Source organism: Muscardinus avellanarius (genome assembly GCF_963383645.1).
Source record: "Muscardinus avellanarius genome assembly, chromosome: 3".
Lineage (NCBI taxonomy): Eukaryota > Metazoa > Chordata > Mammalia > Rodentia > Gliridae > Muscardinus > Muscardinus avellanarius.
Genome location: NC_137788.1, coordinates 38,645,945 through 38,925,348, shown reverse-complemented (window position 1 = coordinate 38,925,348; position 279,404 = coordinate 38,645,945). Strand labels below are relative to the sequence as shown.

Sequence of the window (279,404 nt, the reverse complement as noted above, 5' to 3'; positions counted from 1 at the left end):
TAAGCATGTGCCACCACACCTGGTTTTATATTTTATTTTACTTATTTTATTTTTTGTGGTACTGGGGGTGGAACCCGGGGCTATTTCTACCTCCAGGCTATACGCCCAGACCTATTTTATACTTTATTTGGAAACAGGGTCTCACTAAATTGCTGAATGCCTCAGTAAGTAGCTGAGGCTGGCTTTGAACCTGTGCTATCCTCCTGTCTCAGCCTCCCAAGAGCTGGGATTACAAGCGTGCGCCACCACGCCTGACTCATTTTATAGTTGATTTGGAAACAGGGTTTCACTAAATTGCTGAAAGCCTCACTAAGTAACTAAGGCTGGCTTCGAACGTGTGCCCTTTGCAATCCTTCTATATTAGCCTCCCAAGTAAACCACCATACCTGGCTCAATGTGTTGAATTTTTACCAAATATGCACAAGAACTGTAGAAAAGAGTAAGCGGCTAGGATGACTATGTGTGCGTGTGTGTGTGTGTGTGTGTGTGTGTGTGTGTGTGTTAGTACTAAGGATTAAATCCAGGGGCAGTCTACCTTGGAGGTACAACCCCTGCCCTAGTTTTTATTCTTCATTTTGAAACAGGGTCTCACTAAATTGCAGAGGGCCTCAATAAGTTGCTAAGGCTGGCCACGAACCTGCAATCCTCCTGTCTCAGCCTTCCAAGTACTGGGATTACAAGTGTGCACCACCACACCTGGATAAGATGGCTTTTTGGACAGAGTAACCAGCTAAGCCAGCGATCCTCCTGTCTCTGCCTCCCACGCATAGGGATTACAAGAATGCGCCACCACGCCCGGCTAAGATAACTTTTTTGACATGATATGTAAGTCTTTTTTTTTTTTTTTGGTACTAGGGATTCTGAACCCAGGGGTTTTCTTCCTGAGCTATACCACCAACCCTATTTCAGAGTTCTTGCTAAACTGCTAAACAGGGTTCTTACTAAATTGCTAAATCTGGCTTTTAACCTTTGATCCTATCTCAGCCTCCCAAGTACTAGGATTATAGGTATGCACCACCAATCCCAGCTCTGAGTCAAGTCCTATGAAACACACCTGTAATACCAGTATTTTGAGACAGGAGAATTACAGATTCAAGGCCAGCCTCCGCAATTTAGTGAGACCCCATCTCAAATTTAAAAAAAAATTAAAAAGAGCTGGGAGGCTGGGGGTGGTGGCACACACTTGTAATCCCAGCTGTTGGGAGGCTGAGACAGGAGGATCGCAGTTCATGGATAGCCTCAGCTACTTAGTGAGGCCCTCTGCAACTCAATGAAACTCGTTTCAAAATAAAGAATAAAAAATAGTCTGGGGGTACAGCTCGAAGGTAGAATACCCCGGGGTTCCATCCCCAATATTGTAAAAAAAAAAAAAAAAAAGAAAAAAGAAAAAAAGAGCTGAGAGTGTAGTTTGGAGATAGAATAATTTGGGTTCAAGCCCTGATATCCCCCCAAAAAAGTTAATGAAATTGAAATTGCCTTTACCTTGATCTTATCAGTACCATAAATATCACTCTCTTGGGCCTGAGTTCATTGCCAACCATACCTTTATAAATATGACCTTTGTTTCCACCTGCTAAAGCAGGTGATAACACAAGTTGTGAGTAAACCAATATAATACAATTGTCTTTCCTAACACTTCTGATACAGGAAGTTTTTTGTTGTTTTTTGTGGTACTAGGGTTGGAACCCAAGGGCATTCTACCTCTGAGCTACACCCCTAGCCCTATTTTTTATTCTTTATTTTGAAACAGGGTCTCATTGAGTTGCAAAGGGCCTCACTAAGTAGCTGAGGCTGTCCACAAACCACGATCCTCCTGTCTCAGTCTCCTGAATGCTGGGATTATAAGTGTGGGCCATACAGGAAGAATTTTATAGTCTAACATAACCTGATTACAGAAACCACTCCTTTCTGCTAACCCAGAAACAAAACTGCAATCTAGGCAGCAAACCACAGACTGTGAAAGGCCATGGTCTTTGTAACTAAAACTTCCCAGGGACACAAACTTCCCAGATCAGTAAGCATGTCTGTTCTCCCCAGAAGAAACCTGGTGCTGGGGTGCCACCAGGATCTGTGGCTGGATTCCTGGACTTAGCTTAATGTTCAAACAATAACCTATTAGCCTCTCCCAGATTTCCCAGTACACCTGAGAGGGCTCTGAAATTACATCTGGGGTAGAAGCTTGAACAAAAGACTGGCTTATGAGGAAAAGGAAGAAGAAACCTGAATCTTGCTTCTCCCCTTCTTTTGTGGGTGAAACTGAAAACTAAGGGGACTGGGGCTTGAGGGGTGGGGGTCAAAGACGGAAGACCTAACAAAGATCTGCAAAGAACAAGAATTCCCTGTGGGGGAAGGGAGAAGCCACAGCAGAAGATGCTTCTCCCTAGAAAACAAAGTCATCCGCTGCTAGCTTGTGATTTCCTAATTTCCTGCCTAAGGCAACAGCTTTTCAACCTAACCCTATAATAACAGACTCATGCTTGAGCTTGTCAGAAAGTATTTAGCTGGCCCTCTGGCAGCAGTCAGACACCATCATATTATCTTCAAATATAAAAGACAGGCTGGGCATGTGAGGAGGGGAGGAGGAGGGACTCTTCACGACTCAGGTTTTTTATTACCAACTCAGCACCTCAGTTCCTTCTCTCTGGGTTCAGTCTTCTCTTTTCAGAGGAGGAGTCTACAGTTGCTGTCCAAATGCAGGGAACCTGGAGACCGAGGACAGAGGAGGCAGTACTTACACAAGTGTTTTCTGGCTATGTGGGCCTTTCCTCTATCTTCCACAAATGCTGGTGTCTAGTTATGCTAGACTATAAATTGGGTTTTGTCCCCAGTCTTCTCACTCCCTAGTCGAGGTCCTGTCTTCAGTTAGCACCTGCAGCCTTGATTCCTTGCAAAGGGCTCCACTAAGTAGCTGAGGCCAGCTGCGAACCACGGTCCTCCCGTCTCAGTTTCCCAAACGCTGGGATTACAAGCATGCGTCACCACGCCTGGCTTTAGTTTTATTTTGAAACAAGGCCTTACTAGGTTGGTGAAAGTCTTACTACTTGCTGAGGCTGTCCTCAAACCTGTGATCCACCTGTCTCAGCTTCCCTAATCCCAGTACTGGGATTAGAGGCAAGCACCACCACCTTTAGCTGAGTGGTTGGATATTTGCCTTGTATATATGAGTTCTGGGTTGGACCCCTAACACTATATACACACAAAAAAAAAAACTAAATTGGTGGAAACTTGGTAAAGGGTACAGAAGATCCCTTTATAGCACTTCTAAGAACTGTTTATAAATCTACTATTATCTTAAAATTTTTAAAATATACTTTTTTTTTTTTTTTTGAGGATCTAGGGATGGAACCCAGGGGCATTCGACCACCGAGCTAGGTTAAAAGGCCAGGCATGGTGGCGCATGCTTGTAATCCCAGCATTTGGGAGGCTGAGACCGGAGGATCGTGGCTCGCGGACAGCCTCAGCTACATAGTGAGGCCCTCTGCAACTCAGTGAGACCTGGTTTCAAAATAAAGAATAAAAAATAGGGCAGGGGCTGTAGCTCGGAGGTCGAATGCCCCTGGGTTCCATCCCCAGACCCGTAAAAAAAAAAAAAAGAAGATTATAGCCAGGTGTGGTGGTTCATACTTGTAATCTCAGTACTTAGAAGACTGAGACAGGAGGATCACAGGTACAAGGACAGCCTCAGCTACTTTGTGAGGCCCTCTGCAACTTAGTAAGACCCTATTTCAAAATAAGAAATAAAGCCGGGCGTGGTGGCGCTCACTTGTAATCCCTGAGCTTGGGAGGCAGAGATAGGAGGATCGCACAGGTTCGCTTAGGAGACCCTGTTTCCAAATAAAAATGTAAAAATAGGTCTGGGAGTGTAGCCCGGAGGTAGAAGGGCTTCCAGGAACCCCAGTACCACCAAAAAAAAAAAAAAATTAATAATAATAAGAAATAAGCTGGGCATGGTGGCGCATGCTTAAAATCCCAGCATTTGGGAGGCTGAGACTGCAGGATCGCAGTTCGTGGACAGCCTCAGCTACTTAGCGAGGCCCTCCGCAACTTAGTGAAACCCTGTATCAAAATAAGAATAAAAAATAGGGCAGGAGGTGTAGCTCAGAGGTCAAATGCCCCTGGGTTCCATCCCCAGACCCGCAAAAAAAAATAATAAAAAATAAAAATTAGGAACAGGGGTGTAGCTCATAAGTAGAATGTCCCTGGGTTCAATCCCCAGTACAGCAAAAAAATAAAAAAAGTAGACTGTAGTAGGGCTAGGTGTATGGCTCAGTGTTATAGCACTTGCCTAAGAAGCCATGTGCCCTTTGTCTATTATCCAAAACTGCATAGAAACAATAAAAGCATATAGAGAAAGTATTTTCAGTCCTTTAAGGCACTCTTGTATTTCATCAGATTATGGTTTGGATAGGTAGTGAGGGAGGAAAGAATATCTTCTCCTTTAATTCTAAACAAGTCAGTTTGGAGGCGGGCATGGTGGCGCACACTTGTAATCCCCACGCTTGGGAGGCTGAGACAAGAAGATCGCGCAGATTCAAAGCCAGCCTCAGCTACTTAGTGAGGCTCTCAGCAACTTAATGAGACCCTGTTTCCAAATAAAGTATAAAATAGGTCTGGAAGTATATCCTGGAGGTAGAAAGCCTCTGGGTTCCACCCCCAGTACAACCAAAAAATAAATAAAATAAAATAAAATAAAGAAGTCAGTTTGGGAGCTGGGCATTGTGGCCCAGGCTTGTAATACCAGTATTTGGGAGGCTTAGACAGGAGGATCACAGGTTCAAGGCCAGCCTCAGCTACTTGGTGAGATCCTCTGCAACTGAGTGAGACCTTGTTTCCAAATAAAAAATAGGGATGCGCATAGCTCAGAGGTAGAACACTCCTAGTTTCAACCCCCAGTACCACAAAAGAAAAAAAAAAAGAAAGAAGGAAGGAAAGAAAATAAATTAGTTACATAAGTAAGCCAGTTTGAACAGCCACCTTAAATATGTACTGTTGGTCCAGATTTGTTGTTTGGCTGGGTTAAAAAATCCTTTTAAAGTTGGTTGTGATGGCTATCACTATTTGGGAGGCTAAGAGGTTTGAAGCCAGCCTCAGCAACTTAGTGAGGCTGTCAGCAACTTAGATACACCTTGTTTCCAAATAATAAATAAATAAAGCTGGGGATATAGCTTTGAGGTGGAATGCCCCTGGGTTCAATCTGTAAAACCATGAGAAAAAGAAAATTCTTTTAAAGTTAGGAATGGTGGCACACACTTGTAATTCTCATACTCAGAAGGCTGAAAGAGGATCACAGGTTCAAAGCCAGCCTCAGCAACTTGGTGAGGCTCTCAGAAACTTAGTGAGATCCTGTTTCCAAATAAAAAATAAAACAAGTCTGGAAGTGTAGCCTGTAGTTAGAAGGCCCCTGGGCTTCTTATCCAGGGCCACACAGAAAAAGAAAGACATAAGAAAATCCTGTTAAGCAGGGTGTGGTTGTGCACACCTGTAATCCCAGTACTTGGGAGGCCGGGACAGAAGGATCACATGTTTCTGACCAGCCTCAGCAACCTTGTGAGGCCTTCTGCAATTTAGTGAGACCCTGTTTCTAAATAAATAATAAGTGGCACATGCTTGTAATCCCAGCATTTGGGAGGCTGAGACAGGAGGATCATGGTTCACAGAGAGCCTCAGCTGTCCACACAGGTGTAGAATACCCAGCTCTCTGTTAATATATTTTTTTTGGGGGGGCAGGTCAGGACCTAGGGGCATTCTACCTCCGAGCTACACCCCTTGCCCTATTTTTTATTCTTCATTTTGAAACAGGGTCTCACTAAGTTGAGGAGGGCCTCACTAAGTAGCTGAGGCTGTCCACAAACCACGATCCTTGGGTCTCAGCCTCCCAAATGCTGGAATTACAAGTGTGCACCACCAAGCCCGGCTCTCTATTAATATTTTTAAGTATAGAAAAAGATACTAATGGAGCTGAGTATGGTGGCACACGCTTATAATCCCAGCATTTGGGAGGCTGAGACAGAAGGATCGGTTCACAGACACCCTCAGCTACTTAATGAGGCCCTTTGCAACTCAGTGAGACCCTGTTTCAAAACAAAGACTACAAAATAGGGATGAGAGTGTTAGCTCAGAGGTAAAATGCCCCTGAGTTCTATCTCCAGTACCACACACACACAAAAAAAAGAAGCCGGACATAGTATTGCACACTTGTAATCCCAGCATTTGAGAGGCTGAGACAGGAGCATTGTGGTTTGAGGAAAGCCTCAGCTCCTACTTAGTGAGGCCCTTTGCAACTTAGTGAGACTCTGTTTCAAAATAAAGAATAAAGCCAGGCATGGTGGCACATGCTTGTAATCCCAGCATTTGGGAGGCTGAGACCTGGAGGATCGCAGTTCATTCCTGGACAGCCTCAGTCAGCTACTTAGTAGGCCCTCTGCAACTCAGTGAGACCTGGTTTCAAAATAAAGAATAAAAAAATAGGGCAGGGGGTGTAACTCGAAGGTTGATGCCCCTGCGTTCCATCTCCAGACCCGCAAAAAAAAAAAAAGCAAATGAAAAGAATAAAAAATAGGGCTGATAGGGCTGAAAGTGTCGCTCAGAGGTAGAATGCTCCTGGGTTCCACCTCTAGTACCACAAAAAATAAAGAGAAAAAGATAGAAAGAAAGGAAGGAAGGAGGAAAGAATAAAAAATAAGGCTGAGGTGGAGCTCAGAGGTAGAATGCCCTGGGTTAAATTACAGTACTGAAAAAATAAATAAATAAATAAAAACGTGATCTACCTCAGCCTCCCAAGGAGAAGAAAATACACACACACACACACACACACACACACACATACACACACACTTCCAGCTAAGGATGTATCTCAGTGAGAGAATGCTTATCTAACGTGTGCAAGGCCCTGAGTGTTCTATCTCCAGCACCCCCAAATCTGTGTGTGTGTACGTGTGTGTGTTACTAGGGATTGAGCCCAGTGGCACTTTACCTTAGGGTATGCCCCCAGTCCTATTTTATTTTTATTTTGATTGTTTGTTTGTTTGTTTTGGTGGTGGTACTGGGGTTCCTAGAGGTACTGGAGTTCCTGGAAGCCCTTCTACCTCCGGGCTATACTCCCAGACCTATTTTTTACATTTTTATTTGGAAACAGGGTCTCCTAAGCCAGCGCGCGCGGCTGGCTTCGAACCTGCGCGATCCTCCTGTCTCTGCCTCCCAAGCGCGGGGATTACAAGCGTGCGCCACCACGCCCGGCTTTATTTTTATTTTGAAACAAGGTCTCACTAGGTTGTTAAGTCTCACTACCTGCTGAGGCTGTCCTCAAACCTTGATCTCCCTGTCTCAGCCTCCCAAGTACTGGGATTACAAGTGTGCACCACCACATCTGGCTCACCCCCAAATTTTTCTTCAGTCCATTCACATCTACCTCCACTGCCGTTGCCCTAGCTCTGACCACTATCATTCCTTACCTAAACCAGGCATCTCTCTGCTTCCAACCTTAACCACAATCCATTTACCAAATCCAACCACATGACTACCAGGCTCAAATTCTTGAGCAGTTCTTCCCTTTCCCAAGGGTAAAGTCCAGACTTCTTCAAAACCTGGCTCCCACCCCCCTCATTTCTCCACCTCCTCATCTGAGACTCCAGGACCAGTATCATTTACTTGACTCCACGCCTCTGCACATTTCCCTTTCCCAGACCTCACTCTCTCCTGACTAACTGCTCATCCTTCAGCTAGCACATCAAATTTCTGGCTCCTCTAAGAAGTTTACGATGTACTTGTGTACATTATTGCACTGTGTGTGTGTGTGTGTGTGTGTGTGTGTGTGTGTGTGTATGTGTGTGTGTACTGATAAGATTGTGCATATTTCTGCATTGTTTTGTTTATATAAAGGCTTTTCCCACAAACCTAGATCATCAACAAGTTCACAAACCTGAACCTGTTACTACCCACACACCTTATATAAAGGCTAATGGGAGTGAGACCATGACAACTAGAGTTTGAGAAAGTCACTGCGTCCATCATCTTCTTCCTTTACCTCTTGGGAAACCTGGAAAGAATTATCTCTGGAGAATATTGTAGCATTTTAATTTATTATTTTTTTTAATGTTTAAAGATCCAACCCTGGGCCTCCTGCATGCACTCTACCTCTGAGCTACATCCCCAAACCGTGCATTTTACTATCATTACCAATAACAACAACAAACAGTAGGCCAAACAGGACATTACTAAATCTGTATTGTAGATGAGGCTAAGACCTTGGAAAAGTAACAGGCCTGATCAGAACTACTAAGACTTTTCTAGGGAGATCCTGCAGCCTTGAGTATGGATAGTCTGAACAGAGGAGTTAACAGTCACCCCCTCCCGTGAAGGTTCAGATCTGATTCTCACTTTAACAAGGCTCCGGGCGACAGAATAACAGCCCCGCTATCTCAGACGGAAGGGAAGTGCCTAAACAGGCGGAATTCCCCGCCCCTCTCCCCCCCTTCCAAATCGGAGAAGCACACGGGAAAGCCACAGCCCCTGCAAAAACCGTGCAGGTGAGTAAACGAAAAGATGGCAAGATTTACAGAGCACCTAATATGTGCCAGACACTTTCAAAGCTTTCTATCACTTAATTCTCGCCGCAGCGCTAATATTCCTACTTTTTGCCGCTGAGAGAACAGAGGCTCAGAGAAGCTGGGAAGCTGAGATCACCCAGCGACCGGGAAGAAGTGTTCAAATCTGAACCCCGGTCACGCTCTCCGCTCGACTCTGGGGACGGGCCTGCGTCCTGAAGAACCGAGGCCACCTGCTCCAGAAGACGAGCCGCAGCGCGGGAGACTCACCTGGGCGCGAGCGCAGGGCGTGAGCCAGAGGCGGCAGCAGGGATCGTCCGGCACCCGGCCGGGCAGCCCAGGCTTTGAGCTTAAGCCTGGCGGCGGCGAGGAAACCCCACCCCGGGGGCGGGGAGCCGGGCGCAGGCTCGGGCCGGGCTCGGCCGTCCCGCCTCCCCGGAAGGGCGGAGCCAGGCTGCACCGGCCCCGCCGGCCGAGGGCGCCTGGCGGGAGGCGCTCGCAGTCTGAGCCGCGGCCCGCGAGCTGGCGCGCCCCGCCCCCTCCTCCCGCGGCCCACAGTGCACCGCGCGCCGCTCCAGGCGCCAGTTCCTGTCTTTGGGGCGGAAGAGCCTGGCGCCACGTGGCGGCTTCTGAGGAGCCCGGCAGCTTCTCGCCCCGGGGTTGGTTGGCTGGATTCCTAGAGTTCACCTAAGTTTGCCCCGTTATTTAAATCAGGCAAACCGAGGCTCAGAGAGCAACCACACGCAAAGGTTGACCAGAACGGAAGGCCTCAACTCTCCATGCCATAGAGAGTTAATCATCCTTCTACCTGTAGACCTTGGCAGCACACTTATGTGCCAGGCACTGTGCTACACACTTAATAAGTATGATTCTATTGAATCCTCACAACTTTGGAAGAAGAATATTCTTTTTAATTTTTTAAAGGTTTTTTCTTTTTTCTTTTTCTTTTTTTCTTTCTTTTTTTTTTTTTTTTTTGCGGTATTAGGGGTGGAACCTTCAGGAACTCTCCCACTGAGCTGCACCTCCCTAGCCCTACTTATTTATCTATTTTGGTATTGGGAAATGAACCCAGGGGCATTCTACCTCCAATCTACAGCCCAGCCTTGCTATTTTTTATTCTTTCTTTTCTTCTTTCTTTCTTTTTTGGTGGTACTGGGGGTGGAACTCAGATGCTTTCTACCTCCAGGCTATACTGGGGATGGAACACATGGAACTTCTACCTCCGGGCTACAATCCCAGACCTATTTTATATTTTATTTGGAAACAGGGTCTCTTAAACCAGAGGAGGCTGGCTTCGAACCTGCATGATCTTCCTGTCTCAGCCTCCCAAGCGCTGGGAGTATAAGCGTGCGCCACTATGCCCGGCTGGTTACATTTTTCTTGTTCTTTTTTCTCCTTTCTACCTAATTTATTTGATTCCTTCTCTCCTGCCTCAGTTCCAGTTACTACATGGTTGAAGCAGGATGATCGCCTGAGTCCAGAAGTTGGAGGCTTCAGATAGATAGCCTGGGCAACAGTGAGACCCCTCTCAAAAGCAAAACAATGAGCTGGACACAGTGCGCACGCCTCTAAAACTATTTATTTATTTATTAGCGGTACTGGAGATTATACCCAGGGGCATTCTACCTCTGAGCTACATCTTCAGCCCTATTTTTTATTCTTTATTTTGAAACAGGGTTTCACTAAGTTATGGGGGGCCTCACAAAGTAGCTGAGACTGGCTTCAAACCTGTGATTCTCTTGTCTCAGCCTCCCAAGTACTGGGATTATCATGTGCCACCATGCCCAGCTCCTGTAAAACTTATTTATTTATTTATTTTTGGTGGTACTGGGGTTCCTGGAAACCCTTCTACCTCCAGGCTACACTCCCAGACCTATTGTGTGTGTGTGTGTGTGTGTGTGTGTGTGTGTGTGTGTGTGTGTGTGTGTGTGTGAGAGAGAGAGAGAGAGAGAGAGAGAGAGAAAGAAACAGGGTCTCTTAAACCAGCAAGGCTGGCTTCAAACCTGTGTGATCCTCCTGTCTCTGCCTCCCACGTGTGGGGATTACAAGCGTGGGCCACCATGCCCGGCCAAAACCTTTTTTTAAAATAAAAATAGGAGCCAGGCGTGGTGGCGCAGGCTTGTAATCCCCGCGTTTGGAAGGCTGAGACAGGAGGATCGCACAGGTTTGAAGCCAGCCTCAGCTACTTAGTGAGGCTCTCAGCAACTTAATGAGACCCAGTTTCCAAATAAAGTATAAAATAGGTCTGGGAGTATAGCCGATCCTCCTGTCTCAGCCTCCCGAATGCTGGGATTACAAGCGTGCACCACCACACCCGGCTCATCTTTTTATTTTTTGAAACAAGGTCTCACTGAGTTGTGAAGGGTGAAGGGCCTCACTAAGTAGCTGAGGCTGTCTATGAACCCTAATCCTCTGGTCTCAGCCTCCCAAATGCTGGGATTACAAGTATGAGCCACCACACTGGTTTTATTTATTTGTTTGTTTATTTATTTTGCGGTACTGGGATGGAACCCAGGGGCATTCTACCTCTAAGCTACTCCCCCAGCCCTATTTTTTAATTTTTGAGTCTAGAGATGGAAACCAGGGGCATTTGACCCACAAACTACATCCCCTGCCCTGTTTTTTATTCTTTATTTTGAAACAGGGTCTCACTAAGTTGCGGAGGGCCTAAGTATCTGAGGCTGTCTACAAACTGCGATGCTCTGGTCAGCCTCCAGAATGCTGGGATTTCAAGCCTGTGCCACCACGCCCAGTTTATTCTTTATTTTGAAACAGGGTCTCACTGAGTTGTAAATGGCCTCACTGAGTAGCAGAGGCTGTCCGTGAACTGTGATCCTCCTGTTTCAGCCTCCAGAATGCTGGGAATACAAGCGTGCACCACCACATCTGGCTTCTTATTTATTTATTTTGCAGTAGGGACTCACTAAATTTTGGAGGGCCTCAACAAAGTTGCTGAGGCTGGCTGTTAACCTGTGATCCACTTGTCTCAGCCTCCTAAGTACTGGGATTACAAGCGTGCGCCACCATGCCTTGCTTCTTCTAAACTTTATGTTGTAGTATAGCATACACACAGAAAAAAATTCATATATCTTAAGTGCATAGAGCGCTATGAGTTTTTTTTTTTTTTTTTGCAATGTAACCCCAATCCAGATGAAGATACAAACATAACCAGCACTCCCAGAAGCCTGTGAGGGAAGGTGTTCATGGTTCATTGCCTTCTTTCTCTCTCTCTCTTTCTTTCTTTCTTTCTTTCTTTCTTTCTTTCTTTCTTTCTTTCTTTCATGTGTGTAACTGCATATTGAACCCTGGGGCATTCTACCTCTGAGCCACACTACCAGCCTTATTAATTAATTAATTAATTAATTAATTTTGCAGTATTGGGGATTGAACTTGGGCATTCTACATCTGAGATACAACCCCAGCACTTTTTTTTAGTCTTTGTTTTGAAACAGGGTTTCACTAAGTTTTGGAGGGCCTCAGTAGCTGAGGCTCACCCTGAACCTGTGATCCTCCTGTTTCAGCCTCCCAAGTATTGGTATTACAAGTGTGTACCACCATGCCTGGCTCTCCAAGCTCTATTTTATTTTTTGTTTTGAAACAGAGTCTTACTTAGTAGCTGAGGCTGGCCAACAACCTGTGATCCTCTTGTCTCAGGCTCCCAAGTTCTGGGATCATAAGCATGTGCCACCATGCCTGGCCATGGTTCATTTTTCAAATTAGACAGATTTATCACAGTTAGAGCTGTTTATAACTTGACCAAAGTCACACAGCTATTAAATTAGAGATTTAGGATTTTTTTTTTTTTTTCGGGTCTGGGGATGGAACCCAGGGGTATTCGACCTCCGAGTTACACCCCCTGCCCTATTTTTTATTCTTTATTTTGAAACCGGGTCTCACTGAGTTGCAAAGGGCCTCACTAAGTAACTGAGGCTGTCCACGAACTGTGATCCTCCAGTCTCAGCCTCCAAATGCTGGGATTACAAGCGTGCACCACCATGCCCGGCGAGATTTAGGATTTGAAATAGCCTTTTTCAATTTGGACTGAGAGATGTTTTACAGTTAGGCTTTTTCCTGCCCACAGGGGTAGGCAAGATGCAAGGTTGTCTAGCTGTAGCTTTGTCTTGTCCAGTACCTATCTCTCTTGTCCCATCTCTACTTCCCAGAACCTCTCTCCATCTTCCCCCACAACCATTCCTCACTTTCTCTCCAATTTAAGTAGTATCCTGATGGACCAAATGTCCAATCTGTCAGTCATATAAGCTCACCTAATAAGATTCTAGTTTATGGTATTAGAGCCTAGGATCCCTTAAACATATCTTAGCAAAGACTTACCATCAATCTGATCAAGAAATACTTGTAGCTGGGTGTGGTGGCATACTCCTGTAATCCCAGTACTTGAGAGGCTGAGACAGGAGGATCACACGTTTAAGGCCATCCTTAGTAATTTAGTGAGACCCAGAGCAGCAACTTGGTAAGACCCTGTTTAAAAAAAAAAAAAAAAAAAAAAAGAGAGGAGGTGAGAGTGTAACTCTAAGGTAGAATGCCCCTGAAATCCATCCATAGTATGAAAAAGAGAAAAAAGAGAGTCCCATCTTGCTATTTTCACTGTCTTCTGCAAGGTCTGATGGACTCCCTCCATTTTTTTTCCTGCTGAGTCTGACTTCTTAAAAGTCTGAAGTGCGACAATCAGAGAGTGACCTTACCCACTGATGAACTGCTGAGTCACTGCTGTAACCTAGCAGGCACCTTCCCCACTCAGGGATTCTGTTCTAATTTCTAGCTGCTAGGATTATTACAGGCAAGGTGCAGCAGTCAGCCTTCTGAGTTTTCTTGTCAAGTTGAAGGTGTATTGTTTTCTAAAACCAATCTGCTTGAAAACACACTAGTGTGTGTGTGTGTGTGTGTGTGTGTGTGTGTGTGTGTGTGTGTGCTGGGGATTGAACTCAGAGGCATTCTATCTCTGAGCTACATGCTCAACCCTATTTTATTTTTTATTTGGAAACAGAGTCTCACCAAGGTGATGTGAGCCTGACTGACTTGCTGAGTCTGACTTTGAACACATAACCCTTCTGTCTCAGCCTCTCATGCACTGGGATTAGAAATGTGTGCCAGCCGGGCCTGGTGGCGCACGCTTGTAATCCCCGCGCTTGGGAGGCAGAGACAGGAGGATCGCGCAGGTTCGAAGCCAGCCGCGCGCGCTGGCTTAGGAGACCCTGTTTCCAAATAAAAATGTAAAAATAGGTCTGGGAGCGTAGCCTGTAGGTAGAAGGGCTTCCAGGAACCCCAGTACCACCAAAAAAAAAAAAAAAAAAAAAAAAAAGAAATGTGTGCCACTATGCCTGGCTCATGCAACTCCTTTTAAAGTAGAATAGGAAGCAGAGCGTGGTGGCGCACGCTTGTAATCCCCACGCTTGGGAGGACAGGAGGATCGCGCAGGTTCGAAGCCAGCCGCGCGCGCTGGCTTAGGAGACCCTGTTTCCAAATAAAAATGTAAAAATAGGTCTGGGAGTGTAGCCCAGAGGTAGAAGGGCTTCCAGGAACCCCAGTACCACCAAAAAATAAAAATAAAATAAAGTGGAATAGGAGAAATAAAAGTAATAGGTAAGCTAAGTGTGTTGGTGTATACCTATAATCACTGCACTTTGGAGGCTGAGACAGGAGGATTGCAGGTTCAAGGACAGCCTCAGCAAGTAGTGAGACTCATCAACTTAGTGAGACCCTGTTTCCAAATAAGAAGTAAAATTGGACTGGGAAAGCCGGGTGTGGTGGTGCACGCTTGTATTCCCCAGCATTTGGTAGGCTGAGACAGGAGGATCGTTGTTCACGGACAGCCTCAGCTACTTAGTGAGGCCCTTTGCAACTCAGTGAGACTCTTTTTCAAAATAAAGAATAATACAAAAAAAAAAAAAAAATGGGGCTGGATGTGTAGCTTGGAGTTAGAATGCCCCTGGGTTCCATCCCCATTACCACACACACCAAAAAAAAAATTGGACTGGAGGTATAGCTTGAAGGTACAATGCCTCTGGGTTCAATCCTCAGTACCAGACACACACACAAAAAGTAATAGGTAGGTTCAATTCCCAGCACCGCAAAAAGAAAGGAAGGAAGGAAGGGAGGGAAAGAAAGAAAGAGAAAGAAAGAAAGGAAGGAAGGAAGAAATGTGATAAAAGAAAGAAGGGAGACAATCAGGGAAGAAAAGAGAGATTATAGCTTTAAATCTAAAAACTCACCTCACCATGCACAAATAAATAAAATAAAATAGAACTGGGTGTACCTCAGAGATACAATGCTTGGGTTAGTTCCGTTGGGGGGGGGGCGGGGAGAGGGTGAGAAGAGAGAGAATCAGATAAGGGAGCCTGGCTTGGTGGCACATGCCTGTAATTTCAGCATTCGGGAGCCGGAGACAGGAGGATCAAGGTTTGCAGACAGCCTCAGCTACTTAGGCCCTCTGCAACTCAGTGAGACCTGATTTCAAAATAGAATAAAAAAATAGGACAGGGGGTATACCTCAGAGGTTGAATGCCCCTGGATTCCATCCCCAGACCCGCAAATAAAATAAAATAAAATAAAAATTAAAAAAAAAGAATTGTAGAAGCTGGGTGTGGTGGCACACGCTTGTAATTCTAGTACTTGTGAGGATGAGGCAGGAGGATCTGGCTTCACGGCCAGTCTCAGCTACTTGGCAAGGCCCTCTACAACTTAGTGAGACCCTGTTTCAAAATAAAGAATGAAAAATAGAGCTGGAGGTGTAGCTCAGAGGTAGAATGCCCCTGAGTTCAATCCTCAGCACCACACACACAAAATAAAGTAAAATGAAAATAATAATAATGACAACAACAATACATAGGGCTGGGGGGGATTTAGCTCGAGGTAGAATGCCCCTGGGTTCCATTCCTAGTACCGCAAAAAAAAAAAAATTTTTAAATATATATATATATATAGTTAAGGGAGCCAGGTGTGGTGACACATGCTTATAATTCCAGCATTTGGGAGGCTGAGACAGGAGAATTGCACAGGTTCAAAGCTAGCCTCAGCTACTTAGTGAGGCTCTCAGCAACTTAGTGAGACCCTGTTTCCAAATAAAATATAAAATAGTTCTGGGAGTGTAGCCCTGAGATAGAAAGCCCCTGGGTTCCATCCCCAGTACCACACACACACACACAAAAAAGAATAAAATATAGGGCTTGGGGTGTAACTCAGAGGTAGAATGCCTCTGGGTTCTATCCCCAGTACTGCAAAAAAAAAAAAAAAAAAAAAAAAATATATATATATATATATATATATATATGCATATATTTTCCCATATATATGTTTCATATATATTTATGAAAGAAATGTGATGAATTAGTGGCTTGCGAGAAACATACAGAAGTGTTGCAGAAATTCTCTGGAACAATTGACCCAGTGCGACTTGGCCCTGATATCCACATGAGCTCTCATTTTATAGATGTGTGACAAAAGGCAGAAGCAGGCAGATGGGCTTACAGAAGTTGAAACAGGACAGTGAGTACATGTTTGCTCAGGAAGTTGGGTAGAAGGAGGGCAAGAGGGGAAAACTTACTGACCTACATGACCTTCTACAAGGCTGGATATGATTTTTACCTATTTATAGGAGGTGGCCTTGATATCTGTCCCTCTACAGGCTGCTTATCTGAAGTTACATTCCCTTTCTTTCTTTCTTTTTTGCGGTACTGGGGATGGAATCCGGGGGCATTCTACCTGTGAGCTATACCCCCCCAGCCCTATTTTTTATTCTTTATTTTGAAACAGGGTCTTTGGGAGGTTGAGACAGGAAGATTGTGGTTCGTGGACAGCTTCAGTTACTGCTTAGTGAGTTCCTTTGAAACTCAGTGAGACCCTGTTTCAAAATACAGAATAAAAAATAGGGCTGGAGGGTATAGCTCAGAGGTAGAATGCCTCTGGGTTCCATTCCCAGTATCGAAAATAAATAAATAAATAAATAAATAAATAAATAAATAAATAAATAAGGCTGGGTGTGTAGCTCAGAGGTAGAATGCCTCTGGGCTCCATCCCCAGTACTGCAAAAAAACAAAAAGAGAAAATAATAAAATAATAAAAAAACAAGCCAGACGTGGTGGCGTGTGCTTATTATCTCAGTACCTGGCAGTCCGAGACAGGAGGATTACTTAGTGAGGCTCTCCGCAACTGAGAGGGAAGTTACCTCTACCCTGTTTCAAAATAAAGAATAAAAAAAATAGGGCTGGAAGTCAGGCTCAGAGATAGAATGTTTCTGGTTTCAGTCCCCTGTACCGAAAAAATTAATAAAGAAAAAATAAAATAAAAAATGCTAGATGAGTGTGGGTGCATACTTGGTATTCTAGTACTTGGGAGGCTGAGAAAGGAGGATAACAGGTTTACAGCCAGCCTTAGCTACTTAGTGAGGCCCTCTGCAATTTAGTGAGACCCTGTTTCAAATTAAAGAATTAAAAAAAAAATAGGCCTGAGGGTGGGGCTCAGCAATAGAATGCCCCTGATTTATCCTCAATACTGAAAAAGTAAACAAACAAATTAATTAATTAAAAAAGGGCTTGGGGAATGCCCCTGGCTTCAATCCCCAGTAACACACACACACACACACACACACACACACACACACACACAGAAAAAGAAAAGAAAAAAGATTACAGTCCAGAAGGGTTCTTATACAATAGGCAGAGTGCAGACCCGAGGAGATGTGTGCACAGGAATGGCTGTGTGGTGCATGGAGAGACTGAAATAGAGGGAGAAAGGGCAAGTTAGCCAGCTGCCTAGAAAGGAAGAGAACACGCCCCTTTCAGGATGACCAGGTGGGAGGGAGGGAGGGAAGGAGACAGGCATTTTGAAGCATTCCTCCTGAGCATTTTAGCATTTGGCAGAGGTTTATCTCTAAGGACTGTGGCCAGGTCAGAGGGATGAGGAAATAGCTTCTGCCCAAGTCCCTCAGTGCTGGCACTTCCTGCTTAGCCTTGGCCAGGCTATCTGAATGAGAATGAAGAACAGAGTTCCCAGAGGCCCCACACAAACCAGGGGCAAAGGCGGCCACCCAGAAGCTCACAGCCAGGAGAGGAGATAGGCCAATTACAAGCATGGGCCACCAGGCCCAGCTAAATTTTGAAATTAATCAATTCATCTAGTTAGTGAGACCAAAGAGAAAAGAAGATCAAGTACTCTCTTTTGGTGGGTCCTGCCACAGTTAGAAATCAGAAAAAGTAATCCCAGCATTTGGGAGGCTGAGACAGGAGGATCACAAATTCCAGGATAGCCTCAGCAAGTAGTGAGACACTCATCAACCTTGTGAGACTCTGCTTCAAACAGAAAATAAAGCTTGTAATCCCAGCATTTGGGAGGAGAGTGGTTCATGGACAGACTTGGCTACTTAGTAAAACCCTATGAAACTCTGTGAGACGCTGTTTCAAAATAAAGAATAAAAAATAGGGCTGGGGATGTAGCTTGGAGGTAGAATGCCTCTGGGTTCCATCCCCAGTACTGCAAAATAAATAAATAAATTATGTAAGTAAGTAAGTAAAATAGGCTGGGAGTGATGGGACCATGACCCACACTATTTTCTGACAGGCTTGTGGCTAAACTCTGAGAACTAAGCCTCGCCTTGAGCATAGTTCAAGATATCCTGAAGATAGGACTCAGTGAAACTTGGAGTCTTGCCCAGTGACTCAGAATTCTGACAAAAAAACTGCAGGTGTCCTTGGAGATTACTGTGTGAAATTTACCTAGTTTCTCCTGCAAGCTTTTCCCATGAAGTTAATTTTTGTTTGTTTTTGTTTTTTTGTGGTACTGGGAATGGAACCCAGGGGGATTTTACCTCCAAGCTACACCCCCAGCCCTATTTTATTTTATTTTATTTTATTTTTTTATTTTTTGGTAGTACTGGGGGTGGGACCCAGATGATTCCTACCTCTGAGCTATACTCCCAGACTTATTTTATATTTTATTTGGAAACAGGGTCTCACTAAGTTGCTGAGAGCCTCACTAAATAGCTTAGGCTGGCTTCGAACCTGTGTGATCCTCCTGTCTCAGTCTCTCAAGCGCAGGGATTACAAGCATGCGCCACCACGCCTGGCTATCTATTTTTTTATTCTTTATTTTGAAACAGGGTCTCACTGAGTTGCAAAGAGACTCACTAAGTAGCTGAGGCTGGCCACGAACCAAGATCCTCCTGTCTCAGACTCCCAAATGTTGGAATTACAAATGTGCGTCACCATGCCTGGCCCATGAATTTACTTTTATATTTACACACGAAGACTTCTTTGTTGTCATTACACAGTGAGACCTCTAGTTGCCTATATAAGTTGTTATTATTCTTAATAAAGTGGGTAAGCAACCCTTTTTTACCTGTTTGTGATTTCTTAATTCAAGATCACCTATCTCAGCTGGGCCTTGTGGTACATGCTTGTAATCCCAGGATTTGGGAGGCTGAGATAGGAGGATTGCTGTTCTCGGAGAGCCTCAGCCACTTAGTGAGGCCCTTTGCAACTCAGTGAGAGCCTGTTTCAAAATAAAGAAAAAAAAGTAGGGCTGGGGATGTGACTCGGAGGTAGAATGCGCCTGGGTTCCATCCCCAGTACCGCCCCAAAAAAACAAGACGACCGGTTTTTTTTTTTTTTTTTTGGTGGTACTGGGGTTCCTGGAAGCCCTTCTACCTCCAGGCTACACTCCCAGACCTATTTTATATTTTGTATTTGGAAACAGGATCTCTTAAGCCAGGGTGGCTGGCTTCGAACCTGCTCAATCCTCCCGTCTCCACCTCCCAAGCACGGGATTACAAGCGTGCGCCACCATGCCCAGCAAAATCACCCATTTCTAAGAAGATGAACATGTAAAAGTGTAAGAGATCATAACAGTAGTGTAGCTTGGAGGTAGAATGCCCCTGAGTTCAATCTCCAGTGACACGCACACACACAATCAAAAGGAAACTGCTAAATCCAGATTCCAAAAAAAGAAAGCCTTTTGCCTGGTGTGGAGGCACACACTTTTTTTTTTCTTTTTTTTTTTTTTGGTGGTACTGGGGGTGGAACCCAGAGGCTTTCTACCTCCAGGCTATACTCCCAGACCATTTTTTATATTTATTTGGAAACAGGGTCTCACTAAGTTGCTGAGAGCCTCACTAAGTAGCGGAGGCTGGCTTCGAACCTGTGCGATCCTCCTGTCTCAGCCTTCCAAGCGCATGGATTACAAACGTGCGCCACCACGCCTGGCAGGCACATACTTTTAATCCCAGGATTTGGGAGGCTGAGACTGGAGTATCACGGTTCTCAGACAGCCTCAGCTACTTAGTGAGGCCCTCTGCAACTCAGTGAGACCCGGTTTCAAAATAAAGGATAAAAAATAGGGCTGGGGATGTAGCTCAAAGGTAGAACAGAAGAAAGAAAGAAAGAAAGAAAGAAAGAAAGAAAGAAAGAAAGAAAGAAAGAAAGAAAGAAAGAAAGAAAGAAAGAAAGAAAGACTTTGGAGGAGAGGGTAACAACTAGGACAAGTACTACTTAAAGAAAGGTGTGTTGGGGTGAGTTCTCGGTTCAGGAACTCGAGGTCTGCAGGGTCCTTGGCTAACGCGACAGAAAAGAATTCCAGCACGCACCAGTTAGAGACATGGACAGAGGTTTATTGGGGAAAAGGGGAGGAAATACACATTCAAGAGAGAATGCGGGCCACCTCAAGATGAGGAAGGCATTTTGGGGAGTTCAGGGTTCTCTTCTTATAGGGGAATTTTGTGAGGGGTGGGCTAGAGGCGGTATGTGAGGATGAGCTCAGTCCGGTAGTCCCGAGGTGTTTCCTGATGGTCTGGTGGTCTGGTCAGCCTTAGGGTGGGTGATCTTGGGTTGATTGGAGTCCTCATTAGTTGATTGACGGATAAGCTGGGATATCCTAAATTATAGGTTTTCTCTGAAATATTAACTCTAGGATCTACAGGTTTCCCAGGAATTTTTGAGAGAGTCAGGCCTGGGAAAGAGAACTGGTTTGTAGACTAGAGTCTGAAGCACTTCAGCTCCAGGTTCTTATATCAAAGTTATATTTTTTACTTTTCCTTCCTGTCTGTCTCCTTTCTACCTACTTATTTCTTCTATTCTACATCAGGTGGGGAGCTGCGCATGGTGGTGCACGTTTGTAATCCCAGTATTCGGGAGGCTGAGACCTGAGGATCGCGGTTCACGGACAGCCTCAGCTACTTAGTGAGGCCCTCCACAACTCAGTGAGACCTGGTTTCAAAATAAAGAATAAAAAATAGAGCGGGCGTGGTGGCGCACGCTTGTAATCCCCGCGCTTGGGAGGCAGAGACAGGATTGCGGATTGCTCAGGTTCAAAGCCAGCTGCGCGCTGGCTTAGGAGACCCTGTTTCCAAATAAAAATGTAAAAATAGGTCTGGGAGTGTAGCCCGGGGGTAGAAGGGCTTCCAGGAAACCGAGTACCACCAAAAAAGAATAAAATATAAGGCAGGGGCTATAGCTTGGAGGTGGAATGCCCCTGGGTTCCATCCCCAGACCTGCAAAAAAAAAAAAAAAAAAAAAAAAAAAAAAAGAAAAGAAAAAAGGTGGGCATTGGATGGCAGCCATTGGTGATTGTGTGTGTGTGTGTGTGTGTGTGTGTGTGTGTGTGTATGTGTGTGTGTGTTACTGGGTATGGAACCAAGGGGCATTCTACCTCTGAGCTATACTCCTAGCCCTATTATTTATTCTGTTATAATAATAAATATATATGTATATAAATATATATGTATATATAAAAATAATAAATGCTGGTTTTTTTTTTTTTTTTTACTTTGAAACAGGGTCTCAGCCTGGTGTAGTGGACATGCTTGTAATCCCAGCATTAGGGAGGCTGAGACCGGAGGATCATGGTCTGCGGACAGCCTCAGCTACTTAGTGAGGCCCTCTGCAACTCAGTGAGACCTTGTTTCAAAATAAAGAATACAAGCCAGGCGTGGTGGTGCACGCTTGTAATCCCAGCATTCGGGAGGCTGAGACAGGAGGATCATGGTTCGTGGACAGCCTCAGCTACTTAGTGAGGCCCTCCGCACTTTGTGAGACCCTATTTCAAATTAAAGAATAAAAAATAGGGCAGGGGGTGTAGCTCGGAGGTCGAATGTCCCTGGGTTCCATCCCCAGACCCACACACACACAAATAAATAAATAACAGGGTCTCATGAAGTTGTTGAGGGTTCTGCTAAATTGCTGAGGCTAGCCTTGAACCTGCAGTCCTCCTATCTGGGCCTCCCAAATACTGAAATAACAGGCATGCAGCACCATGCCCAGCTAAAATGGAGATTATACTGTCTACTTTATTGAGATATTTTAGGATTAAAGGAAACAATGAATATCAACTACCTAGTGGCACATAATTTACTAAGTATAGTCATAGTTATTTGTGTTCAATGAAGGTTGCTGTAAGGTAGGCTAGGGTAGGAGAATGAGTCCCTCTCTTCTCCCAGCCCACCCATTGAAACTGCTAGAAACACTAGGCATGGTGGTACATGCCTATAACCCAAGTACTCAGGAGGCTGAGACAAGAGGATCTCAGGTTTCAGGACAGCCTCAACAAGTAGTGACACTCTAAGCAAACTTAGTGAGACTCTGTTTCAAAACAAAAATATAAAAAGGGCTGGGGCTGGGTGTGGTGGCGCATGCTTGTAATCCCAGCATTTGAGAGACTAAGAGTGGCGGGTCATGGTTCACAGACAGCCTCAGCTACTTAGTGAGGCCCTGTGCAACTTAGTGAGACCCTATTTCAAAATAAAGAATAAAAATTAGGGCAGGGGGGTGTAGCTTGGAGTTTGAATGCCCCTGGGTTCCATCCCCAAACCCGTTTAAAAAAAAAAAAAGGAATAAAAAATAGGGCTGGGGGCAAAGGTTGGAGGTAGAATGCCCCTGGGTTCCATTCCCAGTACTGCAAAAAAAAAAAAGAAAAAAAGAATTCACTTTCTTCTTTCTCTCTTTCACACATACATGTATACACATGCAGACACACATGTACATGTGCATGCACATTTATGTAGGGCTCCAGGAATCGCAGTCATAAAGATCTGCTGCAGGGAGGCAAACTGAAACCATTGGACTGCGGCTGAAAGTGGGGAGGGAGAAGCGCGAGCGGCGTGGGCAGTGCTGCTGAGGCAAGGGAAAACCACAGCAGGAAGCAGACGGCCAGTCATATGGCAGTACGGATTTCCCCCGTAAACTTGACTTCCTAATTCTGCATCCTTCTATTGCATGTGTCGCCCACAGACGCTGTTGTATATTAAAAGTGGGCAGAAGTGATTGATTCATTAATTCAGTTGCTGGACATTTAGTGATTTCTATCACGTGCCAGGAATTTTCTGGAAGGATAGGCAGTTATTGGTCAGGAAGTTAAATAAGTTGGGAGAGGAAAGTCTAGGCTGGCTTCGAACCTGTGCGATGTTCCTGTTTCAGCCTCCCAAGCGCTGGGATTACAAGCCTGCGCCACCACGCCTGGTTTATATTCTTTGTCTTGAAACAGGGTCTCATTAAGTTGCCTGGTTTATTTTATTTGATTTTTTGAAATTTATTTTTAGCTGGGCGTGGGGGTGCACGCTTGCAATCCCAGCATTTGGGAGGCTGAGACAGAAGAATCGTGGTTCGCAGACAGCTTCAGCTACTTAGTGAGGCCCTCCGCAATTTAGTGAGAACCTGTTTCAAAATGAAGAATAAAAATAGGACTGGAGAGGTAGCTCGAACGTAGAATGCCTTTGGGTTCCATCCCTAGTACTGCAAAGAGAAAGAAAGAAAGAATTTAAAGATAATTTAAATATTTTCTAGAAGAACATAAAAACTTGTGCAGTCTTGCCTGGCATGTCATAGAGCCGGGCGTGGTGGCGCCCCCTTGTAATCTCAGCTCTTGGGAGGCTGAGGCAGGAGGATCGCACAGGTCCGAAGCCAGCCTCAGCTACTTAGTGAGGCTCTCAGCAACTTAGTGAGACCCTGTTTCCAAATAAAATATAAATAATAGGTCTGGGAGTGTAGCCTGGAGGTAGAAAGTCTCTCAGTTCCACCCCCAGTACCACCAAAAAAATAATAATAAATCTGGGAGGTTTGTTGTGTGTGTGTGTGTGTGTGTGTGTGTGTGTGTGTGTGTGTATAAGACAGAAGGATTCCAGGTTCAAGGACAGCCTTAGCAAGTAGTGAGACTTAACAACCTGTCATGGGAAACACAATTACTAGTGTGGGTTCTTGCTTCCTGGTGAAAAGAATTTCAACATGTGGAGTCAGAGATAAGAGCAGAGGTCTTAGTCCAAGGAAAGTCAAGATACACATTCAGGGGAAACACTGGCCATCTCAAAAGCATGAGAGCAGCCCAGGAAGAGAGGGACAAGAGCTGCAAAAGCTGTCCCACAATGGCCCAAAGTGGCCCTACAATGGCTCCCAAATAGCCCAAATCACTCAAAATTACAAAAATGGCTAAGAATGCCCCCCCCCAAAAAAAATGGCAGAGAGCTCCTCAGAGGTGTACATTTTTTTTTTTAAATATAGGGCTTATTAGAGAGGTGGTAGCCAGGAGCACATGGGATGGTGGTCTTCTTTGAAGCTTTCTGGCTTACAAAAGGTGAGAATTTCTCAAGTTGCGGAGGGCCTTATGAGGCTTCTGAGGCTGGCCACAAACCTGCAATCCTCCTGTATCAGCCTCCCAAGTACTGAGATTACAAGCGTGTGCCACCACACCCAGCTTTAAGGTGGAGTCTCTGTGTGTGTCTGTGTGTGTGTGTGTGTGTGTGTGTGTGTGTGTGTGTGTGTGTGAGATACTGAGGGTAGAACCCAGGGGCATTCTACCTCTGAGCTCTACTCCCAGCCCAACTTTTTATTCTTTTCTTTTCTTTCCTTCCATTTTCTTTTCTTTCTTTCTCTTTCTTTCTTTCTTTCTTTCTTTCTCTCTTTCTTTCTTTCTTTCTTTCTTTTGTGTGTGTGGTACTGGGGATAGAACCCAGGGGCATTCTATCTCTGAGCTATACCCCCTGACTCAGCCTTCCAAGTACTGGGATTACAAGCCTGTGCTACCACACCCTGTTTATTCTTTATCTATCATCTATCTATCTTTCTTTTTCTTTAAAAAAAATTTTTTTTTGCGGGTCTGGGGGTGGAACCCAGGGGCATGGCCTCTGAGCTATACTCTCTGCCCTATTTTTTTTTTAATTCTTTATTTTGAAACAGGGTCTCACTAAGTTGCTGAGGGCTGAGGCTGTCCGCAAACCGCCATCCTCCTGTCTCAGCCTCCCAAATGCTGGGATTACAAGTATGAGCCACCATGCTTGGTTTATTCTTTAGTTTGAAATAGGATCTCATAGCCAGGCGTGATGGTGCACACTTGTAATCCCCGCGCTTGGGAGGCAGAGACAGGAGGATCACACAGGTTCGAACTCAGCTACGCTGGCTTAAGAGACCCTGTTTCCAAATAAAAATATAAAATAGGTCTGGGAGTGTAGCCTGGAGGTAGAAGGGCTTCCAGGAACCCCAGTACCACAAAAAAAAAGAAAGAAAGAAAGAAAGAAAGAAAGAAAGAAAGAAAGAAAGAAAGAAAGGGAGAAAGAAAGAGGATCTCACTAAATTGCTGAGCTGGCTATGAACCTGTGATCCTCTTGTCTCAATCTCCCAAGGACCTGGATGCCTCTGACTCGGCAATTTTAAAGACATTAATCTAAAAAAACAATAGAAAAGTGACAAGAATGTTTACTATGTTGTTTAGAAGAGAGGAAAATACCCAAATGTTCACAAGAAAAAAATTGGAAAAATAAATTATTTTGTATTCATAAAATAAAAAAAATACAGTCATGCCGGGCGTGGTGGCGCACGCTTGTAATCCCCGCGCTTGGGAGGCGGAGACAGGAGGATTGCGCAGGTTCGAAGCCAGCCGCGCGCTGGCTTAGGAGACCCTGTTTCCAAATAAAAATGTAAAAATAGGTCTGGGAGTGTAGCCCGGAGGTAGAAGGGCTTCCAGGAACTCCAGTACCACACACACACACACACACACAAAAATCATACAGTTACAACAAAGATAATGTCAATTATATGGTAAGTGGGGAAAAAAAGAGAGAGGGAAAAAAAACAGGGGGTACCAAAAAAAAAAGCTTTTCCATTAGCTGTATTCTGTATTCAGCTTATTCAGCTCCTAGGATCAAAGTCCTAGGGCTTCAAAAGGTTGGGGTGCCAGTCCCTGCCTTTGGGTCAAGATTGTGCAAGATCAGGGAGAAGGCTGGCCCCGAGCCCGGGGTGGGTGCGGGGCCTTCTTCTCCAGCTATGTCTCAATCTGGACAGAGCCCAGGACAAATTGCTGCATGAGAGGCAGAATGTGGGTGCAAGTTAAAGCACATGTATATATCAGTGGCCCTCCTACCTCACTCAGGTAAGAAGGTGACTTCTCTGAGCTGACACTGTACTCAGTTTCTTTTTTCAAGGAAACCCAGTAGATAAGCCTTGACTATGAGGCTTCTCTTTTAGTTAAAGACCGACTACATTCAAACTGCTTGGGTTGGCTGTGTGTGTCCAATTGGAAGAAAGATATTATTTTTTGGGTTTTTTTTTTGTGTGTGTGTGGTACTAGGGATGGAACCCAGGGGCATTCTATCTCTGAGCTACACCCCCAGCCCAAATTTTTATTCTTTATTTTGAAACAGAGTCTCACTGAGTTGCAAAGGGCCTCATAAAGTAGTAGCTGAGGCTGTCCTCAAACAGCAATCCTCTGGTCTCAGCCTCCCAAATGCTGAGATTACAATCATGCTTTCCTTTTTTTTTTTTTTTTTTTTTTTTTTTTTTTGGTACTGGGGATTAAATCCAGGAGCATTCTAACTCTGAGTTACACCCTAGCCGTATTTTATTTTTTATTTTGAAACAGGTCTCACTAAGTTACTGATGCTGCCCATGAACCTGCAATCCTCCTGTCTCAGCCTCCCAAGTACTGAGATTACAGGCCTATGTCGCCACACCCATTTTGAGTTTATTTCTGAAGAGTAAAAGGATCATGAACTTTTAAGGTTTCAAGAAGTAAACAGTAGACACTTGAAAACACTAATTAAGCTTCACGTAAGCTGGGTGTGATGGTGCACACTTATAATCCCAGTATTTGGGATGATCATAGGTTCTAACCAGCCTCAGCAATTTAATTTTTTGCAGTACTGGGAATGAAACCCAGGGAACTTCTCCCTCTGGGCAACACTCCCAGACCTATTTTATATTTTATTCAGAAACAGGGCCTCACTAAGTCACTGAAAGCCTCACTAAGTAGCTGAGGCTGGCTTCAAACCTATGCGATCCTCCTGTCTCAGCCTCCCAAGTATAGCCTCAGCAATTTAATGAGACCATTCACAACTTAGTGAGATCCTGCTTCAAAATAAAGAATTGAAAAAGGGCTGAGGAGAAGCCAGGAGAGGTGGCACATACTTGTAATCCCAGTACTTGGGAGGCTGAGATAGGAAGATGAGTTCTCAGCCAGCTTCTGCAGTTTAGTGAGACACTGTTTCAAAATAAAATAATAAAATGGGGCTGGAGGTGTATATCTGAGGTAGAATGCCCCCTGGGTTCCATCCCCAGTAACACATACACACATTCACACACACACACACACACACACACACACACACACACACACACACACAACAGGGTTGGGGTGTAGCTCTGAAGTAGAAAGCCCTTGGCTTCCATCCTCAGTAACACACACACACACACACACACACACACACACACACACACACACACACGGTTGGGGTGTAGCTCAGAAGTAGAAAGCCCCTGGCTTCTATCCTCAGTAACACACACACACACACACACACACACACACACACACACACATATACACACACACAACTTTATGTAAGCCTGGACTTCCTGTAAGATCTTAGAAGCCTAATAGCTTCCTCATTTGATTAAATCCTTTGGGATCTAAGCATTGGACAGACTAAGATATTATTATTACTTAAATAGCCAATTAGCAGCTAACTAAAGGTCTGGAAGTCCCTGGCTAGGTCCTGACCAGGAACCTTCTCAAGACTGAGCAGTAAATCCAGTTTATAACTTTTTTTTGTACTGGGGAGTGAATCCAGAGGCATTCTATCTCTGAGCTAAACTGCCACTCCTATTGTATTTTTTATTTTGATCAAGGAAAGTCTCACTAAATTGCAGTGGATCTCACTCAATTGCTGAGGTTGGCCGAAAATTTGTGATCTTCCTGTCTCAGCCTCCCAAGTACTAGGATTACAGGTATGGGTCACCATACCTGGTTCAGTTTATAACTCTTTTGTGTATGTGTGGTACTGGGGATTGAACCTAGGGGCATTCTACCTCCAAGCTACACTGGCCCTATTTTTTATTCTTTATTTTAAAACAGGGTCTCACTGAGTTGCAAAGGGCCTAAGTAGCTAAGGCTGTTCATGAATCTGGATTCTCCTGTCTCAGCCTTCCAAATGCTGGGATTACAAGCATGTGCCACCACACCCAGCTCAGAAAGATCTACTTTAACCCATCTTTTTCTTGTGTGTGCTTGTGTGGCACTGGCGATTGAACTCAGGGGCATTCTATCTCCAAGTTACAACCTAATGAGTCCCTCTTTCAAAATAAAAAATAAAATAAAATAGGGCTGGGGGTGTAGCTCAATTCAATCTCCACCACCACAAAAATTAATTAATTAATTAATTAATGGCTGGACATGTAGATTGAAGGTAGAATGCCCCTTAATTCAATTCCCAGTATCAGCCTCTAATAGTTCTCCAGTGAATATACCAACACTAAAGGCTGGAAATGTAGCCCAGGGGTAGTGTATGCTTAGCATGTACCAGGCTCTGTGTTCAATCCCAGCATTTTTTTTTTTACTGGTAGCTACAAGATAGGTTTATACTTCATTTTTATTTATTTTTATTTTTTGTGATTTTTAATACATTTTTATTGGTGCATTGTAGTCATACATCTTAATGGGGTAAAAAAAAAAAAACTTGTAGAGATAATACATGCACACATCATCCAATCAGCTTATACCCAATCCCTAACCCCTTCCTTCCCCCTCCCTCCTTCCCATGCTTGGCTTCCTGATTGACTTTGATATGTCTAAGTACATCATGTGCTTTAAAGAGTTTCCCTCTTCCCCCTCCCATCCCCTCAGATAGGTCACCTTAATTGCTCCTCTATAGGATATCTTCTTCATCTAGAGTTCCTCCTGTTACCCATTTCTCCCTAGTTTTCGCACATTAGGAAAAGCATCTGATTTCTTATTTTTTGTGACATTTCACTGTAAATGCCATAATTTTGTTCTCCCTTATGGCTGGTCAAAACTACGTTGTGTACACATCCCATAGTTTTGTAATCTGCTCATCTTTTGAAGGACGTCTTGGGTGGTTCCACAGTTTGGCAATGGTGAACTCTGCAGCTATGAACATAGTTGCTCATGCATTAGTTTGGTATTTTGGTTTTCATTCTTTCTGGTAGATACCCAGAGGTATTCGGGTCTCAGCCTCCTGAATGCTGGAATTACAAGCGTGTGCCACCATGCCCAATGAAGGAAGTAGCTGCTCTGCTCAGCGCTTTCTCTATGCCTGACATGAAAATGGTTGCATACTCAAGGTACATACAGATGAGTGGAGGAAGGATAGGACTCTACTGGTCTTCTAGCTCCAACTTGGTGCCCTCTTGAATTCTCATGACACTCCAAAAGAAGATCATCAAATGTGTAGCTAGCCAGTTACTCTGGTCTGAAATATGGTTTGTCACCTGGAATGCATGCAGGAGTGTGAGCCCCAAGGTCATGTGTGAATAGTACTAGAGAGAGGGTAGAAACAGCTGGGCATGGTGGTGCACACCTGCAATCCCAGTACTTCAGAGGCTGAAACAGGAGGATTGCATAGGTTCAAAGCCAGCTTCAGCAACTCAGTGAGGCTCTCAGCAACTTATCAAAACCCTGCTTCCAAAAAAATAAATAAATAAATAAATTGGGAGCCAGGCATGGTGGCGTACACTTGTAATCCCAGCATTTGGGAGGCTGAGACAGGAAAGATTGCGGTTCGCGGACAGCCTCAGCTACTTAGTGAGGCCCTCTGCAACTCAGTGAGACCCGGTTTCAAAATAAAGAATAAAAAATAGGGCAGGGGCTGTAGCTCAGATGTCGAATGCCCCTGGATTCCATCCCCAGACCCGCAAAATAAATAAATAAAAATAAATAAATAAATTGGGGCCAGGCATTGTGGCGCACACCTGTAATCCCAGAATTTAGGAGGCTGACACAGGAGGATCATGGTTCACAGCCAGAGTCAGCTACTTAATGAGGTCCTAGACCCTCAAAATAAAGAATAAAAAATAGAGCTGGTGTGAAGATCAGAGGTAGAATGCCCCTGGGTTCCATCTCCAGTACTGTAAAAAAAAAAAAAATGGGGGCTGGGATTATAATTTAGAAGTACAATGCATCTGGGTTCCATCCCTAGCACCACAAACAAAAGAAGAAGAAAAAGAAGGAGGAGGAGGAGGAGGAGGAGGAGGAGGAAGAGGAAGAGGAGGAGATGATGAAGAAGGAAGCAATCTGATTTTTGAATTTACAGGTGTATTGTTTGGGAAATGATTAAGTTTCGATGCGTTCATTAGGGTGGAGTACCTGTTGTTGAATCCTGGTGGCTAGACACAGACATAGACACATATACTCCCTGTCTCTTGGCATATGATATACCATTCAAGGATAGCCTCAGTAAGTAGTGAGATTCTCATTAATCAGGTGAAATCCTGTTTCAAAATAAAATAAAAGAGGGCTGGGACGTAGCTTGGATGTAGAATGCCCCTAGGTTCAATCCCCAGTACCACAAGAAAGGAGGTGGCAGGAGTGTAGAATAATAGAATGCCCTGTGTGTAGTCCCCAGTGCAGGCACACACAGACACCACTTTAGATCAGTTTCCTGTCTGTTCTGCCTGCACGTGCATTCATCCATTTCCACATTCACTGAGGAAGCTGCTTATAGGCATGTCCTGAATGCTGGGATACTGAAGTGAAGTTGTGGCCCTGACTTAAGGAATGTATAGTTTAATTCAGTGCTTCTCAACCTGCTTCTCTTCAATGCTCAGAGGTTCTTAGAACCTCCATAATCTTGACTCACTAAGATTGTGGTTTCTTAGGGGAAGAGAAAAAGGAATAATCAACAACTACAAAATGATATGGAAATTCTATCTGTGATAGAAATACACAGAGTGTGGTAGAAATACAGAGGAAGTGGCATTGAAAATTAAACTGGGAATGTGGGAATGAGGAAGCTTTCAGAAAAGGTATTTCAGAGCTGGGAGTGGTGTATTCTTATAATCCCTGCGCTTTGTAGGCTGAGACAGGAGGATCGCACAGTTTCAAACCCAGCCTCAGCTACTTAGTGAGGCTCTCAGCAACTTAGTGAGACCCTGTTTCCAAATAAAGTATAAAATAGGTCTGGAGTATAGCCTGGAGGTAGAAAAGCCCCTGTGTTCCAACCCTAATACCACACACACAAAAAAAAAAAAAAAAAAAAGAAAGAAAGAAAGAAAAGGTATTTCAGAATGGGTAATACTTAGCCAAGGTTTTTTTTTTTTTTTTTTTTTTTTTTATGGGAGTTGAACCCAGGGGCATTCTACCTCTGAGTTACACCCTCAGCCCTATTTTTTTTTTATTCTTTATTTTGAAACAGGGTCTCATTAAGTTATAGAAGACCTCACTAAATAGCTAAGGCTGGCCATGAACCTGTGATCCTCCTATCTCAGCCTCCCAAGTACCAGTATTATAAGCATGTCTCAGCCTCCCAAATGCTGAAATTAACAAGCATGCGCCACCACTCCTGGCTTTATTTTTATTTTGAAACAGAATTTGCTGAGGCTGGCCACAAACCAGCAATCCTCCCATCTCAGCCTCCAATGTACTGGGACCATAGCTGTGTGTCACCACGCCTGCCTGGTTTCTTGCCCTAGTTTTGAGAGACAAACGGTAGTGAACCAGAGTCAGAAACAGGAAGTGGGAGAGCACAGGGACCTGCAACGTCATGATGAGCCAGGGGACTGCAAATAGCACTTCTAGCTAGTGCAATGAGAGCACAAGGTCAGATGGTAAGGGCTGTGTGTCGAGCTAGGGAAGGAGGCTCAACTGTAAGCCCAGCTAAATGCTATGCAGAGGCATCAGCAGGGATTTGGAAAACAAGTAACATTAAGGAATAGTTGGGGCAATGGAGATATTTAAATTAAGGAAGAGAAGAATTAAGGAAGATAAATCTGGTTTTAAATATGTGCACACTTCTTTTGTGTGTGTGATATTGGGGACTGAACTCAGGGGTATTCTAACCTTTTTATTTTTTGCAGTAATGGGGATGGAACCCAGGGACACTCTCCTTCCAAGCTACACCCCCAGTCCCATTTTTTATTCTTTATTTTGAAACAGGGTCTCACTGCAAAGGAACTCACTAAGTAGATGAGGCTGTCCATGAACTGTGATCCTCCTGTCTCGGTCTCCCAAATGCTGGGAATACAGCATGCACCACCATGCCTGATTCCTTTTTTATTTTTGAAACAGGGTCTTACTAAGTTACTGAAGGTCTCACTCCGTTTTTCAAGGATGGCCTCGAACCTGCCATTCCCCTGTCTCAGCCTCCCAAGTACTAGGATTACAGGCATGTACCAGCATATTGGGCTATGTGCTTTTAATTCTGTGTTACCTTTTTTTGTGTGGTGCTAGGGATTAAACCCAGGGGCATCCTACCTCTGAGCTATACCCCCAGTCCTGTTTTATTTTTATTCGGAAATAGGGTCTTGTTAAGTTGCTAAGTGCTTTGCTAAATTGATGAGGCTGTCCTTGAACCTGTGATCCTCCTGTTTCAGTCTCCCAAGTACTAAGAGTACAGGTATGTGCCACTCAGCCTGGCATGAGATAAGAGGATCAAACCTGGAAGGCTTAGACAAGAGGATCACAGGTTTGAGGTCAACCCAGGCAACTTTGTGAAACCTTGTTTCAGAAAATGATGATGATGATGAGGAGGAGAACAACAATGAAGATGACTACACTACAACCAACAACGATGACGACGATGATGACGAAGAGCTGGGCATGGTGGCACATGCTTGTAATCTCGGTACTTGGTAGGCTGAGACAAGAGGATCGCAGGTTCAAGACCAGCCTCAGCAACTTAGTGAGATTCTCATAAACCTAATAAAACCCTGTTTCGAAATAGAGTAAGCCAGGCTTGGTGGTGCACTCTTGTAATCCCAGCGCTTGGGAGGCTGAGACAGGAGGATCGCACAGGTTCAAAGCCAGCCTCAGCTACTTAGTGAGGCTCTCAGCAACTTAGTGAGGCTCTCAGCAACTTAGTGAGACCCTGTTTCCAAATAAAGTATAAAATAGGTCTGGAAGTATAGCCTAGAGGTAGAAAAGCCCCTGGGTTCCACCCCCAATACTACAAAATAAATAAATAAATTAATAAATAAATAAACAAATAAATAAAGAGTAAAATTGGGCCAAGGGTATAGCTCAAGATAGAACGCCCTGAGTTCAATTCTCAGTACCACAAAAAATAAATAAATAAAATAGGACTTGGGATATAGCTTAGTGGTAGAAGCCCTGGGTTCAAACTCTACAGCCACGAAAGAAAGAAAGAAAGAAAGAAAGAAAGAAAGAAAGAAAGAAAGAAAGAAAGAAAGAGAGAGAGAGAGAAAGAAAGAAAGAAAGAAAGAAAGAAAGAAAGAAAGAAAGAAAGAGAAAGAAAGAAAGGAAGGAAGGAAGGAAGGAAGACGGGCGAGGGAGTCAACTTTTCTCAAGGTAAAGCGAGTCATACATGATGAGCAGGTTACCAGACCTCCTGGAGCCTCTTTTGTCCAGTGCCCTAACTTTTTACCTATTTGGAATAGCTCTGCTTCTGAACCCACTCTGATCTTAAAGTTCTCAGATTAGGGTCTATGTATCAGCCCTGACATCCCTCAGGGCTGGTGGAAGGAGAGAATGTAGAAATTCCTCTAGCTGCAGAGTTACAGCGTGCAGACGGCCAAAGGACCATGACTAAGGGTGTTATGGGAGGAGGGAGCCCAGTTAGTGGTTAGATGTGTGTGGGTCAGGAGTGAATCAGAGTGAGGAATTCTTTTTTTCTATTTTTTTGGTGGTACTAGGGATGGAACCCAGGGGCCTTCTATCTCTGGACTACACTCCCAGACCTATTTTATATTTTTTATTTGGAAACAGGGTCTCTTAAGCCAGTGGAGGCTGGCTTCGAACCTAGGTGATCCTCCTGTCTCAGCCTCCCAAGCATGGGATTACAAGTGTGTGCCACCATGCCTGGCGTGAGGAATTCTTTTTTATTTTATTTATTTATTTATTTATTTATTTATTTATTTATTTATTTATTCAGTACTGGGGATGGAACCCCAGGGCATTCTACCTCCAAGCTATACCTCTAGAACTAATTTTTATTTTATTTATTTATTTATTTATTTATTTATTTTACAGGTATGGAGATGGAACCCAGGGGCATTTGACCTCTGAGCTATACCCCCGCCTTATTTTTTATACTTTATTTTGAAACAGGGTCTCACTAAGTTGCAGAGGGCCTCACTGAGTAGTTGAGGCTGTCTGCAAACCGTGACCCTCCAGTCTCAGCCTCTTGAATGCTGGAATTACAAGGGTGTGCCACCATGCCCAGCTCTATTCTTTATTTTTGAAACATGGTCTCACTCCATAGCAGATGGCCTCACTAAGTAGCTGAGGCTGGCTGCAAACCTGTGATCCTCCTGTTTTAGCCTCCCAAGAACTGGGATTAACAAGCATGCGCCACCATGCCCAGCTCCAGAGTGAGGCATTCTTGCCCAGAGGTAAAGCTCTCTTCTTCCATCTGCACGTTTTCTCAGACCCTTTAGTGGTTTATCTCTCTTTTCTCCCATCTGTCAGTGGCAGAGTGGCCTTCTAGAGCAAGTCAAAGATGCTACAGTCCCAACCATCCCTCTTCTAATTGCAACGCTTCTGGCAAGCAAGGCACCCTCTTCCATTAGCTTTGCCAGGGCCATAGCTAGAAGTAACACATGAAGGCTTGATAGAGTAAAGAGTCCTTTCATGCTTTTTTTTTTCCAATACTGAGGATTGAACCTAGGAGCATTCTACCTCCAAGGTACACCCCCCAGCCCTATTTTTAAATTTTTCTTCCTTCCTTCCTTCATTCCTTCCTTCCTTCCTTCCTTTTCTTTTTTTTCTTTTTTCTTTTTTTGGTACTGGGGATGAAACCTAGGGACATTGTACCTCCGAGCTACAACCTCAGCCCTATATTTTTAGTCTTTTTATTTTTGAAACAGAGTCTCACTGAGTTGCAAAGGCTCTCACTAAGTAGCTGTGGCTGTCCTCGAACTACAATCCTCCTGTCTCAGCCTCCCAAATGCTAGATTACAAGACTGCACCACCACACCTGGCTCATTTTTTATTTTGAAACAGGGTCTCAGCAAGTTGCAGAGGTCCTTACTAAGTAGCTGACGCTGGCAATCCTCCTGTCTCAGCTTCCCAAGTACTGGGATTACAAGCCTGTGCCACAATACCCACCTCTTTCATGCTTTCAGACAGAACTGACCCTGCCTGTCAGGATAAAAGGGTCAGAAAGTCAGGTAGGTTAAGAGTCCACAAATCATTTGGCCTCTCATCTCAGTGATTTTCAGTCCAAGGTGATTTTGCACCCCAGGGGACAGTTGGCAATGTGTGTGTGCGTAGTGCTACTGGCATCTAGAGGGCAGAGGCCAGGATATTGCTAAACATCCTTTTATGTACAGGACAGTCCCCCTGACAAAGAATTATCAGATCTAAAATGCCAATTCTAGCCGGGCGTGATGGTGCACATTTATAATCCCAGTACTTGAGAGGCTTAGACAGGAGAATTTTAAGTTCAAAGCCAGCCTCAGCAATTTAATAAGGCCCTCAGCAACTTGGTGAGACCCTGTTTCAAAATAAAATATGAAATAGGTCTGAGCTGGGCATGGTGGCATACATTTGTAATCCCAGCATTCAGGAGGCTGAGACAGGAGGATCACAGTTCGCAGACAGCCTCAGCTACTTAGTGAGGCCCTCTGCAACTCAGTGAGACCCTGTTTCAAAATAAAGAATAAAAAATTGGGCAGAAAGTGTAGCTCCAAGGTCAAATGCCTCTGGGTTCTATCCCCAGATCTGCAAAAAAAAAAATAATAATAATAATAAAAAGAAGAAAAAAAAAACAGAAATAAGCTGGATGTAGTGGCACACACTTGTAATCTCCGCTCGTCCTTGGGAGGCTGAAACAGGAGGATTGCAGGTTCATGGCCAGCCTTAGCTATTTAGTGAGGCCTTCCGCAATTTACTGAGAACCTGTTTCAAAATAAAGAATATAAAATAAGGCTGGGGGTGTAGTTGGAGGTAAAATGCCCCTGGTTTCAATTCCCAGTACCACACACAAAAAAGAAAGAAACATAAAATAAAAATGGAAGCCAGTTGTGGTGGCATACTCCTGTAATGCCAGTACTTGGGAGGCTGAGACAAGGAGAATCACAGATTCAAAGTGAGCCTTGACAACTTGGTGATGCTCTCAGCAACCTAGTGAGAACCTGTTTCCAAATAAGAAATAAAATTAGGCTGGAGGTATAGCCTGGAGATAGAATGCCTCTGGCTTCAATCCGCAGTACCAAAAATAATAAAATAGAATAAAAGCTCTTTCACATGTTCCTTTCCCCCCCTTTAGCTGTTAGAAGCCTACAGCTCGGAAGATGAAAGACAGAACAGGTCCCCTCAGATATAAATATGCCAGCTTCCTCCCTAAACAGTTCAGCATGTATAAGCCAGCACGCCCCACCCCCCTCCAATATAAACAAGGCAGAGTCTTCCTAAGCCATCTGCTAGATAAGACACAAGTAAAGAGATGAGAGGAGAGAGAGAGAGAATATATGGGTTCACAGCTATTCTGCTTTTGTATCTTGCTAATGCTAGGTATAATAAATCTCTCACTTACTCCTCCCTCCCCTCTGTCATTAAGTGACCAAATGTATAAAGAACTTGTAATTTCAGTACTTGGGGTTCTGATCCAAAGCTTTTGTTTTCTGGGCTTTCACCAGTTATAAAATAGCCTGCTTTTCCAACTCCAGTCACAGTGTTTCTTTATTTTGGGGACCAAGCTGTGGGGACCAAGCATCCTGCAACAGAATCCTCCTGGGTTCATGCCGGGCGTGGTGGTGCACGCTTGTAATCCCCGCGCTTGGGAGGCTGAGACAAGAGGATCGCACAGGTTCAAAGCCAGCCTCAGCTACTTAGTGAGGCTTTCAGCAACTTAGACCCTGTTCCCAAATAAAATATAAAAAAGGTCTGGGAGTATAGCCCAGAGGTAGAAAGCCTCTGGGTTCCACCCCCAGTACCACCAAAAAAAAAAAAAAAAAAAAAAAAAAAAAGAATCCTCCTGGGTTCAATCTCCAGTACCACACACACAAAAAAAAAGACATAAAAAATAATATTCAGAGCTGGGCGTGGTGGCGCATACTTGTAATCCCAGCACTTGGGAGTTTGAGACAGGAGGATCGCACAGGTTCGAAGCCAGCCTCAGCTACGTAGTGAGGCTCTCAGCAACTTAGTGAGACCCTGTTTCCAAATAAAGTATAAAATAGGTCTAGGAGTATAGCCTGGAGGTAGAAAAGCCCCTGGGTTCCACCCAATACCACAAAAAATAATATTCATATTGAAACAGATGTTTTCCTCACTGAGGTTCTTGTCTATGACATCCAAAGAATGATGGCAGAAAAAGGAATAGGGAGCTTACCCTCCTGGGGGCAGTCAGGACCCTGGTGTTCATCAGCTGTCTTCTGGACACTACTTGAGAGTAGCCCAAGCCAAGTGCCATCAATTGCACACCACTTTCTCCCAGAGTCTACGCAATTCCTGGTCACCTGTTTAGCCAGGTTCAGGTGCCATTGTTACACACTGTTTCTCTCAAAACCAACAGGATAGTGTCTTCATGTGAAAAAAAAGCTCCCAAAGGGAGAGGCTCCTGAATGGGAAAAACCATTTATGGTGGCTGGACTAGTGGTTTATATACTTCTTTAAGTGCTCATTCAGTAGGGGTCTCAGAGGCAGTTCTCTGGTTTGCATAATGCATTTGCATAGTGTTCTTCTTTGAGTCTCTTTCTCCTGCCAGTTAGGGTTCCGGACGCTGTTTCTTTTCTTCTTCTTCTTCTTTTTTTTTTTTTTTTTTTTTTTTTTTTGGCAGTACTAGAGAGGTAACTCAGGGGCATTCTACCTCTGAGCTTATCTCTAGCCATATATTTTTTTTCAGTATTGGGGATGAAACACAGGGACATTGTACTTCCAAGCCACACTCTCAGCCCTATTTTTTAGTCTTTTTATTTTTATTTTATTTATTTATTTATTGGTACTGGGGGTGGAATCCAGGGGTTTTTCTACCTCTGGTCTGTATTCCCAGACCTTTTTTTTTTTTTTTTTTTAATAATTTTGAGACAGGGTCTCACTAAGTTTCTGAGAGCCTCACTAAGTAGCTGAGGCTGGCCATGGACTGTGATCCTCCTGTCTCAGCCTCCCAAGTACTGGGGTTACAAGTATGTGCCACCACCTCCAGCTTCCTAGGATTGTTGATCAACAGAAACAACTGGAGTCTTCAGAAGCTCTCATTAATCTCAGGAAGCTTCTGATCTCATTATCATATCACTTGACATTTGGGAAGTCTGGTCTCTTCAGTTTTGAAATTTAGTTAGCATTTGTTGCCTCTCAGGAAATGAAGATATTCTACTGGTTCTTGGCTCTATCTATCTGCTTCTTTCTACCTCCTCAATATTATCTAGTCTCTAGGGCATCAGATGGCTGGAGGTAAAAACCGACTTTAAGCTGGGCATGGTGGTGCAGGCTTGTAATCCCTGCGCTTGGGCCGCAGAGACAGGAGGATTGTGCAGGTTTGAAGCCAGCCTCCCTGGCTTAAGGGACCCTATTTCCAAATTTAAAAAAATATAAAAATAGGTCTGGGAGCATAGCCCGGAGGTAGAAGGGTTTCGAGGAACCCCAGTACCACCAAAAAACAAACAAACAAACCACAAAACATCCTTAACCCCCCCCCACTCCTTACTGGAGATTGAACCTCTAGGGCTTTGGGCCTCACTTGCTAGGCAAGTGCTCTACCACTGAGCTATAGCCCCAGCCCTAGAACCAACTTTAGCTCTATACATTTAAGTCTCATTAGTCTGGCTCACAACTACCCAGGAATTGATCCAGTTGGGCACTTCCTTTTATTGCTCTGGTGTATCTGTGCATTTATTCCAGGACTCATAAAATTGGAGTGGAGGGAAGAGGAAAGAAAAGAATTAGTAGAGTTCAATATCCTAAATGCATGCCTGCCGCGCCTTCTTCCCAGTCTAAAATTGAGCAAGGCTCGTTTTAGCAGGAATGCTGCTAAACGTTCCCAGGAACGGGCGCGCGACATCTCCTTCTGGGGAATAGTATTAGGTATGGGTATTTGGGGATTTTTTTGAAATTGGCCTTGTTATCAAAAAGGTACTTGAGACTTATGTTATTAATGGCCCCAAATTGTTTAAAATAATTCAAGATTTACTCCCTGAAGCTTTAACATTTATGTATGGGTAGCACTTAAATTTCCAAATGACCGACCTAACAAAAATTCTATAAAGACTCAGACAATCACAATCAAAACAATCCTTAAAGCCGGGCATGGTGATGCACGCTTGTAATCCCTGCGCTTGGGAGGCGGAGACAGGAGGATCGCACAGGTTTGAAGCCAGCCACACGCGCTGGCTTAGGAGACCCTGTTTCCAAATAAAAATATAAAATAGGTCTGGGAGTGTAGCCCAGAGGTAGAAGGGCTTCCAGGAACCCCAGTACCACCAAAATCAAAAACAAAACAAAACAAAACAAAACAAAACAACAACAACAACAACAACTCCTTAAAGGCAACTGATCCTCCCCAGGCTTTCCCCCCAAAAAAATATTAACAATAAACCTAAAACAGAGCCAAGACAAGTTGTTCCCACCATCATGAGTTCTGGGAGACCAGGATATGTTATCAAAGGTAGGCCATGGTAGAGTGCCTACTGACCCCCCAGTAACCCTACCCCCTTGGTCATACAATGGGTATGTGGACAGCAACAGATAGATGGGTACCCAGGCACAGCCTTGGGACATGGGAAAGTATAAAATGTTTCTCTTTTTAGTAGTGCCTATTGATTAAAAAACAATGATGTATATCAATCAGAGAATTTAATGCTTATTATAGGATATTATTATGATATTACATAATAATAATAAGTTAATAATAAACTTCTGATCTTTTCCTTGGTTTCTTGTAAGAGGAAATGCACCCTTAAGAAAGAAACTGGTCGTCTGCCACCTTGCCTTGATGTATTAGTTCTTTGTATATTTACTGATATATTAATTCTGAAAAAAATTGTAAGAGTAAAATGTAGCCAAAAACGAAAGTATAAAATGCTTGCCAAAACCGAGAGTAGAGAGAGCAAAAATGGAAAGTAAAGAGAGCAGCTTCACTCTCTATTGCGTCTGTGTGCTGTTTCTCCACTGTACTTTGCTGACTCCTCACCCCACCGCTCGCGGACTCCCGACTCCTGCTAGGGCTGGACCCTGGCATATGCCTTATTTAATTTAATTCAGCAACAGAAGAATAACAAATACCAAATCATGCTAGATGTGTGTGTGTGTGTGTGTGTGTGTGTGCGTGTGTGTGTGTGTGTGTGCATGCTACCAGAGGTGGAACCCAGGGGCATTCTACCTCTGAGCTACATCCCTTCCCCAACCTTTTTTATTTTTTTATTTTTGGAACCAGGGTTTTGCTAGGTTGCTGAAAGCCTTGCTGACTTGCTGAGGCTATTCTCTAACCTGCAATCCTCCCATCTCAGTTTCCCAAGTTACAGTATGTGCCACCAAATCTAGCTTTATTTTTTACTTTTTTTTTTTTTTTTGCAGGTCTGGGGATGGAACCCAGGGGCATTTGACCTCCAAGCTACACCCCCTGCCCTATTTTTTATTCTTAATTTGAAACCAGGTCTCACTGAGTTGCAGAGGGCCTCACTAAGTAGCTGAGGCTGTCCGCGAACCGCGATCCTCCAGTCTCAGCCTCCCAAATGCTGGGATTACAAGCGTGTGCCACCATGCCCGGTTTATTTTTTACTTTTATTTTTTGGTAGTACTGAGGATTGAACTCAGGGGCATACTACCTCCAAGCTACACCACAGCCTGATTTTATTTTATTTTATTTATTTATTTTTTGTGGTGGGGATTGAACTCAAGGGCATTCTACCTCTGAGCTACACCCTCAGCCCTTTTTATTTTTTTATTTTGAATCAAGGTCTCACTAAGTTGCAGAGGACCTCACAAGTTGCTGAGGCTGGATGAGAACTGGCAATCTACCTGACTCAGCCTCCCAAGTATGGGGATTTCAAACGTACATCACCATGCTCAGTTTATTTTTTATTTTGAGAAGAGTTTTGCTAAATTGCCAAGGCTGACCTGGAACTTATGATCCTCCTGTCTCAGTCTCCCAAATACTGGGATTATAAGTGTGCACCATTGCACCCAGCTCCAAATCAAATTTAAGAGAGGAAGATCTGATTGAAAACTTGGAATTGAACCAGGCATGGTGACGCATGCTTGTAATCCCAGTACTTGGGAGGCTGAGACGTGAGGATCAAGGTTCCTTGATAGCCTTGGCAATTTAGTGAGATTTGTATCAGATTTGTGAGATTTGTATCAGATTTGTGAAAAATAAAAACCAAAAATATGAGTGGAAGTCAATGCAAATTCAGAAACTAGTTCAAATAAAAATAAACAGCTGCTAAATACATTAGTTTTTTGTTTTTTGTTTTGGTGATGGGGTCTTACTGTGTTGCTCAGGCTGGTCTCTAAACAGGGTCTCACTAAGTTGCTGAGGGTCTCACTGAACTGCTGAGGCTGACCTGGAACCTGTGATCTTTCAGTCTCAGCCTCCCAAATACCGGGACTACTGCTGTATATCACCATGCCTGGCCATACATTGACTTTTTTTTTGTACTGGGAGTTTAGTCCAGAGGTATTCTACTTCTGAGCTACACCATTGTCCCTTTTTATATTTATTTGTTTATTTATTTATTTTTTTGCGGCACTGGGGATTGAACCCAGGGTCATTCTATCTCCAAGCTACACCCTCAGCCCTATTTTTTATTCTTTATTTTGAAATAGGATCTCACTGATTGCAAAGGGCCTCATTAAGTAGCTGAGGCTGTCTGGTAACTGTGATCCTCCTATCTCAGCCTCCTGAATGCTGGGATTACAAGCATGTACCACTATGCCTGGCATATTTTTTTATTTTGAAACAGGGTCTCACTAAGTTACTGAGCCTAGCCTTAAATCTGTGATCCTCCTGCTCAGTCCCCTGAGTACTAGGATTACAAAGCATGTGCCATTAAACCCAGTTTACACTGACCCCCCCCCCAAGTACTCAGGATTGAACCCAGGGGCATTCTACCTCTGAGATACACCCCCAGTCCTATTTTTGATTCTTCATTTTTGAAACAGGGTCTCACTAAGTTGAAGAGGGCCTCACAAAGTAGCTGAGGCTGGCTGTGAACCTACGATCCTTCTGTCTCAGCCTCCCAAGTACTGGGATTACAAGCGTGTGCCACCGTGCCTGGCCACACTGATTTTTTTTTTTTTTTTTTTTGATGGACTGAAATGGTGGATTGAAGCCAAACTAACAAATTTTATTTTTTACCTTTTTTTTTTTTGGTGGTACTGGGGGTAGAACCCAGAGGCTTTCTACCTCTAGGCTATACTTCCAGACTTTTTTATATTTTGTTTGGAAACGGTCTCACTAAGTTGCTGAGAGCCTCACTAAGTAGCTGAGGCTGGCTTTGAACCTGTGCGATCCTCCTGTCTCAGCCTCCCAAGCGCGGGGATTACAAACACGCGCTACCACACCTGGCCAAACTAACAAATTTTAATACTGATGATGATGATGATGATGATAATGGTGATGGTGATGATAGAGGCCATGGGCGCAGCTCTTTGAGAGAGTACTTTGATCCCTAGCACCACACTCAAACAAAATGATAATGCTGTCATACCTTTTCAATGAGGAACAAACTGCAGTTGAGGGAAATTATTCAGGATGCAAGTTATCTATGTTTGTGTAATAAACTATTCCAGAATTTGGTGAATAGGTCAAGGCAGGCGACAGTTCCACTGTATTCTCCATTGGTAAAACCATGGTCCTATGCAGTTGAGTTGCTGCCCGCTTCTAGGAGCCATAGATAGCCCAGAGTAGGCTACTGTGAACACGTTGGGGAGGGCGACCAAGATCAGAAGGGGTTATTGATGAAAGTGTTTAAGGCAAAGCCAGTGAGTGTCTGGCCTTTGGAGAAGGGATTGTTGCCATAGATGGAAGGTCACATGTGAAGTTCCATGCTCAGGGCCGGGCACAGAGGGCCAGGCCTAGGCCAGTGCATGGCACCTTGTGGGACCTGACTATTGAACTAATTAACTGGAATGCCTTCCAATGCTGAGGATCTAGGGAGGGCTCTATATTTCTCGAGGAGGTTCCACTTCATAAGTAAATATGTAAATTTTCAAGTGTATCATCCCTAAAGAAAAGATGGACAGCAAAACTCTGAATGCCCCCTTTCTGTTCCCAAAGATCTAGTTAAATTAAAGAAACAATGAGAGCAATCCCAGGCCAGAATGTCCTGATACAAACTATCCTGAAGGCCACCACTGTCTTTCTCTTAACAAGCTGGGAACTAGGGCAAGCTGGTGTTATCTATAGACAGCTACTTTCTCGCATGTGTGCCAGGACAATTGCTTCTTGGGATGTTGGTCAGACAAGCAGACAAGTGCTGATGATGTCTCCACTTCTGCAACCTAACATATAAAACCTCTATCTGATGCTGGGGATGGTGGCGCACCCTTGTCCTCCCGGTACTTGGGAGGCTGAGACAGGAGGATGACAAGTTCGTGGCCAGCCTCAGCTACTTACTGAGGCCCTCTGCAACTTAGTAAGACCCCGTTTCAAAGTAAAGAATAAAAAAATCAGCCTGGGGATGTAGCTCAGAGGTAGAATGCCCTGGGTTCAATTCCCAGTACCATACATGAACCAAAACAAACAAACAAACAAACAAACAAACCCTCTATTTGAGTGGGGACAGGTATAGAACTGAGGACTCTGTGGAAAGGCCATGTGTCACTCATTTAGTTGGTTGCCACAGGACAAAATGCTGTGAAGAGAGAAGGGGCTGATGGCAAAGCACCATGTGGGACAGAGTTGATAGGATAGCTGTCAGTCTATCACCACTGAATTCTTTCTTTTTGGAGAAGTTGCTGATATCTTTCTCTCTCTCTCTCTCTCTCTCTCTCTCTCTCTCTCTCTCTCGCTCTCTCTCTCTCTCTCTCGCTCTCTCTCTCGCTCTCTCTCTCGCTCTCTCTCGCTCTCTCTCTCGCTCTCTCTCTCGCTCGCTCTCGCTCGCTCTCACTCTAGCTCTTGCTCTCGCTCTCTCACTCTCTCTGCACCCCCAGCCCATTTTATTATATTTATTTATTTATTTAATTTTTTGCGGTACTGGGGATGGATCCCAGGGGCGTTCTGCCTCCAAATTATACCCCCAGTCCTATTTTATTTTTTTTGGTACTGGGGATGGAACCCTTCTACTTCCAGGCTACACTCCCAGACCTACTATATATATAATTTACTTTTTGGTGGTACTGGGGTTCCTGGAAACGCTTCTACCTCCAGGTTACACTCCCAGACACCTATTTTTTATATTTTTATTTGGGGACAGGGTCTCTTAAGCCAGTGGAGCTGGCTTTGAACCTGGGTGATCCTCCTGTCTCTGCCTCCCAAGTGAGAGGATTACAAGCGTGGGCCACAATGCTGGGCCCCCAGTCCTATTTTTTTATTCTTTATTTTGATGGATCTCAGGGGCATTCTACCTTCAAATTACACCTCCAGCTCTATTTTTTATTCTTTATTTTGAAACGGTCTCACTGAGTTGCAAAGGGCCTCACGAACTAGCTGAGGCTGTCGGTGAAGCCAGATCATCCTGTCTCAGCCTCCCAAATGCTGGGATTACAAGCATACACCACCATGCCCAACCTATTCTTTCTTTCTTTCTTTCTTTCTTTCTTTCTTTCTTTCTTTCTTTCTTTCTTTCTTCTTTCTTTTTGCAGTACTGAGGATGGAATTCAGGGGCATTCTACCTCTGAATTACACCCTTACACCCCTAGCCCTATTTTTTATTCTTTTTTTTTGTGTGTGTGGTACTGGGGTTTCTGGAAACCCTTCTACCTCTGGGCTACACTTCCAGACACCTATTTTTTTAATATATTTTTATTTGGAAACAGGGTCTCCTAAGCCAGCAAGGCTGGCTTCGAACCTGCACTATCCTCCTGTCTCCGCCTCCCAAGCGCCGGGAATTCATGGCATGCGCTATCACACCTGGCTTTATTCTTTATTTTGAAACAGGGTCTCACTGAGTTGCAAAGGGTTCACTAACTCGCTGAGGCTGTCCCCGAACTGTGACCTCCACTCTCAGCTTCCCAAATGCTGGGATTACAAGCATGTGCCTGCCTGCCTGCCTGCCTGCCTGCCTGCCTTCCTTCCTTCCTTCCTTCCACCTCTCTTCTCTTCTCTCCTCTCCTCTCCTCTCCTCTCCTCTCCTCTCCTCTCCTCTCCTCTCCTCTCCTCTCCTCTTCTCTTTTCTTTTCTCTCTCTCTCTTTCTTTCCAGTACTAGGGATGGAACCCAGGTGCATTCTACCTTTGAACTACACCCCCAGCCCTATTTTCTTTTCTTTTCTCTTCTCTTCTTTTCTTGTGGTATTGGGAGTGGAACCTAGAGGCTTTCTACCCCCGGGCTATACTCTCAGACCTATTTTTATGTTTTTATTTGGAAATAGGGTCTCACTAAGTTGCTGAGAGCCTCACTAAGTAGTGAGGCTGGCTTCGAACCTGTGCAATCCTCCTGTTTCAGTCTCCCAAGTGCTGGGATTACAAGCATGCACCACCATGCCCGGTTTATTCTTTGAAACAGGGTCTCACTAAGTTGCAGAGGGCCTCACTAAGTAGCTGAGGCTGTCCTCAAACCGCGATTCTCTGGTCTCAGCTTACCGAATGCTGGAATTACAAGCGTATATCACCATTTTTTTTTTTTTTTAAACAGGGTCGAGCCGGGCTTGGTGGCGCACGCTTGTAATCCCAGCACTCCTCCTGAAGCCAGATCCTCCTGTCTAAACCTCCCAAATGCTGGGATTACAAGTGTGCATCACCATACCCGGCTTATTCTTTATTTTTGAAACAGGCTGTCACTGAGTTGCAAAGGGCCTAAATAGATGATGCTGTCTACGAACCACAATCCTCCTGTTTTAGCCTTCCAAATGCTGGGATTACAAGTGAAGCATGCGCCACCATACCGGCATGCATGCTCGCTCTCTCTCTCCATCTCTCTCTCTCTCTCTCTCTCTCTCTCTCTCTCTCTCTCTCTCTCTCCTTTTTGTGGTACTGGTGATATGGAACCCAGGGGCATTCTACCTCTGAGCTATACTCCCAGCCCCATTTTTTAATTCTTTTTTGGAAACAGGTTCTCACTGGGTTGCAAAGGGCCTCACTAAGTAGCTGAGGCTGTGCCTGAACCACGATCCTCCTGTCTCAGCCTCCCAAATGTGCACCACCAAGCCCTGCTCCCCCTCCTCCTTTTTTTTTTTGGTACTGGGTATTGAACCCAGGGGCATTCTACCTCCAAGCTACACCCCTAGCCCTACTTTTTTTTTTTTTTTACCTTTCTTTCTTTCTTTCTTTCTTTCTTTCTTTCTTTCTTTCTCTCTCTCTCTCTCTTTCTTTCTTTCTTTCTTTCTTTCTTTCTTTCTTTCTTTCTTTCTTTTTCCTTCTTTCGTGGTACTGGGGTTCCTGGAAGCCCTTCTACCTCTGGGCTACAATCCCAGACCTATTTTTACATTTTTATTTGGAAACAGGGTCTCTTAAACCAGGTGGCTGGCTTCGAACATGCATGATCCTCCTGTCTCTGCCTCCCAAGTGCGGGGATTACAAGTGTGTGCCACCACGCCCGGCTACTATTCTTTATTTTGAAAGATGGTCTCGAGCCGGACGTGGTGGCGCACGCTTGTTTTCACAGCATTTGGAAGGCTGAGACTGGAGGTTCACGGTTTGTGGACAGCCTCAGCTACTTAATGAGGTCCTTTGCAATTTAGTGAGACCCTGTTTCAAAAGTAAGAAGACTTAAAAAAAAATAGGGCTGTGGATGTAGCTCGGTGGTACAGACCCTGAGTTCCATCTCCAGACCATCACCACAGCCAGCTGAACCTGCAATCTTTCTATTTCAGCTTCCTGAGTCTCTGAGATCATAGGCATGTACCACTATAGCTGATTTGTTTTCATGTTTTTGAAATTGAGTCTCACTAGGTTACCCAGGCTGGCTTTGAGCTCATGAGCTCAAGCATTATTTCTGCCTCAGTTCCGAAGTAACTGGGACTCCCTGTGCCTGCCAGTACGCCCAGTTCAAGGTGTGTGTGTGTGGTGCTGGGGATTGAGCACAGGATGTTCTACCTCTGAGCTATACCACAGGCCAATTATTTATTTATTTATTTATTTATTTATTTTTGTAGTATGTGGTGGAACTCAGAGGCTCTCTACCTCCAGGCTATACTCCCAGACCTATTTTTATATTTTATTTGGAGACAGGGTCTCACTAAGTTGCTGAGAGCCTCACTAAGTAGCTGAGGCTGGCTTTGAACCTGTGAGCTCCTCCTGTTTTAGCCTCCCAAGTGGGGAGATTACAAGGGTGTGCCACCACGCCTGGCTCCTACCAGCCTTCTTTTTTATTCTTTATTTTGAAACAGGGTCTCACTGAGTTGCAAAAAGCCTCACTAAGTAGCTGAGGCTGTCCGCGAACCGCGATCCTCCTTCTCAGCCTCCCAAATGGTGGGATTACAAGCGTGCACCACCATGCCTGGCTTTCTTTCTTTCTTTCTTTCTTTCTTTCTTTCTTTCTTTCTTTATTGTGTCACTGGGAATTAAACCCAGGATCATCTACTTCCAAGCAACACCCCGCCCGATTTTATTATTTATTTTGAAACTAGGTCTCACTAAGTTGCAGAAGTCCACACTAAGTACCTGAGGCTATCTGTGAGCTATGATCCTCCTATCTCAGCCTCCTAAGTACTAGGTTTACAAGCATGCCTCACAAAACCCTGCTACCTGGCTAGTTTTGAGGACTACAATATGTAATGTTTTTCTTTTCTTTTTTTTTTTAATTTCCTTTTATCTGTGGTGTGTGTGTGTGTGTGTGTGTGTGTGTGTGTGTGTGTGTGTTAGAGTTCAACCCAAGGTGCTGTACCAAAGAGCTACATCCTCAACCTTATTTATTTATTTACTTTTGAGACAAGATCTCATTAAATTGCCTAAACTGAGCCGGGCGTGGTGGTGCACGCTTGTAATCCCAGCATTTAAGAGGCTGAGACCAGAGGACTGCAGTTCGCCGACGACCTCAGTTACTTAATGAGGCCCTCTGCAACTCAGTGAGACCCTGTTTCAAAATAAAGAATAAGCCGGACATGGTGGCGCACGCTTGTAATCCCTGCACTTGGGAGGCTGAGACAGGAGGATCGCACAGGTTTGAAGCCAGCCTCGGCTACTTAGTGAGACCCTGTTTCCAAATAAAATATAAAATAGGTCTGGGACTATTGCCCTGAGGTAGAAAGCCTCTGGTTCCACCCCTAGTACCACACACACACACACAAAAAAAAAAAGAATAAAAAATTGGGCAAGGGGTGTAGCTCAGAGGTCAAATGCCTCTGGGTTCCATCCCCAGACCCAGGGGGTGTAAAGCTCAGAGGTCAAATGCCTCTGGTTTCCATCCCCAACCCGCAAAAAATAAATATAAATAAATAAATAAATAGCCTAAACTGAGCCGGGCATGGTGGCGCACGCTTGTAATCCCAGCGTTTGGGAGGCTGAGACAGGATAGCGGTTCATGGACTGCCTCAGCTATTTAGTGAGACCTTCTGCAACTCAGTGAGACCCTTTTTCAAAGTAAAAAAGAATAAAATAGGGTTGGAGGTGTATGTAGCTTAGAAGTAGAATGCCTCTGGGTTCCATCCCAAGTAACACACACACACACACACGCACGCACACACAATTCCAGATCCTTGGGATAACCTCATAAATTGATGCTGCCTCATAAATTTGGGTTCCATGATTTTATTATGCATATAGTGTTATAGTCACATGAAAGTATTTAGCTATAATAGTTTATAGGCTTAATTTTAATGGTTTATACATTTACAGTAGGCTGCTATTAGGTGTAGCAAGTCTTAATATTAAAATGATCACTGTCTCGAGACTTCTGCTTTAAACCCATTATTTAATTGCCTTACCTGTTATATCTAGTTAGCAATGAAGGAACAATAGCTGTAGAGGAGTCAGGTAACTGTCTCCTCAGAAAATTAGTATCATGCTGTACTCACTGCTTTGTTAAATTAAGGCCAGATAAGGTCAAAGAACACTGTATGAACAAAGGTTTCATGCTACCTTGCCCCGCCACACACACAAAAGTGGTGGGAGAATTGAGTCACCATCCTAGGGCGTAGGCAGGATAGGTCTGCAGAGCCCAAAAGGAGCCTCATGATAGCAGTCAGCAGGGTTTTGACTGAAGCCAGCTCAGGCTGGCCTTGAGCCTGTGATCCTTCAGCCTCAGCCTCCCAAGTACTGGGATTTCAAGTGTGCACCACTGTGCCTGGCCACAAGGAAAACATTTTCATGAAAAGCCACTCCCCCTCAGCACTGCATCCTGGGAAAATGGTTAAAATACTAGGGTTTTTGTTTTTTTTTTTTTTTCTCTGTCCTGGGAATTGAACCCAGGGGCATTCTATCTCCAAGTTATACTCCCAGCCCTATTTTTTATTCTTTATTTTGCTGTACCAGGGATGGAACCCAGGGGCATTCTACCTCCAAGCCACACCCTCAGCCCCCCCCCCTTTTTTTTTAGTCCTTTTAATTTTTGATACAGGGTCTCACTGAGTTGTGAAAGGCCTCACTAAGAAGCCGAGGCTGTCCATGAACAACACTGGCTTAGTCTTTTTATTTTTTAAACAGAGTTTCACTGAGTTGCAAAGGGCCTTGCTAAGTCACTGAGGTTGACCTGGAACTACTATCTGATCTAAATGCCTGGCTTAATTCTTTATTTGAATTACAGAGGGCCTCATTAAGTAGCTGAGGCTGGCAGCAAACCTGTGATTCCCTGTCTCAGCTTCCCAAGTATTGGGATTACAAACTTGTGTCACCATGCCAGGCTCTATTTTTTTTTTTTTTTTTTTTTTTGCGGGTCTGGGGATGGAACCCAGAGGCATTTGTCCTCTGAGCTACACCCCCTGCCCAATATTTTATTCTTTATTTTGAAACAGGGTCTCACTGAGTCGCGAAGGGCCTCACCCAGTAGCTGAGGCTGTCTGAGAACCGTGATCCGCAGGTCTCAGCCTCCCAAATGCTGGGATTACAAGCGTGTGCCACCACGCCTGGCCTCTTTTGGTTCTTAAATGAAACGAATAAGTACAAGTGCTAGCCCAGCCCAGTGCCTTGGTATATGGTATATATAATAGATGGTAATTTTCTTTAGGCTAAAGTGAGATTGTGTGTAGTTTTTTAGTATGTCCATAACAATAGCCATCCATTATTAAACCCTTAACTTCTATGCTATCCCTCCCTCCTCAAGAAAGAAATGATAAATGCCAAATATCAGTTTGGGCTGACATAAAAAAATCACTACTATTGTTCAGTCTGCATGATACTGCACTTTCCCATTTCTTACCCTACCATAAGGGCCAAAAGAGTTAGTAGGGGCTAGGAAAAGAAAGAGGGACGCAATACTATTGACTAAATACTGGCCCAGCTCCTATTTTATTTCAGATGCCATGTTGTGACTCAGGGGCACAGAAGTGTATGTGAGCCAAGTCTTAACCTCTAGAGCTGGTGTGGTGGTATATACCTGTAATCTCAGTACTTGGGAGGCTGAGACAGGAGGATCACAAGTTCAAGGCTAACCTAGGCAAGTGAATTTAGCAACTTAAAGAGACTCTGTTTTAAATTTAAAAAATAAGCCAGGCATGGTGGTGCATGCTTGTAATCCCAACACTTGGGAGGCTGAGACAGGAGGATGTGCAGTTCAAAGCCAGCCTCAGCTACTTAGTGAGGCTCTCAGCAACTTAGTGAGACCCTGTTTCCAAATAAAATATTAAAAAATAGGTCTGGGAGTGTAGCCTGGAGGTTAGAAAGCCTCTGGGTTCCATCCCCAGTACCACAATAAATAAATAAAATTTTAAAATAAAAATAAAAAGGGCTGTAGGTGTAGTTCACTCCTGGGTTCAATCCCCAGCAGCAAGCAAACAATTCCTACCTTCTAGAAAGGCAATCTAGCAGGGAGAAGACATGTAAACAAGTAAAATACCCCAAGGTCTTTTTTTTCTTTTTGTACTGGGGATTGAACCCAGAGGCATTCTATCTACAAGCTATATCTTCAGCCCTATTTTATGTTTAATTTGAAATAGGGTTTTTCTAGGTTGATGAGAGTCTCACTACTTGCTGAGGCTGTCTTTGAACCTGTGATCTTCCTGGCTCAGCCTCCCAAATAGTGGGATTACAGGAATATGCCACCATGCCTAGCCCTAGTTTTTTTTTTTTTTTAATTAATTTGTGGTGCTGGAGATTGAATTTAGGGGGTTCTACCCCTCACCTACATGCCCAGCCCTTTTTATTTTTTAAATTTTTGAGACAGGATCTCTCCAATTGCATAGACAAGTCTTGAATTCAAGCCTTTGTGCCTCAGTCCCCCAAATAGCTGGGATTACAGCCATGGGCCTCAAAATAATCTTTCTTTCTCTTTATTTTGGCCTCAAAATAATCCTTCCTTCCTACCTTCCAATGGTTAATTCTGGATGAATGAAGGTCAACAACCCCTTAGAGGGATTCTGGGTATAAGCAAGGTCAGGAACAGATTTAGAGGAAGTAATACTTCAGCTGGATCTTCAAATACATGTTTTCTGAAGTCCAAGTATTCCCACTTTATTTTTTATTTTTATTTTTGTGGTGCTAGGGATGGAACCCAATGGCAATCTACCTCTGAATTACACCCCTAGCCCTATTTTTTTTTTTTTTAATTCTTATTTGGAAACTGGGTCTCACTAAGTTGCAGAGGGCCTCACTAAGTAGCTGAGGCTGGTCTCTAACCCACATCCTCTTTTTTCAGCCTCCCAAGTATTGGGATTACAAGTGTGCACCCCCAGCCCGGCTAAGTAACATTGCATGATAGTAAAGAATTTTAACTCAGGAAATTGACTACAGAGCCCTAGATTTTTTTTAAACCACAAGTCAGGGGAGTGACATGATCAGATTCAGAAAGACTTCTTTCAACCGCAGCTGAAGGATAGACAGATGGGTCATAGCATTCCTGTAACCAGAGGACAATGGAGGAGGCTGTCTGGGTGGTGAGGGTAACTCAGTATCAGCCTAGGGCAGAGGCTGGCCTCGGACCGACTCCAGAAACACTTGGGTGTAAAGTTCTCAGCAGTAAATGTGGCTAGACGCGGTCGACCGTGGGCAGCTGCAGGACCCTTACTCTCAGGGTCTTGAGGGCATGTCGCTAAGGGCGTCCTGGAAGCAGGAGCTCCGCTGTCCAGGGGGTGGCAGCCCACGGGGCGCTGCGCCCCGGACCAGAGCCACACGTGGCGAGAGCGCGCTCCCCGGACCCCGCGCCTCCGCCCCGAGAAGCGCTGAGTCATCCCGGCGGGGCGGCCGCGGCGGGCGGGGCGCGCCCAGACCCCGCTCCCCGCGCTCCTCCCGCACCCCGGCCGTCGACTCTCGCGAGAGCCCCGCAGGCTATAAAGGCAGCGCCCGCGCGCTCCGCGCAGTCCTCTTCCTGGCCGGCCGTGGAGTGCGTCGTCTCAGGTGAGTGGGCGGGCGGCGGGCGGCGGGCCGGGCGCTGTGGGCCGAGGCCTGGCGCCGAGTGCCCGGCCCCGCGCGCCTTCCCCACCGCCTCGCCGTGCGGGGCGGACCCCGAGGCTGCCGTCGGTGGCCCCTTCCCCGCGGCTGAGCCGGCGCCGGCGGGCGGCGCCCTGTCCACTACCTGGACCGCGCACGCCCTCACGTCGCCCCGGCTTTCCGAAGTGCAAGGGAGGGGTAAAGGTGGGAGTGGCGGGAATACCGGGAGTGGGGCTTGGGGAGGGGCTCTTGGCAGATCCGGTCTAGGGGTCTGGCCCAGGCCGGAAGTCCTCGTCGTCCCGGGTCGGCAGGGCTTTTGGACCCGGAGCCCACCGTGCAAGGCAGGTTTGGTCGAGAAGCCATTTGTGTTAGGATCACACCCTGTTGTTGGCTAAGTTACTGCGTGCCTTTTTTTTTTTTTGCTAAAGGAGTGAAGGATTTTTTTTTTTAAACTAGAAAGTTTGCAATAATATCTCCCAGGGTTTCTTTATTTTATTGTGAACCAAGAACTTTAGAACATGGTAAATATTTCTTGGGCTTTCAGATGGGTGACCTAGTGGTTGAAGTCTTATCTTTTATGTTCATCTGGGTGAATTCAATGCAGGCTTGTTTTATAGCAATAAATTGACCTTTTTGCTTGATGTTCTAGTCCTTCTCTCAGCCTTTCCAAGTACTAGAATTACAGAATAAGCCAGGCGTGCTGGTGCACGTTTGTATTCCCAGCATTCGGGAGGCTGTTCGCGGTTCGCGGACAGCCTCAGCTTCTTAGGCCTTCCACAACTTAGTGAGACCCTGTTTCAAAATAAATAAAAAATAGGGCATGGAGGTCGAATGCCTCTAGGTTCCATCCCCAGACCCGCAAAAGAAAAAAAATTGATAGTTACAGAATAAATTCTCTCTCTCTCTCTCTCTCTCTCTCTCTCTCTCTCTCTCTCTCTCTGTGGTGGTACTGGGGTTCCTGGAAACCCTTCTACTTCGGGGCTACACTCCCAGACCTATATTTGGAAACAGGGTCTCTTAAGCCAGCAAGGCTGGCTTCGAACCTGCGGGATCCTCCTGTCTCTGCCTCCCAAGTGTGGGCATAAATTGATTCTTCTGCTTATTTTTGCCCCAGGATATTGCTCTGGGGCCAGAAACCCATTTTTTGAAAGAAAGGACTTGTTTTTAAACACAATACCCAAAATTCTCAAACTGAGTAGTTGCCAGTGTTCTGGTCTTGCCTTTTAAAAAGTTGGCTCTAAGCCAGGACTAGTGGCTCAGGTTTGTAATTCCAGTGATTGGGAAGCTGAGGCAGGATGATTACAGGTTGGAAGTCAGCCTTAGCAATTTAATGAGGCCCTGTTTCAAAGTAAATAAAATCGGGTTCCATCCTCAATACAAAAAAGAAATTGGCTTTATTTTTGTGGTGCTGGTTATCTAACTGTGGTCCCTATGCTTGCATGACCTCTACCACTGAGCCTACACTCCAGTCAGATTGGCTTTCAGTAGTGTGCTCTCTTGGACAAAGGTCAAGTGTGCAGCCCACATTTTATGAAGGCAGATGTAGGCACAGTTCAGAGAAAGGACAACATGACCTGGAAAACAGGCATCCCATATTTTTGGTGGCATTTTGGAATTTGAGTTCTGGTTTAGTCTCTACTTCTGACACATGCTCTTTTCATTTGTAATACTGGGGATTGAACCCAGGGGCATTCTACCTCCGGGCTATACTCCCAGACCCATTTTATATTTTATTTGGAAACAGGGTCTCACTAAGTTGTTGAGAGCCTCACTAAGTAGCTGAGGCTGGCTTTGAACCTGTGCGATCCTCCTGTCTCAGCCTCACAAGCGCGGGGATTACAAGCGTGTGCCACCATGCCCGGCATTCCCAGCCAGATATTATATGAGACAGTCTCGCTGAGCTGCCAGGGGCCTCACAAGTTGCTGTGAGGCTGGCTTTGAGCCTTCAATCATTGTGTCTCAGCCTCCCAATTACTGGGATTACAGGTGTGTGCTACCATGCCCAGTTCTTCCCTATTTTATTTTATTTTATTTTATAAAATTTTGCTGGGCATGATGGCGCACCCTTGTAATCCCCACTCTTGGGAGGCAGAGACAGGAGGATTGCGAAGGTTCGAAGCTGGTTTAAAGAGACCCTGTTTCCAAATAAAATAAAAACAGGTTTGAGTGTAACCCTAGCCTGGAGGTTCCATCCCCAGTATCACCAAAAAAATTTTTTTAAATTTTTATTTATTATTGTGTGTGTAACTGGGGAACCCAGGGGCTTTTCTACCTCTGGGATATACTCCCAGACCTATTTTATACTTTATTTGGAAACAGGGTCTCACTAAGTTGCTTAGAGCCTCACTAAGTAGCTGAGGCTGCCTTTGAACCTGTGCAATCCTCCCGTCTCAGCCTGCCAAGCACTGAGATTACAAGCGTGCCTGGGTCTAATCTCTTTTATAATGAATATACAGAACAAAATGCTGTTGCTCAAATGGTTCAGAGCGATAGAGGAGCTGGGCCTGATGGCACCTGCTCTCGTAATCTCAATCTGGCAGGTTCTTGGCCAGCCTCAGCTACTTACAGAGGCAGTCTTGTAACCTAGTGAGACCTTGCTTCCAAATAAAAACTGGAGTGTAGGTTTGAGGCAGAAGGCCCCTGGATTCCATCCCCAGTACCACAAAAAAAGACAGTGATAGAGGTGACTGGTTTATAAAATTACTGAACCTCTTTTTTTGCGGGTCTGGGGATGGAATCCAGGGGCATTCAACCTCTGAGCTACACCCCCTGCCCTATTTTTTATTCTTTATTGAAACAGGTTCTCACTAAGTTGTAGAGGGCCTCCCTAAGTAGCTGAGGCTGTCTTTGAACCTCAATCCTCCTGTCTCATCCTCCCAAATACTGGGATTACAAGCATATGCCACCACAACTAGCTACTGAGCCTTTTTTTTTTTTTTTTAATTTTTAAATTTTGGGTTTTTTTTTTTTTGCGGGTCTGGGGGTGGAACCCAGTAACATTTGACCTTCAAGCTACATCCCCAGCTCTATTTTTTATTCTTTATTTTGAAACAGGGTCTCACTAAGTTGCAGAGAGCCTCGCTAAGTAGCTGAGGCTGTGAACCGCAATCCTCCAGTCTCGGCCTCCCGAATGCTGGGATTACAAGTGTGCGCCACCACCACACCCAGCATATTGAGCCATTTTTAAGTGAAAACAAAGGCTGAGATTTAGGGACTCATTTTGGTTCAAAAGTTGGATGGTCTTTGACTACTAACTTTTGTTTCTTACTACATAAAATTTAAAATATTTAGGGCCACTGAACAATTATTTGAGCTGTAGCTAAGTTTCGAAGTAGGTAAAAACTATTGGTTATCTAGAAAAATAAGACTTGTTTCGAATTCGTTTTTGTCATCTTTTCCAGCTGATAGCAAGATGTCTTCAGGAAATGCCAAAATTGGGCACCCTGCCCCTAACTTCAAAGCCACAGCTGTTATGCCAGATGGCCAGTTCAAAGATATCAGCCTGTCTGACTACAAAGGTAAGAGTAATTACATTGGGCTCATTGAAATGGAATTATTTTAAAAATTTTTTCTTTTGGGGTGCTGGGGATTGAACCCAGGGGCATTCTACCTCTGGGCTACACTCCCAGTCCTATTTTATTTTGAAACAGGGTCTCACTAAGTGGCAGAGGGTCTTACTAAGTAGCTGAGGCTGGCTGCGAATCTTAGATCCTACTGTCTCAGCCTCCCAAGTACTGGGATTACAAGGGTCTGCCACCATACCCAGCTCAAGTTTTTTTGTGTGTGTGTGGTGCTGGAGACCGAACCCAGGGACATTCTACCTCCGAGCTACACCGCCAGCCCTATTTTTTATTCTTTATTTTGAGATAGTGCCTCAATAAGTAGCTGAGGCTGGCCCTGAATCCTGATCCTTCTGTCTCAGCCTCCCAAATACTAGGATTGCAAGCATGTGCCACCATGCCCGCTAAGCTTTTTTGCTGTTTGTTTTTGTCTTGGTGGTATTGAGGATTGAACCTAAGGATGTTTTGCTTCTGAGTATACATCCCAGCCCTATTTTGTTTTTTTCTGGTGCTGAAGATTGAGCCCAGGGGAATTTTACCTCTGAGCTACACCCCCATCCCTATTTTCATTCTTTATTTTGAAACAGGGTCTCACTAAGTTGCTGGGGGGCCTTTACTAAGTAGCTAAGGCTGGCCAGAACCTGCAGTCCTCTTGTTTTAGCCTCGCAAGTACTGGGATTACAGGTGTGTGCCTGTATTATTCATTAATTAATTTATTTATTTGGTGGTACTGGGGATGGAATCATTCTACCTCCGGGCTGTACTCCCAGATCTATTTCATATTTTTTATTTGGAAACAGGGTCTCTTTTATTTTTGAAACAGAATCTTAAGTTGTTAAGGGCCTTGATAAATTGGTAAGCCTAACCTTTAACTTGCGATCCTAAATTCTGGCATTACAAGTGTTGTACCACCAGGCCTGGCTCCCAAGTTGTTGTTTGATGGTACTGGGGATGGAACCTAGGGGCATTCTGCCTCTGAGCTACACCCCAAGCTCAATTTTGTTATTTTTTTAAATTTTATTTATTATAAGCCAGGTGTGGTGGCGCACGTTTGTAATCCCAGCATTTGGGAGGCTGAGACCCTGAGGATCGTGGTTCGCACAGCCTCAGCTACTTAGTGAGGCCCTCTGTAACTCAGTGAGACCTGGTTTCAAAATAAAGAATAAAAATAGGGCAGGGTGTGTAGCTCGGAGGTTGAATGTCCCTGGGATTCATCCCCAGACCTGCAAAAAAATAAAAAATAAATAAATATACACATATATATTTATTATTATTATTTTGCGGTACTGGGGATGGAACCCAGGGACATTGCATCTGCAAACTACACCCTTAGTCCTTTTTTTTTTTTTTTTTTGGGGTGGTGGTGGTGGTACTGGGGATGGAACCCTTCTACCTCTGGGTTACACTCCCAGACCTATTTTATATTTTTTATTTGGAAACAGGGTCTCTTAAGCTAGCGCTGCTGGCTTTGAACCTGCCTCCCAAGCACAGGGATTACAAGTGTGCGCCACCACACCCCGCCACCCTTAGTTCTATTTTTTTAGTGTTCTTTTTTTTTTTTTGGTGGTACTGGAGGTGGAACCCAGAGGCTTTCTACCTCCGGGCTATACTCCCAGACCTATTTTATATTTTATTTAGAAACAGGGTTTCACTAAGTAGCTGAGGCTGGCTTTGAACCTGTGTGATTCTCCTGTCTCAGCCTCCCAAGTGCAGGGATTACAAGCATGCGCCACCATGCCTGGCTGTGTTTTTATTTTTTTAAACGGGGTGGGTCTCACTGAGTTGCGAAGCTGAGGCTGTTCGTGAACTGTGATCCTCCTGACTCAGCCTCCCAAATGTTGGGCTTACAAGCGTGCGGCACCACGCCTGGCTTGCAAGAGCCCAGGTTTTTGATATTTTGACTTTGCTTATTCAGTTTGTGGAATGTGCATTTAGTTTGATTCATAATGTCCATTGTATATCTAACATTATTATGCAGAGCACTAATGCATATTCCCTTGACTGTTTGCCTTTAGAGAAGAGTCAGTGTTCCATTTGAAACAACAGCTCTTTTGTCAGTTTCATGTAGACACTTGGCAAGTTCTATTGAGGCTCTTTTGTCCCAAAGTAGCTTGGAGTCCTGGGACAGTTGAGGATGTAGAATCCTTAGAATGCAAGCCTAAAATACAGATGTCAAATATACCTTTCTTTGTGGTGTGTATCAGTTCCTGGAGTTAGCTGCCTTTTTGATAAGAGGCTCTTGCCATATTGCCTAGGTTAGACTTCAACTCTTGGGCTCAACTGATCCTCTCATTATAGCCTCCTGGTAGTTTGGACTACAGGTTCCTGCCATGCCCAGTTGGAGTTAGCTTTTAGGTAAAACATTCTATAGGTTTCATGACACATCACACTTTGTTGCTGGGATAAGAGCAGGTAAGTAGGGCCTTATGGAGGGAATCTCTTGCAAATAAGATAAGTAGCACCATAGGGAGGTGACCCTGGCCCTGAAGTCTAGGTATATGTTGGAAGAGCAGCTGTTTTTCCTCTAGGGGTTGACCTGCTGAGACTTCAGAGTGCTTATTAGGCAAAGCCCTGGAGAGATTTTTGAGATGAATCAAGGACTGCTTGTTTTGACTTTCAAACATTGCTGTTACCTGGAAATGAGTATTTGGAAACTCAGCTCATTAGGTAAGGTAAGAGGCTGCATGGGCAGTTTGAAGATCAACTTCAGTGGTAATCTGCATAACTAAAATTGTAGCCAGAAATCCAGTTATCTGCCAATACTTTGGGTATTGTTGCTGAAAAATTTTTTCTTTCCTGTGTCATTAGCCTTGTTAGGAACATATTTAGTGTGATTCATGAGATCCTTTAACCCTTACTGTCCTGCTGGGGGGAATATACCTCAGTAGTAGAGTGCTTGCCTAGCATGGGCCTGGCCCTGGGTTCAGTCCCTAGTACTGCCCCCAAAAATTAATTTTACTTTTCTATTTATTCATTGTGGAAGAGGTAAAAAAGATCCTGACTTCCTCTTGCTGTTTTTCTTTGTTTGTTTGTTTTTTTTGGTGGTACTGGGGGTGGAACCCAGAGGCTTTCTACCTCCAGGCTATACTCCCAGACCTTTTTTATATATGTTTTAAAGTCCTCTTTCTTTCTTTCTTCCTCCCTTCCTTTCTTTCTTTCTTTCTTTCTTTCTTTCTTTCTTTCTTTCTTTCTTTCTTTCCTTCTTTCTTTTGATGGTACTGGGGTTCCTGGAAGCCCTTCTACCTCCGGGCTACACTCCCAGACCTATTTTTACATTTTTATTTGGAAACAGGGTCTCTTAAACCAGCGCACGCGGCTGGCTTCAAACCTGCGCGATCCTCCTGTCTCTGCCTCCCAAGTGCGGGGATTACAAGTGTGCGCCACCACGCCCGGCCTTTTTTATATTTTATTTGGAAACAGGGTCTCGCTAATTTGCTGAGAGCCTCACTAAGTAGCTGAGGCTGGCTTCGAACCTGTGCGATCCTCCTGTCTCAGCCTCCCAAGTGCTGGGATTACAAGCGTGCACCACCACGCCCGGCCCTCTTGCTGGTTTAAATAATTCAACTTTAGCTTGGCATAGTGGCATATACTTGTAATCCCAGTACTTGGGAAGCTGAGACAGGAGGATTGAGGTTTGCAGGCAGCCTCAGCTACTTGGTGAGGTTCTCTGCAACTTAATATGAGACCCTGTTTCAAAATAAAGAATAAAAAATAGGGCTGGGAGTATAGCTTGGAGATAGAGAATGCTCCTGGTTTCCATCCCCAGTACTGCAAAAAAAGAATAAAAGGGCTAGGAGCTGTGTATGGTGGTGCACGCTTGTAATCCCCACACTTGGGAGGGGGAGACAGGAGGATGGCGCAGGTTCAAAACCAGCCTTGCTGGCTTAAGAGACCCTGTTTCCAAATAAAAAATAGGTGTCTGGGAGTGTAGTCCTTAGGCAGAAGGGTTTCCAGGAACCCCAGTACCCCCCCCCCCAAAATAGGGCTAGGGAGCTGGGCATGGTGGCATTACTGTTCCATTATTGTATTCGTTGTGGAGGAGTTACAAAGATCCTGACTTCCTCTTGCTGGTTTCAATGATTCAACTTTAGCTGGGCATGGTGGTACACACTTGTAATCCCAGCATTTGGGAGGCTGAGATAGGATCTCAGTTTGAGGATAGCCTCAGCTACTACTTAGTGAGGCCCTTTGCCTCAATGGAGACCCTGTTTCAAAAATAAAGAATAAAGCCGGGCGTGGTGGCTCATGCTTGTAATCCCTGGGCTTGGAAGGCTGAGACAGGAGGATCACACAGGTTCGAAGCCAGCCTCAGCTATTTAGTGAGGCTCTCAGCAACTTAGTGAGATCCTGTTTCCAAATAAAATATAAAATAGGTCTGGGAGTATAGCCCAGAGGTAGAAAGCCTTTGAGTTCCACCCCTAGTACCACCAAAAAAAAAAGAAGAAAGAAAAGAAAGAAAGAAAGAAAAAATAGGGCTCGTGGCTAGGTGTGATGGCGCACGCTTGTAATCCCAGCATTTGGGAGGCTGAGACCGGAGGAACGCAGTTCGCGGACAGCCACAGCTACCTAGTAAGGTCCTCTGCAACTCAGTGAGACCCGGTTTCAAAATAAAGAATAAAAAATAGGGCAGGGTGTGTAGCTCGGAGGTCAAATGTCCCTGGGTTCCATCCCCAGACCCGGGGGAAAAAAAAAAAAAAAAAACAGGGCAGGGGGTATAGCTTGGAGGTCGAATGCCCCTGGGTTTCATCCGTAGGACCACCCAAAAAAAGAAAGGAAGAAAGAAAAGAAAAATAGGGCTGGGGGTATAGCTTGAAGGTAGCATGCTCCCCTGATTTTCATCCCAGTACTACAAAAATAAAATAATTTAAAAAAATTCAGCTTTTCCAGGGTATTGTTTAAAAGTGTTGATATTTGACCATCTAGATAATTTTATACTTTCTGCTTTTTTAGAGAACTTGGTGTTAATATTAATAGCTACTCAAGATAAAACTATATTTTATGTGTTTGTATTTGACTTATTCTGTATAAAGCAAGGAGGTCTAGTTCAGGGCTAACCAATGACTCTTTCCCCCTTCCCCAGGAAAATATGTTGTGTTCTTCTTTTACCCTCTTGACTTCACTTTTGTGTGCCCCACGGAGATTATTGCTTTCAGTGACAGGGCAGAAGAATTTAAGAAACTCAACTGCCACGTGATTGGTGCTTCTGTGGACTCTCACTTCTGTCATCTGGCATGGTAAATCTCTTGGTCCATTTGGCATGTGGACTTCTTTGTGTGTGTGTGTGTGTGGTATTGGGAATGGAACTCAGGGGCATTCTACCTCTGAGGTATACCCCCAGCCCTATTTTTTTATTTTTTTTTATTTTGAAACAGGGTCTCCCTGAGTCGCAAAGGGCCTCACTACCTCTCTGAGGCTGGCTGCGAAGCTGGCTGCTACCCGTGATCCTCCTGTCTTAGCCTCCCAAATGATGAGATTACAAGCGTGTGCCACCATGCCTGGCTTTGGCATATGGACTTCTTGAGGAGCAACCGGGAGGCTTTGGCAATAGGCTTTCTCAAGTATTGGCTTCTGGCTCCTTAGGGAAGGAGTACACAAGCTCTGAATTCCTCATACTACTCTCTTATAACCTAGCAACACATTAGCAGCTTGAGTTTAGCCAAGTATAGACTGGTGGCCAGCCTTAACTGTTCTGAGCCACTTACTTTACTGGGGACAGTTTGAAGTTTTTAGGAAAAGTTAAAATAAGGAATATGGGAAAAGAATGGATAGTTCATATTCTTGCTACCCAAGAGTTTTGGATGAATGCAGTTGTGTGTATATTTTGCTGTAGGATCAACACACCCAAGAAACAAGGAGGACTGGGACCTATGAATATTCCCTTGATATCAGATCCTAAGCGTACCATTGCTCAGGATTATGGAGTCCTTAAGGCTGATGAAGGCATCTCTTTCAGGTATATACTTCTGGGATGGGTTTGGGGTGCTGGCATTCATCTTAGTTGTCTAAAAGCCATTTATTTGGAGAAAGCTAGAGAGATTTCGTTTTGTTTTGTTTTTTGTTTTTTTGCTTGTTTTGTACTGGGGATTGAGCCCATTGGCTTTCTATCACTGAGCTACACTCCCAGTCCTATTTTATTTTTACTTGGAAACAGGATCTCATCATTTGCTGAGACTGTCCTTGACTCTGTGATCCTCCTATCTTCCTGTCTCGGCCTCCCAAATACTGGGATTACTGGAGTGTGCCATACACCCCATTGTTTTTATTGTTGTTTTTTGTGGTATTGGATTTTTTTTTTTTTTTTTTTTGCGGGTCTGGAGATGGAACCCAGGGGCATTTGACCTCCAAGCTAACACCCCCTGCCCTATTTTTTTATTCTGTATTTTGAAACCAGGTCTCACGAGTTGCAAAGGGCCTCACTTAAGTAGCTGAGGCTGTCTGCGAACTGCCATCCTCCTATCTCAGCCTTCCAAATGCTGGGATTACAAGCATGCAACACCACGCTGGGCTGTGGTACTGGGGATTGAACCCAGGAGCATTCTATCTCCGAGCCACACCTCCTGCCCTATTTTTTATTGTTTATTTTGAAATAGGGTCTCACTAAGTTAGAGGACCTCACTAAGTAGCTGAGGCTGCCTACTAATCTGTGATCCTCCTGTCTCAACTTCCCAAGTACTGGGATTACAAGTGTATACCACCACACCATCATACCCATCTTTGTTTTCATTGTTTGTTTTGGGGGGGGGGGCTGGGGATGGAACCCAGAAGCATTTGACCTCCGAAATACACTCCCTACCCAGTTTTTTATTCTTTTATTTTGAAACCGGGTCTTACTGAGTTGCAGAGGGCCTCACTAAGTAGCTGAGGCTGTCCATGAACCGCGATCCTCCGTTCTCAGCCTCCCGAATGCACGGATTACAGGCGTGCGCTACCATGCCCGGCTGTTTTCGTGGTTTTGAAACAGGGTTTTTTAGTAGGTTGCTAAAGCTAGCCTTGAACTGTGAACTGTGATCCTCCTGTGTCAGCCCAAGTACTGGGATATTACAGGCGTGTGCCACCATGCCCAGCTCAAAGAAAATCTTAAATCTGTATTGCTTCTCCTTCATTCAATCTTTCTAGGGGCCTTTTTATCATCGATGATAAGGGTATCCTTCGGCAGATCACTGTAAACGACCTTCCTGTTGGCCGTTCTGTGGATGAGACTCTGAGACTCGTTCAGGCCTTCCAGTTCACTGACAAACATGGGGAAGGTAAGCTACCTGCCTGGCAACTGGACAGTAGTGGTGATAGGGTGGGAAAGATGTTAGGAACAAAGGCTATTGAATAAGAAGAGGGTGAGTATGTCTAGTCAAGAAATTAGTGTCTGGATTACAATGGTTTATGGGGGTAGGAGGTAACAGGGAAGCTTGGAGAAAAGTATAAAGGGTGTTGTTCATGTCACATTATTTTCCCTTGCTCATTGGAATCTCTGCTGCAGATCTGAGTAGCTCTATTAGGACAAAACAAAGGGTTGAAAAAAATTCTCATCTAGAAGTAAAGCACACAATTTTCTACAATCTAAATTCTTGGATTACAGGTGTGTACCACTGCATTGAGCTTAATTAATAATATATTTATATCATTTAGAAGTCCATGGCAGAGCCACGCACGGTAACTCAGTTGTAATCCCAGTACTTGGGAGACTGAGACAGGAAGATCTGGGTTTGTGGACAGCTTCAGTTACTGAAGCCCTGTTTCAAAATAAAGAATAAAAAATTGGGTTGGAGGTGTAGCTCAAAGGTAGTATGCCTCTGGATTCAATCCCCAGCACCACACACAAAAAAAGTCCATGGCATATGGCATACATCTATAATCCCAGCTACTCAGGAGGCTGGGGTAGGAGGAATGCAAATTTGAGGCCAGTTTGAGCAACTTGAGACCTTGTCTCAAAATAGAGGGCTGGGGTTGGGTTTGGTGGTGCATGTCTGTAATCTCAGTATTTGGGGACTGAGATGGGATGATACACAGGTTCCAGGACAGCCTCAGCAAGTAATAAGGCTCCTGTCAACTTAGTGAGACTGTTTCAAATAAAAATAAAATAGGGTTGGGGGTGTAGCTCAGAAGTAAGATGCCCCTGGATTAAATCTCCAGTACCCACATATATTAAAAAAAGAAAAGGCTGGGAGTATACTTCAGTGGTAGAGCATTTGCCTAGTATGTAAACAGCCCTGAGTTCAATTCCCATCGCTGCCCCTCCCCCAATCCATTCTGAAGCTTAAGTGCATAAGCTGAATTGTGTATGAATGGGAAACCCTAAGGTACTTGGCTACAGTGGAAGCCTTTGATATATATCAGTGAGTCATAGGTAATCAGTCTAAGGGGGCATTGAATTGTCTGCTGCTTAGACTGCCCCCTGGTGGCAGGTGAAGATTTTTATTTTAAAACAGGGTCTCACTACTTTGCCGAGAGCCTCACTAAGTAGCTGAGGCTGGCTTCAAACCTGCACAATCCTCCCGTCTCCGCCTCCCAATTACTGGGATTATAAGTATTCGTCACCATTCCTGGCTAGGTTGCTTTTTTTTTTGCTTTTTTTTTTTTCAGTACTGGGGATGGAATCCAGGGGCATTGTACCTCCGAGCTACACTCCCAGCCATATGTTTTAGTCCTTTTTATTTTTGAAACAGCGTCTCACTGAATTACGAAGGGCCTTGCTTAAGTAGCTGAAGCTGTCCTCAAACCGTGATCCTCTTGTCTCCGCCTCTGAATGCTGGGATAACGAGCTTGTGCCACCATGCCCTACGTAGGATGGACTCTTGAACCTAAGTTTCTACAACTTAGTATTGGTCTCTGTTGCTTCCCTCTAGAACAAGCATAGCTCTATGCAGTGCTTTATGTGTGTCATGCTTATTTGACAGTTAATCCTACATACTTTTTTTCTTTTTGTGATACTGGGATTAAAGAGGTGGTCTATCTCTGAGCATAGCCTGAATATTTATTTATTTATTTATTTATTTATTTATTTATTTATTTATTTGCAGTACTAACTCTGAGCTATACCTCCAGCTTTATTTTTTATTTTGAAACAGGGTCTCACTGAGTTTCAAAGGGCCTCACTAAGTATCTGAGGCTATCTGAACCACAGTCCTCTTGTCTCAGCCTCCCAAATGCACCGCCAAGCCCAGCTTTTTTTTTTTTTTTTTTTTTGGTGGTGGTAGTACTGGGAGTTGAACCCAGGGGTTCTACCTCTGAGGTATAGCCGCCCTATTTTATTTTTATTTATTTATTTTTTCGTGGTACTGGGGATTGAACCCAGGGACATTCTACCTCTGAGCTACCTCAGCCTTATGTTACTCTGTATTTTTGAGCAAGTGGAGGGGGTCCCTGAGCAACTGAAGCAAGCTATGAACCTGCGATCATCCTGGCTCAGCCTCCCAAGTACTGGAATTATAGTACCACCACGCCTAGTTTTGTTCTGTTTTGTTTTTGCAGCACTGGAGATGGAACCCAGGGGCATTTCTACCTCCAAGCTACACCCCCAGCCCTATTTATTTTCTCTATTTTGAAACAGGGCCTCACTGAGTTGCCAAGAGCCTCATTAAGTAGCTGAGGCTATCCAAGAACCATGAGCCTCCTGTCTCAGCCTCCCAAATGCTGTGATTACAAGCGTGCGCCACCATGTCTGGCTCCAAGCCCTATTTATTTTTTTATTATTTTTTTTTTTTTTAATTTTTGTGGCACTGGGGATTGAACCTAGAAGCCTTCTATCTCTGAGCTTTGCCTCCACCCCTAGTTTATTTTATTTTATTTTTTGGTGGTACTGGGGGTGGAAACCCAGGGGCTTTCTACCTCTGGGCTATATTCCCAGACTTTTTTTATATTTTATTTGGAAACAGGGCCTCACTAAGTAGCTGAGGCTGGCTTTGAACCTGTGTGATCCTCCTGTCTCAGCCTCCCAAGCGCTGGGATTACAAGCGGGCGCCACCACGCTCGGCTTAGTTTATTTTTATTCGAAACAGGGTTTTTGCTATGTTTTGTGTGTGGGAGGGGGGGGTCTGGGGATAGAACCCAGGGGCATTCGACCTCTGAGCTACATCTCCTACCCTATTTTTTATTCTTTATTTTGAAATAGGGTCTTACTGAGTTGCAGAGCGCCTCACTAAGTAGCTGAGGCTGTCTGCGAACCTCGATCCTCAGGACTTAGCCTCCCGAATGCTGGGATTACAAGCGTGAGCCACCACGCCTGGCTAGGGGTTCGCTATGTTGATGAGAATCTCACTACTTGTTCAGGCTCTTCCTGAACCTGTGGGTCCTCTTGTCTTGGCCTCCCAACTATTGGGATTACAAGCATGTGCCACCATGCCTGGCTCCTATTTTTTATTTTGAAAACAGGGTCTTGCTAAGTTGCAGAGGACCTCGCTAAATAGCTGGGGCTGGCTGCAAACCTGTGATCCTCCTGTCTCAGCCTCCCAAATTCTGGGATTATAAGCTTTTGCCACTACACTTGGCTGACCTATTCTTAAGTAAATTTTTGTGTATTTTATGAAGTAGTAGGTTCTTTTTTCTTTTTTTTAAGGATTGAACATGGGGTCATTCTACCTCTGAGCAACACTAACAGCCCTATTTTATTTTATTTGGAAACAAGAATTTTAGGCTGGTCTTGAACCTGCAATTTTCCTGTCTCAGCCTCCCAAGTATATTAGGATTATAGGCATGTGACATCATGCGTGGCTAATTTTGCTTTTTGTTCTGTGAATTGAGCCCAGGTGCATTTTACCTCCAAGCAAAACCACTAGTCCTTTTTATTTTGAAACAGTCTCACTAAATTACTGAGGGTCTTTAAAATTGCTGAGGTTGGCCTCGAACCTGTGATTCCCCATATCAGCCTCCCAAGTACTGGGATTACAGGTGTGCATCACCATGCCTGGCTACTGTTTGTTTTTATGTGTGGAAATCTAGCATTTAACATTTTTCCAAGATGAGGTGTCACTACCACTCAGTCTGGTCTTGACCTCTTGGGGCTCAAATGATCATCCCGCCTCAGCCTCCCAAATAGCTGGAACAACAGGCTATGTAAAGCATACATAGAATTATGAAGTACAGTCAGGTATGGTGGCCCATGCCTGTAATCCCAGTACTTTGAAGGCTGAGACAGGAGGATTGCATGTTCAAGGTCAGCCCCAGCAACTTGGTGAGGCTCTTGGAAGTTTAGACTATTAGTTTAGAAACACTATTGTTTCTAAATAAAAAATAGTGCTGGCTTGGGAGGCTGAGACGGGAGGATCGTGCAGGTTCGAAGCCAGCCTTGCTGGCTTAAGAGACCCTGTTAACAAATAAAAAATAGATGTTTGGGAGTGTAGCCTGGAGGTAGAAGGGTTTCCTAGAACCCCAGTACTACCCAAAAAAAGAAAATAGTGCTGGGCGTGGTGGCGCATGCCCCAGGGTTCCATCTCCAGCACCGAAAGATAGATAGATAGATAGAGTGAGTGAGTTAGTTATTTCTGGGGGTATAGCTCAGAGGTAAAATGCCCTTGGGTTCAACAAACCCCCAGTACCACACACAACAGAAAAATATGCAGAATATGTGAATAGCCATTTGCCTATTATCTACCACTAGTAGAGTTTATTGTTTTGCCATATATACCTTAGGTAGGTTATTTTTAGAAGCATATTTAAAACTGGCTTAATTTCTTCAAATTTTAGGTGCTTTGTGAACAAATTAGGTATAGTGTGTTAGGGCTGTGGTGAGGATTAATGACATCAGTGTTTGTTTTGTAGATTAGTTGTTAGCCTTACACTAGAAGGCTCTGTGACTGACAGATTATTGGGTGAGTTTTCTAGTACCTGAATGTTCAGACCCTACAGTGCTCAGATACGGTTTTGAGATAAGCCTTTGTCCATGGGAGCATGGTGGCATACACCACTGAGCAGGTTATTAATTAACGGCAACTTTGTTTTGCAGTGTGCCCGGCTGGATGGAAACCTGGCAGTGATACCATCAAGCCTGATGTCCAAAAGAGCAAAGAATATTTCTCCAAGCAGAAGTGAGCGCTGGGCTTCTTTTTTTTTTTTGCCAGGCTGCAGTGGCCAGACATGAACACAAAGCCTCTTTTATATTTTTCTCATGCTTAAAACACAAGATGTATGGAGTAAGACATGCTTTCCTACAGGGGTTGGGGAGGCTAGCCTTCTCTTGGTGAGAATGGCCTGAGCTATAATGGGGACAGGCTCTCTGATGTGTATGATGTACCAGTAGCAGGGCATCAGCCCATTGTCTTTTGTAGTGTCTATTAAACTTGAACTGCGATCTTTATGATTCTTCATTTTGGGAAATATTGACTTGATTGACTTTAAGGGGAATTTACTCTTTGCTTTTCCTCTTTAGGGAAAAAAATAAGAGTATCTATCTATCATGTGGACCCTTCCACACACTTTGTCAGCCACCCCAACCTATCCTCTTCTCCAAAACACAGATCTGTGAGCCAGAGCACAAGATTCTTAGGACCTTCAGTAATATGCCAACATTACTGCTTTCTATATGCCAGGCAGTTTAAAGATTTATGTTTTACATGTATTTATTTAGTTGTCATATCCCTGAGGTGAGTACTATTTAGGGATAGTTGTCCCTCCAGCCCTGTAACAACTAGTACCTTGAAGCGCTGCATCGCCATGGTACAGGCAAGACTCCCATATGAAACCAGGTGGGGATTTCTGTATCCGCCTTGGTCTGTCTTGACAAACCGGTATCTTTGAGCCTTATTCTTGTCAAAGATTGCTGTTATCAAAAAACAGTCTTATATACTCAAAACCACCTGATTTTTCAGTCAATGAAGTCTTAACAGGTGCAACCATAAATGGGATCCTGCAGGAGATGAAAGAAATCAAGGGCCAGGGGATATAGGTGGCGAGACACTGGGACTGAGCCAGCTACGAGCCCTGCTGGTATTCTGAGGCTTTTTGGTGAGCGTGGTAAAGGGAAGCTGGGGCGATATAGTGCTAGGCTCCTCTGAGGACTGGGCCAAGCCTAACAGGGCCAAACGTTGGGCAGGTGGGGTAGAAAAATAGGCCTTCTGTTCCTCTGAGTAACGTTCCTTTGGTGTTACAACATCTCGGTAAGTCCAGTCACGCCAATGGAAATTGAAGCTTTCAAGCAGGGTGATCCGGTCAGCTCTTGTAGGTACACAGTCAGGGGGCTTTCTGGATGGCAGATCTGGGACTTCAATCCCTGGCAGCAGTATCACTCCTCGTATAGCAAACCAGCCCCCAAATTGGGGGTGTATGCACACACCTGCTATATGCTGTGGAAAAGGTGAAGCAAAACAAGGTTTGGAGGTCACTTTGGCACCAACGCCGACAACTGTCATCACTGTAAGCTGTCTTTGTTCACTTATTTCCCACCCACTGTACACTGGTTCCACATGTAAGCCCATGTGGGTCCCTCTCTGGAGAATTCTTTTTGTGTGTGGCAGTGGGGTTCCTGGAAGCCAAACCCTTCTACCTCCTGGGCTACACTCCCAGACCTATTTTTTTATTTTTGGAAACAGGGTCTCTTAAGCCAGTGCTGCTGGCTTCGAACCTGCGCGATCCTCCTCCTGTCTCCACCTCCCAAGCGCGGGGATTACAAGCGTGCGCCACCGCGCCCGGCGTACTGAAGAACTGTTTTGTAAATGCATCTGAGCATGAAGAAGAGGCTCCCTGAGGCCAAGCCTCAATATTTCCAGTCTCGCCCTTGGTTTGATTGAAGAAACAGACTGGAATCCCCAAGTAAACTCCAGGAAACATGCGACGGGACTGGCCCCTGGGTTGTGTGTTAACTTAGGGAAATTAGAGGGATGTGGGATGTGACAAGGTTATCTTGAGGGGCCTTTACCAATTTTCTTTCACACTTTGCACTATTAACACTTGCCCTCTTACCTGGGTCCCCCAAGGGTCAGCTTCTACATCTTGTCGTTGGTAGTAATAAGCAGCTCCTGCCACATGGGCTGCCGTCTGGGCCAGAATCTTAGGGCGCCGGTTGGGGTGTACCTCGTAGTCAGCGATGACTTCTATCCGCAGCTCTGGGAGGCTCTGAGACAGGATAGAAGAGGTTCCTGTCAGGATGAGGGAAGTCAGCTGTCCTAGGGATCCCTACTTTGTGTGTGTTAAAATTATTTCCTGTTTGAAGGGGAAATTAAATCATAGCCTGGGAGGCTCCTAGATGGTGGAAAGTTAATTACCTAAAGGGCCTGGTTTCAAGGGAAATCCATAAAGGCTTTCCGAGAAACCATTAAGGAAGATTTAGTATTGCACTTCAGAATCCCAGTGTGGGGCCCACAACTTGTATACAAATGTTATTTTGTAGTGGAGAAACTGTTCTGTCTGCAAAAGATCCCAAAGGTAGAATAAAGCTTGCAAATCTAGGGCTTAGCATAAAGCTTCCGAGTCTAGGGCTAAGGCAGGTGAGCAATGCTTGGAGAAGGATGGGTTCATCAGGTAAGATGATAAGATGAGGATCACCCACCATAGGGTATACTGAAGGAAGATGGTAGAGCCTGGGTGAGAGATTGCAAAATAGGGGGATGTTAAGGCTGGCTTTCCCTGGTGTAGCTCTCAGCCCTAGCTCCAGATCTGCCTTGAGCTTGGAGAAGACGGTAGCTGGAGAAAGTTGGCAGCTGGGGAACTTGAGCTTGCTCACCTCTCTGACACGCCTCAGGTGGTAGGCTACACACTGATCCACTGGGTCGGTCAGCGGTTGGAGGGGGCAGCTCTGCAAGAAGGGCTTGAGGGCCTGGTCAAACATGGCCGGGGTGCTGAGTACCAGGAAGGCCAGGGTAGGCCCTGGCAGGGGCAGGTGGAAGGTTGAAGGCAGGAGTTCATTGTACCATGCCACCTGGAACAGACAAGAGTTCAGGCCAGCTGAGGCCTTAGCCAAGATTTCAAGAACTCATACATTTTGCCCCAGCCTTCACTCACTCAATGAATTTTCACTGATGCTGTATAATGTATACACATTACATTGTACTGGGGAACACATCTGAATTTGACAGGGACTTAGAATACAAAGGGAGAGAGTTCATAAATAACTAAGAAAGCCGGGCGTGGTGGTGCACGCTTGTAATCCCCGTGCTTGGGAGGCTGAGACCGGAGGATCACACAGGTTCAAAGCCAGCCTCAGCTACTTAGGCTCTCAGCAACTTGGTGAGACCCTGTTTCCAAATAAAATATAAAATAGGTCTGGGAGTATAGGCCGGAGGTAGAAAGCCTCTGGGTTCCACCCCCAGTACCACCAAAAAAAAAAAAAAAAAAAAGAAAAGAAAAATAGATTACTGACTACCTTGTGATTCATGGAATGACAGGGCCAGATGGTGTGTGTGGGTCCTCTGAAATGAGGCTGGAAGCTGAAGACTGATGTGGGGAAGGAGAGTTTGTTACATACTTAGTGTTTTAAATTTTTTTTTAATAGTAGGCGTTGAACCCCAGGGGAATTCTACCTTCATATCCCCAGCCTTTTTTATTTATTTGGAAACAGGAACTAGGTTGCCGAGAGCCTGGCTAAGTTGCTGAGGCTGGTGTTTAGCCTGAGATCCTCTTGTCTCAGCCTTGCAAGTACTGGGATTACAGGTGTGCACCACTATGTCTGGCTGTCATGAGATCACAAGCTAGGTGTGGTGGTGGTGCACCCCTGTAGAGTACTTGGGGAGACAGAAGACTTCAAGTTGAAGGCTAGACTGGGCAACTTTGTAAGACCCTCTTTAAGGAAAATAAAGCCAAGCATGGTGGTGTACACCTGTAATCCCAGTACTTGGGAGGACGAGGAGAGGATCCACAGGTTCACAAACAGCCTCAGCAAGTAGTGAGACACCAATTTAGTAAGACCCTATTTCCAAATAAAAATAAAATAGGGCTGGGGGTATAGCCCAGAGGTAAAATGTCCCTGGGTTTCATACCCAGTACCAGAAAATAAATATATAAATAAAATAAAATGGTCTCCCCAGCACCACAATAAACAAAATGGGCTGGTGTGTAGGAAATTGAACTACCTGGGTTCAATTCCCAGTCCCACAAACAAAACAGATCACAGCATAAGCAAAGACAGGTAGAAAAGTATTGAACATACTTGGAGAAAAGTCTGGAGAGATGCATAAAAGTGAAACTGATTAGCTGTGAATAATATATATATATATATATATATATATTTTTTTTTTTTTTTTTTTTTTGGTGGTACTGGGGGTGGAACCCAGAGGCTTTCTACCTCCAGGCTATACTCCCAGACCTTTTGTATATTTTATTTGGATACAGGATCTCACTAAATTGCTGAAAGCCTCACTAAGTAGCTGAGGCTGGCTTCGAACCCATCCTCCTGCTCAGCCTCCCAAGTGCGGGGATTATAAGCATGCCCCACCACGCCCGGCCTGTGATTACTAACTTAAGGATTCTGGATCTAATGTGACAATGAGGAGCCACTGAAGATTTGGAGTAAACAGAAGCTAGGCGTGGTGGTGCACACGTGTAATCCCAGCATCTGGGAGACTGAGACTGGAGGAGGATCACGGTTCACGTACAGCCTTGGCTACTACTTAGGCCCTTTGCAACTCGATGAGACCCTGTCTCAAAATAAAGAATAAAAAATAGGGGTAGGGGTGTAGCTCAGAGATAGAATGCCCCTGGGTTCCATCTTCAGTACTGCAAAAAATTAAAAAAAAAAGTAAACGTAGAGCCAGGTGTGGTATTGCATGCATGTAATCCAAGTACTTGGGAGGCTGAGACAAAAGGATTACAGGTTCATGGCCAGGCTCAGCAATTTAGCAAGACCCTTAGCAACTTAGGGAGAAACTGCTTCAAAATAAAAAAAAAAAGCCAGGCGTGGTGACACATGCTTGTAATCCCAGCATTCAGGAGGCTGAGACTGGAGGATGGCAGTTTGCAGACAGCCTCAGCTACTTAGGCCCTTTGCAACTCATTGAGACCCTGTTTCAAAATAAAGAATATAGCCAGGCGTGGTGGCGCACACTTGTAATCCCCGAGCTTGGGAGGCTGAGACAGGAGGATCACACAGGTTCAGAGCCAGCCTCAGCTACTTAGTGAGGCTCTCATCAACTTAGACCCTGTTTCCAAATAAAATATAAAATAGGTCTGGGAGTATAGCCCGGAGGTAGAAAGCCTCTGGGTTCCACCTCCAGTACCACCAGAAAAAAAAAAAAAAGAATATAAAATAGGAATGGGGCTGTAGCTTAGAGGTAGAATGCTCCGGGTTCCATCCCCAGTATCGCCAAAACAACAACAACAACAAGAAGAACAAAATGGTTGTGGTGGTGCAGGTTTGTAATCCCAGCATTTGGAAAGCTGAGACAGGAGGATCCGGGTTCGCAGACAAGCCTCAGCTACTAGTGAGGCCCTATGTAACTCAGTGAGACCGTCTCAAGATAAAATAAAAATAGGGCTGGAGATGTAGCTCAGATGGAGATGTGGCTCAGAGGTAGAACTACAAAATAAACAAGTAAAATAAAAAATAAGGCTGGAGGTCTAGCTTGGAGGTAGTATGTTTCTGGGTTTATCCCCAATAACACACATACACATACACAGAGGAAACTGACCTGAGTTTTAGAAAGATCTGGCTGCACTGGGGACAATGGAGTGACAGCAAGGATGTCATTACAGTAATCCAAATGAGAAAAGGTAGCCTGGAGTAGTGGGATGGAAAGGAATAGATTTCGAAAACTCGAGACTCATCATGGCTGTAGGGTGGGGTGAGTATAGGATGATTGGCAGGGCTGCAGCTGGCTCTGTTCAATACAATAGTTCCCACCACGCAGGTCTATCTGACTTGCCAGAGGCATTCTTACTCTCCCCTTACACCTGCCATCTGTCACTACCTCCATACTTCTGCTGAAGCTTTTTTTTTTTTTTTAAATTAAAACCCAGGGGCATTCTACTTTTGAGATATGCCCAGCCCTATTTTTTATACTTTGTGTGTGTATGTGTGTGTGTGAGTGAGAGAGAGAGAGTCTGGGGATAGAACCCAGGGGCATTCAACCTCTGAGCTATACCCCCTGCCCAATTTTTTATTCTTATTTTGAAACAGGGTCTCACTAAGTTGCAGAGGGCCTTACTAAGTAGCTGAGGCTGTCCGCAAACCGCGATCCTCCGGTCTCAACCTCCCGAATGCTGGGATTACAAGCGTGTGCCACCATGCCTGGCTTATTTTTTATACCTTATTTTGAAACAGGGTTTCCCTGAGTTGCAAAGGGTCTCACTAAGTAGTAGTTGAGGCTCTCTGAAAACCTCAATCCTGTTTCAGCCTTCCAAATGCTGGGATTACAAGCCTGAGCCACCAGGCCTGGCTGAAGTCCCCCCCAACCCCAATACTGGGGATAGAACCCAGGGTCATTCTATCTCCAAGCTCCACCTCCAACCCTATTTTCTTTCTTTTTTTTTTTGTGTGTGTGGGTGTTCTGGGGCTTGAACCCAGGGACATTTTACCTCTACCTCTGAGCTACACCCTGGGTTTTTTTTTTTTTTTGTTTTTTTTTTGGCGGGTCTGGGAGTGGAACCCAGGGGCATTCGACCTCCGAACTACACCCCCTGCCCTATTTTTTATTCTTTATTTTGAAACTGGGTCTCATTGAGTTGCAGAGAGCCTCACTAGGTAGCTGAGGCTGTCCCTGAACCACGATCCTCCGGTCTCATCCTCCATGGTCTCATCCTCCACGCCCGGCTTTTTTTTTTTTTTTTTTTTTTTTTTTTTGCGGTACTAGGGATGGAACTCAGGGGCATTCTACCTCTGAGCTACACTCCCAGGCTTATTTTTTATTCTTTATTTTGAAACAGGGTCCCAGTTGCAAAGGTCCTCATTAAGTAACTGAGGCTGGATGCAAACTGTGATCCTCCTGTCTCAGCCTCTCGAATGCTGGGATTACAAGCATGCACCACCATGCCTGGCTCAATTTTTTTTATTTTGAAACAGTCGCACTAAGTTATGGGGGGCCAAAGTAGCTGAGGCTGGCCATGAACCCAGATCCTCCTATCTCAGCCTCCCAATTACAAGGATGTACCACTACACCCAGTTTCCAACCCTAGTTTTTTATTCTTTATTTTGAAACAGGGTCTCACTAAGTTGCAGAGGGCTTAGGTAGCTGAGGCTGGCAGCGAACCTGCGAGCCTCCTGTCTCGTCTCCCAAGTACTGGGATTACAAGTGTGTGCCACCACACCTGGATTGAAGCTTGAATTAGATGTATGTAAGCCTTCTTCCTTTCAGTACATCTTTTTCACATACAGCTTAGTGAAAAGCTCACACACAGCTCTCTTTCTGTCTGCCTGATCTTATCTGTCCTCCTTTTTCCTGACTCTGAACTCAGGTCCTCATGCTAGGTAAGCAATCTGTCACTGTGTCCAGGGCTTCTGGAATGCTAGGCAACCACTCTGTCACTGAACTACATCCCCACACTTAAATTTCATTTTTTTCCTGGCAAGTCCTCTCTCGAGTTAGACCTAATTTATTTTCTCTCTCTCTTTCTCCATATAAAACTATGTTTATGTATAAGCATAGATTTTTCAGTGGAAATGAGAAGCTGTGGATTTCTCATTGGAAATGAGAAGGAAGTAAGCTCTTTTAAGCATCAGGCAAAGAACTCAAGTCGAGCTGATTTAACTTTGTGGCTTAATTATGCCCAGTACAGCAAGCACTGGTGTGGGGGAAATGGACTTACATAAGGGGTGGGGTGTGTGGAGCCGAGACTTCTGTGCCAGGCGGGTGCATAGAATTTCTACACCCAGCCAAGCACTGATGGTTAGTTAGCAACATCGTGAATGACCCTTCTGTTGGTCGAGGGAACAAATCAGCCAATTGTTTCTTGTTCAACACCAGGAATGCCCTTCCCTCCTCAGCTGACCTAAATCAAAGCCATGCAAACTTTCCACCCCTTGTCCTCTTCCAACTCCTTTAGAAAACTCCCAAGGTGATTCTGGCCCTATGGGCACCTTTTTCCTCGCAAATTATGTAGATAACAATCAATACAGCGCAGGTTATGGAATCGTACGCTGTCGCTTATTCATCAGTTGGGCATAAAATCAGGGTTTTTTTTTGGGGGGGAGGGACAAATGTGCGACCGCTTCTCTACCTTTTTGACTCAAGCCCCCGCTGACACCCTGTCCCAGTAGTCAGATGGACCCTGGGCCGAGGGAGCTTAGGAGAGATCGGAAGGCTCCCGGGACTTCACGTCCGCTTTGCACCGAGGCCGACCACACACCTCACCCTAGAACCGCAGGAGGGATCACACCAACCTGGAAGGGGTAAACCTCGAAGCCAAAAGGACACAACGTGTCCTCAATCTTCTGTTTCAGCTCTGCGACATGCGGCTCCATAGCGCACGCTACACGCTGAGCTTGCTGGGGAATGGAGTCCCAAGAAGAGCTGGGCCGTTGCGCTTCACGGCAGCATGGACTTCACTTCCCAGGAGCCACTGGGCCCAGCCCCGGCCCGAGTTGCTCCGCGCGACGCATCTTGGGATACGCAGTTTGTTTGGTCCTCGGATCCCGCCGCTTCAGAGTCGGGCCAACTCGATGTCCCGCTCGGCTTCGCGCAGCGGGTGTGCGCGCACTGGTGCCTCTAGGGAAATGTAGTCCCGCCGCGGCTGTCGCGGGTTGTCTCCGCCAGGGCCCGACTCGGTTTCCCGGGTGGCACCGCGGAACTCAATCTGACGTTGTACTTTCTCCATCTACTGGAGGGTTTGAACCCAGCAGCGGCAGTAGTTGCGGACACAGGTTTGACTTGATGGCGCCAGCGCCCTGGATCTGGGGGTGTCTCCACCACGATTCTACGTGACCTGAAATCTATCTGTCAGGGTATTCCGCTTGCCCCTCCCGGTTCCCCAAGAACGCTGCTCCTTTGCCATGTGTCAGAGTCGTAGTTTTGGTCTGGGATTTCATCCCTATCCCTAGAACTGTATTCCCGCTGTCCTCTTTCTTTCTAACGCTGTGACCTCTCTTGGGCTGCTCCTCGGAGAGCGACGGCGCGAGAAATCTGGGAGTCACAGCCCAGCCACAGATATGAGTGGGAGTCTGAGCTGGTCTGAGCAGCTTGATGCACTTCTCAATGCAACTGATGGGAAAGTGGCCCAAATTAAGGTGAGAGGGCGCCAAAGGCGCCCAGTTTTTTTTCTCTTTCCCTTTTTTGGGTGATGATGTATTACCCAAAATGAGGACACTCAGCTCATTCTTATTGGCCCTTGCAACTGTTTCCTTTTTAGCAAAGGCTGTATCCTCTTGGGGTCTCCACCTCAGGTAAGTGTTGTCCCTTTTTTATTTATTCCCCAGCCCTTCTCCCACACCCACCCCCCTTTTTTGGTCTTGGGAATTGAATTGAGGGGCATCTACTTTGAATTATACCCCAACCCTGTTTTTTGTTTTTGAAAAAGTCTAGCTAAATTGCTGAAGCTGGCTACGAACCTGCTATTCTCCTGTCTCAGCCTCCTAAATACTGGGATTACAAACGTGCGCCACCACACCCATTTTCCCTAGTCTTTTCTCCTTCCAATAACCTTCTATAGCCTGTATCCTCCACTTTACCTTCCAAATTCCACCTGTTCCTTTTTTTTTTTTTTTTTTTTTTGGTACTGGGGATAGAACCCAAGGGCATTACACCTCCGAGCTACATCCCCAGTCCTATTTTTTAGCCTTTGTATTTTTAGAAACAGCATCTCACTGAGTTGCTAAGGTTCTCACTAAGTAGCTGAGGCTGTCCTTGTACCGAGATCCCTGGTCTCCACCTTTCAAACGCTGGGATAATGAGGGTGTGCCACTGCACCTGTCCCACCTCTTCCTTTTTTGAACTCTGTTCTCTCACACAGATTCTTTTTACCTTTCTTATTTCTTTAGGAGGTAACCTGGCTGGTTCCTGGATTGCCTCTCATCCCTTGCCTCCCCAGTCAGGAGACCAAGCTCAAAAACCTTGGACTCTGGAGCCTCCCACTGTCAGGGAGAGACTGAACTGGGAAGAGGCCTACAGCCCATCTTTTCTCTGGGATGAAATTACTATTCTCCGACTGCAGCTTCGATCTCAGGCTCAGGTGAGGCTTAGACTCCTAGATGTGTGTATGTGGAGTTTGTGTGAGGTGAGAGTGCTAGTAACTTGTCTGTTTTTTTTTTTTTTTTTCTGCCTGGGTAGGTGACTGAGGCACTACGGCAGGCTGTTCGGGGCCTGCTGGAAGAACAAAAGCAGCAGATGTACAAGATCAGTGCTTTGGAAGGTATCTGGCTGATTCCTTTTCTCCTTGTAGATAGCTTTTTTTTTTTTTTTTTTTTTTTTTTAGGGGTTTGGGGGAGTGCTGGAGATTGATTCCACAGCCTTGTGCATTTTTTTTTTTTTTTTTTTTTGCGGGTCTGGGGATGGAACCCAGAGGCATTGAACCTCCGAGCTACACCCCCTGCCCAATTTTTTATTCTTTATTTTGAAACAGGGTCTCACTGAGTTGCAGAGGGCCTCAATAAGTAGCTGAGGCTGTCTGCGAACCACTATCCTCAGGGTCTCAGCCTCCCGAATGCTGGGATTACAAGCGTGCGCCACCACGCCCAGTTAGCCTTGTGCTTGACATTAACGATGTGTTCTACCACTGAGCTCTCATACACATAACTTTATATGTGTTCACATGATTTTGTTACATACCTGTTGTGTGTGTACATGTGTTATGATTTACAAGTAGTGCCTAGGCTCATGTGTAAAGCTTCCAGAGGGGCTGACCCTCAACTTGTCCCAGTACAGCATCACTGAGGTTGCTGCAGGGGGCCCCAGAAGGGCGAGGCCTTCTCCTGGAACAACGCCTTGAGGGGCTGAGAAGGGAACTACAGAGCCTTCGGAGTCAGATGCAGGAACAGGCCCAAACCCACACCCAAATGCAAACAAGACCGAGAAAGTGCATTCAGACTGAGTAAGTGATGGCCAAGACCTCACTTCTTGAGGTCTCTGAACTCTTGGGATTCTGGGAAGCTGCCGGCTCCTTGCTCTGGGTTGGTTGGTTGACTCGAGATGACACCGCTGTCATTCCTCTAGGCAGCAACTGCTATGGAAGGAGTCAGAGATTCTGCGGGAGGAACTGAAGTTGCTGCGGGACCAGCTGAGTAAGTAAAAGATTGAGGATGAGTATGTGTTCCCTTCTCCCCTTCCCAGAATGCCTTCTAGCTCTCCCAGTATATGATCATAGTTCTGCCTCTTTGAACTATTGAGAAGTTTGGCAAAGTATTTTGTCTTGCTATTTGCCTCTGCTAGTGTGAATTTAGACTCTGCAATCTGCTTAAAAGTTTCTAACACTTGTACCAGAGTGCTTTTGTCTCTGTTTTCATCATTAGGCTGGACATAAAACAAAGGAGGAAAAGGAAAGAAGTTGGAATATCCCCTTACATTCTCTCTCCTCTGTAGGCCAACATCAGGAGCTGCTGCAGAAACAGATGACTGAGGGTCGGCAGGCCCAGGTCCACAGGTGGAAGGTAGGACCAGGATTGGGTCTGCCTCCATGGAGGCCTTGTCCTTTGTCGATCCTGTTGCAAATTGGCCAGGATACCGTCTCCCACCCCATCTTTATCCCTCTCTTTTTTATGTTCTCTCCAAACTCTTCTTCCTAATACCTTTGCTCTAGGCCATGAGAAACTGTCCTTGCCCACATGAAGGTTCCAGGTGTGTTGAAGAGGCCAGTTGTGGGGAGGGGGTTTCCTCCTGGAGAGGGAGAGGTTTGGTCCTACCTGGGCCCATGGTCTGGCAGATGCTGGAGCAGCTTCAAAGTGGCCAGGAGGGCAAGGATCATGCCCTGGAGGCTGCCAGGACAGAGGCCCAGAATGCCTGGCAGGAGCACAATCTCAGGTCAGGAGATACGGGTGCTATGGCAATAGTGGGGAGTTTTCTCCCAGAGGGCAGGCACTGGGAACCAAAATAAGTTCAGCTATTTTAAATTTGGACAGAGAGCCGGGCATGGTGGCACACACATGCTTGTAATCCCCACGCTTGGGAGGCTGAGACAGGAGGATCTCACAGGTTCGAAGCCAGCCTCAGCTACTTAGTGAGGCTCTCAGCAACTTAGTGTTTCCAAAATAGGTCTTGGAGTATAGCTCAGAGGTAGAAGAGCCTCTGAGTTACACTCCCAGTATCCCAGCACTTGGGAGACTGAACCAGGAAGACTGAAGGTTTGATATACCAGCCTCAACAATGTAGTGGAGCCCCATTTCAAAATAAAAGGGCTAGGGGTGTAACTTGGAGGTAGAATGTCTCTGGGTTCAACTCCCAGTACTGGTTAAAAAAAAAAAAAAAAAAAAAAGAAAAATAAAGAAATTGGCCAGATTTGATAGGAGCAGTCTGAGTACCTGGAATGACCTCCGAGCTACACCCCCAGCCCTATTTTTTATTCTTAATTTTGAAATAGGTTTCACTGAGTTGCAAAGGCTCTCACTAAGTAGTTGAGGCTGTCCACCAACCTCAATCCTCCTATCTCATCTTCCCAAATGCTGGGATTACAAGCCTGTACCACTACATCTGGTTTAGGACTTGGCATTCTTTACTTGATACAGAGTTGCTGAGATACATTTATATGTTTGTTTGTTTGTTTGTTTACTTATTTATTTTTGTGATGCTGGGCATGGCATCCAGGGGCTTGCTACCTTTGAGCTACATCCCTAGTTCGATTTTATGATTTTATTTGGAAACAAGAACTCATCTAAGTTGCAGAGGGTGGTGTCAAGCCTGTGATCTTCCTGTCTCAGCCTCCCAAGTACTGCCATTACAAATGTGTGCCACTAAGCCAGGCTTGAGATACCTTTATAGGTTTGGATAATAAAGAGGGAGGAGACTGGGGTCCTGACTTCAGGAAAGGTCTAGGTTGGGAAGGCATGGAACCTAGACCCATCATCTCTGCCTCTGATTCTGTTCTTTTTTTTTTTTTTGTAGGACTTCCATTGATGTCTTCCAATCTAAGCTTCCCCTAGCTACCTCCTTCCCCAAGTCTTTTTCTTCAATTAGCTCTGAAGTCAGTCTTCTGGACAGTATCAATAGCAGGGAACTTTTAAGGAAACGCGGTGGGGGTAAGGACAGAGATCACAATTTTAAGGGGGGGGCTGAATCTGAATTTTGCCTGGATACCAGCTGCCGTATTATTTGGCACTGATTAAAATGGAGTTGTTGCTGTGTGTGTGTGTGTGTGTGTGTGTGTGTGTGTGTGTGTGTGAGAGAGAGAGAGAGAGAGAGAGAGAGAGAGAGAGAGACAGACAGACAGACAGACAGACAGACAGACACTGGGGATTGAACCTCAGGGCATTCTACCTCTGAGCTATACTCCCAGCCTTAATATTATCATTATTATTATTATTATTATTTTGGTGCTGGGATTGAACCTAGGGGCATTGTACCTCTGAGCTACAACCCCAGCCCTATTTTTTTATTTTTTTATTTTGAAACAGGGTCTCACTGAGTTGCAAAGGGCCTCACTAAGTAGCTGAGGCTGTCTGAGAACCGGGATCCTCTGGTCTCAGCCTCCCAAATGCTGGGATTTCAAGCATGCACCACCACACCTGGTGCTACCTCCTGTTTTGAAATCTCACTAGTTGTTGAGACTGTCCTCTAATCTTACTAGTTGTTGAGACTGTCCTCTAACCTGTGATCCTCCTATCAGCCTACCAAGTACTGGGATTACAGGCATGTGCTACTGGCAAGTTGTCTTTGCTTTTTTTTTTTTTTTTTTTGGTGGTACTGGAGGTGGAACCCAGAGGCTTTCTACCTCTGGGCTATACTCCCAGACCTATTTTATACTTTATTTGGAAACAGGGTCTCACTAAGTAGCTGAGGCTGGCTTCGAACCTGTGTGATCCTCCTGTCTCAGCCTCCCAAGTGCAGGGATTACAAGCGTGCGCCACCACGCCTGGCTTTAAAGGTCTTTTCCCCTCCTCACAGGGCTGGGAATTGAGCCTGGGGCCTCATACATCCCAGGCAAGCACCCTGCCATTGAGCTATACTGCCAGCCCCCTTTTTTTGTGTGCGTGTGAATCCACAAACCTCTGTTGCCTCTTACCCCAAGTCAGGCCTATATGTCTTTCCCAGGGCCTAGTTCTGTGTGTCTCACCATTTGCTGAGGTTCTGTTTTTCTCTTCCTTTTAGGTATCCAGGGGAGTACCCTTTCCAACCTGCAGCTGAGAAGCTCCGAGCTCCATGCCCAGAGTATTAAGCAAGAGGACCTATTCTTCCAGGGTCCCCGCCTGCTCCTGAGTGACTTGTAACCACTTACAAGAATAGTGAAATGAAGCCTTCTTTGTTCACTCTTCCATACAAGGCTTATTTCTGGGCAGCCAGTCCATTCTTATTGATCCAGCTGGTATGAGCCGGCTCTAGTGAGGCTCCTCTCTGCCCACCGATCTCTAAGTCCCAGCTGAAATAAAATGGTTGAACTCTCCCTGATGTGTTTCTGTGAGTCATCACTTGGGTGCTCCTGTCTCAGCCTCCCAAATGCTGGGAAATGCTGGGAGTACAAGTGTGCACCACCATGCCCGGCTCCCAGCCCTATTTTTTATTCTTTTTTTGTGTGTGGGGGGGTCTGGGGATGGAACCCAGAGGCATTCGACCTCTGAGCTACACTCCGTGACCTATTTTTTATTCTTTATTTTGAAACAGGGTCTCACTGAATTGCGGAGAGCCTAAGTTTATTCTTTATTTTTGAAACAGGGTCTCACTAAGTTGCAGAGGATGTCATTAAGTAATTGAGGCTGGCCGGGCGTGGTGGCACACAGGCTTGGGAGGTGGAGACAGGAGGATCCTGCTGGTTTGGAGCCAGCATCGCTGGCTTAAGAGACCCTGTTTCCACATTAAAAAAAAGTTAAAAAACAGGTCTGGGAGTGTATCCCAGAGGTAGAAGGGCTTCCAGGAACCCCAGTACCACCAGAAAAAAAAGAAAAAGTAATTGAGGCTGGCTGTGAACCTGCAATCTCAGCCTCCCAAGTGTCAATATTTATTCTTACTAGGAGTAATGCACACTGATGCTTTTATTTTTTTAATTTATTTTTTATTTTAATTTTTTTTTTTTTTTTTTTTTTGCAGAACTGGAGATAGAACCCAGGGGCATTCTACCTTTGAGCTACACCCTCAGCATATACATATATATATATATATATATATATATATATATATATATATATATATAGTGGTGCTGGAGATTGAACCCAGTGGCACTCTACCTACGAGATATACACTTTTTATTCTTTTTTTTTTTTTTTTTGTGCGGGTCTGGGAATGGAACCCAGGGGCATTCAACCTCCAAGCTACACCCCCTGCCTTATTTTTTATTCTTTATTTTGAAACTGGGTCTTACTGAATTGTAAAGGGCCTCACTAAGTAGCTGAGGCTGTCCATGAACCATGATCCTACAGTCTCAGCCTCCCAAATACTGGGATTACAAGCATGTGCCACCATGCCCGGCTTTATTCTTTATTCTGTGTGTGTGTGTGTGTGTGTGTGTGTGTGTGTGTGTGTGTGTTTGTAGCATTTTCCCTGACTTTAGATGTATGATAGGCTTATGGAAAGGTCCTAACTCAGCTCAGTGTAGTTGGAGAGAGGAGACAATTATCTGAAATAAACACATGATAAAAGGCTGAAGGGAGTAGAAATTTAAGTTATAGGGCACATTCAATGGCCTGGCCTAACTAGCAGAAAGGTTAAGGAGAGACACTTAGACATCTGAATAGCTACAGGGGTGTCATCCTCAGTTTTTTCTCTTTAGCCCTGAGAAATCACTGAAAGCAAAGTGATAGAGATCAGCTCTGACTTGGACCCAAAAGACCAGCATTAAAAAAACAAAAGCTTTCCTTAAGTCTCACCTTGAAGCGGGTACAAAGAACCCCTGTCTTTACACCTTCTTTTTATTTTTTATTTAATTTTTGTGGTACTGGGATTGAACTCAGGGGCATTGTTCCTCTGAGCTACATCCTCGAGTCTTATTTTTTAAATTTTAATAGAGTCTCACTAAGTCGCTAAGGGCCTCACTAAGTTGCTAAGGCTGGTCACAAATCTGGAATTCTCCAGTCTCAGCCCCCTAAATACTGGGATTACAGGCATGCACCACCATGCCCTGCTATCTTTTACATTTTTCATTGGGCAGGTGATTCATCTAGCATGGTGGCATTGTTTAACTTTGACTGCTACCAGTACTCTTAAGCATCAGCCTCTGTGGGAGACAGGCTTGCTGGGCTACCAGATCTTTCACAAAAGAAATGTTAAATAACAATGTGAGTGCCCGGGGGTGGTGGCGCACGCTTGTAATCCCAGCTCTTGGGAGGCTGAGACAGGAGGATCGCACAGGTTCGAAGCCAGCTTCAGCTACTTAGTGAGGCTCTCAGCAACTTAGTGAGACCCTGTTTCCAAATAAAATGGAAAATAGGTTTGGGAATGTAGGCCGAAGGTAAAAAGCCTCTGGGTTCCAACCCCAGCACCACCAAAAAAAAAAAAAAAAAAAAAACAATGTGAAACAGTGGTTTATTTTATTTTATTGCGGAACTGAAGATTGAACCCAGAGGCATTCAAACCTTTGACCTACACCCTCAGCCCTATTTTTTATTTTTTGTGAACTGGGGATGGAACTCAGGGGCATTCAACCTCTGAGTTACACCTCCAGCCCTATTTTTATTCTTTATTTTTCTGTGTTTTTAAAAATTTCCTGTGGTACTGGGGGTGGAACCCAGAGGCATTCTACCTCTGAGCTACACCCTCAGCCCTATTTTTATCTTTATTTTGAAACAGGGTCTCAGCCTCCCAAATGCTGGGATTACAAGCATGTACTATCATGTCCGGCTTTTATTCTTTATTTTGAAATAGGGCCTCACTAAGTAGTAGCTGAGTCTATCCAGGAACCACTATCTTCCCATCCTCAGCCTCCCAAATGCTGGGATTACAAATGTGCACCACCATTCCTGGCTTTCCTATTTTTTTATCTTTATTTTGAAACAGATTCTCACTAAGTTGCGGAGGGCCTCACTAAGTAGCTGAGGCTGGCTGAGAACCTGTGGGATCCTCCTGTCTCAGCCTCTCATGTACTGGGATTACAACTGTGCGCCACCATGCCCGGCTTAGTGGTTTATTATTTATATTTTGCAGTACTGGGGATTGAACCCAGGGGCATTCTACCTCTGAGCTACATACCCCTCAGCTGTATTTATATATTTTAGTTTGAAACAGAGTACCATAAAATTTCAGAGGGCCTCACTAAATTGCTGAGGCTAGCTGCAAGCCTTCCATCCTCCTGTCTCAGCCTCCCAAGTACTGGGATTACAAGTGTGCACCACCATGCCCAGTTTGGAACAGTGTTATTTGAACTGTCACCAGGTGGCAGCACATGATTTGTTGCCAGAAGAAAGATACAGAGGTTTTGGGCCAAAGGAACTGGGCTGGGATGATCTCTTTTCTTCCTTCAGAGATTGTGTGTATTAAGAGGGGTGGAGGGAGTACTGGGGATTGAATCCAGGGGCATTCTATCTCTGAGCTACAACCCCAGCCCTATTTCATTTTTTATTTGGAAACAGGGTCTCACTAAGTTGCTGAGGGCATTTGCTAAGTTTCTGAGATGGGCTTTGAACCCATTATCCTCTTGTCTCAGCTTCCCTAGTACTGGGATTACAGGCACGTGCCACCATGCCTGTCTGTCAGATTCTGTGAGCTACTAATTAATCTTAAAACAATGCTCGGAGCCGGGTGTGGTGGCACACGCTTGTAATCCCTGCGCTTGGGAGACTGAGACAGGAGGATCACACAGGTTCGAAGCCAGCCTCAGCTACTTAGTGAGGCTCTCAGCAACTTAGTGAGACCCTGTTTCCAAATAAAATAGAAAATTGGTCTGGGAGTATAGCCTGGAGGTAGAAAGCCTCTTGGTTCTACCTCCAGTACCACACACACACAAAAAAAAAAAACAATGCTTGGTTTAGATTATATTTTTCCTCAAGAATAGCTCTCAACCGGGCGGTGGCGCATTCTTATAATCCCAGCATTTGGGAGGCTGAAACAGGAGGATCACAGTTTGCAGACAGCCTTAGCTACTTAGTGAGGCCCTCCACAATTTAGTGAGACCCTGTTTCAAAATAAAGAAGAAAAAGCCGGGTGTATTGGCACACGCTTGTAATCCCTGTGCTTGGGAGGCTGAGACAGGTGGATTGCATAGGTTTGAAGCCAGCCTCAGCTACTTAGTGAGGCTCTCAGCAACTTAGTGTTAAGTTGGGTCCTGCACTCATGTGACTTTGTGTCACATGACCTCTGCAGGGCAAGGGAGGGGCTGAAACCCCTGCGAGAATTGGGCGTTCCCGCGAGTAAACCCTCATCTCGCGAGATGCATGCCTTTAAAAGGAGAGCCCGCGTCCTCAAGCTTCGGACAGGCACGCGGGCCCCACAGTGCCTCGCCCTGATCCCCGGGAGAGCCGTGCCATTAAAACTTTACATGCCATGTGTACCGGACCTCTCTCGTGTTTTTCATACTCCGCCGTACTCACTTATTTTTATTTTACTCGCATTTAATTTTTTATTTTACTTATCATTTGGTGCCGAACCGGGAGAACTCTTGGGTCCCTCCCCATTTTTTTCCTTTTTTTTTTTTCTGTTTTCTCTTTTTATTTTTACTCTCTTTTTGAGCCCCGGACTCTCCAACCCGCCAGCAGCTCGACTGTGAGGTCCCACACCAGCGCTCCGCTTGCAGGCGTTGCTCCCACCACTGCCGCCGCTGCCGCCCCGTGCCTGCCCGGACCGTAAGCCTTCTTCCCCAGCCCCACGCTCTCCGGGAGAGCCGGCGGCCTTCTTCCCGCCCCAGGCTCTGCTGAGAGTCCGCGGCCATCTTTCCAGCCACGAGCTCTGCTGAGAGCTCGCGGCCATCTTTCCAGCCACGAGCTCTGCTGAGAGCTCGCAGCCATCTTTTCGGCCCCGAGCTCTGCTGAGAGCCGGTGGCCATCTTTTCCCGCCCATGTGCTCTCTTCTGGAGCACCGGAGGCCATCTTCCACTGCCACCGCGGCCGCAGCCACCACCGCCGGGGCGTGCAGGCTCCACCGGCCGCCAGGCTGCCAGTTCCACCCGCCCGGAGCCAGGCTCCTTGGGTAATGCTGGCACCTGTTCTGCTTGCCGACCTCCTGCACGGGCCAGGACCTCTGCCTGCCGCTTGGACCTCCTAAAACCGCTGTTCCAGCTCGGCACTCCAGTCACCGCCAGGACCTCTGGCCGATTTGCCCCGCCCGCCCCGAGCCAGGCTCATTGGGCGGCACACAGCCGGCTTCGGTGTCCGCCACAGTCACCCGCGCCAGGCGTAGCTCTACTTGCTGCTGCTGCTCCGTTTCACCCGCCCAAGCCAGGCTCACTGGCGGTGCTCCTCGGGGCCCAGCCTCAGCGACTGCCACGTGCCTGGAAGCCATTTTGTCTCCACGCCGCGGGCCCGGCAAGCCATGCCGCCTGCGCACCCCCACTGATCCTGCCTGTGCCAGCCGCCAGTGCCGTCCACACCAGCCACCGGCATCCACGCGCCCCAGCTCCACCACGCTCCCAGCAGCTTCTCAGCGCTTCTGTCGCAGCCAGCGCTGGCTGGCAACACTTCACTCCGGTAAACTGCCTCCTTCCCTTGGTTAGCGGGTTCCGGACTTGGGTCTTCCGGTCCACTGGGACCCAAAAATCCAAGCGCTTGGTGACCCATTGTCCCCCGGTCCACTGGGACCACCCTGCGGATGACCAGGTCATCCTCCGGTTTTGAGAAGGAATGAAGACGTTCTTCCCTATCTCTTAACCTCTGTTTCCGAACGATTGAGCAGGGAAATCGGGGACGCCCATTTCCTGTTCTTCGTTTCCACCCGCGAACCAATTATGGGGAGTCGAACCTTTATACTAGCAGATGCCCTGAGAGCCTGTCTGCCTTGATACGAGTTGGGAAATAGGTTGCGGTGGCCCAGGAATAGTTAGGAACTTTTATAAGCGGTCTGGTATCCCTCCAAATGCTCTCCCCCATCAGCTTCCGTTTATTTTCCCGCCAGCTGCCATTTTGTGATGGCGCGTAGTCACTGCCTGGTGATGTCACAGTCACCATCTTGGCCTGCGCCAGACTGCAATTTTGCTGGGTGGCCCGCTCGGGCGCGCCCTAGGTGCTGCAGGAAACGACAGGCCGGGGCTGGGGCGACACTCTCTGTCTGCCCGTGCGGAGTCCGCGTTGCCATTCTTGCTGGACACCCGTCTCGGGACGTGCTCTTTGTGAGTATAAGTCCGTCGCAGCTGACAGAACCTTAACATGGCATCTAAGTTTTAATTCCAGAGAGAAACAGGCGGAGATGGAGCGTACACTCTTGACTTTGCCAAAAAGCAGATCCCTGGTAGCTGCCCTTTGGCTGGCGGTGGCGGCTCAGCCCCCTGGAGCGCCACCTAGGTGTGGAGGACTGCAACAACAACTACCTCCAGGAGCCTGCCTCAAGTGGGGCAAAGCCACGCCTACCAATCAGACTGCTCGGCGTGTGGCCAGGAGGGCCACTGGAACAATGCCCTTGGAAAAGGGTGAGCCCCAGGTGCCTCAACACAGGGGGAGCACCTTTCCAGACCAGGCCCCGCCGCTGGCCCTACTCAGCCTGGCTGAAGACTGATGGCTCCTGGATCCCTCAACCTCCATCCTCTTTGCCAGCTCAGGGTAGCTCTCCAGGTACTGAGTAAACCAGTCTCCTTTTTGGTCGCCTGCTCAATCTCATGATTTGTTTTTTTCTTTAATAGCCCTTGCCTGTTCAAGCCTCCTCAAGTGCACATCACTAAGCTGTCCAGGGTAACCTCCAATTCGCACTGCAGCTATGCACCCACCTGCACCCCTTCTGGGGGACTGGACTCCCGACTCCTCCCGGCCTGGGGCCCCTGACGACGCCCCTTGACAGCAGGAAGAAGCTAGAGGGTCCAACGTCATCCATTATCCCTACCATCAAAAGGCCGGAATGTTAAGTTGGGTCCTGCACTCATGTGACTTTGTGTCACATGACCTCTGCAGGGCAAGGGAGGGGCTGAAACCCCTGCGAGAATTGGGCGTTCCCGCGAGTAAACCCTCATCTCGCGAGATGCATGCCTTTAAAAGGAGAGCCCGCGTCCTCAAGCTTCGGACAGGCACGCGGGCCCCACAGTGCCTCGCCCTGATCCCCGGGAGAGCCGTGCCATTAAAACTTTACATGCCATGTGTACCGGACCTCTCTCGTGTTTTTCATACTCCGCCGTACTCACTTATTTTTATTTTACTCGCATTTAATTTTTTATTTTACTTATCACTTAGTGAGACCCTGTTTCCTAATAAAGTATAAAATAGGTCTGAGAGAATAGCCTGGAGGTAGAAAAAGCCCTGGGTTCCAACCCCAGTACTGCAATAAATAAATAAATAAACAAATTAATTAATTAATTAATTAACAAAACTAAGAAGAAAAAATAGGGCAGGGGGTATAGCTCACAGGTCAAATACCCTTGGGTTCTATCCCTAGACCCGCAAAAAAAAAAAAAAAAAAAGCTCTCACGGCATAAAAAGGAAAAGACAAATTAATTTGTAATTTAAACCCAATTCACATTGTACATCATCCCTCTCCAATCTTATTTCCTATCACACATTTTTTTTTTTTTGGTACTGGGGATTGAACTCAGGGGAACTCTACCTCCAAGATACAGCCCCAGCCCTATTTTATTTTTATTTTGAAACAAGGTCTCCCTAGGTTGACGAGAGAGTCTCACTACTAGCTGATACTGTCCTCAACCACGTGACCCTTCTGTCTCAGCCTCCTGATTACTGAGATTATAAGCATGTGCCATCATGCTTGGTTCTATCACACATCTTTTAAAAACTTATAGCCAGGAATGGTGGTGCATGCTTGTAATCCCAGTACTTGGGAGGCTGAGACAGGAGGATCACGGGTTCAAGGCCAGATTCAGCAATTTTGCAAGACCCTTAGCACCTTAGGGAGACCATTTGAAAAAAAAGGGCTGGGGTACAGCTCGGTAGAATGTCCCTGGGTTAAATATGCAGTGCTACAAACAAAACTATTATCACCAGGACCACCTGTAGTCCAATTATTTATTTTTAATTTTTTTGGTGGTACTGGGGTTCCTGGAAACCCTTCTACCTCCGGGCTACACTCCCCGACACACTTTCTCTTTCTCTCTCTCTCTCTCTCTCTCTCTCTCTCTCTCTCTCTCTCTCTCTCATATATATATATATATTTTGGAAACAGGGTCTCAAACCAGAGAGGCTGGCTTCGAACCTGCGCGATCCTCCTGTCTCTGCCTCCCAAGCGCGGGGATTACAAGCGTGCGGCACCAAGCCTGGCCTAGTCCAATTATTTAATTCCCACTCATTTGTTAGTACTATCCTCTTTTAGGAGGAGGGAAGCATAAAGATGTCTGAAAGGAGTTCTCTAACTCCAGGAAGTGCTGGTATCTGTTAAAACTTCTTTCCTGCTGCAGTTTGCTCAGGCATTGAGATTATGAACTTCTGGGGTCCAGGCATATGGAAAGCCGGAGGAAATATATACGGATTGAATAGTTGGTTAGAATTCTTATCCCCACCTAGCTGTTTCAAAACCCTGTTTTCAAGCCAGTCATGTGTTACTTCCTCTAAGCCTTCACCAATTCCAGTCTTAGTCTAGATGAATTAATTGATCTCTCAGCATTTTGTTTAACTCTACTCATTTCTCTATCTCAAGTCGCTAGTAATTACTTATATATCAGCATTTCCCTTGATTACACGGAGATCCTGCTGCAAACCGCTTTCGTACCACTTTTCCTTTCTCAGCTATAGCTAAACCAATCAAAAGTCGCGCCACTCTAATCCATTTTTAATTGGCTTTATCAATTACTTTATCAATTATTTTTTGTCTCTGGCATTTTGATTGGTCCATTCTGCGTTTATTGTCCCGCCCTTTGGAGGCTCCGGGACTCGGATTTCCCCCAGGTGCATTCTCTCCTCTGGGGTTCCGCCTTTCCAACACACAGCCTCTTCTGTTTTTACCTCCACTTCCTTCCTATAGGTTCCCTTCGTCCTCCAAGAGTTGGCGCCTAGGGCTGTTGATTGGCTTCTCTGGACGCCTATTGTGCCCACCCTCATACCACGTGGCATTCCTAACGCTAATTGGGCAGTCCCACTAGCTCGTTTATCAAGCATCCGCGATTGATTGGCTGCTTTGAGGGAGGGCCCGAGGAGAGGGGCGTGGCAACGTGGCCCCGCCCCCAGCTCCCGTGCCCCAGGCGTTTCAGTCGTTCTTGGCCCGGGAGCACAGCGCGGAGCTTCCCGCAGCATTCTCAGGCTCGCGGGTCGGATTGTCCTGGACCCGCCAAAGAGGCGGGGGAAGCGGCCCCGATTGCGGGGCCATGGCTGTGGCTTCGGTGTCTTTGGCCGCCGCTAGCCCTGCAGGTTCGCCGGCTTCTGTGCGAGGGACCCCCACCGCCTCCGCAGGCTAAAGAGCCTCTGCCTCCGCCGAGCGGCGAGGGTTACTATGCTCCCTCGGGGCCGCCGACTGCCCTCCGGCCGCGCAGGCACCCTCGGCTGCTCAGTCCCACCTCAGGTAAAGTCAAGACGGCGCGCGGGACGCCGACCGCGCATCCCGCCGGCGCGCGCCGCTACCCCGGTTCTGTGCCGGCCTTGGGCTCGGGTCGCCTAGCACCGGGCGGACTCCCAGGCTTCCCAGAAGTCCTCCTCGCTGCGCGGGGGACGCTCCCCTCTCGGCCCCTTTGCCCTTCTCACTTCGCTCGGGGTCCTGGGACGGCCCCCACCTCCCTGTCTTCTCCCTTAGAGGCCGGGAACCCCTTAGAACTTGCTTGGTTTTAGGGATCTGGTGCTTCTCGGGGACCTTCCTCACTTCCAAGTTCTGGAATCCTCGTTTCTTGAGAAACCCCCGTTCCTGAGACCTCCTGGTCCTTTGACTTAGTACCCGCCCCTGCCTCAGGGGTCTGGATTTCCTCATTATACTTCCTTAGACGTGCTCTTGCCTTGGAAAAATCCACTTTTGCCCTGGAAAGATTCTTCCCTCCCCTCACACTCTGTCTCCCTTTCTTTTCTCTTCTCCTTTGTCATCCTTTCTTTTTTTCCTCTGTTATGCCTTTCACCCTTCTCTTTGAAAACTTTGGACTAAGCCGCCGTTTAAATTTAGCCAGAAATGAAACTCAAAGTTGTCTAATTTACAAACCCTATCAGTTTATAACTCAGAGAATGTGTGTATGTAATAGTGGGGATTGAACTCAGAGGAGCTGTACCTTTGAGCTACACTCCAGCCCTGTTTTATTTTTATTTTGAAACAAGGTCTCACTAAATGACTGAGGGCCTTGCCAAATTGCAAGTCTCAGCCTCCCAAGGACTGGGATTACAGGTGCGCACCACTGAGCTGGGTTCTGAGAAAAGTTTGTCAATTGGACATTTTTAGGCATAGCAAGCCATTGAAGGTTTGTAAGCAGGAGCTTGACACGAATGGATTATCTCTGGTGAGAGTTTGGAGGAAGTATTGAAAACAATGACTGTGGAGAGCCTGGCATGGGGGTGAGCACCTGTAATCCCAATACTTGCGAGGCTAAAACCGGAAGATTACAGCCTCAGCAATTTAGTGAGACCTTCAGCAACTTAGTGAGACCCTATTTCAAAATAAAAAGTAAAATAGGGCTGGATGTAGCTTAAGGTAGAACACCCCTGGGTTCAATTCCCCCATATGAAAAAACAAAAACAAACAAACGACTGGAGGCAGAAGACCTAGGTAGGAAGAAAACTAATGTACTAATCTGGTGAGAAATAATGAATTGGGATAGTGGTAGGAAAATAAAGAGTAGCACGCAATTCTAAGAGGTTTCAAAATAGAGTTGAGTTTTCTTTTCTTTTTAATGTGTGTGTGTGTTGTACAGGGGATGGAACCAAGGGGCATTCTATCTCAGAGTTACACCCCCAGACCAATTTTATTCTTTCTTTCTCCCCCTCCTCCTCCTCCTCCTCCTCCTCCTCCTCCTCCTCCTCCTCCTCCTCCTCCTCCTTCTTCTTCTTCTTCTTCTTCTTCTTCTTCTTCTTCTCTTCTTTTTTTTGATTTTGAAACAGAGTTTCACTAAGTTGCAGAGGTCCTTACTAAGTAGCTGAGGCTAGCCTGGAATCTTTGATCCTCCAGTCTCAGCCTCCCAAGTACTAGGATTACAAGCATGTGCCACCATGCCCAGCTAATTTTTTATTTTGAAACAACAGGATCTCACTGAAGTTGCTAAGGGCCTAAGTTTCTGAGGCTGGGTGTGAACCTGTGATCCTTCTGTCTCAGCCTCCCAAGTACTGGGATTATAGGCGTGTGCCACCATACCTGGCTGGATCACAAGTTTGAGGCTTTGGAAGTTTAGTGAGATTCTGTCTTAAAAAGGGGTGGCTGGGTGTGGTGGCGCACGGAGGATCGTGCAGGTTTGAAGCCAGCCTTGCTGGTTTAAAAGACCCTGTTTCCAAATAAAATGTAAAATAGGTCTGGGAGTGTAGCCTGGAGGTAGAAGGGTTCCATTCCCAGTACCACCAAAAAAAAAAAAAAAAAAAAAAAAAAAAAAGTGTGAGGACCTGAGTGTGGTGGCTGTAATCCTAGTACTTGGGCGGCTGAGAGAGGAGGATCACAGGTTCATTGTCAACCTCAGGAACTTGTGAGGCCCTCTGCAACTTAGTGAGACCTTATTTCAAAATAAAGAATAAAGTTGGAATATAGCTTGGAGGTAGAATGCCCCTGGGTTCAATCCCCAGTACCACACACATAAAAAAGAAAGAAAGAAAAGCAAATTGGGAGGCTGAAACGGAAGAATCACAAATTTGAAGCTAGTTTTAGCAACTTAAGCAAGATCATTAGCAACTTAGTGAGAACCTGTTTAAAAAAAATTCTGATGTGGTGGTGCACACTTGTCATTCCAGTATTGGGAGGCTGAGACAGGAGGATCACAAGTTTGTGGCCAACCTCAGCTACTTAGTGAGGCCCTGTTTAAAAGAGAGAGAATAAAAAATAGGGCTAGGGATGGAGCTCAGAGGTAGAATGCCCCTGGTTCAGTACCCAGTACTGCCAGGCGTGGTGGCGCACACTTGTAATCCCTGCGCTTGGGAGGCTGAGACAGGAGGATCGCATAGGTTCGAAGCCAGCCTCAGCTACTTAGTGAGGGTTTCAGCAACTTAGTGAGACCCTGTTTCCAAATAAAATATAAAAAAGGTCTGGGAGCATAGCCCGGAGGTAGAAAGTCTCTGGGTTCCACCCCCAGTACCACCAAGACAAAAAACAACAAAATAACACCCCCCCCCCAGTACTGCAAAAAAAGATAAATACAAATAAATAAAAGGACTAGAGGTATAGCTTAGAGGTAGAATGCCCCTGGGTTCAATCTGTAGTATGGGGTGTAGGGGAAGGGAGGGAAAAGAGAACAGAAGAGAAAAAAAAAATTGAGGGAAGATAATGAATTTGTTCCGTTTGTTTGTTTGCGGCGTGGGGATGGAACCTGGGGACATTCTACCTCCGAGTGACACCCCCCCAGCCCTCTTTTTTTTTTTTCAGTACTAGGGAACCCAGGGGCATTCTGCTTCGGAGTTACACTCCCAGCCCAGTTTTTTATTCTTTATTTTGAAGCAGGGTCTCACTGAGTTTCAAAGGGCCTCAGTAGTAGCTGAGGCTGTCCGCGAACTGCAATCCTCCTGTCTCAGCCTCCCAGCGTATTTTTTTTATTCTTTCTAATTTCGAAAGAGTCTCACTCAGTTGCAAAGGGCCTCGCTTAGTAGCTGAGGCTGTCTGCGAATCGCCATTCTCCAATATCAGCCTCCCAAATGCTGGGATTATAAGCATGCACTAGTATACCAGGCTTTTTTTTTTTTTTGTAATGGAGATTGAACCCAGAGGCATTCTACCTCCAAACTACTCTCCCAGCCCCATTTTATCTACTTATTTTTGGAAACAGGGTGAATTTGGTTTAAAATGTGGGTAGCTGGAAATTTGAGTCTGAAAATTGGGAGAAAGTTTAGAACTGAATACATAAATTTGATAGTCAAGAGAGAATATATGGAGGGTTTTTTTTTTTTTTTTGTTTTGTTTTTTGTTTTTTGGTACTGGGGATTGAACCCCCCAGGGGCAGGGGCAGTCTACCTCTGGGCTACCAGCCCTATTTTATTTTTTTGTAAACAGGGTCTCACTAAAGTTGTTGAGGCTGACTTCAAACCTGTGATCCTCCTGTTTCAGCCTCCCAAGTACTGGAATTACAGCGTGTGCCACCGTGCCCGGCTTGAAGATATTTGAAGCCTTAGTTTGGGATGGTAATACTGAAAGAAGAGATGAAAAGGGCCAAGGTTAAAGGAATGGGACTAGAACTTGAACAGAAGGCATTGTTATAGAAGTTAAAGGAAAAAAAAGTTTCCAGAAAGGGGGGGGGGGACGACTATCAGTGTCAGGAGTGTCAGGTGCTCCCGAGGTCAAGTAGAATAGAATTAGAAGCCATAGAATTCGGTGAGTAGGAAGTCAGTTGTTTCTTTTGAAAGGCAGTTTTGATAGTGTGGTGATGGCAGCGGTCAGATGGTGGAAGGAGGAATACATGGGAGACAGTGAGTAAATTACTCTTCAGCAGTGTTGTTTGAAGGAGAGCTGCTGGCAATGAAACTTGTCTTTATCCAGAATATACTATGTGGCAAGCACCATAAAGACATTTTATAGAGCCAGGGGCTGTGGGATACCTATGATCCCAGCTTCTCTGGGAGTTGAGGTTGGAGGCTCACAGGACACCAGCCTTGACAACTTCACAAGATCTTGTCTCTAAATAAAAAGGGCTGGGCATAGGGTTCAAGGGTAGAATGCCCCTGGGTTCCATCTTCAGTACTGGGGCGTGGGGGGAGATGTTTTATCAATGACTACGGCTTTGTGGCTTCCGTGTCAGTGTCCCTCTTTTACAATTGGGAAGATACGGATAGAGCTCAGTGGGAGAGCACTTGCCTGGTATTCTTGAGTCACTGGGTTCTATCCTGAACAGTGAGAAAACAAAATACAGTTGGAAAGACTGTAGGTAAGGAATTGAAAAAGGTACAGGTTCTGAAACCTGTGCTCTTTCCACTATGGCACAAGTGTGTTTTTCTTTTTAGTATGGGTGAAATGGTTTTGTATATTGATGGGTAAGTTTACTTAGGAACTATGTTGGGCATTTCTTTGACACCAAAAGAAGTCAAGATGGATGATGATGTGGTAGAAGGGAAAGAAGGTGAGGGAGTTTGATAGATTGCCTTATTTTTTGATGTGATCAATATTCTGTGCGGAAATTAGTTACTTCTGGAGAGGGAAGGAACTATGGTGAGTTTCTAATTTGAATATTATGGTTATGGGAATCTTTAAGTGGAAAGTAAAAGGGGACTAAATCGAGCGTGTTGGTGCATGCTTGTAATCCCAGTACTTGGGAGGCTGAGATCAGAGGATTGCAGGTTTGCAGCCAACCTCAGCTACTTGGTGAGGCCCTTTGCAACTTAGTGAGATCCTCTTTCAAAATAAAGAATTAAGAGACTTCTGGGAAGATGGTGACGGAGAAAAGCGGGGCTTACGAGCCCCGCTAACAACCAATCTCTATTACCACAAAATCAGTGCCTTTCATAGCCAGAAAACACCATCAGCAGAGAAACAAAAAATGTAATTTCAAGGGACAGAGAAAAAGAGGGCTGGAAAAACGAGGCACCAGAAACCAGACCACAGTGCTGCAGCCGGAGCTGCGGCGCGAAGCGGTGGGTGCCATTTTCCCTTGCAGCACCAGGCTCCAGAGAAGAGGGGAACTCATAATGGAGCTCAGAACCAGAGAAGAGATAAGCCAGCCTCACGCCCGAGGACACGGCAGTAGTGCCTTATTGCCGGCGGCAGCAGCGAGCTCACCAGACGGCACCAGACCAGTGCACTCAACAGCCCACCAGGCTCCAGAGAGGAGCGGCGGACAGCGAGCCAAGGTGAGCCGCTGCGGATCAGCCAGGAGGAATTCGGCAGATTTCTCGGCGCAGGGAGCATCTAAAGCTCCCAGGGGCTGGGCTCAGCACACCCTGCAGGGACTCAGAGCGGAGCTCAAAAACAGAGAAGAAATACGCCAGCCTCACAGCCGAGGGCGTGACAGCGGCACCATATTGCCACCGGCGGCAGCAGCAGTGAATTCACCCCACGACAGTTCCATCTGCGCACTCAACAACAGTGAGTCAAATTGTGGCCCCTAGAGGAGAAATCCCAGTACTGTACTCCCAGGGACTTGACCCAGTGGGGGAGTGGCGGTGGCAGAGATATCACACCATAGGAGAACGCCCAACCTAGCACCCCCTATGGTCTAAAGCAGCCTCGATTGACTCCCAGGGTCTGAGACTCTGCGATACAACCCAGTAAAGGAGTAATGGTGACTGAGATACCACAGACTCGAGATCCAGAGCACCTTAAGTGAAGTCGTTGTGACCCAGGGAAGAACCCAGAGAAGGCACAAACTTCCGAAATCATGGGAAAGAGGAATAACAATGGAGCAATGAATGCCCACAACCCCACAACATCAGAACCTGATAAAACAGAAATTCAGAGATTTCTAGAAGATCAAATCAGGAAAATAACTGTAGAAATAATAGAGGTGTTTCGAAAAGAATTCAGAGAAAGCCAAAGAGAGATAAAGGATGTAATTAATGAAGTAAAGGCCTCAATTCAAAGTACAAACAACCGATTAGACCATATGGAGAATAGAATCTCGCTCCTAGAAGATGATCATTCAAAAAATGAACGCATAGTTTCTAATTTAGAAAAAAAAATCCGACAGCAGGAATCTGACATTGAAGAAATATGGGCCCATTTTAAGAGAGCTAACCTAAGAATAATTGGAATAGAGGAGGGAAAAGAAGGTGAAACCAAAGGGATCAACAGTCTTTTCAAGGAAGTAATAGCAGAAAATTTTCCAAACATAGAGCAAGAGGTTGATACACAGGCCCAGGAAACTTATAGAACTCCCTTTAGAGAGGATCAGAGAAGAGGATCCCCACACCACATAATTGTCAAAATGACCAATGTGGAAGCCAAGCAGAGAATCTTAAAGGCAACAAAAACAAAGGGCCAAGTTACATTCAGAGACAAACCAATTAGAATCACTCCAGACTTCCCAAACCAAGTCATGAGAGCCAGAAGGGATTGGAGTAACATATTCCAAACTCTGAAAGAAAACGACTTTCAGCCAAAAATTTCCTACCCAGCAAAACTTTCTATCACATTAGATGGGGAAATAAGAAGCTTCCACGACAAACAGAAACTGAAGGAATTTATGTCTTCAAAACCAGCGCTAGAGAAAATACTCAAAGAGATTAACTACAAAGAAGAAATAGGTAACACACACCAGAACCAGAGAAACAAGATTTTCCATCCAACAGACAACTAAGATTGGTTATATGTGGAGATTCATTATTTATGTTAGTCTTTTACCTATCTCTAAATTGTATTGTTTGCTTTTATTGTTGCTAATTTTTAGGATTTCTAGTTGTAATATTAATATACCTTCAGATATAGCATTTGGAAATATTTTATCCCATTCTATCAGTAACTTTTAACTCTGTTTACATTGTCTTTGGATATACAATTTTTTTATTTTTTAGGGAGTTTGTTTACCCTTTTGTTGCCTGTGCTATTGAAATCATATCCAAGAAATCACTGCCAATTTCAATGTTGTGAGGTTTTATGACCCAGATTTTCTTCTAAAAGTTTATAGTATTAAGATTTATATTTAGGTCTTTTATCTATTTTGAGTTAATATTTGTATATGTGTTAGGTAAGGGTCCAATATTATTCTTTTTCATGTAATTATTATTTTTCAACAATATTTAGTTAAAAGATTAGTATTTCCTCCACCAAATGTTTGTGGAAACCTTGTCAAAAATAACTTGACAATATATGGAAGAATTTATCTCTAGGCTTTTATTTAACTCCAATGGTTTATATATCTGCCTTTATAATAGTACTACACTGTTTCAATTATGGTAGCTTTGTATGGTTTGAAATCAGAAAATATACATCTTCTAGCTTTGTTCTTCGCGATGGTTTTGGGTATCTAGAGTCCATATTCCATATTAGGATAGATTTTTTCTGAAAAATAAATAAATAAATGTATGATAGTTTCACCTAAAAAAAAGAAGAAAAAATATTCTATGGTAAGAAAGAAAGCAAAAAGAAATATTGAAATGTTATCTTTAAATAATCAAAAGCTTGGTATCAGACAAATGAAACTGTTATGTGAGATTATCATCGTTAATATTGGATAAATTGCTATAAAACTAGATGTCAACCACTAAGCCAAGCATGGGAAGGAGGAATGGGGAGGGAACGGGATGGGGACCAGGTATGGGCTAACTGGGTGATGTGTGCATGTATGTCTACAAAAGTATTTTCTTTATACCATTATGATGTATAAATACATTGCACCAATTAAAAAAAATAAATAAAATAAAAAAATAAAGAATTAAAAGGCCAGGCGTGGTGGCACACACTTGTAATCCCTGCTCTTGGGAGGCTGAGACAGGAGGATCACACAGGTTCGAAGCCAGCCTCTCTGGCTTAAGAGACTCTATTTTCAAATAAAAATAATATAAAAAATAGGTCTGGGAGTATAGCCCAGAGGTAGAAGGGTTTCCAGGAACCCCAGTACCACCAAATAAATAAGTAAATAAGTAAATAAATAAAAGAATACTATAGGGGTGGGGATAGAGCTCAGAGATAGAATGCCCCTCGTTCCATCCCCAGTACTACTAAAATTAAAAAAAAAAATAGGGCTAGGGGTATAGCTTGGAGGTAGAATACCCCTGGATTCCATCTCCAGTACTAAAAAAGAAAAAAAGATAAATATAAAAGAAATGAAAAAGGACTAAAGATTTTAAAGATTTCTGCCAGGAGTGGTGATGCACGCCTGTAATACCAGTACCTGGTAGGCAGAGACAGGAGGATCACAGGTTTGAAGCCAGCCTCAGCAATTTAGTGAGACCTGTTTCAAAATAAAAGAATACTAGCCGGGCATGGTGGCGCATGCTTGTAATCCCCACACTTGGGAGGCGGAGACAGGAGGATTGCGCTGGTTTGGAGTCAGCCTCGCTGGTTTAAGAGACCCTGTTTCCACATAGAAAAGTTAAAAAATAGGTCTGGGAGTGTAGCCCGTGGGGGTGTATCCTGGAGATAGAAGGGCTTCCAGGAACCCCAGTACCACCAAAATAAATAAATAAATAAATAAATAAATAAAATACTATAGGGGTGGGGATGTAGCTCAGAGATAGAATGCCCCTCGTTCCATCCCCAGTACTACTAAAATTTTAAAAAAAGGAAAAAGAAAAATCTCAGGGAGGCTGGTATACTTGGAGAATAAGGAGATAATCAGAAATATGGTTGAAGATCAGCTTTTTATGTAAGAATTTGAAAGCTCAAAGTTCAATATTTCAAGGTAAAGATGAAATGGTGTAACTAGCTGTTTCTGTGCTGTTGAAAGGGATGGAATTGTAAGTTATTGTAGCGGGAGGCTAAGGGGTTACATTGTTATGTCATCAGGTTAGATGTCATAGTTGTCAAGGATGGTAGCAGAGGAGATGCTGGTCCTGTAGGTAGGGCTGCTCGCCAAGGAGAGACCAGAGCTGCTTTGACAGTTCCATGGCACTTGTAACAAAGTAGTATTATGGGATGCAGATGTTTTATGTGAATTAACGGTAAGATTCTTGAATAGTGGGTGTCCAGGATTTATGATGTGCCTCTTTCTTATACAGAAATATGTTTGGAATGGTTTTTCAAACACAAAGCCTTTGTGATTTAACACATGATATGGGTCTTACTCTGTTAAAAAAAAAAAAAAGTATGTGCTGTGAGGCTAGGGATCTCCTATAACATTTGTTAGAACTTAAAGTTCTTCTCCTTCCCTTCCTCTCGTTCCTTCCTTTCCTTCCCTTCCCTCCCTCCCTCCCTCCTTTTCTTCTTTCTTCCCCCTTTCCTTTCCTTTCCTTTCCTTTCCTTTCCTTCTCTTCTCTTTTATTTTCTTTCCTTTTTGTGGTGCTGGGATCAAACCCAGGGCCTCATGTATGCTTTACAGGTGGCTACCACTGAGCCACACTCCTAGCTCTGTACTTAAGAGTTTTTTTGTTTTTTTTTTTTTGGTGGTACTTGGGTTCCTGGAAGCCCTTCTACCTCTGGGCTATACTCCCAGACCTATTTTATATTTTTGAAACAGGGTCTCTTACTCCAGCACGATCCTCTTGTCTCTGCCTCCCAAGCACGGGGATTACAAGCATGCCCCGGCTGTGCTTAAGAGTTTTAATAGCCGGCATGGTGGTGCACGCTTGTAATCCCAGCATTTGGGAGGCTGAGATGGGAGGAGCACGGTTGGAGGACAGCCTCAGCTACTGCTTAATGAGGCCCTTTGCAACTCAGTGAGCCTCTGTTTCAAAATAAGAATAAAAAAATAGGGCTGGGAGTGTAGCTCAGAGGTAGAATGCCTTTGGGTTCCATCCTCAGTATCACACACACACAAAAAGTTTTAGTTCATTATAAAAAGAACAGTACATGTGTTCATTCATCCCTGGCTTATTTGAAGTAGAATTAATTGCCCCCCCCCCCCCCGGTGTGAAAGTGTTTATATGTTCTTTGTGTCATACACTTCATTTTGTTCTTCAGAAATGAAGGTTGTGGAGCTGGGCAGGGTGGCGCACCCTTGTAATCCCAGCATTGGGAGACTGAGAGGGAGGATCCTGGTTTGCAGACAGCCTCAGCTACTTAGTTTCCGAGTTGCCCTCAGTTGCAAGTCAGTGAGATCCTGTTTCAAAATAAAGAATAAAAAATAGGGCAGGGGGTGTGGCTTGGAGGTCGAATTCTCCTCCTAGGTTCCATCCCCAGCCCCCCCCACCAAAAAAAAATGAAGGTTGTATTGGAATTTGGAACCTACAATAATGGCTTTTATTGGAATTTCATCTTTCTAGTTGATGAAACCCAACATTGTGTTGTATTGTGTGGGTGATGGTGAATGTTTTGGACCAACAATGGATATTATACTATTTCCCAAGTCATCAAATGAAGATGACTTTAGTGTGGCCTCACTAGTGTTATTTTTGCTGAGCATTCGAAGGGAGTGGTTGCTTTAAACCAATTTGTGATGGTTTAAAGCCTTTCGTTGCTGAAGGTTTTAGAAAGGCATTATGATAAAAGGAAAAACATTCCAGTTTCTAATTCTCTACTGGCTCTGTTAATTTATTATTACTATATGATTACAGGCAAAGTTCTTAATTTCTGCAGGTTTTAGTTTTTTTAAATTAAGATTTGAGTAGATAATATATTCAAGAGGTTAATATAAAATATGTACATATTTTATACATAAACAGTAGGAAGTCTCAGTTCCGTGCCTGCCCTCTCATCTATCCAGGCTTGCCCCCTCCCATGAATTTTCTCCTTTTTCTGTTTTGTGGTGCTGGGAATTGAACTCAGCCTCTTGCATGCTAAACAAGCACCCTGCTACTTTCAGTTGAAAGTACATCCTCAGCCCCATCTTTATATTCTTTTAGACTTTCTTTAGGAAAATGCTTACAAACATGGATATATCATTTTATTTGTCCCACTTTTCATGCAAAATCCTGTGGTTCCCCCTGCTCTACACCACGCCCACCCCCATATCTCCAAGTCCTGCCTTTTCTTTCTTTCTTTCTCTCTTTCTTTCCTTCCTTCCTTCCTTCCTTCCTTCCTTCCTTCCTTCCTTTCAGTACTAGGTATGGAACTCAGGGGCATTCTACCATTGAGCTATACCCCCAGCCCTACTTTTTATTCTTTTTTTCGGGGGGAGGGGCTGGAGATGGAACCCAGGGGCATTTGACCTCCAAGCTACATACCCTGCCCTATTTTTTTATTATTTATTTTGAAATGGTCTCACTAAGTTGTGGAGGGCCTCACTAAGTAGCTGAGGCTGTCCGCGAACCCAGATCCTCCTGTCTCAGCCTTCCAAACTCTGGGATTACAAGGGCGTGCCACCATGCCCGCTTGCCTCTTCTAATATCTTGGACACCTTTTCAGATACCATATGTAGAGACGCCTGGCTTGCCTTTTCTATTATAATATCTTGGACACCTTTTCATATATGATACAGAGATCTTCTTCATTTTATTTATCTATTTGTGGTACTAGAGATTGAACCCAGGACATTTGACCTCTGAGCTACACCCCAGCCTTATTTATTTATTTGTTTGTTTGTTTGTTTGTTTTTTGGTTGTACTCAGGGTAAACCCCAGAGATTTTTATCTCTGGTCTATACTCTCAGGCCTGTTTTTTAAAATATATATTTTATTTGGAAACAGGGTCTCACTATGTTGTTGAGAGCCTCACTAAGTAGCTGAGGCTGGCTTTGAACCTGTGTGATCCTCCTGTCTCAGCCTCCCAAGTGTGGGGATTACAAGCGTGCACCACCATGCCCAGTGTCCGATTTTTTTATTCTTTATTTTATTTTACTTTTTGGTACTGGGTATGGAACCTAGGGACATTCTACCTCTGAGCTACATTCCGGCCCTATTTTTTATTCTTTATTTGGAAACAGGGTCTCACTGAGTTGCATAGGGCTGAGTAGTTGAGGCTGGCGTGAACTGTGATCCTCCTGTCTCAGCTTTCCAATTGTTGGGATTACAAGTGTGGGCCATCACGCCTGGCATGGTTCAGTTTTTTATTGTTATAAGCAATGCTGTAAATGATGACCTTTGAACAAGGATTTGGGGGACAAATTTACATAAGTAGGATTTCTTTTTTTTTCTTTTGTGGTACTGGGGGTGGAACCCAGAAGGCTTTCTATCTCTGGGCTATACTCCCAGATCCATTTTATATTTTATTTGGAAACAGGGTCTCAATAAGTTGCTTAGAGCCTCACTAAGTAGCTGAGGCTGGCTTTGAACCTGCGCAATCCTCCTGTCTCAGCCTCCCAAGAGCGGGGATTACAAGTGTGGGCCACCACACCCAGCTCATAAGTAGGATTTCTAAGTTTGAGTATATACACATTTGTCACCATGAAATATATTGCTAGCGAGGCATGGTGGCGTACAACTATAATCCTAGTACTGTGAGACTGCAGGTTCAAAGCCAGGCTCAACAGTTTAGTGAAGCCCTCATCAACCTTGTGAGATCTTGTTTCAAAATAAAAATAAAAAGCCGGGTGTGGTGGCTGCTTGTAATTCTAGCATTTGGGAGGCTGAGACTGGAGGATCTGGGTTTGCAGACAGCTTCAGCTACTTAGTTAGGCCCTTTGCAAATCAGTGAGACCCTGTTTCAAAATAAAGAATAAAAAAATAGGGCTGGGGGTATGGCTCAGAGGTAGAATGCCACTAAATTTCATCCCAGTACTGGAAAAAAAAAAAAAAAAAAACAACCAACAAAATAAAAATAAAAAATAGAGCAGGACATAGTTGACCATGCCTTTATTGACCAATATTTGGGAGACTGACACAGGAGGATTACAGGTTTGAGACCAGCCTCAGCAATGTAGTGAGGCCCTTTTTCAAAATAAAACATGGCCGGGCATGGTGGCTCAGGCTTGTAACCCCAGCATTTGGGAGGCTGAGACCAGAGGATTGCGGTTCACGGACAGCGTCCACTGCTTAGTGAGGCCGTCTGCAACTCAGTGAGACCTGGTTTCAAAATAGAGAATAAAAAAATAGGACAGGGAGTGTAGTTCAGCGGTCAAATGCTCCTGGGTTCCATCCCCAGACCCGCAAATAAATAAATAAATAAATAAATAAATAAATAAAAATAAATACATAAATAATAAATAAATAAAACATAAAATTGGACTGGAGATATAGCTCAGAAGTAGAATACTCCTAGAGGGTTCAATCCGTGGTAAACCTCCCCCCACCAAAAGAAAAAGAGAGCTGCAGTTTGAACTCAGAGATATAATACCCAATTCCCATTACAACACTAAATAAAGATAAATAAGTATATAAATAAATAGAGCTCGGCGTGGTGGCACAGATTTATAATCTCAGCATTTGGGAGGTTGAGACAGAAGGAATGCAGTTTTCAGACAGCCTCAGCTACTTAGGCCCTCTGCAACTCAGTGAGACCCTATTTTAAAATGAAGAATAAGCCGGGCGTGGTGGCGCGCGCTTGTAATCCCCGCGCTTGGGAGGCTGAGACAGGAGGATCGAAGCCAGCCTCAGCTACTTAGTGAGGCTCTCAGCAACTTAGTGAGACCCTGTTTCCAAATAAAATATAAAATGGGTCTGGGAGTACAGCCCGGAGGTAGAAAGCCTCTGGGTTCTACCCCCAGTACCACCAAAAAAAAAAAAGAAGAATAAAAAATAGGACTGGAGTGTAGCTCAGAGGTAGAATGCCCCTAGGTTTTATCCCCAATTTTGCAAAAAAAAAAAAGATGAATTACCTTTACTTGGGAGGTTAAGACAGGAAGATCACAGGTTGTGGCCAGCCTCAGCTACTTAGTGAGGCCCTCCACAACTTAATGAAACCCTGTTAAAAAAACAAAAAAATAGGGTTAGGGGTGAGGCTCGGAGGTAGAATGCCTCTGGGTTCCATCCCCAATTCTGACAAAAAGAAAAGATATTGCTAAGAAGGGAAATATTCCTTGCCGGGCGTGGTGGCGCATGCTGTTAATCCCCGCACTTGGGAGGCTGAGACAGGAGGATCGCGCAGGTTTGAAGCCAGCCTCAGCTACTTAGTGAGGCTCTCAGCAACTTAGTGAGACCCTGTTTCTAATAAAATATAAAAAAGGTCTGGGAGTATAGCCCGGAGGTAGAAAGCCTCTGTGTTCCATCCCCAGTGCCACCAAAAAAAAAAGGGAAATATTCCAACATACATTGCCTGTTTATCACTAAAATTGACTGTATCATCACTAATACTTATATAGTGCTTACAATGTGCATAGGCACTGTTTGAAGTGCTTTGTATGTATTATCTCACTTAATCATAGCAAAATCGCTTTAAGGTAGATGCTATTATTATCTATATTTTTCAGATGAATGCTTTAAGGAATAAAGAATTCAAGTGACTTGCCTAAATCATAGCTACTAAGTGGCAGAAATTCAAACTAAGCACTCTGGATCTTGATTAGTATTGTTAATATTATGCCTTGCCATGATCAAATTTGGATTTTTGCCAATCTGATAGAAATGATACCTCAGAGTAGTTTTATTTATTTTTTGCAGTACTAGGGATTGAACCCAGGGGCATTCTACCTTCAAGCACCACCCCCAGCCTTATTATTTATTTATTTATTTATTGATTGATTTATTGCAGTACAGGAATGGAATCCAGGGGCATCCTACCTCTGAGCTTCACCCCCAGCCCTAATTTTTATTCTTTATTTTGAAACAGTGTCTCACTGAACTGCAAAGGGCCTCACTAAGTAGCTGAGGCTGGCTTGGAACCACCATCCTCCTTTCTCTATTTTTTATTCTTTATTTTGAAACAGGGTCTCACTAAGTTGCAGAGGGCCTCACTAAGCAGCTGAGGCTTGCTGATTACCAGTATCCTCCTGTTTCTGCTTCCCAAGTACTGGGATTATAAGCGTGCACCACCATACCTAGCTAGTTTTATTTTTTTATTTTTTTGGTGGTACTGGGGGTGGAATCCAGAGGCTTTCTACCTCCAGGCTATACTCCCAGACCTATTTTATACTTTATTTGGAAACCAGGTCTCACTAAATTGCTGAGAGCCTCACTAAGTAGCTGAGACTGGCTTTGAACCTGCGCGATCCTCATGTCTGCCTCCCAAGTGTGGGGATTACAAGCGTGCGCCACCACGCCCGGCTTAAGCTTTAGTTTTAATTATTTAATTATGCTAAGGTTAAGCATCTTTTTATATGTTTGAGTCATTTATGCTTTTTTCCCCCTGTAAACTGCCTTTTAAAGTCTTTTATTTTTCTATTAAGTCATAGGTTTCTTTCCTATTGATTTCTAGGACTCTATATATATAAAAAGTTAAGCTGAGAGCCAGATGCGGTGGTGTATGCTTGTAAACCAGTGCTTGGGAGGCTGAGACAGGAGGCTCTCACAGGTTCGAAGCCAGTCTCAGCTACTTAGTGAGGCTCTCAGCAACTTAGTGAGACCCCGTTTCAAAATAAAGAGTAAAAAAATCGGGCTGGAGGTGTAGCTCTGAGGTAGAATGCCCCTGGGTTTCATACCCAGTACTGCAAAAAATAAATAAATAAATAAAAGTTAAGCTGAGTGTGGTGTTGTACACTTGTAACCCCAGCATTCGGGAGACTGGAGGATTGCGGTTCACGCACAGCCTCAGCTACTTAGTGAGGTCCTCTGTGACTTAGTGAGATCCTGTTTCAAAAATAAAGAATAAAAAATAGGACAGTGGGTGTAGCTCAGAGGTTGAATGCCCCTGGGTTCCATCCCCAGACCCACACACCCCAAAATAAGAAAAAAATTAAATGTTTTCTATGTGATATGGTGTGTGTGTGTGTGTGTGTGTGCGCGCGCGTGTGTGTTTTGCTGGAAATTTAACCCAGAGAAACTGTACCTCCCAGCTATACCCAGACCTGTTTTATTTTTTGTTTGAAAACAGGGTCTCACTAAATTGCTGATGCTGGCTTCAAACCTGCAATCCTCCTACCTCAGCCTCCCAAGTACTGGTATCACAGCATGTGCCACCACACCAGGCCTGCTATATTTCACAAGTACTTTTGGTGCTGGAGATTGAACGCCTTTGAGTGTGTTGTGCGTGTCCTTCCACTGAGATACACTCCCAGCCCTAGTTCAGTGCTTGTCTTCTGACATTTTAAAATTTTATTCTCATTTAGATGCTTTAAAGTTTTATGTAGACAAACTTCTCAATCTTTTCTTTTATGGCTCTTGTATTTGGTTTATAGTTAGAAAGGTCTCCCACATTTCAACTCTTAGTTTTTTAATCCATCCAGTGGGAAAAAGAAAATAGAATTACTGTGGAGGTCAAAGTGCTTTGTGAACTGTAAACTGTAAATCATTATAATGAAGTATGGTGTTATTTATTAATTTGTCTTCTGAACAAATTGTACAGAGGTTGTCATCTCTTCTGTATTAAATAGACTAGAATGATACAATTTTCTTTCCGCAAGGTAGAAAACTAAGATGGTATTGATTTCATTAATGTTTTCCTATGACAAGTTTCCTGGGATTTTTCTTTTTCGTGGTACCAGGGATTGAACTCAGGGGCACTCTACCTCTGAGCTATACCCCAACCTCATTTTATTTTTTATTTAGAAATAGGGTCTCCTTAAGTTGCTGAGGCTGGTCTTGAACCTGTATTCCTCCTGTTTCAGCCTCTCAAGTACTGGAATTCCAGGTGTGCACAACCACTCCCAGTGTATAGGATCTTTTTCAAAATAATTTATTTATTTATTTTTTGTGGTACTGGGGGTAGACCCCAGGAGCTTTTTCACCTCTGGGCTATACTCCCAGACCTATTTTATACTTTATTTGAAAACATGGTCTCACTAAATTGCTGAGAGCCTCACTAAGTAGCTGAGGCTGGCTTCGAACCTGTGTGATCCTCCTGTCTCAGCCTCCCAAGTGCGGGGATTACAAGTGTGCATCACCACGCGCAGTCAAAATGATTTATACAATGATTTCATTGTGGAAATCTCAAAATAGTTTTGCATATTTTAGTCTTATTGTTCCTTGTATTAGAATCTGACTAAAAGTTCTCAATTGTTTTAGTCTCACTTTAGCTGTGGTTCACAGATTTTTACACTGCTTATTTTGAGTACCAATCCTATTGATTGGTAGAAATTTATAATTTTGGAAGACTAAAAAGTTTTTTGTAAATATCAAACTAGTGCATGTTCATTATGGAAGATTTGGAAGATTTTAAGGGAGGAGATAAAAATTCTTATTTGAAGCCAGATGTGGTGGTGCACACTTATAATCCCAGCATTTGGGAGGCTGATACAGGAAGATCTGGGTTCGCGACCAGCCTCAGCTACTTAGGCCCTTTGCAACTCAGTGAGACCCCGTTTCAAAATAAAGAATAAAAAATAGGGCTGGGGGTGTAGCTTGGAGATAGAATGCCTCTGCGTTCCATCCTCAGTACCACACACACACAAAAGTTTCTCATCTGAAATCTATTCAAGATTCAGTGAGTTAATAACCAGTGTTTAATATTTTGTATTGTAATCCTTTCTGAGTTCTTGCTGTGCGTATTTCTGTATTTGTCAAAACTAGCTCTTCAGGGCTTGGCGTAATGCCCAGCCCCTAGGAGATGCTAAATATTTGTTGACTGAGTGAATAAAAGAATGAATTTCTTTCTTTCTTTTTGTGTGTTTTTTTTTTTGTGTGTGTGTGTGGTACTAGGGACTGAACCTAAGGGCATTCATTCTCCCTTCAAGCTATACTCCTAGCCCTATATTTATTTAATTTTGTTTTTTTCCTTTTTTGGCAGTACTAGGAATCAAACTCAGGGCTTTATGCATTCTAGACAAGTACTCTACCACTGAGCTATCTCCTTAGCCCCCTATTTTTATTTTATTTATTTTTTTAAATTTTTTTTATTTTTTTGGGGTGTGGGGATGGAACCCAGGGGCATTCGACCTCCAAGCTACACCCCTTTCCTCTATTTTTTATTCATCTTGAAACAGGGTCTCACTAAGTTGCTGAGAGCCTCACTAAGTAGCTGAGGCTGGCTTTGAACCTGTGTGATCCTCCTGTCTCAGCCTCCCAAGCACTGGGATTACAAGCGAGCCACCATGCCTGCTTCCCCTATTTTTATTTTAAACAGGATGATGAGCGTTTCCCTACTTGCTGAGGCTGTCCTTGAACCTATGATCCTCTTGTCTCAGCATTGTTAGAATGATTTTTTTTCTCTATACTGGGGATGGAACCCAGAGGCATTCTACCTTTGAGCTATACCTCCGGCCGTATTTTATTCTTTTATTTTGAAACAGGGTCTCACTAAGTTGCAGAGGACTAAGTTGCTGAGGCTGGCTGTGAACCTGCAATCCTCCTGTCTCAGCCTCCCAAGTACTGGGGTTATAAACCTGCACTACCAGGTTAGAATGAATTTTTTAAAAAAATAGAAAGTATGGAATCTAAATATCCTATTATTTTTCTTTTTTCCTCCCTTGTAAATTTTGTTTTATATTGTAGTATTAAGCTGGGCATGGTGGTGCATGCCTGTAAGACCGGAGGGCCACAGGTTCGAGACCAGCCTCAGCAATACAGCAAGACTCAGCAACCTTTTGAGACCCTGTTTTTCAAAACAAAAGAATTTTAAAAAGATGGGGGCTCAGCCGGGCGTGGTGGTGCACGCCTGTAATCCCCGTGCTTGGGAGGCTGAGACAGTAGGATCGCATGGGTTCGAAGCCAGCCTCAGCTACTTAGTGAGGCTCTCAGCAACTTAGTGAGACCCTGTTTCCAAATAAAATATAAAAAAAGGTCTGGGAGTATAGCCCGGAGGTAGAAAGCTTCTGGGTTCCTCCCCCAGTACCACCCCCCCAAAAAAAAAGATAGGGGTTGAGGTAGACTATCTCTTGGTTCAATCCCCAGTGATACCTCCCCCCAAAATTATACTGTACTGAAATTTGTATTCTAATAATTCATTTGAAGGTGAGCAAGTTCAAGTCCAGGCCATCAGGGCGCTCATAGTCTACTGAAAGAGAAAGATAAGCAATAATTAAAATACTATATGATAATTATAATAACAAATTTGTACATTACAGGGCATTATCAAAATATAGAAAAAGGAGATTGAGGGGTCAGAGGGCATTTTCCATATGAGAATGCTTGCCTAACATGCACAAGACCTGGGTTTGATCTCAGTACTGCCAGAAAAGAAAGAGAAAGAAAAGAATAAAAAAGCCAGCCATGGCGCCAGGTGTGGTGGCACATGCTTGTAATACCCGCGCTTGGGAGGCTGAGACAGGAGGATCACACAGGTTCGAAGCCAGCCTTTCTGGCTTAAGAGACCCTGTTTCCAAATAAAAATATAAAAAATAGGTCTGGGAGTGTAGCCCAGAGGTAGAAGGGTTTCCAGGAACCCCAGTGCCACAAAAAAAAAAAAAAAAAAAAAAAAAAAAAAAAAGCCAGGCATGGCCTGTAATTCCAATAGTTGGGAGGCTGAAATAGGAGGATGGTAGGTTGGAGGATAGCCTCAGCAATTAAACAAGACCCTGTTTCAAAACCAAAAAGAAAAAGGGCTGGGGGTGTAGCTTGGAGGTAGAATGCCCAGGGTCAATCCCCAGTACCACAAATAAATAAATAAAAATAAAAATTAAGAGAAAACTAAGTAAAAGGAAAGATTGTAGGCTCTGGGTTTGAATTCTGGCTCTGTGACTTCTTGGCTATGAGATAAGTTATCTAATTCTTTCCTACCTCTGTTTCCACATTTGTAAAGTAGGGATATTAATAGTTTCTATTTTATAGAACCTTATGAACATTATATATAAAGTACTTAGAAAAATGCCTCAATAGCTGGACACAGTGGCACAGGCTTGTAATCCCAGTACTTAAAAGAATGAGAGCCGGGCGTGGTGGCGCACACTTGTGATCCCCACGCTTGGGAGGCTGAGACAGGAGGATCACACAGGTTCGAAGCCAGCCTCAGCTACTTAGTGAGGCTTTCAGCAACTTAGTGAGACCCTGTTTCCAAATAAAATAGAAAATAGGTCTGGGAGTATAGCCCGGAGGTAGAAAGCCCCTGGGTTCCACTCCCAGTACCACCACCAAAAAAAAAAAAAAAAAAAGAATGAGACAGGAGGATTGCAGGTTCCTCACCAGCCTCAGCTACTTAGTATGAGGCCCTCTGCAATTTAGTGAGACCGTGTTTAAAAATAAAGAATAGCCAGGCGTGGTGGTATATGCTTATAATTCCAGCATTCTGGATGCTGAGACAGGAAGATTGCGGTTTGTGGACAGCCTCAGCTACTACTTAGTGATGCCCTTTGCAACTTGGTGAGACTCTGTTTCAAAATAAAGAAAAAAAATAGGGCTGGGGGTATAGCGTGGAGGTAGAATGCCCCTGGGTTCCATCCCCAGTACCGCAAAACAAAACAAAACAAAACAACAACAACAACAATGTATATATATATATATATTTTTTTTTTTGTGGTACTGGGGGTGGAACCCAGAGGCTTTCTACTTCCTGGCTATACTCTCAGACCCATTTTATATTTTTATTTGGAAACAGGATCTCACTAAGTTGCTGAGAGAGCCTCACTAAGTAGCTGAGGCTGGCTTCGAACCCGTGTGATCCTCCTGTCTCCGCCTCCCAAGCATGGGGATTACAAGCGTGCACCACCATGCCCGGCCTAATATTTAAAAATTAAAAAAAATAAATAAATAAAGTAGGGCTGAAAGTATAACTCAAAGGTAGACTGCCCCTGGGTTCCATCCCCAATAATACATACACAAAAAAGGAAAGAAAAGTGCCTGGATTATAGTAAATGTTTAATAAATATTGTAGCACCTATCATAATGCTTCATACCTATTTACTACAATATAAATATAAACCCAATATATACAATATAAACCCAGTTAACATTTGAGTGAGTTAACAGAAGGGATTCCTGAATTGGTCAAAAGATTGAACTCGTTAACCTCTAAATGCCTTTACAACCTTCAGTCTAAGTTTCTGTTTTATGTCATGGCTTGGCCTCTGGCCCAGGGCCTAGTAGATTCTAATTACATAGCAAATATAATGCTTATCCAAAAGAGCTAATACACTTTTAAGAACTGACTTTTGATCTGTCTGACTCTAATATATGCCATTGTGTATATTTGTGGCTAATTAAATAGGAGATGCCGGTTTTTATGCTAGAGTGCCTTTAGTTTGAATGGGAACCGCAACTTATTTTACAGCAGGATGACAAGCTCAGCAGTGTTGCTTTTATTTTTAATTAGGCAGTCATCCTGAAATGTGTCTGTATTGGCTGTGTTGGTCCATAGAAAAGAATAGCTGAGCAGACCTATCATGTAGATTTGCTGTGTGTTTGGTCTTTTTGTGCATGTGTATGTGTGTGTATATGTGTATGTGTGTGGTACTCAGGGGTGTTCTACCACTGAGGTACACTCTCAGCCTCACCCTGCCCCTTTTCTTTTGTGGTACTGGGGATTGAACCCAGGGGCATTCTACCTCCTAGCTACACCCCCAGTCCTGTTTTATTTTTATTTTAAAACAGTGTCTTGGGTGTATTCGAGTCACCCCCTCATGCCATTTTGGCATGGGGCTGTATTTCTATTTCCTGTATTTCTATCTTTTAATAAACTTCTTTAAATCTTAAAAAAAAAGTGTCTTGCTAGTTTGATGAGAGATGAGAGTTTCACTATCTGCTAAGTAGTGTCTTCAGATGAGCTTGGTTATGGCACACTTATAATTGAAGTACTTGGGAGGCTGGGACAGGAGGCTCAAAGATGCATAGCCAGCCTCAGCAACTTAGTGAGAATGCTTCAAGATAAAAAATAAAATAGGACTGGGGGTGTAGCTCAGAGGTAGAATGCCCTGGGTTCAATCCCCAGTACCACAAAACAAAACAAACAAAAACCAGGATCTTGCTACATTATGGCACACTGGCCTCCAAGCTTTCCAAGCACTGGGCATGCCTGGCTTGAATCAAGCTAATTTTGATGTTTAAAATGACTGAAAGCTTTACCTTAGAGGTTGATTGAGTAATCTGTACACTTTTTAGTCTCCCTGTTGAGGCCGGATGGAGAATAGTAGTAGCTTTCTATAGCAAATTCACAAATAATTTTTTCACAGAAATGTGGCTGCTAAGCCAGGCGTGGTGGTGCACGCTTGTCATCCCGGCGCTTGGGAGGCAGAGACAGGAGGATCGCGCAGGTTCGAAGCCAGCCGCACGCGCTGGCTTAGGAGACCCTGTTTCCAAATAAAAATGTAAAAATAGGTCTGGGATTGTAGCCCGGAGATAGAAGGGCTTCCAGGAACCCCAGTACCACCAAAAAATAAAAAAATAAATAAATGTGGCTGCTGTTCTGGAGATGTGTTAGAGTGGGAAGCGCTTAGGTTTGGGAAGTATCCACCTTGAATTCTGAGTCTGCCACTTGTTCGTATTTGATCAAGTCTTAATTTCTTAGGGTTTTAAGCACTTCCTCTTTACACTGAAGATGATCATGTGCACTTTGCAGAGTTGTCACAAAGATTAGAGGTCATACATAAGACATTTTGTAGAACGCATGGGCCACAGTAAGTAAGTAGGGCCTGTGGTTTTTATTTATGAGAAGCATTTGAGATGGGTATGAACTGAGAGTCCTACAAGTTCCCTTGATTTTCTGGAAAATGGTATGTGGAATTCCTACTTTGAAATTTTATATTTGGATACATGCTATTTAGTAAGGATTGAATCCAGGGGCATTCTACCTTTGAGCTACACCTTCAGCCCTATTTTTATTTATTTATTTATTTATTTATTTATTTATTTATTTATGGTACTGGGGATGGAACCCAGGAGCCTTCTACCTCTGGGCTACACTCCCAGACCTATTTGAGATATATATATATATATATATATATATATATATATATATATATTTTTTTTTTTTTTTTTTTTTTTTTTTTTTTTGGTGGCACTGGGGGTGGAACCCAGAGGCTTTCTACCTCCGGGCTATACTCCCAGACCCATTTTATATTTTTTATTTGGAAACAGGGTCTCACTAAGTTGCTGAGAGCCTCACTAAGTAGCTGAGGCTGGCTTCGAACTTGTGTGATCCTCCTGTCTCAGCCTCCCAAGCGTGGGAATTATAAGCATGCAACACTACGCCCGGCTTTATATTTTATTTAGAAACAGGATCTCTTAAGCCAGCTGAGGCTGGCTTTGAACCTGCGAGATCCTCCTGTCTCAGCCTCCCAAGTGTGGGGATTACAAGCGTGCGCCACCACGCCCGGCTTTTTTATTCTTTATTTGGAAACAGAGTCTCACTAAATTGTGGAGAATACATGTGTGCCACCACACCCAGCTAGTTTATTAATTTTTATTGATAAGTTCTCAAATTGCTTTCTCCAATTAAAGCTTTTTTGGTGCTAAGGATTGAACCCAGGGACATTTCTATTCTATTCTGTATTTTATTTACTTATTTATTTTAGAACTGGGGGTTGAATCCAGGGACATTCTACCTCTGATCTCCAGCCCTATTTTTTATCTTGAAAGAGTCTAAGTTGTGGAGGGCCTCACTAAATAGCTGAGGCTGGCTGTAAACCTGCGATCCTCCTGTCTCAGCCTCCCAAGACTGGGATTACAAACATGAGTTATCACCCTGGCTTATAGCTTTTAGTTTGATTCAGGGTCTCATTAAATTACTGAGGGCCTCACTAAATTGCTGAGGCTGACCTTAAATCTGCAATCCTCCTGTCTCAGCCTCCCAAGTACTGAAATTATAAGCATGCACTACCACATTGGGCTAATAGTTTGCGTGTGCATGTGTGTGTGTGTGTGTGTGTGTGTATGTGTGTGTGTGTGTGTGTGTGTGTGTGTTACTGTGGTTAGAATCCAGGCCATTCTACCTCTGAGCTATCTTTCTCGCCAGATTTTTTATTTTTTTATTTTGAAACAGGGTCTTGCTAGGTTGCTGAGAGCCATGCGACATTGGTGAGACTACCCTTGAACCTGTGATCCATTTGTCTCAGCTTCCCATGTACTGGGATTATAGGCATGTGCCACTGTGCGTGGAAAATCAAAGTTGTTAATTATACCTTCTTCGTGCAAGAAAAATCAACCCCAAAACTCAATATGAATGAGAATTAACCTTCGAAAAGAAACCTATTGAGCTGGGCAAGGTGGCGCACGCTTGTCATCCCAGTACTTGGGAAGCTGAGACAGGAGGGCTGCAGGTTCACAGCCAGCCTCAGCAACTTGTGCGGCCCTCCGCAACTTAGTGGGATCCTGCTTCAAAATAAAGAAAAAATCGGGTTGGTGATATAGTTCAGAGGTAGAATGTCTCTCAGTTCAATTCCCAGTGCCATACACACAAAAAAAGAAACCTATCTCTGTAGAAGAGAAAGAAAAAGTTGTGAACTTCTAAGTTTATAAATATTGAACTTGAAAACACAGTACTAAAAAATTGTATGTTCTAGTAAGCCACATTATTATTATTATTAATTATTGTGGTACTGGGACTTGAAGTCAGGGCATTCTCCCTCCAAGCTACACCCCAGCCCCTATTTTTTTTTTTAATTCTTTTTTTTTTTTTTTTTTTGGTGGTACTGGGGTTCCTGGAAGCCCTTCTACCTCCGGGCTACAATCCCAGGCCTATTTTTACATTTTTATTTGGAAACAGGGTCTCCTAAGCCAGCGTGCGCGGCTGGCTTCGAACCTGTGCGATCCTCCTATCTCTGCCTCCCAAGCGCGGGGATTATAAGCGTGCGCCACCACGCCCGGCCTTTATTCTTTATTTTGAAACAGGGTCTCACTGAGTTGCATAGGGCCTCACTAAGTAGTAGCTGAGTCTGTCCTCAAACCACGATTCTCCAGTCTCAACCTCCCAAATGCTGGGATTACAAGCTTGCACCACCACCCCGGCTGAAAAAAATCCAAGTTTTGCTGGGCATATTAGCACATGGCTATAATTCTAGTTTGAGAGGCTGAGACAGGCAGATCTGAAGTTTGAGGCTAACTTAAGCAACTTACTGAGATGCTCAGCAACTTAGTGATATCCTGTTTAAAAATAAAAAACTTTTTTTTTTTTTCCGGTGATACTGGGGATGGAACCCTTCTACCTCCATGCTATACTCCCAGACCTATTTTATATTTTTTTTTATTTGGAAATAATGTCTCTTAAGGCAGCAGGGCTGGCTTCGAACCTGCATGATCCTCCTGTCTCCACCTCCCAAGTGCGGGGATTACAAGCGTGCAAAACCATGACCGGCGACTAAAAAACAATTTTTAAAAGGGCTGGGGACAGCCAGGCATGGTGGCTCATGCTTATAATCCCAGCGCTTGGGAGGTGGAGACAGGAGGATCGTACAGGTTCAAAGCCAGCCTCAGCCACTTAGGCTCGCAGCAACTAAGTGAGACCCTGTTTCCAAATAAAGTATAAAATAGGTCTGGGAGTGTAGCCCAGAGGTAGAAAGCCCTGGATTCCACCCCCAGTACCACAAAAATGGAGGGAGGGGCTGGGGAAAGCCATATGTAGTGGCGCACATTTGTAATCCCAGCATTTGGGAGGCTGAGACCTGAGGATCGCGGTTCACAGACAGCCTCAGCTACTTAGTGAGGCCCTCTGCACTTTAGTGAGACCTGTTTCAAAATGAAAAGGATAAAAAATAGGGCAGGGGGTGTATGCCCCTGGGTTCCATCATCTCCATACCGGCAAAAAAAAAGGGGGGGGCGCTGAGAGCTAGGCATGGTGGTGCACATCTGTAATCCCAGTACTTGGTGGTTGAGACAGGAGGATGGAAGGTTTGTGGCCAGCCTCAGCTACTTAGGCCCTTTGCAACTTAGTGAGACCTTGTTTCAGAATAAAATAGGGCTGGGGGTGTAGCTCAGAGGTAGGATGCCCCGAGTTCAATTCCCAGCACCCAAAAAGGAGAGGGGAGCCTGGGGCCAGGCGTGGTGGTGCACATTTGTAATCCCGGTATTTGGGAGGCTGAGACAAGAGGATTGCAAGTTAGTCACCAGCCTCAGATACTTAGTGAGGCCCTCTGCAACTTAATGAAATCTTGTTTCAAAATAAAAGAATAAAAACTGGGCATGGTGGTGCATGCTTGTAATCCTAGTACTTGGGACTGAGACAGGAGGATCCCAGGTTTGAGGACAGCATCAGCAAGTTTCAAAATAAAAATAAAATAGAGCTGGAAGTATAGGTTTGAAATTGAATGCCCCAGGGTTTTCAGTCCCCAGTAACACACACACACACACACACACACACACACACACACACACACACACAAACACACCAAAACTTTAGCTTCAGCAAGTTTCAAAATAATAAAATAAGAGCTGGGTGTGGTGGCGCACGCTTGTAATCCCAGCGCTTGGGATGCTGAGACAGGAGGATTGCACAGGTTCGAAGCCAGCCTCAGCTACTTAGTGAGGCTCTCAGCAATTTAGTGAGACCCTGTTTCCAAATAAAAGTATAAAATAGGTCTGGGAGTATAGCCCGGAGGTAGAAAAGGCAATGGGTTCCACCCCCAGCACCACAAAAATAAAATAAGGCTGAGGGTATAGCTTGGAGGCAGAATCCCCTGGAGCTTTCGGTCCCCAGTACCACACACTCAACTTTTTTTTTTTTTTTTTTTTGGGTATTGGGATGAAGTTGAGTCATTCTGTCCACAAGCTACATCCCCAGATCTATTTTATTATTGATTTGGAAACAAGTTCTCACCAAGTTGTGGAGGGCCTTGCTAAGTTGCAGAGGCTTGGCCTCGAACTTGTGATCCTCTTGTCTCAGCTTCTCAAGAGATTATAAGCATGTACCACCAATCCAGCAAGAAATGAAAATAAAAGAATAAAAATTAGACTGAGGGTATTGCTTGGAGGTAGAATGCCCCTGACTTCAATCCCCAGAAACAACAAAAATGCTTTTTTGGGGGAGTATGTAATTCAGAAGTAGAATGTCCCTGGGTTCAAACCTCAGCACCAATACATACATACATACATACATACATACATACATACATACATACTAAAACCAGGTATTGTGGCACATGCCTATAATCCCAGTACTTGGGAGAGGATTGCTGGATTGCAGCCAGCCTCAGCTGCTTAGTGAGGCCTTCTGCAACTCAGTGAGACCCTGTTTCAAAATAAGAATAAAAAATAGAGCTGGGGGTAAAGCTCAGACATAGAACACCCCTGGGTTTCATCCCCAGGTTGGGGCGGGGGAGATCCAGGATTTTACAAGCTTATAATTAATTATTCTAACTTCATCAACAAAGTATAATCTTTTGGACTAAATAGACTCTTCAGGGTTATTGCACTTTACAATCTAGTAAATGTAACTGTAGTTGTTTCTGTTCCCTCTAAAGTGTAAAGTGCATACTTTGAGAGGCAATATTAGTATCAAAAGGTAATATCTTGTAAATAAGATCAGGAGAGGTAATCCAGAGACAGAAAATATCTTAAAATCTCAGCCGGGCGTGGTGGCGCATGCTTGTAATCCCAGCATTTGGGAGGCTGACACCAGAGGATCGTGGTTTGTGGACAGCCTCAGCTACTTAGTGAGGCCCTCTGCAACTTAGTGAGACCCTGTTTCAACATACAGAATAAAAAAATAAGCCGGGCGTGGTGGCGCACGCTTGTAATCCCCGCGCTTGGGAGGCGAGACAGGAGGATCGCGCAGGTTCGAAGCCAGCCGCGTGCGCTGGCTTAGGAGACCCTGTTTCCAAATAAAAATGTAAAAATAGGTCTGGGAGTGTAGCCCGGAGGTAGAAGGGCTTCCAGGAACCCCAGTACCACCAAAAAAAAAAAAAAAAATAGGGCAGGGGATGTAGCTTGGAGGTCAAATGCCCCTGGGTTCCATCCCCAGACCACCCCCCCCCACACACACACACATAAAAAAAACCTCACATATTTCATACAGTGTATTTTCTTTTTCTTTTTCTTTATTTTTTGCGGTGCTGGGGATGGAACCAGGGGCATTCTACCTCCGAGCTGTAACCCCAATCCTATTTTTTCTTATTTATTTATTTGGTGGTACTGGGGTTCCTGGTAACCCTTCTACCTCTGAGTTACACTCCCAGACCTATTTTTTATATTTTTATTCGAAAACAAGGTCTCTTAAGCCAGCAAGGCTGACTTCAAACCTGCGTGATCCTCCTGTCTCAACCTCCCAAACATGGGGATTACAAGTATGCGCCACCATGCCCAGCTCTTCTTTATTTTTAAACAGGGTCTCACTGAGTTGCAGAGGGCCTCACTAAGTAGCTGAGGCTGGCTGTGAACCTCCTGTCTCAGACTCCCAAGTACTGGGATTACAAGTATGCGCCACCATGCTGGACTTTCAAGCACATTTTTATTGCCTATTATGGTTAATTAAATTTTTTTAGTTACATTGGAAGGCATTTATAGCTTGGTTGATTTTATTTAAAATGTCATTTAGTATGCTGGCCAGTTGAGCAGAAGGCATGGTCTGAAAAGTTTCCCTTGCTCAGCACTTCTCCAAAATGTATTAATAAAGTTCCTACTCCCATGAACGGGACTGTGCTTTTTACCACTCATCTCAACTGCCTAGTAATTAGTATTACTTTAGCACATAGGAAAGGTTCTACACTAAATATTACTGTTTATTATGAGCTCTTTTGTATTTTGAATTTATGGACTTGAGTAAATTAGGCCATTAAAATTTCCCAGTGTTTTTGAGCCTTTAGCCTAGGATATAAATACTCCTTGGGCCAAAAACTTTTTAGTGGAGCTTTGCAGAATAAAACTTTGAGAATCTGGAGGATTGGCTTGCACACTGGGATGCTATTTATTTGCTAGGTTGTTTTCCTCTTTATTATTTATTTTGAAAAAGTGTCTCACTGAGTTGCAGAGGACTTCATTAAGTAGCTCAGGCTGGCTGCGAAACTGAAAATGTTTTTATTCTTTGGGAACTTGTTTTATTTTTTGTGAAGATTAGTAGAAATAGCTTATACAAAAATCATTTAAGTCAGACATGGTGGCACATGCTTGTAATGCCTGTATTTGGGTGGTTGAGACAGGAGGATTGCAGATTCACTGCCAGTCTCAGCTACTTAGTGAGGCCCTCTGCAACTTAGTGACACCCTGTTTCAAAATAAATAATAAAAAATGGGCTGCAGAGCTGGGTGTGGTGGCACACACTTGTAATCCCAGCATTTGGGAGGCTGAGACAGAAAGATCGCAGTTTGCGAACAGCCTCAGCTACTACTTAGTGAGTCCCTTTGCAACTCAGTGAGACTCTGTTTAAAAAAAAAAAAAAAAAAGACTATAAAAAAGGTTGGGGGGTGTAGCTTGGAGGTAGAATGCCACTGGATTCCATCCCCAGAACTGCAAAAATAAAAAATAAAAATAAAAAAGTGCTGCAGGCCCTGCGGGCTGGGTATGGTGGTGCACACTTGTAATCCCAGGATTTGGGAGACTGAGACAGGAGGATTGCAGGTTGGCTGCCAGCCTCAGCTACTTAGTGAGGCCCTGTTTCAAAATAAAAAATAACAAGCTGGGCATGGTGGCACACATTTGTAATCCTCTCACTTGGGAGGCTGAGACAGGAGGATTACGCAGGTTCGAAGCTAGCCTCGCTGGCTTAAGAGATCCTGTTTCCAAATAAAATATAAAATAAGTCTGGGAGTGTAGCCCAGAGGTAGAAGGGTTTCCAGGAACCCTAGTACCACCAAAAAAAAAAAAAAAAGAAAACCAACCAAATTTGCTAGGAGTATAGCTTGGAGGTAGAATGCCTCTGGGTTCAATGCCCAGTAACTAAAAAAATAAAATAAAATAAAAAAATAATAAATAAATATTATTTATTTTAGCCAGGTGTGGAGGTGCACACTTGTTACCTCAGTATTTGAAAGACTGAGACAAGACACAGTTTTGCTGCCAGCCTCAACAACCTCATGAGGCCTTCTGCAACTTACTGAGATCCTGTTTCCAAATAATAGGGCTGGGAGTATAACTCGGAGGTTAGAATGCGCACACACACACACACATTTTACTTTACTTTTTTTTTTTTAGTACTGGGGATGGAACCCAGTGGCATTCTACATCTGAGCTACACCCCCATCCCTATTTTTTTTTATTCTTTATTTTGAAACAGGGTCTCACTGAGTTGCAAAGGACCTCACTAAGTAGTAGCTGAGGTTGTCTACAAACGGTGATCCTTCTGTCTCAGCCTCCCAAATGCTGGGATTACAAGCATGCGTCACCACGCCTGACACCATACACACACACATTTTATTGTAAAGATTCAGCCGGGCAAGGTGGCACATGCTTGTAATCCTAGTGCTTGGGAGGCTGAGACAGGAGGATCGCACAGGTCCGAAGCCAGCCTCAGCTACTTAGTGAGGCTCTCAGCAACTTAGTGAGACCCTGTTTTCAAATAAAATATAAAATAGGTCTGGGAGTAGAGCCTGGAGGTAGAAAGCCTCTGGGTTTCACCCCCAATGCCACCAAAAAATTAAATTAAAAAAAATAAAAATTCAAGAATATTTTGTGGGATACAGCCAGAATGCAGTTAGGCTTCAGGAATCTAGGACTATAGCACAATAGACACAGAGACTGTATAGCACAGTAGATACGTCTAGAGACCTTCTCTCTCTGTCTTTTGCGAAGTGGTCTCAACCTCTTGATTCTCTGCTGCTTTCCAAGCTGGAAGGCTGAAAATTGCTGCATCCCACAGTTCCTGACTTTACACGCCCTCCATTTTAGAAGGACTTATATCAAGGCGGGGAATATCTTAATTCCAGTTCCATATCTTCAGGGAGCAACTGTGATTAGCACATAATTGAGTAGTGTTTACTTTTGGCTATGTAAGAAAGGCAGGGTCGTGTAAGGATGACCCTGGTACCACTGCCAAGATTCTCATGGTAGGTGGAGGAGGTGGGCTAGATAGGTGAGTATTCACCATGTTTATAAAAGTGTCTCACTATCTGACACTATATTGCATTTTGCAAATGAGAAGCAGAGAAGACAAAATAAAATAATAAAAAAAACAACCCAAGCTGGCCGTGGTGGCGCACACTTGTAATCCCAGCATTTGGGAGGCTGAGACAGGAGGATGACAGTTCACGGACAGTCTCAGCTACTTAGTGAGGCCCTCTGCAACTCAGTGAGACCCTGTTTCAAAATAAAGAATAAAAAAATAGGGCTGGCTATTTTCATGCCTGGTTTCTATTTTTTTTTTTTTCTTAATTATTTTCAAACAAGGTCTCACTAAGTTCCAGAGGGCCTCACCAAGTAGCTGAGGCTGTTCACGAACCCCTGATCCTCTGTTTCAGCCTGGGATTTACTGGGATTACAAGTGTGGGCCACCGTACCTGGCTTAATCAATTGTACATTTTAATTTTAATTTTATTTTTTGTGGTACTAGGGGTGAAACCCAGGGGCATTTTACTTCCAAGTGACACCCTCAGCCCTATTTTTTTTTTTTTGTGGGTCTGGGGATGTAACCATTGGTATTTGACCTCTGAGCTACATCTCCTGCCCTATTTTTTATTTTTTATTTTGAAACAGAGTTTCACTAAGTTGTGGAGGGCCTAAGTAGCTGAGGCTCTCTGGGAACTGCGATCTTCTGGTCTCAGCCTCTCAAATACTGGGATTACAAGCTTGTGCCACCACGTCTGGATTTATTGTTATTATTATTAATTATTTATTTTGGTGGTACTGGGGATGGAACCCAGGGGCCTTCTACCTCTGGGCTACACTCCCAGACCTATTTTATATTTTATTTGGAAACAGGGTCTCTTAAGGCAGCTGAGGTTGGCTTCGAACCTGTGCGATCCTCCTGTCTCAGCCTCCCAAGTGCGGGAATTACAAGTGTGCGTCCCCACGCTCGGGTATTATTATTATTTTTGAAACAGGATTTCACTGAGTTGCAGAGAGCCTCACTAAGTAGCTGAGGCTGTCCATGAACTCATGATCTGTCTATCTCAGCCTCCCAAATGCTGGGATTACAAGCGTGTGCCACCATGCCTGGCTTATTTTTTATTTGGAAAATTGAGTCTCACTAAGTTGATGTGAACCTCACTGAATTGAATCTATGATCTTCTCAGCCTCTCAAATATTGGGATTATAGGTGTGCACCACCATGCCTGGGTAATCGTCAATTTTTAGCTTCCTTTTGGATATAATTGTCTTCTTTTAAAATTATATAATAATTTTGAAGTGTCTTTTTTATATATTCGGACTTAATTTTTCAAAATAAGATAAAAATATTTGCGCTCTAAGGAAAATTGGTATGAACATAGGCTTTTGAGTCAGGATCACATTTAATTTTATCTCTACTTAGTGACTCTGGTTATTTGATCTTTCTGTGAAATGAACATAATAATCCTTATGGACTATTTGAGAATCAAATGACATGATTTAGGTAAAAAGCTCTTAGACTACTTGTAAGCTCAACCACTGAGCTGTCCTAGCCCATGCTCCTATCCTTAGTTTCCTAGAAAGTAGGTGGTTAATGAATGATAGATATCATCATTGTTACTTTGTTACTTAGAATGTAACTGGTCGGGGGCCCTATGCTGTGGCCTTGATTACAATCCCTGTACTTGGGAGGCTGAGATAGGAGGATGACAGGCTCCTTTCAGCCTCAGTTACTTAGTGAGACCCTCTGCAACTTAGACCCTGTTTCAGAATAAAGAATAGAAAATAGAGCTGGGGTTATATCTAGGAGGAAGAACACCCCCAGATTCAGTCCCCAGTAGCTCAAAAAAAAAAAAAAAAGAAGAAGAATGTAATTGATCATTTTTATTATATTCTAATCATGTTAAAAAACTACTTTGGTGATTCTTTGGGGGGAGGCACTGAAGATTGAACCCAAGGACATTTGAACTCTGGGAATCCCAGCTCTGTTTTTTTATTTTGAAACAGGATCTCCCTAGATTGCTGATCAACCTTTGATCTTCCTCTCTGAGCCTCCTGAGTTCTGGGATTATAGGCTTGTGATACCATGCTCAGTACTTTTTTTTTTTCAGTACTGGAGATGGAACCCAGGGGTGTTCAACCTCTGAGCCACACACCCCCAGCCCTATTTTTTATTCTTTATTTTTGAAACAGGGTCTCACTAAGTTGCAAATGGCCTCACTAAGTAGCTGAGGCTGGCCACAAACCTGGGGTCCTCCTGTCTCAGCCTCTTAAGTACTGGGTACAAAGGTACACCACTGTCGCCGACTAATCTCAGTTGGGTCGTTATTGTCAGCTCCCGGTCAAATCCTCAGAAAGATGGGGCAAAAGGCAGGTGATGTCCTGCAGAAACTTATCTGCAGCGATTCCTTCCCCTCTATGAATTCCCTAAGTTTTTTAGGTACGACGCTTGGGAAAGAATCTGAGGTGGACAAAGGCTTCTTGAGCCAATGACAATTTATTACAGGAACCCAGAGAAAATTTATACCCTTCACCAGTGAGATTAATAATAGGAGAAAAAAAAAAAAAGAAAGGGAAGGGGGGGCAATCACAGCAAAACAATAGTGGATTACATATAAACAAAGTAAATGACTAGTCCAGCATTTAGGAGATAAGCTCCGGATCTTTCTTCCGATATTGCAGCAGGGCAGGTCCAAAGGTAAATTCCAAAGGCAATACAGGCACGCCCAAGGCCCAGGGCTTGGAGAATACGCCTTCTCATGGAATCTTCTTTTGCTTTCTTTTTTGAAGTTTCCATCTATATCCATATGACAAGCATGGGGAGATGTGGCGGTCCAGGGAGATGCGATGGGCGTCTCTCAGATCTTATCCGCCTTGCCTTCTGAAGTCTGAAAGCTTACAAAAACTCACAACACAGCTTGGCAAATAAGACACCACAAATAACACTATGAAGTTCTTGGATTTAGTTGTCAGATGTATTTCCTTAACTGCTGAACACTCTTCTTTAGACAACAAGCCTATTAAAAGTCTAACCATCTTTAATAATCCATTTCCCTGTCACAAGCCCTCTGCAACCTGCTCTTAACCTTCTAATTCCTTTCTTTCTCAGTTGGGACTTTCTTATGATAAGCTCTTCTTCATGAAAAAGTGCTTTCTTACTCTTACGGTATTTCCTTTCCTTCATACATATATATTTAGAATATCTGTCCTTTATTTTGTCATATTCATTAACCATGCGGTCAGCCTCTCTGTCTTCAGGAATATTTACACTGGGCGTAAAAGTCACCAATCTTTCTCCTTGAGTCTATTGTATTTGGGCAACTAAGTTGTTTATCAACTAAATTGCTTCGAAGTCACACACAAAATTTTATCTTCTCTGTCTCTAGGCAGGATCTCAAGGGTAAGCAAAGTTTCCTTAAACTGAGCTACCGGTTACCGGAGTTAATAGCTTAACCTAGTGATAGGAGTGAGGATCGGAGACCCTTTGTGATTGCTGCAGCTGGAATGCTTATCACAGCATCTGAGTTCTGGCCAGTTTTTTCCTTACTATTGAGCAAAGCCAAGGACGTTTAGACAAATTATTAGAGAGTTTATTTCCACGGACTCAATTTCATAGTCCTAATTTCACATCACCGGAGCAATTCGTGTAGAAAGTTAAAAGGAATCATTAATAGTCATGAAGGGTAAAAGTGGGGGATATTTTGGCCAGAGACGATACCTCTTTCTCGGGGCTTTTTGCCGATTAACTATGTGGAGTGGGGGTTCTCAACACATAGATGCCGAGGCAGCAGGATGTCTTGGCACACCACCATGCTGGCTTTTTCTCAGCAACTTAGTGAGACCCTGTTTTCAAATAAGATATAAAATGAATAGGTCTGTAGTCTAGAGGTAGAAGGCCCCTGGATTCTTATCTCCAGAACTACCAAAAAAAAAAAAAAAAAAAAAAAAGACAAGCTGAGCAGGGAGGCAGTTGCTTAAAATACTCTTACTTGGGAAGCTGAGATGGCAGGAGGCTGAGATGGAGGACACAGGAGGACCACATGCTTATGGCCAGTCTCAGCAACTTAGAAACTGTTTCAAAATAAAGAAAAAGCCAGCATGGTGGCACTCCCTTGTACCCAGTACTTAAGAGGCTGAGATAGGAGGACCCTAGACTTGTGGCCAGCCACAGCAACTTAGGACCTCTACAACTTAGACTCTGTTTCAAAAATAAAGAATAAAAAATAGGGCTGGGGGTGTAGCTTGGAGGTAGAATGCCCCCGAGTTCCATCCCTAGTACCAAAAAAAAAAAAAAAAAAAAAAAAAAAAAAAAATTAGGGCTGAGGTGGTAGCTGTGAGGTAGAATGCTCCTGGGCTCAATCCCTGGTTCCGCCCAAAATAAAATAAAATAAAAAAATCAGACTGGAGTGTAGCTCAAGGTAGAATGCCTCTGGGTTCGATCCCGAGTGCTACCAAAAACAACAAACAAACCCAAAGGTCTGAGGATGTAGTTCTGTGGTAGCACCCCCTGGGCCAGTCCCCAGCATGGGGGAGGTAGGTGGAGAACATGAAAGGAAGGAATTTTGTATTGATAACTCATTGATTTGCATGTATTCATTCATTAATGGTTTAAATGAGGTTTTTTCCTCCTTTTTTTTTTTTTTGGTCTTTTTAGTGTCAAACTGGAAGAGAAGTAAAATTCAACAAAAGCTTATTATGTATAGAGTTCTTCCTTAAAAGAAGAAAGTAATTTTTGAGATTATGGATCGGAGCAAACGGAATTCCATCGCAGGATTTCCCCCACGCGTGGAGCGCCTTGAAGAGTTCGAAGGCGGTGGCGGCGGGGATGGGAGCCTGACCCAGGTGGGAAGAGTTTGGCCATCTTCATACCGAGCTCTGATAAGTGCCTTTTCCAGACTCACGCGTCTGGATGACTTTACCTGTGAAAAAATAGGATCTGGCTTCTTCTCTGAAGTGTTCAAGGTGAGAGATGCCTCTGTTTTTTTGTATTGTTTTGCTCGTGGTCAGATTCACTGCAGAGTTGATAGTTGTGTTTAAGTTTTACCTAGTCGGTGCGGTCGATCTGGAGCACTACTCTACGTCATACCCGGCTATGAGTAATTTTTATATATGTCTGTGTGTAAGCACAGAAAAGGGTCTAGAAGTATATACGCTAGTAGTGGTTCTTATTGAAGACTCTATATGTAACATGTGCAGATGGGTGGAAGAGATGCAGAGATGCTCATATTCTTTGATCAGCAATTAATAATAATAATAATTATTATTATTATTATTATTATTGTTTGTGGTACTGGGAATGGAACCCAGGGGAATTTTACCTCTGCGCTACACCTGCAGCCCTATCTTTCTTTCTTCCTTCCTTCCTTCCTTCCTTCTTTTGTGGTACTGGGGCTGGAACCCAGGGGCTTTCTACCTCTGGGCTATACTCCTAGACCTATTTTATATTTTTTTTTACTTGGAAACAGGGTCTAAGTTGCTGAGAGCCTCACTAAGTAGCTGAGGCTGGCTTCAATCCTGTGCTATCCTCCTGTCTCAGCCTCCCTAGTGCTGGGATTACAGCATGCGCCACCATGCCTGGCTTTATTCTTTATTTTGAAACAGGGTCTCACTGAGTTGCAAAGGGCCTCACTAAGTAGCCGAGGCTGGCCACGAACTATGATCTTCCTGTCTTAGCTTCCTGGATGCTGGGATTACAAGCGTGTGCACCACACCCGGCTCCAGACCTATTTTTTTTTTTTTTTTTTGTGAGTCTGGGATGGAACCTAGGGGCATTTGACCTCCAAGCTACACCCCCTGCCCTATTTTTTATTCTTTATTCTGAAACAGGGTCTTACTAAATTACGGAGTGCCTCACTAGATGAGGCTGTCCGTGAACCATGATCCTCCTGTCTCAGCCTCCCAAATGCTGGGATTACAAGCGTGTGCCACCATGCCCGCCTTCCAGACCTATTTTTTATATTTTATTTGCAAACAGGTTCTCACTAAGCTGCTGAGAGGGTCACTAAGTAGCTGAGGCTGGCTTTGAACCTGCATGATACTCCTGTCTCAGCCTCCCAAGTACTGGGATTACAACTGTGCACCACCACACCCGGCTACTTATTTATTTTTTGTGTATGTGGGGTACTGGGGATTGAACCTAGGGGGATTCTACCTCTGAGCTACACCTATTTTTTATTTTCAAAATAGAATCTAAGTTGCAGAAGGCCTTACTTAGTAGCTGAGGCTGGTTGTGAATCTGTGATCCTTTCTGTCTCAGCTTTCCAAGTACGGGGATTACAAGTGTGTGCCACTGTGCCCGGCTCCAGCCCTGTTTTTTTATTTTTTATTTTGAAACGGAGTCTCATCAAGTTGTGGAAGGCCTCGTTAAGTTCCTTAGGCTGGTCATAAACCTGCAATCCTCCTGTCTCAGCCTCCCAAGTACTGGGATTACAACCATGTGCCGCCATGCCCAGCCAATTTTTTTGTTTTTGAAACACAGGGTCTTGCAAAGTAACTGAAGATTTTATTAAATTGCTGAAATTTGTTATCCTCCCCAGCACCATTATTACAAGCATGTACCATCATACCTGACTCCTTCCTTCCTTCCTTCCTTCCTTTTTTTGTGATACTGGGGATGGAACCTAGGGGTATTCTACCTCTGAGCTATGCCCCTAGCCCTATTTTTTAATCATTATTTTGAAATAGGGTCTCACTGAGTTGCAAAGGGCCTCACTAAGTAGCTGAGGCTGTTCATGAACTGTAATCCTCCTGTCTCAGCCTCCCAAATGCTGGGATTACAAGCGTGCGCCAGCATGCCTGGCTCGCTTTCTTTCTGTCTGTCTTTTTCCTTTTCTTTTTGTGCAGGGTACAAGGGATTGAAACCAGGGGCATTCTACCTCTGAGCTATACCCCAGCCTTGTTTTATTTTTTGCAGTACTGGGGAAGGAATCCAGGGGCATTCTACCTTGGAGCTACACCCCCCAGCTCTATTTTTCATTCTTCATTTTGAAACAGGGTCTCACTAAGTTGTGGGGGGCCTCACTAAGTAGCTGAGGCTGTTCGAGAACCCGAATCTTCCTGTCTCAGCCTCCCAAATGCTGGGATTACAAGCTATTTGACTGGGGATTGAACCCAAGGGCTTTCTACCTCTGAGTTACACTCTCAACCCTATATTATTATTATTATTATTATTATTATTATTATTATTATTATTATTATTGAAAAAGTCTCACTAAGTTGCAAAGGGCTTCACTAAACAGCTGAGGCTGGCCGCAAACCTGGGGTCCTCCTGTCTCAGCCTCTTAAGTACTGGGTACAAGTGTGTGTCACCATGCTGGCCTTTATTTTGAAACAGAGTCTCTGAGTTGCTGAGACTGCCCATAAACGTGCGATCCTCCTGTCTCCTCCATCTCAACCTCTCAAGTATGACTATTTCAAGCACTTGACTCCCTGCTGAGCTTGTCTCTTTTTTGGTAGTTCTGGAGATAGAACCCAGGGGCCTTTATCTCGAGGCCACATCCCCAGACTATTCATTTTATATATTTTTTTGAAAACAGGAGTCTCCCTAAATTGCTGAGACTGGTCTCAAACCTGTGATCCTCATGTCTCAGCCTCCCAGGTCCTGGGATTACAAATGTGTGCTACCACACCTGGGCTAGCTTGTTTCTTTTTTAATAGATAAGGTCTAGCAGGATGTGGTAGGGCACACCTGTAATTCCAGTACTTGGGATACTGAGACAGGAGGATCTCAAGTTCAAGGCCAACCTTAGTAAGTTAGAGAAACCCTGTCTCAAAATTAAACAAAATAGAGCTGGCGTGGAGGCGCATGCTTATAAGGAGACAGGATCGCGCAGGTTTGAAGCCAGCCGAATTGGCTTAAGAGACCCTGTTTCCAAATAAAAAAGTATAAAAATAGGTCTGGGAGTGTAGCCCGGAATTAGAAGGGTTTCCAGGAACCCCAGTACCACCAAAAAAAAAAAAAAAAAAAAAAAAATAGGCTGGGGTGTAACTCAGAGGCAGAATTCCCCTGAGTTTAACCCCCAGTACCAAAACACAAAAAAGAAAAAGAGCCACACATGGTCTTGCTATTTTGCCCAGGCTTGGCCCCAATTCTAGGCTTACACTATTCCTCTGATTCCACTTCCCAAGTGGTGGAACTGCAGGCACATGCTGCTGCTTATGGTTTGAATAGGGAATGTCCCCTAGGAAAGCTCATGTGTTGGCAATGGAGAAATGGTCAGAGGTGAGGTGACTGAATCAGGCTTTCACCTATCAAGGAGTAGTCTATGGATGATCATTTGAATGGATTTCTGGATTGTAACTGTGGGCAGGTAGGTGTGACTGGGATTAGTCCTTGGGCCATGGCTTTGAGAATTGTATATTTGCCCATCTGTTTCTTTTTTGCTTCCAGGCCAGGACTTTTCTTTCTAGTATATTTTTCCAAATTGGCAACACCATGTCAGGAAATACATAGCTCTAAGAGACAGTCAATTTATAAACTAAGAGCCCAGTATTTGCCATCTGCTTGATACTGAAAAATTGATTTATTCGTGTTCATGGTTATGCATTATTTAGTACGCATGCAATTTTGTCATGCAAACTGTAAATCTGTAGCAGAATCAACAGTTGTGGTCTAAGGAAAGTAAGGGGAACATTTTAGCAAGTGAATTATTTTGTTCTGAGATGTTTCCTTTTCTGCTTGGGAAGGTGAAGGTAAAAGTTTTATATTGTTTGTATATTGTTTGTCATCTTTGTTTGAGAATTTATTTATTTATTGGTGGTACTAGGGGTGGAACCCAGGGGCTTTCTACCTCTGGGCTATACTCCCAGACCTATTTTATATTTTATTTGGAAACAGGGTCTCACTACATTGCTGAGAGTATCACTCAGTAGCTGAGGCTGGCTTTGAACAACTGTGCGATCCTCCTGTCTCAGCCTCCCCAGCGCTGAGATTACAAGTGTGCGCCATCATGCCTGTTTTTTATTTGAGAATTTAGATGCTGAGTTTCAAAATACTAGTGTTAGTGCAGTGGCTTTGGTGACCCAATTTTACCAAAATCTGATAATAATTTTTGTTTTTTCCAGTACTGGGGATGGAACCCAGGGGCATTCTACCTCCAAACTACACCTCCAGCCCTAGTTTTTATTCTTTATTTTAAAACAGGGTCTAGCTCATTTGTGGTGGGCCTCACTAAATAACTGAAGCTGGCCGCGAACCCGTGATCTTCCTGTTTTAGCCTTTCAAGTACTGGGATTAAAAGGTGGCGCACGCTTGTAATCCCCGTGCTTAGGAGGCGGAGACAGGATTGCGCAGGTTCGAAGCCAGCCTCGCTGGTTTAGGAGACCCTGTTTCCAAATAAAAAGGCATAAAAATAGGTCTGGGAGTGTAGCCTGGAGGTAGAAGGGTTTCCAGGAGCCCCAGTACCCCCCCCCAACAAAAATAGGTTTGAGAGTGTAGCCTGGAGGTAAAAGGGCATCTAGGAACCCCAGTACCACACACACACACACAAAAAGTGTGTGTTCCACCATGCCTGGCTAATTTTTTTGTTTGTTTGTTTTGTGGTACTGGGAATGGAACCCTTCTACCTCCGAGCTACACTCCCAGATCTATTTTTTTTTTTTTTTTTGGTGGTACTGGGGTTCCTGGAAGCCCTTCTACCTCTGGGCTGCACTCCCAGACCTATTTTATATTTTTATTTAGAAACAGGGTCTCCTATGCTAGTGGGCGCAGCTGTCTTCGAACCTGCGCAATCCTCCTGTTTCCGTGGGGGGATTACAAGCATGTGCCACCACGCCTGGCCTGAAATTGACTTTGAATTTAACGATCCTCCTTTTTCAGTCTTCCAAGTACTGGAATCACAGGAATGTACCACCAGACCCCCACTAATTGTGACTTCTAGACTGGAAATCTAATCCACTCAATAAGTAGTTAATTTTAAGCTGTGCATGGTATATCTCAGAGGTAGAATGCCCTGGGTTCAATCCCAGGTACCACACATACACACAAAAAAATTAATTTTGTGATTTGAGCTGGTCCTGCTGGCTCATGCTTGTGATCCCAGTACTTGGGAGGCTAAGCCAACCTCAACAATTTAGCAAGACTTTGAGCAATTTAGCAGGATCCTCTTTCAAAATAAAAAATAAAGTACGTAGGGCTGGGGTGTAGTTCAGAGATAGAATGCCTCTAGGTTCAATCCCCAGTACCACACCAAAAAACAAACAAAAACTATGATTCATTGCTTTGTGACAACTCATGCCGTTTTCTTTGTTAATTCTTTACTGTCAGCTGGTCAAGGGCTTATGCTTCCCCCTTTCTGTAAGAAGTTTCTTGGACCAGCCATTTAACAGACATATTTTGAGCAGTCAGTAACTGCTGAATGCCAGGAACTGTGGTAGAGAAGAGGTTCTCAACGTGGTGTCATACTACGATGCTAAGGGGGAATTGTTTTTGTCTCTTGCCCTCCCTCTGGTGCTGGGGATCCACACAGGGCCTCTGCGTGCTTAGCTCGGGCTCTCCACACCAGGCCCGATTCCATAGGCATGATTTGCCTATCGTTTGATATTTAAGACTGGAGCCAGGCAGAGTGGTGCACGCTTGTGACCCCGCACTTGGGAGGCTGAGGAGGACTGCAGGTTTGAGCCGGCTTTGACGATTTAGGGAGGCCCTCCGCGACTTAGTGAGGGCCTTTCTCCAAATAAGAAATAAATTTGGGCTGGGAGTTTAGCTCAGAGGTAGAATGCCTCTGGGTTCAGTCCTCACCACAAAAACAAAACAAAGCAAAACAAGAAACTTAGCTGAGCCAGGCATGGTGGCACACACTTGTAATCCCAGTACTTAAGGAGGCTGAGACAGGAGGATCGCAGGTTCATGGCCAGCCTCAGTAGTTTAGTGTAGCAAGACCCTGTTTTGAAATAAAAAATAAAATAGGACTGGGGGTGTACTCCAGAGGTAGAAAACCCTGTATTTTTTCTTTTGGTGCTGAGGATTGAACCCAGGAGCATTCTACCTCTGAGCTACACCCCAGTCCTTTTTATTTTTATTTTTTAATTTAAAATTAATTTAATTAAAAAATTAATTTAGTTTTTAATTTTTTTGGTGATGCTGGAATTGAACCCAGGGGCATTCTACCTACGAGCTACATGCCCAGTCCTATTTTTTTTATTATTTTGAAACAGGGTCTCACTAAGTTGTGGAAGGCCTCACTAAGTAGCTGAGGCTGGCCCTGAACCCAGATCCTCTTGTCTCAGCCTCCCAAGCACTGGGATTACAAGCATATGCCACCATGCCCAGCTTATTTTTTGTTTTGAAATAGAGTCTTGCTAAGAAGCCAAGCATGGTGGCGCACGCTTGTAATCCCAGCACTTGGGAGGCTAAGACAGGAGGATTGCACAGGTTCAAAGCCAACCTCAGCTACTTAGTGAGGCTCTCAGCAACTTAGTGAGACCCTGTTTCCAAATAAAGTATAAAATAGGTCTGGGAGTATAGCTTGAAGGTAGTATACATGGGAGGAATTATTATTCTGGAGGGAGGAAGAAATGAGTAAAGCAGTCTGTCCTTAGGCCAAAAGGCTGTATATAGCTAGGTAGACTAACAGTACATAGTATGTAAGTGCTATAATGAAAATGCTAAGGACAGAATGCCGAGAAAGCAGTGGAGTTATTCAAGTTTTCTTGAAGCAAAGTGGATTTTACTAGGGGAAGCAGTGTTTACTATATCTTAAATAACTGAAGGAATTTGGTAGGGATATTTGGGATGGGAAGGATTGAGGATTACATTAAATCAAGGAGATAACATGTCAGGGCGAGGAAGCATGAGAAAGCATGGTGGATGCAGAAAATAGAAAATAGTATGTAATAACATGTAGTGGCACATAATAGGGAAGACCGAGGACCATAGATAGGAAGTGCTTGACAAATTTAGTTTCACTAAGAAATTTGGACTTTATCCCTCAAGTACTAATGAACCGTGGAAGGCTTTTAGGATAAAGAGCAGCAAGATAACCTGCTCTATAGCCTTCTCAGTATCTAGGACTAGAACTGGGTGCAGTGGCACACACCATAATCCCAGTACTTGGGAGGCTGAGACAGGAAGACACAGATTTGAGACTAGTCTCATAAATTTATTTTAATTTTTTAATTTTTATTTTTTGTGGCATTGGGAATTGAACCCAGGGACAGTCTGCCTCTGAGCTACACCACCAGCCCTATTTATTTATTCTTTTTTTTTGGTGGTACTGGGGGTAGAACCCAGAGGCTTTCTACCTCCGGGCTATACTCCCAGACCTTTTTTATATTTTATTTGGAAACAGGGTCTCACTGAGTTGCTGAAAGCTTCACTGAGTAGCTGAGGCTGGCTTCGAACCCGTACGATCCTCCTGTCTCAGCCTCCCAAGCGCAGGTATTATAAGCATGCGCCACCACGCCTGGCTTTATTTATTTATTCTTTATTTTGAAACAGGGTCTCACTGAGTTGCAGAGGGCCACACTAAGTAGTAGCTGAGGCTGTCCGCAAATCGTGATCCTCTTGTCTCAGCCTCCCAAATGCTGGGATTACAGAATGTGCCACCATGCCTGGCTTTATTTTTATTTATTTTTGCGGTACTGGGGATGGAACCCAGGGCCAATCTACAGTTGAGCTACATCTCAGTGCTTTTTTGTAATTGTCAAGGCTGGACTCAATTTGTGATCCTCCTGCCTTAGCCTCCCGAGTAGCCTCCCAGTATTAGAATACCATCATGCTGGTAGACGCTGTGGTTTGCCCAGATTTCTAGTGGTTTAGTATTCTGTTTGATGATGTTTTTAAACTTTATTTGCTTGTTTTGGTATACTGCTGAAATTTCCTTAGATCCTTAGGGTTCTCAGACTTTGAGACGGATTAGAAGCTTCTGTTTCATAGTTTTTGCTTTCTTTAAGGTTGAATGTTATATTCTATTTCCGGCCCCTCCCACCTTAGAGCCTCATACATGCAAGGCAAGCATTCAACCACTGAGCTATACAACCAGTCCTTTATTAGTTGTTTATTCCTACTTGTTTGTTTGCTTAATTTATTTAAGGTACTAGGTATTGAATCCAGAAGCATTCTACCTCCAAGCTATTCCCCCACTCCTATTTTTTATTCTTTATTTTGAAACAAGGTCTCACTAAGTTGCAGAAGGCCTCACTAAGTAGCTGAGGCTGTCAGCAAACCATGATCTTCCTGTCTCAGCCTCCCAGATGCTGGGATTATACAAGTGTGAACCACCATGCCAGGTGTCACTAAATTGTTTTTTTTTTTTCCCCCCGGTACTGGGGATGGAACTTAAGGGGCACTGTACCTCTGAGCTACACCCCCAACTCTATTTTTTTAGTCTATGTATGTATGTATGTATGTATGTATGTATGTATTTATGGGTCTGGGGATAGAACCCAGGGGAATTCTACGTCCAAACTACATCCCTGCCCTAATTTTTTATTCTTTGTTTTGAAACAGGGTCTCACTAAGTTGCAGAGGGCCTTACTAAGTAGCTGAGGCTGTCCGCGAACTGCGATCCTCTGGACTCAGCCTCCTGAATGTTGGGATTACAAGCATGTGCCACCATGCTCAGCTGTCTTTTTATTTTAAAGCAGGGTCTCACTGAGTTGTGAAGGCCCTCCCTAAGTACCTGAGGCTGTCCATGAACTGCAGTCCTCTGGTCTCAGCCTCCCAAATCTTGGGATTATAAGTGTGCGCCATGACGCCCGGCTCATTCTTTATTTTTGAAATAGGATCTCACTAAGTTTTGGAGGGCCTCACTAAGTACCTGAGGCTGGCCATGAACCTGTGATCTTCCTGTCTTAACCTCCCAAGTACTGAGGTTACTGATGTGTGCCACCACACCTGGTTTTAATTATTTATTGGCGCTAAGGTTTAAACCCAGAGACCTTGTTTAAAAAACAAACATATATAGCTGGGCATGGTGGCGCACGCTTGTAATCCCTACTCTTGGGAGGCTGAGACAGGAGGATCAAAGCCAGCCTCAGCTACCTAGTGAGGCTCTCAGCAACGTATTGAGACCCTGTTTCCAAATAAAGTATAAAATAGGTTTGGGAGTATAGCACGGAGGTAGAAAGCCTCTGGGTTCCACCCCTAGTACCACCAAAAAAAAAAAAAAAAAAAAAAATATATATATATATATATATATATATCTGTTGTATAACCTGGAGGTAGAATAAATACACTTGGGTCTAATCCCCAGTACCAAAAAATAAAATATGGCTAGAGGTGTATCATTCAGAGTTAAAACATCTGCAGCCCCACCCCCCACTTTTTTTCAGTCAGTACTGGGGATGGAACTCAGGGTTATTCTACCTCCGAGTGACACCCCAGCCCTATTTTGTGTGTGTGTGTGTGGGGGGGGGTACTGGGATGGAACTTGGGAGCATTGTACTCCAAGCTGCAACACCAGCCTTACTTTTTTTTATTCTTTATTTTGAAACAGGGTTTCATTGAGTGCAAAGGGCCTCACTAAGTAGGTTTTTTTTTTTTTTTTTTGCGGGTCTGGGGATGGAACCCAGAGGCATTTGACCTCAGAGCTACACCCCCGGCCCTATTTTTTTTTTTTTATTCTTTATTTTGAAACCGGGTCTCACTGAGTTGCAGAGGGCCTCACTAAGTAGCTGAGGCTGTCCGAGAACCGCGATCCTCCAGGTCTCAGCCTCCCGAATGCTGGGATTACAGGCGTGCGCCACCACGCCCGGCTCACTAAGTAGTTGAAGCTGGCTGTAAACCATGATCTTAGCCAAATTCTGGGATTTCAAGGGTGTGCCACCACGCCTGGCTCCATTTTATATTTTGTTTTGAAATTATTTCATTAGGTTGCTGAGAGTCTCACTAGATTGCTGAGGCTATCTTCCAACCTGCAATTATTCTGTTTCGGCCTCCCAAATACAGGGAATACATGCATGTACCATTACTCCTGGCTCTGATACTTATCTTTTAAAAAATATAATATAGGAGCCGGGCGTGGTGGCGCACGCTTGTAATCCTCGTGCTTGGGAGGCTGAGACAGGAGGATCACACGGGTTTGAAGCCAGCCTCAGCTACTTAGTGAGGCTCTCAGCAATGTAGTGAGACCCTGTTTCCAAATAAAAATATAAATAGGTCTGGGAGTATAGCCTGGAGGTAGAAAGCCCCTGGGTTCCGCCCACAGCACCACCAAAAAAAAAAAAAAAAACAATAAAAAAGTATAATATAGGAACTGAGATGGTGGTACATGCCTATAATCCCAGTACTTGGGAGACTGAGACAGGTTCAAAGTCAGCCTCAGCAATTTAATAAGCTGCTCAGCAACTTAGTGAATCCTATTTCCAAATAAAAAATAAAATAGGGCTGAGGGTATAACCTGGAGGTTGAAGTCCCCTGGGTTCTACCCTCAGTACCCCCCACAAACACACACACATGCACACAGAATATTATATAGGAGTGATGAGATATACCTGTAATCCCAGTACTTGGGAGGCTGAGACACGATCTCAGGTTCAAGGCCAGTGTGCAGTAACTTAACAGGACCCTGTTTCAAAAATAAAGAGGCCTGGGAGTGTGGGTCAGAGATAAAACACCCCTGGGTTTTTTTTGTTGTTGTTGTTTTGTTTTTGTTTTTGTTTTTAGGTCTGGGGATAGAACACAGGGGCATTCGACCTCCAAGCTACACCCCCTGCCCTATTTTTTTTTTTTTTTATTCTTTAGTCTGGGGGTGGAATTCAGGGCATTCTACCTCCAGGCTACACCCCCTTCCCTAATTTTTTTTTTTAATTCTTTATTTTAAAATAGTCTCACTGATGGCCGGGCGTGGTGGCGCATGCTTGTAATCCGGTGCTTGGGAGGCAGGGACAGGAGGATCGCGCAGGTTCGAAGCCAGCTGCATGCGCTGGCTTAGGAGACCCTGTTTCCAAATAAAAATGTAAAAATAAGTCTGGGAGTGGTAGCCCAGAGCTAGAGGGCTTCCAGGAACCCAGTACCAAAAAAATAAAAATTAAAATAAAAATTTAAAAAATTTAAAAAATTAAAAAGTAAAAAAAAAAAGGTAAAAATAGGTCTGGGAGTGTTGCCCAGAGGTATAAGGGCTTCCAGGAACCCCAGTACCACCAAAAAAAAAAAAAAAATAGTCTCACTGAGTTACAAAGGGCCTCACTAAGGAGTTGAGGCTGTCCATGAACCGCGATCCTCCATTCTCAGTCTCCCAAATGCTGGCATTACAAGCGTGTACCACCACACCCGGCTAACACTTCTGGTTTTAATTCCCACTAACACACACACACACACACACACACACACACACACACACACACACACACAGTAAACTAGTTTATTGAAAAAAGAAGGAAGCCAAACATGGTGGTGCATGCTTGTAATCCCAGCATTTGAGAGGCTGAGACGGGAAGATCACAGTTTGCAGATAAAAATTAGGGCTGGGGGTGCAGCTCAGAAGTAGAATGCCCCTGGCTTCCATCCCCAGACCTGCAAAAAAGAAGAAGAAGAAGAAGAAGAAGAAGAAGAAGAAGAAGAAGAAGAAGAAGAAGAAGAAGAGGAGGAGGAGGAGGAGGAGGAGGAGGAGGAGGAGGAGGAGGAGGAGGGGGAGGGGGAGGGGGAGGGGGAGGGGGAGGGGGAGGAGGAGAAGGAGGGGGAGGGGGAGGGGGAGGAGGAGGAAGAAGAAGGAGTGCTAGGTGGGATGGCACACGCTTGTAATTCTAGTACTTGGGAGGCTGAGACAGGAGAATCACAGGTTGGTGGCCAGCCTCAGTTACTTAGTGAGGCCCTCTGCAACTTAGTGTGACCCTGTTTCAAAATAAAGTATAAAAACTCAGGCTGGAGCCAGGCATAGTGGCTCATGTTTGCAATCTCAGCATTTGGGAGATTGCAGTTCACGGACAGCCTCAACTACATAGGCCCTTTGCAACTCAGTGAGACCCTATTTCAAAATAAAGAATAAAAAATAGAACTGAAGAATGACCCTGGGTTCCATCCCCACTACTGTAAACAAACAAACAAACAAACAAAAACAAAAAAACTCAGGCTGGGGGTGTATCTCAGAGGAAGAATGCCCCTGGGTTCAACTCCTAGTACTGCAGAGAAGAAAAAAGAAAAAAGAAAGATAGAAACCATAAATAATTTCTAGGGAGTATCTAAGTAGGCTTTGAGAAAATGGACTAGTTGAGTGTGGACTTGAAAAATAGTAGAATTTGGGGGCAGAACTAGAGGAAAGGAGGGAAAATTTTATGTGGATGAAATACAAAATAACTAAACTCAATATCTTATCACCTTAAGGAAGTGGGCTTTTTTCTGTTTAGTTTAAAACACTGATTGCTTATCCCTACATCTTACACCTACCTTCCTTCTTTTCTTTTCTTTTCTTTCTTTCTTTTCTTTCTTTTCTTAGTGGTACTGAGTGTTGACCCCCAGGGCGTTCCCCCTTTAAGCTACACCCCCAGCCCTATTTTATTTTTTACTTTGAATAGGGTCTCACTATATTGTAGAGGGCCTTGCTAAATTGCTGAGGCTGGCTGTGAACACGTGATCTTTCTTTCTCCGCCTCCCAAATATTGGGATTACAGGTGCCTGCCACCACACCTGGTTTATGCATGTGTGTGGCACTAGGGACTGAACCCAGGGGCATTCTGCCTGTGAGCTACACCCCCAGCATTTTTTATTTTATATTTTGAAACAGGACTTGCTAAACTGCTAATGCTTGCCTCCAAACTGTGGTCCTTCTGTCTCAACCTCCCAGGTTACACCTCCTGGGATTACAGGCCACTGCACCCACCAAACTTTCTTTCTTAGCTGGGCGTGGTGGCGCATGCTTGTATCCCAGCATTCGGGAGGCTGAGACCAGAGGATCGCAGTTCATGGACAGCCTCAGCTACTTAGTGAGACCCTCTGCAACTCAGTGAGACCTGGTTTCAAAATAAAGAATAAAAAATAGGGCAGGGGTATAGCTTGGAGGTCGAATGCCCCTGGGTTCCATCCCCAGACCTGCAAACAAAACAAAACAAAACAAAACAAAACAAAACAACCCCCCCCCCCACACACACACAAGAAAACACAAAAAAACCTTTCTTTCTTTTGGCGTGTTGGGGTACTGGGGATTGAACCCAGGGCATTCTACTTTTGAGTTACATCTCTAGCCCTTTTTTACTTTTTATTCCAAAACAGGGTCTTACTATGTTGCTGAAAGTTTCACCAACTTGTTGAGGCTGATCTCAAACCTGCGATGCTCCTTTCTCAGCCTCTCAAGTACTGGGATTACAGGTACATGCCACCTTGCCTGGCCACACTTTCTTAAAAGTGAACATTTTATTAAAACTCAGAGTGATATTTTCAGATTATGAATAAAGGTGATTTTCAGCTGGAGAACCCTTATTCAAACACAGATGTCTTCTGTAAATAGAGCTGGAAAAATACTGTCAGTCAGATCTTTGTATATAAATGTTTCTTTTAACTTATCCATGCAAGATCTGAAAAGGGAAGCCACTTCTCTTTCATCAATCACGAGGTACCTGACAACAGAATCATTGATGCACTGAGAAGAGAGTTCCAGATCTCACAGAGTGATCTAGGAGGGAGAGACTGCCAGTGTCTGCTTGGGTTTTTTCCTCTTTTCTTTTGCAGTGCTAAGGATCGATCCCAATGTCTCCCGTGGTTGCTTGCTAGACCACTTCTCTGCAGCTAAGCCACAACCCCAGCCCCTGCCTCAGTTTTTCTGGTCAGAGCTCCTGTGGCTCTGTTTGGTCCCTCTTGTGGTGTGGCCTCTCTGCAGCATTGTTGCTTTAAGTTCTAAGATAAGTTGTGATGTCTGTGCTGTATTAATTGATATACTAAGCTGGGCATGGTGACACATGCCTGTAATCCTAGTACTTGGGAGGCTGAGACAGGAGGATCACAGGTTCGTGGTCAACTTCAGCAATTTTTGTCCACAACTTAGTGATACCCTGTTTCAAAATAAAGAATAAGTAGGGCGTGGTGGCGCACGCTTGTAATCCCTGCGCTTGGGAGGCTGAGACAGGAGGATCACACGGGTTCAAAGCTAGCCTCAGCTACTTAATGAGGCTCTCAGCAACTTAGTGAGACCCTGTTTCCAAATAAAATATAAAATAGGTCTGGGAGTATAGCCCAGAGGTAGAAAGCCCCTGGGTTCCACCCCAGTACCACCACCACACACACAAAAAAAAGAATAAAATAGGTCTGGGAGTGTAGCAAAGAAGTAGAATGTAACACACACACACACATAATAATAATAATAATAATAATAATAATAATAATAATAATAAATAATAGATATACTAAACTTCTGGGTCTAGCTGGGTGTGGTGGCATATGCCCATAATCCCAGTACTTGGGAGGCTGAGACAGGAGGATCTCAGGTTTGAGGACAACCTCAGCAACATACTGAGACATCAGTTTAGCGAGACCTTGTTTCAAAATAAAAGGCTGGGGATATAGCTCAGAGATAAAATGCCCCTGGGTTCAATCCCTAGTACTACAAAATAAAATTATTAGCCAGGCGTGGTGGCGCACGATTGTAATACCTGCTCTTGGGAGACTGAGACAGGAGGATTGCACAGGTTCGAAGCCAGCCTCAGCTACTTCGTGAGGCTCTCAGCAACTTAGTGAGACCCTGTTTCCAAATAAAATATAGAAAAGGTCTGGGAGTATAGCCCGGAAGTAGAAAGCTTCTGGGTTCCACCCCCAGTACCACCAAAAAAAAAAAATTATTAATTCATACATCCATAAATAAATAAATACATAAATGCATAAAATACAACTGGGGGTTTAGCTTAGAGGTAGACTGCCCCTAGGTTCAATCCCTAATAAAACAAAAAACTTCTAGGCAATTTTCATTAAAGTTACTTGAGGTTAAAGAGTTAAGTAGATTGTTGTATTTTCTCCTAGAATTCCTACTTGGTTAAGTAAAATTATAACAAACTGAGCTGGGTGTGATGGTGCACACTTGTAATCCCAGCATTTGGGTGGCTGAGACTGGAGGATCACAGTTCGTGTACAGCCTCAGCTACTTAGGGAGGCCCTTTGCAACTCACTAAGACCCTGTTTCAAAGTAAAGAATAAGCCGGGCGTGGTGGCGCACGATTGTAATCCCCGTTCTTGGGAGGCGGAGACAGGAGGATCGTGCAGGTTCGAAGTCAGCCGCGCTGGCTTAGACCCTGTTTCCAAATTTAAAAAAAAGATATAAAATAGGTCTGGGAGTGTAGCCCCGAGGTAGAAGGGCTTCCAGGAACCCCAGTACCACCAAAAAAAAAAAAAAAAAAAAAAAAAAAAGAATAAAGCTGGACCTGGTGGTTGCACCCTTGTTATCCCAGCACTCAGGAGGCTGAGATCAGAGGATCGTGGTTCGCAGACAGCCTCAGTACTTAGTGAGGCCCTCTGCAACTTAGTGAGACCCTGTTTCAAAATAAAGAATAAAAAAATAGGGCAGGGAAGCCGGGCATCCCTGCGCTTGGGAGGCAGAGACAGGAGGATCGTACAGGTTTGAAGCCAGCCGTGCTGGCTTAAGAAACCCTGTTTCCAAAAAAAAAGTATAAAAATGGGTCTGGGAGTGTAACCCGGAGATAGAAGGGCTTCTAGGAACCCCAGTACCACCCCAAAATAAAAAATAAATAAATAAATAAATAAGGCAGGGGATGTAGCTCTAAGGTCGAATGCCCCTGGGTTCTATCCCCAGACCTGATAATAATAATAATAATTTTTTTTTTTTTGTGGGTCTGGGGGTGGAACCCAGGGGCATTTGACCTCCGAGCTACACCCCCTGCCCTATTTTTTATTCTTTAATTTGAAACTGGGTCTCACTGAGTTGCGGAGGGCCTCACTAAGTAGCTGAGGCTGTCCCTGAACCGCGATCCTCTGGTCTCAGCCTCCCGAATGCTGGGATTACAAGCGTGCGCCACCACGCCCGGCTTTAATAATAATAATAATAATAATATAATAATAATAATAATAATAATAATAATAATAATAGGGCTGGGAGTGTTGCTTGAAGGCAGAATCCCCACCCCCGGTTCCATCTCTAGTACTGCAATAATGATGATGATGATGACGACGACGACTCATGTGGCCCATGTTTGTTATATCTAATGTGTGTTTGATTGTAAGGAGTTTTGGATTGAATTGCTGCAGTATGCCAGGCATGGTGACACGTACCTTTACTCTCAATACTTGGGAGGCTGAGATAAGGAGGATCTCAGGTTCCAGGACAACTTTGCAAGTAGTGAGACTCTCATCAACCTAGTGAGACCTGTTTCAAAATAAAAATAGGGCTGAGGATATAGCTTGGAGGTAGAAAGCCCCTGGGTTTATTCCCCAGTATCTACACACACAAAATAAAAATAAATAAAAGAATTACTGCACTATTAGCTGTGACTTGAACTCAGAACCTTTTGTATGCCAGGCAAGCACTTTACCACTGAGCTATACCCCTGGTCCATGCTTTTATTTTACAGATATATTTTGATGGTATGTAGAAAAGATTATAATTATGTAAACTTAGTGTCTCTCTCCAATCTCTCAATCTCTCTCTCGCTCTCTCGCTATCTCGCTCTCTCACTCTCCCTCTCTCTCCCTCCCCCCCATACTGGGGATGGAATCCAGGGGCATTCTACCTCTGGGCTACACCCTCAGCCTGATTTTATTATTATTTTCTTTATTTTTTTGTGGTACCCATGATTGAACCCAGGGACATTTTGCCTTCAAGTTACACCCCCATCCCTATTTTTTGCTCTCTATTTTACTTTTTTGTGATGCTGGTGATTGAACCCATGGGTATTCTACCTCTGAGCTCCATCCCCAGCCCTTTTTTTTTTTTTTTTTTTTTTGGGTGGTACTGGAGGTGGAACCCAGGGGCTTTTCTACCTCCAGGCTACATTTCCAGACCTGTTTTATACTTTATTTGGAAACAGGGTCTCACCAAGTTGCTGAGAGCCTCATTAAGTAGCTGAGGCTGGCTTTGAACTGGTGTGATCCTCCTGTCTCAGATTCCCAAGTGCTGGGATTACAAGCATGCACCACCATGCCTGGCCCCAGCCCTATTTTTTATTCTTTATTTTGAAACACAGTATTATGGAGGGCCTCACTAACTAGCTGAGGCTGTTCCTGAAGCCTCCAAGTATTGGTATTACAAGCATGCACCACAAAGCCTGGTTCATTCTTTAAGCAGGGTCTCACTAAGTTGCAACAGACCTCACTAAGTAGCTGAGCCTGTCTGCAAACCTGTGATCTTCCTGTCTCAGCTTTCCAAGTCCTGGGATTACAAGTGTGAGCCACCATGCCCGGCTAAATTTAGTATGTTATAAAGATAGTCTTAAATTGGGTTTGATGGCACACTCTTGTAATTCCAGTACTTGAGAGGCTGAGACAGGAGGATCAAAAGTTCAAGAAGAGCCTCAGCAACTTAGGCTCTAAGTAATTTAGCGGGACCTTGTTTCAAAACAAAAAACTAAAAAAAGGGCTGAGGATATAGCTCTGAGGTGGTAAGTATTATATAAGGCTCAGCTAGATGTAGTGGTACAGGTGTGTAATCCCAGTACTTGGGAGGCTGAGTCAGGAGGATTGCAGGTTCAAGTACAGCCTCAGCAATCTAGTGAGACTCTCAACAACCTAGTGAGATAATTTCTTTCTTTCTTTTTTTTTTTTTTTAAGATTTAAAGAAGTTTATTAGAAAGATAGAAATACAGCCCCATGCCAAAATGGCATAGAAGGGGTGACTCAAAATGAATACACCCTAGTGAGATAATTTCTTTTTTTCTTTTTTTTTTTTTGCGGGTCTGGGGATGGAACCCAGGAGCATTCAACCTCCGAGCTACATCCCCTGTCCTATTTTTTTTTTTTTTTTGAAACTGGGTCTCACTGAGTTACATCACTTAGTAGCTGAGGCTGTCTGCAAACCGCGATCCTCCGGTCTCAGCCTCCCAAATGCTGGGATTACAAGCATGCGCCACCACGCCCGGCTCTCCTAGTGAGATAATTTCTAAACAGAAAATAAAATGTGTTGGTGGTGTTCTACCTCTTAATGACATATACCTCTAGTCCCATTTTATTTTATTTTTTGGTACTGGGGATTGGACCCAGGAACATTCTACCTTTAGTTTACACACCATGTATATATTTTGTATATATTTTGTATATATTTTTAATTTTTTAATGTATATATTTTTAATTTGTTTTTCAGTACTGGTGATGGAACCCAGAGGTATTCTACCTCCGAGCAACACCCCCAGCCCTATTTTTTATTCTTCATTTTGAAGCAGGGTCTCACTGAGTTGCAAAGGGCATCACTAAGTACCTGAGTTTGTCCATAAACCGGGATCTCCTATCTCAGCCTCCCAAGTATTGGGATTACAAGCATGGCCACCAGACCTAGTTTATATCTTTTTTATTTTGAAACAAAGTCTCACTAAGTTACTGTGTGGCCTCCAATCTTTCATCTTCCTGCCCTGCCTCAGCCTTCCAAACTGGATTACAGCATGTGGCACTATGCCCGGTTTAATAAGTCTTTTTTTTTTTTTTTTAGTGGTACTGGGGATGGAACCCAGGTGCATTCTACCTCCAAGCTACACACCCAGCCCTATTTTTTTTATTCTTTATTTTGAAACAGGGTCTCATTGAGTTGCAAAGGGCCTCACTAAGTAGCAGCGGCTGTCTGCCAACCATGGTCCTCCTGTCTTAGCCTGAATGCTGGGATTACAAGCGTGTACCACCATGCTCAGCTATTAACAGTCTTTTTAACAGCACAATATGGAACAGGTTTGATCCTGGATGGAATAAATTAATTTTCTTTAATGAAAGCGAGACTCTAAGATAATTAGATATATTTATTTTATCTAACTTGGTACTGAAGTGTCTTGGCATGTTCTACGTGTGGAGACTTTTACATCATGTGCAGCTGTTTCCCTTGACTGTCTTTTCTGATCCTATTTAATCTCTTAGGTGTGCCACCGAGCTTCTGGTCAGGTGATGGCTCTTAAGATGAACACATTAAGCAGTAACCGAGCAAATATGCTGAAAGAAGTACAGCTCATGAATAGACTCTCCCACCCCAACATCCTCAGGTAATGGCTTTCCTCCTCTGGGCGCTCGTGAGAAAGGGGGCGCCTTATTGCTGGCTCCTTGCAGTGTGGTCCACAGCTAAGAGGACACCCAGCTTTATCTCCTGGATCTTTTTGCTGGGGTTTAGCTGTGTGCTCCGTCTTTTTCTCCCCACTGTTTTAATTTCCTGGGGCTTAGCTGCCTTTAAGAAGGCAACTTCCTCTGCCTCACACTTTATTCTCATTAGAGCATTAGTAGCAGCTCATTAGGACAATTGGTTAACAAATTACCAAGGAGAAAAGACAGGTCTTTATGTGGTTCTTTAATTTTTCTAATTGCTTTGTGAGGAATTGTCATTAAATCTGTGAATGAAAATGAAAGCAAAATTATGCCCTCAAGCTATCTACCCTAAACTTTTTTTTTTTTTTTTTTGCGTAATGGGGATAGAGCCCAGGGGCATTCTACCTCTGAGCTACACCCCCCAGCCCTAGTTTTTTTTCTTTATTTTGAAACAGGGCCTCACTGAGTTGCAAAGGGCCTCACTGGCTAGCTGAGGCTGTCAGTCAACTGCGGTTCTCCTGTCTGCCTCTCGAATGCTGGGATTACGAGCGTGCACCACCATGCCCAGCTCTACCCTAAAGTTTTTAAATCTCATCTGAGGAGAAGACAGTTTGCCTTTGAGAATTACTTTTACATATAATAAAGTTATATAATTATAACGTGTGTGTGTGTGTGTGTGTGTGTGTGTGTGTGTGTGTGTGTGTGTGGTGTGTTTGGTACTGGGGAGGCAACCCCGAGGGCATTCTGTCTCTGTGCTAAACTCCCAGCTATCTCCCTCCCCCCTGTATATATATATTGTGTGTGTGAGTGTGTGTGTGTGTGTGTGTGTGTGTGTGTGTGTGTATGTTACCAGGGATTGAACCTAGGGGCATTTTACTTCTGATCTATAACCCTAGCCCTATTTTATTTTATTTGTTTATTTTTGTGGTTCTGTGGATTGAATCCAGGAGCATTATACCTCTGAGAATTTTGCTACATGCCGAGGCTGTCCTCAAACCTGCGATCCTCCTGTCTCCTCCTCCCATGTACTAGGATTGATTATAGGCATGTACCACCATGCCTGGCTCCTATTTTATTTTTCATTTTGAAATAGGATATCACTAAATTATAGAGAGCCTCACTAAGTTGCTGAGGCTGGCCAGAACCTGTGATCCTCCTATGTCAGTCTCCTAAGTACTGGGATTACAAGTTTGTGCCACCAAGTCTGGCTTTTACTTACTCTTTTGAAACAGGATCCTGCTATGTTGGCTGAGGGTCTCAGTAAATTACTGAGACTGGCCTAAAACCTGCAATCCTCCTGTTTCTGCCTCCCAAGAACTAGGATTACAGGTGCGTGCCGCCATGCCTGTCTTTTTTGTTTCATTAATTAATTAATGCATTTTTTTTGTACTAGGGATGAAAGCCAGGGGCATTCTACCTGGCCCTTATGTTTTGGTTTTGAAATAAGGTCTTGCTAGGTCACTGAGAGTCTCACTACTTTGCTGAGGCTGTCTTCAAACCTGCAATCCTCCTGTCTCGGCCGTTCAAGTACTGGGATCACAGGTGTGTGTCACCTGGCTCAGCTGCTTTATTTTATTTAAATTTAAATTGCCACGTGAAATAGTGACCTGCTATGTTGGACATTGCTGGGCTAGAGTCCATTTGTATCTTTGCCCTTGTTTTGCTAGACATATATGTGTTCCAGCCTACAACTATGTAATATTGGAGTGAAACCAGTGTTCTGATGTCTCCTTGATGTACTTTTTAGCTTATCTCTTTTCTGGTTGGGAATAGGGGTGATCCCCACCCCTACTTCCTTTAAATTACAAAAAATAACATTCTTTGTTCTCAGCCGAATATTCTAATATTTAAAAGATAGGGTTAACTGTATCTTGCTGGTAATGATAAGCCAACAGATGGGACAGTGTATACAGAGCCTTTGACACAGGAACTGTCACGCTCAAGTATAATATATAAGCTAGTCATGGTGGCGCACGCTTGTAATCCCAGCATATGGAAGGCTGAGACAGGAAGATCGTGGTTCTCAGACAGCCTCAGCTACTTTAGTGAGGTCCTTTGCAAATCAGTGGGACCCTGTTTCAAAAGAAAAAATAGGGATGGGGTGTTGCTCAGAGGCAGAATGCCCCTGGGTTCCATCCCAGTACCTCAAAAAAATTATAATTACTGCTAACCACATGCCCTCTGATGTTGACCATATTTGTTCTGCGTAGGCCATCTGTCTCAAATATACAGTGGTTCAAATGCCTAGAAACAGATTACTTTTTATAATTTTTTTATAGATTTCATGTATTTTTGTCTTTGCTTTCATTATATATTTCCAACACAACAAAGGAAATTCCTGTAACCAATAACATAGAGCAAACAAGATGCTCTTGGCTTTTGTTGCTCAGAGGAATATTAAAGTTCTTAGAACTTTAGCTGGGCGTGGTGGCGCACACTTGTAATCCCAGCCTTCGGGAGGCTGAGACAGGAAGATCTGGGTTTGCAGACAGCCTCAGCTACTTAGTGAGGCCCTTTGCAACTCAGTGAGATCCTGTTTCAAAACAAGGAATAAAAAAAAAAAAAAATAGGGCTGAGGGTGTAGCTCAGAGGCAGAATGCCCCTGGGTCCCATCCCCAGTACCACAAAAAAATCAAACAAACAAACCTCTTAGAATTTGTATTTTCTAAATGCTTTCAAGTTGTTTTAGCAATTTAATACTTTACTTACAATTAAATTTTGTCTTGCTATTTGCTAATATATCTCTTAGTCTGCTTTCAAGCTGGAAATACTATAAGCTCTCTTTTGCTTAGAGAAGATTATAAACCAGAGTTTTTCCTTAAGTAGAGGTAGTTAGATCTAAATTGAGAAGAATCACGCCGGCATGGAGGCGCACGCTTGTAATCCCCACTCTTGGGAGGCGGAGACAGGAGAATCCCGCAGGTTCGAACCCAGCCGCGCTGGCTTAAGAGACCCTGTTTCCAAATAAAAATATAAAAATAGGTCCGGGAATGTAGCCCGGAGTTAGAAGGGCTTCCAGGAATCCCAGTACCACACACACACACAAATAATAAAAAAATAAAAAATAAAATAAATAAAAAATAAAATAAATTGAGAAGAACCTATTTTCTGGAGTGCTGCAACTTTTCACAGAGGAGCCTTCTCAACACCAGTCCTGGAGGAGGCTGCTGAGCACAGGAGGCCTCAGTTCCTCTGTGGTTTCATCTAGCCAGAGGGACTCATACACACACACACACACACACACACACACACACACACACACACAAGGAATTGAATCCAGGGGCATTCTACCTCTGAGCTGCACCTCCAGCTCTATTTTTTATTCTTTATTTGGAAACAGGGTCTCACTGAGTTGCTGAGGGCCTCACTAAATTGCCAAGGTTTGTTTTGAATCTCAGCCTCCCAGGTACTAGGATTGTCATTGGCTGTGCCACCACACCCAGCCCTTTTCCTTTTTAACTCCCACCCTCCAAAAGTTTCTATTTGGAATGAGCAAGAATAGTCCTGGTAAGTCATGGAGGCAGTAGGTGTCTACATTTTGTATGTTTTGTGTGTTAAGTGTATTTTTTATACATTGGTATAGTTTAGATTTTTTTATCAGTTGCTCTAAATTATCAATTAAAAAAAAAAAAAGCGAGCCGGGCATGGTGGCACACACTTATAATCCCAGCATTTGGGAAGCTGAGACAGAAGGATCCCGGTTTGCAGACTTAGTGAGGTCCTCTGAAACTCAGACGCTGTTTCAAAATAAAGAATAAAATATTGGGCAGGGGGTATGGCTCGGAGGTCAAATGCCTCTGGGTTCTATCCCCAGACCTGCAAAACAAAACAAAACAAAAACAACAACAACAACAACAACAAAAAAAAAACTAAACAACAACAACAAAAAAAACGCTAGGCATGGTGGCACACCTTTGTAATCCCAGCAATCGGGAGGCTGAGACTGGAGGATCACGGTTCGTGGACATCCTTAGCTACATAGTGAGGCCTTTTGCAACTCAGTGAGACCCGTTTCAAAATAAAGAATCAAAAATAGGGCAGGGGGTGTAGCTCAGAGGTCAAATGCCCCTGGGTTCCATCTCCAGACCCGCAAACGACATCACCAACAAAGCCAGGCGTGGTGGCGCACGCTTGTAATCCCAGTACTTGGGAGGCTGAGACAGAAGGGTCGCGTAGGTTTAAAGCCAGCCTCAGCTACTGAGTGAGGCTCTCAGCAACTTAGTGAGACCCTTTTTCCAAATAAAATATTTTAAAAATAGGTCTGGGAGTGTAGCAGTAGGTAGAGGGCCCCTGGGTTTCATCACCAGTACCCCCCCCCAATACACACACAGAAGAAAAAAACAAACAAACAGGGACACTAAAGTACTTTGTTGAGTGCAGGGATTATTGGGTCTCTTGTGAGCCAGGTTGTTTACCAGGAAGCCTTGTGCTCAAGATCTGCAACCTGATTCCATGCCCTGCTCACCTCCTCTCCCCAGCGGCCTTTCTGAGGACCTGCACCAGGGTTTGTTCTCATACTCCTTTGTTATTTTTCATGCCATGAGAAATTTAATATATCTTTTAGAATCATCATTCACATTCTCCTGCTGACTTTTATTAGGCCATATTTTGATTTAATTTTGTTGAAATTGTTTCAGTTCAGGCCAGGAGTGGTGGCGCATACTGGTAATCTCAGCATTTGGGAGGCTGAGACCAGAGGATGATGGTTTGAGGACAGCCTCAGCTACTCAGTGAGGCCCTCTGCAACGCAGTAAGACCCTGTTTCAAAATAAAGAATAAAAAATAGGGCTGGGGGTGTAGCTCGGAGGTCGAATGCCCCTGGGTTTGATCCCTAGCAGCAAAAAGGAAAATAAATGAATAAATAAATAGAAAGACTAGCATCAGTGAGTAACATGAGAGTATGGCAGGATATTTTTCTAGTCTTAGTTATTAAGTTAATCATCTTATCTGGGCATGGTAGTACATGCCTATAATCTCAGTTCTTGGGAGGCTGAGACAGGAGGATCACACACAGGTTTGAGGCTGGCCTCAGCAACTTAGCAAGACTCCATGTCAAAATAAAAAATAAGAGCTGGGGCGTGGTGACGTGTGCTTGTAATCCCAGCATTCCGGAGGCTGAGACAGGAGGATCGCAGTTGGGGGACAGCCTCAGGGACAGCCTCAGCTACTTAGTGAGGCCATTTGCAACTCGGTGAGACCCTGTTGCAAAATAAATAATAGAAAATAGGGCTGTGGCCATGCGTGGTGGCGCACGCTTGTAATCCCCACGCTTGGGAGGCGGAGACAGGAGGATCGCACAGGTTCGAAGCCAGCCCTGTTGGCTTCAGAGACTCTGTTTCCAAATAAAATATAAATTAGGTCTGGGAGTGGAGCCTGGAGGTAGAAGGGTTCCATCCCCACTACCACCAAAAAGGAAAAAAAAAGAAAGAAAATAGGGCTGTGGGTGTAGCTTGGGTGTAGCTTAGAGGTAGAATGCTCTTGGGTTCCATCCCTAGTACTGCAAAATAAATAAATACATGAATAAATAAATAAATAGGCTAAGATTGTATCTCAGAGGTTGAATGCTCCTGAATTCAGTCCCCAGTACAAAAAAAAAAAAAAAAGATGGTCATAGCTGGGCATGAGGGTGCCACTATGCCCACTTTAATTATGTTCTTTAGGAGAAGTTATTTCATCTCTGAGCTTTGATTTTACATGTTAAGTTAGGGGAAAGGGACCAGATCAGTGGCTAGAAATCACTGAATCAATTACTTAAATGAGGCTTTAAAAATATATTATCTTGCTGGGCATGATGACACAATACTTGGGAGGCTGAGGCAGGAGGATCACAGGTGCGATGGCCTCTGAAACTTAATGGGACCCTGTTTCAAAATAAAGAATAGCCAGGCGTGGTGGCGCACGCTTGTAATCCTAGTGCTTGTGAGGCTGAGACAGGAGGATCGCACAGTTTCAAAGCCAGCCTCAGCTACTTAGTGAGGCTCTCAGCAACTTAGTGAGACCCTGTTTCCAAATAAAGTATAAAATAGGTCTGGGAGTATAGCCTGGAGGTAGAAAGCCTCTGGGTTCAACCCCCAGTACCACCAAAAATATAAATAAATAAATAAATAAATAAATAAATAAATAAAGTGAAAATTAAAAAAGAATAAAATAGGGCTGGGGGGTGTAGCTTAGAAGTAGAATGCCCCTGAGTTGAATCCCTAGTACCACAAACAAAAAATAAATAAAAAATATATTATCTCAGTGGTATGTGTGTGGTTTGTTCTGGAGTAAGTGGGCAGTGTTTTAGAATGGTAGGTCAAGCTGAGCATTTTGGTGCGTGCTTGTAACCCAGTACTGGAGAAGTTGAGACAGGAAGATTTCAGGTTCAAGGTTAGCCTCAGCAAATAATGAGCCTGTCACTAACCTAGGAAGACCTTGTTTCAAAATAAAAATAAAATAGGTCTGAGAGTGTAGCTTGGAGATAGAATGCCCCTGAGTTCAATCCCCAGTGCCACACACGCACAAGAAAAAGATGGGTTAAAGTAGATCTTTCTGAGCCAGGTGTAGTGCCACACGCTTTTAATCCCAGCATTTGGGAGGCTGAGACAGGAGAATCTGGATTCATGGGCAGCCTCATCTACTTAGGCCTTTTGCAACTCAGTGAGACCCTGCTTTAAAATAAAGAATAATAAATAGGGCTGGGGTGTAGCTTGGAGGTAAAATGCCCCTGGGTCCCTTCCTCAGTATGGAAAAAAAAAAAAAAAAGATCTTTCTGATTTTATCATTGTAATTCTAGTAAGTAGGTGAGAGTCTCAAGAGATGGGCACTCTCAAAGGATCACTCTGTGTGTGTGTGTGTGTGTGTGTGTGTTACTGGGGATGGAACCCAGAGGCAGTCAACTACTCTGAACTACACCCCCAGCCCTATTTTGGTTGTACTGGGGTTCTGAAAGCCCTTCTACCTCCGGGCTACACTCCCAGACCTATTTTTACATTTTTATTTGGAAACAGGGTCTCCTAAGCCAATGCACGCGGCTGGCTTCGAACCTGCGCGATCCTCCTGTCTCCGCCTCCCAAGCGCGGGGATTACAAGCGTGCGCCACCACGCCCAGCTTCCTATTTTTTTTTTTTTAAATAGGGTCTTGCTAGGTTGTGGAGAGCCTCACTAAATTGCTGAGGCTGCCTTGAACCTGTGTTTCTCCTGTCTCAGTCTCCCACGTATGGAGACTCTAGGCATGTACGACCACATCTGGCTTCAAAGTATCATGGCACTAATAATTAGTAAGGGGGGTCTTAACATTTTTTTCTCCTTACTGTGCTAAGGTAGAAAGTCCAATGACCTAGGACTGTATATAAAGTTCTAACTTTATATAACCAGCAAGATTTTATAAAATAAAATATGGAATTGGCTTTAGAAATGTTTATGTCATTGTCTGTGGGTAGTGAAGTAATATAACCAGAAAGGATTTTTTTGTTTGTTTTTGTTTTTGTATTGGGGATTGATCTAGAGGCATTCTACCTCTGAGCTATACAACCAAATCCTTTTTCTGTGTGTGGAAGGCCTCACAAAGTTGCTGAGTCTGGCCTCAAACTTGTGGTCCTCCGATTTCAGCCTCCCAAGTACTGAGATTACAGGTGTGTGCCACCATACCTGGCTAAAGATGGTTCTTATTTTATTTATTCATTTATTTATATATTCATTTATTTATTTTTGTGGTACTGGGGTTCCTGGAAACCCTTCTACCTCTGGGCTACACTCCCAGACCTATTTTTATACTTTTTTAAAATTTGGAAACAGGGTCTCTTAAGCCAGCGCAGCTGGCTTCAAACCTGCACGATCCTCCTGTCCCCGCCTCCCAAGCGCAGGGATTTCAAGCGTGAGCCACCATGCCCGGCTATTTTATTTAACTTTTTCGGTACTGGGGATGAAACCCAGGGACATTCTACCTCCAAGCGACACCCCCAGCCCTATTTTTATTCTTTATTTTGAAACAGGGTTTTACTGAGTTGCGAAGGGCCTCCCTAAGTAGTAGCTGAGGCTGTCCCCAAACTGCGATCCTCCAGTCTCAGCCTCCCAAATGCTGGGATTACAAGTGTGTGCCACCACGCCCAGCTAAAGATGGTTTTTAGATGAAAAGTGGCTACCATTTGGGTCCTGAATCAAGACCAGTGCTTTGCTGTAGCCATTGGTTCCAAGTAGTAGCCAAGAGTGCTATCTTCCTTTGGTCTGTTGCCTCTTCAGTATCTTAATTGAAACGGCCAGTTCATTTAGAAGGAACGATCTAGAATATAATGTCATTGCTTTGTTGTTTTTGTTTTGTTTTGTGCTACTGGGGATTTAATCCATGTCTCATACTTGCTAAATAGTCACTCGGCCACACACTGCCATCCCAGCATTTGGGAGGCTGAGACACGAGGGCCCATGTTCGCGGGTTGCCTCCCAAGTACTGGGATTACAAGCATGTACCACTACACCCACCCCTATTATATATATTTTGAAACAGGATCTTGCTAAATTGCTGAGGCTGGCCTTGAATATGCAATCCTCTTGTCTCATCAGATTTTTCTTGGGTGTGGTACTGGGGATTGAATCCAGGGACATTCCACTTCTGAGCTACATTCCCAGCCCCATTACACAGGCTCTTACTAGGTCGATGAAAGTCTCACTACTTGCCAAAGCTGTCCTGGAACCTGTGACCATCCTGTCTCAACCTCCCAAGTACTGGGATTACACGCACCCCCTCACTTGACTCAGAATGTTTTGAGTTTGACTATTTCTGAACCACCTCCACGTCTGCTCCTCTAGGCCAGCCATTCTAACTCATCTCTTGGCTTCTCCTCTTTCCCCCACAATAACCAGCTTGAATTTTTTTTTTTTTTTTTTTTTGGTGGTACTGGGGGTGGAACCCAGAGGCTTTCTATCTCCGGGCTGTACTCCCAGACCTATTTTATATTTTATTTGGAAACAGAGTCACTAAGTAGCTGAGGCTGGCTTTGAACCTGTGCGATCCTCCTGTCTCAGCCTCCCAAGGGTGGGGATTGCAAGCGTGCGCCACTATGCCCGGCTTCCGATTGAATTTTCAAAAGGTAAATCAGATCATGTGATCTCCCTGCTGAATTTTCTTTTGTGTTTTTTTTTTTTTTTTTTTTTTTTGGTCACCCTTCAAGTAACATCCAGACTCCATGCTTTGATCTACAAGGCTTTAAATAATTTGGCCCACCTGCCTTTGGTTTTATTTCTGATCATTCTTCCTTTTTTTTTTTCTACCATACTAACCACTGTGGCTGGTATTTTGTTTTGTGTCTCAACATGTAGCTTTTACCAACTTCAGGGGTTTTGTTTTGTTTTGTTGTGGTACTGAGGGTGGAACCCAGCGGTTTTTCTACCTCCAGGATATACTCCCAGACCTTATTTTATATTATTTTGGAAACAGGATCTCACTATATTGTTGAGATCCTCAGTAAGTAGCTGAGGCTAGCTTCAAACCTGTGCAGCCGTCCTGTCTCAGCCTCCCAGATGCTGGGATTACAAGTGTGCGCCACCACGCCTGGCTCCATCTCAGGGATTTTGTACTTTCCTCCTTTTTCTTTCTTTCTTTCTTTCTTTCTTTCTTTCTTTCTTTCTTTCTTTCTTTCTTTAATTTAATGGGTCTGGGGATGGAACCCAAGGGGATTTGACCTCCAAGAAACACCCTGCCCTATTTTTGTTCTTTCTTTCCTTCTTTCTTCCCTCCTTTCTTTCTTTCTTTCCTTCCTTCTTTCTTTCTTTCTGTGGTACTGGGTGTGGAACCCAGGGGCTTTTTTCCTACCTCCGGGTTATACTCCCAGACCTATTTTATACTTTATTTGGAAACAGGGTCTCACTAAGTTGCTGAGAGCCTCACTCAGTAGCTGAGGCTGGCTTCGAACCTGTGCAATCCTCCTGTCTCAGCCTCCCAAGCGCGGGGATTACAAGCATGCGCCACCACGCCTGGCTTATTCTTTATTTTGAAACAGGGTCTCACTAAGTTGCTGAGGGCCTCACTAAGTAGCTGAGGCTGTTCGTAAACCACTATCCTCCTGTCTCAGCCTCCTGAATTAATAATAAATAATAATGGGATTACGAGTGTGTGCACCATGCCTGGCTTCTTTATAGCTTTCATCGTTTCTGAAAATACCTTCTCATTTACAGTCTGTTGATTACCAATAGCATCTAGTATAAAGTGAGCTCTCTGAGGACAGAATTTGATCTTGTTCACCACTGTATTTATAGTGCCTATAGAGAGGGATCTATAGAAGCCGATGTTGATTAGAAGCAAGCTGGTTTGCATTACAGCAACTCCCAAAAGCCCAGGAACTGAAGATAGCTATCAGGCTGGGGCTGATAACAGGAGGACTATCAAAAGCCGTGTGTGTGTGTGTGTGTGTGTGTGTGTGTGTGTGTGTGTGTGTGTGTGTGTTATTGGCAATTGAACCCAGGGGCATTCTACTTCCAAGCTATGTACATTCAGCCCTTTTTATTTTTTTTAAACAGGGTATTGATAGGTTGCTGAGAGTCTTGCTAACTTGCCGAGTCTCGTCTTGAACCTGTTGTCCTCCTGTCTCAGCCTTACAGGTACCTGTGTTATAGCTTCATCATGCCTTGGTGTGTGTGTGTGTGTGTGTGTGTGTGTGTGTGTGTGTGTGTGTGTGTGAGAGAGAGAGAGAGAGACAGACAGACAGACAGACAGACATGCATGCATGCATGCTGGGGATTGAACCTGGGGGCATTCTACCTCTGAGGTACACTTCCAGCCCTATTTTATTTTTATTTTGAAATAGGATCTTGGTAGGTTGATCAGAGTCTCACTACTTGGTAAGGCTGTCCTCACACCTGTGATTCTTCTGCCTCAGCCTCCCAAGTACTGGGATGACAAGTGTGTGCTACCATGCCCAGCTTATTGAAAGCCTTTTAAAGGGTTACCCAGGCCTCAAAGTCACCATCTCTATTTTTTTAAACTTATCAGTTCTTTACCTATCCCAACAAAAGATGAGCTTTATAGTGGTACATGCCTGCAATTCCAGTGACTCTGGAGGCTGAGGCAGGAGGATTTCAAGTTTGAGGCTAGCACGGGCAATTTAGCAAGTCCCTGTCTCAAAAAAAAAAAAAAAAAAAAAAAAGAGCTGGGGAAGCCAGAAACCAAGAATGGTGGCACATGCCTATAACCCCAGTACTTGGGACACTGAGACAGAAGGATCACAGTATGAGGGCAGCCTCTGCAACATAGGGAAACTCTCAGCAACCTAGTGAGACCCTATTTTAAAAGGGAAATAAAAGCTGGGCATTGTGGTGCACACTTGTAATCCCAGTGCTTGGGAGGCTGAGACAGGAGGAACGCACAGGTTTGAAGCCAGCCTCAACCATTTAGTGAGGCTCTCAGCAACTAAGTGAGACCCTGTTTCCAAATAAAATATAGGAATATGGCCTGGAGGTAGAAAGCCTCTGGAAACTGTGTGTGGTGGTGCACACTTGCAATCCCAGTCCTTGGGAGGTTGAGACAGGGGATTCTCAAGTTCGTGGCCAGCCTCAGCAGTTTAATGAGGCCCTTTGCAACTTAGTGAGACATTATTTCAAAAATAAATAATAAGAGCTGGGCGTGGTGGCACACAATTGTAATCCTAGCATTTGGGAGACTGAGACAGAGGATTGCAGTTCATGGACAGCCTCAGCTACTTAGTGAGGCCCTTTGCAACTCACCGAGACCCTGTTTCAAAATAACGAATTAAAAAAATAGGGCTGAGGGTGTAGCTCGGAGGTAGAATGCCCCTGGGTTCCATCCCCAATACTGCAAAAAAAAAAAAAAAAGAATAAAATAGCACTGAGGGTGTAGCACAGAGGTAGCATGCCCCTGAGTTCAGTTCCCAGTACCACACACACAAATAAAAATAATAATTATTATAGGGTTCAGAGTGTAGCTTGGCAGTAGAATTACCCTAGGTTCAATTTTCAGTAACACACTTTTAGCCTTTGTTTAATTTCAATTGTTATTACAGATAGAGAGTATTGTTTTCCTCTTAGAAATCTAGGACATCTTTTATTTATTGAACTTAAAAAAATTTTTTTTGGAGCCGGGCGTGGCGGCGCACGTTTGTAATCTCCGCGCTTGGGAGGCTGAGACAGGAGGATCGCGCAGGTTTGAAGCCAGCCTCAGCTACTTAGTGAGGCTCTCAGCAACTTAGTGAGACCCTGTTTCCAAATAAAGCATAAAATAGGTCTGGGAGTATAGCCTGGAGGTAGGAAGTCCCCTGGGTTCCACCCCCAGTATCACACACAAAAAAATTTTTTTTTTTTTTTTTTTTTTTTTTTTTGTGGTACTGGAGGTGGGACCCAGAGGTTTTCTACCTCCGGGCTGTACTCCCAGACCAATTTTATATTTTATTTGAAAACAGGGTCTCACTAAGTTGCTTAGAGCCTCACTTAGTAGCTGAGGCTGGCTTCAAACCTGTGTAATTCACCTGTCTCAGCCTCCCGAGTGCTGGGATTACAAGTGTGCACCACCATGTCTTGCTAAACTTGCCTGGCTAAACTTTTTTTTTTTTTTTTTGGTACTGGGGTTCCTGGAAGCCCTTCTACTTCCGGGCTACACTCCCAGATCCATTTTTTATACTTTTTATTTGGAACAGGGTCTCTTAAGTCAGTGCGGCTGGCTTCGAACCTGTGCGATCCTGTCTCCGCCTCCCAAGCATGGGGATTACAAGTGTGCGCCACCACGCCCGGCCTGGCTAAACTTAAAATATTTTTACAGCCAGGCGTGGTGGCGCATGCTTGTAATACCACAGCGCTTGAGAGGCTGAGACAGGAGGATCGCTCAGATTCAAAGCCAGCCTCAGCTACTTACTGAGACCCTGTTTCCAAATAATGTATAAAAATAGGTCTGGGAGTATAGCCTGGAGGTAGGAAAGCCCCTGGGTTCCACCCTCAGTACCACAAAAATAAATAAATAAAATATTTTTACATATTATTTTATTTTTTGGGCTGCTCTGATCAAACTCAGGGCCTTGCTTAAGCTAGGCAGGAAAAGCAGTGTACTACTGAGATACATCCCTGGCTCAAACTTTAACTTTTAGATCTTTGTAATGCTTCATATAAAAACAAAATAAAAAAGCCATGAACTTGATTGGTCCTCTTGTTATTGTGGGTAGTACTGTTGACATGATCTGACTCCTGAGCAGTGTTTATTCTGCCTTTGGCCGTGGTGAAATTGGACTATAAAAACTGTGGACAGAGAAGGGAAAGCTTGACTGAGCCAGCTCTGCTGGGTGTCACCTCGTGTGAGTCTCTGAAGGTTGACGCCTGTCCAGCTGGGGTTTCCTTATGAGTTTGCATATCTAGGCCTAGCTCAACCAGTTTTCCATGATTCACTACCTCTAAAACATGTTTAAACTGCAGCAAGTCTTACCCAAGGAAATTACTGTCTTTTTATGGGTCTAGATTCCTAGTTCTTATGGGATTTGAGATTAATGCCATTGCCCTCTCTCCTCCTCCTTCTAGTATTCTTAATTTTCTTGTAGTCTAGAGTGATGGTAGCTTTGCTTTATTTGGTAGTAAATGCAAAACATAGCCAGGCGGTGGTGGCGCACGCTTGTAATCCCAGCGCTTGGGGGGCTGAGACAGGAGGATTGCACAGGTTCAAAGCCAGCCTCAGCTACTGAGTGAGGCTCTAAGCAACTTAGTGAGACCTTGTTTCCAAATAAAGTATAAAATAGGTCTGGGAGTATAGCCCAGAGGTAGAAAGCCCCTGGGTTCCACCCCCAGTATCACACACACACAAAAAAGAAATTAAGTACCTAGTTCAGGTTCCTACTTAGTGTAGGAGAGCAATAGGAAGTAATTTATTTATTTATTTTTGGTACTGGGGATGGAACCCAGGGGCATTTTACTTTTGAGCTATACCCCCAGCCATATATATATATATATATATTTTTTTTTATCCTTTATTTTGAAACAGGGTCTTGCTAAGTTGCAGAGGGCCTCACTAAGTAGCTGAGGCTGTCCGCAAACTGTGATCCTCCTGTCTAAGCCTCTCAAGTGCTGAGATTACAAGCGTGGCCACCACACCCAGCTTCTGTTAGTTAGTTTTAAGGAGGTTCACATCTACCAGTAGTAACTGTAGTTGTGTCAGTGTCTCTCCTTCCCTCACTCCCTCTCTACCTACCTCCCGCTCTGGAGTATTAGAGATCAAACCCATGGTCTTACACATGCTAAGGTAAATGTTGTACCACTGGGCTACATCCCTAGACCCCCAGTGTTTAATTTTTTTTTTAATTAAAATGCTAGAATTGGCCGGGCGTGGTGGCGCACGCTTGTAATCCCCGCGCTTGGGAGGCAGAGACAGGAGGATCGCACAGGTTCGGAGCCAGCCGTGCTGGCTTAAGAGACCCTGTTTCTAAATTTAAAAAAGTATTAAAATAGGTCTGGGAGTGTAACCTGGAGGTAGAAGGCTTTCCAGGAACCCCAGTACCACCAAAATAAATAAATAAATAAATAAATAAATAAATAAATAAATAAATAAATAAAATGCTAGAATTTCCTGGCATGGTGGTGCACGCCTGTCATCCAAGCGCTTGGGAGGCTGAGACAGGAGGATCGAGGCCAGCGGAGACCTTCAGCAACTTAGCGAGACCCTTTTAAAATAAATAAAATAAAATAAAATGCTAGATGTGCTGGTTGTCGTGGCGCACACCTGTAATCCCAGTACTTGGGAGGCTGAGACAGGAGGGTTGCAGGTTTGAAGCCAGCCTCAGCTACTTAGCAAGACCCTGTTTCTAAATAAGAAATAAAATCAGGCTGGGGGTAGTATAATTGGAGTTAGAATGCCTCTGGGTTCAGTCCTCAGTAAAACACACACACACACACACACACACACACACACACACACACACACGTTAGATGTATTTTACATTGCTATCATACTTCTCCTTGCATGTCTCTGTTTAGGTAGAAGTAAACTTTTAGGGAGGGTTAGCATAAACTCTAATGTTTAACTCCAGGCTTTATGCAGAACTGGAAGCTCAAATATTTGATTAGCTGAGTGTAATTTCCACTGACGAACATGTCAGTGTTCTCCTTTTGCATCCAGAAAGAGTCAGAGCACAAAGCCTATGTTAGCTCTGTGAACAGTGTAACACAAAATAGTGACCAATAATTTTTTTATTATGTTGCTATTGTTTTCTGAGACTTCCATGACAAATTACCACAACCTTAGTAGTTTAAAACAACTCAAATTTATTAGCTTGAACTTTTGTAGTCTGACAGGGTTTCACCTGAGTAAAGTCAAGGCTTTGGCAGGGCTGTGTACCTTTCTGAAGGTGCTCTCCTTTCATTTTCAGCTGCGAGTGACTGCTGCTGTTCCTTGCTCATGGTGTGTCGCACCTGTCATTGCTCTGATTTTTCCATCTGTGAGGACCCTTGTCATCACAAGGACCCACTTGGATAATCTCTCTCTCTCTCTCTCTTTTTTATTTGGTGGTGCTGGGGTTCCTGGAAGCCCTTCTACCTCTGGGCTATACTCCCAGACCTATTTTTGTATTTTTATTTGGAAACAGGGTTTCTTAAGCCAGAGAGGGAGGCTGGCTTCGAACCTGCGCGATCCTCCTGTCACCGCCTCCCAAGAGTGGGGATTACAAGCATGCGTCACCACGCCCGGCTAATCTCTCTATTTTAAAGTCAGCTAACTAGGGATTTTAATTCTTTTTTTCCCCAAATGCAACTTTAGTTCTATGTGCAACTTTCATTCATTCCCCTTGCGTATAACATTTATATGGACATCTTTGGGGCTAGGGGAGCAGTTAGTTATTCTACCACAGGATTCAGTTAGGAAAACATATTTGAGTACATCCTTTTGTGCTACTGTTAACTCACAATTAAATATTAGTAAGACTAAATTTCTCTTTTTACATAAAATAAGTAAAAGTTCTAATTTTTTTCTCATACTCAAGTAGATAATTTTGCTCATTCTCCACACAAGAGACTACTGGCTAATAGTAGGGTCTTGGATAAGTCCTAAGAATTTGAAATTTTAATTCAGTTGAGTAAATATTTTCTGAGTACTTCCTGTGAGCAAGGCAATGTTTTAAGAATATTAAGCCAGGTGTGGTAGCACACGCTTGTAATCCCAGCATTTGGGAGGCTGAGACAGGAGGTCACAGTTTGCAGACAGCCTCAGTTACTTAGACCCTTTGCAACTCAGTGAGACCCTGTTTCGAAATAAAGAATAAAAAATATTGTGAGGTGTGTAGCTCGGAGGTAGAACACTCTGGGGTTCCATCTCCAGTACTGCAAAAAACAAAACAAACAAACAAAAAAACCTAACCCTAACTAACTACTGCAATAAATAAAGTCCCTCCTCCTCCTCCTCCTCCTCCTCCTCCTCCTCCTCCTCCTCCTCCTCCTCCTTTTTTTTGCAATACTGAAGATTAAACCCAAGGGTGTTCTACCTCTGAGCTATACCCCCAGCTCTATTTTTTAATTATTTTGGAATTGCATCTCACTAAGTTGCAGAGGGCCTTACTAAGTAGCTGAGGCTAGCTGTGAACCTGTGATCCTCCTGTCCTCAGCCTCCCAAGTACCGGTATTACAAGGGTGCACCACCACCCTTGGCAGCTTGTTTCTTTTTATTTTTTATTTATTTATTTTTGGGGTGTGTGTGTGTGTGTTACCAAGGATTGAACTCAGGGTCATTCTGCCTCTGAGACACCCCAGCCCTATTTTTAAATTTTTCAAATTTTGAAACAGGGTCTCACTAAGTTGCTGAGGCCGGTGTCTGAGCCTGCAATCCTCCTGTATCAGCTTCCAAAGTAGTGGGATTACAGGTATGTACCATTATACCCAGCTTCATTTGTTATTCCCATTCCAGTTCTTTGTAGTTTCCATGGAAGTGGAAGGGGACCTCTTTTTGACCAGCACAAAGTCTCAGATTCTTTCACCAGATCTTCTGCATCTGCTGGCAGATGAAGGAAGAAAGTGTGGAGGGTAGGTCTGGGGATGTAGCCCTGAGGTAGAAGGCCCCTGGGTTCCATCCCTATTTCCAAAAAATAATAAAAAGAAAAGGATACCAGAAGTAGACTCATTCTAAGGACAGTATGCAAACGGGAGTGTTCAGGACATACTCGGGAGTGGCAGGTGATATGACTAAAGTATGGAGAATGCAGGTGGATATAATAGGAGATAAGGCAAGGGGTTTGAGTCAGTCATTCAGACTTTTGAATAACATGTTATGGACTTTGGACTTTAATCAGGAGCTGTGTGATCTGCCATAAAAGCTTTCTGCATAGCCAAGATCTTTGTAATGGAAGAGGTTGTGACTTGTTCATCATTATAGCCTTTTTATAACTATATGGAAATGTCATGCCAGTCAATTTAAGACCAGAGATTCTGCAATTCATTCTCTAAGTTTGGCTCCTGACTCTTGCACTATTAGCTGTGACTTCGGGCAAGTTACTTAATCTCTCTCTGCCTCAGTTTCTTTATTGGCATGATTGATTAGTAATAATTATATCCTTGAGTTATTGTGAGGAATAAATGATTTAACAAACGGAAAGTACTTACAATAATGCCTGTATAGGCTGTGTTCTTTAAAAATGAACTGTTGGAAGCCAGGCGTGGTGGCGCACGCTTGTAATTCCAGTGCTTGGGAGGCTGAGACGGGAGGATCGCACAGGTTTCAAGCCAGCCTTGGCTACTTAGTGAGGCTCTCAGCAACTTAGTGAGACCCTGTTTTCAAGTAAAGTATAAAATAGGTCCAGGAGTATAGCCTGGAGGTAGAAAAGCCCCTGGGTTCCACCCCCAGTACAAAAAAAAAAAAAAAAAAAAAAAAGAACTGTTGGAGCAGGACATGGTGGTGGATACCTGTAGTTCCAGTACTTGGGAAACTGAGACAGGAGGACCAAAGGTTTGCAGCCATCTTCAGCTATGTAGTAAGGCCCTGTTTCAAAATGAAGAATAAAAAATAGGACTGTAGCTGGACCTGGTGGCACACACTTGTAATCCCAGCATTCGGGAGGCTGAGACCAGAGAGGATCATGGTTTGCAGACAGCCTCAGCTACTTAGTGAGGCCCTCCACAACTTAGTGAGACCCTGTTTCAAAATAAAGAATAAAAAATAGGGCAGGGGGTGTAGCTCAGAGGTAGAATATCCCTGGGTTCCATCCATATTACCACACACAAAAAAGAACTGTCAGACTAGCACGATGGCACACACCTGTAATCCCAATGACTGGGGCGGCTGGGGCAGGAGGATTATAAATTTGAGGCCATCCTGAGCAACTTAGTGAAATGTTGCTTCAAAATAAAATGCAGCCAGGCATGGTGGCACATGCTTGTAATCCCAGTACTTCAGTACTAGGGAGGCTGAGACAGGAAGATCACAGTTTCGTGGCCAGCCTCAGCTACTTAGTGAGACCCTGTTTCAAAAATAAAAAATGAGCTGGGTGTGGTGGTGCACGCTTGTTCCCAGCATTCAGGAGGTTGAGACTGGAGGATCGTGGTTGGCAGACAGCCTTAGCTACTTAGTGAGGCCTTTTGCAACATAGTGAGACCCTGTTTCAAAGTAAAGAATAAAAAAATAGGGTAGGGTGTGTAACTTGAAGGTCGAATGCCCCTTGGTTCCATCCCCAGACCTGCAAAAAAAAGAAAGAAAAATGTAAAAAAGGGCCAGGGGTGTAGCTCAGAGGTTGACTGCCCCTGGGTTAAATCCCCAGTATTACAATAAGAAAAGAAAGAAAGAAAGAAAGAAAGAAAGAAAGAAAGAAAGAAAGAAAGAAAGAAAGAAAGAAAGAAAGAAAAAGAAAGGAAAGCAAGCAAGCAGCCAAGTGTGGTTATGCATACCTGCAATCCCAGTACTCGGTAGGCTGAAACGGGACGATCCAGATTTGAGCCCAGTCTCAGTGATTTACTGAGACCCTCAGCAATTTAGCAAGAGGCTCTGTGTCAAAGTAAAGAATAGGGCTGGGGATATAGCTTGGAGGTACAATTTCTCTGGGTTAAATGTCCAGGATAGCAGGAAGAAGAGGAAGAAGAAAAACTATTTTTGCGATGGTATTTTGCTATGTTGCCCAGGCTGGCCTTCAGTTCCTGAGCTCAAGGGTTCCTCCTGCCTCAGCCTCCCATGTAGCTGGGACTATAGGCTTATAGCACTGCCTTGGGCTAAATAATTATTTAATAAGTTGGTAGCATAGTGACTCTCATAATTCCAAAGACTGGGCAGTTTTGTAAACATTTAGAGAAGAGACTTTTATTTGTTTGTTTGTTTGTTTATTTGTGTGTGTGTAGTACTAGGGCTAGAACCCAGGGGCTTTTCTACTCTGGGCTATACTCCCAGACCTATTTTATACTTTATTTGGAAACAGGGTCTCACTAAGTTGCTGAGAGCCTCACTAAGTAGCTGAGGCTGGCTTCAAATCTGTGCGATCCTCCTGTCTCAACCTCCCAAGTGCGGGGATTACAAGCGTGTGCCACCACGCCTGGCAACTTTTATTTATTTATTTATTTATTTATTTATTTATTTATTTTTATTTTTATTTTTTTTGCGGGTCTAGGGATGGAACCCAGGGGCATTTGACCTCCGAGCTACGCCCCCTGCCCTATTTTTTTTTTTTTTTTTTATTCTTTATTTTGAAACAGTGTCTCACCGAGTTGCAGAGGGCTTTACTAAGTAGCTGAGGCTGTTCTCGAACCTCCAGTCTCAGCCTCCGGAATGCCCGGCTCAAATTAATTTCTTATTCATCTTTTCCAGACTTCCTCTGCTCTAGTTTGTCCTTTCTTTTTTCCTTCCTTCCTTCCTTCCATCTTTCTTTCTTTTTTTCTTTTTTCTTTTTTGCAATACTAGAGATGGAACTGAGGGCCATTCTGCCTCTGAGCTACACTCTCAGCCCTATTTTATTTTTTTATTTTGAAACAGGGTCTCACTAAATTACAGAGGGTCTCACTAAGTAGCTGAAGCTGGCTGCGAAACTGTGATCCTCTTGTCTCAGCCTCCCAAGTACTAGGACTACAAGCATGCACAACCATGCCCGGCTTGCAGTTTCTTTCATTAGCCAGCTAAAGGTTCTGGTGTTGACTGTAACTCTCGGATACTCTAACTTATAGGCACTGTGCCCTGCTGGCCAGAAACAGCTTCTGCATCCCAGCTGCAGCCCACCACCACTCTGTTGCTTATATCCATTGTTGGTTAGACTTCTAGCTGCTCCATTTGCCCCTGGTTCACTCCCTTGCATATTAGGTGGTGAGTTTCATAGAAACTGACAGATGAATATGGTCAAATGTCCTACTTTGTGGGCACACCTGTAATCCCAGTACATGAAGGGCTGAGAGGCAGAATGCCTCTGGGTTCAATCCCTTGTATGAAAGAAAGGGGAAAAGAAACTAGGGTCCTTTTAGATTGCGGAGGATCTTGCTAAACTCCTGAGGCTGGAGGTGAATTTATGATCCTCTTTTCTCAGTCTCCCAAGTGCTGGGATTACAGGTCTGCCCCACCATGCCCAGGTCCTCTTTTTCAAATTCTTGCTATTTGCAAGTAACTGTGTTATACACTTTACATTCATTTCATTCATTCTATTTATTTATTTATTTATTTATTTATTTATTTTGGTACTGGGGATTGAACCTAGGAGCATTCTACCTCTGAGCTACACTCCCAGCTCTCTTCTATTTTAAATTTTGAAATAGGACCTTACTAGGTTGCTGAAAGTTTCCCTACATTGCTGAGGATGTCCGCAAACCTGTGATCATCCTGTCTCACCTTCCCAAGTACTGGGATTACAGATGTGTGCCACCACACCCAGCTTTATTTCATTCATTTTTTCCAACAATCTTATGTTGTAGACACTACTATCCCTATTTTATACAGAGAGAAACTAATGCTTGCCTAGTGATGAGTTAAAGGTGTCTTTTGAACCCATGCTAACATCAGAGCCCTTATAACTAATTTGCTTCTAATTTTTTCCCCAAGCAAGAGATAAATTTTAAAAAGTCATTGGAAGTCAGGCATGGTAGTGCATGCCTGCAACTCAGTACTTGGAAGCCTAAGACAGGAAGATTGATTGCAGGTTCGTGACCAGCCTCAGCTACTTAAGTGAGGCCCTCAGCAACTTAGCGAGACCCTATTTCAAAATATAAGAGTCATAGCCGGGCATGGTGGCTCATGCTTGTAATCCCAGCACTTGGAAGGCTGAGACAGGAGGATCGCACAGGTTCGAAACCAGCCTCAGCTACTGAGTGAGGCTCTCAGCAACTTAGTGAGACCCTGTTTCAAAATAAAATATAAAATAGGGAGGTAGAAGGCCCCTGGGTTCAATCCCCAGTACCCAGTTTAAAAAAAAAAAAGTAATTGGTGCCTATACCTTGTTTTCATTTGTTTCTTAAACTCTTTCTGTGTTAGGGAATAGACCCATGAACATTCTACCTCTGAATCACATCTCTAGCCCTTTTTATTTTTTATTTTGAAATGTGGTCTCTTTTCTTTCCTTCTAAACTTGAACTGACATAAGATCTGGGTTTTTTTTTTTTTTATGTAATGGGGATGGAACCCAGGGGCATTCTACCTCCGAGCTATACCCCTAGTCCAATTTTTGTTTTTTATTTTTAAAACAGGGTCTCACTGCATTGCAAAGAACCTCACTAAGTATCTGAGGCTCTCCATGAACTGCGATCCTCCTGTCTCAGCCTCCCAAATGCTGGAATTACAAACGTGTACCACCACACTCGGCTATTTTTTAATTCTTTCCCTCCCTCTTTTTTTTCCCTTCCTTCCTTCCCTCCTTCCTTCCTTCCTTCTTTCTGGTGGTACTGGGGTGGAACCCAGGGGCTTTTCTATTGGCTATACTCCCAGACATTTATTTATTTATTTATTTTTGTGGTACTAGGGATGGAACCCAGGGGCCTTCTACCTCCGGGCTACACTCCCAGACCTATTTTATATTTTATTTGGAAACAGGGTCTCTTAAGCCAGCTGAGGCTGGCTTGGAACCTGCGCGATCCTTCTGTCTTAGCCTCCCAAGTACGGGGATTACAAGCGTGTGCCACCACGCCCAGCTCCCAGACATATCTTATACTTTATTTGAAAACAGAATCTCACTAAGTTGCTGAGAGCCTCACTAAGTAGCTGAGGCTGGCTTTGGTGGTACTGGGGGTGGAACCCAGAGGCTTTCTACCTCCGGGCTATACTCCCAGACCTTTTAAAAAACTTATTTATTTATTTATTTATTTATTTATTTATTTATTTATTTATTTATTTGTGGTACTGGGGTTCCTGGAAGCCCTTTTACCTCCAGACTATACTCCCAGACCTATTTTTACATTTTTTTAAATTTGGAAACAGGGTCTCCTGAGCCAGCGCGCAACTGGCTTCGAACCTTCACAATCCTCCTGTCTCTGCCTCCCAAGCGTTGGGATTACAAGCGTGCGCCACCACGCCCGGCCTTATTTTATTTTATTTTTTATTTTGTTTGGAAACAGGGTCTCACTAAGTAGCTGAGGCTGGCTTTGAACCCATGCGATCCTCCTGTCTCAGCCTCCTAAGCGTGGGGATTACAAGCGTGAGCCACCACACCCAGCTAGGACCTGGGTATTTTAATGAAACTTTCTTCTGAATACCCCAAATTCCTACTGTTATTGGCTTTATGACATTTATCTTTGTGATCATCATCGATCAAAATCCTATATTCATGGATTATATTTAAAATTTTTTGGCTGCTGGGCATGGTGGTGCACGCTTAAATCCCGGCATTCGGGAGGCCAAGACAGGAGGGTCGCGGTTCAAGGACAGCCTCAGCTACCACTTAATGAGACTCTGCAACTTAGTGAGAACTTGTTTAAAAATAAGGAAAAATTGGGCTGGGGGTGTAGCTCTGAGGTGGAATGCGCCTGGGTTCCATCCTCAGTACCACAATAAATACAAATAAGTAAATATAAAATTTATTGGCTGCAGAAACGTCACATATAATAGAGGTGTGTGAAGTTAAAAAATGAAACTCAAGATGGGTATGGTGGCACATGCTTGTAATTTCAGCATTTGGGAGGCTGAGACCAGAGGATTGCAGTTTGTGAATAGCCTCAACTACTTAGTGAGGCCTTTTGCAACTCAGTGAGACCCTGTTTCAAACTAAAGAATAAAAAAATAAGACTGGAGGTGTAGCTCAGAGGTAGAATGCCCTGGGTTCCATTCCCAGTACTACTACTACTACTACTACTACTACTACCACCACCAACAACAACAACAATAATATACGAAACAACAACAACAACAACAACAACAATATACGAGCCGGGCATCGTAGTTGCCCACGCTTAAAATCCCAGCATGCTTATAAACCCAGCATTTGGAAGGCTGAGACAGGAGGATCATGGTTCAAGGCCAGCCTCAGCTATTACTTAGTGAGGCCCTTTGCAACTCAGTGAGACCATTTCAAAATAAAGAATAAAAGCCGGGCATGGTGGTGCACCTTGCAATCCCAGCACTTGGGAGGAAGAGACAGGAGGATCACACAGGTTTGAAGCCAGCCTCTCTGGCTTAAGAGACCCTGTTTCCAAATAAAAAAAAATATAAAATAGGTCTGGGAGTGTATTGAGAAGGGTTCCATCCCCAGTACCACCAAAAAGTAAAAGATAAAAAAGAAAGAAAGAATAAAAATAAAATAGGGATGGGGATGTCATTCAGAGGTAGAATGCCCCTGGGTTCTAAACATCCCTAGTACCACAAAAAAGAAAAAAGAAAAAGAAAAGAAAAAAAAATATATGTTGTTGTAGCTGGGAGGTAGAATGCCCCTGGGTTCAATCCCCAGTACTGAAAAACAAACAAAAAAAACACACAAAAAAAACCCCCACTAAGGCTGGGTGTGGTGGCACATGCTTTTTTTTTTTTTTTTTTTTTTGGTGGTACTAGGGGTGGAACCCAGAGGCTTTCTTCCTCCGTGCTATACTCCCAGACCTTTTTTATATTTTATTTGGAATCAGGGTCTCGCTAAGTTGCTGAAAGCCTCACTGAGTAACTGAGCCTGGCTCTGAACCTGCGCGGTCCTCCTGTCTCAGCCTCCCAGTGCGGGGATTACAAGCGTGCGCCACCACGCCCGACTTGGCACATGATTTTTAATCTCAGCATTTGGGAGGCTGAGACAGGAGGATCACAGTTCATGACCAGCCTCAGCTACTGCTTAGTGAGGCCCTTTGCAACTCAGTGAGACCCTGTTTCAAAATAAAGAAAAAAAAAATAGGGTAGAATGCCCCTGGATTCTATCCCCACCAAAGAAAGTGGGGGGGGGGGGGGCTAAGCCAGGCATGGTGCACATTTGTTATCCCAGTATTTGGGAGGCTGAGAAAGGATTGCAGGTTCATGTCCAACCTCAGCTAATTAGTGAGCACCTCCACAATTTAGTGAGATCCTGTTTCAAAATAAAGAATAAAAAATAGACTAGAACCAGGCATAATGGTGCATGCTTGTAATCCCTACACTTGGGAGGCTGAGACAGGAGGATCGCACAGGTTTGAAGCCAGCCTCAGCTACTTAGTGAGGCTTTCAACAACTTAGTGAGACCCTGTTTCCAAATAAAATATAAAATAGGTCTGGGAGTATAGCCCCGAGGTAGAAGGCCCCTGGGGTACACACACACACACACACACACACACACACACACACACACACACACACAGAGGCTGGAGAAGTAGCTGGAAAAGGGTGGGGGGGACTAAACAGCTGGATGTGGTATACAGTGTAATCCCAGTACTTGAAAGGCTAAAGTAGGAGGATTGCAAATTTGTGGCCAGCCTCCGCTACTTAGTTACTCTGCAACTTAGTGAGAGACCTTGTTTCAAAATAAAAAAATAATATACATCTGGGGGTGTAGATCAGAGGTAGGATGCCCCTTGGTTCAATCCCCAGTACTGCCACACACACACACACACACAAAAAAAAAAAAAAAAAAGAAAAGAAAAAGAAAAGACTAGGAATGCTGCTGGGTATGGTGGCACATGCCTACAATCCCAATACTTTGGAGGCTGAGACAGAAGAATGACAGGTTCGAAGTCAGCTTAAACAACTTAGTGAGGCTCTCAGCAACTTAGTGAGACCCTCTTTCCAATAGAAAATAAAATAGGTCTGGGGGTATAGCTTAGAGGTAGAAGGCTTTTAGGTTCCATCCTCAGCAACACACACACACACACACACACAAGAAATGGAACTACCATATGACTAAACCAAACACTTCTCTGTATCTTTTAAAAGAAAGCCAGAATACTGTAGTGATATGTTCATACCCATGATTATAGCAGCATAATTCAAAATAGCCAAATGAGCCGGGCGTGGTGGCGCACGCTTGTAATCCCAGCATTCAGGAGGCTGAGACTGGAGGATCGTGGTTCGCAGCCAGCCTCAGCTACTTAGTGAGGTGAGGCCCTCTGCAACTTAGTGAGACCCTGTTTCAAAATAAAGAATAAAAAATAGGGCAGGTGGGTATAGCTCAGAGGTTGAATGCTCCTTGGTTCCATCCCCACACCTGCAAAAAATAAATAAATAAATAAATAAATAAATAAATAAATAAAAATAGCCAAATGGAACCAACCTAAGAATCAACAGATAAAGCCAGGTGTGGTGGCACACACATGTAATCCCAGCATTTGGGAGGTTGAGACAGGAGGATCGCACAGGTTTGAAGCCAGCCTCAGCTACTTAGTGAGGCTCTTTGCGGAAAAAAAAAAAATCAACAGATAAATGGATAAAAAAATTTTGGTATGGCGGGTGTGGCGATGCATGCTTGTAATCCTAGTACTTGGGAGGCTGAGACAGCAGAATTGCAGGTTTGTGGCTAATCTCAGGAATTTAGTGAGGCCCTCCGCAAGTTATTGAGACCCTGTTTCAAAATAAAAAAATAAAATAGGGCTGGACATGTAGCTTGGAGTTAGAATGCCCCATGTTCTACCCCGGTACTACACACAAAATAAAGAAATTGTGTTATATACTTATGATGGAATTTTACTCAGCCATATGAAGAACCAAATGTCATTTACAGAAAAATGGATGGAACGAGAACATGTTATGCTAAGTGAGATCAGCCAGTCTCAGAAAATCAAGGGTCATATGTTTTCTTTCATATGTGGAAGCTAAAGAGAACTTAAGAAACAAAAGACTTCAAATAATGAAGAAAGAGACCAGCAGAAGAGTGGAAGGGGATTGGTGAGGGAGGTGGGGATGTAAAGTGAGGTTTCCATCCAGGAAGGTATCACCACCACTTTAACATGTGCAGGGAGGGAGAAGGGAGGGAATGGGACGTGGAGGAAATTCTCAAGGGCTGTGTGCAGGTCTCTTTGCATCTCACTATGATGTATAATTACAATGTACCAATAAAGGTATAAACATAATTGTAGACTTCAGATTGGGCAATCCAACCTGCTTACTTTTTGTGTGTATATATGATTACTAGGGTTTGAACTCAGGGACATTCTGCCTCTGAGCTCCATCCCCAGCCTTATTTTGTTTTTTACTTTGAAACAGGGTCTCACTAAGTTGCTGAGGGCCTAGGTTGCTGAAGCTGGCTTTAAACCTGCAATCCTCCTGTCTCTGCCTCCCAAGTATTGGAATGATAGGCATGGGCTACCACGCCTGGCTCCAACCTGCTTACTTTTTACTTTTTTTATTTTATGGATCTGGGTATTGAACCCAGGGTGTTCTGCCTCCAAGCTTTGTCCTTAGCCCTATTTTATTTTTTATTTTGAAACAGGGTCTGGCTAAGTTAATGTGGCCTGGCCTTGAACCTGCAGTCCTCCTGACTCAGCCTTCCATGACTGGGTTACAGGTGTGTGACACCACGCCTAGCTCCTACCTACTTCTAAGATGGGGAAATTGAGCCCCAAATAGGGCTTTTAGAGTCTTCAACTTTCTTCTTTTCTAATCTGTGTGTGCTTGTATGCATGTGTGCATGTGTATGTACGTGCATGTGTTATCATCGAGTAGAAGAGCTGACACCAGCATCATTTCCTTCTAATTTGGTGGTTTTTCTATTATACCATGCTATTTGGAAGGCTTCCTTCCCTTTCCACCATTTCCTGCCTTGCTAAATTGCCCAGGCTGGCATTAAACTTGCAATCCTCTTGCCTCAGTCTTCCAAACAGCTGGGAATACGCAGCGATATACCAGTCCATCTGGCCCACCATTGCTGTGTGTGTGTGTGTGTGTGTGTGTGTGTGTGTGTGTGTGTGTGTTCGTGCGTGTGTCCCATTGCCGTGTGTGTGTGTGTGTGTGTTCGTGTGCATGTGTGTGTGTGTTACTGAGGATTTAACCCAGGCGCATTCTACCTTCAGGCTACACCCCCTAACCCTGTTTTTCATTTTTATTTGGAAACTGGGTCTCACTAGATTTATGAGTCTCACTACTTGCTGAGGCTGGCTTTGAACCTGCGATCCTCCTGCCTTAGCCTCCCAAATTCTGGGATTACAAGGGTACACCACCATGCCTGACTTTCACCATTACTGTGTGTGTGTGTGTGTGTGTGTGTGTGTGTGTGTGTGTGTGTGTGTGGTACTGGGGATTGAACCCAGGGGCATTCTACCTCCAAGCTACACCCCCAGCCCTATTTTTTTATTCTTCATTTTTAAACAGGGTCTCACTGAATTGCAGAGGGCCTCACTAAGTAGCTGAGGATGTCCGCAAACCGTGATCCTCGTGTCTCAGCATCCCAAATGCTGGGATTACAAATGTGTGCCACCATGTCCAGTTCTACCGTTACTTTTTACTACTACATATTGCTGCAAACAAGTGTTTCATGGTAAACTTAGAAATGTATCAGTCTGAAGCCGGGTGCACGCTTATAATCCCAGCATTTGGGAGGCTGAGACCGGAGGATCCTGGTTTGAGGACAGCCTCAGCTACTTAATGAGACACTCTGCAACTCAGTGAGACCCAGTTTCAAAATAAAGAATAAAAAATAAGGCAGGGGCTGTAGCTCGGAGGTCAAATGCCTCCATCCCCAGACCCACAAAAAAAAAAAAAAAAAAAAAATTTATCAGTCTGGCATTTTAATTAAGGTTTGAGGCCAGCCTCAGCTACGTAGTGAGGTCTTTTGCAACTCAGTGAGACCCTTTTCAAAATGAAGAATAAAAAAAATAGGGCTGGGGGTGTAGCTTGGAGGTAGAATGCGCCTGGGTTCTATCCCCAGTGCCATTAAAAAAAAAAAAAAAAGATGCTACAGGGTTAGACAGGAATCCAGGGAACTTCACAGGTATTGCGTTGTTCCTGATGCATGGATAACTCAACTAGTTTTCTCTGTATGGAATTTATGTTTATGTCCTTTTTATTTTGCTTAAACAATCTGTTTTGTTTTTCAGGTTCATGGGTGTGTGTGTACATCAAGGACAATTGCATGCACTTACAGAGGTAAGACTTAACAAGCATGTTGAAGCGACTTCTTTGTCTTAGTTTCACCATTTGTGGCTCCATACTGTTATTTGTGTATATAAGCAAAAGGGATGTGCATTTGTTTACGTGAAAATGGCAGTTTCAACAGTGCTTTCTCCTGTTGCTTTGGGACGATGGTCAGGTCTCTTAACACCCTGTACTCCCTCCTGATGCTTGGGGATGCACTAGGACTGTGACTGCGCGGGTGCTCCGTGGTCCTTGCCTCCTGGATGACTCCGTCCAAGCAAAGGGATGCGCTACCACTTGACTGCAAGCTCTTTCTTGGCAACAAATTCCCAGACCACTTGGGAAATGTTTGATGTTCTAATCTAGAATTCCCCAGTCACTGCTATGGCTTCATGATTGGCCTTTCTACTTATTAGAATTCGTTTTTGTTGTTGTTGTTGTTGTTGTTGTTTGTTTGTTTGTTTTGTGGTACTGGGGATGGAACCCGGGGGCATTCTACCTCCAAACTATGCCTCCAGCCCTGTTTTTTATTCTTTATTTTTGAAGCAAGGTCTCACTGATTTTCAGAGGGCCTCACTAAGTAGCTGAGGCTGGCTGCGAACTACCATTCTCCTGTTTCAGCCTCCCAAATGTTGGGATTACAAGCATGTGCCACCACTCCTGGTTTTATTTTTCCTTCTGAAACAGTCTTGCTACATTGTTGAGACTATCTCCAAACCTGTGATCTTCTTGTCTCAGCTTCTCAAATGCTATGATTACACCACTATGCCTGAATATTTAGGTTTCTTGAATCTTCTAGGTTTAATAGGTCTGCATAGATTCTTCCCTGTATTTTTAAAAATTATTATTTTTGTGGTACAAAAATAATAACCTCTCACATGCTAGGCAAATGCTTTAGTGGTGAGCTACACCTCAAACCCTTTTATTTTATTTTTTGTGGTACTGAGGATAGACCCGGGGGCATTCTACCTCTGAGCTACACTCCCAGCCCTATTTTTTTAGTCTTTTTTTTTTTTTTTTTTTTTTTTTTTGTGGGTCTGGGGATGGAACCCAGGGGCATTTGACATTTGACCTCTGAGCTACACCCCCTGCCCTATTTTTTTTTTTTTAATTCTTTATTTTGAAACCAGGTCTCACTAAGTTGCAGAGGGCCTCACTAAGTAGCTGAGGCTGTCCACGAACTCCGATCCTCTGGTCTCAGCCTCCTGAATGCTGGGAGTACAAGCGTGCGCCATCACGCCCAGCTCCTTAGTCTTTGTATTTTTGAAACAGAGTCTCACTGAGTTGCAAGGGGCCTCACTAAGTAACTGAGGCTGTCCTCAAACTGTGATCCTCCTGTCTTAGCCTCCCAAATGCTGGGATTACAAGTGTGTGTCACCACGCCCAGCATCTCTGAAATCTTGATTGGCAGGATTATGTGTATGTGTTTGGGGGAGTACTATGGATTGAACCCAGGAGGTTCAAAAAAAAACTGAGCCATACCCTCAGCCCGTGTGTGTGTGTGTGTGTGTGTGTGTGTGTGTGTGTGTGTGTGTGTGTGTGTTGCTGGGGATGGAACCCAGGGGCATTTACCTCCAAGCCCTGTTTTTTATTCTTTATTTGGAAACATGGTCTCACTGAGTTGCAAAGGGTCTCACTAAGTAGCTGAGGCTGTCTGCAAATCCGGATCCTCCTGTCTCAGCCTCCTAAATGCTGGGATTACAAGTGTGCACCACCATGCCTGGCTCCCAGCCCTATTTTTAAATTTTGAAACAGTCTCATTAAGTTGCTGAGGCCGGCCTTAAATCTGCAACCCTCCTATCTCAGCCTCCTGGGTACGGGGATTACAGGTGTGTGCCACCACACTGTGCTTGGGTTGCCCAGATCTAAATCGCTCTACACCTCAGTCTCCAGTGGGAAGTCACACTAGTATGAGCTGTAGGGAGTGCAGCTGGAGAAGAGGACCAGCAGCAGAGCCCTGGGTGGTCCCTTTTCAAGTGGAGGGAGAAGCACAGACTGAGGAGTGGCTGGTGAGATGGGAAGAAAACCAGGAGAGCATGTCAGTCTGGAGTGGAAAGGAAAGCATTTTAAGGAGGGAACAATTAATTGTGACGAATGCTGCTGATAGAATGGTGACCTCACAGGGACTCTATGAATTATCAGATGCGCTTTTAGCACGGTGCCTGCCGTATTGGTATTGCTTAATACACGTTAACCATTACACCTTCATCAACAGTGGCCTTGCCTGCCTCTGAGTTCTGAATTGTCAGTATTTTTCCTATACTCCTGTTAAATTCTTAAAAAGCTTTTCACTGAGTGATAATATAATGAAAACACATACATACGAAAACTTTAACTCACTATATTTCTCCAAATAAGCACACTTATAATCAACACTCCAATAAAAATGTTCTTTGTATTTCTATACTCATAAATAAATCTATACTTTTTTTTTTTTTGAGAAGGGGAATCACTTTATTGCCCAGCTGGGCTTGAACTCATATTCTTCCTGTCTCACCTTCTCAGGTACCTGGGATTATAGTTATGTACCACTGCACCTAGCAAGTCTTTAATTCCTTTAAAGACAACATTCTTCCTCTCTCAAGTCTTCTATCAGAGTGTTGACACGAATATGCATAAAAATGACCTGTTTCTGTGGGTGTTATCTGAACTATGAGTCCCATGGCAAGGCTTGTGTATTAGTTTTGCTGACAGAGAATATCTCCCTCTGAGCTACACCCCACCCCAGCCCCACCCTTTTTTTTTTTTTTTTTTTTGCAGTGCTGGGGGTGGAACCCAGGGGCATTCAACCTCCAAGCTACACTCCCAGCCCTATTTTTTTATTCTTTATTTTGAAACAGGGTCTCACTAAGTTGCAGAGGGCCTCACTAAGTTGCTGAGGCTGGCTGAAAACCTGCAATCCTCCAGTCTCAGCCTCCCAAGTACTGGGAATACAAGTATGCACCACCATGTCTGTTAGGAATATTCTTTAATATTTGTGGTCATGTTTCAATTTTAAAGTGGGGTAGAGTGGAGATGGCGGATGTGAATGATGATAACGCAGCATTCTCTTGGTGTACTGTGCTTAAATAATATTTTCGGTTGCTTTTTAGCTTGTTAACAGCCATGTACAGTATATAGTATGTTCATTGTGAAAAAGTATTTATTCCTAGTGCTTCCACCATAATTGAGATATTGACATAGCTTATGATACTAATACTTTTTATTATTATGTAAATAGGCTGATGATTGTGAAGCAAAAATAGCCACGTTGTTGGGAATCAGCCAGGGCCATGATAGTGTAGTTTTCTGGGGACTTGTAGGGCCAGTTGTGTTAGCATTTGACTTAGCAGCACAGCTGTTGGTTTCACTAAGGATCATAAAAAGAAATTATTTAGGCTGGGCATGTGGCACACTCTTATAATCCAGTACTTGGGAGGCTAAGACAGGAAGATTGCAGGGCAAAGGACAGGACAGTCTCAGCAAGTAGTGAGACTCTCATCAACCTACTAGCAAGATCATGTTTCCAAATAAAAATTTCAAAATAGGGCTGAGAGTGTAGCTTGGAGGTAGAATGCCCCTGGGTTCAATTCCTAGTATTGAAAAAAAAAAAAAAAAAAAGGACAGGACAGCAGGCATTTGTTTAGGTTTAACCTGGCGCCAGATACACGAAAAATCTTCAGGATACGAGCTTATTGGTCTTGTCCCTTATCACAGCATAATTTGACATGTGGGAGTTTCACAAAGATTCTTACTGCTTTGCCAGTTTGGTATTAAGAATTTGCATCTTACTCCTCCCAAATTTTAACTTCATAGTCTTTATTAGTGGTAGTAGTACATTATAATTATACATTGTAGTGAGGTTCAGAGTGACACAAACATGCGTGCACACATTTGATGTGTTCCCTCCAGAGCTTACCCTATTCCCCCACACGTTAGTGAGATTGGTAGTGATACCTTCATAAGTGGGCAGCATTATGTGAATGTTCCCTTCCTCGAGCCTCATTTTCCCCCTTCACCTCCCTCCACAGGCCTCTTCCACTGTTCTCTCATTTATCTAAAGTCCCTTTGTTTCTTATTTTTCTCTCTTGCTTCCACATATGAAAGAAAATGTTTTATTTATTTATTTTTTTGGTGGTACTGGGGATGGAAGCCCTTCTGCCTCCGGGCTACACTCCCAGACCTATTTTATATTTTATTTGGAAACAGGGTCTCTTAAGCCAGCGCGGCTGGCTTCGAACCTGTATGATTCTCCTATCTCAGCCTCCCAAGCGCAGGGATTACAAGCGTGCGCCACCGCGCCCAGTGAGAAAAAATGTTTGATCCTCGATCTTCTGAGACTGGCCGATCTCTGCTTTCATCCATTTTTCTTGCCAAGGCATGACACAATTTTGTCCTTTATGTCTGAGTAAAATTTCATCATGTTTATATGCCACGCTTTCTTAGTCCATTCATCTGCTGGCGGACATTTAGGTTGGTTCTGTAACTTGGCTCTTGTAGATTGTGCTGCTGTAAACATGGATATGCACATATCACTATAGTATTCTGACTTTAATTCTTTCAGAAAGATACCAAGGCATGGTACGGTTGGATCATATGGTGGTTCCGTTCCTAGTCGGTTGAGGAATCTCCATGCTGATCTCCATAGTAGTCGTATTGGCTTACAGTCCCATCAACAGTATAGAAGAGCCTGTTTGCTGGCTACGTTGGCATGTGCCTATAATTCTAGTCCTTGGGGGGCTTAGGCAGGAGGACCACGAGTTCTAGACCAGCCTCTGCAACCTAGCAAGATCCTCAGTAACTCAAGTTGCTCGACCGTTTTAATTTAAAATAAATAAAAAGGGCCTGGGTGTAGCTCAGAGGTAGAATATCCCTGCATTCAATTCCCAGTAGCACCCCCCACAGTAAAAGAAGCCCACATCCCCCTTTTTTTATGCAGTACTAGGGATGGAACCCAGGGGCGTTTTATTGCCGAGCTACACCCCCAGCCCTATTTTTTATATTCTTTATTTTTATTTTTATTTATTTATTTTTATTTTAGTTTAGTTTTGGTGGTACTGGGATTCCTGGAAGCCCTTCTACCTTTGGGCTACACTCCCAGATCTATTTTTATATTTTTATTTGGAAACCGGGCCTCTTAAGCCAGTGCAGCTGGCTTCACCCTGCGTGATCCTCCTGTTTCTGCCTCCCAAGCGTGGGGATTACAAGCGTGTGCCACCATGCCCGGCTATTTTTATTTATTTATATATTTATTTGTGGTACTGGGGATGGAACCTAAGGGCATTCTACCTCCAAGTTACACCCCAGCCCTATTTTTTATTCTTTTTTTTTTCTTTTTTTTTTTGGTGGTACTGGGGTTCCTGGATGCCCTTCTACCTCCAGGCTACACTCATAGACCTATTTTTATATTTTTATTTGGAAACAGGGTTTCTTAAACAGTGTCTCATTGAGTTGCAAAAGGACTTACTAAGTAGCTGAGGCTGTCTGCGAAATGTGATCCTCCAGTCTCAGCCTCCCAAATTCTAGGATTACAAGCGTGTGTCACCATGCCCAGCTTAATATATATATATATATATATATATTTTTTTTTTTTTTTTTTTTTTTTTTTGCGGTACTGGAACTCAGTATGAAATGGAACTCACTGAGATGAAACTCAGAGGCATGTTACCTCTGAGCTATACCCCCAGCCTGATTTTTTATTTTTTCTTTATGATTTTTTTTTTATTATTTTTTGATGTGTGGTACTGGGGATTGAACCCAGGAGCATTCTTTTTCCGAGCTATACCCCAGCTCTATGTTTTATTCATTTTTTTTCCCATGTGTGTGTGTGTGGGAGGGTACTGGGGGTGGAACCCAGGGGCTTTTCTGGGCTATACTCCCAGACCTATTTTATACTTTATTTGGAAACAGGGTCTCACTAAGTACCTGAGGCTGGCTTCGAACCTCTGCAATCCTCTTGCCTCAGCCTCCCAAGCGCTGGGATTATAAACATGGGCCACCATGTCCGGCTTATTATTCTTTATTTTGAAACAGGGTCTCACTGAGTTGCAAAGGACCTCACTAAGTAACTGAGGCTGTCTTTGAACCACGATCCTCCTATCTTAGCCTCCCGAATGCTGAGATTACAAACTGCTGAGATTACAAGCGTGTGCCACCACACCTGGCTTATGCTTATCCTTTTAAACTTGTTAAGAAAGACACAAAGAAAGAATTTTCTTAAAATCATCAGTTTGGGATCTCTTAGTGCAGAATCAGTGTCTAGAAGATTAGAGGTTTGGGGAATGGAGTGGGTATACGATTGTGAGGTCTCTATAGTGATAATACTCTGGTCAAAGAAGCCATCAAAAAAGCTGGACATGGTGGCGCATGCTTATAATCCCAGTACTTGAGGCTGAGACAGAATCAGGATTCATTGTCAGCCTCAGCAACTCAGCTAGCAACTTAGTGACACTCTGTTTCAAAATAAAGAATAAAAATAGGGCTGGGGTGTAGCTCAGAGGTAGAATACCCCTGGTTTCAATTTTTACTACCACAAAAAATAAAATAAAATAAAATGGAGCCAGCAAATGAATTGCTTGGTGGGTAGGACATTTTAGGGTATGTATGTATGCAAATATATATATATATATTTGCAGTACTAGGGATGGATCCCAAGGGCATTCTTCCTCTGAGGTATACCCCCAGCCCTATTTTATTTATTTATTTATTTATTTATTTATTTATTTATTTATTTATTTATTTTGGTGGTACTGAGGATGGAACCCAGGGGCCTTCTACCTCTGGGCTACACTCCCAGACCTATTTTATATTTTATTTGAAAACAGGGTCTCTTAAACCAGCTGAGGCTGGCTTCGAACCTGCACGATTCTCCTGCCTCAGCCTCCCAAGCGTGGGGATTACAAGTTTGTGCCACCATGCCCGGCTTTATTTTTTATTTTGAAACAGATTCTCACTGAGTTGGAAAGGGCTTCATTAAGTAGTAGCTGAGGCTGTCCGAAAATTGCGATCCTCCTGTCTCAGCCTCCCAAATGCTGGAATTACAGCATGCGCCACCACACCCGGCTATGGATATTTATCTTAAGAGCCTTTTTGTCTATAGAGTAACTTTTCCCCATATTGTGGCAATGATGAAAATCTCTCAGCTAATTCTGAAATTGTAGAATATTCCCTTGGCCTGGTTAGGTGATTCTGTCTCTGTATAGCAAACACCTCAGCCAAGCAGATATTTGCTACTGAAAGAAACACTGTTAGTTCATAAGAGGGTGGAGGGGGTCAGCCCTTCAGGCTGCTACAAAGAGGTTTCTTTCTTCTTTTTAAAATTCAAGTAGCCCTCATCCTCTTCCTACTTCCCATTTTTACCCACTATATACTGTCTTTCTTTATTAGTTACTTGGGGGATTTCTTGTTTACTTGAGTTGATATGTGAGGCTTCTGAGTTGGTTTTGTTAGACTTATAAGAAGCCTTATATAATCAGGCAGATTACAATGAAAGGAAACTCTATGGGTTCAGTAACCAAACTCATGCATTATTTATAAAAATGCGCGGCCAGACCCCGATTCCAGTTTCTTGGTGTGCTCTGATATTGCTATTAGTTGTGCCTGCTGCTTTTCTTGTTTTTGTGTGGCCCAGTACAGAGTATTCTCTTGGCCTAATTTATCTTGAGCAGGAGGCAGAGTTGCTTGGTTCTGCGTTGTGTTAACTTTGGCAACAGAGACATAACTATTTTTCAAGGGTGGCGAGGCTAGTGTTATTCCTTGGTAGTTAAAGACATACCAAAGGATACCAATAATGATTACCTCTGTGATTCAGAATTTCCCCAAGGACTAGTAAGGGTGGGAGGGGAAAATGTAAAAATGTGATTTATTTCTTTTGTTACTAGAGCTTGAACTCGAAGGCATTCTACCTCTCAGCTTCACTCACAGCCTTATTCTATTCTTAATTTTGAAGTAGGGTCTCACTAAGTTGCTGAGGGCCTCACTAAGTTGCTGAGGTTGCCCTTGAACTTGCGATCCTCCTGTCTCAGCCTCCTGAGTACTGGGATTACAAGTGTGCTCCATCACACCTGGCTTCAAAATGTGATTTGGGAATGGTGTATTCATTTCGAGTCACCCCCTCATGCCATTTTGGCATGGGGCTGTAGTTCTATTTTCTGTATTTGTCTCTTTTAATAAACTTTTTTAAATCTTTAAAAAAAAAAAAAAAAGAAAGAAACTACAGGGAAGAGGGAGACTTACTTGACACAGTCCACTCAGGAGATCTGCGGTGGGCTGGGCAGTTTTCTAGTCTTCACACTTAGGATAAAAAAGATGCCTGTTTGCCTTATCTACTCTTGTTTCACAAACTACTCCAGAACATAGTGGCTTATAAAGCAACCATTTTCTTTTGCTTGTGCTTTTGAAGGGCAGGTATTCAGAAGGGATAATCTGGGCCTTTATTCGTATATGTCACTAGGGATGTGTGGTGCTGTGATGCCCCTTGACTCCTCTCTTTTCCACATGGTGTCTCGTTCTCTGGTGAAAATGAGATCATCTCCATGGGAGGATGTCTATCTCGGGACAGACACGAGGTGGCTGGTGAGTGGTTCAGGCCACCCAAGTGAAAGCTGCAGGACTCCTTATGACCTAGCCTTGGACATTCCAGAATGCTGCCAGGTATGGTGGCGCACGCTTGTTATCCCAGTACGTGGGAGGCTGAGACAGGAGGATCGCAGGTTCTTGGCCAGCCTTAACTGCTTAGTGAGGCCCTCTGCAACTTAGTGAGACCCTGTTTCAGAATGAAGAATAAAATATAGGGGTGGAGGTATAGCTCAGAGGTAGAATGCCCTTGGGTTCAATCCCCAGTACTGGGAAAAAAAAAAAAAAATAGGGCTGAGGTGGTAGCTCAGAGGTAGAATGCCCTTGGGTTCAATCCCCAGTACTGAAAAAAAAAAAAAAAAAAAAATAGGGCTGAGGTGGTAGCTCAGAGGTAGAATGCCCTGGAGTTCAGTTCCCAGTACCACACATACAAAGAGAAACTCCAGAATGTTGCATAAGCTGCTTTCCGTCGGGCAAGCAAATCACTACTGCCACCTCTGAATGTAGAGGAGGTAAATTAGACTCTACCCATCAATGATCACTGAAGTTTCTCTTTCTCCTTTTCTCTCTCTCTTTCTTGTGCTAGGGGTAGAACCCAGGGGACTTCTACCTACGGGCTATACTCCAAGCCTATTTTATTTTATTATTTTTGTGGTACTGGGGATGGAACCCAGGGGCATTCTACTTCTGAGCTACACCCCCAGCCCTATTTATTTTAAATATTCAACTGTTACCTTATACTGTTAACTTTTGGATTTTCATATATATAATAATAATTGTTATTGACAGGTACATGGAACATGCCTATAATCCCAGTGACTCAGGAGGCCGAACTAGGAGGATCATAAGTTTGAGACTAGCCTGGAAAATTTAGTGAGATCCTGTCCTGAGATAAAATACAAAACAGAGCCGGGCGTGGTGTTGCACGCATGTAATCCCAACATTTGGGAGGCTGAGACAGGAGGATTGCAGTTCGCTGACAGCCTCAGCTACTTAATGAGGTCCTTTGCAACTCAGTGAGACCCTGTTTCAAAATAAAGAATAAAAAATAGGGCTGGGAGTATAGCTCAGTGGTAGACTGCCCCAGGGTTCCATCCCCAGTACTGCAAAAATAAATAAATAAACAAATTAATTAATTAATTAATTAATTACAAAATGGAAGCCTGGCATGGAAGCACATGCCTATAATCCTATTACTTGGGAGGCTAAGATAGGATGATTGCATGTTTGAGGACAGCCTTAACAACTTAGATTCTCAGCAATTTAGTGAGACCCTGTTTCAAAATAAAATAGGGCTACAAGTATAGCTCAGAGGTCGAATGCCCCTGAGTTCAATCCCTAGTACCAAAAAACAACAACAACAACAAAACAACAATAACATAACAACAAAGGGATATAGCTCAGTGGTAGATCCCCCTGAGTTTAGTCCCCAGTAAAACACAGACACACACAGAGACACACACACACACACACACACACACACACACACACACACCAGCTGAGCATGATGGCACACCCTTGTAATCCCAGTATTTGGGACACTGAGACAGGAGGATAGCAGATTTGTGGCCAGCCTCAGCTATTTAGTGAGGCTCTCTGCAACTTAGTGAGACCTTATTTCAAAATAAGAAAGAAAATAGAATAGAGCTGGGTGTGGTGGTGCACGCTTGTAATCCCCGTGCTTGGGAGGCTGAGACAGGAGGATGGCACAGGTTCGAAGCCAGCCTCAGCTACTTAGTGAGGCTCTCAACAATTTAGTGAGACCCTGTTTCAAAATAAAAGAGAAAATAGGTCTGGGAGGATAGCCCAGAGGTAGAAAGCCCCTGGGTTCCACCCCCAGTACCACACACACACACACACACACACACACACAAATATATATATATATTATATACTATATATATTTATATATAGTATATAATATAATATAGATATAGATATTATATATATATGTGTATATATATATATATATATATATAGAGAGAGAGAGAGAGTGTGTGTGTGTGTGTGTGTGTGTGTGTGTGTGTGTGTGTGTGTGTGAGAGAGTCAGGGAGTATAGCCCGGAGGTAGAAGGCCCTTGGGTTCCATCCTCAGTACCACAAACAAACAGAATAAAAAATACAGCTAGGGGTGTATTTTGTTTTGGAGGTAGAATCCTCCTGGCTTGACCAATCCTTCCTGGATTGACCGCAGTTTCACACACACACACACACACACCCCTCTGAAGTTAGCCATCTTACCCACAAATGACATGAGTTCATTTAGTTTATTTTTGAAAGAGTTTTTGCCTGGTTTGTTTGACTGCTTCTTGGCTCATCTATTCAAAGAATTACTTATTTTGTTTCTGCCATGTGTCTAGCACTGTTCTGGGTATTGGGAATATAATAATGAACAAATGAAAAATTCTTATCAAGCCGGGCATGGTGGCACATATTTGTAATCCTTGTACTTAGGAAGTTGAGACAGGAGGATGATAGGTTGGAGGACAGCCTCAGCAATTAATGTGACTCTCATTAAGCTAGTGAGACCCTGTTTCAAAATAAAAAATAAAAAAGGAGCTGGGCATGGTGGCTCACTCTCGTAATCCCAGCATTTGGGAGGCTGAGACAGGAGGATCGCGGTTCACAGCCAGCCTCAGCTATGTAGTGAGGCCCTTTGCAACTCATTGAGACCCTGTTTCAAAATAAAGAATAAAAAATAGGGCAGGGTATGCAGCTCAGAGGTAGAATGCCCCTGGGTCTCATTTCTAGTACCACAAAAAATAAAATAAAATAGGGCTGGAAGTGTATTTTGGAGGTAGAATGACTCTGAGTCCAATCCTCAGTACAAAAAAAAAAAAAAAAAAAATCCTTCTCCTTAAGGTATTCACATTATAATGAAAAAGAGGTAACAAAGCATTAGACTAGCTGAGGCTGAGACAGGAGGATCGCACGGGTTCAAAGCCAGCCTCAGCTACTTAGTGAGGCTTTCAGCAACTTAGTGAGACCCTATTTCCAAATAAAATATAAAAAAGGTCTGGGAGTATAGCTTGGAGGTAGAAAGCCTCTGGGTTCCACCCCCAGTACCACCAAAAAAAAAAAAAGTGTTAGACTAAATAAGAAAACAAATTGTAGTATATATGATGTTAAGTACTAGACTATTTATTTATTTATTTTAAAATTTTTATTGGTGCATTATATTCATACATCATATTGGGGTAAAAAACTTGTGTGGACATACATGTCCACATCACCCATTTAGCCCCTACCCAATTCTCACCCCATCCCTTCCCATCTCTGCTTCCCATGCTTGGCTTAGTGGTTGACTTTGATATGTTTAAGTACATTGCGTGTTTTAGAGAATTTCCTTCTTCCCCCCTCCCATCCCCTCATTTAGGTTGTCTTGTTTGCTCCTCTGTAGGATTTCCTTTTTCATCTAGAGTTCCTCCTATGACCCATTTTGTGCTGGACAATTTATAATTTAAAATGTGTGGACAGGGAAGACCTCACAGAAAAGTCAACATGTTAAGGAACTTAGAGAACTCCCTGTGTAGATGTGAAAGTGCCCTGGCAGTGAGAATAGAAGTGCAAAAGGCTCTGGGGATGGAAGTGAGCCCCGTCTGGCTAAAGAATTCCAACGAGGGCCATGTGGCTATAGTAGAAAGGTTGCATTGTGCAGTAGTAGGTGGGGGTCAAGGGGAAACGTAGGCCTGATCACTCAGAGTCTCGTAGACCATCCTAATAAGAACGCCAGCTTTTACTCAAGACGAATTATGAAGTCTTTAGAGGTTTTTAAGTAGAGGTAGGACTTAATGTGACTTGTATTTTAATAGGGTCATCCTGGCTTCTGTGTGGTGAGTGCCCCCCAAAAAAGAACAAGAGTGAAAGCAGGAGGACCAGTTGAAAGACTGATATAAAAAAAATTTACGTGCAGCCGGGCGCTTGGGAGGCTGAGACAGGAGGATTGCACAGGTTCAAAGCCAGCCCCGGCTACTGAGTGAGGCTTTTAGCAACTTAGACCCTGTTTTCAAATAAAGTATAAAATAGGTCTGGGAGTATAACCTGGAGGTAGAAAAGCCTTTGGGTTCCACCTCCAGTACCACACACACACAAAAGTCTAGGTGCTAGGCATGGTGGCACACACTTGTAATCCTAGCATTTGGGAGCCCGAAACAGGAGGATCCAAGTTCATGGACAGCCTCAGCTACTTAGGCCCTTTGTAACTCAATGAGACCCTATTTCAAAATAAAGAATATAAAATAGGGCTTCTAAAATACAGATATATAAAATATTTTGAGCCAGGTGTGGTGGCTCATGCTTGTAATCCCTGTGCTTGGGAGGCTGAGACAGGAGGATCGCGCAGGTTCAAAACCAGCCTCAGCTGGCTTAAGAGACCCTGTTTCCAAATAAAATATAAAATAGGTCTGGGGGTGTAGCCTGGAGGTAGAAGGCCCCTGGGTTCCATCCCCAGTACCACCAAAAACAACAACAACAACAACAACAACAACATCAAAATAATTTTAAAAATAGGGCTGTGGGTATAGCTTGGAGGTAGAAGGCCCCTGTTGGCGGAAGGCCTCACTAAGTAGCTGAGGCTGTCCACGAACCCAGTTCCTCCTGTCTCAGCCTCCCAAGTACTGGGATTACAAGCATGCGCCGCCACATCCGGCCATCTTAATTATTTTGAAGTATATTGTTCAGCCAGGTATGGTGGCACATGCTTGTAATCCCAATATTTGAGATGCTGAGACAGGAGGATGGCACGTTATCAGCCAGCCTCAGATACTTAGTGAGGCCTTCTACAACCTTAGACCCTGTTTCAAAATGAAGAATAAAAACATAGGGCTGAGGATGTACCTTGGAGGTAGAATGCCCCTGGGCTCCATCCCCAGTACCATAAATAAATAATTAATAAATAAATAAGTGTATTATTCTGTAGTATTAAGTATGTTTATACTGTTTTGCATCAGATTTGAAAATTTTCTAATCGGTGATGTGTACATGTATGTACACACAAGTTTTTTACCCCAATATGATGTATGAATATATAATACACCAATAAAAAATTTAAAATAAATAAATTGTCCAGCACTTAACATCATATATACTACAATTTGTTTTCTTATTTAATCTAATGCTTTGTGTGTGTGTGTGTGTGTGTGTGGTACTGGGGGTGGAACCCAGGGGCTTTTCTACCTCTGGGCTATACTCCCAGACCTTTTTTATGTTTTATTTGGAAACAGGGTCTCACTAAGTTGCTGAAAGCCTCACTAAGTAACTGAGGCTGGCTTCGAACCTGTGCGATCCTCCTGTCTCAGCCTCCCAAGCGCGGGGATTACAAGCGTGCGCCACCACACCCGGCTCCTCTTTCCAAATTTAAAAAAGTACAAAATAAGTCTGTGAATGTAGCTTGGAGGTAGAAGGGTTTCCAGGAACCCCAGTATCACCAAAAAAAAAAAAAAAGAATAAAAAATAGGGCAGGGGCTGTAGCTCAGAGATCAAATGCCACTGGGTTCCATCCCCAGACCTGCAAAATTAATAATAATAATAATAATAATAATAATAATAATAATAATACTGCTGTGAACACTAGTGTACATATCTCTCTTGTAGAGGAGATGGAACCCAGGAGTGTTCTACATCTGAGCTACACCCCCAGCTCTAGTCTTTTTTTTTTTTTTTGGTGGTACTGGGGGTAGAACCCAGAGGCTTTCTACCTCCAGGCTATACTCCTAGACCTATTTTATATTTTATTTGGAAACAGGATCTCATTAAGTTGCTGAGAGCCTCACTCAGTAGCTGAGGCTGGCTTCAAATCTGTGTGATCTTCTTGTCTCAGCCTCCCAAGCACAGGGATTACAAGCCAGCGCCACCACGCCCGGCTTAGTCTTTCTTTTTTAAATTTGAAACAAGTTCTCACTCATTTGCTGGGGCTGGTCTCAAAGCTATGATCTTCTTGTCTTGACCTCCCAAGTACTGGGATTATAGGCATGCGCCATGCCTGGCTGCAGATACCTCTATGAGACGTTGATTTCAGTTCTTTTGGATATATACCCAGAAGTGAGATTGCTGAACTATGTGGTGGTTCTGTTTTTAATTATCTGGGGAATCTCCATACTGTTTTCCATAGTGGTTGCCCCATTTCACAATTCTGCCAACAGAGTACAAGTGTTCCAGTTTCTTAACATTCTCGCCAACACTTGTTATTTTCTACTTTTTTAAAATTAGTAACCAGCCGGGCCTGGTGGTACACGCTTGTAATCCCAGCATTCGGGAGCCTGAAACCGGATGATCGCAGTTCGCGGACAGCCTCAGCTACTTAGTGAGGCCCTCTGCAACTTTGTGAGACCCTGTTTCAAAATAAAGAATAAAAAATAGGACTGGGGGTGTAGCTCGGAGGTCAAATACCCCTGGGTTCCATCCCCAGACCCTGCAAAAAGCAAAACAAAACAAAACAAAGAACAATAGAAACCATCCTAATGGGTGTGAGGTGAGAGCTCATTGTGGGTTTGGCTTACTTTCTCATTTGTTCCAGAGACTTTCCTTTCTCCATAAAGATGCAAATGATTATTTCTGGGATCTCTATTTGGTTCCATTTTTCTATATGTGTATGTGAGTCTCACAGTGTTTAATACAAATCTAATTTGCTTCTCCCTGCATACGGCATAAACTCCTTTAAGGCGCTTCATTACCCTCAGGGTAAAGTCGAAGCATCTGATCTTAGTACTGCTTATCTCTGGGACCTCACCCATCATTTCTCTCTTCTCTACTGAACCATGCACTATAGTTGTACTGAACCTTTTACAGTTCCACAAAGGAGACATGCCCCTTTCAACCTTTGGGCCTCTGCACTCTCTCTTCCCTCTGCCTAGAACACATCTCTTCATCTCTCCCTTTTTTTTTTTTGTACTGGGGATGGAACCCAGGGACATTCTACTTCCAAGTTACACACCTCAAGACCTACTTTTTAGAATTTTTTTTTTTAAACAGGGTCTCACTGAATTGCAAAGGGCCTGCTAAGTAGCTGAAGCTGGCTGCAAACCTGGATTTTCCTATCTCAGCCTCCCACGTATTGGGATTACAAAGTGGCATGACCCTGTGACCTCAGTACTTGGGAGGCTAAGACCAGAGGATCACAGGTTTGAGTTCAGCCTCAGCCATTTAGTGAGGCCCTCAGCAATTTAGCAAGATCCTGTTTCAAAATAAAAAGGGTGGGAGGTGTAGCTAGGAGGTAGAGGAATGTCCCTGAGTTCAATCCCCAGTAACAAAAACAAAAAAAGGATCCTTTTATTTTGTAGCTAAAAATAGTATCTCTCTCTTTCTTTCTCCCTCTTTCCTCATTCATTCATTTATTCATTCATTCATTCATTTTGTGGTACTGGGAATTGAGCCTCCGAATACCGCCAGCCTATTTTTTTTTTTGTTTGTTTGTTTGTTTTTTTGTGGAACTAGGAGTGGAACCCAGGGGCATTTTTTTTTTTTTATACCTCCGGACTATACTCCCAGACCTATTTTATAATTTATTTGGAAACAGGTCTCACTAAGTTGCTGAGAGCCTCACTAAGTAGCTGAGGCTGACTTCGAACCTGTGAGGATCCTCCTGTTTCAGCCTCCCGAATGCTGGAATTACAAGTGTGCGCCACCACGCCCGGTGTCTCACTAGGTTTCTGAGGATCTCTAATTTGCTGAGGCTGTCCTCAACCCTGTGATCCTCCTGTCTCTGCTTCCCAAGCACTGGGGTTACAAGCGTGCTCCACTATGCCCGGCTTCTGTCAGCCCTAATTTATTTATTTGTTTGTTTATTTATTTATTTTGCGGTACTGGGGATGGAACCCAAACTCTGAGCTACACACCCAGTCCTATTTTTTTTCCTTTTTTTTTTTTTTTTTTTTTGCAGGTCTGGGGGTGGAACCCAGAGGCATTTGACCTCCAAGCTACACCCCCTGGCCAATTTTTTATTCTTTATTTTGAAACAGGGTCTCACTATGTTGCAGAGGGCCTCACTAAGTAGCTAAGGCTGTCTGTGAACCACGATCCTCTAGTCTCAGCTTCCCAAATGCTGGGATTACAAGGGTGCGCCACCACGCCCAGCTTCCAGTCCTATTTTTTATTCTTTATTTTGAAACAGAGTCTCACTGGGCTGCAGAGGGCCTAAGTAGCTGAGGCTGTCCACGAACTGGGATCCTCCTGTCTCAGCCTCCCGAATGCTGGGATTACAAACGTGCATCACCATACCCACATACCCAGCTCCTATTTTATTTCTTATTTTGAAACAAGTTGCTGAGAGCCTTGCTCATTTGCTGAGGCTTGCTTTGATTCTTCTATCTCAGCCTCCCAAGTACTCTTCCCAATTACAGACCGCACCGCCACACCCAGCTCCCCTTTTCCTTTTTTTTTTTTTTTTTTTTTTTTTTGCGGGTCAGGAGATGGAACTCAGGGGCATTCAACCTCCGAGCTACACCCCTGTCCTATTTTTTATTCTTTATTTTGAAACAGGGTCTCACTAAGTTGCAGAGGGCCTCACTAAGTAGCTGAGGCTGTCTGCGAACCGCAATCCTCCGGTCTCAGCCTCCCAAATGCTGGGATTACAGCCATACACCACCACACCCGGCTCCCTTTTCCTTTTTAGCATCAGCTCACACTACGGACTGGACCCTTGCAGTGCGGCAGGCCCCAGTAAGCCTCCTGTATGGGCGGTGGCATCATGGCGGGCTGTGGCGGATGTGTGCTTATGGTGGCTGTGGATCCTGTAGCTGAGAACAGGAGGCTCCTTTGGAGCCCAAGCCTCCCACAGGGCGCTCTTGAGATGCTTGTCCTGGAATTACCCAGGGAAGTAACAAAGCTTTCTTTTCTTCTTTGAACCAAGCCAGCAGGATGGGGTGTCTGCTTGCTTTTGTGCTTGGAGCCGACCAACAAACAGACAGTAGCCAACACAAAGGCATTGTTGGGCTACAGTGAAAACTGGGTCAGGACCCAGGCCCTCCTCCTCCAAAGACCCATCTGAGGAGCAGGGGTCTGACAAGTCACCGATTGGCTGTTTGACACTTCTGCCAGCTTCTGACTTACTGGTGGCACAGTAAATCAGATGAGATTCTGAGCTCTCTTCTCATTGCTACCCAGAGCATCTCATTTTGGAATCTCTGGGTTGCTTTTGGTTCTTTTTTCCCTCGGTTCTCATATCTACCACTCCGTTGCTACCTTCTTTAGATTCTCCTGACTTCAGTCTTCTTTTTCATGCCCTTTGCATCACTCTAAGTCAGATGTTGGGTCACCTCATTTGGCTGTGGCAATAGCTTCCAAACCTGCCTCTTAATTCCTCCTCTATCCTGCTACTAGGATGACCCTTCTGAAATGCATTTGGGGTCATGCATTAGTTTCTTGGAGCTGCCACAATACAGCACTACAATGTGCGTGACTTGTAACACAGTTCTAAAGGCTAGACGTCCAAACGGAAAGTGCTGGCCAGGGACGTTTGCTCTCCGAAGGCTCCTAGGGAAGCCTCCTTGCCTCTTCCTCACTTCTGCTCTGCTGGCAATCCCTGAGTTCCTTGGCCTGTAGACGTCTCACTCCAGTTTCTGTCACCATTATCACATGGCCTTTTCCCTGCGTGTCTTGCTCTTCTTTCTCTTGTTATAAGGATACCAGACAGATAAAGGGCCATCCTGCCCCAGTATGACCTCATCTTACCTTGATTACATCTACAAAGATTCTGTTTTTCAAATAAGGTCTTATTTACAGTACTAGGATTTAGGACTTAAAAGCATATCTTTTTAGGAGACATAATTCATCCCCCTGAGATCATATTATGCCTTTATCTATAAATTGTCAATAATGCCCACTGTTACCAGATGCTTCATCTTGATATTCCAGAACTTCTGCATTAATGATAAATATAATAATAGCAATAATGATGAGAGGGCTAGGGGTTTGGTGCGGGGGCAGTTTGCCTAGCATGCCCAAGGCCCTGACTTTAATCTCCAGCAGAAACAAAAAGGGCAGCTGACACTGAGAGCTTTGCCCCTCACATCTTACAATTACTAGCTCTTTACGTCTTCACAGCAGTCCTGTGATCATTCCCATTTTATAGATGTGTATCAGAGAAATTGGGTAACAGCTGGGGCTGTAGAAGTGTATTAGTCAGAGGTGAATTCAGTCCTAGGTGGCTTGACTCTACAGTCTGTGGGCTCCCTACTTGATGCAACCTCCCATCTTTTCTTTTGTACTGGGGATTGAACTCAGGGCATTTTACCTCAGAGTGAAGTCCTCAGCCCTTTTTATTTTTAAAATTTTTAAATAGGATCTTGCTAAGTGCTGAGGCTGGCCTTGAACCTGCAATCCTCAACCCTCCATGTGCCACCCTGCCTGGATAAACCACCTATCTTAACTTTTTTTTTTTCTTTATTTTATGGCACTGGGGATTGAACCCAGGGTTATTCTACTTCTGAGCTATACCTCCAGTTTTGTTTTTTGTTTTTGTTTTGTTTTTGCAGTACTGGAGATGGAACGATGGAACCCAGGGACATTCTACCTCTGAGCTACACCCCCAGTCCTATTTTTTATTCTTTATTTTGAAATGATCTTATTAATTTGTAGAGAGTCTCACTAAGTAGCTTAGGCTGGCTTCGAACCTGTGCGATCCTCCTGTCTCAGCCTCCCAAATGCTGGGATTACAATCATGTGACACCATGCCTGGCCTCTATTTTATCTTTTGTTTTTGTTTTTGTTTTTTTGGTGGTACTGGGGAATGTAATGCAGGGGCCTTCTACCTTCGGGTTACACTCCCAGACCTATTTTATATTTTATTTGGAAACAGGGTCTCTTAAACCAGCTGAGGCTAGCTTCGAACCTTAGTGGTACTCCTGTCTCAGCCTCCCAAGTGTGGGGATTACAAGGGTGTGCACCACCACGCCCGACTCTGTTTTATCGAGAGAGAGAGAGAGAGAGAGAGAGAGAGAGAGAGAGAGAGAGAGAAAGAGAAAGAAGAAGAAGAAGGAGGAGGAGGAGGAGGAGAAGAAGAAGGAGAAGGAGAAGGAGAAGAAGAGAGAGAGAGAGAGAGAGAGAGAGTGTGTGTGTGTGTGTGTGTGTGTGTGTGTGTTTACTGGGGCTGGAAAGCAGGGACATTCTACCTCTGAACTATACTTCAAGCCCCATTTTATTCTTTTATTTTGAAACAGAGTCTCACTATAAGCCACCACACCAGACTTAGGCTTTATTTTTAATTTTGAAACAAGGTGTCACTAAATTGCTGAGGACCTTGCTAAATTGCTAAGGCTGGCCTCAAACCTGCCATCATCCTGTTTCAGCCTCCCAAATACTGAGATTACAGGTATGGACCACCATGCTTGGCTCATGTTAACTTGTTAGATCCCTTCTCCTACTTATGTGAGAAAAAAATAATTTTTTTTATTTTCTCTTTTTTGCAGTACTAGGGTTTGAACCTAGGGGCATTCTACCTCCGAGCTATACCTCTAACCCTACTTTTTTATTTATTTTGAAACAGGGTCTCACTAAGTTGCCAAAGCCTCACTAAGTAGCTGAGGCTGTCCAAGAACCTGTGATCCCCCGGTCTCATAGCCTCCCAAGTACTGGAATTCTAAGTGTGTGCCACCATGCCGGCTAAGCAGAACTATTAATTTTTGCATTTTCTCATCTCTGTGCTATTTTTGCATAGAATGTCTTTTTTACCTCCAACCCTGCACTGAATCTTCAACAATGAGTGAATATTAACCAGGCATAGATGGGGAAAGGGTGTTCCAGTTAACGGGACCAGCAAAGTAGACAAATATGCAGATAAACTGGGTCAGACTGTGTGTGTGTGGGGGGGGGTGCTGGGGATTGAACCTAGGGACATTCTACCTCTGAGCTACACTCCCAGAGCTATTTTATTTTTTATTTTGAAACAGGGTCTTATTAAGTTGCTAAGGCTATCCTCAAGCATGTGATCCTTCTGTCCCAGCCTCCCAAGTATGGGCTCAGATTTTCATAAGCAGGAGTGAGAGACTTTGTATTCTGTGCTCAAGATTGTGTGTATATGTGGGGAGGGGTTGTTGTTTGTGTTGCTAGAGATTGAACCTAGGGGTTATCTACCTCTGAGATACACCTCCAGCCCAATTTTATTTATTCACTTATTTATTTTTGGTGCTGAGGATAGAATCTAGGGGCGTTTTACCTCTGAGCTACACCCTCAGTCCTTTTTTCTTTTCTTTTCTTTCTTTTTTTTTTTTTTTTTGTGTGTGTGTGGTACTAGGGATCAAACCCAGTGACATCCTATCTGTAAACTATACCTTCAGTCCCATTTTTTTATTCTTTATTTTGAAACAGGGTCTAAGTTGCAGAGGGCCTCACTAAGTAGCTGAGGCTGGCCACGAACTTGTGATCCTCTTGTCTCAGCCTCCCTAGTACTGGGATTACACAACCACCATGCCCGGTCCTCTCTCTCTCTCTCTCTCTCTCTCTCTCCTTCCTTCCTTCCTTCCTTCCTTCCTTCCTTCCTTCCTTCCTTCCAGTTCTGGGGGTTGAACCCAGGGGCATTCTACCTCTGGACTATACTCAGCCCTATTTTTTATTCTTTATTTTGGAACAAAGTCTCACTAAGTTGTGGAGGGACTCACTAAGTAGCTGAGGCTGGCCATGAACCTGTGATTGTCTTCCTCCAGCCCTATTTTTTTTTTTATTGGTGCACTGTATTCATACATCATAGTAGGATACATACTTTTGTAGACATACATGCACACTTATCCCAGTCAGCCCCCACCCAATCCCCACACCATTCTCTCCCTATCCCTCCCTCCCATGCTTGGCTTAGTAGTTGACATCTAGTATTATGGCAATTTATCTAAAATTAAAAATGATAATCTCACATAACAGTTTCATTTGTCTGATACCAAGCTTTTGATGACTTAAAGATAACATTTCAATATTTCTTTTTGCTTTCTTTCTTACCAGAGAATATTTTTTTCTATTTTTTAGGTGAAACTATCATATATTTATATATTTATTTTTCAGAAAAAAATCTATCCTAATATGGAATATGGACTCTAGGTACCCAAAACGATCTTGAAAAAGAACAAAGCTAGAAGATATATATTTTCTGATTTCAAACCATATAAAGCTACAATAATTGAAACCGTGTAGTACTATTCTAAAGGCAGATATATAAACCATTGGATTTAAATAAAAGCCTAGAGCTAAATTCTTCCCTATATTGTCAAGTTATTTTTGACAAGGTTTCCACGAACATTTGGTGGTGGAAATATTAATCTTTTAACTAAATATTGTTAAAAAATAATAATTACATGGAAAAGAATTAAATTGGACCCTTACCTAATCCCATATACAAATATTAACTCAAAATAGATAATAGACCTAAATATAAATCTTAAGACTATAAACTTTTAGGAGAAAATCTGGGTCATTAAACCTCACAACATTGAAATTGGCAGTGATTTCTTGGTTATGATTTCAATGGCACAGGCAACAGAGGAGTATACAAACTCCCTAAAAAATAAAAAAAAAATATTGTATATCCAAAGACAATGTAAACAGAGTTAACAGTTACTAATAGAATGGGATAAAATATTTCCAAATGCTATATCTGAAGGTATATTAATATTCCAACTAGAAATCCTAGAAATTAACAACAATAAAGGCAAACAATACCCTTTAGAGATAGGTAAAAGACTAACATAAATAATGCATCTCCACAGATAACCAATCTTAGTTGTCTGTTGGATGGAAAATCTTGTTTCTCTAGTTCTGGAGTGTGTTACCTATTTCTTCTTTGTAGTTAATCTCTTTGAGTATTTTCTCTAGTGCTGGTTTTGAAGACATAAATTCCTTCAGTTTCTGTTTGTCATGGAAGCTTCTTATTTCTCCATCTAATTTGATAAAAAGTTTTGCTGGGTAGGAAATTTTTGGCTAGAAGTTGTTTTCTTTCAGAGTTTGGAATATGTTACTCCAAGCCCTTCTGGCTCTCATAACTTGGTTTGGGAAGTCTGGAGTGATTCTAATTGGTTTGCCTCTGAATGTCACTTGGCCCTTTGCTTTTGTTGCCTTTAAGATTCTCTGCTTGGCTTCCACATTGGTCATTTTGACAGTTATGTGGCGTGGGGATCCTCTTCTCCGATCCTGCTAAAGGGAGTTCTATAAGTTTCCTGGACCTGTGTATCGACCTCTTGCTCTATGTCTGGAAAATTTTCTGCTATTACTTCCTTGAAGAGATTGTTGATCCCTTTGGTTTCACTTTCTTTTCCCTCCTCTATTCCAATTATTCTTAGGTTAGCTCTCTTAAAATGGGCCCATATTTCTTCAATATCAGATTCCTGCTGTCGGATATTTTTTTCTAGATTAGAAACTATGCGTTCATTTTTGGATTGCTCATCTTCTAAGAGCGAGATTCTGTTCTCCATGTGTTCTAATCGGTTGTTTGTGCTTTGAATTGAGGCCTTTACTTCATTAATTGCATCCTTTATCTCTTTTTGGCTCTCTCTGAGTTCTTTTCGAAGCATCTCTATTATTTTTACAGTTATTTTCCTGATTTGATCTTTTATAAATCTGATTTTCAGTTTTATCGGGTTCTGATGTTGTGGGGTTGTGGGCATTTATTGCTCCAGTATTATTCCTCTTTCCCATGATTTTGGATGTTTGTGCCTTCTCTGGGTTCTTCCCTTGGGTCACTATGACTTCACTTAAGGTGTTCTGGATCTCGAGTCAGTAGTATCTCAGACCCTACTACTCCTTTACTGGGTTTTATCACAGAGTCTCCGACCCAGAGAGTCGATAGAGGCTGCTTTAGACTGTGGGGGGTGCCAGGTTGCACGTTCTCCTATGGTGTGATATCTCTGCCACAGCCCCTCCCCCACTGGATCAAGTCCCAGGGAGTACAGTACTGGGATTTCTCCTCTGTGGCAATTTGACTCACTGTTCTTGAGTACGCAGATGTAGCTGTTCTGGCCTCGCTGAATTCGGTGCTGCTGCCGCCGGTGGCAATATGGCGCCGCTGCTACGCCCTCGGCTGTGGGGCTGGTGTTTTTCTTCTTGGTTTTGATTTCCACTCTGAATCCCTGCAGCGTGTGCTGAGCTCGGCCACTGGGAGCTTTAGATGCTCTCTGCGCGGAGAAATCCCGCCTGGCTGTTCCGCAGTGGCTCACCTCGGCTTGCTGTAGCCATCCCGTGAATTCGCCGGTGCCGCCGGCAGTATGGCTGCTGCCGCCGCGTCTACCGCATCCTCGGGCGTGAGGCCGGTTATCTCCTCGGTGGCTCTGTTCTCAGTCCGCTTTCTCTCTGGAGCCTGGTGATTTTTTGTTTCACTGGTGATGGTGTTTTCTGGCTATGAAAGGCGCTGATTTTGTGGTAATGGAGATTGGTTGTTAGTGGGGCTCTTAAGCACCGCTTTTCTCGGTCGCCATCTTCCTTTTTTTTGTGTGTGATACTGGGGAACCCAGGGGAATTCTGACTGCAAGCTACACCCCCAGCCCTATTTTTTATTCTTTATTTTGAAACAGGGTCTCACTGAGTTGTAATGGTAGTTGCTTATATGTCATCACTACTAGATGTGTTCTGGATTAGAATATGAACTAAAGGCAGAGACTGACCCCGATTAGTTTTATATTTTCACCCAGGAGATTTCTGTTATGTTGGTACAACATTACAAAGGCGCCAAAACTGTAACCATGGGAGATGTGGCCGTGGGTTCTTGTTCTTAGCTATGTGTAGAAAACAATTAAGCTAGCCGGGTGTGGTGGCGCACACTTGTGATCCCAGCATTCAGGAGGCTGAGACTGGAGGATCATGGTTCGTGGACAGCCTCAGCTACTTAGTGATGCCCTCTGCAACTCAGTGAGACCCTGTTTCAAAATAAAGAATAAAAAATAGGGCAGGGGGTGTAGTTCAGAGGTCAAGTGCCCCTGGGTTCCATCCCAAGACCCGCAAAAAAAAAAGAAAAGAAAAAACAATTAAGCTTAAGTGACTTTATTATTACAAAGATGGAAAGATAGAAACAGATATTAAAGCACTACATCATAGTAACATAGAGGAGTGAGTTGAAAATAAGTCACTGAAGGTTTTGGATACAGAACAGTTTTATACCAATAATCATTTTTTTTTTTTTTTTTTTGGTAGTACTGGGTGTGAAACTCAGGGCCCTTCTACCTCCTAGCTATACTCCCAGACCTATTTTATACTTTATTTGGAAACAGGGTCTCACTAAGTTGCTGAGAGCCTCACTAAGTAGCTGAGGCTGGTTTTGAACCTAAGTGATCCTCCTGCCTCAGCCTCCCAAATGCTGGGATTACAAGTGTGCACCACTCTGCCCAGCACCAATAATCTTCTAACCTGACTAGATCCGCCCCTTCTGGGGCAGGTCTTTTAATGTAGGGATTCCTTCCTGTAGGCCTGAAACCCCAAGCCTTTTGTAATTGTGGTAATTGATTATTGGAGTCTGGGATCTTTTGAAGGTTTATGGCACCCCCCACATCCTTCTTATGGCATCCCCCCCCCACATCCTTGGGGAATTTTGCTTGTCTTTAAAATGTAAAAGACCCTGGGCTCCCTCTGTTTTCTTGCAAATCACTCTCGGAGGCTGGAACTCTGCAGGGTATCTTCCCTAAGTGCCTGCCTGCACCCAAGCTCTGGCTTTCTAATACCAATACTATTTTCAGATACATTTTGCAGCCATTCCCCAGTACCAGCACATTAATACCAAAGCTATTTTAAAATACATTTTGAAGCCATTTCCCAATGCTGGTAACAGTTTCAGTGTTTGTGTACGTAGATGAATGGAGGGATACATGGACCTTCCTCAGCACAACCCTGCTAATTCAGTGGCAGCACATGATCTCTGCTCTGTGGGTGGCAGTAGTTATTTACCACTTGGCTGAGTGCTCTAGCTCCAGGCTAGTTAGTTTTTGCAAAGGGTATATTTTGGAGGGGGTACAAGGGAAGGAACCAAGGGGCAGCGTTCTACTTCGGAGCTACACCCCCAGCCCTAATTTTATTCTTGATTTTGAAACACAGTCTCAGTGATTTGCAAAGGGCCTTACTAAGTAGTTGAGGCTGGCAGCGAACCCATATCCTCCTGTCTCTGCCTTCCAAATGCTGGGATTACAAGCGTGAGCCACTACGCCTGGCTGTCCAAAGGATAATTCTTACAGTTGGTATTTTCTTCAGACCCTCTCTGAATGCTTTTGAACCACTGCTCAGAGGTAAGCTTATTTAGTGGCAAGTATTAGTACATTGATAATTCAAGGTTTTATAAAGCTACCATGTCTGTAATTCCAGTACTTAGGAGGCTGAGACAGGAGGATACAGGTTTGAGGCCAGCCTCTGCAATTTAGTGAGGCCCTCTGCAATTTAGTGAGACCCTGTTTTTAAATAAAAGATAAAGCTGGGTGTGGTGGCACACACTGGTAATCTCGGTGCTTGCGAGGCAGAGACTGGAGGATTGTGCAGATTTGAAGCCAGCCTCAGCAACTTAGTGAGACCTGTTTCCAAATAAAGTATCAAGTATAAAAAAGGTCTGGGAGTATAGCCCGGAGGTAGAAAGCCTCTGTGTTCCACCCACAGTGCCACCAAAAAAAAAAAAATTAAAAATAATGTCCTTAAAATTCATCTATCTTGTAGAATATTACTAGATCTAGATCTCCTTCCTGTTTAAGGCTAAATAATATTCTGTTGTGTGAGTGTGTTTGCATGCGCACACACACACACACACACACATTTTCCTTAGCCATTAATAGACACTTGATTTACTTTCCTATTTTAGTTATGACCAATAATGCTGCTGTGGACATGGTTGTACAAATATCTTTGACATCTTGCTTCAGTTGAATTGCTGGATCATATGGTACTTCTATTTTTAATTTTCTGAGGAACTCTGTCACACTGTTTTACATAGAGGCTGTGCGAGCTCATGTTGTGTGTGTGTGTGTGTGTGTGTGTGTGTGTGTGTGTGTGTGTTCCTTAGAATTGAACCCAGGGGCATTCTACCTCCGAACTACTATCCCAGCCCTTTCTACTTTTTATAACTTACTCTGAAACATGTTCTCACCAAGTTGTTGAAGATTTCCCTAAGTTGCTGAAGGTGGCCTTGAACCTGTGATCCTCCTGCACCAGCCACACAAGTACTGAGATAACAGGCCTGGGCCATCACATCTGGCAAGAGCTCTCTCTTTTGGGGGGAGGGGGTGTTTTCTACCTCCAGGCTCCCAGACCTATTTTATACTTTATTTGAAACCAGGGTCTCACTAAGTTGCTGAGAGCCTCCCAAGTAGCTGAGGATGGTTTCGAGCCTACAATCTTCCTGTCTCAGCCTCCTAAACCCAGGGATTACAAGCGTGCGCCACCACGCCCGGCTCAAGAGCTCTCTCTCCTTTTTTTTTATTTTCATTTTTTATTTTTGGTGGTACTGGGGTTCCTGGAAGCCCTTCTACTCCAGGCTACACTCCCAGACCTATTTTATTTTTGGAAACAGAGTCTCTTAAGCCAGCGCAGCTGGCTACGAACCTGCGCAATCCTCCTGTCTCTGCCTCCCAAGCGCGGGGATTACAAGCGTGCACCACCATGCCTGGCAAGAGCTCTTATTTATTTATTTATTTATTTATTTATTTATTTATTTATTTTTGGTGGTACTGAGGATGGAACCCAGGGGCCCTCTACCTCTGGGCTACACTCCCAGACCAATTTTATATTTTATTTGGAGACAGGGTCTCTTAAGCCAGCTGAGGCTGGTTTTGAACCTGCATGATCCTCCTGTCTCAGCCTCCCAACCACCACCCTGGCTAAGAGCTCTTTTAAAAGAGCACTAAAGAGCCGGGTGTGGTGGCACAAGCTTGTAATCCCCGCGCTTGGGAGGATGAGACAGGAGGATCACGCAGGTTCGAAGCCAGCCTCAGCTGGTTTAAGAGACCCTGTTTCCAAATAAAAAATAAAATAGGTCTGGAAGTGTAGCCCAGAGGTAGAAGGCCCCTGGGTTCCATTCCCAGTACCACCAAAAAAAAAAAAAGAAAGAAAGAAAAGAGCACTAAGGGCCAGGCGTGGTGGCACAAGCTTGTAATCCCCATGCTTGGGAGGTGGAGACAGGAGGATGTTCGAAGCCAGCCTGGCTGTCTTAAGAGACCCTGATTCCAAATAAAAATATACAATAGGTCTGGGAGTATAGCCCGGAAGTAGGGTTTCCAGGAACCACAGTACCACCAAAAAAAAAAAAAAAGCACTAATATTAGTGAGGCTTCCAGCAACTTAGCAAGACTTTGTTTCAAAATATAAAATAAAATATGTCTGGGGTATAGCCTGGAGGTAGAAGGCCCTTGGATTCCATCTCTAGTAAAACATGCACACACACCACCACCACCACCACATAGCCGAGTATGGTGGTACATGCCTTGGGAGGCTGAGACAGGAAGATTGCAGGTTCAAAGACAACCTCAGCAAATTAGTAAGACCTGTTTCAAACTAAAAAATAAAATAGGTCAGGGGTGTAGCGCAGAGTTAGTGCCCCTGAGATCAATGTCCAGTGCCTCTTCACAAGCCCTTGTGACATAAGCACCTCCCAGAGCCCCCCTCCCATGATACTATCACTTTGGGCCTTAAGTTTCAACATATGAATTTGTTTTACTCCATAGCATCCTCTTCAAGCTGTTCTTTAAGATCAAACACATGTTATTTTCTCTTTGAAACCTTTCAAAATCCCAGGCAGAGTCACTCTCCACTTCCAAACCTTCAGTGTTTACTTCTACTATAGGGCTGTTGATATTATTTGTTTATCCTTGTGTCTCTTGCTGAACCTCTTTAAAGTATAAACCAGGTGTTACTCATCTTTATATGCCCACATTTACTATGTGTTAGGCACTGTTCTAAACACTGGGGATATAGTATTCATGTAAACAGACAGGTTCTTATTCTCATATAGAGGTGGCAGTAAGGAGAGACGTGTTCCATAAATGCTTACAGAAATAAGCACACGACTGTCTTCCCAGCTACAGAGACTGAGCTCATGAGGTCAGAGGATCCCCTGAGCAACATAGCAAGACCCCGCCTCAAAACTAAACAGAGCTGTAGAAATAACCTGAACTGCTATTCCTAAGTGAAGAAGTATCTCTGTCCACATTGTGTGTGTGTGTGTGTGTGTGTGTGTGTGTGTGTGTGTGTGTTTTACTAGGGATGGAACTCAGGGGGCATTGTACCTCCGGGTACACCTCCAGCCCTATTTTTTTTTTTTTAGTCTTTTTAGACTAAAAAAATGCACATTTAGTTATTAAATGCCTTGTAGGAAAAGCTATCTTTAATAAAGTCAAGTATTAAAAAACAAAATGGAAGAAACTGTTTTTGTTTTTTGTGATACTGGGGATTGAACCCAGGGGCATTCTACCTCTGAGGTACACTCAGAGCCCTAAAATATATTCTTTTTTATTATTCTTTTTAAAATTTTTATTTATTTATTTGGTGGTACTGGGGTTCCTGGAAACCCTTCTACCTCCGGGCTACACTCCAGACCTATTTTTATACTTTTTAAATTTGGAAACAGGGTCTCCTAAGCCAGCGCGGCTGGCTTCGAACCTGCGTGATCCTCCTGTCTCCGCCTCCCAAGCGCGGGGATTACTAGTGTGTGCCACCATGCCTGGCTATTAATTTATTTATTTTCCAGTACTGGGGATGGAACCCAGGGGCATTCTACCTCTGAGCAACACTCCCAGCCCTATTTTTTATTCTTTATTTTGAAACAGGGTCTCACTGAGTTGCAAAGGACCTCAGTAAGTAGCTGAGGCTGTCCGAGAATCATGCATGATCTGTCTGTCTTGGCCTCCCAAATGCTGGAATTACAAGTGTTCCCCACCACGCCAAGCTATTTTTTATTTTGAAACAGGGTCTCACTAAGTTGCAGAGGACCTCACTAAGTAGCTGAGGCTGGCCACGAAAGTGCAGTCCTCCTGTCTCAGCTTCCCAAGTACTGGATTTACAAGTATATACCACCATGCCCAGCTGAAAGAAACTGTTTTAATATTTTATTAGATCATGAGAAGAGGCAGATTTGGGGATAGGTACAGTTAATGAGAGGTTTTCAAGTACCTATAACATATGATTGACTGATACAGTTTTCTGAATTTAAGGTTAAAAATAACAACAATTAAAATGTTAACACCTCTTGCCGGGCGTGGTGGCACACGCTTGTAATCCCAGCATTCGAGAGGCCGAGACCTGGAGGATCGCGGTTCGCGGACAGCCTCAGCTACTTAGTGAGCCCCTCACAACTCAGTGAGACCCTCTTTCAAAATAAAGTATAAAAAATAGGGCAGGGGGTGTGGCTCGGAGGTCAAATGCCCCCTAGGTTCCATCCCCAGACCCGAAAAAAAAAAAAATAAAATAAAATGTTAACACCTCTTTAGGTTAAGTATTGCCACTGTTTTGGGTGGGTCCCAAGGGCTCCCAAGGGAGTATGTCTAGGAGCAAGTGAGAGCAGAGCATGTGTCCCATCCGGGAGGCTGAATGTGCTGGGCTGTCGCTCTTCCTTTGCTTCCTGAGAGATGTGTCCAGAGGCCACGCAGCTGAGTCTGCACCGGGAATGGCGTATAGGGAAGTGACTGTTCCAGCCAACGGGCACAGAGCATATGGCAGCCTAGAAATTTTCCTTGTGGGCAGATCTCAATCTTCCTTTCCTTATGCATGCTAAGGTCTTAAGACATTGAGTTGTGGTTTCTGAGCGTCCAGAGCTTATTAGTCCTGCCAGTGTATTCACCAAAGATAGACAAGAGAAGTGTGCTGTAAAAATAAACTCCAGTTGGTTTTCCCCCCTCTGATCCTGGAGCTTTACTCATCTTGCCTGGAAAAGCCAGAGTCTATTAGTGTAGTTCCTCATCTTGACTCACCTTTCCTTATGGTCTCCACTGTCTGGATTGGACTGTAGATCTCTTTATTCTTCTCTTTTCTTTTCTTTCCTTTTGGTGGTACTGGGGATTCAACCGAGGGGCATTCTACCTCTGAGCTATACCCCCTATTTTTATTACTTTGAACCAGGTTCTCACTAAGTTGGTCCCTGAAGACTCGCCTTTCATGTCATGCTGTCACTGTGCCAAGGAAGTGACCTTTTGATTCTCAGAGCTAAAGAAATTTGCCTGCATGATTAAATGTCAGCTTTGCTGCCTCTATACAGCTCAGAATATGGAGTTCAGTTTCTTTTCAGAAAATGGACACCATAAATGGGAACCTTCGGCAGACTGAACTCGAGCTAAGAGAAGGCATTGTGCTCATGCCTTCACTACGCGTTAGTTTGAGATTTCCAAAGATGGATTATCAAACAGGATGAAGCAGATGGACAGGTTTCCCTTTTGAGAAGTTAGAAGGTGTATCGTTAGCCGCTCTCTGCTTTGCCAACCTGCACCTCATGCAGGGACCTGATGTGTGGCACGGTGCTGCCCCCAACTGGCTCTGCTGGGTGCTTACACTACCACATCTGAAAATCTCAGATCATACAAATTTAAAGCATTTTCTGAGCCCTTATATATTATTAGATTCTCATAATAACCTTATGAGTTACATGGATCAGAGGTTATTCTGCCTACTCGATAGACAGGAAAACAAGTATACCTAATCTTATTACTTGATTTATATAAAATTGAATAGAGGTAGTAGGCAAAATTGTACTAGAATTCCAATCTTTTGCCTCTTATTCTATTAGATCCCTAGTCTTTTATAAATTCAATATCACTTTCCAAAAAAGTATTGAGAGATTCATTTTAGCTGGGCATGGTGGTGCATGCTTGTAATCCCAGCATTTGAGAGACTGAGACAAGATAATTGAGGTTCGCAGACAGCCTCAGCTACTTAGTGAGGCCCTTCGCAACTCAGTGAGACCTTGTTTCAAAATAAAATATACGGCTGGAGGTGGGGGTGTTGATCAGAAGTAGAATGCTCCTGGGTTCCATCCCCACTACTGCCAAAAAGAAAAAGCCGGGCGTGGTGGCGCACGCTTATAATCCCCGCGCTTGGGAGGTGGAGACAGGAGGATCGTGTAGGTTCGAAGCCACCACGCTGGCTTAAGAGACCCTGTTTCCAAATAAAAAGCATAAAATAGGTCTGGGAGTGTAGCCCGGAAGTAGAAGGGTTTCAAGGAATCCCGGTACCACACACACACAAAAATTATACTTAGAGGATTTTCCCCCTTTTTCTACCTTGGAAGGAAGGAGATGATGCATCATGAAAGGTTCAAATACATTCATTTTTTGGTTTGTTTTGTCTTAAACTAGAGATTGAACCCAGAGGCATTCTATCTCTGAATTATACCCCAGCCCTATTTTTTCTTTTAATACAGGCTCTTGCTAGGTTACTGAGGGTCTTATTAAGTTGCTGAAATTGGCCTCAAACCTGTGATCATCCAGTCTCAGCTTCCCAAGTACTGGGATTATAGGCATGTGCCACCACTTCTAGCTCCTCAGCCCTCCCCCCCCTCAGTACTGGGGATGAAACCCAGGGGCATTCAACCTCCGAGCTGTACCCCCAGCCCTATTTTTTAATTCTTTATTTTGAAACAGGGTCTCACTGAGTTGCAAAGGGCCTTACTAAGTAGTAGCTGAGGCTGTCCATAAACCTCCTGTCTCAGCCTCCTGAATGCTGGGATTGTAAGCATGCCCTGCCACACCGGCTTCCCTAGTGTTCCCCCGCCCCTTTTTCCAGTAGTGGGGATGGAACCCAGGGGCACTGTACCTCCAAGCAACACCACCAGCCCTATTTTTTAGTCTTTTTAGTTTTTGAAACAGGGTCTCACTGAGTTGTGAAGGGCCTAAGTGGCTAAGGCTGTCCATAAGCCACGATCCTCTGGTATCCGCCTCCCGAATGCTGGGATTACAAGTGTGAGCCATCACACCGGGCTTCCCTAGCCCATTTATTTATTTATTTATTTATTTATTTATTTATTTATTTATCTATCTATCTATCTATCTATCTATCTATTTATTTATACTGGGGGTGGAACCAGAGGCTTTCTACCTCCGGGCTATACTCCCAGACCTTTTTTTTTTTTTTTTTTTTTTTGCAGGTCTGGGGATGGAACCCAGAGGCATTCGACCTCCGAGCTACACCCCCTGCCCTATTTTTTATTCTTTATTTTGAAACTGGGTCTCACCGAGTTGCAGAGGGCCTCACTAAGTAGCTGAGGCTGTCCGCAAACCGCGATCCTCCAGGTCTCAGCCTCTTGAATGCTGGGATTACAAGCATGCGCCACCACACCCGGCTTCTCCCAGACCTTTTTTATATTTTATTTGGAAACAGGGTCTCACTAAGTTGCTGAGAGCCTCACTAAGTAGCTGAGGCTGGCTTCGAACCCATGTGATCCTCCTGTCTCAGCCTCCCAAGCGCGGGGATTACAAGCGTACGCCACCACGTCCAGCTTCCCTACCCCTTTTAAAGAAAAAAAATTTTAACTGGGCATGGTTACACATGTTGTAATGGCACACGCTTGTAATTCCAGCATTCTGGAAGCTGAGACTAGAAGATTGCAGTTCCCAGACAGCCTCAGCTACTTAGTGAGCTCCTCACAACTCAGTGAGACCCTGTTTCAAAATAAAGTATAAAAAATAGGGCAGGGGGTATAGCTCGGAGGTTGAATGCCGCTGGGTTCCATGCCCAGACCAGAAAAAAAAAATTTTTTTAATAATTATGTAGACGGGCATGGTGGCGCACGCTTGTAATCGCTGCGCTTGGGAGGCTGAGACAGGAGGATCACACGGGTTCGAAGCCAGCCTCAGCTACTTAGTGAGGCTCTCAGCAACTTAGTGAGACCCTGTTTCCAAATAAAATATAAAAAAGGTCTGGGAGTATAGCCCAGAGGTAGAAAGCCTCTGGGTTCCACCCCCAGTACCACCAAAAATAAAAAATAAAAAAAAATTTAATTATGTAGTTCTTTCTTTCTTTCTTTCTTTCTTTCTTTCTTTCTTTCTTTCTTTCTTTCTTTCTTTTTCTATTTTGAAACAGGGTCTCCTCTTGCAAAGGGCCTCACTAAGTAGCTGAAGCTGTCCGCAAACCCAGATCCTCCTGTCTCAGCCTCCCGAACGCTGGGATTACAAGTGTGCGCCACACGCCCGGTTTATAGTCTCTATTTTCTAGTTTCTTAATTTCTAGGGATTCACCCCACTAAATGGCACCTCTTTTTTTTTTCTTTTATTCTGCAGTATATCAACTCTGGGAACCTGGAACAGTTGCTAGACAGCAACCTGCATTTGCCCTGGACTGTGAGAGTGAAACTGGCCTATGATATAGCAGTGGGCCTCCGCTACCTTCACTTCAAAGGCATTTTCCATCGGGACCTCACATCAAAGGTATGAAAACTTTACTTTCACAGCCCTTTAAGAGACATTATTCCTCTGTTTTACCAAGAAAGCTTTGTGAAGAATAAGCTTAGAAACATGGGGATTTTGAGCTGGACGTGGTGGTGCACGCTTGTAATCCCAGTACTTGGGAGGCTGAGACAGGAGAATCGCGCAGATTTTAAGCCAGCCTCAGCTACTTAGGCTCTCAGCAATTTAGTGAGACCCTGTATCCAAATAAAATATAAAATAGATCTGGGAATTTAACCTGGAGGTAGAGGGCCCCTGAATTTCATCCCTAGCACCACAAAAAAAAAAAAAAAAGAAGAAGAAGAAGAAATAATACAGGGATTTTGCCAGGCGTGTGGCGCATGCTGTAATATCAGCATTTGGGAGGCTGTGACAGGAGGATCGCTGTTCGAGGACAGCCTTAGCTACGTAGTGAGGTCCTTTGCAATTCAGTGAGACCCTGTTTCAAAATAAAGGATAAAAAAATAGGGCTGGGGGTGTCACTTGGAGGTAGAATGCCCCTGGGTTCTATCTTTGGTACTGCAAAAATAAATAAATAAATAAATAAATAGGGCTAGGGGTGTAGGTTGGAGGCTGAATGCCCCTGGATTCCATCCCCAGTACCGCAAGAAAAAAAAAAATGGGGATTTTTCCAAGCACGGTGGCCTACACTTGTAATTCTGGTACTTGGGGGGCTGAGACAGGAAGATCACAGGTTTGAGGACAGTCTCAGCAAGTAGTGAGACTCTCATCAACCTAGCGAGACCCTATTTCCAAATAAAAATAAAATAGGGCTGGACATGTAGCTTTAAGGTAGAATGCCCTAAAGCTCAATCCCCGGTACCACAAAGACAAACCAAAAATAGGGCGGTTTCTTTTTCTTTATTCTTCTTGTGGTACTGAGGATTGAACCCAGGTTTGATCTATATATATATATTTTTTTTTTTTGGTGGTACTGGGGTTCCTGGAAGCCCTTCTACCTCCAGGCTACACTCCCAGACCTATTTTTACATTTTTATTTGGAAACAGGGTCTCCTAAGCCAGCGCGCGCGGCTGGCTTCGAACCTGCGCGATCCTCCTGTCTCTGCCTCCCAAGCGCGGGGATTACAAGCGTGCGCCACCACGCCCAGCAAGGTTTGATCTATATTTGAACTACACCTCTAGCCCTACTTTAATTTGTGTGTGTGTGTGTGTGTGTGTGTGTGTGTGTGTGTGTGTGTGTACCTGAGTTACTCCCCGAGCCCTAATTTGTTCTTTATTTTTATTTTATTATTTTCTGGTGGTCCTGGGGGTGGAACCCAGGGCTACCTTCGGGCTATACTCCCAGACTTATTTTATACTTTATTTGGAAACAGGGCCTCAACAAGTAGCTGAGGCTGGCCACAAACCTGTGCCCCTCCTGTCCTGTCCTACCAAGTACTGGGAGTACAAGTGAGGGCCAACATACCTGGCTTAATCTTTTATTTTGATCTCACTAAGTTGTGGAAGCTGGCCTTGAACTTGTGATCCTCATCCCTCAGCCTCCTGAGTCTGGGATCATAGCTCAGAATTCTTTCTAGCTCTTAGGAAGCCTATACATGCTCAGAGCTGGGGCCTTCCAGTGTTAAGCCAGGCAACACATAACATCTTTTTTTTTCCTTTTCAGTACTGGGGATGGAACTCAGGGGCATTGTACCTCCAAACTACACCCCCAGCCCTTTTTTTTGTATGTGTGGGGGGGTCTAGGGATGGAATACAGGGGCATTTGACCTCCGAGCTACACCTCCTGCCCTATTTTTTATTCTTTATTTTGAAACAGGGTCTCAAGTTGTGAGGGCCTCATTAAGTAGCCGAGGCTGTCAGCGAATGAACTGAGATCCTCCCTGCAGTCTCAGTCTCCTGAATGCTGGGATTACAAGGTTGCGCCACCACACCCGGCTTCCCAGCCCTATTTTTTATTCTTTATTTGAAACAGGGTCTCACTAAATTGTAAAGGGCCTCAGTAAAAGGCTGAGGCCGACTTTGAAACCACGGATCCTCCTGTCTCAGCCTCCCAAATGCTGGGAGTAAAAGCATACGTCACCCAGTTTCGAAGCCAGCCTCAGCTGGCTTAAGAGACCCTGTTTCCAATTAAAATATATATTAAAAAATAGGTCTGGGAGTGTAGCCCAGAGGTAGAAGGCCCTTAGGTTCTATCCCCGGTACCACCAAAAAAAAAAAAAAAAAAAAAAAAATCGTGTGCCACCATGCCCAACTCTATTTTTTATTCTTTATTCTCAGTGAGACAGGGTCTCGCTGAGTTGTGGAGAGCCTCACTAAGTAGCTGAGGCTGTCAGCAAACAGCAATCCTCCAGTCTCAGCCTCCGGAATGCTAGGATTACAAGAGTGTGCCACCATGCCTGGCAACATAACATTCTTGAAAACATTCATGTTTTACTTCAGTCTCCTGAATGCTGTGTGGATTATAAGATGATAATTAATTCTTTTTTTCTAATTAGGGATACTGGAGATTGAACTCAGGGATATTATACTCAGAACTATATACTCAGCCCTTTCCATATTTTATTTGGAAATAGGATCTGCTAATTGCTGAGGTTGGCCTTGAATTTGTGATCCTCTTGTCTTAGCCTTGCAAGGACTGTGATTTCAGGCATGCATCAGGGATAAGAGATTCCTTGAGCTGTGGAGGCCTATCAGTTTTCTCTCCTGTGGCCTCCATGAAGTAGCAGGAGTTCATTGATTTTTTTTTTTTTTTCACTGATGTAGGTTTTGAGTACTCAGTAGGTGAGAATGTACTGACCCATTTTCTGTCTGTGTGATTGAGTTTCTACTACCCTGCCAAATCCTCTTTGGCATCAACTGGTCTCTGTAGTGTTCTCTTGCTGTCCAAATTGCTGTGTGACCAGGCTAGTAAAAAGTTGCTTTCAGTGGAAGTTGGCCATGATACAAAGTAGGCACCTCAGGGCCAAATGGCCCAGGATACCACTGTGTCAAGGCTTATCAATACTACTGTTTAGTATTACACATCTGTAATCCTTTTGCTTGGGAGGCTGAGATAAGAGGGTTGCAAGTTCAAGGCCAGCTTCCACAACTTTATGAGACTCTTTCAAAATAAAAAATAGCTGGGTGTGGTGGTGCACCTGTAATTCCAGTACTTGAGAGGCTGAGACAGGAGGCTTGCAGGTTCAAGGCCAGCCTCAGAAACTTAGTAAGGCTCAGTAACTTAGTAAGACCTTGTTTCAAAATGGGGGGAAAATGGGGATCTTGGGTGTAGCTCAGAGATAGGGTGCCTAGGGTTTAATCCCTAGTACTGCAAAAATAAATATATAAAGTGACTTGGGCATGGTGGCACAGGTTGAGATAGGAGGATCACAGGTTTGAGACAGCCTCAGCAATTGTGAGGTCCTCCACAACTTCATGAGACCCTGTTTTCGCTTGCTTGCTTGCTTGCTATATTAGGGATGGAACCCAGGAGCATTTTACCTCTGAGCTACACCCCCAGCCCTATTTTTTATTCTTTATTTTGAAACAGGGTCTCACTGAGTTGCAAAGGGCCTCACTACTTAGCTGAGGATGTCCTCAAACCCACAATCTTCTTGTCTCAGCCTCTCAAATACTGGGATTACAAAAGTGCGCCACCACACCAGCAGAGACCCTGTTTCAAAATAAAGGATTAAGCATTTGGGAGGTTGAGACAGGAAGTTAGCAGTTCAAGGACAACCTCAGCTAAGTAGTGAGGCCCTTTGCAACTCAGTAAGACTGTTTCAAAATAAAGAAAAAAAAAATAGGGCTGGGAGTATAGCTCAGAGGTAGAATGCCCCTGGGTTCAATCCCCAATACTAAGGGAAAAAAAGGATTAAATAGGGCTGAAGTATAGTTCAGAATGCACCTGGGCTCAATCTCCAGTACCACAATAAACAAATAAGCAAACAAATGAATAAATAACAGGGCTGGGAGTATAGCTTGGAGGTAGAATGCCCTAGGGCTCAATCCCCAGTACCACAAAAATAAAATAAAATAGAATAAAATAAAATAAAATAGAGCCAAGTTGGTGGTGCACACTTGTAATCCCAGCATTTAGGAGGCTGAGACAGGAGAATCACGGTTTGTGGCCAGCCTCAGCTACCTAGTGAGGCCCTTTGTAACTCAGTGAGACCCTGTTTCAAAATAAAGAATAAAAAAGGGCTGGGGGTGTCACTTGGAGGTAGAATGCCCCTGGGTTCTATCTTTGGTACTGCAAAAATAAATAAATAAATAAATAAATAAATAAATAAATAAATAAATAAATAAATAAATAAAATAAAAGTGAACATCATGGTATAATCCTGTAATTCCAGTACTTGGGAGGCTGAGACAGAGGACTGTAGGTTTGAGGTAATTTAGCAAGACCCTGTTTCAAAAAAAAAAAAGAAATAGTGCTGAGGGCTGGGGGAATGTAGCTCAGAGGTAGAGCTCCCCTGGGTTCATTCCGAAATACCACACACAAATGATTTTTTTGGACTATAGGATAAGACTACCATCCTTTGGTTTTTCTCATAGCAAGTGGGTATTCTCAGTGTCGCTTAGTTTGGGACTAGACACTTAGGAGATATAACTCCTTGCATTTCTGGACTTGTGCTCCCTTGGGTCTTGACATAACACCACTTCTACCTGGTGAGAACAAATGAGTTTGTGCAGGTGGCAGCTGGGAAGTACACTGCAGGGGATTTCAAGCTGAAGACGTACAAGAAAGACTTAGAAACCAGACCATATATTCAAGATCTATCTTTGATGCATGCCTGTCATCTCAGTGCTGGGAGGCTGAGGCAGGAGGATCACAGGTTCAAGGGCAACCTCAGCAACTTAACTAGACCCAGTGTCAAAACAAAAAATAAAGGCCGGGCGTGGTGGCGCACGCTTGTAATCCCAGTATTCGGGAGGCTGAGACCTGAGGATCATGGTTCGCAGACAGCCTCAGTTGCTTAGTGAAGCCCCTTGCAACTCAGTGAGACCCTGTTTCAAAATAAAGAATATAAAATGGGGCTGGGGTGTAGCTTGGAAGTAGAATGCCCCTGGGTTCCATCCCTGTACCGCAAAAAAAAAAAAAAAAAAAAAAAAAAAGGAATAAGAATTCCAAGGGAGAGTTAAGGCTGTAAGAACAGTACAGGCTTTTGAGGTACCTCCTTGGGTCTGAGTTGGATCTAAGTCTCAGGTTTTTTTTTTTTTTGTTTTTTGTTTTTGGTGGTACTGGGGTTCCTGGAAACCCTCTACCTCCGGGTTACACTCCCAGACCTATTTTTATACTTTTTATTTGGAAACAGGGTCTCTTAAGCCAGCTTGGCTGGCTTTGAACCTGCGCGATCCTCCTGTCTCCGCCTCCCAAGGGCAGAGATTATAAGTGTAATCACCGGGCCCGGCGGTTTACTTATATTTTTGTAATACATCACTTCATAGTATTTAATTGTTCTGTTGTGTCTGTGTGTCCCGCCAATGTGTATTTTCCTTGAGTGCTCTTTGTATTTGCCTTTGTGGAGTTCCCTGGCCTTATTTCAGGGAATGGGCGTGACAGCTGAGAGGCCAAAACATCTGCTCAGGAGCAGACATGTGGCCTCGGGCTCAGCTTTGTCCCCCCTCTCCAGGTCTCTGGAGACCAGTTAGCAGAGGATTGGAACATTCAGGGAAGAACTAGGGCAGTAGTAGTGGGGCTAAAGAGAGGCCGATTTGGAAAATGTTTAGAAAATAAAATTGGTTAGGCCGGGCGTGGTGGCGCACGCTTGTAATACCAGCATTTGGGAGGCTGAGACCTGGAGGATCGCGGTTCGCAGACAGCCTCAGCTACTTAGTGAGGCCCTCTGCAACTCAGTGAGACCCGGTTTCAAAATAAAGAATAAAAAATAGGGCAGAGGGTGTAGCTCGGAGGTCAAATGTCCCTGGATTCCATCCCCAGACCCGCAAAAAAAAAAAAAAAAAAAAGAGAAAGAAAATAAAATTGGTTGAAGTAAGAGTAAAAAGGCTAGAATGAATCCCAGGTTTCTAGGTTAGTGAACTGGGTAGAAAGTAGCAATACCAGAAAACATAAAAATATAACCAGGGGTCTGGGGATGTAGCTCAGTGATAGAGTGTGTACTTATTAGCATGTGCGAGGCCCTGGGTCCAATTTGCAGCATGTGCATACACATGCATACACTGAGAAACCAAACTAACAAAAATAGAGGGGCCTTTTGTTGTTGCTGATTTGTGGGGAAAAGATGAGTTCAGGTTTGCAAGTATGGAATACAGTATTAGTGATCCCAGATGTCCAGAAGTAGACAAGATGGACAATCTGAAGCATACAAAAAAAAAGTCAAGGCCACAGATAGATAAATTTGAGAGTTACTGGCATAGAAATAGTAATTAGAAATGTGGAACAGCAAGCTGAGTGTGGTGGTACATGCCTGTAATCCCAGTACTTGGGAGACTGAGACAGGAGGATTGAAGGTTCAAGGACAGCCTCAGCAAGTAGTGAGACTCATCAACCTAGTGGGACCATTTCAAAATAAAAATACAAGAGCTGGGGTTGTAGCTCAGAGGTAGGATGCCACTAGGTTCAATCCCCAGTGCCACAAAGAGGGAAGAAAGGAGAGGAGAGCGGTGCGTGGCGGCACAGGCTTGTAATCCCAGTCAGGAGATTGGGAGTCTGAGTCAGGAGGATCATGGTTCAAGAATAGCCTCAGCTACGTAGTGAGACAGCCTCAGTTGCTTAGTGAGGCCCTTTGCAATTCAGTGAGACCCGGTTTCAAAATAAAGAATAAAAAATAGGGCTGGGGGTGTAGCTCAGAGATAGAATGCCCCTGGTTCCATCCCCATTGCCGGGAAAAAAAAAAAAAATTGGGCCAGGGTGTAGCTTGGCTGTAGAATGCCCCTTGGTTCCATCCCCAGTATTGGAAAAAAAAAAAAAAAAAGGAAGGGAGGGAGGGAGGGAGGGCAAAGCAGTGTGGAATAGTTTCCACACCAGAGAAGAGTCGCAGGCCCAAAGAGAACTGAGAGTCTCCTTATGGGCTGGGAGGAGGCTGCCTTGGAGCCTTTAGAGGATGCAGAAGTAGAGAAGGAATCCCAAAACTGTAGTCAAAGGAGCCAGGTGAAAAGAGTCAAAAGGGAGTAGGAAGCTGGATGGTGGGACACACCTTTAATCCCAGTATCTGGGAGGCTGAGACAGGAGGATCACAGGTTCAAGGTGATCTCAGCAAATATAAATCAAGGCTTGGGGCTTGGGTAGGAGACAGAATGCCACTGGGTTCAATCCCTAGTACCACACACCAATAAAGGAGCAGGAATAGCCTCCCACGAGTCTCTAGTAGCTGGTCTGACCACCCAGTACTGGTAGGATTCCTGAATCCTATGTAAAAAGGGTGAAGAAAGTAATCACCCATGTCATGAAAGGAAAGCCCAAGTAACCCCAGGACTAATTTGTCTGCTGAGCTTAGTGTTACGGAGCTCACTGGGTTCTTCAGTGAGATTGTTTCCAGCAGAAGCCACTGAGGGCTGAGTGGAAGGAAAGGAAAAAAGAAAAGCGTGGCCAGCCAGGAACCTGACTAGCCCAGCTCTCTTACAGGGCAGGCTCAGAAACTTGTTGGGAAGCCCCATAGGAGCTAATCCTGGTCAAGAGTCTTCCCGGTTTTTCCTATCACCTCAGATGCAGACTCCTAAAATCTGTCTTGTTTGGTTTTCAGTCTCTTATTTTCCTCTTTGACTCCAATGGCCAGTTGCTGGCCGTGGAGAAACCTTACGCGAGTTCTGATCCGTCCAGTTGGGCTGGGCGAGGCAGCCATACCCCACTCAGCAGGCCCTGGTCATCCTGCTGTAGCCATCGCTTAGCTACTTGTGGAGATACTACTCTGGAATCCCCTTCTACTAGATGGGGGTTTGCAGGGAGTGAATCGGCCTCTCCAAGAATGTGACGTAGGGCAGAAACCGAGCAGCTTGGACAAGGGCAGTGCACTGTGGCCACGCTCCCGTCCAGCTGCTACTCCCAAGCTGCTGGGCATCGTACCTCTCAGCTACATCCCCAGCCCCTCAAGCTGTCTTTAACAGGGTTATTTCTTTTCTTTTCTCCTTTTACTCTCCACTCCCTCTATCCCTCCTTCCCTCTTTTGAGCCCAGGGACATTCTACATCTGAGCTACACCTATTTTTGCTTGCATGTATGTATGTATTAATACTGGGATTGAAGCCAGGGGCAGTCTACCTCTGAGCTACACCCCCAGCCCTATGAAACAGGGTTTCATTAATTTGTGGAGGGGCTCACTAAGTAGCTGAGGCTGGCCATGAACCTGTGACCCTCCTGTCTCAGCCTCCTAAGTACTGGGATTCCAAGGGTGCACCACCACCCCTGGCTTTTTTTATTTTGAAACAGGGTCTTGAGGTTGCAGTCTTGCTACGTTGGGTGAGCCTGTCCTTAAACCTGTGATCCTCCAGTCTCAGCCTCCCAGGTACTGGGATTACAGGCATACACCACCATGCCTGGCTTTAACAGAGTTATTTCTAAGGACTATAAAGCAAATAGTAAATAGGACTTTAGACCAAACCTTGGAGACAGGAGTCTGAGTTGTTGGTAAAATAGGAGGGGCAGGGGAGAGAAAGAAATGACAGGCGTTGGCTACTAGGCAGGCTGGCCTCGGGCCCATCTTCTCACAGTCAAGTCAAGGAGCTGGGTGCTGATCCAGCAGGATTGATGAGGGAGTCAGAGCCAGGACAAGGACAAGGACAGTCTTTTTGGAAGCCAGACGGTGTGTGTCCACGTGGGACCTGGGCCTGTGTGAGGAAGTTACAGGCTCCTTCCAGCTTGGAGAAGAGTAGTGATCACATTAAGGCCAGAATAAGGACTTAATTATTAATGCGTACCTGATGTGGAGTAAGCAAGAGGTGACTTGGCAAGTAGATGCCAAGGCTGGCAAGAAGGTAGGAGGGCTGGTTTGGGTCAGATAGGGCCTTGCTGGCCCCAGCAATGGTTCTGTGAGCCAAGAATCCCTGTCCCTTCTGCCTCTGGAGGAAGTGGGTGAGGCGAGGTGCCTCCTGAGGCGGAGCTGTGAAGGGCTATTTTGAATGCAGCTATGTGGGGAAAGCTGGGTGTGCTTTGTGCTTGTTTATAGGTCAGAGGCTCTCTGCTAGACAGTAAAAGACACTGGCATAGGGGAGCCAAAGAGGCTGAGATAAAGGTGGGGAGAGAGGATGGAGAGGTAAGTGTAAGAGGCAGCTTCCTTAAAAGACATAACATAAGCCGGGCGTGGTGGTGCACACCTGTAATCCCAGTACTGGGGAGGCTGAGATGATCACAGGTTCATGGCCAGCCTCAGCTACTTAGCCAGGTCCCTCAGTAACTTAGCAAGATTTTTTTTTTTTTTTTTTTTCAGTACCGGGGATGGAACCAGGGGCATACTCTGAGCTGCACCCCAGCCCTATTTTTTTTTTTTTTTTGCAGGTCTGGAGATGGAACCCAGAGGTATTTGACCTCTGAGCTACACCCTTTGCCCAATTTTTTATTCTTTATTTTGAAACAGGGTCTCACTGAGTTGCGGAGGGCATCACTAAGTAGCTGAGGCTGTCCGCAAACCGCTATCCTCCAGTCTCAGACTCCCAAATGCTGGGATTACAAGCATGCGCCACCACGCCTGGCTTCTATTTTCTATTCTATATTTTGAAATAAGATCTCACTGAGTTGCAAAGGGCCTCACTAAGTAGCTGAGGCTGGCTTCGAACCTGTGCAATCCTCCTGTCACAGCCTCCCAAGCGCGGGGATTACAAGTGTGCGCCACCACGCCTGGCTTGCTTTATTTATTTATTTATTTATTTATTTATTTATTTATTTAGCGGGTCTGGGGATGGAACCCAGAGGCATTCAACCTCCGAGCTACACCCCCTGCCCTATTTTTCTTATTTATTTTGAAACTGGGTCTCACTGAGTTGCGGAGGGTCTCACTAAGTAGCTGAGGCTGTCTGTGAACCAGGATCCTCAGGTCTCAGCCTCCCAAATGCTGGGATTACAAGTGTGCACTGCCATGCCCAGGTCTATTTTTTTTTTTTTTTTTTTTTTTTTTTGGTGGTACTGGGAGTGGAACCCAGGGGCTTTCTACCTCTGGGCTATACTCCCAGACCTATTTTATATTTTATTTGGAAACAGGGTCTTACTAAATTGCTGAGAGCCTTACTAAGTAGCTGAGGCTGGCTTTGAGATCCTCCTGTCTCAGCCTCCCAAGTGCAGGGATTACAAGTGTGCGCCACCACACCCGGCTTATTTTTTTATTTTGAAACAAGGTCTCACTAAGTTGCAGAAGGCCTAAGTAGCTGAGGTTATCCTTGAACTTGTGATCCTTCTGTCTCAAACTCCCAAGTACTGGGATTACAGATGTGTGCCACCATGCCCAGCTATCCTTTTTTTTTTTTTTTTAAAATAAGATCTCTCTAAATGGCCTAGGATGCCCTCAAATTTGTACTCTCCCTGCCTCAGCCTCCAAAGTAGCTGGGAATACAGGTATATACCACCACAGCGGTTTTATTATTTTTATTTTGATAATTAAAAAATTGTGGCACTGGAGATTGAACCAGGGACATTGTACCTCTGAGCTGCACTCCCATCCCTATTTTATTTTTTTATTTGAAAACAGGATATAGGCAAGCACCCCCACACCCAGCTTAATTTTTTTTTTTTTTTTTTTTTTTTGCAGAACTGGGGATGGAACCCAGGGGTGTTCTACCTCCGAGCTACACCCACCCCTATTTTTTTATTCTTTATTTTGAAATAGTATCTCACTGAGTTGCAAAGGGCCTAAGTAGCTGAGGCTGACGGCGAACCGCCATCCTCTTGTCTCAGCCTCCCAAATGCTGAGATTTACAAGCATGCGCCACCACTCCTGGCTTTACTTTTTTTGTGTGTGTGGTACTGGGGATGGAACCTGGGGGCATTCTACCTCTGAGAGACACCCTCAGCCCTATTTTTTATTCTTTATTTTGAAACAGGGTCTCACTAAGTTGTAAAGGGCCTAAGTAGTACCTGAGGCTATCTGCGAACTACGATCTGACTCCTTTTTTTTTTTTTTAAATAAATGGAGGATTAGCTGGGTGTGGTGGTGCACACCTGTAATCATAATACGTGGGAGGCTGAGAGAGTAGGATCACAGGTTTGAGGACAGTTTCAGCAAGTAGTGAGACTCTTGTCAACCCAGTGAGACCTTGTTTCAAATTAAAATAAAATAGGGCTGGGGGTATAGCTCATAGGTAGCATGTCCCTGGGTTCATTTCCCAGTGCGTATCGCTATAGGAAGGCCTAGAAATACTTATGGCTGGCGGATCCCCACTTCTGAGCAAGCTTGTCTTCTCTTCTTTGGAACTCTAGAACTGCCTGATAAAGAGCGATGAGAATGGTTACTCTGCAGTAGTGGCTGACTTTGGCCTAGCTGAGAAGATCCCTGATGTCAAGTGAGTGGTCCTAATGGATGCTGGGAGAGCCTTATAGCTGAGGAGGAAATCCAGCTTCCTCACAACTTAGCGTCACGCCCTAAATTCAGTCAGTCCTAGTCTGTGCCCATCCGTGGGAGAGAGGAATTCCCAAGAGCCAGAAAACCCCATCCCACCAGGCTGTGGCAAGCTCACTTTCCTTATGGTCTCGCCCCACAGCGTGGTGGGTGAGAAGCTGTCTGTGGTGGGCTCACCCTTCTGGATGGCACCGGAGGTCCTCCGAGATGAGCCCTACAATGAGAAGGTAAGTGTGGAAGATTCAGAGGCCTCGTTCTCCTTAGAACTACCCTTAGCAGAAAGTGCCCAGAACCACTCTTGATGTTCAGGTGGGGATCTACATCCTACCTGAAGGAGCAGGTAGGGCAGCTGGCACTTGCCCAGTGAATAACCTGAATGAAGTATGGGCAAGAAGGCCCAGACCTGGCCAGTTAGACATGGGGCAGATACCTCAGGCTTCACCCCACTGAGAGGGAAACCGAGGTCTGACTACCCACCAGGCAGACGTGTTCTCTTACGGTATCATCCTCTGCGAGATCATCGCCCGCATCCAGGCGGACCCAGACTATCTTCCACGCACAGAGGTGAGCTGCCGGCTGACCCAGAGCCCCGGGAGGGGGCTGGAGGCTATGGAACTGTTTTGTCCTCGGGGTGGAGTTGCTGTTACTCATTCTGGGGCTACTTCTCAGAGGTGGCTCCCAGCCTCTTCTTTTGAGCTGGCCAGGATGGGTGGGGGGATTAATAACCTGTCTACCCATGTCTCCTGTACCCTCCCCTCCATACCCATCCGCAGAATTTCGGGCTGGACTACGATGCTTTCCAGCACATGGTGGGAGACTGTCCCCCTGACTTCCTGCAGCTCACCTTCAACTGCTGTAATGTGAGTGTCTGTCTTCCCTGGCTTTGGTCAGGGGCTGGCTGAATCCTTTTCACCTGGTTAGGACTGTAGGAAGGAGTAGTGACCTCACTCTCACAGGACACTTAACACCAACCACACAGGCTTTCCAGAGCCTGGACGGAGGAGGAGGGGGTGCTTTTTGTATTTTCCAGTCCTCAGATTGCAGGGAGACCCTCTTCTCCTCGCCTTTGGTATTGATGGAGTTCTGGTCAGGTTTTATTGTGGGACTCTGGGTCCAGCTGGTCTGGAGGCACATGGGAAAAGCTCTTGTAGGTCTTCATTTATATAGCTTCAGGGCCAGACCCACCTCTTAAAGCCAGAAGGTAGCTGGTTTTGTTCAGGCACCTCCCCAAAACACATAAGCAGCAGAACTCAAGGAAGAACAAAAGAAATCAATGTAAGCATATACTTTTGAAGGATTCTGCTCCAAATAAGGGACAAGATACACACATAAAAAGGACTAAGGTGGGCTGGGTGGTGGCCCACGATTATAATCCCAGTATTTGGGAGGCTGAGACACAAGGATGAGTTCCTGGCCAGCCTCAGCTACTTAGGCCCTTTGCAACTCAGTGAGACACTGTTTCAAAATAAAGAATAATAGCAGGGCGTGGTGGCACACGTTTATGATCCCCACGCTTGGGAGGCGGAAAAAGGAGGATCATGCAGGTTCGAAGCCAGCCTCACTGGCTTAAGAGACCCTGTTTCCAAATAAAAATATAAAATAGGTCTGGGAGTGTAGCCTGGAGGTAGAAGGGTTCCATCCCCAGTACCACCAAAACAATAAAAAATAAAAAATAAAAACAAATAAAGAATAATAGCCGGGCGTGGTGGCGTACACTTGTAATCCCAGCATTTAGGAGGCTGAGACCTGGAGGATCATAGTTCGCGGACAGCCTCAGCTACTTAGTGAGGCCCTCTGCAACTAAGTGAGACCCGGTTTCAAAATAAAGAATAAAAAATAAGGCAGGGGGTGTAGCTCGGAGGTCAAATGCCCCTGGGTTCCATCCCCAGACCCGCAAAAAAAAAAATAATAATAATAATTTTTTAAAAAGGACTAAGGTAGCCGGGCATGGTGGCGCACGCTTATAATCCTTGCACTTGGGAGGCGGAGACAGGAGGATCGCGCTGGTTCGGAGCCAGCCTCGCTGGCGTAAGAGACCCTGTTTCCAAATAAAAAAAATATAAAAAAATAGGTCTGGGAGTGTAGCCCAGAGGTAGAGGGGCTTCCAGAAACCCCAGTACCCCCCCCCCAAAAAAAAGGACTAAGGTAGTGAGTAATAAAGTAGCATTTTTTTTATTTCCGCCCTGGGAATCACTCTCATGGCCTGGGACTTCAGGAAAGATCTCGTAGCTACACAGCTTTTTTTTTGAGGGGGGGTGTCTGGGGATAGAACCCGGGGCATTTGACCTCCGAGTTACACCTCCTGCCCTATTTTTTTTATTATTATTAATCTTTATTTTGAAACAGGGTCTCACTGAGTTGCGGAGGTCCTCACTAAGTAGCTGAGGCTGTTCGCAAACCTTGATCCTCCGGTCTCAGCCTCCCAAATGCTGGGATTACAAGTGTGCACCACCACACCCAGCTCCTCACAGTTAAAATTTAAGATGAGAGAAACGGACTCAGATTCCATCATTGGGGTGGGCAACAAAGGGCAGCGCTCATAGCTGGTGTGGATACCTACAGATGGACCCCAAACTGCGCCCATCCTTTGTGGAGATTGAGAAGACCCTGGAGGAAATTATGAGCCGTCTAGAAGAAGAAGAGCTGGAGAGGGATGAGAAGCTGCAACCCCCAACTAAGGGTAAGTGATCAGACTGGATAACCCAACCTGACTCCAAGGCTGGAAACTAGGCTGTGGGCCTTCCCCTCCAGGGCTGTGATGGAAAGCTATACCAGGTTTAGAAGGAAGGGGGAAGGGCAGAAGATCATGGAGATAAAAGGACTAAACTTTTTTTTGAGGTACCGGGGATTGAACACAGGGGTATTTTACCTCCAAGATACACCTCTGGCCCTATTTTGTGTTCTTTTTTTATTTTATTTTTGGTGGTACTGGGGGTAGAACCCAGAGGCCTTTTACCTTCGGGCTATACTCCCAGACTTTTTTTTATATTTTATTTGGAAACAGGGTCTCACTAAGTTGCTGAGAGCCTCACTAAGCAGCTGAGGCTGGCTTCGAACCCGTGCGATCCTCTTGTCTCAGCCTCCCAAGCGCAGGGATTACAAGCGTGTGCCACCACACCCGGCTTTGTGTTTTTATTTATTTATTTATTTATTTATTTTTTGGTGGTACTGGGGTTCCTGGAAGCCCTTCTATCTCCGGGCTACACTCCCAGACCTATTTTTACATTTTTATTTGGAAACAGGGTCTCCTAAGCCAGCGCGCGGCTGGCTTCGAACCTGCGTGATCCTCCTGTCTCCGCCTCCCAAGTGCGGGGATTACAAGCGTGCGCCACCACGCCCGGCACTAGGCTTTGTGTTTTTAAAAAAATTTTTAAATTTATTTTTAGTGGTACTGAGGGTAGAACCCAGGGGTTTTCTACCTCTAGGCTATACTCCCAGACCTATTTTTATATTTTTATTTATAAACAGGGTCTAAGTTGCTGAGAGCCTCACTAAGTAGCTGAGGCTGGCTTCGAACCTGTGTGATCCCCGTCTCAACCTCCTATGTGCAGGGATTACAAACGTGCGCCACCATGCCCAGCTGTATTCTTTATTTCGAAACGGTCTTACTAAGTTGTGGAGGGGCCTCACTAAGTAGCTGAGGATGGCCGCGAACCTACAATCTTCTCATCTCAGCCTCCCAAGTGCTGAGATTAACAAGCATGTACCACCATGCCCAGCAAGACTGGACTTTTTTTTTGCAGTACTGGGATGGAACCCAGGGGTATTCTACCTCCAAGCTATACCCCCAACACTATTTTTTATTCTTTATTTTGAAATAGGGTCTCATTAAGTTTCGGAGGGCCTAAGTAGGTGAGGCTGCCCGTGAACCATGATCCTCCTGTGTCATCCTCCCAAATGCTGGGATTATTAGGACTGAACTGTTAAAAAGAGTTGTGACAACTGGGCATGGGAGGCTGAGACAGGAGGATCTCAGATTCGATTCAAGGCCTGTCTCAGCAACTTAGTAAGAACTGTTTAAAAAAAAATAAATACAACACCAGCTTGTAATCCCAGTACTTGGGCAGGTGAGACAGGAGGAGCACAGGTTCAAAGCCAGCATTGGCAATTTAGCAAGGTTTTCAGCAACCTAGTAAGACCCTGTTTCCAAATAAGAAATAAAATCAGGCTGGGGGTGTAGCTTAGAGGTAGACTACCTCTGGGTTCAATCCCTAGTACCAAAAAAAAAAAAAAAAAAAAAAAGCCACCCCCCAACCCCTGGGCATAGTAACACACTTGTAAACTTAGGAGGCTAAAATAGGATTGCAAATTTGAGGCCAGCTTCAGTAGACTGTTAAAAAAAAAAAAGAAAGAAAAATGGCTTTTAGTGTAGGTCAGAGGTAAAATGCCCCTGGGTTTGGTCTTTAGTACTCCCTTCCCTTCTCCCCCCCAGAAAACCCTAAACACCCAGAGTTGACTTGGCATATTGCTTCCTTTTCTCTGAGTCTGTTTCCTCATAAAAGGGGACAACAGTGCATACATTGCTTTCCTGAACACCACCACTGTGAAAAAGTGGCTCTTTTATGACCTCTGTATGACCAGTGAAGTAACCAGACTCCCTGTTCTTCAGGACACTTGGAGAAAGTGCCTGGGGGGAAGCGACTGAGCTCACTGGATGACAAGATCCCCCACAAGTCACCGCGACCGAGACGTACAATCTGGCTGTCTCGAAGCCAGTCAGACATCTTCTCTCGCAAACCTCCACGTACAGTGAGTGTCCTGGACCCTTACTACCAGCCACCAAGAGATGGTGTTGCTCGTACCCCCAAAGTCAACCCTTTCAGTGCTCGTCAGGACCTCAAGGGTGGCAAGATCAAACTCTTTGACCTACCCAGCAAGTCGGTCATCTCCCTGGTGTTTGACCTGGATGCACCAGCGCCTGGCACCCTGCCACTGGCTGACTGGCAGGAGCCCCTGGCCCCGCCTGCTCGCCGGTGGCGCTCTTTGCCTGCTTCACCAGACTTCTTACGTCAAGAGGCCTGTCCATTTGTGTGTCGTGAAGAATCACTATCTGATGGGCCCCCTCCACGACTCAGTAGTGTCAAGTACAGAGTAAGAGAAATCCCACCATTCCGGGCACCCGCCCCACCAGCTGCTGCAGCCCCCGAGGCCATGGACTGCTCTAATCCCCAAGAAGAAAACGGTTTTGGGCCCAGGCCCCAGGGGACCAGCTCATGTTGTGGAGCCCTGTGCTCTGAAGAGATGGAGGTAGAGGAAGAAAGGCCAAGAGGCCCGGCTTCAGCCCCCTTCTCTGTAGCAGGCACAGGCCTGCAAACCCAGAGAAAGTTGGATGGATGAGGGAGGATAGTCCCTGTCTCATCTTGGGGATGGACCTTCAGCCAAGGCGATAGGGCCCCCCAGGTGCACAGCCGTGACTCCCCTAGAGCCTACAAGACAGGCAGGCTGTGCCAAGCTAGGCTCAACTTTTAGGCTCACGGTGTCCAATGGCTGCCTGTGAGGGGAGGCGGCGGAGAAGAAGCCTTCCTGGTTAGGGCCAACCACTGATTCTAAGCCTCTGAAATCCAGCAAGGCGTGCCGCCTCCCACGGGCCCCAGTACACTTCCCAAGACAGGACCAGAGAACTCCTAGTTCTAGGCTGAGCTGGCAGGTGACTATTACTCCGGTTCTTCTCCCACACCAGGTCTCTCTTGCCCTTCTTTAGGGCATATAAGCTACTAGATGGAACTTGGAGCTGACCAGGAGTCCACAGAGGCTGAAGACTGGGGTGCTTCTTGCCAGTATGTCTGACACTTGAATAATTGCTGTTTGCACTTACCGCGCGCGGTCAGACCACATCACTACATTTCTATGCAAGGAGAGGGCAAGGTGGTGTGGTGGTCATGGCTCTTAACTAACCTATTCAAAGACCTTTTCCAGTTGATTAATCTATTTTCATATTTATAAAGGAGTCTTAATGTTCCGCCTCATTAAGACTTTCAACCTTGTGGTTGGGAGTGGGGCTGGTTTTGTAGGCCCTAGGGCCTGCCCTATGTATTTGTCAACAAGTGATACACCCATTTGGTTAAATGGTTTATACTTGGACTGATTTCCTTCCCTTCCTGCTATAGCTGGAGCCTTGGGAACAGTCTGTTCTTACAGATCCACAATAAGAAATAACCAAAGAATGAAGTTGGTCAAATATTTTCATAACTTTTCTGTTGATTTTTTTGTTTGGTAAAACTGTCCCAGGATACTTTCAGATTTAAAATAAAGTTGGTGTTGCAGGTGCTGGTCAGCCTTCTTACTTATACCTTTGTTTCTCAGTCTTTGGGGTGAGGGAGAAGGTCCCAGGTGGTGCAGCAGCATCTCTGCCAGCCCCACCCCTGAACTCTCTTCTACTCTCAATTCCTCTACCTGGACCGAGTGCCAGGCAGAAGCTGGGTCAGTTGCTGCCCCAAGCCAGCTTCATCTTCTGGTTGTGGGCTTTGGAGGAACGAGAGAATTGGCTCTTGGCCACCGTGAGGGGAACGGCTTTGCCACTTAGATAGACCTTGTTGTGGCACTCAGGCAGCCAGGGTTCAGAGCTGCAAGGCTGGGGCCCCTGGCTCACTCCGACATAGGCCATCACGTAACCTGTCATGAAGGCATCGAAACCAGCCCGGTGCAGTCCATCCCCAGGCACAGGGTGAGGACCGGCTTGACCCCCTGGCACTTCTGAGGTGGCCAGGTCAGCTGTTTTGCAACTTGTCGTGTTAAGTGCCATCTCCAAGTCATTTTTGTGCCCTTGCTCAGAGCCAAGCTGGTCCTTTGTTTCATCCTCAGACATTTTCTGTTCATTTTCCTCCGTCTTGAGGCTGTCCTCACAGACCTGCTTCCTGGGGGGACTATCCTTAGCTTCCCCAGAAGTCTGTGTCCCAGGAGCACTCAACAGGGCCCTCCTCCGTTTCTCTTTACGCCGCCGCCGCCGCCGCTTGTCTTCCACCACAGCTTCATCAGTGTCGATGATAAGGTCGATATCGTGGGACCGAGGGCACTGTGGTCCCTGGGGGCACCAGCCATAGGCCTAGAGGTAGGAGAAAAACCTAGAAAGGTGTTCCAGGTATTAGAACCCCTCTCTCCTCAGGAAATAGGCGAGTGCTCTCACCGAGAAGCTGTCACAGACGCTGGTGGGGTGAGGACGGTGGGCTGCAGGGCTCATGCAGCAGCGGTAGTCCACATGGGCCCTCATGCTGGGAGGATAGCTGCAGAACTCCAGGGCAAGGTGCGGGCTGCCGGCTGCCCGGCGCTTCCCATTTTCCCGCTCACTGCAATAATGTAAGAACACATTGGTCCACTAGCATATAAACTCCACGAAAACAGGAGTTTTTGTCTACTGAATTCTCAGCACCTAAAACTGCCTGGCACAGGCTAAGTGATCAATCAGTATCTTAGTGAATGCAACAGTGTCGTATACTAGGCCCCACCTCTCGCCCTCAACCATTCTCTCACCATTTCCGGAAGGCATATTCTAAGTAGGAGGCCACAAAGCGGGCATGAAACTCAGCGGCATATTTGGTGTCGTAAATGCCTGCCGGGAACATCTCACACAGGTCAGCAGTGAAGGTTCCCAGGCTCTCAGGGAGGTGTGCATAAAAGTTCTGGTACAGGAACACCAAGTCTATGAGGCCATTATGCAGCACCAGGGGCCGGCGGGCTCGGATTAGCTCCAGGAACAGTGTCCGCACTGACTGGCTCTGGCTCTCGTTACCCTGGTTGGAAGGGACGGGGTCAGTGGGATGGAGTCTACCACAAAGCCTCTTCTGCACAACACATATCCCAGGTTCCCCCACTTGCAAAATTCTCCCTTGTTATTTAATCCACTGCTATCCATCTTGTCATCAATCTCAACTGATCCCCCATACTCACTAACAGTTCTCCCCAGGCATCCAGCCAAGGGCAGAAAGAAATGAAGCCACAAGAGGGGCGGCTCCGAGGCTGGGGAGGCTGAAGGCCTACCTTGTCGTTGCCCTTATGGTATGGGATGCCCTGGGCATACTGCCGGTTGAAGTTGAAACCATGCTGCACCAGGAACTGCACGGACTTTGGCTCTATAATGTACTCCTCCATGCACAGCAGCGTGAGATTAAACACCTGGGCCAGGTAGGAATGTTCACCCTGGAGAGAGGGGGCCTGATACAGCAAGATCTGGAGGGAGAGACCTCTCACATCACGTTCCCTAGGATCACAGCCCTCCTCCCACAGCCACTGATCGGGGATGGCAGTGAGAACCCTACCTTGTCTGGCTGCTGCTTGAAGCAGGCAAGGCCCAGGGAGAGGATAGAACGGGTTCTGGCGGCATGACACACGGCCTTGTAACGTTCCTCGATGCACCTTGGGGTTGGTTTGGGGGTGGCTGTGGGTGAGTTACCTTCATGAAGGACCCAAACCACCCAGGGCTGGGACTCCCGCACACGCTCCGCGGTTAAGGACTGCCCCTTCTGCGGGCTGGGACCCAGAGAAGGCTCATACTTACTGGTTCAGCAAACTCTTCCTGTCTCCAAGCCCACTCAGCTCCTGTGGGTGGGTAAAGAGAGGGTGGCGACTGCACCCCAGCACCAGCCCTGGAAGCCACCCGCCCTCCCTGCTGCCCATCTCTCACGGTGTCCACAGCCACGAAGCTAGCGGTCTTTATAGCCAGCAAGAGGGACGGCCACATCTCCTTGAAGTTATCGCTCTGCACGTCCACCACAGGAACCTGGACTGCTGGCTCCTCGCGTTTTGAGCTGCTGTGGACACCACCTGGGGACAAGAGGTTGATGGGCATTCCCATGCTGGCAAGGTCCTGGGTGAACCCTGCCTCGCTTAGGCCATGGCGCCCGGCGGGCGGGGGGCTTCCCTGGTAGCTTTCCCTTATGCCTTCGTATCACACATGCTCAGTGCACAGGAGGGCCTGGATCTGGGGGAACGAGGCCTGGTTCTCCCAGTGACTTTTTGTGAGACTTTGGGGAATTAACTTCTGCCTCAGAATCACAAACAGTAAAAAGGGAAAGCAGGGCTAGATGACCTTTGAAGTTCCTTCTTCCCTCACCCTGCAGGAATACTTCACAAAGCTTGAACATTTCAGCTCCCTTTAAGATCCCATACTAGCTAGGAGTGGTAACACACTGGTAATCCCAATACTTGGGAGGCTGAGACAGGAGGACTGCAGGTTCAAGGACAGGCCAGCAAGTAGTGAGACTCTCATCAACCCAGCAAGACCCTGTTTCTAAATAAAAAATGAGCCAGCCGTGTTGGCAAATGCTTGTAATCCCAGCATCTGGGAGGCAGAGACTAGAGGATCCTGGTTTGCAGACACCCTTAGCTATTTAGCAAGACCCTTCACAACTCAGTGAGGACCTGTTTCCAAAAAAAAAAAAAACAAAAAAAACAACTAACTAAATAAATAAATACGGCTAGAGGTGTAGCTCAGAGGTAGGATGTTCCTGGGTTCCATCCTCAATATCACAGAAAAAAGCAGTAAAAAAAAATTAAAATTAAAAAAAAAGCAGAAAAAAGAGCTGGGCGTGGTGGTTCACACTTGCAATAATTGGGAGGATGAAATGAGAGGGTTTACAGCCAGCCTCAGCTACTTAGGCCCTCTGCAACTTAGTGAGACATTGTTTCAAAAGAATAAAAAAATAGAGTTGGAGGTATGGCTTGATCCCCAGTACTGCAAAATAAATAAAAATAAAGTACGGCTGAGGGTGTAGCTAAGAGGTAGAATGCCCCTGGGCTCAGTCCCCATTGCCCCCCCCCCACAAACACACACACATTTCATAGTAGCCAGTGGTGGTGGCAGGGCACACCTGTAATCCTAGCACTTGGGAAGCTGAGACAGGAAGAATACAAGTTTGAAGCCAGTCTCAGCAATCTAGCAAGACCCTACTTCCAAATAAAAAACAAAAATAGGTCTGGGGAATGTAGTTCAGAGGCAGAATGCCCCTGGATTCGATCCCTAGCATCACATACACAAAACTATACTATTCTCATGGTGCCCTAACAGCCTCAAGCAACAGTTCCCACTATGCCCCAGAACCTGGTAAATAATACTTAACACGAGAATCCCCAATACTTTCTACTTCCTTTGAACCACATCGCTCAATCTGCCTCACCATTCAAATCACAACTAAGTTATGTGCTCCGGCCAGTACTTGGGAGGCTGAAACGGGTGAAGAGGACCACAAGTTGGGAGGCCAGCCTTGGCAACTTAGACTCTGTTTCAAATAAAATAATAAACAGGGTTGGGATAGAAAGCCTCTATGTGTTCAGTCTCCAGCAACACACACAGCCCCTGTGTGTGTTCGATTTCCAGCAAAACACACACACACACACACACACACACACACACACACACACACACACACACATCCGCGTTGCGAGCTCCATCCAGACCACATCTCCCAAATTGCCCCCATCATCCCTGACTGTGCTCCCCACACTCCGGGCTGTGCAGCCAGCGCGGTGCACGCCGGGACGTGTAGTCCCCCTTGTTCGGGCGGAAGGAGCTGGGCCTCTAAAGCTTGAGGTCGGCCTCCAGGCCTTCCTGCCCCCGGAGCACAGAGGCTTTGGGGCGCCCCTGCGAAGCTGCTCACCGTCGGAGGCCGCTGGAGCAGAAGCTGCGCCGTCGTCACTGCCGGCAGCCATGACGCCGCGGCCTCTGGCCAGAGTCGTCTGCGGGCCCCGGCTTCCGCTCAGTCTCCGGCGCGGCGGGCGGCCGGCTCGGGGCGGGCTCCGGCTCGGAGTGGCTGTTAGGTCGGACTTCCGTTCAGCCCTCAGGGCGAGGAAGGGGCTGAGCCCATTGGCTGGTGCGCGGGCCCGCCGCCCGGATTGGCCGGAGCCACGCCCCCTGGAGTGCGGCGCGGGACTCAGCGCGGGAGGTAATTCTTTCCACGCGCGGTGGCGGGAATGTGGGACGTCTGCATGGAGTGTGCTCTCTTCCTCCACAGAGCCGGGAGATAGGGTGGGGAGTGTATGCGGCCGGGGCGGGCTTCGCAGAGGGGAGGCGCTGCAGAGTGAGCTTAAAGCAAGCCTAGGAATTAGGCGCAGAGTGAAGTGTATGTGGCGGAGGGATGGCGATGGGGGTGGGGAACAGAGGTGTTTTGGACATGATCAAATTCCCGGAGAGGCCGGGCGTGGTGGCGCACGCTTGTAATCCCTGCGTTTAGGAGGCTGAGACGGGAGGATCGCACAAAGTTCGAAGCCAGCCTCAGCTACTTAGTGAGGCTCTCAGCAACTTAGTGAGACCCTGTTTCCAAATAAAATATTAAAAAATAGGTCTGGGAGTATAGCCCGGAGGTAGAAAGCCTCTGGGTTCCACCCCCAGTACCACAAAAAAAAAAAAAAAAAAAAAATTCCCAGGGAAGATGGAGAGTTAAGTGTGATCCAGGAAGAGAAAGGCGGAGAGCATTCCACTGGACCAGTCTGCAGAGGATGCTTTTGAGATAGATAATCCAAGCAAGTGATAAGGGCTTCGATAATGGGATTGACAAGTTGAAAAGCATAACTGCCCCAGAGGGTGTTTGAGTTTACTCCTGTCCCTTCCGGCAGCTCCAATTTCCATTCCCTCAGCCCAGCTTCCCTTTTCCCTTGTTCATTCACTGTCTCTAGGGCATCTTCAGCGTTTCCCTCTCTACAGTCTTTCTCATCATTATTCAGAATTGCTTGTACATATCCCCTTCTGAAAAAGGAACACTTCATTCCCATTAATTAATTTATCAATCATTTATTGTGTATAGTTTACCTGGTGCTGTCTTTGGGGTCATAACAGCAAAACAGACCACTCCTTGTCCTCATGGAGTTTTTTTGGTGTTTTATTTTACTGTCAAGTAAGGCAAGCAGAAAGTAATGGAATGAATCATAAATGAATGTGAAATTAAAATTAAAAGCTACAATGGAAAAGTACCTGAAAGTAGGCCTGGGGAACATGACTTGAACTTTTTTCTTTTTCTTTTTCTTTTTTTTTTTTTGTTGGTCTAGGGATGGAACCCAGTGGCATTCGGCCTCCGAGCTACAGCCCCTGCCCTATTTTTTATTCTTTATTTTGAAACCGCCTCTCACTGAGTTGCAGAGGGCCTCACTAAGTAGCTGAGGCTGTCCACAAACTGCAACCCTCCTGTCTTAGCCTCCCGAATGCTGGGATTACAAACGTGTGCCACCACGCCCAGTTTATGACTTGGACATTTAAACCACGATCTGAAATGACTGAATGTTAGGAAAAGCCTAGAAAAGCTCTGTCTAAGCAGAGGAAATGGACTGTATGAGGCCTCCTCAGAGTTGGGGATTAAAACGGACTGAGTCAACCCCAGGGTTGGGGATTGAATCAACTAAATGTGATTAGACATTATCTGAGAGAGAACAAAGCAAGGAGGGCCTCAGTACATGGACCTTTAGGTATTCTGTATTAAGAGGATTGACTCTTGGCCTGGCTGGTGACACAGGACTATAATCCCAGTACTTGGAGTTGGGCGTGGTGGCTCAGGTTTGTAATCCCTGTGGTTGGGAGGTCGAGACAGGAGGATCGCACAGGTTCGAAGCCAGTCTCAGCTACTTAGTGAGGCTCTCAGCAACTTAGTGAGACCCTGTCTCCAAATAAAATATAAAATAGGTCTGGGAGGATAGCCCAGAGGTAGAAAGCCTCTGGATTCCACCCCCCAGTACCACCACCACCAAAAAAAATCCCAGTACTTGAGAAGCTGGGACAGGAGGATCATAGGTCTAAGACCAGCCTCAGCAACTTAGATTCTCAGCAACCTAACAAGACCTTGTTTCACAACAAAAATTAAAATAGGGGTGCCAATCATACTGGCGCAGGCTTGAAATCCCAGCATTTGGGAGTCTGAGACAGGAGGATCGCAGTTTGCTGCCAGCCTCAGCTACTTAGACCCTTGCAACTCAGTGAGACCCTGTTTCAAAATAAAGAGTTAAGCCAGGCCTGGTGGTGCATGCTTGTAGCCCCCGCGCCAGCCTCGCTGGCTTAAGAGACCCTGTTTCAAAATAAAAAAATATAAAATAGGTCTGGGAGTATAGCCCGGAGGTAGAAGGGTTCCATCACCAGTACCACCAATAACTAACTAAATAAATAAATAACCAAATAACTAACTAACTAACTAAATAAATAAATAAAAATAGGGCTGGGGTGTAGCTCAGAGCCATCCCCAGTACCACACAACACACACACACACACACACACACACACACACACACATTTTTTCAAAAAGAGGTGGGGTCATAGTTTGGAGGTAGAATGTCTCCGGTTTCAATCCCCAGGACCCCCTCACCAAAAGAAAAAAAAAAAAGAAAGAAAGGAGAAGAAAAGATTACTTTGTTCTTGTAGAGTGAATTATGGAAGTACCTGAGTTTGGTATAGGAAGTTTGGTTCTGAACAGGAGTAGAATGGGTCTCAGTTGCGAGATTGGAGGAGCAGGACCCTATGGAAAAGTAGGGACCTTTCTTCTACATAAAGGAGGAAAGAATGAGAACAGTTCAAATAGAAGGAAGTTTGTACATTTGCTTTTTTCTCCTAAAGAGGAAGCAAGCTGTTTTGATGAAAATGAGGTGGTGAAGTCAAAGCTCGGGGGGTGGGGGAGGATTTGAAATAGAAGCTTAATAAGGATTATAACATAGCAGAGAGTAAGAGCGCACACTTGGTTTGAAAGATGGAGTTGTTTAATCTCTGCAAGTCTCCACTTCTTTGTAGCTAAAATGGAGGTAATAGTAGTACCTGCTTCCTGGAGCCGTCAGGAAGTTGAGTGAGATCCGGTAAAGAACTTCGTGGGGTCTGACCCACAGTAAGCACTCAGTGTTAGCTACTTTTTGCTAGTAGAGAAGAGGGAGCCAGAACCAACAGCAGTGAAAATCAACCAGATGGATTTTCTTATCACTAATGGCCAGCCAGTTACGATTCACTAGATGAGGACAAGATCAGGAATAAAAAGTAGCTTCTCTATTCCTCCACTGATTTGCCGTATGCTGTAGGCAAATCTTTTCCCTCTCTGATCCTTGGTTTCTCCTTTTTTCTTTCTTTCATTCTTCCTTTCTTCCTTCCTTTCTTTTGTTGTACTGGAGATTGAACCTAGGGCATTCTACCTCTGAGCTACACCCTCAGCCCTATTTTTTATCCTTTACTTTGAAACAGGGTTTCACTAAGTTGCTGAGAGCCTTACTAAGTAGCTGAGACTGGCCAAGAACCTGCGATCCTCCTGTTTCAGCCTCTCAAGTACTAGGATTATAAGCGTGTGCCACCACGCCCAGCTTGGCGGTGGTGGCTCCTCCTCCTCCTCCTCCTCCTCCTCCTCCTCCTCCTTCTTCTTTTTTAGGTACTGGAGATGGAATCCAGGGGCGTTCTATCCCTAAGCTATACCCCAGCCCTACTTTTTTATTTTTTTGAAACAGGGTCTCACTGAGTTGCAAAGGGCCTCACTAAGTAGCTGAGGCTGTCCACAAATTGCGATCTTCCTGTCCCAGCCTCCCAAATGGGATTACAAGCATGCGCCATCACACCCGGCTTGATTTCTCCTTCCTATAAAAAAAGATTTGGACTAGATGACTATTGGATTCTGTTTTAGTCCTAGCCATGCTACATCTCTAAGCAGAGAAACCTCCCACCTACTGCTCTGCTCCCAGATGCTTCAAAACAGTCCCTTTGTATCCATCCATCATGGTAGACATCAGGGATCCATACATGTTTCCAACAGGAGGCTTTGGTCCTTGGCTCGTCCCAGCTCCAGCGTCTTGTTGTTTACACGTCTCCCGGGCTGTACTCATGCTGCACCCTCTGAGGCTGTTGCTCAGCTATATGATCACACCTCAGGGCCAGGCCAGCCAAGGGCAAACCCATAGGCTTCTTGAGAATGTTTAAGAAAGGCTAGATGCTCTTCTATGAGTGGGACTGGAGAAGAGATAACTGTATCTCCTGCAGGGCTCCCTCATTCACAGTGAGGTTCAGCATCATTGTGACTACTCTGGCTTCCAGGCCATCATGAGGAAGCCACGAGCAGCTGTGGGACGAGGTCGCAGGAAGCAGGCAACCAGTCAGGAGGGAAGGAAGAAGCATGCCCTCAACAGCATATCTTCAAAGTCTTCAGCCTGCAGTGGTGAGGTGCTCCTCCCTGGTGGAGACTCGGGGGGCTCTGTTCCTTGTCTGTGCAAGGATTGGGCTGGGAAGGGAGCCTGGTATGTATCAAGGCATTAAGGCAATAATTAGGGATGTAATTTTGACCTTGTAGCTGTGTGGCTTTGGGACAATTGCTCTGATTGGCTTTTTGTGCCAGTAATGTGAAACAGTAGCCTGCACATTTTTTTCCTCATGGAGGCTTTCCTGGAATCAGATGAGTTTTTGATCCTGAAAGTGTTTTGTAAATAGAAAAGCCCTGCTCAGGTACATATTATGTCTGGCTAAATCTGTTGTTTTCATTATGGCCCAGAGACAACAGAGCCAGAAGTACCACCCTGAGAAAATTAAGGCCAAAGATCGGGCCAAGAAGCTGGTCTGCCTTCAGTGCCAAAGCTTAAGCAAGGGTTTGGGGTAGGGGAAGCCCTCGGTGGGAGCACATTGCCACAGGCTGCCATATCCTAGAACCTTGGTGCAGGGAGGCTCCCTAAGTGTCCTGGGGGTCCTGCAGGCCTGGCCAGACAGCAGGAAGAGGCGGGGACACAGGCCTCCCTCTCCCAGTACCATCTATTCAGAGATGCAGCTGAAGTCACAGCCTTCCGGAGGAGCCTGCTGAGCTGGTATGACAGAGAGAAGCGGGACTTGCCCTGGAGGAGACGGGTAAGCAAGTGAGGGACAGGGATGGCGGGGCAGGAGGCTGGTACCCAGCCCCTTCCACACTGACTCCCCACCTGTGGTTGTGTTGACAGGCAGAGGAGGAGATGGACATGGATCGGCGGGCGTATGCTGGTGAGTACCTCTGAGGGCAGGCTTCTTTGCCTGGACGTGCTGAGGCCTGGGGCTGGGGGCCGGGGCCAGGGCGGGTTAGCAGTGCTCTCATCCCGGCCCCTCTCCCCCAGTGTGGGTGTCAGAGGTTATGCTGCAGCAGACCCAGGTTGCCACGGTGATCAACTACTATACCCGCTGGATGCAGGTGACGCCAGTAGAGGGAGGGCAGGGTTGGGCCACTCGCTGAATAAGAGCGCGTGCTTTGGGATGGGTGTAGAGCAGGCTTCCTCTGCCACCCTTGACATCATTTTTTTCTTGCCTGCCTTGGGGCTGTAGAAATGGCCAACACTGCAGGATCTGGCCAGTGCTTCCCTGGAGGTGAGAGCTACCCTTGGGTAGGGGGAGTGGGAACAACTGAGGGACTGACCACTGATCTCTGACCTGTGGCCCCACCCTAGGAGGTGAACCAGCTCTGGGCTGGCCTGGGCTATTACTCTAGAGGCCGGCGTCTGCAAGAGGGAGCTCGGAAGGTAAAGGGTGGTAGAGGTGGTGGGGAAGCAGGGGTAGGAGCCCAAGGGCCCCAGGAATCTCATGATCCTGAGTCTTCCCACCCTGATCAGGTGGTAGAGGAGCTGGGGGGCCACATGCCATGTACAGCGGAGACCCTGCAGCAGCTCCTGCCTGGTGTGGGGCGGTATACCGCTGGGGCCATTGCTTCCATTGCCTTTGGCCAGGTGAGCCCATAGCCCACCCACACTTAGTGTGTGCCACCCACCTTCCTCCCAGCCCCGCTGATGCCTGGCCTTCTCTGTCCTGTGTCAGGCAGCTGGTGTGGTGGATGGGAATGTGGTCCGGGTGCTGTGCCGCGTCCGAGCCATCGGTGCCGATCCCAGCAGCACCCCTGTCTCTCAGCAACTCTGGTAGGATATTGGAGTGTCGGGAGAGGTTTCTTCAAAGGGTCTCTGCTTCCCAGCCGTGTTCCCTTCTTGCAGGAGCCTTGCCCAGCAGTTGGTGGACCCCGCCCGGCCAGGGGACTTCAATCAAGCAGCCATGGAGCTGGGGGCGACAGTGTGCACCCCACAGCGCCCTCTTTGTGGCCACTGCCCCGTGCAGAGCCTGTGCCGGGCACGTCAGAGGGTGAGCCTATTGGGAAGGTACAGCCAGGAGTCCTAGGGTGTGACCCTTGTTTGCACCATGACACCTACCCTGTCTCTCAGGTGGTACAGGAGCAGTTCTCTACCTCAGGGAGTCCACCGGGCATGCCTGACGTGGAGGAGTGCGGTGAGTGCCCACCAGCCCCAGCCGCTCCTGGTCCTGTTGGGGAGCTGCTCATAGACTCCTCATTCTAGTGCTTCTCGTAATCTCAGTAAGGTCCTGCAGATCTGGGCCAAGCCTGCTCTCTGGACTTGGCACCAAAGCCCTCCTGTTTTTTTTTTTTTTTGGTGGTACTGGGGTTCCTGGAAGCCCTTCTACCTCGGGGCTACACTCCCAGACCTATTTTTACATTTTCATTTTGGAAACAGGGTCTCCTAAGCCAGCGCACGGCTGGCTTCGAACCTGCGCGATCCTCCTGTCTCCGCCTCCCAAGCGCGGGGATTACAAGCGTGCGCCACCACGCCCGGCCAAAGCCCTCCTGTTCTAAGTGGAGCTTGGGGATCTCGTCCCCAGCTCCCAACACTGGACAGTGCCAGCTGTGCCTACCTCCCACAGAACCCTGGGACCACACCCTGGGAGTGGCCAACTTTCCCAGAAAGGCCAGCCGCAGGCCCCCTAGGGAGGAGTACTCTGCCACCTGTGTTCTTGAGCAGCCCGGAGCACATGGGGGTGCCCGCATTCTACTTGTGCAAAGGCCCAACTCAGGTACCTGGGTGCTGGGGGTGAAGGGCAGCGGCATGAGCAGCAGGGAGGACAGTGGAGTCGCACCCGCGGCCTCACGGAGCCTGGCCACTTTCCCACTCAGGACTGCTGGCGGGACTCTGGGAGTTCCCATCCGTGACCGTGACCTCGGGGCAGGAGCAGCAGCAGCAGGAGGAGACGCTGCTGCAGGAACTGCAGAGTTGGGCCGGGGCCCTCCCCACCACAGGCCTCAAGCACCTGGGGGAGGTAAGTGAGCCTGGTGGGGCCAGGAATGACACAGTTTGTAGCCGTGTCTACAGGCCGCTTTCAGCTCCTTGGTCTCCTCCCAGGTGGTCCACATCTTCTCTCACATCAAGCTGACATATCGAGTATATGGTCTGGCCCTGGAAGGGCAGGCCCCGGCGACCAGCACGGCCCCTGGCGCTCGCTGGCTGACCCGGGAGGAGTTTCACACCGCAGCTGTCTCTACCGCCATGAAAAAGGCACTACTTTTGTCTTCAGTGTCCTTTTTTGTGTGTGTGTGTTTCTTACATGTTCTAGATAAACTTATTGCTGTGTAAACAGAAAGAGGGAGGGGCATATTTTAAACAAAAGAACCCAGGCATAAAGTCAAGGACAGAACAAAGTGAGTTGGCTTACTTGGAGAAGGTGCCAGCTCTGTTCCTTACCCCTGTTCTTGGCTAGGTGTTCCGCATGTATGAGGACCAGCAGCCAGGAAGCTGCAAGGTGAGTCTCACCCTCACTCAGCCGTCTCTCTCCAGACTCAAAATCATGGATTTTAGTCATCTACTGATAGATGTAATGGACAATGTGGGTATAGATTGTCCATTACAGGCTTCTTGGGGCCAAAGGAATAATTCTTTTGTGTATGTGTATGGGGTACTATAGATTGAGCCCAGAGGTGTTCTACCTCTGAGCTACACCCCCTAGCCCTTCTTTCTTTCCTTTTTCTTTTTTGCAGTACCCAGGATTGAATCCAGGGGCATTCTATTTCTGAGCTACACCCCCAGCCCTATTTTTTATTCTTTATTTTGAAACAGGGTCTCACTGAATTACAAGGGCCTAAGCAGCAGTGGCTGTCTGCAAACCGTACTCCTCCTGTCTCAGCCTCCCAAATGCTGAGATTACAAGTGTGCGCCACCATGCCCAGCTTTCCCCAAACCTGTGATCCTTCTGTCTCAGCCTCTAAATACTAGAATTACAGGCATGCGTCATCACACTCAGCCAGAGATAGTTTTTGGTCTGGGGACCTCACATTGTGGGGCACAAGGTAGGGGGACAAGAGCAGAGAGTCACAAGGGCAACAGAGTGTCACCGGCGTGTGAACTGTTTGTTTTGTTGGATATGAAGCGGGGGAGCCTTCACTTCTATCTGGGAGGCAAAGATTAGGAAAGGTTGCTCATTTGGGTCCTGGAAATGAGTTGTTTTCTCCAGGTTTGGAGGGGAATCAACAAAGCATGTTCTTTCCAATCCAGGAAGAGTGTGAGCAAAGGAGGGAGGCAGGGCAGTCTGCAGTGCTCAGGGAGCTGTGAGTGGTTGGTTTGGCTGGAGAGGTCAGCCAGGGCATGGAAACGAGGCTGCTGAAGCATTTTAGGTGGAGAGAGTCAGTTTTGCATCTTAGGAAGATGCCCTGGGCTGCCTCTGGAGAGCCGATGGAAGGCGCAGATACTGGGAGGTGGTGGAAAGTGCTGCAGCATCCAGACTAGAACGGAGCTTGATCCATAAAGAGGAAGGAAAGAGGTGAAAGGTGTCTCCGGTGCCCCTCCTCAGCCCCTCCCTCTTCCTTCTGTACAGAGTTCCAAAAGGTCCCATGCGTCCACTCTGTCCAGCCGGAAAAAGCAGAGCCGTGGCCAGCAAGTCCTGGAGAGTTTCTTTCAGCCTCAAATCCCCACTGATAGCAGTGCAGCCCAGTGATGCCTCTGGAAGCCCCTACCCCTGAGAGTCCTGATTTTTAATAAAGTGCTTATTTTTGTAGTCCTTTTGGAGAGCTTTCCACCCTTTCCCTAGCTCCTTCATTCATCCCTGAGGGGCCCAGAAAGTAGTGGGTGCTGACTTCAGCGGGCTGAGTCCCTACACAGCCCTAGGCAGATGGAGGAGGGGGTGTTCTGTCCAGAATGCTCTGTTCTCTTTCTTGCCTCAGGAGGAAGCGTGAAGGCAGCTGCAGGGAGCACCTGCCAGTGGTGACACCCAACACCCTCATCCTGGGTCTCAGGTCCCCTCTGATTGGAGCAGGTGGTCGGACGTAATCCTCACCCATCCTGTCCCTACCTGCAGTCACTGCTCCTTAGGGAAAGGGAAAGCACAGGAAGATTTGTCTTAAATTACTAAGTCATTTATCTAGGGATACATTTAATATGTAGTAAAATTATACAGAAAAGCAGAGTGTTAACAATCACAAAACTGGGGGAAGAGGGAAATGTGTTCAGAGAGGAACACAAAGGGATGGGAATGTAGCTCAGTGGAGGGTGCTTGCCTACCAAGCAAGGCCCTGGGTCCAATCTCAGGCTCACAAGAAATAAAGTGCCCATTAGCCCCACTACATTAAAGAGGAACACAAAGGCTTTATAAAAGCACTGGCTACGTTCTGTAGCCTGATGTAATTCTTTTAATGTTCTTTTTATCTTGCATATGTATTAGACATTAAACAGTGAGCATTGATTTATAGTTTAAAAATAAAATACTGGCTAGTGATGGTGCTGCACACTTTTATCCAGGACTTGGGAGCCTGAGCAGCAGGATCACAGGTTTGAAGCCAGCCTCACCAACTTTGCCAGACCCTGTTTCCTAATTTAAAAAAAAAAAAAAATATGTACCGGGGAGTGTAGCTCAGAGGTAGAATGTCCCTGGATCCAATTCCCAGCACCACACACAGAGCCCAGGAAGCTGGAGGCAGATGCTATACGCTGGAGGCTGACGCCTGAGCTGACTAGCTGGGCCTCAGGTGGGTATGTCTCTCAGTCCCAGCAGGCCAGGCACAGGCCACTTCACCCGGCTCCCCCAGGTCCTCAGGCTTCCCGGGCCCTGGCTCCTTCCTCTTGCACGGACTGCCACAGTGCTCGGATGTTGTCCTGGCCAAAGCCTGTGGCCCCCCGCCTCTGAATTAGTTCCAGGAAGAAGGTATCCTCCGCAAAGAGGGACTTGGTGAAGACCTGAAGCAGAAACTTGCCTTTGTCGCCATCTAGCAGGATTCCCCGCCGAGACAGAAGCCTCGGCTCGAGCCCCGCGGCTAGGATCTGCTCCTCTTTGCCCGGCTGCTGGTAGTACGCCTCCGGAGGTGTCAGGAGCCGGCCTCCGGCCACCGCCATCCTCTCGCTGGCCTCCACGATGTTCGGTGTGTACAGTCCTATGTGCTGCAGGCCCGGCCCCCGGTGCCGGGTCAGGAACTGCTCCACTTGGTCCTGTCCGCCGGTGGTTCCCGGCAAGGACTCGGCCAGCACCAGGGTGGGGACGGCGCTGCCCGGCGGGGTCTGCAGGGCGGTGAGCCGCAGCCCCCCGCGCCCCGACGCCGCTGTTATCTCGAGGCCCAGCTCGGGATCCTCACCCGGGCTCAGCGGCAAGTGGTGAAAACCCAGGCAGTCCTGAAACCAGCGCCGCAGCGCGGGCGAGCTGCCGGGGGCGCAGGCCAAGGTCACGTGGTCCACGTGGCTGACCCAGCCGGGGCCGGGCGCTGACGGCACGGCGCGGAAGCCGGGCAGGAAGGGCCCGCCGTAGCCCGCGCGCTCCAGCAGCGTGAGGCTGAGGTTGCCGGCGGGCGAGCGCACCACGGCGTAGGTGGCGGCGCCCAGCGCGTCGCGCACGCGGACGGGCGGCACCGGCACGCGGCAGCCCCGCGCCGCCAGCGCCCGGGCCGCGGCGCCCGCGCTGTCCACGTCCAGGCACAGGTTGGTGGCGCTGGGCACCGCGTGGCGCGGGTCCAGCCCGTACAGCGGCTCGGCCGGCCCCGCGCCCTCGTTCACCAGGAAGACGGCGTCGCCGCTGCGCAGGGCCAGCTGCCGCCAGCCGCCCGCCGCGCGCGCCGCCACCGGCCGGAAGCCGAAGACGCGCTGCAGGTCCCGGGCGAGCGGCTGCCCGGCCGGCACGTGGAAGGCGACGTGGCACAGGCGCCGGGCGGGCGCGGCCATGCGCCCGCGGGCCTCGGGGCGGCTGTCGGAGCCGCGGGCCCGAGCTCGTCCGCCCGCGCCGGGCAGGGCTCACGCGCCGAGCTTTCGGGGACACGGCCTCGCAGCGCCACCGCGGCCCCGCCCCGAGGGCGAGGGGAGGAGCCCCGCCCCCGAGCGCGACGCCACGCCCCCGAGCGCGACGCCACGCCCCCGACGCCCCGCCCCCGCTGCGGGCTCCCGCCGCCGCCCGCGGGCTCGCACCAGGCTCCAGCCTCCCTTCCCCGGCCAGGGGTCACGATGCGCTCTCACTCCGTGCCAGGCGCTGGTCTTGCACTTCTTTCCGACACATTAGAGCCAGGGGCTCAGCCCGGGTTGGGGGAGGAACCCGAATTCTTCCTCCGCAAGCACAGAATTTCTTAGTTTCTCCTCCCTCCATCTCCCTCTTCCTCCCTCCCTTCCTTGTTTCTCGGTCAGTACTGGGAATTGAATCCACAGGCGTTCTCTGAGCTACAACCCCAGCCCTTCTTTTTTTAAAAATTTTTTTTGTTTTAAAATAGGGTCTCCTAAACCCGGCGTGGTGGCTCACGTTTGTAATCCCAGCATTCGGGAGGCTGAGACCGAAGGATCATGCGGACAGCCTCAGCTACTTAGTGAGGCCCTCTGCAACTTAGTGAGACCCTGTTTCAAAATAAAGAATAAAAAAATAGGGCTGAGGGTGTAGCTCCAAGGTCAAATGCCCCTGGGTTCCATTCCCAAACCCGCAAAAAAAAACAACAAAAAAAACAGGGTATTCCTTAGGTTGCTTAGTTGCTGAAACCGGTCTTAAACCTTAAACTTTAAATCCTCCTGTCTCCGCCTCCCAATACTGGAATTAAAGGTGAGTGCACCACGACTGGCTCATATTTTTTCTTAAAAATTCAGGAGTTTGCCTTTAAGACCTAATACGTCTTTACGTACCTTATTTATTTTGCGGTACTTGAGCTACACCTCCAGCCTTATTTTTATTCTTATTTTGAAACAGGGTCTTACTAAGTTGCAGAGGACCTCATAAGTAGCTGAGGCTGGCCCCAAACACATGATCATCCTGTCTCAGCCTCCCAAATACTGGGATTACAAGTATGTGCCACCGGCCTTCAGAGAACCTTTTTTTTTTTTTTTTCTGGCACTGGGGATGGAACCCAGAGGCATTATACCTCCCTCCCAGCTACACCCCAGCCCTATGTTTTATTTCGTATTTTGAAACAGTGATTCTCCTGGCCCCACCTCCCGAATGCTGGAATTACAAGCATGCACAACCATGCCGGACTCCTGCCCTATTTTTATTCTTTATTTTATTTTATTTTGTGGTACTGGGGATAGAACCCAGAGGCATTCTACCTCCAAGTTACACCTCCGGCCCTATTTTTATTCTTTATTTTGAAACAGGGTCTCACTGAGTTGCAAAGGGCATCACTAAGTAGCTGAGGCTGTCCGCGAACCGTGATCCTCCTGTCTCAGCCTCCCAAATGCTGGGATTACAAGCGTGCACCACCGCGCAGAGCTCTCAGAGAACTTTTCCTTTTCTTTTCTTTTCTTTTTTTTTTTTTTTTTTTTTTTTTGGTGGGTATTTCTGGGACCCAGATTTGCATGAGATCACTGGAAGGAGGAAATTAGAAATCTGGGGTTTCAGCTGGGTGGCCCTTGAAAGGTGAGGGAAGGGCATCCAAGAAGGGCAGTAACTCAGTGAGAATCTGAGTGAAACTCTCATAGGAGCAGCAGAGCCCTGGGGAGGCATCTGGGATGGGGCAAGGCATTGCAAGAGATTGCTGGGCCTGGTGGCCTGCTCTGTAGGGTTTCACCAGCAAGGGGAAGGGGAAGGGCTTAAAAAAAAAAGAAAAAGAAAAAGGCCCACCTGGGTGCACAGCACAGCCGGCAGGAGGACAGTGCCTAGAAGGTGGCCAGAACAGCGAATGTGAGACCATGGGATCCAGAGTCAGACAGACCTGGTTTGAAATCCATCTCTAACATACAAGCAAGACTTTAGGCAAGTTGCTTAGCTTCTCTGGGGCTCAGTTCCCTTATCTGCAAAAATGGAAATTGTACCTCCCTTGTGGGGTTGTGATTAAATGTGATAGAGTAAGTGTTCAGTAAACAATAGCTGTTGCTATGGTAGTTATTGTATGATTTTATTCTGTTTCATTACGTAATGCCCTGGCACCTTCTGGAGGGTATCCTGTGACTGTGACCGGCTAGCGGGAGGGGGCAGGCACTGCAGGGGCATGGGTCAAAGGCCAGCAGCCTAATCAAAGCCTTGGCTCACTCCAAGAAGTCCTGGGTAGTATTAATCCTTCTTTCCTTCTTGAACCCAGGAGCATGCTTTTTTCTTTTCTTTTTTCTTTTTCATGGTACTGGGGATTGAACCCAGGGACATCTGAGTTATACTCTGAGCACTCCCTTTTTATATTTATTTATTTTTGTGGTACTGGGGATGGAACCCAGTGGCCTTCTACATCCGGGCTACACTTCTAGACCTATTTTTTTTTTATATTTTATTTGGAAACAGGGTCTCTTAAGCCAGCTGAGGCTGGCTTTGAACCTGCACGATCCTCCTGTCTCAGCCTCCCAAGCATGGGGATTACAAGCATGCGCCACCACGCCCGGCTCTTTTTTCTTTCTTTCTTTCTTTCTTTCTTTCTTTCTTTCTTTCTGTACTGGGGATGGAACCCAGGGGCATTTGACCTTTGAGCTACACCCCCCTATTTTTTATTCCTTATTTTGAAACAGGGTCTCACTGAGTTGCAGAGGGCCTCACTAAGAAGCTGAGGCTGTTCATGAACCAAGATCCTCCAGTCTCAGCCTCCCGAATGCTGGGATTACAAGCGTGCGCCACCATGCTCAGCTGCTCCAGCCCCCCCCCCCTTTTTTGTGTGTGTGGTGCTGGAGATGAAACCAGGGATATTCTTTCTACCTCCCAGCTCTACACCTCTAGCCCTGTTTTTTATTTGGAAATGGTCTAGCTAAATTGCTGACAGCCTCATGAAGTTGCTGATGCTGGTTTTGAACCTGCAATCCTCCAATCTCAGCCGCCTAAGTACTGAAATTACAGGTGCACCAGGCTTCTCTTTACCTTCATCAGGATAAGACTTCTCCCTTAGCCCCAGGCACTGTGGAAAGGGAAGAGATTGCCCTGACTCCTGCCCCGCCCCGTTTTATTGCTCTTTTACTACATGACCTTGAATGCTGCTCAGCCTTTCCTCATGTGTATAATCCCCACTCAGCTTTCTTCCTGGAATACTCCATGGTGGACAGCGTGATACTGAACCCTGGTCTTGTGCTTAGATCTTAAGTGACAGTGGAGACAAAGACTAGGTAGAAAGAAGCTAAAGGCCCCCAACTTCCCTCCTTGCCAAAAGGGAGCGCTCTTATTATGAAATCCTAAACTGTGATGGATTTCTCAGGTTGCAGAGTGTGTGCAGCTGGGGAGTTGCAGCCTAGCAAGGGGCTTAGGTTTTAACCTGTGAAGCCGAGCCTGGCTATGTAGGGCCTGGATTGATACTGCAGATGGCTCTCACCTGGCTGTCTGTGGGGCTCTGATTTTACTGGATTCTAAGGAAAGGCTGCTTGGAAAAAGGGCTCTGTGAGGGCTGGGGCAGGATGGGCTGCTTCCACCCTTCATTGTCAGGGCCCCAAGTGAGCAGCTCTAGAGTCTCGAGAGCTTTACTCCAGCCTCAGGAGTTTGCACTCAAGGGCCTCAGGTACAAACACAACAGAAACAGAATACTTGGCCTTACAGGTCCCACTTTTCCGGAGGGAAAGGTAAGATTTGTAGAGGCTGGGGATTTGGGGCGCTGTCTGAAAGATAAGGGTGATTTTTTTTTTTTTCGGGTCTGGGGATGGAACCCAGGGGCATTCGACTTCCTAGCTACACCTCCTGCCTTATTTTTTATTCTTTATTTTGAAACAAGGTCTAAGTTGCGGAGGGCCTCACTAAGTAGCTGAGGCTGTCCTCGAACCGCGATCCTCCGGTCTCAGCCTCCCGAATGCTGGGATTACAAGCGTGCGCCGCCACGCCCGGCTGACACGGGTGATTTCTGCTTGGGCCTGGTGCTCAGCACGGGAACTGCGTGATCTTGACTCGGGGCACAGACTGAGTTTGCCAAGTGCTCATAATAGAGGAGGTTGTGGGTGTTGGCCTTCCTTTGCGACAGACTCCACTTCCTGCGTGCCAGCTGGCGTCGAGACCATGACCCATGTCGAGCACTTGTCCCTTTACAGTCTGGACCCTGCGGAACTTTTCTTTCGCAAGACATCCCTGATTGCCCTGCTGTTGGGTTTATGGGTGCTCAGGCAGGCCTGCGGGTCGAGAAGGAACCGGAGGGCCACTAGAGGGCGCGCGCGGCGGAGCGGAGCGGCGGTGCAGCTGCGGGAGGTTTCCTGCCACTTCTGCCTCTGGCCGCTAGGTGAGCAGTGTGGAGGCCAGCGCTGTGCGGGCCCAGGTGGAGCCACGTCCTCCCGAAGCTCCCTGCCCATGGGCTAGAGGGAGCTCGCTCCCAAAATTCCTGTCATCAATCGCTCCCTTCTCCAGCCTCTTGTCCCGCGCAGGTAGAAGCCCCAAATCAGAAGCGCTTAGACCCCGCCCCCTCTGGGCGGGCCCCGGAGGCGCGCCCTTCCCGCCCCGCCCCCAGGCGCCCTAGTCTTTAGATCCCGAAAGCGGCTGGGGAAGCTCCCCCCTTCCAGGAGCCGCGGTCCTCCCCTGGGACTCTGTCCCTCTGGTTGTAGGGACTTGACATTTTAGGAGGAGTGGCTCAGAAAACCACAGGGAAAGTGACATTTATGGGATCGAGGGAGGGGGAGGGAATGGGATGGGGATTGGATAAAGGCTAATTGGATGATGTGTGCTTGTATATCCTCACAAGTCTTGTATTCCAATATGATGTATGATTACAATGCATATGTGTGTGTGTGTGTGTGTGTGTGTGTGTGTGTGTAAAAAGAATGCAAACCAAACTACCAAAATAAAAAAAATAAATAAAATTTTGCTTGGTAATAGACATTTACAGGCGTGGTGGCGCACGCCTGTAATCCCAGTACTTGGGTGGCTGAGACAGGAGAACTGCAGATTCAAGACCAGCCTCAGCAATTTAGGAAGACTCAGCAACCTACCAAAACCCAACATAAAACAAACCTACCAAAACAAACATAAAAAGAACTGGGGTTATAGCTAGAGGTAGAACGCCCCTGAGTTTAGTCCTTAGTAGCAAAATTAAATAAATAAATAAATAAATAAATGACTAGTAGCGATAGTAGCGATCATGTCAAAGTGTATAGCTTGGTGGTATTAAGAATATTCAGCCCAGGCTGGGTGTGGTGGCGGTGGCGCACGCTTGTAATCCCTGCGCTTGGTAGGCTGAGACAGGGGATCACAGGTTCGCAACCAACCTCAGCTATTTAGTGAGGCCTTCTGCAACTTAGACCCTGCTTTAAAATAAAGAATAAAAAATAGGGCTAGGGGTGTAGTTCAGAGGTAGAATGCCCCTGGGTTCAATCCCCAGAATCCACAAAAGTGGGAAAAAAAATTTTCAGCTGGAAGCCAGGCGTGGTGGCACACGCTTGTAAACCTAGTACTTGGGAGGCTGAAACAGGGGGATCACAGGTTTGCAGCCACTTAGTGAGGCCCTGGGCAACCTAGTGAGACCCTATTTCAAAATAACCGAGGTGGTAGAATGCCTCTGGGTTCCACCCTTAGTGCCCCCCACAAATTATATACATATATATACCCCCAGTCATATATAAACATATGGCTGGGGGTATAGTTCAGAGGCAGAATGCCCCTGAGTTCAATCCCTAATAACACATATACAAAAGCAACAAAAACACCACCACCGCCACCACAACAAAAGCCTTTCAGTGATTTCTAATAGTTTTTTATTTGTTTTTGTGACCCTGGGGATTGAACCCAGGAGCATTCTACCTCTGAGCTATACCCCCAGGCCTAGTTTATTTTTATTTTGAAACGGTCTCTCTAGGATAACAAGAGTCTCACTATTTGCCGAGGGTGTCCTCAAACCTGGGGGGATCCTCCTATCTCAGCCTCCCAAGTACTAGGATTATAAGTGTGGGTCACCACACCTGGCCCAAAGCACTTTTTTTTTTTTTTTTTTTGCAGTACTGGGGATGGAACCCAGGGACATTGTACCTTCGAGCTACACTCCCGGTCCTATTTTTTATTCTTTATTCAAAACAGGGTCTCACTGAGTTGCAAAGGGCCTCACTAACTAGCTGAGACTGTCTGGGAATGGTGATGCTCCTGTCTCAGCCTCCCAAAGGCGGGGATTACAAGCATGTGCCACCATGCCCAGCTCAAAGTGCATTTTAAAGCAATAAATACTTTTTTGTTGTTGTTTTTTGGTACTGAAGTTGAAATACAGGGGCATTCTACCTCTGAGCTATACCTCCAGCCCTATTTTTTAATCTTTATTTTGAAACAAGTTCTCACTGAGTTGTAAAGCGCTCACTAAGTAGCTGAAGCTGTCTGTGAACCATGATCCTCCTGTCTCAGCCTCCCAAATGCTGGGAATACAGGCATGCACCACCATGCCTGGCTATTCTTTCTTTAATTAATTAATTAATTTATTTGCGGTACTGGGAATGGAAACCAGGGAGATTCTACCTCACAGCTACACGCCCAGCCTATGTTTTATTCTTTATTTTGAAACAGGGCCTATGCTTTATTCTTTATTTTGAAACAGGGTCTCACTGAGTTGCAAGGGCCTCACTAACTAGCTGAGGATGTCTGGGAATCGTGATGCCCCTGTCTCAGCCTCCCAAAGGCTGGGATTACAAGCATGTTCCACCATGCCCAGCTCTAAGCACATTTTATTTTATTTTATTTTATTTTATTTTATTTTATTTTATTTTATTTTATTTGTGGTACTGAGGTTGGACCCCAGGGGCTTTTCTACCTCCGGGCTATACTCCCAGACCTATTTTATACTTTATTTGGAAACAGGGTCTCACTAAGTTGCTGAGAGCCTCATTAAGTAGCTGAGGCTGGCCCCAAACCTCAATCTTCCTGTCTCAGCCTCCGGAATGCTGGGATTACAAGTGTGAGCCACCACACCTGTTGCAGGGGATAGGTTGGGGGGGGATGTGTGTGTTGTGTGTGTGTGGAAAAGTAACCCCACCACCACCACCACACAGACAGACAAACAGAAAAACCGTGGATTCTTGTCCTAAGCTAAGAATAAGTATTCATCGCTTGGACAGCTGCTGAAGATTTAAAGAAGTTTATTAAAAAGATAGAAATACAGAGATAGTTACAGCCCAGTGCCAGAGCGGGGCACAGGGGGGCAATTTGAATGAAAATGCCAAAGAACTCCAGTTTACTGAGTTTTTATCCTGTCTAAGTCCAGCAGGTCCCTCTGATTTTGGATCATGTTACCCCTTATCTCCAACCCTGGCTCTGCTTCTGTTATCTCTCCAGCCGAATTTATGGCCTAAAGGGGGAGACATCTCTGTCTCCAAACACAGGCCCAGATTTATGGCCTGAGGGGGAGGCACCTCTGTCTCCAGACACAGGCTTTTACTTTTTGTCTTCTCCCCCAAAATGTGTTAAATTGTTCTTAGGAATGCAAGGACATGTTAGCTAACCCTGGCTTTCTTAGTAAAGAAGACATATTTCAAGATTGGACATCTTTCCCAGTATTGACACATTAATACATTTTAAACCTTCTTCCCAATACCAGTACAACACCCAGCTTTTATTCCTTATTTTGAAACAGGGTCTCATTGAGTTACAAAGGGCTGCGGCTGGCCCTGGATTTACTTCAGCTTAGTGAGACCTGCTGGTAACACCTCTCATCTTCTCCATTCGCTGTGAAGGAAGAGTCCCATCTGTGTACGACTACATCTGACGCTCACACCATAAGTGATCCCACTTTACTTTTTCTCTCCTATAACTTCACTCCATTTTTTTTTTTTTTCGTTTGGTACTAAAGATTGAACCCAGGACATTCTACCTCCAAGTACACCCCCAGCACTGTTTGTTTGTTTGTTTGTTTGTTTAGATAGTTATGGTACTGGGGATTGACCCCAGGGGCATTCTATCTCTGAGCTGCACCTCCAGCTCTATTTTGTTTTGTTTTGAAACAGAGTCTCACTAGGTTGATGAGAGTTTCACTACTTGCACAGGCTGTCCTTGAACCTGTGACCCTCCTGTCTTGGCTTCCTGAGTATTGGGATTACAAGTGTGCACTACTATGCCAGGCTTATTTTTTTATTTTGAAACAGGTCTTGCTAAATTGCTGAGCCTAGCCTCAAACCTGTATCCTTCTAGCTCATTCTCCCAAATACTGGGATTACAGGTGTGTACCACCATGCCCAGAACTCTTGCCCTTTTAAGAGAGATTCTCAGCCAGCCATGATGGTACACACTTATAATCCCAGTACTTGGGAGGCTGAGACAGAAAGATCGTAGATTTGAAGAACAGCCTCAGCAAGTAGCGAGACTCATCAACCTAGCCAGGCTCTGTTTAAAAATAAAGGGCTCAAATGTAGCTCAGTGGTAAAGCGCTTGCCTGGCAAGTGTACTTCCCTGGGTTCGATCCCCAGTCCCCAAAGACTATATATGTATAATAAAATCGGCCTGGGGATGTAGCTTAGAGGTAGAATGCCTCTGGGTTCAATCCCTAGTACCAAAGGTGGGGTGGGGGGAGAGCAGGTTTCCTTCACCTTAAAAAGAAATCCCTTCTGACCCAGCATGGGGGTACATGCCTGTAATCCTAATTTGGGAGGCTGAAACAGGAAGATGACAGGATTGAGGCCAGCCTCAGCAATTTAGCAAGACCCTTTTTCCAAACAAAAAGACAAACTAGAGCTAGAGTTGTAGCTCAGAGGTAGAACACCCATGGATTTAATCCCCAACACACACAAGTACACACACACACACACACACACACACACACACACCTCTCCCTATATCCTGCATATCCCTACAACTAATTACAATTGTAGTTTTCTTCTTCCCTTCATAGCTAAACTTATATAAATTACTGGGCTTTTTTGTTTGTTTTTCTTTTGTTGTTTGGGGCTGGGAATTGAATCCAGGGCCTCTCATGTGTTAAGCATGTGCCTGACCACTGAGCTATCCCCCCAGACTAAAAAATTAGGCTTTATTTTTGTGGTGTTGGGGATTGAACCAAGGGCCTTGCACATGCTAGGCAATCATTCTACTACCGAGATATATTCCCAGCTCTTTTTTTTTATCATTTTATTATTTTATTTTATTTTATTATTTTATTTTATTTTTGGCGGGTCTGGGGATGGAACCCAGAGGCATTTGACCTCTGAGCTACACCCCCTGCCCAATTTTTAATTCTTTATTTTGAAACAGGGTCTCACTGAGTTGTGGAGGGCCTCACTAAGTAGCTGAGGCTGTCCGCAAACCGTGATCCTCCAGTCTCAGCCTCCCAAATGCTGTAATTACAAGCATGTGCCACCACGCCCTGCTTATTATTTTATTTTATTTATTTATTTATTTATTTATTTATTTATTTATTTATTTATTTATTTATTTATTTTTGCGGGTCTGGGGATGGAACCCAGGGGCATTTGACCTCTGAGCTACACCCCCTGCCCTAATTTTTATTCTTTTACTTTGAAACTCGGTCTAGCCGGGCATGGTGGCACACGCTTATAATCTCAGCATTCGGGAGGCTGAGACCGGAGGATCGCGGTTCATGGACAGCCTCAGCTACTTAGTGAGGCCCTCCGCAACTCAGTGAGACCCGGTTTCAAAATAAAGAATAAAAAAATAGGGCAGGGGGTGTATCTTGGAGGTCAAATGCCCCTGGGTTCCATCCCCAAGCCCACACACACACACAAAAAAAATGAAACCAGGTCTCACTGAGTTGCAGAGGGCCTCACTAAGTAGCTAAGGCTGTCCGTGAACCGCAATCCTCCAGTCTCAGCCTCCTGAATGCTGGGATTACAAGCATGTGCCACCACGCCCGGGTTTTTATTTTAATACTGGAGATTGAACCCAGGAGTTTTCTACCTCTGAGCCACACCCCCAGTCCTTTTTATTTTTCATTAAAAAAATGGAATCTCACTAGGTTTCTTTTATTTATTTAGTTTTGTGGTACTGGGGGGTGGAATTCAGGGGCTTTCTACCTCCTGGATACCCCCAGCCCTATTTTATAATTTATTTGGAAACAGGTTCTCACTAAGTTGCTGAGAGCCTCACTAAGTAGCTGAGGCTGACTTCGAACCTGTGAGATCCTCCTGTTTCAGCCTCCCGAATGCTGGAATTACAAGTGTGCGCCACCACGCCCGGTGTCTCACTAGGTTTCTGAGGATCTTTAATTTGCTGAGGCTGTCCTCAACCCTGTGATCCTCCTGTCTCTGCTTCCCAAGTACTGCGATCACAGGCACGCACCACCCATGCCAGGCTTGTAGTTAGTTTCTTGAAAGTTTTACATTCTTTTCCACCCACAACTTGTCTTTGATGTTCTCACCTGCCTGAAATTTTCTTTCCTTTCTAACTTGACCTAACACTTTATCAATCACTAGACGTCAGCACAAATTTCACTTGCCTCAGGATGCCTTCCAAGGCCCCTGAGACTTATGCCCAGTGTCTAACACAAGGGTAAGCCCACACTGAGAGCTAAGTAAATATTTATTCATGAACCAAAGTCAGCCATAGGGCCAAGTGGGTTATTATCAGGTGCAGTTTTTCACATGACCTCTAGATGTCACCATTGACCTCAGTTTAGCCAGGTCTTGGCAGGGCTGCTGATGGAGGGCCAAGTGGTGCCCAGCCTGGAATCTGAGAAGGGTTATGGAAGCACCAGATTTCTCTCCCAGATCTGATACCTTCTCCAGGTGCCTTGAAATGGTAACCAACCAGCCCACTTTTCCCCTGAAAAAAGTTTATGTTGACTGAAATTTTAGTCTTTGTCCAAAGACAAGGACATTTGGGTGCCAAAACTGGGATAATTCCAGGCAATTGGGAGTGTTGGTCACCCAACCACAGATAGAAAAGCCCCAAGCCCTAAGCCTACCCAGACCAGGGTCTAGGCCCAGCAAGGGGCTTAGCTCCACCCAACCAAGTGTCTCCCCTCAATATTATTAGTGGTTGCATGCAGCCTAGTGTTGTCAGAACTTAAGGAGACAAAGCATATACACTTTTATTATTTTCATTTTTATTTTGCTACTAGAGATTGAACCCAGGGCACTCTACCTCCAAGTTATACTCTCAGCCTTATTTTTATTTTTCAGTTTTGAAACAGGGTTTCACTAAGTTGCTGAAGGCCTTGCTAAGTTTCTGAGGGTAGCTGCAAACGTGCAGTCCTTTCTCGGCTTTCCAAGTCCTGAGATTACAGGTGTGAACCACTATATCTGGCTTCCCAGCTCTTTTTTATTTTGTGGTTTTGTGGGGTTTTTTCTCTGGTACTGGGGATTGAACCCAGGGGCATTCTACATCTGAGCTAAACCCCCAGCCCTATTTTTTATTCTTTATTTTGAGACAGGGTCTCACAAAGTTGCAGAAGGCCTCACTAAGTAGCTGAAGCTATCCAAGAACCTGCAATCCTCCTGTCTGAGCCTCCCAAGTACTGGGATTACAAGCATGTGCCACCATGCCCGGCTTTATTTTGTGTTTTGAAACAGAGTCTTGCTAGGCTGCTGAGAGTCTTGCTATATTGCTGAGGCTGGTCTTGAACCTTAAAGCTTCCTGTCTCTGTATATATTTTATACAGGTGTGCACCACCACACCTGGCTACATATACCCTTTATTTGTTTATTGTGGTACTGGGGATGGAACTCAGGGGCATTCTACCTCCAAGCTACACCCCTAGCCTTATTTTATTTTTATTTATTTTTGTGGTACTGGGGGTGGAACCCAGGTACTCTTCTACCTCTGGGATATACTCCCAGACTTATTTTATACTTTATTTGGAAACAGGATCTCACTAAGTTGCTGAAAGCCTCACTAAGTAGCTGAGGCTGGCTTTGAACCCGTGCGATCCTCCTGTCTCAGCCTCCCAAGTGCGGGGATTACAAGCATGTACCACCACGCCTGGCTTATTTTATTTTTATTTTGAAACAAGGTCTTGCTAGGTTGATAAGAGTCTTACTACTTGCTAAGGCTGTCCTTGATCATGTCCTCCTGTCTCAGCCTCCCAAGTTCTGGGATTACAAGCATGCGCCACCACACCCGACTTGCATATTCACTTTATTTTTAAAATTTATTTATTTATTTATTTTATTGCAGTACTGGGGATGGAACCCAGGGGCATTCTACCTCTGAGCTACACCCCTGGTCCTATTTTTTAGTCTTTTTTTATTTTTTTGAAACAAGATCTCACTGAGTTGCAAAGGGCCTCCCTAGGTAGCTGAGGCTGTTTGCAAACTGCGATCCTCTGGTCTCCACCTCCTGAATGCTGGGATTACAAGCGTGCGCCGCTAGCCCGGCTGCATACACACTTTAAATAAATATGAAGAGACCAACCTATGTCTGACAATAGCTACTATTTAAGTGCATTTGAGTATGATCCTTATACATATTGTTTCTATTCTGTACAGAAACCCTAAGAATTATTCCTTTTCATAACTATAGCTCAGTGGTAGAACAGGTACATGAGGCCCTAGGTTTAATCCCCTGCACCAAAAATAAGTAAAAAGAAAATGGAGCCAGGCGTGGTGGTGCACACTTGTAATCCCCACACTTGGGAGGCTGAGACCAGAAGATCGCACAGGTTCGAAGCCAGCCTCAGCTACTTAGTGAGACCCTGTTTCTAAATAAAGTATAAAATAGGGCTGGGAGTATAGCCCGAAGGTAAAAAGCCCCTGGGTTCCACCCCTCAGTAACACACACAAAAGAAAGAAAGAAAGAAAGAAAGAAAGAAAGAAAGAAAGAAAGAAAGAGAAAATGGAAAAACTGAGACAGAGAGGCTAAGTGACCAACCCAAGTCATATAACTATTCAATGACAATAGTGAAGCTGGGCATGGTGGTACAAACCTGTAATCCCAGTATTTGGGAAGCTAAGACAGGAGAATCACGGGTTCGAGGCCAGCCTCAGCAATTTAGCAAGATTCTCAGCAACCTAGTGAGACCCTGTTTCAAAATAAAAAGGGCTGGAAGCCGGATTTGGTGGTGCACGCTTGTAATCCCAGTAGTTGGAGGCTGAAACAGGAGGATCACAGGTTCCCAGTCAGCCTCAGCTACTTAGTGAGGCCCTCTGCAACTTATTGAGACTCTGTCTCAAAGAATAAAAATAGGGCTAGGGGTATAGTTTTAGGGTAGAATGCCCCTGGATTCAATCCCTAATACTGCAAAAAATTTAATTTAATTTTTAAAAAGGGCTGGGGGTGTCGCTCACGGGAAGATAGCATACGATTTTAGAGTCAGGCAGAATTAGGTTTGGCTACTTTCTTGCTGGGTGACCTTGGAAAAGTTACTCAACTTCTCAGTCTTCATTTCTTCTACCAATAAATAGGGATGAGAAGAATAATGTCAATGTCAGCCAGGCATAGTAACATATACCTGTAATTCCAGTACTTGGGAGGCTGGGACAAGAGGATCACAGGTTTGAGGCCAGCCTTAGCCACATAGTGAGACCCTATTTGAAAATAAAAATAAAACTGCTGGGCGTGGTGGCGCATGCTTATAATCCCCGCACGTGGGAGGCTGAGACAGAAGGATCCCACAGGTTCAAAGCCAGCCTCAGCTACCTAGTGAGGCTCTCAGCAACTTAGTGAGAACTTGTTTCCAAATAAATTATGAAACAGAGCTGGAGGTAGCCCCTGGGTTCCACCCCCAGTGCCATAAAATAAATAAATAAAAAGGGCTGGAGGTGTATCTCAGAGGTAAAATGCTCCTGGGTTCAATCCCCAGTATAAAAAAATAGATAAGTACGTAGATGGTAGATAAATCAATAGGTAGAGCGAGCTGAGTGTGGTGGCCCATGCCTGTAATACCAATACCTGGAAGGCTGAGACAGGAGGATTATAGGTTTAAGGCCAGCCTTAGCCACATAGTGAGACCCTATATCAAAATAAAAATTAAAAAGGGCTGGAGGTGTATCACAGAGATAGAATGCCCCTGGGTTAAATCCCTAGTGCCAAAATAGATAGATGAGATAGATAGATAGATAGATGATAGATAGATAGATAGATAGATAGATAGATAGATAGATAGATTGGCAGGCCGGGCATGGTGGTGCACGCTTGTAATCCCAGCATTCAGGAGGCTGAGACCGGAGGATCGCAGTTCGCAGACAACCTCAGCTACTTAGTGAGGCCCTCTGCAACTCAGTGAGACCTGGTTTCAAAATAAAGAATAAAAACAAAAACAAAAACAGGGCAGGGGTTGTAGCTCAGAGGTCGAATGCCCCTGGGTTCCATCCCCAAACCCGCAAAAAAAAAAAGAGTGAGCTGGGATCAGGTATGGTGGCCCATGCCTGTAAACTCATTGCTTGGAAGTACTTGGAAGACTGAAACAGGAGGATCACAGGTTTGCAGCCAGCCTCAGCAACTTAGCAAAACCCTTTGCAACTTAGTGAACCCAAACCCTATATCAAAATAAAATAAAATAAAATAGGACAGGGGTTATATCTTAAAGTCAAATATCCCTGAGTTTAATCCCTAGTACCAAAAAATAAAATATTTTAAAAAGGGATGGGATGTAACCTAGTGGTAGAATGCCCCTGGGCTTAGTTCCCAGTAACACACACACACACACACACACACACACACACACACACACACACATTTCTATGTTACATGTTTGTTTTGAGGTTTAAATCTCCTGACCAGTATATATAAAGCTGTAAATCTGGTATGTAAAATATATTTATTGAGTGCTTTCTGTGTGGCAGGTCACATTTAAGTGCTTTATAAGCATAGCATGAACTCATATGACCCTACGAGCACTCTCATTGTCTGAGCTTTATAGATGCGAAGACGCAGATTGGAGGGCTTGATTAACTTGCCCAAGGTCACAGAGCTGTTAAATCGCAGGGCTGGGATTCAGACCCAGGCAGTTAGGCTGCAGCTCACACGCGCAGGGCTACCAAGCCACGGTGCCATATGGAGTGGGGCTGAATAAAGAATAGCTATTATGATCATTGTAATTTAGCATTAAGTGCTTTTTATATCCATGGTGCTAAGTGTTAATTATCAGCATATTTGGATGCAACATTTATCCTTTTTGTTCCTGTTTTTTTTCTAAGCCATGGCAACAAAGGGCCTGCGCTCTCTAGAACAGCGTCCTGCCTTTGTCAGATCCAGCCCAGTGCATCAGCCCCTGCGAACAACAAAAGCTGTGGCCATGGGGCTGGCTGTCCCTGCCCCCACCAGAGCACTAATGGAAGCTGAGGTCTCTTTGATTGGAACTGAGTTAGGAGAGCAGCAGACAGGTAGAGATCAGCAGACTGGGAGCAGGGCTCAGGAGAGAGGTCATGCTTAATAAACCTGATTAATTTCTTTGAGCAGCAACAATGCAAGAGGACAGGGGTGAAAGAGAGACAGTAATTCATCCTGATTCCAAGGCTCGGGAGCACAGCTAAAATCAGCAGAGAGATCTGTGAAGACGCTGCTGGGGCCTGGGGGTCAGGTGGGGCTCATTCCTGGGGCAGCAGGAAGGCAGCTCAGCGAAGGGCAGGTATCTGCTCCTGGTGATCTAGTGAAGAGGTAGCCCGGGCTCCTCTCCTGTGAGCAGCACAGCCCACATGCTCTCCCTTTCCTCACCTCTCGCCACCACGCCTCACACGGACTGAACCCCAAACCGTAAGAAAATAAATCTTCTTAGCCGGGCGTGGTGGCGCACGCTTGTAATCCCCGCGCTTGGGAGGCTGAGACAGGAGGATTGCGCAGGTTCGAAGCCAGCCGCACTGGCTTAAGAGACCCTGTTTCCAAAAATAATAAAATAGGTCTGGGAGTGTAGCCCAGAGGTAGAAGGGCTTCCAGGAACCCCAGTACCACCAATAAATAAATAAATAAATAAATAAATAAATAAATAAATAAATCTTCTTTACTTTAAGTTGTATGGTCAATCTTATAGATTATAGCTGCTAAGAATGCTGATTGAAATGTTAATATTATATATTTTAGATTTTATTTTACTTAAAAGTTAGGTTTTGGGGCTAATTTGAAAGGATATTTAATCAATTGATAAGTCTTAAAAGTATTGGGGTGCTAATATGCTTTCTATGCCTAGAGAGTAGGATGGCCCTGGATATAGACCCCAACTATCCTTCTCCACCCCACACCTCTTTTTTTTTTTTGGTGGTGGTGGGAATGGAACCCAAGGATAATTCTACTTCTGGGCTATACCCCAAACTCTATTTTTTTTTCAGTGCTGGGGATTGAACCAGGGACATTCTACCTCCAAGCTATACCCCCAGCCCTATGTGTGTGTTTTTTTGTTTGTTTGTTTGTTTGTTTTGTGGAACCCAGGGGCCTTCTACTTCCAGGCTATACTCCCAGACCTATTTTATATTGCTGAGAGCCTCACTAAGTAGCTGAGGCTGGCTTTGAACCTCCGAGATCTTCCTGTCTCAGCTTCTCAAATACTGGGGTTACAAACATGTGCTCCCATGCCCAGTTTCTCAACCCTATTTTTATTCTTTATTTTGAAACAGGTGGCTGAGGACTTCACTAAGTAGCTAAGGCTGGCCACAAACCTGTGATCCTCCTGTCTCAGCCTCCCACGTACAGACTGAGATTACAACATGCACCACCACACCTGGTTTAAGTACTAGGATTGGAAGGTGCACCACTATGCCCAGTTTACTTGATACTTATGATGTAGTAGACTTAATGATACTCAAAGCTCTGTATCAACCCCAAATGATGAATAAAGCATTTGGCAAGCCCAAGTAGGTCAGACCTCTGGGATCTTGCAGCATATCTGTGCCTTTCTATCAGCCACTTTATTGCTTGCTGACTGGATCCATGAACAGAGTAACTATATAGTAAAGATGAAGAGTCTGCATGGGCTCAGCTACATAAACTTCTAAACGAAGCTGAGTTGGCTGCTGGTGCTACTGGGACTGATCTGCTAACTGACGTCAACACTAAGCTCCCAATACTGGCAGCATTCCCTTGGGGGATAAGCCAGCTACCTAGTGGTGAGCCCAATATGCTGGATCTCTTCCATGATGGAGGAGTCAGAAATTCACCCTCAAGAGACTACACTCATAGTATAGCTATCAATTTGCTATTCCAAAGCGCTGGCTGTATTACTTCTGCCATCTCTACTGTGAACTCTTAAATTGCTTTATCCATTGGTATGGTGTTCTATTCTATCCAGCAGTAAACTCATGTTCAAGGAATTAACTGGTGTTACTACGTGTACTGTCACTTGAAGGTAGCTGGCCTGAGGGCATGGTGGTGCACAACTGTAATCCCAGTACTTGGGAGGCTGAGACAGGAGGATCACAGGTTCAAGACCAGCTTTAGCAAGTATTGAGACTATCAGCAACCTAGGGAGACTCTGTTTCAAAACAAAAAATAATGCCGGGCATGGTGGTGCACACTTGTAATCCCCGCGCTTGGGAGGCAGAGACAGGAGGATCACGCAGGTTCGAAGCCAGCCGTGCGCGCTGGCTTAGGAGACCCTGTTTCCAAATAAAAATGTAAAAATAGGTCTGGGAGTGTAGCCCGGAAGTAGAAGGGCTTCCAGTACCACACACAAAAAACAAACAAACAACAAATAAACAAACAAACAAACAAAAAACAGAGACTCACCCAAGATTGTGTGTGTGTGTTTCCCCCCTTGATTAATTAATTAATTTTGCATTACTGGGGATGGAACCCAGGGGCATTCTACCTCTGAGCTGCACCCAAACCCTATTTTTTTACTCTTTATTTTGAAATAGAGTCTCACTGAGTTGCAGAGGGCCTCACTTAATAGCTGAGGCTGTCTGTAAATTGCTAGCCTCCTGTCTCAGCGTCCCAAAATACTGGGATTACAAGCATGAGTCACCACGCCTGGCTTCCCTTTAATTTTAATTTTATTTTTAAAATTCTTTGGTCCTGAGCCGGGCATGGTGGCACACTCTTGTAATCCACACGCTTGGGAGGCTGAGACAGGAGGATCATGCAGGTTCAAAGCCAGCCTCAGCTGGCTTAAGAGAGAGAGAGACCCTGTTTCCAAATAAAACATAAAATAGGTCTGAGAGTGTAGCGCGGAGGTAGAAGGCCCCTGGGTTCCATCCCCAGTACCACCAAAAAAAAAAAAAAAAAAAAATAATAATAAGGTACTGGATATTGAACCCAGGGCTATTCTATCTCCAAGCTACATCCCTAGCCCTATTTTTATTCTTTATTTTGAAACAGTCTCACTGAGTTACAAAGGGCCTCACTAAGTAGCTGAGGCTGGTTGAGAACAGCGATCCTCCTGTCTCAGACTCCCAAATGCTGGGATTATAAGCGAACGCCACCACGCCAGGCGTCACCCAGACAGTTTTGAGAGGCTGGGGTTTTGTTGTTGTTTTTGTTTTTTCAAAATGTCCCTGAGTTTGAGTTCGATGTTTTTCTCATCGTTACACTGGAGTCACAGGTTTTTGGAGAAAGACCACAGAGGTGAAATGACATTCTCTTCACATCATCTCAAGGGTTTGTGCTATGAACGTGATTTATCGCTGATAATGCTGACCTCGATCACCTGAGTTGGCATTTGACAGGTTTCTTCAGTATAATGCTACTTCCCCCCATGAAGTCCTTTTGTGCTACAGTTAAAAAATAAAAATGTAATGAAAAATGAAATGAAAAACTGAATGCGACTTCATTAAATACCATAGGGAAAATTATATTATTGTAATTTAGGTTACTTTGTTGACATAAAATTGCCATAAAGAATTGGCTATATATATATATATATATTTGTGTGTGTGTGTGTGTGTGTGTGTGTGTGTGTGTGTGTTACTGGGGGTGGAACCCAGGGGCTTTTCTACCTCTGGGCTATATTCCCAGACTTTTTTTTTTTTTTTTTTTGGTGGTACTGGGGTGGAACCCAGAGGCTTTCTACCTCTATACTCCCAGACTTATTTTATACTTTATTCGGAAACAGGGTCTCACTAAGTTGCTGAGAGCCTCACTAAGTACCTGAGGCTGGCTTTGAACCCGTGTGATCCTCCTGTCTCAGCCTCCCAAGAGCAGGGATTACAAACATGCGCCACCACGCCCAGTCTCCCAGACCTATTTTGTACTTTATTTGGAAACAGGGTCTCACTAAGTTGCTGAGAGCCTCACTAAGTAGCTAAGGCTGGCTTTGAACCTGTGCGATCCTCCTATCTCAGCTTCCCAAGTGCTGGGATTACAAGCGTGCGCCACCATGCCTGGCTCTTGGCATTATATTTTATCCATTAATATTATACTTTCTGGGCATATTTGGTCCCATCACGTCCCCTGGTTTTACCTACCACCTGTAAGCTAATGCCTCATAAATCTTTTCCAGCCCTCACCCCTCCCCACATTTGCCACTTAATTTATTTAAGCTCCTGCTCAATAATTCCCCTCTGATGTCTGAAATATACTTCAAATTCAATGTACCCCAACCTGAATTTTTCATATCTCCTTCATTATTTTCTCGTGTGACCCCTACTTTTGCCTTCAACAATATCTTCTAGCTCAGTAAATGGCACTGTATCTATTCATCTGCCAAACTAGAAACTCACCCTCCACTGCACAACCTTAATGATCATTCTAAGACACGAACCTGTCAGTAACAGCACTACCATGGCTATAATATTAAAACCTTCCTCACTAAATGCTTCTATTTCCCTTTTTTGTGTATGGTAGGGATTGAGCCTAGGACCTCACACATGCTAAGCACCTGGTCTACCACTGAGGTCCACTCCCATCCTGTTCCGCTCTTTGGTTTCATGTCTTAGCACTCCTGGGCTCGTCCCTTACCTTCTTTAGTGCTGAATAGCCTATGGTCTTTTTTTTTTTCCCTTTTATTGGTGCACTGTAATTATACATCATAGTATCACAGTGAGGTTCAAAAAAGAAGCCTGCACACAGGTCTTGGAAACTCACCAGTGGATCTTCAAGCATACCCTGTGGTCAGCGCCTCTTTTATCTTTGTTCTGACTCTTATACTGCCTGGAAGAGTTCCTCCTTCCCACTCTCTTCTTATCCTTCAACACTCAGCTGAGCGTTTTCTCCTTGTAAACGTCTAGGCTTTCCCTCAGAATTTCCCCCATTCAGTCTTCCTCTCTAGACCACGAGTACCTGAGAACAGGGCCTGCATATGGTTCATCCCATCGCCCATCTCACACGGTGACTGCCAAATCAGACTGAAGTCATTTAGGAACAGTTTGTGACCAGGCAGACTTCCTCTGTGCTCCCTTGACATTTAGAACAGTTATTATAACTTGTCGTGATTATTAGTCAAACACTTGGCACCTTACTAAGGAGATGAGCTTCAGGAAGACTGTCAGAGTCTTAATCTTGCCAGTGTTGGAACATAATACTTGCTTATGAGTACTTGTTGGATAAACGATCAGAGAAAGAACATCTAAAATTGAATCCCTCTTATCATGATTTTCCAACTAAACTCTGACAGCCTATCCTAAGGGAAGTTGGTTTTCTTTGCCCGTCTACTTAAGAACAAAAGAAATACATAGATGAAAATGGTAAAAATGGCTTAATGGGTAATATAAACATGTTGGGTGAGAAAAGTTCAAAGCTAGATTATTTTCCATGAATGTAATATTGCAAAATAGGCGTCAATTTCTCTTGGACAGATATAAGAATATGCAATTAGATAGTATGTTTAGGGTTATCAGTAGGATGAGCAATTGAAAGTTTCAAAATCCAGCAAGTGGAATCAGAAACACCCCAAGAGTTGAGTCTAGAGGACTCTGAGAGTTGAGCACAGAGCAGGAGAGGTAGGATGTGAATGGGAGGATGGGAAGCGGAGAGGTGATGTAAGACTAAGTGGAAGAAGCCTGGCAATTAGGAGAGAAAGGAAGTGGTTTGACATTGGAAAGTACCGAGCATGTACGAGGGGCATCTGGCAAGGAAGGGACGGGTTACTAATCAATTACAGCAGATTCTGCCTGCCGTTGTCTGGGCTTTGGAAATAAGATGATGGGGTTTGGATTTAATAAACATTAAAATTCTAGGAACACTTAAGAACTGCCGAGGGAGGCTGTATAGTGATCATGAGATTCGTAGATCTCTAAGGCTAGACTAGACACCCATCTATTATGAATGGTTTGAGACTAAGGCATCCATCCTGCTACCACAGAGAGAACTTAATGACCCCTCAGGTCTTCCTTCCGAACTACTGAAAGGTAGAGGGAGCTTAAATGGTGCTAACTTTCATTCTGATGTTTCATCACAGATTCCTGCTGTTAATTCAGGTACCATTGACACATATTTTCTCTAAACAAGAGAAGAGGTTAAAATGATGAATATGTCTATCATTGTCATATCCCTATACACAGTAGAATTCTATTTAAGTTTATTTGAAATAATTTGAATAGAAATGGGTTAAAGTTGAGCTTTTCTTAGCAAATCCATATATATATTCACACACATATATATATCCCTATATATCCCATATATATATATACATACATACATAGACACATATATATGTATGCATAGTGTGTGTGTGTGTGTGTGTGTGTGTGTGTGTGTGTGTGTGTGTGTTACTAGAGACTGAACCCAGGGGCATTCTGCCTCTGAGTTATACCCCCAGCCCTTTTTATTTTGAAACAGAGTCTCGCTAAGTTACTGTGCACTGGCCTTAAACCTGTGATCCTCCTGTCTTAGCCTCCCAAGGATTGGGAACACAAGTGTATGCCATCATGCCTGGCAAGAATTGACTTATTTTAGGGAGAGTTTTACTTTAAGTTTATACTTTGTTCCAACAGTTATTGAGAAATGTATAATTTAGAACAGGTCATTCCATTCTTAGAGCTCTGGTTTTCCCATCTGTAATGTGAAGCTAGTCTTACACATATCAGAGAGGGTTACTGTGAAGATTCAGTGGTATAATGTACTGTCCTACCAGATACCAGCTCTTACAGTAAAATGAAGTTTCTCAAACTCAGCACTGACTTTTTTTTTGTGTGTGTACTGGGGTTCCTGGAAACCCTTCTACCTTTGGGCTACACTCCCAGACCTATTTTTATACTTTTTATTTGGAAACAGGGTCTCTTAAGCCAGCAAGGCTGGCTTCGAACCTGCTCAATCCTCCTGTCTCCGCCTCCCAAGCGCAGGGATTACAAGCGTGCGCCACCACGCCCGGCTTATAGCACTGACATTTTAAGCTGGATGATTTGTTGTTGTGGGACTTGTCCTGTGCATTGTTGGATATTCAGCAGCATTTTTGGTCTCTAGATAACAGTAGCACCTTCTGCCCCTCAGCCATTATAAGTCAAAATTACTCCAGATATTAGCCGGGCGTGGTGGCGCACGCTTGTAATCCCCATGCTTGGGAGGCTGAGACAGGAGGATTGTGCAGGTTCGAAGCCAGCCTCAGCTGGTTTAAGAGACCCTGTCTCCAAATAAAATATAAAATAGGTCTGGGATTATAGCCCGGAGGTAGAAGGCCCCTGGGTTCCATTCCCAGTACCACACACAAAAAAAAAATTACTCCAGATATTACCACATGTCCCACAAAAGGTAAAATTGTCTCTGTTCAAGAACAGCTGCTAGCCGGGCGTGGTGGCGCACGCTTGTAATCCCCGCGCTTGGGAGGCAGAGACAGGAGGATCGCGCAGGTTCGAAGCCAGCCGCGCGCGCTGGCTTAGGAGACCCTGTTTCCAAATAAAAATGTAAAAATAGGTCTGGGAGTATAGCCCGGAGGTAGAAGGGCTTCCAGGAACCCCAGTACCACCAAAAAAAAAAAAAAAAGGAACAGCTGCTATCAAGTGATAGTAATTAATGTATTAGTGGTACAAGGATAGGTGACTAGGTTCATGGGACAGAGCGAGAGAATCTAAAAACAGACTCCTTTATATGAAATATGATATGTGGAAAATGAAATTATAAATCAGTGAAGAAGGAATAGGATATTTACTAAATGCTGCAATAATTGATTAAAAAACGTACAATTCCAGCCAAGCATGGTGGTACATTCTTGTAATCCCAGTAGTTGGGAGGCTGAGATAGGAGGATCACAGGTTCATGGCCATCCTCACCTGTTTAGTGAGGCTCTCTGCAATTTAGTGGGACCTTGTTTCAAAATAAAGAATAAAAAATAAGGCTGGGGATGTAGCTTGGAGGTAGAATGCCCCTGGGTTCAATCCCCAGTAACAAAGGAAAAAAACATGCAATTTTATCTTGTACCATTCATAGAAACTTTTGTGTGTGTGTGTGTGGTGGTACTGGGGGGTGGAGGCCAGAGGCTTTCTACCTCCAGGTTATACTCCCAGACCTATTTTTATACTTTATTTGGAAACAGGGTCTCACAAAGTTGCTGAGAGCCTCACTAAGTAGCTGAGGCTGGTTTCTAATCTGTGTGATCCTCCTGTCTCAGCCTCCCAAGCGCGGGGATTACAAGCATGGGCCACCACGCCCAGCAGAAACTTTTATTATTTATTTATGGTAGTGGGGATGGAACCCAGAAGCATTCTACCTTCAGACTACATCCCAGTCCTATTTTTTTTTACATATATATTTTTGTGTGGTACTAGGGATAGTACCCAGGGGGCTTTTACCTTCAGGCTACATCCTCAGACCTATTTCATTTTTTATTTGGAAGAGTTGCTAAATTGCTGAGAGGCTCACTAAGTTGCTGAGACTGGCTTCGAATCTGTAATCCTCCTGGCTCAGCCTCCCAAGCATCAGAATTACAAGCATGTGCCAGCACACCTGGCTTATACCAGTCCTATTTTATTTTTTGTTTGGAAATAGAGTCTCGCTAGGTTGAAGAGAGTCTCACTACTTGCTAAGGCTATCCTCAAACCTGCAATCCTCCTGTCTCAGCATCCCACATACTGGGATTACAGGCATGTGCCACTATGCCTAGCTAAGGAAACTTTTAGAAGATGAGAGGATTTCTTTTTTTTTTTCTCTTTTTTTGAGGGGGTGTACTGGGAATTGAACCCAGAGGCATTCTACCTCCAAGCTATACCCTCAGCCATTTTTATTTATTTATTTTTTGGTGTGTGTGTATATATATAATATATATGTGTGTCTATGTGTGTACACACACACACACACACACACACACACACACACACACACACATACACACACACTGTAAGGGGCACTGAAGATTGAACCCACAGGCATTCTACCTCCAAGATAAGCCTGATTTTTTTTTTTTTTTTTTTTTTTACTTTTTTACAATACTGGGGATAGAACACAGGGGCATTCTACCTCCGAGCTACACCCCCAGCCCTATTTTTTATTCTTTTTTTCTTTTTTCTTTTTTTTGGTGGTACTGGGGTTCCTGGAAGCCCTACTACCTCCAGGCTACATTCCCAGACCTATTTTATACTTTTTATTTGGAAACAGAGTCTCTTAAGCCAGTGCGGCTGGCTTCAAACCTGCGTGATCCTCCTGTCTCTGCCTCCCAAGTGCAGGGATTACAAGCGTGCGCCACCACGCCCGGCTTCATTCTTTATTTTGAAACAAGGTCTCACTGAATTGCGAAGGGCCTCAGTAAGTAGCTGAGGCTGTCCAGGAACCATAATCCTCCTGCCTCTGCCTCCCAAATGCTGGGATTACAAGCATGCACCACCACACCCAGCTTTGATTTTTTATTTTTTTATTTGGAAACAGGATCTCACTAGGTTGCTGAAAGCCTTGCTAAGTTGTCAAGGCTGGCTTTGAACCTGCAATCCTCTAGTCTCAGTCTTCCAAGTACTGGGATTTCAAGTGTGTGCCACCATGCCTGGCCTCTTTTTTTTGTTTGTTTTGAAACAGGATCTTGCTAGGTTGCTGAGAGGCTCACTAAATTGTTGAGGCTGGTCTCGAACCTGTGATCCTCCTGTCTCAAATTCCCAAGTACTGGGATTACAGACATGGGCCACCATGCCTGACTAGGAATTTTAAAATAGGACACAAAAATCACAAAACATAAGCCGGGTGTGGCGGTGCACACTTGTAATCCCCGCGCTTGGAAGGCTGAGACAGGAGGATCACGCAGGTTCAAAGCCAGCCTCAGCTACTTAGTAAGGCTCTCAGCAACTTAGTGAGACCCTGTTTCCAAATAAAATATAAAAAATAGGTCTGGGAGTGTAGCCTGGAGGTAGAAGGGTTCCATTCCCAGTACCAACAAAAAAACAAAAAACAAAAAACCCCCCCAAAAACCCACAAAACATGCAGGAAAATGTTTATACATTAAAAATTACGTATATTGGAATCAGGCATTGTGTCCATGTCTGTAATCCAGTACATGGGAAGCTGAGACAAGAGAAATACAAGACCAGCCTCAGCAACTTAGTGTGGACCTCAGCTAGTGAGACCAGGTTTCCAAATAAGATGGGTGGCATCTTCTACAATAAGCTAGTAGAGAAGTAGCAACTGATGTTCCCTCAGAGCCTCCAGAAGGAACCAGCAATACCAACACTTTGATTTTGGACATTTAACCTCTAGATTGGTGACACAGTAAATTGTTGTTTAAGACCATCTACTTTTTGACAATTTGTTATAGCAAGCCTAGAAAACAAATATATTAGGTGTTTAGGTTTTGATTGGTATTTATTTGCTTTATTTCTCTGTCTCTGTCTCTATCTCTCTCCTGTACTGGGATTAAACCTTTGCCATGCGCCCTCACTTCTGCCCCAGCTGCCACTGAGGGAGGGGTTTTATGTGGTGGGCTGCGGCGCAGTGGCGTGCACCAGCCTGCGTAGTCTGCCTGTGACCAGCGTCCCCAGTCGTAACTGTTCTGGGGCACGTGCAGGAACGTAGCTGTCTGTAGATAACACCAGCTCGCCCTGGTTCCCAGTGTGCCCAACAGAATGCCAAGGCCTTCAAGATAGTAGGTATCTGAATGTTCTGGCCCAGGCTCACTCTCATTGTTTCCTTAACTTATCTACATTTTTGGGCACAAAAGGTAGCATTCAGGGACATGGAGTTTTGCTGTCCTTTTTCTTTTTAAGGACAAACACAATGAGCTTCTTAGAAGAACACCAGTCATATTTTTGAACCCACTCTAATCTCGTATGACTTCATCTTAGCTTGATTCTATCTGTAAAGATCCTATTTCCAAATAAGGCTAAATTCCAAGCTTCTGGTGGACATATTTTGGGGGGGTTGGAACCAAGGGGTATCCTACCTCTGAGCTAGAATCCTGGCCCTATCTTATTTATTGTTTTGAAACAGGGTCTTGCTAGGAACATAGTCATAGTCGTGCTATGTGTTAAGTTGGGTCCTGCACTCATGTGACTTTGTGTCACATGACCTCTGCAGGGCAAGGGAGGGGCTGAAACCCCCGCGAGAATTGGGCGTTCCCGCGAGTAAACCCTCCTCTCGCGAGATGCATACCTTGAAAAGGACAGCCCGCGTCCTCAAGCTTCGGACAGGCGCGCGGGCCCCACGGTGCCTCGCCCTGATCCCCGGGAGAGCCGCGCCATTAAAACTTTACATGCCACGTGTACCGGACCTCTCTCGTGTTTTTCACACTCCGCCGTATGCACATTATTTTTATTTTACTCGCATTTAATTTTTTATTTTACTTATCATTTGGTGCCGAACCGGGAGAACTCTTGGGTCCCTCCCCATTTTTTTCCTTTTTTTTTTTTTTTTCTTCTGTTTTCTCTTTTTATTTTTACTCTCTTTTTGAGCCCCGGACTCTCTGACCCTCCAGCAGCTCGACTGTGAGGTCCCACACCAGCGCTCCGCTTGCAGGCGTTGCTCCCACCACTGCCGCTGCTGCTGCCCCGTGCCTGCCCGGACCGTAAGCCTTCTTCCCCAGCCCCGCGCTCTCCGGGAGAGCCGGCGGCCTTCTTCCCGCCCCGGGCTCTGCTGAGAGTCCGCGGCCATCTTTCCAGCCCCGAGCTCTGCTGAGAGCTCACGGCCATCTTTTCGGCCCCGCGCTCTGCTGAGAGCCGGCGGCCTTCTTCCCGCCCCGGGCTCTGCTGAGAGCTCGCGGCCATCTTTCCAGCCACGAGCTCTGCTGAGAGCTCGCGGCCATCTTTTCGGCCCCGAGCTCTGCTGAGAGCTCGCGGCCATCTTTTCAGCCCCGCGCTCTGCTGAGAGCCCGCAGCCATCTTTTCGGCCCCGCGCTCCGCTGAGAGCCGGTGGCCATCTTTTCCCGCCCATGTGCTCTCTTCTGGAGCACCGGAGGCCATCTTCCACTGCCACCGCGGCCGCAGCCACCACTGCCGGGGCGTGCAGGCTCCGCCGGCCGCCAGGCTGCCAGTTCCACCCGCCCGGAGCCAGGCTCCTTGGGTGATGCTGGCACCTGCTCTGCTCCTGCCTGCCGCTTGGACCTCCTAAAACCGCCGTTCCCGCCTGCCCACGCTGCCCGCCGCTGGGATGGGACCGCGCCGCCCGCGGACTGCGCCACACCACGCGCCTATGTCTTCTCCGTGCCTGGCGTTGCTTAGACCCGCCTGCCGGGGCCGCCTGCCTCCTCCATCTAGGTGGTCGCCACTCTGCTAAACAGCCCCCAGCCCGCCAAGTCCAGCCCGCGCTCCAGCTGGTTCCTCCACTCAGACTCGTGCCCTGGCGCCCTTCACCCTGTGCCTGCCCACCCCTGCTGCCTGGGCCTGGCCATTCCGATAAGCACCCACATGGAATTACTGGGGGGGGGGTCGCCAGCTTTGGCCCGCCATCTTGGACACGTGGAATCACTGGGGGGCCGCCATCTTGGCCCCACCATCTTTAACCCCTCCCACCTCATGGCCTCACTGGAGGCCTCGCCATCCTTAACCCCTCCCACCTCATGGCCTCACTGGAGGCCTCGCCATCCTTAACCCCTCCCACCTCATGGCCTCACTGGAGGCCTCGCCATCCTTAACCCCTCCCACCTCATGGCCTCACTGGAGGCCTCGCCATCCTTAACCCCTCCCACCTCATGGCCTCACTGGAGGCCTCGCCATCCTTAACCCCTCCCACCTCATGGCCTCACTGGAGGCCTCGCCATCCTTAACCCCTCCCACCTCATGGCCTCACTGGAGGCCTCGCCATCCTTAACCCCTCCCACCTCATGGCCTCACTGGAGGCCTCGCCATCCTTAACCCCTCCCACCTCATGGCCTCACTGGAGGCCTCGCCATCTTTAACCCCTCCCACCTCATGGCCTCACTGGAGGCCTCGCCATCCTTAACCCCTCCCACCTCATGGCCTCACTGGAGGCCTCGCCATCTTTAACCCCTCCCACCTCATGGCCTCACTGGAGGCCTCACAATCTTTAATCCCTCCCACTTTCCACTCCTAACCAATCCTAGGAGTTGGCGGCCATCTTTCTGGCCCGAGCCAGGCAGCTTGGCACTTGCTCTGCCTGCCAACCGCCTGCGCGGGCCAGGACCTCTGCCTGCCGCTTGGACCTCCTAAAGCACCGTTCCAGCTTGGTTCTCCGGTCACCGCCGGGACCTCTGGCCGGTTTGCCCCACCCGCCCCGAGCCAGGCTCACTGGCGGTGCTCCTCGGGGCCCAGCCTCAGCGTCTGGCGCGTGCCTGGAAGCCATTTTGTCTCCACGCCGCGGGCCCGGCAAGCCATGCCGCCTGCGCACCCCCACTGATCCCACCTGCGCCAGCCGCCAGTGCCGTCCACACCAGCCACCAGCATCCACGCGCCCCAGCTCCACCACGCTCCCAGCAGCTTCTCAGCGCTTCTGTCGCAGCCAGCGCTGGCTGGCAACACTTCACTCCGGTAAACTGCCTCCTTCCCTTGGTTAGCGGGTTCCGGACTTGGGTCTTCCGGTCCACTGGGACCCAAAAATCCAAGCGCTTGGTGACCCATTGTCCCCCGGTCCACTGGGACCACACTGCGGATGACCAGGTCATCCTCCGGTTTTGAGAAGGAATGAAGACGTTCTTCCCTATCTCTTAACCTCTGTTTCCGAACGATTGAGCAGGGAAATCGGGGATGCCCATTTCCTGTTCTTCGTTTCCGCCCGCGAACCAATTATGGGGAGTCGAACCTTTATACTAGCAGATGCCCTGAGAGCCTGTCTGCCTTGATACGAGTTGGGAAATAGGTTGCGGTGGCCCAGGAATAGTTAGGAACTTTTATAAGCGGTCTGGTATCCCTCCAAATGCTCTCTCCCATCAGCTTCCATTTATTTTCCCGCCAGCTGCCATTTTGTGATGGCGCGTAGTCACTGCCTGGTAATGTCACAGTCACAATCTTGGCCTGCGTCAGACTGCAATTTTGCTGGGTGGCCCGCTCGGGCACGCCCTAGGTGCTGCGGGAAACGACAGGCCGGGGCTGGGGTGACACTCTCTGTCTGCCCGTGCGGAGTCCGCGTTGCCATTCTTGCTGGACACCCGTCTCGGGACGTGCTCTTTGTGAGTATAGGTCCGTCGCAGCTGACAGAACCTTAACATGGCATCTAAGTTTTAATTCCAGAGAGAAACAGGCAGAAATGGAGCGTACACTCCGACTTTGCCAAAAAGCAGATCCCTGGTAGCTGCCCTTCGGCTGGCGGTGGCAGCTCAGCCCCCTGGAGCGCCACCTAGGTGTGGAGGACTGCAACAACAACTACCTCCAGGAGCCTGCCTCAAGTGGGGCAAAGCCACGCCCACCAATCAGACTGTGCCCGGCGTGCGGCCAGGAGGGCCACTGGAACAGTGCCCTTGGAAAAGGATGAGCCGCAGCCCTTGCCTGTTCAAGCCTCCTCAAGCGCTCATCACTAAGCTGTCCAGGGTAACCTCCAATTCGCGCTGCAGCTATGCACCCACCTGCACCCCCTTCTGGGGGACTGGACTCCCGACTCCTCCCGGCCTGGGGCCCCTGACGACGCCCCTTGACAGCAGGAAGAAGCTAGAGGGTCCAACTTCATCCATTATCCCTACCATCAAAAGGCCGGAATGTTAAGTTGGGTCCTGCACTCATGTGACTTTGTGTCACATGACCTCTGCAGGGCAAGGGAGGGGCTGAAACCCCCGCGAGAATTGGGCGTTCCCGCGAGTAAACCCTCCTCTCGCGAGATGCATACCTTGAAAAGGACAGCCCGCGTCCTCAAGCTTCGGACAGGCGCGCGGGCCCCACGGTGCCTCGCCCTGATCCCCGGGAGAGCCGTGCCATTAAAACTTTACATGCCACGTGTACCGGACCTCTCTCGTGTTTTTCACACTCCGCCGTATGCACATTATTTTTATTTTACTCGCATTTAATTTTTTATTTTACTTATCACTATGAACTTGCGATCTTCCTGTCTTAGCATCTTAAGTACTAGGAATACAGGTATGTGCCACCATGCCTGGCTGGATGTGGGTTTTTGAGGGACACTGTTTAAGACCATATTGTCTGCCCTCTTACCCCTCAAGTTCAGAGAGATCTCATGTGAAAAATCCCATTTCAGCATCCCTAAAAGTCCTAACTTATTTTAGCATCAACTCTGAATCCTTTATCTCAGCCAGGGACGGTGACACAAGCCTATGATTCCAGTACTTAGGAGGCTGAGAGAGGAGAGTCGCATGTTCATGGCAGCTTCTGCACCTAGTGAGGCCCTCCACAACTTAATGAGACCCTGTTTCAAAATAAAAATAGAGTTGGGGTGTAGCTTGGATGTAGAATGCCCTGGGTTTAATCCTCAGTATCATAAGGAAAAAAAAAAAATCCAGAGCCAGGCATGGTGGCGCATGCTTATAATTCCAGCATTTGGGAGGCTGAGACAGGAGGATCGTGGTTCGAGGACAGCCTCGGCTACTACTTAGTGAGGCCCTTTGCAACTCAGTGAGACCCTGTTTCAAAATTTAAAAAAAAATAGATCTGGGAGTTAGCTTGAAGGTAGAATGCCCCTGGGTTCCATCCCCAGTACCTCAAAAAAAAAATTAAAAAAAATAAATTCAGATTTCATAATATAAATCACCTCAATAGATATACTTGAAACTCTTTGTATGATTGTTCTGGAGCAAAATTCATCTATTTGTGGATCTAGAAAACCAGTTGTCTGTTTCCAAATATAATGGTGGGATATTTCCAATCTAAATGGGAGAGAAAGGGAAGGAATTTCAGGGTCACTGGTCTCAAGCAAGTTTCAAACCTAGCAGAACAAATCCCTTTAGGTTTCGAGGCCCAAGAATACTTTCTCTGTAGCTTTATGAGTGCTCTGTTTCTGAGTGGCCTTTTTGGTCCCTGCCTTGAAGCCTACCTCTCAGGCCTTTCTCTGCCCTTAGAGTTATTCTTTTATTGTATCATTTCACATACGTGTAGCTGAGGAATTATACTAGCTCACTTCTTCCTGGAGAATCCCTGAATTTGACAGCCTTCCTTCATCTCATTCTGCCTCTGTCCCCTTCAGTCAAAGATAATAGTGCTTCTACTGATAGACCATCCTCAGAAGCCTTGTTCATGTCCGAGTGTGTTAGGGGTCCACGTGTCACAGAAGAGAGTTCTCCAACTTCACCTGTCTCTTGCTTCTGCTAATATGGTTGGTAGGATCCGTAAGTCCCACATCTAATCTTTTCAGCAAAAGATTTGTTCAGCTACACGCTTGACTCTCATTCTAGAATGTGCTACCTAAATAGGGTGAGAAAATTTCAAACCATCAGATGTAGGTTCCTTTTGCTTAAGGGGGTCCTTCTTTAATTTATCTCTGCTTATACTTTACCATAAGCAGCAAGGAAAAATCAGTCCACATCTTTCTTAGAAATCCCTTGGAGTTTAATATCCAGGCTCGTTGTTTATAATTTCTGATTTCTACCTAATAATAAAACACAATTCATCTAAATTCTTTGCCATATTATAACAAGGGTCACCTTTCCTTTAGTATCTGATAACATATCTATATAATATATCCAATTAACAAATCCATATAACATTTCCATTTGAAACCTCATCAAAATCATCTTCCTCTCCACATTTCCAACAAATCTAAGATCTTTTGTCTCCATGTTCTTCCATACTGTACTCATTGCCCAATTTCAAAGCCACTTCCATAAACCTATTTATTTATTTATTTGTTTGTTTGTTTATTTGTTTGTTTTGCAGGTCTAGGAATGGAACCCAGGGGCATTTGACTTCTGAGCTATGCCCCCCTGCCCTATTTTTTATTCTTTATTTTGAAACAGGGCCTCACTAAGTAGCTGAGGCTGTCTGTGAACTGTGATCCTTGGGTCTCAGCCCCCCGAATGCGGGGATTACAAGCGTGCGTCATCACGCCCGGCTATAAATTTTGATATGTGTTACAACAGCACCTCATTTTCTGTTACCAAAATCTGAATTAGGGCTTTCCAGAAACACAGAGATAGGTAGATGAATGGCTGGATGGATAGAAGATAGATAGGTAAATAGATAGATGATAGATAGATAGATAGATAATGCTGAGATAATTTCTCTTTTTTTGGGAAACCCTAGATTTGATCTATAAGCTTTTGACTGGGTGAGGCCTACTTATATTACCAAAGGTAATATTCTTTACTTTTTTCTTTCTCATTTTCTTTTTTCTTGCTTGCTTGATTTATTCCTTCCTTTCTTTTCTTTCTTTCTTTCTTTCTTTCTTTCTTTCAGCCCTAGGGATGGAACCCAGGGTCATTCAACCTCCGAGCTACACCCCCTGCCTTGTTTTTTATTCTTTTTATTTTGAAACATGGTCTCACTAAGTTGTGGAGGGCCTCACTAAGTAGCTGAGGCTGTACGCGAACCGCGATCCTCCAGTCTCAGCCTCCCAAATGCTGGGATTACAAGTGTGCACCACCATGACCGGCTTTCTTTCCTTCTTTCTTTCTTTCTTTCTTTCTTTCTTTCTTTCTTTCTTTCTTTCTCTCTTCATTCTTTTTTTTTTTTTTTTTTTTTTTACATAGAACAATAAACACCCTAATTCCATGAGCTAAGAGCCTGTCAGGGCCTTGATTTTTTCTCAGAACTCCAGCTCCTTGCCCTCTGGCTCTAGGACATAGCCATCTGTTGGCCACACTGTCCTGGTCTTGGTGTAACACAGACAAGAAGCTTGCCCTGCTGGAATTGTTCCTCCTGGAGACTGCAGATCTGGGTATTCTTTTTCCTTTAGTCATATTTCTTCTGAATGTTCTTTGATCACTTTTTGTCTAAAATCTCTTCCTCCTCAGGAGTCAGCTTGGCCACCCTCTTGTGGCCCAGGCGCAGTGCACAGTGGGACTCTTACTGCTGTCAGCGAGCATGGTGCAGTTCTTCACCAGGATCTCGGTGTGGACCAGCTTATTTTTTGATGCATTGTAGACAAAATCAGTGTCTTTGTTTTGTAAGTACCACAATCACACTCGGAGCTCCCAGAGAAGTTGCCCGCACTGGGTCTCAGGTCATCATACTTCTTTTTGAGTCCTCACACTTGGACTGTGTGAATGTGGCGGGGCCAATCTTAGATTAGGCAACAGGCTGTCCCAGCTCAAACGTCTGCTTCTTGTGCTAGGCTATCTCTTGTCTCTTTTTTTTTTTTTTTTTTTGGTGGTACTGGGGGTGGAACCCAGAGGCTTTCTACCTCCGGGCTATACTCACAGCCCTATTTTATATTTTATTTGGAAACAGGGTCTCACTAAGTAGCTGAGGCTGGCTTCGAACCCGTGTGATCCCCCTGTCTCAGCCTCCCAAGTGCGGGGATTACAAGCATCCGCCACCACGTCCAGCTCTCTTGTCTCTTGTTCTCAGTCTCGTGGTACTTGTGTCAGTTGTTCTGAGAGATGCCCATCACTTGGCTGGAAAGATATGCTTTTTTTTTTTTTTTTTTTTTTTTGGTGGTACTGGGGTTCCTGGAAGCCCTTCTACCTCCGGGATACACTCCCACGGGCTACACTCCCAGACCTATTTTATATTTTTTATTTGGAAACAGGGTCTCTTAAGCCAGCGTGGCTGGCTCCGAACCAGCGCGATCCTCCTGTCTCCACCTCCCAAGCACGGGGATTACAAGCGTGCGCCCCCACGCCCGGCTGATAGGCTTTTTTTTTTAAAGGACACTGGGAATTAAGCTGGGTGTGGTGGCACATGCTTGTAATCCCAGTACATGGGAGGCTGAGATAAGGAGGATCACAGGTTTAAGGACAGAGGACAGTCTCAGCAAGTAGTGAATCTCTTATCAACCTAGCAAGACTCTGTTTCCAAATAAAAATAAAATAGGGCTCGGGGTATAGCTCGAAGGTAGGAGTAGAATGCCTCTGAGCTCAATCCCCGGTGCCACAAAATAAACAAACAAACAAACAAACAAATAAATAAAAGGCACTGGAGATGAAGCCAGTGCCTTGTGCATGCCAGGCAAGCACTCTACCACTGTATTCCCAATCTTCTTTGAAATTTAATTTAATTTTTTGTTTTTATGGTCCCAGGAATGGAACTCAATGGCATTCTACCTCTGACCTACACCCCCAGCTCTAATTTTTATTCTTTATTTTGAAAAAGGGTCTCACTAAGTTGTGGAGGCCTCACTAAATTGTTGAGTCTGGCCACAAACCTGTGATCCTCTCATCTCAGCCTCCCAAGTTCTGGGATTACAAGCATGCACCACCATGCCCAGCTTTGAAATTTTATTTTTGAGACAAGATCTCACTAAGTTTCCCAGGCTGGCCTTGAACTTGTGATTCTCCTATCTCAGTAACTGTAGTAGCTGGACTTACAGGCATACACCACTGTGCCCAACTAGTAATGTCCTTTTTTGGTAGTGAACAAATTATAGAAGTTGACCACATCTACAGAATATCTTCACAGTAACACCTACTTTAGTGTTTGATTTAAAAACTAACTACTAGCCGGGCATGGTGGCGCACGCTTGTAATTCCTGCGCTTGGGAGGCAGAGACAGGAGGATCGCACAGGTTCGAAGCCAGCCGCGCGCGCTGGCTTAGGAGACCCTGTTTCCAAATAAAAATGTAAAAATAGGTCTGGGAGTGTAGCCCGGAGGTAGAAGGGCTTCCAGGAACCCCAGTACCACCAAAAATAATAATAATAAAAATTTTAAAAATAAAAATAAAAACTAACTACTAAGTTGGGCATGGTGGCACACACTTGTCATCTCGGTACCTGACAGGCTGAGATACAACGATTGCAGGTTTGCAGCCAGCTTCTTCTGCTTAGTGAGACCCTCTTTCAAAATAAAAGAATAACACAGGGCTGGGGTATAGCTCAGAGGTAGAATGCCTCTGGATTTCATTCCTAGTACCATAAATAAATTACATAAACAAACATACAATATTATAGCTTAACTAAACTGACATATAAAATTAATTATTAAGCTGGGCATGGTGGCGCATGCTTGCAATCCCAGCATTTGGGAGGCTGAGTCAGGAGGATCCAGGTTCACGGACAACCTCAGCTACTTAGTGAGGCCCTCTGCAACTCAGTGAGACCCGGTTTCAAAACAAAGAATAAAAAATAGGGCAGGGGCTGTAGCTTGGAGGTCGAATGCCCCCTGATTCCATCCCCAGACCCATACACACACACACACACACACACACACACACACACACACACACACACAGGGCAAAAAATAAAAACAATGGCTAAATATAAAAGAGGAAACCCAAATGTTTAATAGCAAAGTTATGGGTATAACCACTTGGAAATGTACTGAAGTTGAAGATGCCTGTATAAATTATAGCTGAATCAGAAAAAGAAACCGTTCTTCACTTATCAGATAGGAAAGATTTGATATACGAATCAGAAGCTTACACAACCACCGTAAAATTAGAGAAGTAAAAGTTGGAGAAGTCACAATCAAAGATCAGGAAAGCATCACCAGACATCTCTGAAACACCAATGAGTGGCTCTCAAGAGTCTACTGGGAAGATGCCACAAGCCACCGCTCTCAAGAACCTGAGAAGCTTCCACAAACGGTTAGGCGCCTGCAGCAGTGAGCAGATGCCAGTAGCTTTCGAGAGCTCCCTGGAAGGCCGCGTGGCTCTCAGGCCGGCCCCGCTGTGTTCTGCGACTGCCTCTACAGAACAGTCTCTCCTCTTCCATTCCCCACATCTCACTTAGTGCATCTTCTTAGTAAATATAGCCTGGAGCCACACGAGAAGAGGATCTGGAAAAGGTAGTTCCTGGCTTTTCTTTCTGTGGTGCATAGAGTAGTAGTGATGCTGAACTGATAAGAGACCAGGTACAATCCTCGTGCTGTCAATTCAGCAAATAGCCACACTCCTTTCACCCCAAACTAACTTAGAAATAAAATAACCACATTGGCTGGGGTGTAGGTCAGTGGTAGAGTGCTTACCTAAAACGTGGGCGGCCTTGAGTCTGACCCCCAGCGCCATCCCTCGGATGTTTACTGCTCCCTAACGCGATGCAGCTGTCCCTCGTAACAAGGCCGTACTCACTCCCTCTCCAGAAGAGAGCACAAGATCCCACTCTAGGCACCTCGGGTGGTGGCCATTCCTTTTCTACCTTATACTATTTTATTTGTGGCACTGGAGATGGCACCCAGGGGCATTCTACCTCTGAACTACACCCCCAGCCCTATTTTTTACTCTTTATTTTGAGACAGGGTCTCACTGAGTTGTAAAGGACATCACTAAGTAGCTGAGGCTGTCCGTGAACTGTGATCCTCCTATCTCAGCCTCCCAAATGTGAAGATTGCAACCATTTGTGTGTGTGTGTGTGGTAATGGGAATGGAACTCAGGGGCCTTCTACCTCTGGGCTACACTCCCAGACCTATTTTTAAAATATTTTATTTGGAAACAGAGTTTCTTAAACCAGCTGAGGCTGGCTTCGAACCTGCGTGATCCTCCTGTCTCAGCCTCCCAAGTGCTGGGATCACAAGCGTGCGCCACCACGCCCGGCTAGATTACAACCATTTTTATGTCTTATAACTGGAATACGTATAGGTTAATTAGTAATAACATACCTTATATTAAACAGAGGAGAAATTTTAAAAAGGAAAATACGTGGTTACTCTGCATAAAATTAATTTATCTATTCATTTATTTATTTTTGTGGTACTGAGAATTGAGCCAGGGGCATTCTACCTTTGAGCTATACCCCAGCCCTCTTTTATTTTTTTATTTTGAAACATTTTTATTTTTAGTCTTACTAAGTTGCAGATGGCCTCACTAAGTTGCTGAGGCTAGCTGTGAACCTGTGATCCTCTTGTCTCAGCCTCCCAAGTACTGGGATTACAGGCATGTGCCACCATGCCCAGCAAAATTCTGTCTTAATGAAAGCAAACAAGAAAATATAGATGGCTACTATGGTGTGTGTGTGTGTGTGTGTGTGTGTGTGTGTGTGTGTGTGTGTGTGTGTTACTGTGTATTAAATCCAAGGACAGCCGGGCATGGTGGCGCACGCTTGTAATCCCCGTGCTTGGGAAGCGGAGACAGGAGGATCGCACAGGTTCGAAGCCAGCCACATGCTGGCTTAGGAGACCCTGTTTCCAAAAATAAAAAAAAGTATAAAATAGGTCTGGAAGTGTAGCCCGGA

At 45.1% G+C, this 279,404-nt stretch overlaps 6 protein-coding genes across 7 annotated transcripts; 3 read left to right on the top strand and 3 right to left on the bottom strand.

The window, feature by feature from the left end:
• Positions 1-55,904: 55,904 nt before the first annotated feature.
• PRDX1 (peroxiredoxin 1) lies at positions 55,905-68,124 on the top strand (the record flags this gene model as incomplete). The annotated part of the gene is made up of 5 exons (XM_080692196.1): positions 55,905-56,010; positions 61,133-61,286; positions 61,883-62,005; positions 63,169-63,299; positions 67,988-68,124. The coding sequence occupies 5 exons, from the start codon at positions 55,905-55,907 to the stop codon at positions 68,071-68,073; spliced, it is 600 nt and encodes a 199-aa protein (XP_080548322.1). The 3' UTR covers positions 68,074-68,124.
• Positions 68,125-68,906: 782 nt separating this feature from the next.
• MMACHC (metabolism of cobalamin associated C) lies at positions 68,907-76,366 on the bottom strand (the record flags this gene model as incomplete). 2 transcript variants are annotated; one of them, XM_080692195.1, is made up of 4 exons in its annotated part: positions 68,907-69,323; positions 69,940-70,092; positions 70,700-70,888; positions 76,280-76,366. In XM_080692195.1, the coding sequence occupies 4 exons, from the start codon at positions 76,364-76,366 to the stop codon at positions 68,907-68,909; spliced, it is 846 nt and encodes a 281-aa protein (XP_080548321.1). The 2 variants fall into 2 exon arrangements, with proteins under 2 accessions (XP_080548321.1, XP_080548320.1); XM_080692194.1 differs by having other exon boundaries at positions 70,700-70,894; positions 76,286-76,366.
• Positions 76,367-127,150: 50,784 nt separating this feature from the next.
• Positions 127,151-225,470, top strand: TESK2 (testis associated actin remodelling kinase 2; the record flags this gene model as incomplete). Its single annotated transcript, XM_080692190.1, has 10 exons — positions 127,151-127,372; positions 146,337-146,458; positions 174,801-174,849; positions 208,526-208,672; positions 219,995-220,077; positions 220,276-220,360; positions 220,614-220,697; positions 220,907-220,993; positions 222,696-222,813; positions 224,743-225,470. 10 exons carry the CDS (start codon positions 127,151-127,153, stop codon positions 225,468-225,470), a joined length of 1,725 nt encoding a protein of 574 aa, XP_080548316.1.
• Positions 225,471-226,554: 1,084 nt separating this feature from the next.
• TOE1 (target of EGR1, exonuclease) lies at positions 226,555-230,777 on the bottom strand (the record flags this gene model as incomplete). Its single annotated transcript, XM_080691402.1, has 8 exons — positions 230,723-230,777; positions 228,751-228,890; positions 228,625-228,665; positions 228,386-228,482; positions 228,108-228,266; positions 227,601-227,860; positions 227,257-227,416; positions 226,555-227,175 (listed from the first exon to the last, which is right to left on the bottom strand). The coding sequence occupies exons 1-8, from the start codon at positions 230,772-230,774 to the stop codon at positions 226,555-226,557; spliced, it is 1,530 nt and encodes a 509-aa protein (XP_080547528.1). The 5' UTR covers positions 230,775-230,777.
• A 4,330-nt stretch (positions 230,778-235,107) lies between these two features.
• MUTYH (mutY DNA glycosylase) lies at positions 235,108-239,778 on the top strand (the record flags this gene model as incomplete). The annotated part of the gene is made up of 15 exons (XM_080691401.1): positions 235,108-235,222; positions 235,751-235,899; positions 235,989-236,028; positions 236,139-236,212; positions 236,344-236,385; positions 236,466-236,537; positions 236,628-236,741; positions 236,830-236,927; positions 237,000-237,144; positions 237,225-237,288; positions 237,676-237,867; positions 237,968-238,110; positions 238,194-238,346; positions 238,549-238,590; positions 239,659-239,778. The coding sequence occupies 15 exons, from the start codon at positions 235,108-235,110 to the stop codon at positions 239,776-239,778; spliced, it is 1,563 nt and encodes a 520-aa protein (XP_080547527.1).
• A 1,091-nt stretch (positions 239,779-240,869) lies between these two features.
• HPDL (4-hydroxyphenylpyruvate dioxygenase like) lies at positions 240,870-241,985 on the bottom strand (the record flags this gene model as incomplete). The annotated part of the gene is made up of 1 exon (XM_080692192.1): positions 240,870-241,985. The coding sequence occupies one exon, from the start codon at positions 241,983-241,985 to the stop codon at positions 240,870-240,872; it is 1,116 nt and encodes a 371-aa protein (XP_080548318.1).
• Positions 241,986-279,404: the final 37,419 nt, after the last annotated feature.